General features: G+C 41.1%; 3 protein-coding genes across 5 annotated transcripts; all 3 read right to left on the bottom strand.

Moving 5' to 3' along the window:
- Positions 1-55,811: 55,811 nt before the first annotated feature.
- C6H11orf96 (chromosome 6 C11orf96 homolog) lies at positions 55,812-57,084 on the bottom strand. Its single transcript, XM_069469856.1, has one exon. It carries the CDS (start codon positions 56,818-56,820, stop codon positions 56,449-56,451), a length of 372 nt encoding a protein of 123 aa, XP_069325957.1. The 5' UTR covers positions 56,821-57,084; the 3' UTR covers positions 55,812-56,448.
- Positions 57,085-75,704: 18,620 nt separating this feature from the next.
- On the bottom strand, positions 75,705-109,902 carry ALKBH3 (alkB homolog 3, alpha-ketoglutarate dependent dioxygenase). Of its 3 annotated transcripts, none has more exons than XM_069469854.1 (10): positions 109,557-109,902; positions 108,002-108,150; positions 107,403-107,503; positions 106,690-106,724; positions 104,611-104,658; positions 103,043-103,146; positions 100,775-100,863; positions 95,101-95,310; positions 78,027-78,125; positions 75,705-77,244 (listed from the first exon to the last, which is right to left on the bottom strand). In XM_069469854.1, exons 2-10 carry the CDS (start codon positions 108,078-108,080, stop codon positions 77,152-77,154), a joined length of 858 nt encoding a protein of 285 aa, XP_069325955.1. In that variant the 5' UTR covers positions 108,081-108,150; positions 109,557-109,902; the 3' UTR covers positions 75,705-77,151. The 3 variants fall into 3 exon arrangements, with proteins under 3 accessions (XP_069325955.1, XP_069325954.1, XP_069325956.1); XM_069469853.1 differs by having other exon boundaries at positions 109,799-109,850; XM_069469855.1 differs by lacking the exon at positions 108,002-108,150 and having other exon boundaries at positions 109,799-109,850.
- Positions 109,903-127,183: 17,281 nt separating this feature from the next.
- On the bottom strand, positions 127,184-278,081 carry HSD17B12 (hydroxysteroid 17-beta dehydrogenase 12). The gene is made up of 11 exons (XM_069469852.1): positions 277,787-278,081; positions 221,814-221,860; positions 220,773-220,848; positions 184,961-185,068; positions 168,556-168,620; positions 167,673-167,717; positions 153,392-153,426; positions 145,985-146,066; positions 144,349-144,414; positions 129,973-130,122; positions 127,184-129,706 (listed from the first exon to the last, which is right to left on the bottom strand). The coding sequence occupies exons 1-11, from the start codon at positions 277,944-277,946 to the stop codon at positions 129,602-129,604; spliced, it is 939 nt and encodes a 312-aa protein (XP_069325953.1). The 5' UTR covers positions 277,947-278,081; the 3' UTR covers positions 127,184-129,601.
- Between the last annotated feature and the right edge of the window lie 10,277 nt (positions 278,082-288,358).

Below are 288,358 nucleotides of genomic sequence, written 5' to 3'. Positions count from 1 at the left end.
GAATGTGGACCATATGCCCGTTTTATTTCAGGGACATTCATTCATCACTGTATCTCCAGCACCCAGAGTAATGCCTGCACATAGTAGATGTTCAGTAAATATTTGTTGCATGAATGAATAAGAGGATGTTTTATATTCTCATATATATATATATATATATGTATATATATATCAGTCCTTTTAGTCTAGTTCTTCCATCACCAAATAATTGTTTAGAGCAGGCAGCTCTGATCTTACATTTAGCATCACTTAATAGGAGAGAAGACCTTTATGACCAGGAAGGACAGAGGGAGGAGAGGGCTGAGGGGTGCAGATGGTGACTTGTCCATTCAAAGTGACAAGGATGCCCTGTCTGTGGGCAGCCAGAGTCCCTTGATTCCAAGATGTGCAATTTGTTCACATTTTAATAGTCTGGATATCTGGATGGGGCTTCTGATTGATACACACAATTAAAAGGCAGTGTTGTTTTTTCATCCTCCAAGGAGCTAGGATAAGGATGATGGTTTCTGCAAAATTGATGGAAATATATAGTAGATTCATTTTAAAAGCACTGTCCCATCACTCAGTCCATTTCATCACAGCCACCCTACAAGGATCTGGTCCTCTGTTGGGGATGCAGGTCCGGTGGCCCTAGTGGGTCAGCTCTGCTGTCTGCTCCCTAGACCACTCACATACTCTGCACTTGCCCAGTGGCTCTCAACTTTAATAATCCCCCCTTGGCTGCACCAAACTGCTAAGACCAAGGGCTCTCTGGGCCTTTGGCCCAGACATTGATGGGTTGTCCCCCGTCCCAGCAGCCCTGGCCCCCAACTCTCACTGCCCAGCAGGGTTGCCTAGGGAGGGGCTTTGCTTCAGAACACACCGGATGCAATGGAGTCTCCTTCGTGTGCACCGTCCCTGGGAGGAGCCCGAGTCCTCGCTTGACCTCAGAAGGCCAGAGAACAAGGCAGAGTGGAATGTTTAGTCTCAGCAAAGGGGAAGGCACCCATGAAATGTGTCAAGACTCAAGTGTGATTTTGAGGCACCGAAAGTCAGCCCTGTCCCTTAACCTCCCTAGGGACGACAAGCTGCCCGAAGCCTGGGAGCACGTTCACATCCAACGCTGGGTGCAGCCCTGCCGATGTCAGGACCCACAAGGCTCAGTCTTGAAGTGACGTTGGAGTCAAATAGCACAGTTCAACAATTAGCAATTAATTTAATCGATTTTTTCCTACTCATATTTCTTAAAAGATGCTTGAGGGGAACCAATCCATATGCTCTCTGAGCAATGCTTTTTATGTGCAGTTTTTTCTTTGCCCAAGTTTTGTTTCACACACTGTATTCTCTGGCACTCCTCTCCCAGCTCCGCTAATCCTTCTGCAAATCCCAGGTTTGGCCCAAGGAACCGTCCTGGCAATAGCAGAACCCTCTTGTGTGGGTAGGAAACAGGAGGGACTGAGCCACACCAGAGTTCTCCTTAGCAGCTGGGGGAAGCAAAGGCCTGGGGACACTGATACCACAGCCACTCTTGTCTTATTCAATAACAACAGTAGCTCGGCATTTATGGAGCACTAGGTATCACGTTAAATCTTGATAACAGCAACAGCAATAATAATACAAGCTAACGTTTATTTGTTAAGAATGTGGGCTCTGGGCCAGGCGTGGTGGCTCATGCCTGTAATCCTAGCACTCTGGGAGGCCGAGGCTAGGGGATCACTTGAGCTCGGGAGTTTGAGCCCAGCCTGAGCAAGAGCAAGACCCCGTCTCTACTAAAAATAGAAAAAGTTAGCCTGGCAATTGAAAATAGAAACAAAAAATTAGCTGGCTGTGGCGGCTCACGCCTATAGTCCCTCCCAGCTACTCGGGAGGCTGAGGCAGAAGGATTGCTTGAGCCCAGGAGTTTGAGGTTGCTGTGAGCTAGGCTGATGCCACAGCACTCTAGCCCAGGCAACAGAGTGAGACTCTGTCTCAAAAAAAAAAAGGGGGGGGGGGGCTCTGGAGACAAACCCTTTGGCTTTGAATCCTAGCTCTGACGTTTATTAGCTATATGACCTCAAACCTCAGTTTTCTCATCTGTAAACAGGGTCTAATACTAGCACCCACTTCCAAGGGTTATCAGGAAGATGGCATTAGCTGATGCAGGTGACATGCTCAGGCTGTGCCCGGCACTCAGTAGGTATTCAGCACATGTTACCAGGTGCCTCAGACCGTTGAAGGCTGTAAACCTACGAGACAGGTGCTATCATCACTGCCATTCTACAGACAAGGAAATTGAGGCCCAAAGAGGCCAAATAACTTGCCCAGGTTGACACAGTTCACATATAGAAGGACTATATTTCAGATTCATGCAGCTGGCCCCAAGCCCACCTTCTTAACCACAGTGCTCACTGTCTCTACAACTCCGCTTTCCAGATGAGGAAACTGAGTTGAGTCCTGTTCACCCCAACAGAAGGAGGGTGGCCCCTATGGTGCAGATCAGTTCTGACATTGTCCTTTGCTCTGAGAGCCCCAGGAGGTCCCTGAGAGGTAAATAAGCTTTCTAGAGACCAGAGCACGGCCAGAGCCCTGCAGTCCAGCACCAGCCCCGGGGACCATGCTGCCCAGGGCTGGGTGTCATCTCTCCTAGCTTTCTGCAGTCTGGTCACATCCCAGGGAGGAAGTGTCTCCCTCTCACAGTAGTCGGGGTGCCCCCCCCCAAACAAAAGCAGTCCCTGAGCATCTGCTTGTGGCCTGGAGCAAGAGGTAGACTCAGAAGGTGAATCGTCCTGGGGTATGGAAAGCACTTGGGAGATGCCCTTTGGGCACGGAAGTATTAGCATGTCCAGGTTGATAGGGACAATGACAGAAGACTGGAAATTTGGCTTGAGAAACAGCCACCATATCCCCAGTGAGGCTAGACCAGTGCCCTGCATACAGTAGCACTGGGTGGACACTGTCTAGTGCTGGAACCTTCTTCCTATACTCAAGTGGCTGGCCCACCATGAGGGAGGGCTGCACCCTGTGTGCAGTTTCTAGGAGTCACTGTGGATCTCGCTGTACCATCCAAACTCCCACACACACTGCACCTCATAAGCAAAGGAGTAAAGCTGAGCATGTGCAGAGTGCCTACTATGCGCCACCCCTGAGCCTGGTCATTTCTCCTTCCATTGTCTCAGTCAATCCCCTTCTCACAATACTTAGGTGCCTTTTCTTGGAATGACCCAAGGCCTTGTCTCTATGAGGCAATAGGGACTTGGTTTGAGGGGACGGCTTCATTCCAGGAGAGAGAGGAGGACCTAGGTGACCCACAATTGCTCAGCCACCTAGAGGCCTGTTTCTATAGGGGACCTTGAAGCCCTGCGTTTGCACGGACACCTCCCAGAAGCAGTGGCTCCACATTCCATGTCCAGGAGGGGCATCTGGGAAACCTCGGGCCTCGCGGCCTTTCTTATTCAGGCTCTGGCGTGTCTGGCTGGGAAGGGGGCCTGGAGCTGAGGGCCGCTTCTGTCTGGAAGTGTTTTCAAATAAAATTCAGTCCCCAGAGAGTCATCAATCTGAGAAAGAAGGAGTCCGTGACATTCCTGGGGCCGCCCAGGGCAGATCTGGCAAAACCCAGAGCAGGCCTGAGGCCGTCTGCCCTACAGCTCCTCGCCCCAGGGGACTGCTAGGTGGCACAGACTCTGGCCTTGTATGGGCAAAATTGTCCCGCCAAGCCCAGCTTTGGAGTCAGCTTTGTCTCTATTTTAGGCCCTGGGGGTAGTGTCGGCCGCTCCCTTCAGCTCTCATTGGCTCAAACACCAGCCAGGCCTGCCAGGACCCTGATGCAGCCCTGGTGGTGAGGGGTAGTGGGGGGTTTAGCTGGAGTCCCCAGCCTCAGGGAGGAGGAGAGCGCTAAAAATAATAACAGTAATAGCAACAACCAGCTATTATTTCCTGCCAAGCGTCATGCTAAGAGCTTTCCATGGGTGGTATCTTTCAGACTAACAAAGTGGGCAACATCATTATTCCCCCTTTACCAAGCATCTTCTAGAAGCTAGGTAAACTTGCCCAAGGCCATGCAGCCAGCAAGGGACTGCAAAGCCAGGCACTCTGCCTCCCAGCCCCTTGGATGTGCTGTCTCCAACGGCACTCAGAGCTGGAAGGGGCCTGCATGTGAGCCAGCCCTCCATCCCACAGGGAGCCTGGGCTTCCTGGGCCCCAGTGGCAGGTCCAGGCCTGGATCATCCAGGCTCCAAGGCCAAAGCTCTGCCCCTTCCACTGAGCACTCGGCCCTCTAAGGATCTAGCCAGACCCTGACTGCCAGAGGAGGGTCTAAACAATCCAGCCCTGCTCAGAGTGGTCCAGTTCTGGGACCCAGGAGAAGCAGTGTGTACAGAGAAAGGCTGGAACCCTGTGGGCAGCTGGGGGCAGCATGGAGGTGGGGGGCTCTAGGCCTAGGCCAGAGAAAAGATGGGGTGGGGGAGCCCCCTGCAAACTTGGGCCCTCAGACTAGTCCTCCACCACACTTTGGCCTTCAAGCCGATTCCTTGTGTTGTGGATCTTTAGAGCAAATAGACCTAGATCCAAATCCAGCTTCTGCCACTTAGCAGCTGTTTGATCCTGGGGACAAAATCCTCCATCCCTCTAAGCCTTGGTTTCCTCATCTGTAAAATGGGGATATTGGGTCCACTGTCTTTCCTACTTGTTGAGAGAATCAGATGTAGTATGACCACCTGTCCAGGTTTGCCTGGGACTGGGGAGGTTCTAGGGACGTGGGACTTTCAGCAATAAAGACTGGGAATGTCCCAGGGAAACCAGGAGGAGCTGGTCTTCCTGGGAAACCTAGTATGCAAAGCACGGAGCTCAGTGCCTGGCAGAAAACACGCTCAACGCACAGACACCGCTCTTGCACGAGCAGGCCCACTCCTCAGCTGCAGCTCCCTGCATCAGCCCTGCCTCGCTGCGGGAGATTTGCCACACAGAGCCCCTGAGCCCGGGACAGAACAAAGCCAGTGCTGCCCTCAGTGTCCCCCTCCCCACAGTGGAACCCCTTTGTCCTCAGAACCCTCCCCGCCCCCGCCCCAGGCAGGCTGGGTGCCAGCGGCAATTACAGACTCACTTATTCACAGAAGCCGCACGTGCAGCCCACGATCAGCGGTAATTAGGCAGCTAAAGGGGTTTGAAAGCCCATCAGCCAATGGGGGGAGGGGGTACTGAATGGCACAATCAGCCTCACCAGGCAGGGGGAGATTGGGGCTCTTGGGGGGACAGCCAGTGAAGCAGTTCCCCCCACCCCCTCTACAGCTGCCGCGTACAATGGCAGGGTGGGGGCGCATTTACTGGGAACCAGAAGGCACAGGGCAGACTGGCACAGGGAGAAGGGGTGGGTGGGCCGGGCTGGGGCTTTGAGGACCAGGCCAGCCTCCCCGCCAGTGCGCCTCCACAAAACACATCTGCCACCGCCAGCGAGAGTCCTTAGTCTGGGGTCCGCCCTTTCCAGGAGGAATCCTCTCCCTGCCAGGAAGTTCCGTCCCCTTCACAGGAAAGAGCTTCTCCAACTGTAAAGTGCCAGCAAATCACCAGGGTTCCTGCTAAAACGTACACTCTGGTTCCGCAGGTCTAGGAGGGGCCTGAAATCGTGCGTTGATGACCTGGTCTGGGACCACACTTTGAGGAACAAGGTTCAGTGCACTCTAGGGAAAGGGTGGCAGAGGGGAAGGGAAGACCCTGGGTCATTTCCCTGCTGTGTGACCTTGGATGGGCCCCCAGTTCCTGATGCTGAAAAGAGGGGTGTCATGCCTGCATCGCAGCGCTGGGCTGGGAAGGCCATGAGAAACGGCTGCGAACACCCCCTTGTGAGTCTCAGAATGGCTTCCGTGGGGAGGGGGCCAGACCTCAGCTCGGGTCAGCTTGGCCCAGCTTGGCAGTGGAACTACTCATTTCCTGATTTTGGAGTCCCTGGGTAGTTTTGGGGTCCCCCAAGGGGTGCACGGGGTGCGCAGACATCAAGAAGAAGAGTTTGCCCCAGCAAACCTGCTCTGTGCTTCTCCCCAGACTCGTGCTCCTGACTGACCTTCTGATTCGGGCTATCTCTACTCCAAGCCTCTGTGCACGTGGCTCTAGCTGCCTGGGACACCTGCTTCTCCCTCACCTGATTCACTCCTGGGAGCTCCCTGGCCTCCCTTTCCCCGTTCTACCTGCAGGCTCAGCCCCACCCTCACCCTCAGGACCAATCAGAACTAAAGGTCGCAGGTCGCCAGGCAGTCTTTGCTCAGGGGCCCAGTGCCTGGTTCTGGTGACCCCATCCCCTCCCAGGACTGGCTTTGGGGTCTGGGAGGGTCTGGCTTTGCTCTGCCTGCTGCAGCCCCTCCCAAGAATGCTCGCCTTCCCTCCCTCCAGCCCCCAAGGCCCGACAGAATAGCTCCCTGCTGCTGGCTGCTGCCCAGAGGGTGAGGGCCTGGGGTGAGGTTCTTCCGGGTGAGACATCAACCCCCTGGGTAACAGGTGCTCCTGGCAGAACCCAGACCCGCACCCTGTGGGCGGCTGCCAGGTCAAGTTCCTGAAAACCTCCTGAGCTGCTCTCCAGGCTGGGAACCAGAGGGCGTGTGAAAAGTCAGAGGGCAATGGACGGACAGTGTTTAATGGGTGCTGAGTTTCAGTTTTACAAGATGAAGAGCTTTGCAGGGGGACGGTGGTGATAGTTGCCCAACATCATGAATGTATTTAACACCACTGAACTGTACACTTTTAAAAAATGGTTATGATGGTAAATTTTATGTTATGTGTATTTTACCACCAAACAAACAAAAAAAAAAAGGTGGGGGGAGAATCTGGCATTGGCTGAAAAGCCATGTCCTCACACTGAGGTGATTTCCACAGAGCCTTCTTTGCTTAAACTTGGAACATTGTGCTACACTTTTTAATGAACTTTTCTCTTTTAATATTTCTCTCACTCCTTTTTAAAACAGGTTTCTCATAATTTAATTACTTTTCTGCAAAATGTAATAGCATTTTACATTTTAAAATGTTTATTATGAAATATTTCAGATGAACCAAAAGGTCTCACTCAAGTCTCCCCCCACCCCACCCAGCTTAAGCAATAAAACATCACCAGGGCAGTTGCAGCCCCCTGCACCCCTGCAGGGTGCATCTTCTCCCTCCCCACCCCAGAGGGCCACCATCCCGGGTGTTCCATCCGGACCCCTTCTGCCCTGAGCGAGGCCATAGCAGCTCTCCTGTCTGTGGAGTAGCTTCTCTATCAGATGCCTTACCAGGGGCTTTTGCATATTATCTCGTGTAACCTCCACAACAAACAACACTACTAGGTAGTGTTACTATCCCTATTTTCTGGTAAGGATTCAGAGGCTCAGAGAAGTTAAATATCTCACCTGAGGTCACTCAGCATTCAGAGAAGGCAGATTCCCAAACTGTCCTTTTCCAGACACCAATGAGGACCTAAAAGTGTCCCGTGCAGCCTGAGTAACAGGGTGGTCCCTCTGACTACACCCTCCGTGGTCACTGGCGGTTCCCGATGCCCAGTCTCTTGGGGAAGTGAGTGATAAAACCTTGAGTTGGTCACCAGGGACAACTCTGGCCCTCCTGCATCAGGATGAGTTAGAAGCCAGAGGAGAGCTGTTTACTCAACTGCCGGAGAGACCCTCACCTTTCCCTAGAAACCATCTAGGGCCTTCTTCCAGAAACTTCTTCCAAAGAGTGGGTCATTCCTGGGGGCCCTGCTTCACTCTCCCTGGGTGCAAGCCGGACAGCTTGGGGTAGGGCTGGGGAGAGACCGGAGGGGCACGAATCCTTCAAGGCCAAGCTCAAAGCTCAGAGCAGTGTGGGGAGGCTTGATCCCAAATCTACCCCTTCTCCTGGTGCCCCCACCAGCATGGCCCCTCAGGTGGTCTAGGGCCACATAACACACAAGCGGGGAGGGCCTATGTCCCCTTGGCCCAGGAGTGAGGACAAACACTTTCCCCACTTCCTTGCCTGCAGAGGAAAAAAGCCCCAAGAAAACAAAGGCTGTAATTGCAAATCCATTTCCTTCTGCCTGATGGGCTGCCACCGAGGCCCCTCCCTGAGCCGTTAACACTGGGAGCAAGTCGTTCTGGCTCTGAGAGGACCTGTCTGCAGGCTGCACTGGGGTGAGGACACGCTGGGAGAAAGGCTCAGAGTCCCCCTTCAGCCCCTTGGGAGAGGGGAAGGAGCCCGTGGGGGAGCCTCTTCCTTCTTACACCCCACCCTCCACACATGCACGCAAGCACATACACCCTTCACCTCCACTCCCCCGACCCTCCCAGCCCAGCCACAAACCCGAGGGAGAAGCTCAGCTTCTTTTTACATAATGCCTCCTGTCTGCTTACAGTTCGGATTTACAACCCAGCTGAGAAGGCAAGATCTCACATTTTGCTTGAATAATGCAGGAATGCATGAATAAACCTCCACTTAACAGATGGGCAAACCGAGGCCAGACTCTGCCACCGACACGTCGCCAGGAGAGGAGGTGCCGGAGTCCCGTGCTTCTCCATACACACTCTTTCCCCAGAATCTTAGAACATTTCCTGACTTCAGTCACTTTAATACTTCTTCCCTCATCTTTTTTTAAAGCTTGGATGCCTGTTGCTGGTGTCTGCTAACAAAAGACTGAACAGAAACAGCCAGAAAGACTGGAGGGGAAACTTGGAAATAAGCCACGACCCAGAGCTGGGCAGCTTGATTTGCTCCAGAACACAAGCTCCGCTCTGGGTTGTGATTTTGCTTTGCATACGTATCATGAGCTCTGTTCGCCAAATTTTCTGCTGGTAAAAATTGCTCCTAAGCTGAGCACGGTGGCTCACGCCTGTAATCCTAGCACTCTGGGAGGCAGAGGTGAGAGGATTGCTTGAGTTCAGGAGTTCAAGACCAGCCTGAGCAAGAGCGAGACCCCGTCTCTACTAAAAATAGAAAGAAATTAGCCAAACAACTAAAAATAGAAAAAATTAACCGGGCATAGTGGCACATGTCTGTAGTCCCAGCTGCCCGGGAGGCTGAGGCAGGAGGATGGCTCAAGCCCCAAAGTTTGAGGTTGCTGTGAGCTAGGCTGATGCCATGGCACTCTAGCCCAAGCAACAGAGCGAGACTCTGTCTCAAAAAAAAAAAAAACAAAAATTGCTCCTGGTTTCCACATTGCTTGGTATTATGTGTCTGTTTATGTTTCTGTCTCCTGCATGAGACTGCGAACTCCTGGAGAGTAGGGACTCTTTTTTACACATCTCTGCGACCCCCATACCCAGGACAGAGCCTAACACAAAACAGGTGCTTAGTAAATGTTTGAATAATAATAATAATCACGTCTATCATATACCAAGGAAGCATAACTTTTAATGTAAAAGTTACGGGGATGATCTCCAGAATCACACTGCCTGGACTAAAATCTACGCTTAATTTTCTTAATTTCCCTGTGCCTCAGCCTCCTCATCTGTGAAATGGGCTTATAGCACAGTCCCTGTGGATGCCAAAATCCACTGATGTTCAAGTCCCTTATATAAAATGGCATAGTATCTGCATATAACATATGCACATCCTCCCATATACCTTAAATCATCTCTAAATTACTTATAATACCTAAATCAATGTAAATGCTGTGTAAGTAGTCATTATACTGCATTGGTTTTATTTGTATTATATTTTATTGCTGTATGGTTATTTTTTAATTTTTTTTTAATATTTTCAACCTGTGAATGCAGAGCTCACACATCCTGAGGGCTTACTGTACCCTACAGGGTCGAGCAGAGGATTAAATGAGTGTGGTCGCCAGCTCTAACTTGGCCTCTGGTTATCCCACCTCCTGGTATTCATGCCCTCATGTAATCCTCTCCCCTCGAGTGTGTGCTGGATGTAGAAACTTACTTTGAACCAGCAGAATACAGCAGAGATAACGGCATGCCACTTCTGCAATTAGGTTACTCCGTAGCAGACCTCCCTTGCTGGCCTTGTGAAGCAGGGTGTCGTGCTGGAGACTCCCATGCGGCAAGGAGCTGAGGGCAGCCTCCAGCCAACAGCCAGCCAGGAACTGAGGTGCTCACTCCCAAACCCCTTGGGACCTGAATTCCGTCAATACCAGAGTGAGCTTGGAAGCTGATCCTTCCCTGCTCCAGCCTTCAGATGAGACCTAAGCCCAGCTGCACCTTGGTTGCAGCTTTCTAGGCGACCCTGAAGCAAAGGACCCAGCTAAGCCGTGTCCACATCCCCCACCCACAGAGACTGAGATAAGTGCATTGTTTTAAGCCTCAAAGTTTGCGGTAATTTGTTACAAAGCAATAAATAACGAATGCAATGTCTTATGCATGCGCTATGCCTAGAACAGGGCTGGCACACTGTAGGGGTCATTATCGAGCACGTGCTCTGGGCCAGCACTGTGCCTTAAATGCCTATTATTCAATGTCTCATTTCTCCCTCACAGCCATGCTGAGTTAGGTTATCATCAGCTTCATTGGGAAGGTGAGGAAACTGAGGCATGGGCAGGTTAAGACACTTCCCAAGATCCTGCAGCTAACAGTAAAGCCAGGATTTAAATCCAGGTCTGTATGACTCAAAAGTCATGCGTGTCAATGTAAGAGGCATAATCCCAATGAATGAATAAATGACGAAGTGAGGAAGCGAATGAATGAATAAGTGAGAGGGAAAACATTAGGGCTTAAGAAACACTTATTTAGTAAAGAAAATCATTAATTATCACTATGCCAGACCCAGTGAGACCAGAGATGCTGAAGATCCAGTTGGTGCCTGGTCCATGCAGCCTGCCGAGCTGGCGGCCACCACCCAAGGGACTGGGAGACCCTCATGCATGTGCCCACTGTTGAGAATGCCTGATCCAGGGCTCCCCTTACAGAACCAGCCGGAAAGGCTCTGGTTTCTTCTGGGAATGGGGGAAATGGGATCGGGGGACAGAAAACCAAAGTGGCGTGGAAAAGAAAAAGAAAGGGCCTAAAGAAAGATCTGGAACTCAGGAAAGAACCTAAGCCCCATCAGCTGAATTCTATGAACACACTTGACTTCCAGTTCAGGAAACATTTGCGTGGGACAGTGACCCTGCTCTGGAACACCTGCATTTATATAGTCCCTACTGTGTGACAGTCCTGGCTGAACACCTGACACATTTTTTCTCATTCAGCCATCACAACCACCCTGTTCAGTGACATCTATGGGAATTTGAGGCCAAAACAATTCAGAAACTGGCCCAAAGACACCCAGCCAGAAAGTGGCAGACCTAGAATTTGAACCGTTTTTGCCTAACTCCAAAAAGCCATGCTTATACACCACCATGCGATGCTGGTGGCAAGCTGATGTCTGAGACGGACACCGCTGGGTGGCTAACCCAGCACCCATCCCCCACCCTTCTCCCTTGCCTGCTCCCCCGACGGAAGCTGCAGAAGGGAGACGTGCTCTTCCCGTAGGCCAAGGCCAGGAGGATTGCGGAGCTGTTGCCACCGACACTGCTGAGCCCCCGAACCAAAGTTCTCAGCTGCTTAATTCCAGCTTCTCGTGTGGGGTAAACAAAGCCACATTTGTTTTAGTCACTGCTGGTTGGGGTTTCTACTACATGCAGCCAAAAACCTTCCTGATGATACACCGGCAAGAGGGAATCTGTATCTCAGGGTGTTTCGCACACGTTTCTTGGCTGGGCGAAGCTGGAACATACACATCTACTTTTGATTCCTCCCCAAACCTCACTGAAACCATGGTCCGGGGATATTCTCTGAGGCATAAAACGACAATGAGAGGGAGACTAGGAGAGGAAAGAACAGCATGAAAAACTGCAACTGGAAAGTGGCCAAACAGGTTGGAGCTGACCTAGGAGACCCTGAAAGGTGGAATCCTAAGCCCGCACTTGGGAGAAACTGAGAATGAACCTGATCTGCTCTGCAGAATCCCCCAGAGGTTTCAGAATTGACAGCTCCCGCGATGTCTGGGAGTGGGAGTGAGGGATTAGGGTGGAGGTAAACTAAAATGTCAGGATCAGTTGAAAGTATTTAGAGAAGCATTTAGATTCCCAAATCTCTCCCTCAATTCCTTGCAATTGGGCAACCCCCCTCAGCCCTCCACCTCCTGCCCAACCCCACCCCAGCAGAAGACAGGAGGAAACTGGAAGAATCTTCCCTGGAACTGACAGCCCAAAAGAACAGGGGTTTTCAAAAAACAGTCCAGCCAGACTGTCCCATAGTGAAGTGGTAACACGGTGCCCTCAGGTTAGGTTTAAAGTACATGCATACATGCATAATGCATACTTACACACATGCATGCATACATGTATGCAAACTAACATACATGCACACTTCCATACATGCATACTAATATACACGCTTGTCCACCCCCTGAGATTCCAATTTAATTGGTCTGGGGTGTGGCCTGGATGTTGGGAATTTTTTAAACTTCCCATGAGTGTAATGCAGAGCCAGGTTGAGAACCTCTGTTGAAGAACATGAATCTCCCCACTGAGGCCCATCAAAGCTGCCCCAGCTGAGGCTTCTGGAAACATCTGGAATGAGGGTCCAAACTTTATCTTCAGGCCAAACTTTCCTCTGAGAGACAGAACCTGCAGCCCTACTGGTTGCCTTAAAGCACCTCAAGTTCAGACATAAACTCATGCTCTTTACCCTTGAACCCGGCCCTTTCATCCCCGTCTCAGGCACCGACGCTGGCGTCTGCTCCTTGGCAGAAGCCGGTGTCCTCGTACTCATCCCTGACGTGACCCATAAGCTCCATCTTCTAAACACCTCCCCAGTCTGTCCACTTTCCGCCACCTCCATCTGCCCCGTCCTCACCAAGCTGCCGTCAGTTATCACCCTCGGCAGGTCTCCCCACACAAGCAAGCCTGCCTCAGAACACCAAATCGCATCACGTTACTCCCGGGCTTAGGGACGTTCATGGTGCATTAGTCTCCTGGGATTGCCAAAACAAAGTCCTACCAATTGGGCAGCTGAAATGACAGAAATTTATTCTCTTATAGTTTTGGAGAGAAAAATCTGAGATCAAGGTGGCCGCAGGGCTGGTCTCTTCTGTGGGCTCTAAGGGGGAATCTGTTCCAGGCCTCCCCCAGCTTCTAGTCCCTGAGGCCACTGATCCTCAGGCACTTGTTAGCTTGTAGGTTGCAGTTTTCCTGTGTCTTCACATGGTCTTCCCTCTGGGTGTGTCTGTCTCTGCGTCCAAATTTCCCCTTTTATAAGGACACCAGTCACATTGTATTAGGGCCCACTCTAAGGACTTCACCTTAATTGGATCATCTGCAAAGACCCTATTTCCAAATTAAGGTCACATTCACAGGACAGGTTCTAGGGGTTAGGCCTCCATCATCTTTTGGAGGAACACAATTCAACTCAACGCATGGCTTCCCATTGTTTTTAGGGAAAAGAACAAACTCTTCCCGTGGCCATCTTGGCCACACTGTGTGGTGTGGCCAAGCCACTTCTGCATGTTTTCTCCCTTCCTCTGGGCTCCACACTCACTGGCCTCCTTCCCCTTCAAGGCACTGGGCTCCTTCATGCTCACCTACCGCTGTCCCTTGGGCACAGAACTCTCTCCTTGCTGCCTCCTCAGGCACCAACTCCTGCCTGCCCTCGCTGTCCCTGTCCCAGCCTTCCTGCCCTCCAGCCCAGGTCAGGCCAGGTTCCCCAGCACACACTCTCCCTGTCCCCTACCCCCGGGTAGAACACTTACATCACGATTCACTGTTTGTACTCACTCTGTCTTCTCTGCTAGAATGTCAACTCCATGAGGACAGACACTCAGACCATTCCGCTGACTGCTGCCTTCCTAGGTCTCTTGTATGTCCTCCGTCTGTGTCGACTGTCAGCTGCTTGGTGAAAACAGTAGTCACGGAAGATGTCCTCCTTCAGTGTGGAGGCACAGCAGCCTCCTTAGTGGCTGTGGCGTCGGAGTCTTGGGTTGGAATCCCAGCACCACAATTTGCCATCTGTCTGTCTATGGGGCAGGGCACCCAACCTTCCTGAGCAGAGTCCTCATTAGGCCTCAAAATGGCCCTAATGACATCATTTCCCCGCGCCCCCCCACCCCCACCCCGTAGTACCGGCACAGGGCCCAGCATGCAGCAGGCTCTCAGTAGAAGTCAGTTCTCCTCTGCCTAGAAAGAGCACTGGCTTAGGAGTCAGGGCACTGAGCAGACTCATGCCGTGCACCTTGCATAAGGCATTCTCCCTGACCGGGGGGAGCATTTCACCGGCACAGTGAGGGGACCGGACTAAATCAGTGGTCTCAACCCTGACAGATGCAATGTCCCCTTTTGATAGCAAGTATTTAGTAATACCCCCCTTGCCTCCCAAAATTCAATTCTTAGAAAAAGCAACTGCTCACTCACTAAATTGAAATGCTTGTACATGCGTGCACACACACACGCACACACACACAATGCTCTAACTATAACATAGAGGAGAACAAAAAGAAAATAATGTGCACTAAAGTCGTGGGCATTCCAACCCCATTTGAGTAACGGTGTGGCCACGCTGAAGACGTGACGAAGCAGTCAGAGGCTGGCACGCGTTCAAGGGACCACCGCGAGCATCACAGCTGCAATGCAGACTGCACAGTGTCACCAGTGGCACTGCCAGCGAGGACCGTATTTTCTGAGATGGTGAACAGCTCCTGGTGAAGTTCCAGCCAGAACAAAAAAGCCTGATCTATATAATAGTTGCAATCCAGGAAAATTAAGTGAATATAGAGATGCAAAACAAAACAAAAAACACCTTTGTACTTAGGTATAGAACAGAATTACACTCTAGGCTCAGGTATTTCCGAACAGATTTCCCCCTACAACAGTGGTTTTCCAAATGCGGCCTGCAGACCAGCAATATCAGAATGACCCGGGAGCTGTTAGAAACGCACGTTCTCAGCCCGCTGCAGACCTGATGAACCAGGAACTGTGGGGCGGAGACCAGGTTAGGTTCGAGAGCTGCCCTGCAGGAATACGCAGGGGAACACAGACTGTGTAGGATACAGGACAGTTCATTTTGCACGTCCCAGAGTCTGTAGCATCCTTGGCCTCTGCCCATAAATGCCAGTTCACCCCCCACTCACCAAAGCAATCACAGTGCCCCAATTAAGCTGCAGACATCCCCACCAAGCCCCACTGGACTAGGCGGTCAGTAAGGGTCCTTCCTGCTCGGGTTCCCCAAGACTCTTGGCCTCGGTGTGGGGCCGGCAGAGGAGGAGGGGCGTGGGGTGGGCAGACGGCTGAGGAGCCATCCAGGGTTCCTGTGGTTGTGGCCGAGTGATGCTGCTCACCCAGCAAGGGGCGGCCGGGGTGCTGGTTTCTGCTTCTGATGGCTGGAAGCATTGAGGGCAAAGGAGGCTTGGCTTTCAAAGAGCCCTTTCAAACTGCAGCTGAGGGCACTTGGCCATGGAAGCAGACACGGTCGGAGCTCGCTGGATGGTGCTGGGGCCACAGATAGTTTTTCCCTAACCAGCTGTGACCATCTGAAAGGCCAGGACATCACTTAGGGCACAGCCTAGCCCACTCCTGGCAAAGGAAGGGGAGCTGCAGCCTGCCTGGGTGGCTGCAAAACCAAGTTCCAGCACCCTGAGAGAGCCCTCGGGCCCCAGAGAAGAGTGCTTGACCTGGTGCCCCAACACCGTGGGCTGCACTGAGCTACCCCACCCCCGCCCTGACCAGCGGCCAGCCTCTCACCCCCTCTGCCCAGTGGAGCAGGAGGGGCCCTAACCCATGAGTTTCTCAGGTTGTTTCAGCCCAGCCTGGTCTGGCGAGTGGGGGCAGCCGAGCCGGTAGCCCAGCCCCCTTCACCGAGGCCTGGGGGGCTGCCCACAGCCTCCACGCACGCGGCAGCCAGAAAACTCTGTGATTTTACGCCTTAGCCGATGGGACACGAGTAGAAGCAACATGTACCATTTCAGAGCCAAGGCTTTTAGCAGCAGCTGTGCCGCCTCCACATTCTCGCTTTCGCTTTCTGCCAGCTGGATGCAGATGACAACAAGGACCTAAATAATGGTGGAGCCACGAGAGAGAGAGAGAGCTAGGATCCCCGAATTACCATGTGGAGGAAAGCCACATGCAGACTGGGACCTTCCTCTCAGACTCAGATGAGTGAAAAATAAACTTCTACTGTGTTTGAACGTTATATATTTTGTGGTCTGTTTGTTACTGCACCTATGCTAGGACAGTCCATGACACTGGCATGTAGTCACACTTGGGTTGTAGCTGCTGCGGCTGGCAGTGGGGATAGCGTTTGCCACGGCCTTTCTCTTCCAGTGGAGCATGAATCTCTAACCCCGATCGCACTTGGGTAAACTAAACTTTACCATTCCAGGTATCTTAGCAGACATGCAGGCATTCATCAAACACCCGTGAGGGCCCACAACATTCCAGGCCAGTGCTAGGCTCTGGGGACACAAAGATAAATGCAACCCATTTCTGCCCGGTGGCTGCAGGGACAGATCTGTGGCCACACAGTAATAATGCACCATGGGAAGGTATGTGCTGGAGGCATGAACACCTGGCAAGAAGAGCCCAGATCTAGAAGGGGTTTGTCCTGCCTGGGAGCCTGGAAGGACTTTACCTGCAAGGGCAGGTAGACGGAGCTCCCTTGAAAAGACGGGGACAGAGGCAATTGTTAAGAAAAGGAGAAGGGGCTAGAAATTCCAATGGAGAACAGTGTGTGCAAAGGCAAGAGGTTTGAAAGGACTGAGTTGTCTGGGGAGACTGAGACACCTGGGGTGGCCCAACTATCATGGAGTCAGTAGGACCTGGGCTGATGGGGGCTCAGGGGAGGCATATTTTGAATCTAGATCATAGACAGCCTTGAATGCCATGCCCAAGCCCAGCATGAACCATGGAAAGTTCTGAGGAATAGAATGACACCATTCTCACCATCCTCATCCCAGAGCAACTTGGAAAATGTTTTATATCCTTTGTGTGTCGAGCTATGTGCTCTACAACAATATCTCGCTTATTCCTTGCAGCAAGCCCATGAGGCAGGTTCTCTATGATCCCATTTGAAAAATGACAAAATTGAGGTTCTGAGAGGTTGAACTTTCCCAAGGCCACCCAGTAGCAGGAATAGGATTTAAACACACTAGAATACAAGCTTCAGACTTTATTTAGGGCATGGCCATACCCCACACTCAGAACAGTGCCTGGCATGTAGTAAGCTCTCAGTACATACTTGATGAGTGAATATTTGGAATCTATCTGATTCCAGAACCTGTGACACTAGTCAGAATTGGTATTTAGAAAGACGCCCTGGCTTTAGTGGGATGGAGAGGAGGATGGTGAGGGTCTCCGACTCCTCAAGAGAGGCTGGACTAGGAGAAGGTTGAAGAGGCAGAAGCAATGTCAGAGAATTGTAGTGTGAGGAGTTCACTGACCAATTAGATAACAAGAGCTAACATTTATTGAGCAATTACTACATGCCAGTGCTATGGTTAACTGTGTCCTCCCAAATTCGTATGTTGAAACTTAATCACCAATATGATAGTATTAACAGGTGGAGCTTTTAGGAGATTCCACCCCCATGAATGGAATTAATGCCCTTATACTGCTAAAGAGACCAGAATTCTCCCCTTCCACCATGTGAGGAACCAGTGAGAAGGAGCGCTCTATGAACCAAAAGAAAAGGCCCCTGCCAGACACCAAATCTATCCGTGCCTTGATCTTGGACTTCCCAGCTTCCAGAACTGTGAGAAATAAATTTTTATTCTGTGTAAATTACCCAGTCTGAGGCATTTTGTTATAGCAGCAGGAATGGACTAAGACAGCCAGGCACGGTCCTAAGCACTTTGTCAATATTAACTCAGTAACTCTTCCCCACAGGCCCATGAAGTAGGTAGGTGCTCTCCTTAACTCCATTTTGCAGATGAATAAATTGAGGCACAGAGAAGTGAAAGCTCACAGATCCAGTAAGTGAGGGAGGTGGGGCTCGCAGCCAGGCCCGCTGGGGTCAGAGCTCCGGGCAGGGAGGCGTGAGGGAGGGAGAGGAGTCGAGTGCGGCTCCTGGGTTTCTGGTAGCTGAGGGCTTGAGGGGTCAGTGCTTCCTCTGCTGGCCTGGAACTCAGACAAGCCAGGTCACAAGCCAGGGGGCTGCCTGACCTGGCCGGGCCAGTGTTCTGGGTGGCCATTTCTCTGTGCAGGACCCCAGAAGGCCTGAAGGAAGCCCCCTGCAGTGACAACTATGGCTGGTGACTAGGGGTGCTGCAGCCGCTGAGAGCAACGTTCTGCAGAAGAGGAGCTGGGTGGGCCAGTGCCAGCTTCCCACTGTTTCCATATTGTAAGTGGGAGACCAGTCCCCTGCCCCAAGTCCCCTTTGGGCCCCTGACCTCCACCCCTGCTGGGTGGGTGCTCTAGTGCCTGGGATGGGAGCCAGGATGTGGAGGCCCATGGGGCCCAGGCCCTGAGGAAGGGAAGGGCTGGGCGTGAGGGGCAGAGGAAGGACAAGGTCGGGCTCTCTGGGCCCATCCTGTGAGCAGAGACCCGCAGCCACCACATGGCCCCAGGCAGGAAAGGAAACAGGAGGCTTCTCAAAATAGACCAGGAGTGTGCATCTCGGCTGCATTTCCCAGCTCCCGCCATCTGGCCAAGCCTGTGCCGGAAGCCAGGCGGGGGAGGGGAGAGCTGGCACTTGGAGGGGCTCCGACTGCCTGTGGAGCCCGGAGCAAGCTCACCGCCCACCTCTCACCCAGCGCCTTCCCTGCCAGGGTGTGTGTGCATCTTCTCTGGACTCTTATGGCATCGTTGCAAGGCCAGGATCATTGTCATCTGACAGATGAGGAAACTGAGGCTCACAGAGGTAAAGTGACTCGTCCAAGGCCACGCAGCAAGTGAGCGGCAGAGCTGAACTGGCCTGAGTCCAGCGCGGGGCCGTCTCCACGGCACCTTGAGGCCTGACAGCCTGCTCATGCCCGGAACCCACCGCCAGTCCCCGCCTTTCAGCTGAACCTAACCTCACACCGGCTCCCCCTGCAGAAAACCCAGTTTGTGATTCGCCAGTTATAGCCCAGGCAGGACCAGTTTGGGCACTGCCACTCCTGCCGTGCAACCGCCTGTGAGAGCCACGGTGGTAGGAAGTTGGTGGGTGAGGAAAGCTAGGGAAGGGTACCCCTGGCACTCAGGCAGACCCTGCCAGGATTCCACCTGGGGGGAAAGCAGAGACCCCAACACAAACTTTGCAGACTCCACAGGCCCATCTTCCATCCACAGTGCTGGGTCCCAGCTCAGCACTGTCCCCACTCTGCTCCCATCGTCACCAGGCACCTGCCGGTATCGCCCTGGCACCTGCCAGCACGGGCCTCTACAACTGGAGGGTGCTGTCACTACTGCCCTCCACAGCTGCCTTGAGGGGGTGGCGTGGGCCAGGCGGTTCCCGAGGCTCAGAGAGCTGCAGGGAGGCTTCCAGGTGAGGCAGCCAGCCAGGACTTCATTCAGTCACTCGACAAACGTGTGTTGGGTGCCTGTGGAGCCTGGGGCTATAGATGGGGACATTGGCACAGGAATTCAGTCTCTGGACTCCCCCGGCTTCCCTTGTACAACTGCCTAGGGTGGGTGGCCTCACCCTCATCGGGTGGCCTTGGTTCCAGTGTTGGGCCCGGCAGGGTCGGGGGTGGGGATGGGGGTCCTAGGGCTGGGATTTGCCCCCAACGCTGCCCCTGCCAGGACACTCAGCCCAGGGGAGGAGCCAGTGGCACCTTGGGGCTAGCGCTGCCCTTGGCGTCCTCGTCGGCAGGCGCAGGCCAGTCTGGACACCTAGCGGTCTGGAGGTTTGCTGCCTGGTTGCAGCGGCCTCAAATGCCTCATGGAACAAGGTGGGAATCGGGGACGGAAATAAAGGGGGAGGAGGAAAGAAGAGAAAGAGAGGGAAGAGGTAACAAGAGAAAAGGAAGAAAGAGAGGGTAAAGGAAGGATAAATGCGCGAGCCTCAATATGAGAAGAAGACCGGAGGGAGAGGGAGGAAAGGAAGGGACTGTGACCTCAAACTGTTCGCCCAGTTCTGAACCCAAATGGAACCCAAGTCTTTCTTTCCATCTTCTCCCCTTGAGCAGCCAACGCGAAGAGTGTGGGGTGTGTGTGGCCTTCCAGAGCCTGCGGGAACCCCGGGAACCCTGCCACAGAAGCAGTGCACCCAGGGCAGCGCTAACCACGGAGGGCTTCCCGGAAGAGGGGAGCCAGCACAGGGGCTACCACAGCAGCCTCTGCAGATGCACACCCCTCGGCTCCTTCTCTGCGGGGTTCGCCCAAGCAGCTTCCTTTTCAGCGAGAGCTTTAGGCCCCAGAGAGCATCAGAAACCAGAGGGGCTCCCAGGCCAGCTCCCAAAATCACGGCCACCACTTGCTCAGGACCTGCTCTGCACCAGGCCTGTGCTCATAGGCAGGGATCCCTGGTCTTGTGAAGCGCAGCCTCTGTGAGGGAGCTGGATGCAACATGCGCAAAGACGTGGTTGAACACACTCGGCTGAGTGATCCGCGGGGAAATACCAAGCCTTGGAGCAAAGGGAAGGTGGGGGCTTAGAGCAAACCCAAAGCGAGGCTCCCAGTCCTCCAGCAACACATGGACTTCCTAGCCCTTCTGGGACCCACCGTGAAGCTGGCATCCCAGGAGCTCCTGCAGTTTTCAACAGTCAAGCAGGAGCAAGAGAAAAGGTGGGGAGGAAAACAGCTTCAATTGATCTCTCTCTGGTCCTTTCCCGAATCACTGAGTGTGATTTGGGGACTTCCTGGAAGAAATTCCCACCTCTTCCCGCTCTTGGAATTCTATGAACACGCCTAAAATATAAACATGCCTCAAATTCCACCAGTCGAGACACATTTGGGGGGGTGAGGAGGTTAAATGTTATCTTATAAAAGAGGATCTTTATAGAGAACCTAATTAATCTTAATTCAGACTTATCTAGCTTGTTGGGTTAAGAGTGCACATTTCCGTGTCAGACTGCCTTGGTTTGAATATTAGCTCCCCCACTGTTAGGTTCTGGATAAGTTAACTTCCATGAGCCTCGATTTCCTCCTCTGTAAAATGGGAAGAAGAATAGTAGCTCCCACATGGGATGAGGATTGGATGTGGTGATAAACGTAAAGCACTTACCAGCATGGGTGGCATTGAGAAAACACTAGATAACTGTTAGCTGTCGTAATTTATCATTGCTAGTGATGTCATTCTTGGTTGTTATCTACACAGCACTAGCTTTGTACCAGGCCCTGTGCTTGGCCCTGGAACTACAAAGAGGAATAAAACAGAGCACCTGTGCTCCAGGAGTTCGCAGTCAAATGCCAAGAGGAGGCAAAAGCCAACAGGTAGTTGTTTATACCTTAGTATGAATTAGTTTTATAAACTACTGTCCTTAAAAGCAGGGAGGAGACTTTCTGGGGAGAGAACCATGGAAAACCCTCGCCTGAGGCTGGGGAATTCACCTCTCCTGTTTTGTTTTGTTGGGGGGGTGGGGGGTGCAGCTCTGACCCCTGGGGCAGCAACCAAGGAAATCATTTTCCAAGAAGGTTCTTTCAGGGTCTGCTGGTTCTTGGCTCAGAGAAAATCCCTGCAGGCGGTGGGGGAAGCAGCATCGCCTGAAATGCCTGAAAGGAAAATCTGCTCCGCCTGCCAAATGCACATTACTGTTCCCACCACAGCCCAGCCTCCGACAGCTTCTGCCGGGACTTCACCCTGCCTTGGCCTTGAACCCAGAGTGCTGGATTACGGTGATCCGGTTCACTTGGGAAGAGATTCGGGACTGTTTTGGGAAATGAGCCAGGTCCCGTGCTCTGCGCTGCCTCCTACTCCCACGGGCTGGGACAGTAACAGAGGGCCTGGGTGACTGCGGCTCAGAGGGAGGCAGAGCCAGCGAGGGAGCGGGGGCGGGGGAGTGGGGGAGGCTTGGTGACCTAGATTCCACGTCCTGTCCCGCTTCCCTCCATTCCCAGACACCAGCTGCAGCTACACGCCAACCACAGGCCTGCGGGGAACTTACCGCCGCCTCCTTGCTGGAAGCAGCGACTCGGGCTTCCCTCCAGCTCCGAGTCGGGCACCCTGCAGCCCCTTCCCACGGCTACGCCATCCCAGCTGGGCCACAGAGCCACGCACTTTCTGACAGAGGCTAGAAATCCGTCCATCTAGTCCAGGTCTTGCTCCCACTTCACACGGGAACAAACTGAGGCCCGGAGCAGGCAGAGACCTGCCCACAGCCACCCAGGGGGCTGGTGGCAGAGGTCGCACCTACACCCAGGTCTTTCAACTGCAGGTTCTCAGAAAGTTCAGTAGGTGTTTGCTGAATAAATGAATGAAGGGAGGGACGGGTAAAGGAAGGGAAATCGCGGTGCACGCACCCGGACAGCGGCGGGCATCAAGAATCCATGGAACCAGCTCTTCTTGAAGAAGACGCCAGAGGGCCGGGACACTAGGGAGAGGGACCAGGGTCCCGGGCCCTGCTGTGCCCACTCCATGCCAGTATTTGGAGTGGGGTCACCGCCAGGACATACTTTCCAGGGTCCTGAAATCGTACTTTCTCTGGCTCTTTCTAAGGAGATACGGCTTTTGGTTCATGAGGGTGGCGAGGGCACGCTCTCCGCCATTCAGTTAAAATGTATGCGGGGGCAGCATATCATAGGTGACGATGGCATTTGCCCTGTAAATTCTAAAGACCAGGTCCCTGCACCTGTGGGGGAGACAAACTGCCAACAAGCAAACCCAGGAATGTGTGATGACCAACTGAGACACTCCCGTAAAGGCAGCAACTATTGTTGAGATGCATTTGGTGAAGAGAAGGGCTGGGGAGACGGGTCTTCATTGCCTCTCTGGGGAGGTGACATTTCGGCTGAGCCCAGAATGTAAGAAGAAATGAGCCCAGTGAAGCGCGAGGGAAAGGACTTTTCCAGGCGGAGGAAACTTTGGACTCTCCCCAGTGCAAAGGCCCCAAGGTGAGCAAGAGCTCAGCATTGTTATCAGAGAAAGGCCACGGTGGGGGCTGGGGCACCGCGGCGGGGACAGACGAGGCCCCAGGAGAGCTCTGGGAGGCTGGCCCAGGGCTGTGCTGGGGCCTGGTGGGCAGGGTACGGGGGAAGATTCAATCAATATTCGTCAAGTAAACAACTGAATGGGCAGAGGCCACTGGGTGTGCAGGCGGAGCTGGAACGACAGCTCTCCCTACAACCAGCAACAGTCTCTGCCCAGGAAAATGGTCCGGGCTGCTCGCCTAGGAAATCAGCCCTCGTCCTCAGCTTGCCCATCTCTCACTTTGGTCTCCTTCCCTGCCTGCCTGCTTCCTGCCAGAAACACAGCCCCCGGGCATAAATCCTCAACTAGAACCACTTCTTACACTGGAGCTGCACTTCTCTTCTCAAAACACTTTGCCTTCCATTATCCTGAATAATCCTGAAACCACCTGGGAGGTGGGCAGACGCAGTGCCCACTGCTCTCGACCGACCGGAAAAGAAGTTCCTAAGAAAGAGAAAAGGCGCCCAGGGGCTGGTGCAGCAGGGAGGGAACACGGGACAAGGACTCACTAAGGGCCTGGCAGCGTCCTGCTCCCCAAGGACATTACATTTAAAACAAAACAACAGAGAAACACCTAAAAAGAAGGAATGTGTCTTAGTTCGTCTGAGCTGCCATAAATAAAATACCCTACACTGGGTGACTTGTAAACAACAGGAATTTATTTCTCACAGTTCTGAAGGTTGGGAAGTCCAAGATCAAGTCACCATCAGATTTGCTTTCTGGTTTATAGATGGCGTCTTCCTGCCGTTTCATGGAATGGTGGAAGGAAAGAATTTGGGTCTCTTCAGCCCCTTAGAAGGGCACTAATCTCATTCATGAGGGCTCTGTGCTTATGAGATCTAGTCATCTCCCAAAGGCCAACCTCCTTAACATCATGACCTTGGGGACCAGGCTCCATCACATGAATGGGGGGTGGGGGACAAACATTCAGACCACAGCAGAGTGTTAATAGTGGCATGGCAGGCATTGTGGCACCTGGGCAAAGGCAAGTGCAGGGCTAGGAAAGCCCTGGGCACACAGGCCCGAGAGAGGGGACCAAACGCCCTGTGCACAGCCCTTCCCCAGCTCGGAACAGGGTTCCAGCCTCGCTCTACAGCAGTCCCGGTTCCACATGTTCCGTGCTCCAGGCCCACTCTCTACCTGACAACAACTTCCACTCGTGCCAGAGGGCTCTGCGGAGGAAACTGGGAAGAACTCACTGCACCGCCTTGGCCAACTCCCTTCCTCTCCCTGGGCCTCAGTTTCTCAACTGACAAATGGGGAGTTGGATGAAATTTCATGGGTGCCTTCCAGTCCTGCAGTTCTCTGAGTCTCCCACTGAGTCAAAGTTTCCAGCTCTGGACTCTCCCCAGGAGGCTCTAAAGGCTGTGATATGAAAGCCCCCCACCCCCTGTCACACTGCACCTGCCCAGGCCACAGGAGCCCATGGCCTTTTCCCAGCAGCCTCTGCTCCATCCAGCAGACACACGCCACCTGCTCTCTGCAGCCAGACCCTTCATCCCCAGGCTTGGAGCAATTTCCCTCTGTTGGGCAAGGCTGAGACAGGAAAGGGACAGGACCTGACCCCTGTTTGGGAAACTAATTGTGCAACATCGTCCTATGAGGAGAGGCACACAGCCGACGGGAAAGGCCGCCTAAAGAAGCCAGGGCCTTCTTTGAAATGAATATCTTGGCAAGAGCCACAGAGAAATGTTCTTTTGGACGCCGCTAACTCTGGGTCACTGCTAATTTATACAGAGCCTGGCTGCAGTGTCTCATCCAGTGTTTCTGGATACAGAGCCTTACTAGGTCATTGCCAAGTGCACATGGAGTTGCAGGGGCAGTGGATAACCTGCACCCAAACTCCTGTGCGTACCTAGAGGAAGTCTGAGCCTGCAGTCCATTCACCTGGGCCTCCTCGCCCTAGACCAGCAATGACATAGTTACAGCAATGACTAAAAGTTACTTTGAAACAAGTCTAATAAATAAAGCCCATAATGGGACTGAGAGGTGGGGGAGAGATTTCAATGGCGTAGCTACACAAAGCATTTTTTTTTCTTATAAGGTGATTCTGAAGATAATGAAACCATTGCATTGTCTTTGGAATAAGTGCATGATAATGACCACATGTATTGGACATCTACCTTGTGCCAGTAACAGGGCTGGGAATTTTATATATATTATCTCTGATCTCACAGCGTCTTTGCAAGGCAGATTTCCTACCAGTTTCACGGATGAGGAAACTGAGGCTTCAAGGGGTCACGTGATCACCTCTAGCCACAGGTAGTGGGCTGCGGAGCTGGAATCCAGACCAGGTCTGTCTGATTCTCCCTGCCCCCCACCAGGTCCCTCATGACTACTTTGAAGAAAGACAACATTTAAGGAGTGATTTACAAAAGTGACACAGGGGTAATACCTTGATCTGTTCGGTGAGTTTCTTAAAAAGTTCCTCACGGCCCCCCTAATCTCAGCCCAGTTGTTCTCTGTGTCCCCTTCCCACTCTGGCCTTGCCCTCACCAAACGGCCCAGGGCTGGCGCCTGCCCTTCACCGGGTCTCCTGGGAGAGACCCCCACCCACCCCCTCGTGCCTTCTGCCTCCATGCTTCGCAGCGGTGACCAACATCCAAACGGAACTCGTACTTTCACTTGGTGACTCCCTGTCTGCCCCATAGAATGCTCCTTCTTGAAGGCGAGGACCACACCCCCCCACACCAGGCACATAGTAGGTGCTCAGTAAATATTTCTGGATGAATATCTAAATGAACATAATAACGTAATTATTTTTCCTTAAGAGTAGTCTCTAATTCTAACTTGGCCTCCTGTGTCTCCCTAATTAATTCCAAGTAATCGGTAACCGAGTGTTTCCTGGAGCACCTTTACCCTAGGACCCTTTTACCTGCGCTTTCATCCTGTTTGCCCTGCCAAGTTCCTCGAGAGCTCATGGGGCAGGCACAGGCCAAATGGGGCACCCGGGGCTGTGGGTGGGCTCTGTGATGCCCACTCAGATCCCCCTCAAGGCTGAGGGACCTGCTCCCCACCCTCTGCCAGCAGCCACCTTGGGGGTGCCCCCGCTGGAGACAGCCTCCTCCCTGGCTGTCGGCCCCTTCCTGGGGCACCTGCACCCAGAGTCTGACCAGAGGGTCGAGGCCTGCCCTTGGCCCCCACGTGGGACAGCGCTGCAAGGCCACCCCAGCCTCAGAGTGACCCGGGTGGGTGGTCATCTGTTCCACAGCCCCCACCTCCCGACCCACTCCTGCTTCCTTCTCTTCCCCCCAACAGCGTGAATCCCAGAGCACTCCCTGACTTCGGCCCTGCACACAAGTCCCCTCGGAGTCGGCTCCTGGGAACCAGACCCTGACAGGAGGAATGACTTCCGGTCCTCCAGGAATTCCATGGCCCATCTGGGACCAGAGCCCAGGACCCCTGACTCCCAGGCTCCCGTTAGAGGGTTCAGGCCACTGCGAGCCAGGCCGGGTCTGAGCGCTCAGCGGACACATCTGTCCCCCTCTCCCCCCGCACGCATCACATCCACAGCAGTAAAGGAAGCAGATAAAGTGGTGACATGCTGTGTTTAGAAAAGTCTAGAAACAGGGGAGGTGGTCAGGAGGCCTTGGGGTGGGCGGGAGAGGCAGGTTAGAGAGGTGGTCCCCGGCAGGCCTCTCCGAGCGAGATAAAGGGTCGGGTTGCAGCTGAGGGTCCCACCACCTTCCCCAGCTCACAGGCTGCGGTCAGACTGGGCGGGGGGCTCCAGCTCTGTCACCCTGTGAATGAGGAAGGGGCTGTTAGAACCCCGCTCAGGTCCTCAGGCCCACGGACAGATCCCCCCATGTTCCAGTGAGCTGAGTACGTCACAGAAGTTTACCAAAACTTTCTCAGCGAGCGGACTCTGCCTATTCAACACCTTCAAAGTCACAAACAGAGCAGGACCCAACCAGGGGTGGGGAACCTGCGGCCTTCTGATTTCAAGATTGTTCTTTTTTAAGCACCAAAGGAGGCAAGGAAAGCTTCCCCTTTCTCCGCTGCACCCTTTTTAATAAAAGGATTTGTTCTGTAAAGTTTGGATTCAGTCAAAGGGCCACACTTAAGGACCTAGAAGGCCACAGGTTCCCCACCCCTGCCGGCTTTCAGCTCCTTTGCAGGGAGAATGTCTTGAATGAAGGTGGAAAGAACAAAGGAGGCAGCTGCGGAGGTGCCTGGGCAGCGAGGGGACAGCCACAGAAGGGACCAGGGGACAGGAGCGCCGGCTCAGCCCCCTCAACACCTCAACCGGAGCTGACTTGCGGCAAAGGCTCCACAGTCACACCCTTCCCAGCCTGGGCTTTCTGCCAAGACATCCCAGAAGGAGGCTCACGAGCAAAGGTCCCCAGAGCTTAGCTTCCCGGCTGGCCTCTTGGACCTCCGAAGGCAAACTTCCCAGAGCGAGAACAAAGACTGACAAATTGCTTCCCGTCCAACGCTCAGGGACCGTGAGGTGGTAGGACGGAGGAGTGGCTAAAATTGGAAGGGATATATATAGTGTTGCATTGGGAGAAAGGGGTTTTCCTTGAACATGTAAGCATCCATCAAAAATGCCCATTTTTCAAAAAAAGCTAAACTTGGCTACGGTAGCAGATCCTGTCCATATCCTGGCCTTATCCATATTCCCTGACTTGCAGCTTTGCACCGCGAACTTCTGTGGCTCTCTGCCCGGGGGTTTCTTCCAGATACCAGGAAAGCACTTGCCCAGCGTCCAGGGCAGGTCAGAGGTGCCAGGGAGCTAATGCCCTCTAGGAGCTGGTCTCAACCAGTGATACCAGGAACTGCTGGATAAATACTGTTTGCTGCCCTTCATGTGGGATTACGTGCATGATTTGCTACCCAGTCTCCGAGGTCCCCAGGCGGACTGAGTCCAGCTGCCTACGTCAGTGATCTGCTCGTTAATGCCACCTGTTCTGGCTTCCTTCCTGCCCTACCTCATTTCCCCCCTGCCTCACTGCTGCCTGGGATCATATCTCAGATAAACTGCTCTCCAACCCTCGCTTCAGGCGTACCTGTGGGGGTGCCTAAAACAACTACGTGTATGTTCTGCGCCGGAGACCATGGGGTGGTGCCTGGGCTCAAATCCTGGCGTCACCCTTTACTATTTAGGTGATTTCAACTTCAGAGCTTCAATTTCTTCACCTGTTAAATGGGGATGATAATCCTAGTACCTACCTCAATAGTTTGTTGCCAGGATTGATTGAAATAATTCATGTAAAGCAATTTTCACAGTACTTGGTACTTGGTAAACACTCAAAAACTACTAACCATAATTCATAGACAGCCAGAAAATAGACAAATGACAAACAACAACTTGGGGGGACAATATTTAGAACAAATGACAAGCAAAGGATTATTATCCCTAATATACAAAGGACTCTTAAAAATCATTAAGAAAAAGACAAAACAGTCTGGGCACAGTGGCTCACTCCTGTAATCCTAGCACTCTGGGAGGCCGAGGCAGGAGGATAGCTTGAGGTCAGGAGTTTGAGACCAGCCTGAGACCCCATCTCCATTAAAAATAGAAAAAATTAGTTAGGCGCAGTGGTGCATGCCTGTGGTCCCAGCTATTTGGGAGGCTGAGGCAGGAGGATCGCTTGAGCCCAGGAGTTTGAGGTTGCTGTGAGCTAGGCTGATGCCACGGCACTCTAGCTCAGGCAACAGAGTGAGCCTCTGTCTCAAAAAAAAAAAAAAAAAGAAGAAGAAAGAAAAAGACAAAACAACCTTGCAGAATAGCAGCAAAGGACATAAATAGGTAATTCACAGAAGAACAATGAAAGCACCCAATTAGCATATTAAAAGATGTTTGAGCTAACTTCACTAATAATTAAAGAAATGATAAGAAAACCATGATAATTCAATCATGCAAAAATTGCCCAATTGGCAATATATTTTAAAGATTGATAATGTTCTGTGATGATAAGGGTGCAGCAAAAACAGACAGATGATGAAAACATAAATTGCTCCAATCTTTCTGCAGAACAGTGTGGTAGTTCTTATTCAAATTCACAAATCACTTGTAAGAATTTCCATACAGAAATCCCACATTTGTGCCAAAGGTGCAAAAAGGTTTAGGTGCAAGTATATTCATTACAATATTGTGTAAAGAAAAATTAAAAACAACCCAAATGAGGGTTGATAGGGGATTAAATAAATAAATTATGGTCTATCCAAACAACAGAATTCTAGGTAGCCATGGAAAGAATGAGAGATTTACATGTACTTCCAAGAATAGATGACTGAGATTTATAATGAAGTAGAAAAAGAAAGTTGCACAATTCTATAGACAGCAAGAGTCAGTTTCTGATTAAATAATACTTTTATATATCCTTGTAAATTTTTGTAATTGTATAGATGAATCTGGAAATGATACATATCAAGTAGCAGTGGTGGCCGGGCGCAGTGGCTCACGCCTGTAATCCTAGCTCTCTGGGAGGCCGAGGTGGGCGGATCGTTTGAGCTCAGGAGTTCAAGACCAGCCTGAGCAAGAGCGAGACCCCATCTCTACTAAAAATAGAAAGAAATTATATGGACAGCTAAAAATATATATAGAAAAAATTAGCCGGGCATGGTGGTGCATGCCTGTAGTCCCAACTACTCGGGAGGCTGAGACAGGAGGATCGCTTGAGCTCAGGAGTTTGAGGTTGCTGTGAGCTAGGCTGACGCCATGGCACTCACTCTAGCCTGGGCAACAAAGTGAGACTCTGTCTCAAAAAAAAAAAAAAAAAAAGTAGCAGTGGTTATTTCTGAGGCTTAAGATCACAGAAAATTTTTATATCTAAGCTACACATTTCTATAATGTTTGAAATTTTGCAACAGGCATACAATCAGAAAGCTTGCCAACCCCATTTCTCACACATACCCCATTTCTCTCGAGCCACCAGGAAGGTTAGTAAATTCCATGCAAGAGTCACCACCCATCTCCCAAGACTGTATGGAACAGGCTATGTAATTCCAGACACCAATGATGGGTCTGGCCCCAATAATGGAATAATCGTAAGTGAAAAAATTCATAAAATAGCACATGCACTGTAAGCTGAATACGTAAAATTATTGACATCAAGGAAAAAAAAAGCTAGAAGAAGCAAAACAGCAAAATTTTAGAAGGAGAGGTACAAGGATGATTTTTTTTTTTTTTTTTTTTTGTATTTTGGTGTTTCTCACATTTGCTACAATGAGCAAATATCTTTTATAAACACAGCATATGGATTTTAAGGAGATGACATCCAGTTGCAGTGGTCTCAGCTTGCTATGACAGAGACTTACCTTTCAGGGGATGAAGTGAGAATGCTCTGAAAAATGTCCACTTTACATCAAAATGTAGGTCAAACAGAGAACACTTTAGAGGTGGTCTAAACCTCTCTAAGCACCTGTAGCTTTTTTCTTTTTTTTTTTTCCTTGTAGCAAAAGGCCAGGACCACCACAAACCAACCAGGACTTCGTCTCCCAGACGCATGCAGATGGCACTGTGTCTCATCAAGCTTTGGTCTAGAGTAGGTTTTGATAGAAACCATGGCCAGACATAACCTGAACCTGTTTGTGAAGGCTCCTCTCTGGCCCCTTACCCAGATTTAAGAGAAAACAATTGGAAGCATTTCTTATCCAGAAATAATGGTAACAATAATCAGTACCATGAGGCTTCCCCAATGAACCCCCAAATCACAGTCTCTCCCACTCAGAGTCAAGGCTGGGCCAGGTAATTAAAGGAATGGAAACTCCTTACCAGACCAGTTGACACTGCAGAGTGTGAAGAACACAGAAACGGGAGAGACTAATCCTCCTTTTTATTGGCAAAAACCCCACCTTCTCTATCAGGAAATTCTATCTGCTTCATCTGGGGTTTTGAAGCATTAAGGAGATGAGGTGTTTCACCAATCCCAGTGAGCCTTGTCTCAAGCAGGGGGAGTAAAACAAGTCTTCCCACCTCAGAGGGATGGGAGATGGGAGATACAGTGCCTCCCTCCCTGGGTGGGAACAAAATCTACCTGGAGGTGTGGGCAGAAGGGACCTGGACAGTGAGTAAGCTGGGAAGGGAGCTGTCCAGGGCCCTCCACCCTACTAGGGTCTCAGAAGAGTCTCCATCACTCATGTAGCAATCTGAAGGAACTTGGAGTATATTAAAGGTTTTGTCTTCTAGTTTATATTTGAGGAGTGCCTTAAAAAGAAAATCAGACAAAATGACAGTTCAAGGACAGGACTTGACCAGCCTGGACTGGAGCTTCCTGGAGAAAAGTGAAGGGATGACTCTTCCTGCCCAGTGACATGTGTGGCCATCATCAGTTGTCCATTACATAGGGAGCATATCCTACATGATGTACGAGCATGACGTCATTTCATAGCCACACAACCCTAACAGCCATTAGCATCCCCATCTTAGAGATGAGAAAATGGAGGCTCTGAGAGGTGAAGTGACTTGCTCGAAGTCACACAGCTGGTGGGTGGTGAGGTCAGGATTCGAACCCAGGTCAGTTTGACTCTGCAGCCAGCAACTACTGCTAGATCCAGAGAAAGAAATGTCTCCAAACCACCCAGGTGGGATCCTTATGCAGGACACTCAGTATGTTAGTTTCCTACAGCTGTTGTAACAAATTACCACAAACGTGGTGATAAGTGGTTTAATAGGACACAAATTTATTATCTTAGAGCTCAGAAGGAGGTCAGCAGTCTGAAATAGTTTTCCCTGGGCTAAAACCAAGGTGCTGATTGAGCTGCATTCCCTTCTGGAGGCCAGAAAAAAATCCACTTCCTTGTCCTTTCCAGCTCCTAGAGGCTGCCTGCATCCCTTGGCTTGTGGCCCCTTCCACCATTTGGAAATCCAGCAATGGCTGGCTGAGTCTTTCTGACCATGCCTCCTCTTTAGTTCTCTCTTCTGCCACTCTTATCCCCATTTAAAGACCCTTACATTGGGCACCCAGATAATCCCAATCTCTTTATTTTAAGGTCAGTGGATTAGCAACCTTAATTCCATCTGCAACCTTAATTTCCTCTTGCTATGTAACATAACATATTATTCACAGGCTCTAGGGATTATGACATAGATATCTTTGGGGGGGTCATTATTCTTTCTTACGCACTCAGAGAGGCAGCAAGTTCATGGGGTCACCAAAATGCAAGGTCTGGTTTTCATTTTTACATGGGAATTGAGAAACTGACTCACTTTGACCAAAATGTCCAAGAGCCTGAATAACAGGGTAAGCATGGTTTAATGCAGTGGGAAGACTGGCCTTTCAAGAGGACATTTCCATTCAAGGCACCCCTATCCTGGTCCTGATGGGGTCACAAAGACTTGACATGAGGATTATCTACTCAATCTTACTTATGTTTACTCTTAGAAAAGTAATTCCTGCTCATGCAAGATATTCAAACATTACAGAAGTGTGTGACTGTAAGACATTATAATGTGTTCATCAGAACCTGTTTCCTGCTCTCACTCGGCACACACTAGCCCTCTTTTCCCAGCCAGTGAAGTGAGCAGGAGTGAAGGGAGCCCCTTCCAGCCTAGGCGAATGTTGTAGGGTCCTTGATTAAGAGTCAGTCCTTTTGAGAATAAAATAATGGGCATGGACTGGGAGCAGTGCCTCACGTTTGTAATTCTAACTGGGAGGCCAAGGCAGGAGGATTGCTTGAGCTCAGGAGTTCAAGACCAGCCTGAGCAAGAGCGAGACCCTGTCTCTACTAAAAATAGAAAAATTAGCTGGGAATTATGGTACATGCCTGTAGTCCCAGCTAGTTGCAAGACTGAGGCAGGAGGATCACTTGAGCTCAGGAGTTTGGAGTTGCAGAGTGAGACTCTGTCTCAAAAAAAAGAAAAAATTGGTACGGGGAAGAAAAAGATTCAGTTCTTTTTTTTTTTTTTTTTTTTTTTTTTTTGAGACAGAGTCTTGCTTTGCTGCCTGGGCTAGAGTGAGTGCCGTGGCGTCAGCCTAGCTCACAGCAACCTCAAACTCGTGGGCTTAAGCAATCCTCCTGCCTCGGCCTCCCGAGTAGCTGGGACTACAGGAATGTGCCACCATGCCCGGCTAATGTTTTTCTATATATATTTTAGGTGTCCAGATAATTTCTTTCTATTTTTAGTAGAGACAGGGTCTCGCTCTTGCTCAGGCTGGTCTCGAACTCCTGACCTCGAGCGATCCACCCACCTCGGTCTCCCAGAGTGCTAGGATTACAGGCGTGAGCCACTGAGCCCGGCCAAAGATTCAGTTCTTACTCCTGTCAAGAAGTGATTCTCAATAAAACAAGACCCCAGATTGCCCTTCCTCAATAAACTTTGTCTCATGCTTGTAAAAAAAGAAAGAAAAAAAAGAAGTGACTCTCCATGGCTCTTGGTTGCACCCTCTAATTCCACCTTTGAGTCATCTTTTCTTTTTTATGAGAGACAGCACATTGGCAGATCAATAGTTTTCTTAGCCTGCTTCTGTTTGTATAAGTTTGAGGGCCTAAATGATTCTTTTCATTTTGTACATTTTCTGACCTTTTCAGATCAAGCTAGTGATGTTCCTGCTGATACAATTCTCTCAAAAACTATCTGGATCTCTTTTGAATCTTATTGAGGCTTACTCTACTATACGAAAGCCACATACACAACTCTCTTTGAGATAAACTTTTTTTTTGTCTTGGGCTTCTAGTGAGAGATAACACTCTTGCAATTCTTGGAAGCCCTATCATTTGATTAGTAAGTAAATTTGTGAGGCACACCCTTAAAATTTTAGGGGCCATTCTGTTTGCATGAATAGTACTCTGAGGTTCCTCCTTAAGTTTGTCTGAGATCTTAACAAAAGATCTACCAGTCACACCCTAGACTTCATTTTTAGATCTTTTAATTTTTCTATCAGTACCCTGGATTTGATCTTTGCTCAGATGCATTTCTTATTTTTAGCATTGTTTTTATCTAGAGAGGCTCAGAATTTTCAGGTGTATCAAGTCTCTACTTCTTCATGTTTAACAGTGTTGCTAAACTTCCTGCCACTATATACCATGGATCTTCTTCCAATTTTCAATAAGATTCTCTTTATTTTCTTTTGAGCTCTCACTTTTATGGCAGCCTCCATAAAAGATACAATGCTTCTATAGACAGTTTCTTCAGAGCATTTAGATTTTCACTAAGGCTATCCTCAAAGTCCTTGCAGCTTTCCCCCACTTCTGAGTTCCAAAGCCATATCTACATTTTTAGGTATTGTTTATGATAGCACCCCACTCCTGGCACCAAAGTCTGGATTTATCATCTGTTGCTGCAAAACAAATTACTCCAAATTTAGTGGCTTAAAACAACAAACACTTATTATCTCTTATTCTTGGTATTCCAGCAATTTGGGAGGTGCTTAGTTGGGATGTCTGGCTTAAAGTCCAAATGAGGTTGCAATCAAGACGTTGGCCAGGGCTACAGTCAACTAAAAGCTTAACTGGAGCTGGAGGATCTGTTTCTGAGTTTACTCATGTGGCAGTTCGGCCATAGGCTTTAGTTTCTACCACAGGAGCCTCTCTGTAGGGCTGCTCATGGCATGGTAGCTGGCTATATTCTACTGGTCACACAGATCAACCTTTGTGCACTGTGAGAATAGGCTACATAAGAGTTTAAATTCCAGGAAAGATCCTTAGGTTCATCCTGGAGGCCGGTGTTAGGGGTTGAATGGTGCATTCCCCCAAAAGGTATGTCCATCTGCAACCTGTGAATGTGAACTTATTTGGAAAAGGGGTCTTTGCAGATGTAATTAAGTTAAAGATATCAGGACTAGATCATCCTGAATTATGCAGGTGGGCCCTAAATCCAATGACAAATGTCTTAGAAGAAGAGAAGACACAAACAAGGAAGATCAGTGGAGAGGAAGGCAGAGATAAGAGTGATGGCTATAGGCTAACGAATGCCAAGGATTGATGACAGCCACCAGGAGCTAGGAAAAAGGCATGGAATGGATTTTCCCTCAAAGCCTCCAGTAGGAACCAACCTCGCCACTCCTTGGTTTACAGCAGTCATAGTACACTGATAGAACTGGCTACCACAGAAGTCAATTCATCAATGTGATTCTCACTCTAAATTCAAAGGTGTGTATTTTCGTCTCCTATCTTTGCCTTGTGGAATCTCATGACAGCCATTTCACAAATATTTATTGAACACCTACCACTTGCCAAGCACTGTTCTCAGTGCTGGGGACACCACAGTGAACAAGAGACAAAAATCTCTGCCTTCACTCTCTACCTATCACATTCTAGTGCTGTTCACTAAAATGGAGCTTTCATTCTAGTATCAGTTCACTATCTTGAGACTTTGGCTCCTTCAAATTCCCCATATTATAATGATCTTATACACACAGTGGAGGAAAACTAAGATAAAAAGTTCTGGGGTTGGAGGTTGCATTTGATAAATGAATAAACAGAGAATTCTACAACACTGCAAATTCAAGAGAAACATGGGGGCCGGGCGCGGTGGCTCACGCCTGTAATCTTAGCACTCTGGAAGGCCGAGGCAGGCGGATCGTTTGAGCTCAGGAGTTCGAGACCAGCCTGAGCAAGAGCGAGACCCCGTCTCTACTAAAAAAAAAAAAAATAGAAGAAATTAACGGGACACCTAAAAATGTACATAGAAAAAATTAGCTGGGTGTGGTGGCACATGCCTATAGTCCCAGCTTCTCAGGAGGCTGAGGCAGAAGGATTGCTGGAGCCCAGGAGTTTGAGGTTGCTGTGAGCTACACTGATGCCACAGCACTCTAGCCCGGGCAACAGAGTTGAGACTCTGTCTCAAAAAAAAAAAAAAAAAGAGAGAGAAAGAGAGAGAAACATGGGGAGTAAATTATCCTTAAGCAGTTCTGCCCACAAAGCCTCATCAAATCCTCACTCTTTAATTGGGATCCAGGAACATCTCTCCCAACACTCACTCAAGCCCCCTCATGCTCCTCCACCTTGTCCATTTCATTAGACGTTTCTCTTTTCTTTCCTGGTCTGGGAGATCCCTTGTGTAGCAAATGTAATCAAATTGCCTGACCCTGGCCCACCCCAGGGGTTGAGGGAAGACCAAAGTAATTATTTAGACTATTCAGAAGGTGGGGACAGTATCTGATTAAGCATTATAACCTTGAAAATTATTACATACATTGAGCTTTCTTTTCCTGTGTGTGTGTGTTTGTGTGTGTGTGTTTATATAGCAACCAGAGAATAGGACATCTGCATTAAAAAACAAATTCATGATATATATGTATATGGACTCCATAAATGGAACACTCACACTAAAAATGCCACTCAAAATCATTCTGTGCACAGACCATATTACACAACAGTTACTTAGCTGCCTAGGATAGTGTTGGATTATTTCACAAAACCTGCGTTCCCAGCTGGGTATTTGGCACTAGATGTGTCTCATTCCAAGTCGTGTTACATGGTCTTTTCTCTAACACACTGGATCTCAACACAGTGTATCCCGGTGTACGTGAGCATCACTTTGGGAGGACGAATGCTTATAAAGATAAAAATTCCTCCTAGAAGTAGTGATTTGACATTACTGAGGCAGGGTCCTAGGGTCTGCATTTGCCAGCTCCCTCAGTGACTCTGATGCACAGAACCCCTGCTCTTGGCTATTCCCCTGCCCCCGGCCCTGGGCCATTACTTGGGTTATAAGTGCCCTTTGGCTTTTAATTGACATTCACCCTCTTTTTGGCCTTATTGGTAAACCTGATACAGATACTCCTTTCCGGTCAGCGAAAGCAAGTCACCTGTGTCCTAAAGAACATCCCCTAATCTGCTGGGCTTAGCCTACTGTTACAGGTAGGTCCGGCCTTCCCTGGGAGCTATGAAAGCGTCTTCCCATAAAGGTCTCCTCTGGTCACCTGTGGGACCGTACAGCCAAGCATACCTGTCAGTTTCAGATGGGTTCTCAGGCCACTCCTGGTATTGACATGAATCACCAGCAACATCTCAATCACATAAATATAAAAATTGAGTGTTAGGGATATAAACTCCATTTTCTGAGAATTATTTACCACCCAGTGTCCCCTCTCTTGGATTTCCAGAAGCCCAGAGCTACTACCATGGGTCTGGGAAGTGGGACACCAAGTGAGGGCAGTGGGGACAGGAGCACACAAAGGTGGGATGAACACGGTCTGGGTTCAAGCTCTGCTCCCTGCCTGGGGTGGGATCTTGGAAACTGGCCCTTTCTTTCTCTGAAGCATTCACGGTACCCTCATTCCTTATAGCTGAGGACATGCTCTTACAGGACTCCTGCGAAAAGTCAAAGTAGGAATGGATGAGAAAGTGAAGGACTGCAGTCACTCAGACATTTGACGAGTACTTATTGAGTGCCTACTGTATGTCAGGTAGACCCAGGAAACACAGTGGTGACAAAGCAAACATGCTGTCAGTTTTCATGGAACTCAGAGTCTATCAGGGTGGACAGACCTGAAATGACTAATAAAATAAATTTCTGCAAAATTGCAATAGTGATAAGTGCTAAGAAGAGGGCCAAGGTCAAAGTCATGGACCAGCAGTCAGGAGCTAGGTGTCAGGGAGCACTCGTGAGGGCTATGACCCTGAGCTGTTGGCTGCATGAGCACAGAGGTTGGAAGGGTCTGGCTAATGGAGGACAGCTCAGGTCAAGTAGATGACGCCCAGGAAGCTGGGCGGGGAGGATGATTCACACCTTGTATTCTGCCATCTGCATGACATCCCTCAGGCTGGTCCCTCTGGATGTCTTTCCAGCCTCAATCTATCAAAACCCTTCCTATTTTATACTCAGCAGTGTACATGTCGCACTCACATAGCATGCATGGGGACAATATGACACAGTGGTCAGAGTGCAGGCTGTGGAGCAAACAGACCTGGGTTCGAATCCTGGATCCACTACTTACTGCCTGGGGGAGGCTTCATCTCTCTCAGAATCAGTTTTCTCTTCTATGAAATAACGAAATAATATTATGTACCTTACAGGATCAGTGTAATGAATTAATGAATTAATTGTAAAAGTTTCAGAACAGTTCCTAACACGTGGTAAGTGGGGAATAAACATTAGCTATTAATATTACTGGTATTCTAAGAACTTTATATGTAATAGCTCATTTATCCTGCAAAAACCCCATGATATTACTATTATTACTGCCCTTTTATATATAAGGGTTCATTCATTTAAAAATATGTTAGGTACTGTGCCAGGAACTAGGATTGGCCGTGAGCAAAACAAACACAGACCCTGCTCTTAGATGCAGGAAGAGCAGTTAAAATGCTACTACTGGGTTTGCCCTGACCAAGTCTGGGGAACTCGAGCTTCAATATAAATAATGATATTAATAATAATAAAATGTTAAATAAAGCAGGAATCTATGAGTCCATACCAATATAAAATAAATGAATGCACAAATAAATAAATGAGGGGGGAGAAAATTCTTCACTATGTTGTAATGGCAACTAATAAATGTAGAAGAAACAATGTGGAGTTGTTTTTTTTAATCACAGATTGGCAAATAGCATAGTAATAACTGATTCAGACAAAACCGTTGATGGATGCTAAAACCACACGGTGAACGTTTGATGATGAATGGGATATGCTCTCAAAATATTTATTACAATGAGGAAAATCATGACTTTATAGTAGCAAACTCTGATAAACACCACCTTAACCAAGTGATTAAAGTTAACATCAGAGCTGGGTGCAGTGGCTCATGCCTGTAGTCTCAGCTACTTGGGAGCCTCAGGCAGGAGGATTGCTCAAGCCCAGGTGTTTGAGCCCAGCCTGGGCAACATAGCAAGACCCCATCTCTTAAAAAACAAAAGTTAACATTACCAGCAATGGGACAAACTGATACGTGTCTCCTGATTCAATGCAATGAGGAAGACACGCTATCAGTTCTGTGGTATTTCTGCCAAATATGCATAACCTGAATCTAATCATGAAGAAACATCGGGAAAACTCAAGTTTAGAGACATTATACAAAATGACTGATTCACACTCTTTAAAGATGTAAGAACATGAAAGACAAAGGCAGACTGAGGGACTGTTCTAGATTGGAGATCTGACAACTAAGCACAACATGTGTTTCTGGGCCAGAAAAGGAACATTACTGGGACAACCGGAAACTATGAATGTCTGTAAGTTACATGATAGTATTGTATTCATGTTAATTTCCTGAATTGATAATTGTACCGTGGATATGAGAGAGGATGTGCTTGTTTTCAGGGATTCACACTGAGGGGTCCTCAGGGGTAAAGGAGCTGATATTTGCAGCTATCAAATGGCCCAGAAAATAATCATGATAATCTGTGCGCATAGATGCGGACAGATGGATGACTGATTGATAGATGGAAAATAATAAAGCAAATAAGGTAAACTGTGAACATTTGGAAAATCTGGATTAAGGACATACAATAGTTTTTTGTAGTATCCTTGCACACTTTTCCTCCTAAATCTGGGATTATCTAAAAATTAGAAGCTACCAACACATCAAGAAAATCTCCAACCCTCCCGCATACCTATCTGGGAGGAGGGGGACAGGGTGTGTGGGGAGACAGAGACAGAGATCGGACGGAGAACGGTGCCTCTCTGCAGACAGAGTCGTTCCTGGCTGGTTGGTGCCAACCGTGAGCAACATTATTTCTGGCCGGTTTGCAGTGAGGGAGGAAACAACAAGGGAAACAGAGAAAGCTCTGTAGGCTGAGGGGCTGGTCGCTAGGGCAGGGAGGGGGAGGCAGGCCTGGGTGTGGGCGGGGAGGTGGGTCCTGGCAGCTTTGCAGTCACTGCCCCAGGGCTCTCTCCCCGCCAGGGAGGGGGCAGGAGAGAACGGGCTGCGGGCTGTGGAGAAGGGAAGGGAAAAAGCCAGCATCCTAGTTAGTTTCTGCTAACCTACTATGTGCCAGGCACTGCTTTGGGCAATTTACATATACTACCTCACTCATTCTCGCAAAAATTTTTGAGATAAGCTCTGTTATTATCCCCATTTTAGAGATCAGGAAACAGCGGCTTAGACAGGTAAGGGCAGAGATTCCATTTGGAGCAGTATAGTGGAAGAGACACGCATGATGACAGCAACTAAAAACACTGGTTATTGATAAAATAAGAATTTTTTTTTTAAATAATTGATGATGAGAAAGTATGGGACATTCAGAAGCCAAAAACTAAGTGAAAGTGGGAACCCAGAGATGGAGACAGGGCAGGAAGCAGCCTTTGACCTTGAGGGCATTTGCCAAGTTAAGCAAGCCGTAGCTTTGTTACTCAGGGACTCATAGAGATTTTGTGGGACACAGGAGTCAACTCCCAGAGCCTTGGAGACTAACAGGACACCCACCCCACCGCCTGCACAAGGCTAGATCTCCAGTAGTCTCCACTGTCAGGTCAGCGAGACACTAGGAGTGGATCCCAACACTCACCATTCCCACTAACATCTACAAAGAAATCTCAGCACAGAGTTGAGAGTGAAAACATCTTCCCTGAGATTTCAGAATCCCAGTAGACTGTCAGTGATTTTGAAGCCTGAATTCACATTCCCTCATTAAACTAAAACATCTCAAGCTGAAGTTTTATATTAAAGTGTCCCTTCCGAGATTTTCGTGTAGATGTAGAAGCAGAAGGTGGCAAATTCCCTCTTCTTTTCCTGGATGTTCAAAAAGCAGAAAGGTAAGCAGAAAAATAGTGCAGACTCTGTTATATAAACCACAAACTCAAAAACACATGAAGACTGTCAAAAGCAATTCACACAACGGCCATGAAGGTGAAATACACAGAAATTGCTTAGGGTAGCACGTGTGGGAGGGGGGTGTTGAATAGCAAAGTAGCTCAGGAGTGGCCAACTTCAGAGAAATTCCAGCAAAAATACTTTACCTGTAGCTGAGGGCTCACTGTAAAGCAGAAGTCCTCAATCTTGGCACTATTGACATTTTGGGCTAGATAATTCTTTGTTGTGGAGGCTGTACTATGCATTGTAGGGTGTTAAGCAGCATCTCTTAATGCTGGCTTCTACCTACTAGATGCCAGTAGCATCAAACCCCACCCCAAACTGTGACAACCAAAAATGTCTCCAGACATTGCTAAATATACTTGGGGGGTAGGGGTGGGGCAGCAAAAATGACCCTGGTTGCCAATTACTGCTCTAAAATAATAAACCTGTACCACAAGCTATAGGTCAGAGGAGCACAGAGCAGAGACTGTTAAGCCTCATTGTGGCTGAGGGTGGCTGGGGGTAGGGAACAAATAAATGTGCAGAGAAAATGGCACAATAGCCCAGGGCAGTGTATCTCAGAAAGCACCCGCAGAATTACACTCCCTTAAAGAACCTACAAATAGCTGGGCATGCAAATCCAGTTCATTCCATGATGTTTTAAGTTGAGTTAGCATAGAATCAATACAAAGATATTAAAGGAAAAGGGTGGGGAAAGGACAGGAAAGCCTACCAGACAGAGAACACTGGCCAGAAGCAAACTTGCTACCGTGGAATAGATGAAAAATCTGACCAAACAGTGTTCCGTGAATTAATAAATCTTAATTAAAACAATTGCCCCTGTAACGGGAGGCCATACAGCAGAAATACAACAACTCGGTGAAGAAAGGCAACACAATGGGAGGTTATGAAATGAGAACTGGAAGAACTGAGGGAAGAAGTATAAGAACAAACCAAACTATTTCAAAAATGAAGAAGCTATTGGAAGGAGAACCTAGAGACAACACAGTATGGAAACAGAGGATAGGAATAGAAAAGTGAACAAGATGAGGCAGAATGAAGAAAGTAATTTTTTTAACTAGAGAGAAAATAACAGATATAGAAAAAAAGACAAAAGAGAAACAACATATACATAATTGGAATCTCTAAAGAAGAAAAAGAAAACAATAAAATACAATAAATACTTAAAAAATAGAAGGTAACTCCTTAAAAATCAAAGATGTAAATCTACCTAAAAGGTATTCTGTGCCAGGGAAAGTTGCCCTAGAATAGTCAGCTCCTAGGCTCCTAATAAAAATCATTAGAAAGACAAAGAAAACATCATTTGAGCAGCCAGGCCAAATAAAAAAAAAAAATCAAATCATTTATAAAGGAATTATTCCCAGCAATATCCAAATACCAAACAGTGGCACAAAACTCACTATTTCTTCTTTGGATAAATGTCAGTCAAGTCCTTTGCCCATTTTTTAATTGGGTTGTTTGTCTTTTTGTTGCTGAGTTGAAATGTTCTTTATATATTCTAAATACTAGACCTTTATCAGATTTATGATTTGCAAACATTTTTTCCCATTTTGTGGGTTGTTTTTTCACTTTCTTTATAGTGTTCTTCTATAAAGAAAAAGAAAGCTTCTTTAATTCTGATGAAGTCCAACTTATCTATTTTTTCATTAGTTGGTTGTGCATTTGGTGGTATACCTAAGAAATCATTGACAAATCAAAGGCATGAAGCCTTATCCCTATGTTTTCTTATATGAGTTTTATGGTTGTAACTCTTATATTTAGGTTTTGATCCATTTTGAGTTGATTTTTGTATATGATGTGAGGCAAGGCCTCAACTTCAATCTTGTGCATGTGGATATCCAGGTGTTCCAGCATCATTTGTTGAAGAAAGTATTCTTTACCCATTGAATGGTTTTGAGACCCTTGTCAAAAAACAACTGACTATCAATGTATGGGTTTCTTTCTGAAGTCTCAATTCTATTCCATGATCTATATGTTTATCCTAGTACCACATTGTTTTGATTATTGTAGCTTTGTAGTAAATTCTGAAATTGGAAGTGTGTCTTCCAACTTTGTTCTTTTTCAAGATTGTTTTTTCTGTTCAGAGTCCCTTGCAATTTTACATGAATTATAGGATCAGCTTTTCCATTTCTGCAAAAAAAAAAAAGTCATTGGTATTTTTATAGGTATTACATATATTCAATGTAATTGGATTCAATGTAATATTATTCAATGTAATTGGATTCAATGTAAAATATAATTCAATTACAGATTCAGCAGATCAATTTCAAGAGTACTACATTAAATCTTCCAATCCATGAACTTGTGATATCTTTTCATTTACTTAGGTCCTCTTTAATTTCTTTCAGCAATATTTTGTAGCTTTCAGTGTACAAGTCTTGTACCTTCTTGCTTGAATTTATTTGTAAGTATTTTATCTTTTTCATGCTATTATAAATGGAATTGTTTCCTTAGTTTCTTTTTCAGATGGTTCCTTGCTAGTGTATAGAAATACAACTGATTTTTGTATGTCAATCTGATATCCTGCAAATTTTCTGAATGTGTTTATTAGCTCTATTGTGTTTGTTGTTGTTTCTTTAGGATTTTCTATGTAGAAATAGGATCATGTCATCTGTGAATAGAGATAGTTTTACTTCTTCCTTTCTAATTTGGATGCCTTTTATTTATTTTTCTTGCTTAATTGCTCTGGCTAGAACTTTCAGTACAATATTGAGTAGCAGTGGCAAAAGTAGGCATTTGTGCCTTGGTCCTGACCTTAGGGGGAAAGTTTTAAGTCATTCATCATTGAGTTTGATATTAGCTCTGGCTTTTTTGGTAACTGTCCTTTACCATATTGAGACAATTTCCTTCTATTCCTAATTTTCTGAGTGTTTTTATTATGAAAAGGTGTAGATTTTGTCAAATGCTTTTTCTGCATCAATTGAGATGATTATGTGGTTTTTTTCCTTTGTTCTCTTAATGTAGTATATCACATTGATTGCTTTTCTTAAACTGAACCACCCTTGCATCATAAATCTCACTTGGTAATGCTGTATAATTCTTTTAATATACTGTTACACTTGGTTTGCTAGTGTGATGTGAGAGACCAAAATAGATGCACCTATATCAATTAAGATGGACCCTAACATTAAGGAAATCAAGTTCCCTATGAGTTAGGGGCTCAGGGCCCAGCTAGCATGGCAAATTTCTAAATTCCTATGGCTATAAGGAAAACCACGCTTGCTAAATTCCCTAACACTAGGAATTATCAAATCCTTCCTAACTCTAATTTACAACACTGACCACTACAACTCTGGTTGGACAGAGGACCAGCCTTACAAACATTTTTTCTGGTGAGTAACTACAGACCTTAAGCCAGTTTCAGCCAGCTTATAGAAGTTGCTCACAAACTGTCTTTGTTGATAGTTTGCCTTTTGATGTAAAGAGCCAATTCCATCTCATTTTAATGTTAAACCCTGCCCCAAAGTGAACATGGGTTGTATGTTACATATATGTTTACCCATTTTGCATATGCTCAGCTTCTCTCATAAATACGTATAGCTTCCCCCTCCAAAACCTGCTGAATAAGTATGACTCTGTTGTGTAATATGGACCTTGTGAGGCATAAAAACCCAACCTGCCCCTTCCCTCCGCAAAAAGAATGCAACTTCAGCACATGCTGAAAACTGTCTCTTCCTGGTATGTAAATAGATACAACCAATAAAGCTCTCCTTTTTACTATTTAGCCATCCTAGTACTCTTTTGGATGCCACTAGCAATTTGTTAAGGATGTATGCATCTAGATGCATGAGAGATATTGGTCTGTAGTTTTCTTGTGGTGTCTTTGGCTTTGGTATCAGGGTAATGCTGGCCTCCTATAGTGAGTTAGGAAGTGTTCCCTCCTGTTCTATTTTTTGGATTATTTTGAGAAATATTGTTAATTCTTCTTTAAATGTTTAGTAAAAATCATCAGTGAAGCCATCTGGCCCTAGACTTTTCTTTGTTGGGAGGTTTTCGATTACTAATTCAATCTCTTTAGCTGTTATAGGTCTATAATGCACTTGGTTTTTAAAAAGTATTTTCGGATTAAGTCTCAAAATAAAATCTAACTCTATACTGTGTGCAAGAGACACATCTGGTACAAGCTCAAGAGGTTGAAAACTAAAGGACGAGCAAAGGCATGCCAGGCAAATGAAAATAATAATGATGTCATGATGTGATTATCAAACAAGAAGCAATTCAAGCCAAAAAGCGCTAATCAAAATGACAAGGTACTATGTAAAATATCAGAGTGCCACACAAATTAAATGCAGATATGGCTATTATGAATATCTGTGCAACAGGTAACCTAGTTGTTACATTTGTCAGCATTAATTATAGCAACGCAAGGAGAATAAGAGGAGACTTGAATTCACCTTGCATGGTGAATCACATGGACAGCTCTGCTGCAACACAAGAGACCCACGGCCCAATGCCTAAGAGAAGACACAACTTTATTTTTCTCTATTATAACAGTGCAGAGAGGCAGATAGCTTTGTTTCATTCAGTAGTTCAGAGACCTAGGACCCAAGTTGTGGTCCCATCATCCCTTAAGGCCGTGCCATCATCTCCTTGGAAGAAGCCAAGTTACCAACTTATCCAAGTTACTCCTGGCAGGGGGAGAGGAGATTGTGGAGCAGGAATGCCCATGATCCCAGGCCTGGTCCAGAGTGGCAAATATTACTTGCACTCACATATAATTGGAGAAAACTTGCCACTGGGTAAACCTAAATGCAAAGAGTAGGGTGGGCTGAGAGTGGTCTAGCTTCATGTCCAGGAAAAAGGATAGGACAGATTTTAGGGGATTCTACCAATCTATGCCCCAGTCTCTCCCTCTGGCCACTACACAACTGGGCGTGCTCATTTCCCCATGAATAGAACACACCTGACCGTTCTCCCTGGGGGACAAACCAACATCCATCCAGCTGTTGTACCCACAGTCTCTGTGTGATGCACAGACCTTTCATAGGTTCAGACATGGTTCCTTGTGGTCTGATGACCTATAAGCTAAAAAATGATTCATTTGTCCCACCCACCTGCCAAATACATGGTGGTGGAACACGGAAAGGAAACCCACAGTAATATCCCCATTCGGAAGCAAAAGCATGGGCAATACAGAGTAGTCACTGGGCAGGAATTGTGAGGACCCCTGTCCTGACAGGGGAAGATGTCTGGTAGCTCTGGTTTTGCGCTCTAGAACATTCTGCCTTATTGTCTATTATACTCATCTGAAGTAGGTATCAGAAAATATGTCTTCCTTGAGGGCTATTTGGGGACCTAAACAATTATGGGCTTTTATAGTTTCTTTGGAAAAAATAATTTCCTGGAAGATTTATTAGGGTGCAAGGCTATTTGCTCTCAGTCACTGTATGAGGCAGTAACCACACGTTGTGCTATTTTCTCACACATTTCTCAAGCCTGCTTCACTTCTTTGCTTCCTTATCTAGCCACACCTCTCCGCCTCACATTAATGACAGCTATTTTGAGAACTCCTGCATAATAGGCTTAAGAGAGAAGCAACACCTTTAGTCTAATCCTTGCCTTGGGGCTGGATCCCTTGTATAGATGTTTTGCTTAATTGGATAGTGTTTGAGAAAGGCTCTGGGCCCAGACTCTCTGATCTCCTGCTGTTTGGGTTACAGAAGCGTTTGGCTTTTTCAAGGAACCCCTAGATTTCTAGACACTTCCCTTTCATCTCTGTTTGAAATCTGGCCAGTACTTGCAGAAGTCATCTCTTTTCTTTGCATACCTTCCCAAAAGTATTGAGAAACAACTGTTAATAATACTTACTAACTTTTTAGCTTTTCCCAACTTCTCCCTGAGTTACAGCCTTGGAAGGCACAGGATCTGCCTTTCAGGCTATTGCAGGAGAGAATTTCACCTATTGTTTGGCCAAGAGTCCCCAGATTTTCAGCCAGTAATGTCTGTGTGCCTGCTGCCTGCCTGCCTGCCTGCCCGCTAGGTCCAATCTTTAGATTTGTTAGGGTGAGGATTGTTGACTGTGAGAGAATAAGAGAGAGCGAGACAGACAACAAAACAGGGACTTCAAGAACAAAGAAGTTTCCCTCTTTCTCACTTGGTAGAAGGAGCTGAGCATTCCAGGCTGGCAGGTTCCTTCTAAATGGCCTGTGCACCATTCCAGGGCCGTGTCCTCATTAGCATGGCGGAATGAGCCGCCACCACATCCGGTTGCAGCTGGTAGGAAGAAGGTAGGCCCCGTGGAAGCGGCATATTTACAATAATGAGACCTACTGGGTCTAGAAATGGTACAGATATTTCTACTCATATTCCATTGAACAGAACTTAGTCTTGGAAAATAAAAATAAAATCCTAAGCCTCCCATAACGGACTGCACAAACCTTCTTTTAGCCAAGGGGACCCCAGAAAAATCTTAAAAGCAGCTCCCAGCCGTAACTGGAGAGGAGGTCAGACATATACCCCCCTCTTGCTCACCGCCATTAGGCTTTCTTTCCTAAGGGCCAAACAGAAACCAGCCCTTTGGAAAGACTCGCCCACCGCTGATTTCAACCAACCTCGAGACTGCCCCTCCCTTGTGCAGTTTTGCTACAACGAACGGGCATTCCTTCCTGATAGGAGACCAGCGACCATGCAGTGGTTTGGGCCAGTCCACAGAGGCTGCGCACAAAGGGTTTTTGTGTCCTCTGTCTCACCTTTTGAGGTCAGAGGGTTGAAAACTCCACCCTGGTATCATGCGAATGCCATCAAGCGTATGAAGCCCAATTGCGCATGTCCATGTTTTTCCTGCCATACATATTCCTGACTTCTCCTGTAACTTACTAAATATGGATATCCGGGCACCCCACTCAGCATAAATTCCTGAATTACCCCTCCCTTGAAGTGCCTGTCTCTGGTCTTTGCTGGAGGTTATGGTTCTTCCCACCAGCAAGATGGCCAGCCTGTAGGCTGCAACCCTTTATGAGAAATAAAGCTCTCCTTTTAAGTCCAAATTTATGAACCTTGTCATTCTTCAGTTGACAGTCTCATGGGCCCACCAATCTATAAGAAGGGCTAGTAAATGTAGTCTAATCCTGTCCCAGGAAAAATATGAGGGCAGATTGCAGTAAATATCTATTGGCCTGTATTGCAGATACCGAGGATATAAATAATATAACTTATTAGGCAGATCTAACATATGAAAAGAGTCAGCACACCATATTTTCATGTGACCATGGACTTTTACAAGGTCACAAAGAATAATCTCAATAACTATCCAAAAAGAGCAGTACTATAGAAAACATCATCTGCCATAATAAAACAAAAGAAAAAATAATAATAACTAAGAAAAGAAATATATTCCTCCACTTGGAAAAAAATTACAACTTGCATTTAAACAATTTTTGGGTCAATAGGAAATACAAACTAAAACTGCAGTATTCCTATAAAAGAGTAAAAATCAAATATAAAGAAGTACTTGGAGGAAAAGTCAGAGCCTTAAATATCTACATCAATCAAAACCACAACCAAAACAAAGAATAGTTCAAAGCGGGTTCAGCTGATCCAGCCACTTTCCATGGGGTTTGCATTCTATGACAGATCAAAGGCAGGTAATTGATAAACGTCAGAATACACAACAGCCAATAAGATGGTTATCATAGGGCATGGGCCAGGGGTTGCAGGCTCCTGGGTCCGGCCTCTCCTGGAACATCTCACACATTCTGGACAGTGGGGGAAGGGGCCATCTCTGTCAGATCTTCCCCAGGAGACCAGAGGGACAGTCAGAGGTTTCCTACAGGCCAACCAGCTGGTCCCAAAGAGCTCCAGTGGAGGCAGGAGCAGGGCTGCAGGGCAGTGGCACATTGGCAGGGGATCCAAGCCTGCTGTGGGATGGTGCTCAGGCTGTTATTTTGAGTTTGGCATGAATTATTCAGAACAGTCCAGCCCAGTTTCTGGGGCTCGCCCCAAGTCTAGGAAGAGAAGTGGGGTGGGGATGCTGCAGTCTCAGAGAAGGTTCTGCCTCTGCCTCCTCATCTGTACACGAGGGGGCCTGAATGCCTGGTCTCTATAAACACTGCCTGCCTGCACGTCCCCCAGGGCCAGGATTCTAAGACTTTAAGTTAACTGCAGAATTTAAAGCTTGGAGGGCCCTCAGGGAAGGGGAGCGAAAGTGATTTGTTCAAGGACACACAGGAAGGGAGGAGCAGAGCCCGGGCTAGGGTCTGGCATGTCCCAGTCCCAGCCAAGACTCTTACTGTGTCATTTCCATCTCTCCTGCCCCCGGTACCCACTGCCGGTAGAGAACATCCTCCTAGTCTGAAGCAGATTGAGGGAAAGGACTTTGCATTAGTTATGTTAATTCCATGTGCAATAATCAAGAGACCCAGCAGGAATGCACCGGTTTGGAAAGAAGACAAGTGTATTTCTCTCTCAGCTTGAGGCCATTCCACAGCCACAGGCAGCTCAATGTCATGAGGCCCTGTGGGCACTGTTGTCGTGCTTGCTCAAAGGCAGGCCACAGATATGCCATGTTGTGTCTTTTGGGAAGAACAAGAGCATGAGGGCGACATGCACACGGTCTTAAGGCCTAGGCTAGGCCCCATGGTATGCATTGCCTGCCTGCCCATTCCCCTGGGGGGAACTTAGGCCCATGCTATGGTTTGAATGTGTCTCCTCCAAAATTCCCATCGAAACATAATCCCCACTGTGGCCGTATGAACAGGTGAGGCCTTTTGTGAATCAATTATGTCATTAGTGCTTCACCCTCAGGAATGGATTAGTGCCTTAAAAAAGGGCTGGAAGGAACTAGCTCAGGCCCCTTTTTGTCCTCCTTCCTCTTCCATCACCTGAGGACAAGGTGTTCATCCCCTCTGGAGGATGGAGCAACCAGGCGCCATCTTGAAGCAGAAAGCAGCCCTCACCAGACCCCAGTCGTGCAGGCATCTTGATCTTGGCTTTTCCAGCCTCCAGAATGATGAGAAATAAATTTCTGTTCTTTATAAATTCCCCAGTCTAAGGTATTTTGTCATAGCAGCACAAGTGGACCTAGACAGCCTGTGACCATGCTCGCCACAAAGCAAGGAGGCTGCGGGACTTAGTCTAGCCTTGTGCCGAGGAAGATGGATTTTCCTGGACCATTAGCAGTCTCCACTGCGGTGGGCCCAGCTGGCTACCAGATATCCATGTGATTCTTCTTCTCACAACAAATCACTCTTGTCCCTCTTCAAGAAAATCAATCTCCAACTCCACCTAGTCACACACCCAGATCAAAGTGCAGGACATCTCAGAGACAGGAAGTCTCTCCAGAGCCACAGGTGGTTCCTCGTGGTCCAGTGACATATAAACTGCAGTACAAGTCATCTATCCCCACCCCCACCCCCAGCCCCTCACACACACCCAATACAGCGGTGGACAGGGAAAGGAAAATCACAATAAAAACGTTTATTTGGAAAAGAGGGGAATGGAAGCGCCCAGAAGGCGCCAGTGCACAGCGACAGGCAAACTCTGCTGGCAGGAATGGTAAGAACCCTGCTCTAGCCAAGGAGGACATTCCCCGCGCGGCTAATCTGTCCAGCTGCTGCTGGGAGGTTCTTTTCCCCTCATCCTCTGTGGCCACATCTGCAGCGAAGCAGATACTAAAAGGCCTGGCCTCCTCGGGGTTTGTTTGGGGGTCAGTCATAATCACTAGCTCCTATTCCTAGTTTCCTTGGCAATAAAATTCCTTCAAATGTTTAAAAGGCTTCTTCTGGTCTATGTGCTTCCAGATGGTTCCAGGTGCCAATAAACACACCCAGAGATGTCTTCTCTGCAGAGATCTGAGGCCTTTTGTATTATTTTGTTCCTTCTCTGCCCCTCTGAATTTTGGCTACCTTGGGGCTATTCTAAACCAACAGATTTGAGTGGGAAGATAATGCCCTTAATCTAACCTTGCTCCAGGCTGGATCTTTTGCTGGGCTTCTTGGGTGGCCTTTGAGAAAGGCTCTAAACAACAGTCAGAACTCCTGCTGTGTGGGTTACAAATGGCTTTCTGTAAGGACCCAGGTTTCTAGATACTCCATTACTTTTTATCTCTCCTATCTTTCTTCTAATAATTTGCTAAAAGCCACAAAGAGCAGCTAATGCATACTAATATTCTGGTTCTAGGCTGAGCATGGTGACTCACCTGTAATCGTAGCACTTTGGGAGACAGAGGCAAGAGGATCACTAGAGGCTGGGAGTTTGAGACCAGCCTGGGCAATATGGCAAGACCCCATCTCTACAAAAAATTAAAAAAATTAGCCGGGTATGGTGGCACATGCCTGTAGTCCCAACTGCTGGGGGCGCTGAGGAAGGAGGATCACTTGAGCCCAGGCGTTTGAGGCTGCAGTGAGCTATGATCATGCTACTGTGCTCCAACCTGGGTGACAAGGCAAGACCCTGTCTCTAAAAAAAAAAAATCAAATTCTGGCTCTTTCCAACCACTTCCCCTAGATCTATGGGCTTGGTTATCACATGATCAGCCTTCCAAAGTGTCATAAAAATGGTTTTACCGAATGCTTTGCCAAGGGAAAAGAAGGGTCTCCAACTTTCCAGCCTGCAATATGCGTGCCCTCCCTGCATGCAGCAAAACCACTGTCACTGCCTTGTATTTTAGGGGTTTTATCAGGACAGCACCCCACTGCCAGGACTGTACTGATTTCTGTTTATTTGTGGTAAGGGAAGTCTGTTATAATAAAGCCCCCCAGTAGTGGCTCAGAGAAGACAGAGGTGTGAGCTCTCCTGTGTCCGTGGTGATCATTCCTGACTGACAGGCTGTTCGGTTCCACAAGGTCATTCAGGGGTCTGAGGCCCTTTCATCTTGTGTCTGACATCGCCTCATTGGGGGGATGAGCGTGGTCACCACTAGCTTGCAGGCACAAGCGTGTTCCCACTTGTGGGAAGGGGACAGACAGCCAGGCAGGGGGTGGGTACCCCACAGTCCTAAGGCCACACAAGAGAATGGCACAGGGCCAGCAGACCATCACGACACAGACCTACTTGGTAAACTTTGCCATCTCCCTACGTCCTCCCTAAAATAGTGCCCACCATCCTCCCCTGTGCCAAGTGGGCACGGAAGCACTGGGAACCTGCCGGGGGTTGGAGGGTGTGCTGGCCCCGGTTCTCCAGGAAGCAGACACCAGGGGGGGATTAAACGCGCAAGGATCTCATGAGGAGACATGTCTGTGTGAAATGACATAGGGAGGGAGCCAAGAAAGGCTGGGAAGACCACAGGCTGCAGGGCACGTGTGACGGAGAGGTTGTCTGTAGACTGCTCTGCAGGCTAAGAAAGCTTCAGCAGAGCCACTAGGAAATCTTTGAGCCCAAGGCCACCAACAAAGAAATCTAAGAAATCTCATGTCTCCCAGCAATGGTTCTGAAGCCTCAGTATCCCAGCCATGCACACGTTGGTAGGGAGCAACTGTGGGGGGTTCAGCCTTAGCCAAAGAAGGTAGTGGGTGTCAAAGCCAGGCCACTGTCGGTCAGTTACACTCCCTGTAGCAGGAGATCTGCAAAGCTCATTATCCTCATAGCTGCCACAAGGGGTTACAGGAAGAAGTTGGGGTTTGTATTCTAGAAAGAGCACAGACTTTGGGATTAAAAAAATACTAGGTTGCAAGCCAGCTCACCCCTGACTACCTGTGGCTATTGTCAAGATACTTAGCCCCTCTGATCCTCAATTTTCTTTTCTTTTTTTTTTTTTTTTTTTTGATCCTCAGTTTTCTCATCCGTAAAATGCCTGAGAAACTTTATCAGGATGGAAGTAGACTCCCAACAGGAGGTGTTCCCTGAAGGGTGGCCTTCATCCCCCCTCCCAAGTTTCCAGAGCCCAAAGGGGCTAGGGGCTACCCCAAATGTGCTTCAGGAGGAAGGACTCCCAAGCCCACAGCGGACACGATTTCCCGGCATGGCAGACGGTCTTCCCTCCCAACCCCACACCAGGCGGGCCCAGAATCGGACACGGTGGCTGCAAAGGCCGAGCTGGCTTTTAAATCAGTCCAAGACAAGCCCTGCTAAACATCTCCTCCAGGGCCAAAGGGAAATATTTAGGAGAGGCTGTGGCCAGAGCTGGGATGGCCTCTCGTTACCTTTGCCTTGCCTGGGCTCCAGCTTGTTTGAAAACTCATCACCCAGGAGAGGATTGTGGGCTGAGGCCCAGGCAGGGAAGGGAAGAAAGCAGGCCTGTAACTTAAGACGGCTGGGCAGGCGTCCACCCACCCAGGCTCATGCCTGCCCTACAGCTCCTGACCCTCTCTCCTGCAGCCCTCATTCTCCAGAGCACTTCTTTCTACTCCTTCCCTCCTTCCTATCCACATGGGCCTCTCTTTCTCTCTGTCTCTCACTCTCTCTCTGCCCCAGGGTGGTGAACCCACACCGGTGAGCACCTATCAAGCTTTCCACCCTAACAGGTGGTCCTTGTGCTTTTCGTCTCTTCCCATTCTCTGGCTCCTGACTCTATCTCTCCATATCTCTCCATCCCTTTCCATTGACTTCTCTCTGAGTTTCCCTGTCTCCCTGAGAGATCTCCTTCCTCTCCACCTCTCTGGCTCTCCTGCTCTTTTTTGCTCCTTCACTGCATGTCTCTCCTGCGCTTTCCTCCTCTTCCACCATTTGGCCACCCAGCCGAGCCCAGCCCGCCTCTCCCTGGAGCTGTGCACTCCCGTGGGATGCCTTAGGGCACAGGGAAGAGCCTAGCCCAGCAGTTCCTCAGGGACCTGGTGGGGGCTCCCTACCCCCCAGTCTCTCCTGCCCCTTCCTCTGTGCAGGGCAGGGACATTCAGAACCAGAGAGCACCCACAGTGTCGTGCACGGGCCACGGCCCCTCTAACACTGCAGCACCCCACCCTCCTCTCCCTCACCCTCTCCGCGTCGCTGCTCCCACCAGACTTCTTTCCACATCAACCCTTAGAACTGCCAGTTATAGACCAAACTAAGAAACTGGGACAAATAGGACGTCACTTTTATACTAAGCGCTGGAGCATTAGCTTAATTAAATGTGGAGTATCTATTCCACAGAATTTGTAAAAATTATGATGAAGATCCTTACGTACTGATATTAAATACAAATGCAATGAAGCAAAAAAGCAGGTTGAAAATAGCATGTAGAACATAAACGCACCTTATAAAAGAAAATAAACACGCACGTATAGGCATAACTTCCAAAATGTTAACCTATTTATCTCTGAGTGGTGGGAGTATAAGTCACTTGTTTTACATTATAATGAACAAATATTTCTTGGGCAATAAAAAATTAGAAGAATAATTTAAAAGCAAACTGAGAAGTAGGCAAGATGGTTGCTGATCTTTCTGATTGCCTCTTTGTTTATCTCAACCCAACAAACATTTCAGAAGCACCTCGTCAGTGCTAAGGCCTGCCTGCAGCTGAGCAGGGAGTCGAGTGGCCGGACGGGATCCCAGAAATAACCCTCGATACTGGCCAGGGTGATCCAAGGAGACCCTAGGGTAGGCCGTCAGCTGGGTAGGGGTGAGGGCCCGCAGGAGGAGGAGGTTCTTCTGCAGGGAAGGTTGTCCAGAGGGGAGGACCTCAGCCTGAAGGGTCTAGAAGCCCAGTGGGGGGTGTTCCAGATCCTTGGGGCATGTGGCTCTTGAAGAGTAGAAACAGGAGCCACTGTAGAAGAGGTCAAGGGGGGAAGGATATCGGGGTCCTTCCCTCTGCCCTCGGTGAGTCTCTTTGGAGAAAGAAGAGCATGGGGCTGAGCTCTGAGGGTGTCCCAGCCCCCCTCCTCCTGCCCTAGGAAGCTCAAAGCAGCCCAGTGACAGCAGCTATAGACTGGAATAAAGCATCAACCTGAGGTGGCCTTTGCAGATAAGGACCTCCTGTCACGACCCCCCTCCCCCACCACCACAATAGAACCCCGTCGTTGGGGACTGCCGTGGCCGATGTGTTCTCAGGGGCTGGGACAGGGGCCAAAGACCACAGCAGCCAAGGTCACGGGCCTGTCCTCTCTCTGAGCAAGTGGGAAGGACATCCTCTCAGGCCCTGTGGTTCTATTTTTGTTTCTTTGTTTTATTTCCTCTGCTCTCTCTTCTTCTGCGAAGCCCAGGGCTGCCAGAGGTGCGGCGTGACGGGAGACAGTTCCCACACCGGGTGGCGGAGCTGGGAGGATGGGTTTGCGGGGGAGACGCCTGCGCCCCCAACCCTACCACTAGAGGGCGCCCGAGCACGGAGCCGCGGCAGCCGGGACACGGAGTGGGCGTGCCTCGGCGGTCTCCTCCAGTCTCCGCTCCTCAGCCCACAGCCTGGCCGGGCGGTCAGCCTGGAGAACTCCCGGGGGAGGGGGGCTGGGAGGGGGCCCGAGGTGTGCGGATCTGCCCTCCTCAACGAGTGTTGCTTGTTACACCTGACCACCTGCTGCCAGGTGGCACCGCTACACCGCTAACCCGGAGGATTTAGGGAGCCCCTGCTAAGGAGCACTGCAAAGACACTCCTGTGGCGGAAGGAGCAGGGGACCGGGAGCCAGGAGCACTGGCTGAGCCTCCCCTCCTCTCCGTGTGACCTTTCCCTTGCCGCTGGCCTTGTCTCCTCATCTGGGATGGGCGTGGGGCAGGACTCGGTGGTACCCAAGCGCCCTTCAGGCTCCGACCAAAGACACGCCCCACCCTCCTCGAGGAACCCCAAAGTGGGCAAAAGAGGACTGGAAGAACGGACCAAAGGACAGAGCCGCCGTTGGCTCCCGCAGCACAGGTGTGGCTGAGTTAGCTGGGGAGGCACCTGCAGGCGACAGTGAGTGCGCACCCACACTCCCGCCCAGCCCTGGGGGGTTCCTGGCCCTTCCTCGGGTCCCACGGCCCAAATAACCCCGCCCGGGTCTCGCAGTGCTGGCTCCGGCATCTCCCCACCCGCCGCCAGGAACAGGCGCTGAGCGAGTGGTGTCTTCCGCGGCGGGTGTGGGGCGGGGACACTAACCCCGGCCTCCCTGAAAGGTCAACCGCGCCGAGGAGGGCGCTGTCCAGCCTCACACGCCTACTTTGCCCCGCCAGCGGCATCACTCCGTCCCGGACGCGGGCGATGGGGGGTGGGGGTGGGGCAGGAGCGCTGTGGGCCGGGAGTGGGTCCATTGGAGAGGCAGGTGATGGAGGCGCACTGGGGCGCGACCTCGTTCTGGTGACCGAAGCTAGTGGAGGCACCTCCACCCGGGCTCCCTAGCTCCCGGTCCCCGCCACCACCTCCCTCGCCTCCCCCAGTCTTGGGAACCTGGGCCCCGAAGGTTCAAGAAGTCAAGAGCCTGGAGAAATGCACTGTGCAAATATATTGACTTTATTTGTCTCCGTTCGGGAGCCTCACAGACATATCCAGGTAAAAAGATCGTTAAATAAACGCCTTCAGCCATCGCAATGCAAAAATAAATATCAATCCTCTGGCCGCAGCAGCAGCTGCGCTGCGCCCAAGTCCCATCGGCCGCGCCTAAGAATTACAAAAGTGTTCAGCGAGAGTGTGTTGGCGTGAGTGTGGACGGGTGTGCGCTGGGGCCACGGTGCAGCGGTGTGCAAAATCGGAGTTGCAAACCATTAAACAAGGGCGTGGAGCGGCGACCCGGGCGGCCCCGGCGACCGGGACCCGACTCAGCGCGGGCGCACCTACCCGCACACACTCACAGAAGAGTTCGTACTGGGAAGAGTTAAAAAATAAACATTTACAAGGGCAAAGAAAGCGGCCCCCCTCCCTGGCGCCCCGCGCGCACCGGGCCAGGGCGAGCGCAGTGGAGGACGCCCCGACCAGCTCGCAGTCGGGCGGTAGGTAGTCCAAGCGCGCTAGGGGCGGGGGTCCCCGGTCCTCAGGGGTCCCCCGGGGCGGGGCGCGGGCCCTCTCGGGGTTCGCCCGCCGGTCCCCTGGCGGGCCGCGGAGGCGCGCGCGTCCCCCTTCCGGGCGGAGCCCCTCACAGGGCCGAGTCGGAGTCGCTAGAGTCCAGGCTGTTCCTCAGTTTGCAGCTGCTGAGCTGCTCCCTCTGCAGCGACAGGCTCTGCGTGCTGCGGCGCAGGCACTCCAGGCTCTGCAGGAACGACTTCTTGGCCTTCTCCTCTTCCATGGGGGACACCCCCTCCTCCTCCACCTCCTGGATCTCGTCGAAGGTCACCGGCTGCGTCTTGAAGCGGGACTGGCGCGGCCGCCGCAGCCGGCCCTTGCCCTTGCACAGCTTGGCGGGCCGCACGGGCTGCGGGAACTCGTCGGCCAGGCACACGAAGTGCGGCATCACCGCCTGGTAGCTGGAGCAGATGCCCATCAGCTCGCCGGGCTTGGCGGCCGCCATGGCGCCGCCGGCGTCTGCGGGGCCGGGCGGCGGGGCTCCGGGACTCTCCGGGGGCGGCCGCTGCGCCGGGGCCCCCCGGGAGGCAGCAGCCTGGGGCTCACCGGGCGGGGGATCCAAATCTGCTGCGGGGTGGCGGCGGCCCTCGCGGGCCCGGGCCGGCGCTCCTCGGGAGGGCGGGCGAGCGGGCCCGTCGGGGGGCGCGGGGCTCCGGGGACGCTGCTCCGCCGCGCTCCGAAGCGCTCGCAGCCGCTGCTGTCGCCGTCTGCCCCGCGGCTGCCCGGCTCGCGGCTTATATAGCCCGCTCCTGCCCACACGGCTGCGAGCTCGGATGACAGCGAATGCCATTTAAAGCGTGCGCGCCCCGCGCCCTTCCGCCTGACGTCGCCCCGCCACTCTGGAAAAGTAACGGCCCCTTCCCCGGAGCCGCCCGCCCCCTGCCAACCCGGCTCCGGAAGGCAGGCCCCGCCCGCGGGGGTTCCGGGAGGATCCGAGGCTCCGCGAGCACGCGGCGCTGCCGAGCTGCGCACGGGCCAGGGGTCCTCGGATCCGCAGGACTGGGCGGGCGCTGTCCGTTCTGGGATCACCCCACTCCCCACGTCTGTAGCAAGCCAGGTGTCCGCGGGGACGCAGATCCCCCGCCCCCAACCCCAGATGCGCACACTCAAGGAGCTGGTTATTCCGCCGCGGGTTCCGCGCGGGGCGCCAGGCAGCCACCAGCTCTCCTTGCAGCCGGGAGAACCGGGGCGCCCGGCTCCCCAGAGCTGAGCTCGGAGGAAGGGGCGGGCTTCTACTCTAGATCCTCTCCACCCCCTCCCCAGACACACACACACAGACACGCGCGCCCGCGCACGAATACAAACACACCCCAATTATTCCACTCCGGTTCTTCCCTTCCCTGGATGTCTTCTCTCTGTCTCCTCACTCCTCCCCCCACCCAGGTCACCCCCATTCATGCTCTGAAGAATGACACTTAGATAAGGCACTAACAACGACAACAACAACAATAATAGCTACCATCTGGAGAGCTTACTCCAAGCCAACCAGTGTGCTCTGTTTTACATATATCATCCTATTTAATCTTCCTAACAGCCCTGTGAGGTAATTGGTATCTCTCAGTTTTACCTATGAGCAAACGGAGGCACGGTAAGTAGCTAGTGCCCTGGTCACTGATGGAGCCAGGGGGGTGGACTCTAAAGTCCGTGCTCTTACAGCCCCCTGCTAAGGGCTGAGACGCCTGAGCAACATCCTACCAGTGCCCCAGGGTCTCTAAGTGCCGGTCCAGAGGGCGGCCCCTGCCCGGTGCCCTGGGACTCCCAGAGCAAACTGGGCCTGAGATGCCGAACACACAGAGAGCAGTGCCCTCCCTGGCACCCAGCAAGGTGCACAGCGCCACCGGCAAAGGAGGGAATCGGTGGGATTTGGCCTCCCTGCCTTCCATACCCACTCAACAAAGACTTACCGAGAACCTACTGTATAGAGGCTCAGCATGGAAGAGAACAAGAAAGATAAAGTCCCTGCCCTCATGACAGTTACATTCTGGAGGGTTGGGGGGCAGACAGACAATAAACACATCAACAAGAACAGTGCAGTGGTGGAAATAAAATAGCCTGGTGTGATAGGGTGCAGATGGAGAGAGTCACAGAGTAGGTGGCCAGGAAAGGCTTCCCAGAGTGGGGGATATTTAAGCTGACACCTGAAGGACAATAATAACACTGCTAAGTGCTTAATATGTGCGATGCTCTGAGTACTTTTATGCATTAACTCGTTTAATGTGTTAGCTATTTTATTTAATCCTCTCAACAACCCTGGGTAACAAGGGCCGTACATTTATCATTGCCACTTGCAGACAGCAAAACCAAGGCACAGAGAAGCTAAGCAGCATGTCCCAAGGTCCCACAGCTAGTAAGTAGCAGAGCTGAGCTTCAAACCTAGGCAGCGCCGCTCCCGAGCCCACACTCTTGACCACTGCACTGAGGTGGTGGCCCCATGGTGGACAAAGGAGGAACCAGCCATGTGGCCAAGTGTGAGGAGACTGTTGGGCACAGGAAACCCTAGTGCAAAGGCGCTAAAGCAAGAACAAGGTTAGATTATTTGAGGAGCGGCAAGGAGGCCTGCGTGGCTAATGCAGAGTGCGTGACGGGGATGGGAAGGTCACTTAAGGCCTTGGCTGCTGTGCTACGAACATTGAATTTCATTCCAAGGGCCAATAGTAAGGCATGGAGGGTTCTGTGCACAGGGAGCTACATGCTCCAATTATGTTTTTCAAAGCACTGTGGCTGTCATGTGGAGAAGAGCCAGGGAAGAAGCAGGCAGCCCACTTTGAAGATTGTTACGTGACCCCAGAGACAAGACAGTGGAGGCTTGGGGTAGGGTGGAGGCAATGGAGATGTAGGAAATGTCAGATTTGGGATTTGTCTGCAGATAGAATTGAGAGAAACTTGCTGGCAGATTAGATGGGCCGTGGGGTGGGGGAGGGGGATGAATCAAGGTTGGCTTCTGTGTATTTGGCTTGATCAAGTGCTCTATGGTGGTGCCATTGATAGATGGGAATGCCGTGGGGAAAAGAAGGGTGGCCACCCATCAAAACCTACCACCCACCTGGGTGAGGCCTGGAACGCTCATGTCAGAACTATATTACATGAGAGAAAAATCAACTTCTATAATTTTAAGACCACTGAATTCTGGAAATCCTTTTTTTTTGAGACAAGGTATTGCTCTGTTGCCCAGGCTAAAGTGCAGTGGCATCATCCTCAATGCCTGGGCTCGAATGATCCTCCTGCCTCAGCCTCCCAAACAAGTAGCTGGGACCACAGGTGCCCATGCCCAGCTACTTTTTCTATTTTTTGTAGAGATGGTGTCTTGCTCTTGCTCAGGCTGGTCTTGAACTCCTAGTCTCAAGCAATCTTCCTGCATTGGCCTCTCCAAGTGCTAGGATTACAGGTGTGAGCCACTATGCCAGGCCTGGAGTTCGTTTTAACAGGAGCTTAGCAATACACTAACTAATACAGAAATTGGTACCAGAAGTGCAAACTGCAGTGTATAAAACCGCTAAAACACGTGCCATTGGCTTGGCCCATCGGTGGTGAGCAATATAGAAACAGATACTGGAGGATGGGAAGCTGGTGACCCTTGTTATGCCGGGACAAAACATTTATTGCAAACATCACCTGTGATAATTTGGAAGACAGCCCACATGCCAACTGAGCCTATAATTCTAGAAAAATGGTTGAAAAGAGAAAACATTTGCATGTGTTGGCTGCTTGATGCTGCTTTCGGGAAAATATTACAAGAAAGAGATTGGCTAGTTTGCAAGAAAAGATGGACAGAAACAAAAAGAATCCAGAAAACTGATGTCCTCTGGGTTGAAAAAGCCAACTGGTTTTTTTTTTTTCAAAGGGCAGGCGATCACACTGACATGGCTCAGAGCCTCTCTCAAAGCTTGTCTATTAGGCCAAACATTAAGCCAAACGAAATTATCCCTGTGGCAAAGTATTATGTTAAGGGTATTGCCTTGCTATCCAAGTCTGTTATTTCAGTGTCCTTAGGGTCACCCTCATTTCTAATGAGTAAGAAACAAATAGGTTGGGCAAGGAAGACAGACTTAATAACTGTCAAGAAAGGAACTACCTGTGTGGTTTCTGGCACATGGAACTAACTAGAACCACCTGGAACTGAAGTCCACTAAGTTTTTGAAGGAATTGCTGTTGCCAACAAAATTGCAAAGGGACTGCAAAAGCCCATGACTGTTCAAGCCCATGGCTGTGGAGAATGACAGACAAGGAGGAATTCTCAAAGGGCAAAGCCAAAGACCAGGGAGACAGGGGGCAAGGGGGTCACCCTGCTGCCAGGGCAGGGGAGTCCTCACTGTTCTAGAGGGTGGCTGCAGCAGAGACAGCCAGCTGCCCACCCAGCGGGGTCACGTTTCCCAACTTCCCCTGAAGCCTGGTGGGCCATATGTCTGAACTCTCATCTGTGGAACACAAGCAGAAGTGGTATTCTGCCTCACTTGGTTAAGAAGACATTCCTGCCCTGGACGTCTGTGTTCTTCCCTTCACACTGGCTGGAGAGTGATACCCAGAGAGACCTTGGAAGCATCATGCTAAAGACAGCATCACTGTCATTAGTCTGGGTCCCTCAGTGACCACATGGAGCTGAGCTACCTGCCAACCTGAAATGCTTCCCTTGGAACTATTATATGATGGAGGAATCAATTGAATATTTTAAAACTACTCTGATTTGAGGTTTCTTTATTATATCAACTTAGCATTGTTCTAAGAGACCATTAGACATCCAAGGAGAGACGTTAAGCAGGCCACTGGCACTCAAGGGAGAGGGGAGGGGTGGAGGTGGAAGTTTTTGAGTCATCAGGGTTTTATATGGGGGTTCACACTGGGGGGCAGATAGAGGAGGGCTGGAATAAGCCAGCTCTGGGGGGAGGGTGAGCCAGTCAAGGACTCAGCGAAGCAGCGTCCAACAGGGTGAGAAGGAAACTGGGAGAGCACGTCAGAACCCAAGAGACGGATGTTTCTAGGAGGAGGGAGACCGTTAGTATGGGAGTCCAGAGATGGGGTTTAGCCTGGCTCTGCCTGAGCTTACTGTGTGGCCTTGGACAAGCCACTTGTCTGTCTGCCCTGCAGAGTTCTCGGCTCAAATGCTCCCTCCCTGGAGAAGCCTTCCCTGGCCACATGACTTAAGGCTACCCCCAGTCACTCTATCCCCTTTTTCTCTGAAGCATGTTTATCACCATCCAAAGGGTCCTCTTGTTTGTTGTTGACTCTGTAGTGTCTGTCTTGCCCACTGCCTTTCCCAGCACCCGGCACAGAGTTGGCACACAGAGGAGCTCCTGGGTCTCTGTGGTGTAGACTGTCACCATGTTCCTTCTGCTCCCATGGCTCTTGGCAGACCAGCGATGGGGGTACATTGTCTTCAACACACACAGTTCCTCTGGACCCCAATTTCCCAGGCCAGGGACTGGCGCTCCCTAAGTCATCTCTCTCCACTCCCCTGGATGAGAGGCTCCCCCACCCTGGCCCAGGACAGTGAAAATAGGAAAAGAGATGTGTACTCCACAGCAAGGGTCCCAAATTAGCAATGAGATCACCCCCCTCCTTGGGCTTGGGCCCTGCTCACAGGGGACTCTAAGAAGAGAGGGGAGGGGAGAGTGGAGAGACCCACGCTCCCACACCGCCTAGATCCTGGTCCTGCTACCGACCTTCCCCATCTATGACCACGCCCCACCCCCAACCTCAGGAGGGCTCTAGGGCCAGCCCCCACCCTCGGTGGCCTTTTTGTGCTTTATGTGTCCTTCCCTATTTGCAAGAGCCAGCTCAAGGTCACTGTCAGGTTAAGAAAACACAGACCTAGATTCTAACCCAAGCCCTGCCATGGACTCATTCTGTAACCTCGGGTGGGTCGCACTCTTCGAGACTGGTTTCCGCACCTGGAAAGCATAAATAATGCCCCGGGAGTCAATGATGTAATGTACGAAAGCAACTAGCATAGTGCCCAGAATGTCTTAAGCATAAAATAAAAGTTCCTTTTGCTTTCATGATCTCATCCTCAAACCTACCCAGCCCCCGACTTGGTTGAGAATATATCAGGGAGAGGTTCCAAGAAATTCCTGCTCCAGGGGGCATTTGGGAGTTTTGGTGGCTTGTACCTCCTCGTCTGACTCACAGTTTAAAAGCAGCAGCCAGACAGAGCAATGCTGAGCTGGATGTCTCCGGGGTGGAATTCCACATAGCAGAGGGGAACCACTAGGGGGTTGTTACTGCTAGTTCCCAGAGGGGGTCCCAGGAGGGCTCAGGGGACATCAACCCCTCTTTCAACAGACCCTCCCCAACACCTATCCTTCTTTCAAAGACCTTCCAGGTGCCGGGGGTGAGGAGAGTGGGCAGGGGTTGGGGGGTTCGGTAGTGGGGTCCCCCAGGCATCAGGTCCTGGTTTCTTTTGCCCTCCAGGCCTTGCTGAGTTGGCAGAGGCTGGGAGGGGTCAATGTCAGCTCTTCCTGCCTCACCGGGCCATCCTGGGGCAGGGGATGCCCATTAAAGGGGAGGCAGGACAATCCCTCTTAGCAGGCCTGTAGCCCTGGGACTACAGAGAAGGAACAGAGAAATGTCACCTGTTGAACACCTACTATGTGCCCAGCACTGTGCCGATCATGTTTTGCACACACCGCCTCATCTAAACCATCCCCACTGCATCCTTTGTGCAGCATCCTAGGATCACCCCTATTTTACAGATGAGGACTCTGGGTGCTTGGCAGTTTGCCAAGGCACACTATGTACGAAATGCTGAGGCCGGAATGCAAGGCCAGGCCTGCCTGACTCAGAAATCAGTGCTCACCACTTGCACGCCCATGCCACTGTCTCCCTGATGCGGTGGGAACAGCCCTGGGCCGGAGTCAGACACCCAGGCTGAGGTGTCAGCTCCATCCCCCACACGCCCTGTGGCCTGAATCAGCTGTTCCCCATCTCTGAGCTGTAGTTTCCCCATCTGTGAAGCAAGGAGGCTAGACTCTGATCTACTGGGGGTCCCTCTAGCTGTAACGTTCTAGAATCCTCGGGAGGGTGAGGGGATGTGGGACCCATTCACAGGAGGTAGATGCTTCCCCTCAGGCGAGAGAGTGGCATGCAGCCCGGGCTGAGGCTGTGGGGGAAGCTGGCCTCCGGGAGGGGCTGCCAGGGGGCGGGGGCAGGAAGGTGGAAGCAGGTGGGGTGGGGGGGTTGTGCATCTCCTCTCCACCATTCCCACCCATGCTTTGGCTTTGGGGCAGAGCTGGGTTTTAAAAAAGCAACCACCAGTTCTTCACCCATTAGCAGGGCTCCATCTCCAAGTGAGCCTGCGGTACCCTGGGCCCGGGTCGGATGGAGACAGGGATGCAGCGGCCCAGGGATGCAGGGGCCGTGAGCACAGAGGACGCACATCAAGGCAGGAAGAACCAGGCCGGGCAGTTCTGCTCACAGGGCCTCTCTGCTTTTCCCTGGGAGGTGGGCAAGAGAGTCAGGCCCCTTCCCCTGACTGCTCTGCTGCCCTGGCACAGACCCGTTGCCAGCTAGAAGCCTTGGGCAGCTGGCTGTCCTCCTGCCTCACCCAGAGTCTCCCCACAGTGGGTCTCAGGGTTCCAAGCACTGAATGAGGTGATAAATATTCCAGATGGTTCTGTTTGGGTCAATCTGCACCTTGGGTGTTTTCGGCCCTCCACCACGTGTGTGTGTATAATGCAAATGTGAATGTGGCACAAGGAGTGGGGAAGGGACAGCGACGAACACATCTCCATTCCTGGCAAGCCAGTGACAGGGCCTTTTCAGGATGGTCCTACCTCCTGGCCGAGCCCTCGCCTCCCACTGTCGCTCACCCTGCCCCCAGAGGGCCCTCCACACAAAGCCTGTGACTTCAGCATCCTACCACCTGCTCCAGCCTTACTCAGAATTAGCACTTCGTCTGGTATGACTGGGAGCATAAAAGTGTTTTGATAATTTTGCTGGAGGGTTGCCATGACAATCCCCAGCAAGCTCCAAGAGGGGGTGTCAGTGTGCACGAGAGGGAGAGACAGAGAGGAAGACAGTCCAAGAGACACGGAGAGGGAGGCAGAGAGGGAAGGGAGAGGGTCCAGGGAGGCCCCCAGTGAGATCGCCCCCATCGGGCCACCAGTCCCCAGCATGGCCCCATTCATGCTGCGATGAGCTCACTGTCTAATCTGGGCCGCACTGTAACAGTGCAACAGATACCAGCTGCTGGCAGGGAGGCTGCGGGAGCTGCCAGGGCAGGGCTGGCCCCCTCCCCCCAGGGGAGGCGCCCTGGCACCCCACTCCCAGGATGAGTCCCAGGGAACACCAGGCTGAAGTCGGGGGCAGGGAGAGTCTTGGGGACTCAGAGGGAGCCAGAGCCCAGGGAAACCTCCTGAAAATCTTGCCCAGCCTGTGCCCAGCTATGCTGACGTAGTAATGGGAGCTCGTTTCCCTGCGAAGGGCCTGCTTTCTGGCCCAGCTCTGCCAGCCCAGGGTCCACGGCTCGGTCCTTCCCACAGGCTTTCTTGCAGGCCTGAGTGTCTCTCTTCTGGCCCACCAGTCTGAGAGTCATTAAATGGCTGAGAATAAAATCCTACACAATCTGTGGCCCTTGAGCTTTGCAAAATAGTTTCCTCTCTGTGACTTCTGCGAAACAGGTACATCTTGGCTGTCTTTTCAGATGAAGACAGAGAAGCCCAGAGAGAGGAGAGAACTAGACCAAGGTGACACAGCAAGGCAGGGCAGAGGCAGGATGGAACCAGTCTTGGACTTTACCCTGAGCCTCACTGCCTCCTAGGAGGACAGGTTCTCCAGAATAGGTCCATCCGACACTGCTCCCTCATACATGGACAGGGAGACTAAGGTCCAGGGACATCCACCAGCTAGTAAGCAGAAAGCCTGGGCTTGCAGCCTCCGATCCTGAGAAGTTTTGCTGCCTCTACTGAACCACGAGCCAGTACCAGGTCTTTCATAAATCAAGCCAGAGTGACTTATCGTATGCTCCGTGGTTAAAGTACAAGTCTCTCCCTTGGAAGCACAGCCGTCCGGTTACTGGCAAAACAGAGCAGAGGGCAGCTGGAGCCAGGAACAGTGCCAAGTGCCAGTGGCGTAAGGCAGCCCTGCAAAGGGCCTCTGGCCTCCCTGTTAGAGCTGTGTGGCCCTTGGAAAGTGCCTTTGACTCTCAAACCCCAGGTGCTGCAGCTGTCAAGAGTTAATGTGACAAAGCGGGTGGCTACTGAGTCCAGAGCCCTGGAAGGAACTGCCTTCCAAGGCCTTCCAAGTTCTGGGAAGCGTCGACCTCGGAACAGCAGTCTCTGGCGATGGAGGTGCCCGCATCCCTCGTCTGTCTCCAGCCTGGTTCAAATCCACCTTCCAATAATTTACTGTCATGGGTGGCACCATAAAGAAAGTGCTGTGGGCTCTGAAGCCACCTGCAAGGATGGCTTTCGTGCAGCCTTGGTAAGGGGAAGAGAGAGAGAAGAAGCAGTCTCAAGACTGTCTGCTTGGATGCCCTGCTCTGCTGCTTGCTGAGAACTTCTTGCTACCCTGGCATTGCGAAAGTGTCATGCCAGCCCCCTCCTTCTGCCGGGGTGGTGGTTATGAGGATCAAACCAGATGATTTATGAGAACACCCTGGGGTAAAACTTGAGGCCATGTAGGAAGGTGAGTTTTTAAATGGATTCCAAGAATTAGGGTCAAGATCATGCCCTGTCACATAACGTTCTATGCTTGGCCCTGGGATAGGACACACCATCACCCTTGGAAATAGCTGCTGGCCCACTTTTGGGGGCCCAGAGAGTCTGTGCCCTACAAGCCCTGTGTCCCTCCCCAGCCACTGCCTCAGGCTTCCCCGTGGACACCAGAGGTGCCTGCTGCACCCCAGTCCCTGCACTTTTATGACATGTTAGGGGTGGTTAGGGGTTATCCCAGGGCACCTGGCTTAAGAAGCCTCTCTTTGATGTTGCCCCACCTGTGGAGGCATCTCCCCTATCTTCCTTCAAGGTGGCAACAGCTGCCATTTCTCCAGGCATCCCCTTAAAGGGACACACAGGGGATGGGATTTAAAGGGATGAGTTTTTCCTGAGCACCTAATGCATGCCAGGCACCAACGCATGCCAGGCACCAACGCAAAGCACTTTGCATCAATCATCTCATCCTTAGGTTTATCCTCCAACATGAGTATTATCATCTCCAAGCTTTTTTTGAGGAGAGAGGCTCAGAGATGTCAGGAAACTTTCCCAAGGCCACACAGCTAGGCAGGGGAGGAGCTGAAATGTGAACTCAGGTCTGTCAGCTGCTAAAGCTCTTCTCATCCATCAGCACCTCCCATGGGGGTGACCCCTAGACCTGCCCAGGGACGGGTTCATGCACGGGATGAAGGGGGAGCTGGCTGGGCCTGGGAAAGGGCCCAGAAGTCTAACTGGCAGCAGGACTCCACTTCCCAGCATTCTCAGGGACTAGACTGGTGCAGTAGAGTCTTGGGGTGGGGCAAGGAGGGGAGTGTGGATGACATCCAAGCCCACTCCTCCTTTTCTCATAGTGACGGGAGGAGCACGGCCCCCCACCCCCATGATGCCCCAGCACTTGAGATGGAGCAGCCCGCCAGGGGACCTCAGGCCTTAACTCAGGCTGGAGGGGCGGTGCCCCCAGCACCTGGCCTCGTGACCATGCCTTCAGACCAGAGTCTCTGGCATCTGAGATTGGAAACTACTGTTTCAAAGAGCACAACAAAGAAAACCACAAAGGCTCAGCTGATGGGGGTTGTGAGGCCTCAGGAAATGGAACAGAACTGTAGGCTGCCAGAGCGGGAAGGAAACTTCCAGATGAGCTGGGTCAGCATTTTCAGACCATGGAGTGTGGCTCATTAATGGGCCGTACAATCAGTTTAGGGGGCCATGACCAGCATTTTTAATGATATACAACTGAAGACAAAATATCACAGTAAATATCAGAAAGTATTGTTTCATGAAGCTTTAGTTTTAGTGTGTGTATGTGAAAACTTTTTTTTTCTTTTTTTTACCGTAGGTTGTAGTCAAAGAGCTAAAACACAAAAACAAAACAGAACAAAAAACAAAAAATAAAAGCCATTAAGTTGGTTCCCCCTGCATTTTACATGTGGGAAAACCAAGGCCAGGGGCAAGAAAAGGCTGAGGACCCAGACAGTCTCCTATGCCAGGACACAGGCCTGATTTCTGTCTTTACCCTTAGACACCAACCGCCTTTCAACCCTTAACCCTGGCTGGTTCCCAGACTAGAGTGGAAGGATCCAGGGCTTTGCACGGGGTTGGGGATGGGGAGGGAGTCCAATACTGCCTCTCTCCTCTCTGCACGGCTCCTTCTCTGTCTCTTTCACTGCTTTTCCTCTTCCTGTCCCTCCCCGTGGGAGCACCCAGAGTCAGGTCCCCTCCACACCCTTCACATCTGTCCACACAGACCCGGAGCACACGCCTCCCCAGTCTCTCTTGGGCAGATTGGGCCCCCCCTCCCCACAAGTCCTTGTTCTAGACACGTCTACACAGAAGTCGCTCCATGGCAGTGAGACCTGGCCAAAGCCCGCATGAACTCTTCCCCTCCCATCTACATGCCGCTCTATAAGAACAGCTGCTGCTACTGGGACGGATGTAAATGGTCTCACTCAATGTTTTCCAGGTAGAAAAACTCAGGCTAAGAAATTTGCCAAAGGTGACACAGCAGTAAGTGGAGGAGCTGGGACTAGAACCAGGGCCACAGCACAGCACCATCCTGCCTGGCTGGTTCCTGGTGGTCTTTCCTCTGAAGCATCTTGGATAGGGCCAGGGGAGTTGAGAACACCAGGGTCGGCGGGGGTTGGGGGTGGCTGCAACTCCCACCTTACGTTGCAATAAGGAAAGGAGCATTCCACTCCCAGGAGGGAAGAACATTGGAAAGATGACATCCACCCTTCTTCCAGCCTCCTCCCAAGAGAGGAGGAATGATTTGTCTGATAGGGGACATGGGGAGGCTGGCCCTTTCCTGCTCCTCAGCTCCTGTGTCCCCCACAAGCGAAGGGTGCCCAAGAAGGGCCGTCAGCCTCCACCTTCTGGAAGCAGGCCTGGAGGCCCACCTCCTCTGCTCCCCACGGCAGCTTGGTGGCGGAGGCAGTGACCCCCTGTGCCTGCAGCACAGAGTGCTTCCTGGGACACGGTGCCTGAGGCCTAGACTTGGCGAGGGGGTATCGAGAAGTCTGACTGTGGTCGTGGAGATAAGCCAAGGTCTCCCAGCTTTATCAGTAATAACCTTGATATTCTGACCCCGTGTCGGTTTTTCTCTTGCTTCAGCACTCATGGGAAGAAAGGACGTCACTAGCACCAGAAAATGCAACTTTTCTCCTCGCCATTCCCAGAGGTGCCCACCAGGCCACATCACAGACCTCGCACTTGGGCTCCTGCAATGGGCTCCCCCAGGTCCTCTCACCTCCAGTGCCATCCCCTCACTCCACCTGATAAATCCATTTCCCTAAAAATCACCTCCCAGCCCTCAGTGGCTCTGCACTGCCAGAGCCAGCTCCTACCTGATCTGGGCGGATCTTCCTCCCAGCTCAACACCAGCCACTGACAGCCCCTCCCTGTCAGCCTTGCAGCTGTCACTTCCCAGGGTTCTACCCCTCTGCCCACCACAGCCACCATTCTCCAAATGACTCCTCCATCCCGAAGCCTGCCCTGACCACCACCCCACACATTCTGCCAACCCTTGTTACTCCCATTGTCAGAATCCCTCGTTCCACTTTCATCTCATTATTGAGGTTCCTCAAGTGTGTGTCTTGTTTTCCCAACAAATGACACAAAATATAACAAATAACAACAACGATGCTAATACTAGCTGAGACGTGCAGAGTTCTTGCTTACCCGGTGCCAGGTGCAGGACAGCTTCTCCTTTAAGAAGGGAAGAATCATAGAAAACCGAGCCTAGGGCCTGGCACACAGTTGGTGCTCAAGCATGGCAGGTGTTTCTTGGATATGCTTAAACACTGTTGGTAGAAGGATAAATTGGCTTTCTGGAAAGCCATTTACATTATGTATTCAAAGCCTTAAAATATGCATAGCCTTCCGGATCTGGGACAGTGACCCCACTTTTAGGAATTTATTCTAAGAAACAATTCTAGATGTGCACAAAGGTTTAGCTACAGGACAGCTGCACACAGCCATGCTGCTGATACATGGAGGTGCTATGCCTCTGTTTCTCCACTTGTAAAATGAGAAAAAAATAGTGCCTTGTCCACAGGCTATTGAGAGGATTAATAAATCAAGCATCAAGATATGTAAAAGCACTTAACACAGTGCCTGGAATATATCCTGGCGCTTAAAAGTGTTACCTGTTCTTTTTATGATTAGAATTGAGGTCTGAATGTGGCCAATACCTGAGCTAGTAGCTATGACACCTTCCTTCCTCCCTCCATCCATTCTTAAGATTTCCAAAATCAACAGAAGGGTTACTAACAGCAAAAACAACATCATCAACAACAATCTAAATACCCAACACAAAGGAACTGGTTAAATAAAAATGCGACTATATTCAACACTATATAGCCACTCAAAATGATGTAGAATAATTAATGTCATGCACCAACGTACATAAACAAGGTGGTATAAGACTGTAAGTTCAGTATGATGTTACTTTTATAAAAAAAAGCACACAGATGTGTAGAAAAAATATACTGCAAAATCTGAAGAGTTGCCATCTCTAGCTTGTGAAGTTACAAATGCTTTTTGTTTTTCTTTTTATCTTTCTTTTTAACTTCTTGCAAAGAACACATACTCCTTTTGTAATAAGGAGCAAAAAGTAATTTTGCAAAAGAAAATAAAAGCCATGTTGCTTTACTTCTATCTATAATGGAAGGGATTGTGTCTTCCTTTTATATATCTCCCCCACTGCATCTGACACACAATCTCTAGACATAAAAGCCCTGGTTTGGAACAGAATTCCAGTCTGGAAATCTTGTTTAATCTTCCAGGCCAAGGCGTTCTGTACAGAGTTTAGAAATGGCCTGCAAGAACAAGAAAACAATGCAGATTGGCAGGGATGCATCCGAGCCTGATCGTGACACAGTCACTGGGCTAGGAAACATCAACAACTGACCTCAAAGGACAAGGTGGTGGAATCCTGGAATCTGCCCAGGGACGGTGCATTAGGACACCAATTACCTGGGGAGCATGTGGCAGGGCTGCCGAGAGCGAGCGGAGCATCAACACGAGGCCACTTTGGCATCTGGGAACCCTCTTCAATTTGGCCTCAAGAACTTCCGAGGGGAAGCTTAAGTGCAGCTGGATCTTAATATGATCAGCTCCACTCGTGCACAATTTTCATTTTGGCCATCCTCCCGAATGCCTCGGGCCCCCCCTTGCTGACTGTAACAGACTCGAGGGCACCAGGGGAGCCTGCCAAGGGAAAGGCAGGGTCACAGGGCCATCCGTCAGCCACAGTGGGACTGCCCACCCAGTGTAAGGGTCAAGGTTGGGGTTAGTTAGCAGGGCATGTGAAATGGTGCACTTAAAAAAATTGTTTACTAAGTATGTTACTGTCAGGCATGTTTACATGCAAGATCTCAAGCCTCACAAGACCCCTCAAGAAGGGGCTGCTCCTGAGTCTATTTCCCAGCTGAGGAAACTGAGGTTTGGAGGTGGACTGGTCCAAGGTGACTCCGCTAGGAAGGGCAGAGCTGTGACTCGAGCCCAGGTTCACCTGACTCAAGCTGAGGCTCTTTCCACCTCGCTCCCCACAAGGGTTCTGGCAGTGACCCCAACAGATGTGGACGCTGGGCTAGGGGTGGGGGTGTCAGAGGTGCTCCCTAATTCTACCCTTGCAGGCGGCACTGTGACTATAAGGGAGTGCCAGTCTTGCCCGAGGTTGTCCAGCTCATTCCCCTCAGCTGCCGGTGCAGAGCTCAGCCGGCACTATATTCAGCAGGACGACGCTACCGCACGCTGCGCAGGGATCCTGGCCACATATCGAGGCACCCAGCTGGTGCGGTGCAGACACGATCGATACCACTGCTGGAAGGGCTGCCCCAATAGGCACTGTGACCTTCTGCGGCTGCCTGTCCCTTGTGTTCCCTTTTGTCACCAGGTCTCTCAGGGTGGCAGAAAGAACACTGGTCAAGGCACCTGATATGGGTCTTCCTCCTGGTGCTGCCTCATTCCCTGGGTGGGTGGCCTTTAGATGCTGTGTACTTAACTCCTCAGTTTTCTCATCTGTTCAGTGGGGACAGTGGTCCCTAACTGACACTCCCACAGGGCTTCGGGGAGAAGAAGGGCAGTGTGCACATAAGAGTTCCCCAGCTCTCCTCTCTGGCCACCTCCTCCCAGCACGAGAGAGGAGGGCTCCCTGGGCAGAGTGCAGGGGGAGGCCCCGCATTCAGATCTCCAGGTAAAAATCTCCACTAGATTTTTACCTCCAGGCTAGTGGTCTCCCCTTCCCTCTCACTCCAGGTGAACAGAGGCTAAAAGTCAGAGGGAGAGGGTGCTGGGAAGAAATTGGTGGCTAATCCCTTGATGCATTTTCAGAGGAAAAACCCCCGGGCCTGAGGAAGACACCCCTGTGGGGTTCCTGTCCTCCCCCTGAGAGTCCTATCTGGGTGGTCCCAGTAGCCTGAATACCCTTGGGCCGGACTCTGGGAAGTCGCCACAGCATCCTTCCTCCTGCTATCCCACATTCTTTTTTTTTTTTTTTTTTTTATTTCATCTTGTTATGGGGGATACAGAATTGCAGGTTACATACGTTGCTCCTGTATCGCCTTTCCCCCCAAGTCAGAGCTCCAGGCGTGTCTGTTCCCCAGGTCGTGCGCATTGCACCCATCATGTAGGTATATATCCCTCCCTTCCCCACCCCCCCTTCCCGAGTCAGCACCTTCAAGTGTTACCACTCCCCAAACGGTGCGCAATGCACTCATTGTGTAGGCATACTCCCATCCCCTACCCCACCCCCCACCTCAGTCTGATATCCAATTGGTGTCGTTCCGAGATGTGTATTTAGGTGATGATCAGGGAAACCAATTTTCTGGTGAGTACATTCTTTAGGCAGGGAGGACACAGCTATAAACCCAGAATCGCTTTTGGAGGGTGTGGATTCACCCCCTGGACCGTCCCATGGCCATTGTCCAAGTGCAGACTGATGGCAGAGGCTGGTGTCCCGATGGGAGGCCCCAGGAAGGCGCCTGTACCCCGCAGCGGAGGGCCCAGCGCCTCCCAGGGTGCGAGGGGCTCAGGGTTCCTTCCCGCCGGGGCCCTTGGTTCTTTCCACCAGCGCCTCGGAACGGGTTTGGCCAGACGCAGCCCGGCGGCTCCCGGCTCCCTCGCGGCCTGGATCCCGGCAGGCGCCGCAGCGGCAGGCGCTTGTCACAGCGCCCGCCCACGCCCTTCCTGCGCGGCGGCTGATGGCAGCTCCGCGGCGGCGGCCCACCACTTCCTCCGCCCCCGGCCCTGCCCTGGGCCCTCGGCGAGCTTCTGGCGAGCTTCCCGGGAAGGGCCGGGAGGGCGCATCCTCCAGCCCTGGAGGCCCCGCTGCCGACCCCGATCTTGCCCGCTGGCAAAGCTGACCACTCAGCGCTCTCACTCTCTCAGCCCACCAGGGCCACCGGATCCCAGGATCTGATAAACCCTCAGGGTACCTCAGCTTCCTTGGGTGTTTAGAAATAATCAAACAAACAAACTCAAAAGATTGCCTTTAGGACTAAATCAGATTGTGGAGGGAATGGCCCAACAGAGTAGTTAGTTACTCCGCAAACTCCCTCCTGACTCCCTCCTTTCCTTCCCTTTCAGACCCACAATTTGCATCCAGAGCTAAACGTCAGGGGGGTCAGAGGCCAGGGCCCTGCCTGAGCAGTGAAGGCACAACCACACTCCTGAAGGCCACACGAGAACAGGGACTGTCCCTGTGCTGAGGGAGTGTGACACCACCATTCCAATGAGGGGGAGTGATAGGACAGACATCATTCTAACAGCATCACACATACATACTTCTGCCAGCTCCAAGCAGCTCATTTGAGAAAACCACCTTGTTGGTAGTGCTGGCCACCAGGTACTATCTAATTTATCCTGCTTTCCTACACTGTCCTCTGACACTGCCCGTTGCCCCCAGTTTTATGGCTAACGTGGCTCAGCCCAACACAAGCTGGAGAAGGCCTTTATAATACGCAGGCGCGTGAGTACCAAGCCAGCTGGAAAAGGCACCATTAGTCTGTTCCACTCTGGTAAATAAACATCGAAGTCATTTCCCTACTGACACCCAGACACAGCAATCATATCTAAGAACGGATTCCAGCAGCACAAATTTGACAGGGGTCTCATATGGGGGTTCCTTCCAAAGAGAAAGTGGGGAGGGGCAAGAGGACAATTGTAGACGAGGTCCCTCTGAGGAGAGTATGTGGGTGGAATTATGTATAAGTAAAGACTTAAATAAACAGAACGCATCACTATGGAAACATTCGGCTTTATCAAAGGCACCCTTAAGAAAAATAATCAAGACTTCAGATTCAACACCACAAGTGTTTATGACCAGAAAAGGCAAAGTGGGTCTTAGATATTCCGCAGCCAAGTAAAAGTTGCCAGAACTCAAGGAAGAAATATTCCCAGCAGGGCAGGAAAGCATCATTTGTCGGGACTTTCTCTGAAACCCTCCAACTGGAGCAGTCTGCTCACTGCAGCACCTACTTAACTCTCTGGGTTCTCAATGACGCAATTCAGGAGACAGTTCCAGTTACTGATCGGGTTCAGACAGACCTGCCATGCACTAGGGCAGGATGTCAGCCACAGAGGCAGCAGGGAGTGGGTGTCACAGGGAAATGGCAGGTTTATTAGCTGTGACCCAAACTTATTAGGAAGCATCAATGCCACCTGAGCTGATGGTTTAGTTAATGAAGGATCAATGAGGATCCTGATTTCAACACTCGGGACAAAATTGGATACTGTGTGTCACAGTGTTCCAACCCCGTGCTTGGAAGCAAGTTGTCCTTGTGTAAAAACAGACATTTTTAGTGTTGAGCCTGATCTGTTTCTTTGGGCTCTCTGCTGACTGGAGTAGTGCTATTGGCAAATATTGTGAGGAAGCCTCATACTGAGTTTGGGTGTCATTCAGGGTCTGCAAAAGTACTCACAGATAAGAATGGGGGAGAAGGATCACAGGGGAAAACTCACTTACCTCTGAAAGTTTCCAAATGTATCTACTCGGATACGGTGAGGATATTGCCAGGAAGTCACTTGCCAGGAAGGTTGGCCAAGAATTTGTCATAACACCAGAAATTGCATTCTGTCCCCCCAAAATGAGCTTCCCCAGTTAAATGGCCAATTGCCACTCCAGTCAGCAGTAGTTTCTGACTAGAGGATGCTAATGTTGATTAAGGGGAGATGAGATGCAGACGCTTGCCCTGACACACAGGAAAGTCAGGAAACAAACAGGTGGCCTGTGGTCAGCTGTGACCAGCTCTGCAGGAACAAGCCCTGAGTGAGGCTCAGGCTTCTAGGGACGTCCAACAGACTATTCCACCAAAATTCAGCACAGCAGAGGAAAAAGCACACAGGTTTAGGGACTATGGTTTGAATTCTAGCTCTGCCACTACAAGTCCTGTTAAATTACTTTACCTCTCAGAGACTCAGTTTCCTAGTCTCTGTGAGGGGAATAGTATCTTTTTCTTGCAGGGCTGTGGGGAGAATTAGGGATCATGTCTATAAGCTCTAAGGACAGTGCCTGGCAGGCTGCTGAAGCTCAGAAAATGGACAGCTAAAAAAACCAAACCTGTTTTTCTTCGTGCTATTGCTGTTATATTTGCTTCCTCTGCTTTACAGGAATTGTAAGCAAAAAATACTTTACCCCTAATTCCTAGCTCAGATCTACCATCAGTAACACGTAGCAACAGGTTGATGCAGTCACTGCGTAGGGCTGTCTTTAGCCATGGACTGGAACTCCTGTCCATCATTAAACCCTGTAGTTTTACTCCACAGCAAGTACCTACTTGATGTTTCAGAAGGGACATTATCTCAGTGGTGGAAAAAAATGTCAGTTTTGGCATATGGTATTTACAGTGACAGCAAGAAACAAAACCTAAGATTTGCTGCTTTCAGACCAAGAAACCCAGGTGGCAGCCCACCCTGTCTGCTGCAGAGTAGGAATTTGTTTCCCCGAGAGACAGGGGTGTGACAGAGCAAAGAGATCAAACGCACAGCTGACGCAGGAGGAGATCATGACACTCCATTAGGAGGGAGGGAGGCTGGAAGACTTGGAACCATCTGCCAGTTCTTTCATTTGTAAGGAAGGGAAGAGAAATCTCCCAGTGTCACGCATCAAGCTTAGAACCACAGCGGGCTGTACCACCTGGTCAGGTGTTGTTTGCTTTAGTAGAAGAACAGCTGGAATTAAAAAGACGCTTTATTTTATTTTTATGGAGATTTGTACCTCCGTCACTGGAAGGCTTAGTGTGATGCTCAAATTTTATAAAGCATTTAGTATTTTTTAGAGAAGGAACATGTTTAAAAAAAGAAAAATAGGGACTACGAACGCAAGGAGCCAGAGAGCTTGTGAGAGAACAGTGTGGCCAGGCATGGCAGCACACCTGAGCTGAGGAAGGGCCTGCCGGGCCTGTGGCACTGTGCCATGACAGATTCAGTCCCACGGCATGGATGGAAGCAGGACTGAAAGCAAGAAGGTGCTGTAAATTTCCCTCACAGGCAGACAGGGGAACTCTAACTCTCTTGCCCTATTTTCATCCATTTAAATTTGTTTTCTTTCTCTCAGGTTTTCCATATCTTGGTTTGGAATGAATCTGGCACACTGTTCCCGAGTCCAGAGGTCAAGATGACACGTGCTTTTATGATGCAACAAGGGGCAGCACTCTGTTTTGTTTTGGGAACCTCAGTGACATCACAGCCTAACCCTTGTACCTTGGGAAATTGTATGTAAGAGAACACTGAGTCAGAAGAGAGCCTTAGTCATCAGGCTACTGAAATTGAAGGTGACGAGAACTATTAGGCAATTGAGTGTATTCCCCACAGGACTGCTCCCACTTCTATCTGGTTGAGGTTTAAATGACTCAAGCGATTCTCTAGGGGGATCTAATCTATGTGGAACAGCTGTCATTAGCAGGGCATGTGCTGTGCTTCTGCCTGTATTTCAGCCTGCTCCTTATCATGACGTCACCCAGTTATTCCTCCCTCCAAGGGCACAGTGGGCTCTCATAATACAAGGAGTCCAGGTGACTGCTTGCAGGTGGCTGGACTCGAGCATCCTGCCTTCACTCTTTATTCAGAGGCCTGTGACCTGTCTGAGTGTCGCAGGAAGACTGACAGGCAAGGAGACTCAGTTAAATCCCGTGTTCCCCGAATATGCAGCTTTTCATTACAGCAGCACACAAGCCAGGATGAAACCACCTCTGTTTGGGTTTCAGCAGCTGTCTGCCTAGGGAAGGCTCCAGAGGCACTGCTACATATTTATATCGCCACTAAAGTCACATGGAACAAACATGTGCAGATTTTCCCCAGAGGCACAAGTCCATTCATATTTCCTCAAAAGAAGAGGTAGGGGAGGGCAGGAGAAAAACTGCTTATGGACAAAATCATCCATGAGCACAGCCACATGGATTTTAATTTGCCTAAAGATAATATGCAATTTTGCAATGTGATTAGTGATAACCATTCCCACCGTAGACATATTACCAATATGAACCGCTGGCTCTCATTTAGTAGGAGCTGGGAAACAAACCCCACCATCTTCCAAACAGCCACACCACGAGATCAGCGGGAACCAGCCTCTTGAAGTTTCTTCTCAGTGGAAGGGTTGCTCAGTCTTAGTGCGGCTTCTCTCTCTCAAAGATCTCACATCACTGGGGTGCCCCTCTAGGGTCTGGATAAACTGTCCGAAAGGTCAGGTTGACTCTCGGGTCTCTAGAGTGGTATTCTTTGGGCACTCGATGCTATATGGAAATATACATAGCTCTCTGACATAAATGCACACACACATATTTTAGTTCAAAGCAATTTAAGACTTATTTATAAGAATATAGAAATATTTCCATTTTATCCCCCTTTAAATGAGCAGCTGTAAGTTCTTTACAGTCTTGTGGACACGGGTCTCCTTCCCTGAAACAAATTCCCATCCCCGCCCCCACTGTGCTATGCCAGCATCCCTGCGGTGAGATATTTTCATCTTTCCTAATTGTTGCTCTTCCTCTCAGACTCCTGCCAGTTTCCCAAATATCATAAGAAAAACATAAATAGATGAGACCAAAGAAAGGCACGTGATTCCACTCTCATGCTAAGTGTTTTTACATTAATATGCACACCATAGAAATGATCTGGCCTAAAAATGGCCTGGCCTAGCTGTGGAACTTTTGGCCCAGTGAGATAGTCATTAGCTACCTGAAGCTATTTAGATTTAAATTAAAATTAAGTTAGAAATTCAGTTCTTTATAGCACGCTAGCCACATTTTAAGAAGTCAACAGTCACTCCTGGCTAGTGGCTACCACACAGAATACTTCCATCATCGCAGAAAGTTGCACCAGATACGGCTGCTGCAGAGGTGCATTTTGATTGTCAGTAAGTATCAAAACTCCTTGGAAATAATGCCACCCTATTGCCTCTTGCCCATTATAAAAGGAACCTACTTTTTACGTTTACTTAGCAATTACTAATCCTCAGCCAGTCAGGAAACTGCCTCCACGGCAGAGTGACTCCATATTACTTGCGCATTCTCACCTGCCAGTCAGCTTGTGTGGCGCCCTCCATGATTAACAAGGTCCCGTGATCCAAGGGTATCTTCACTCTTTCCACATACGTGTAGTCTCCATTCTCTTCCTAGAAAACAGCATTCACTGCACTGAATTTTTCCTTGCGGGATCCAGATGCAACAAACCTGACAGCGGTCAAAAGAATGGAACCCTCTACTCCTCAGCCAGACTGCGGGGGTTCATGTACTGGCTCTGTCATTTGGCAGCTGCTTGGCTGTGGACAAGTTATCTCACCAATCTGTACCTTGGTTTACTTATTTGTAAAATGGGGATGATGACAATATCTGCCACCCAGGGCTACTGTGAGCCTTGACAGAATATGTGTAAATCACTTGGAGCCCGGCACATCATAAGGAGAGTGTAAGTGCTAGCTATTATCACCACCATCTGAAATCCAGAAAAGCCCATTTTGGCCTGTGAAGGAATTAAAAGTCACATACACAAGAATTCTTTGCATCTGCCTATGGTGTGCTCTACATTTCAACATAGTCAGTGTGGAAAATACGGCTTTTTAACCAAGACTTGACGTGATGAGTTCTGCTTCTCCGTTTCACAATTTATGCTAATTTAATAATTGGCACCCATGCTAAAAGTAGGCACAACTCTTCCCATGGCCACTTTGCTGTTTTGGAGATGTCCTCTTGCCTCTTTCTAGAACAAACAGAAAGATTTCCTCAAAGAAGGGAGCTCTGGCTTGACCGGAACAGTGCTGCCAAACTGAGATTGGCTGGTTAAGCCTTTAAGGATGGATCACAACTCCTGAACAAATGCCGTGTCTTTACACAGCCACTTTCTTCCAGAGAGCTCAAAATCAATTTGTGTCCAATATTATCGTGAGTCTTCACAGCATAGCCTGTAAGCAATCAATAGGTGGTGTTACTCCTCCTTCACAGCTGACAAAAGGGTACGTTCAACAACTTTCTTGCCCACAGCAACAAAAAGCATGTCAAGGTTGAGACCCGAGCTTCCATTTCTTCACCTCCATTCAGGCCAGAACTGACGGGCCCCTCCATTCATCTGCTTCACTTCCGATGCAAGGGGTTACCTTTGGGTTACTGCAGGATTGACTTCAGTGCAATACTATGTTTATGTTTATTACTGGAGGGGTGCTTCTGAGAACTTAACTGTTTATAATGATTTCCCCCAGGAAAATCAAAATCAAAACAATAATGAACTTGCATAAACAGTTTAAGTTCCAGGCCCCAACCCTTGGCAGTGACTTTGTCAAGCATAGTCATAATTTTTATAGGCAGAAGACAGAAGCAACATTTGAAATAACTTTTGGCTTCAGTGATTGATTTTAATTGTGTCTGCCACCTTTTCTCTTACAATAATAAGCAGGCTCCAAAATATCTACATCTGACCCCTCAGCCAACCAGAGAGCGGTGGGAAGGTGACCCTGCCCTCAGGGTAGCCCAGCTCCATTTCAGAAAAGCAAAAGACTACCCTCTGGAAAAAAAAATACGCCAGCCACGGGAGCTGTATGTCCTACTGGAGAAGAGAGATCAGAAGGGAGTGCCTTGTATCGTCCATGAGATTAGGGAGTCCAAGGCTCCTTAATTTAGGCTGTAAAGTCAGTTACCAGATCAAGGTCTAACATAGCTAGAAGCAGAAGAATTTCTGCTACCCTCTACATAAGTAGGGAGTGCAACAGGGACTTAATCCATGAATCAAGTATAGACACTAGGACAGGAGAGTAGAATGACACAGAGAAGAAAGACTTAACCACATGAGGACAATTCTGAGATGACAATCTCTTAGAACATTAAAAACATTATTGGGAAGGAAGGGGTGCTAACACCAATGGAAGAGAAGAGGTGAGCACCGTAATTCCTGGAAATGTGAAGCAGGAGTAGCCCTCACAAATGAAAAACAATTCCAAATGCAAGAGAAAAGTATCAGCATTGATGGAAAGTGATGTTCAACAGATCCACATTTCACTTAATGTTCCTAAGATCTGAAATTTTCAAATGACAGAGAGCCTCAGGTTGGTTTGAATACATTACACCCAATAGAATGATTAGTCATACCAAAAAGCAGAAGAGAATGAGGCTTCATTTGGGAGGGAGCCACTTGAATCAGTCCACAGAGGAGACAGTGATACACAGTCCACCCACTGTGAGAGGCGATGTCATTAATTTGCTGCTTGTTTATTCCTTCCAACACCCTTGGCTTAGGAAGTGCATTCCTAATTTGCAGAAGGAGGTGGACAGGAAAGAGGACAAGGGATCCTACCCACACAACAGACCTCACAAATGCATCCTTCTCTGGAGGCCAGTGACCACACACCATAGTGCCACCCTTTAACTTAACCAAGGTGCATGGAGACTTTTTCCACTTAGGAAGCAGATAAAGGTCAGAGGAGTTTACGTGGCTACACACAAAGGCTCAAGTTGATAAACGGATAAGCAACAGTGGAAGCACGGGTAAGACTGTTTAGAGGAGCGCCTTCACAGTCATTAAGCATGGTTAAGTTACCAAAACAAGTCTCTGTCGACCTTTTGATTTACTCAGGACTTTGTTCAAAACAAAACAAAACACACCCCCAGAAAACCATGGCTTAGGATAAAATTTTCCATCTCTGATCCTGGTTAAAAGAATCTTTTAGGATCACAATGAATCGACAGGGTAGGTTTTGGTGTTGGTTTTCTATACATTGAAACCTTATAAGTACATGGAAAAAGCAAATATATATATATTTTTACATTAATGTTGATCGACATTCTCCCTCTCTCTCCAACTAGTCAGTTCATTTGAATGTTTAACTCTGCTTTTCTAAGGCTTCCCACAACTCTTAGCTCCATCTCACCAAGATATTATCCTCCTGAGTTTCCTTTAGAAAAATGCTATTTAGGAAAAAAATCTGGGTGTATTTATTGTTGTCATTACTACCCATCCAACAGACAAGAAACTGAAACATTTTTCTTTTCATTGGAAGGGTAATTCATATTGTATGAGATTTGGATTTTTCTTACAATCGCCCCCTTCTTGTCCTAAAAGGGTATCTTGGAAATTACGAACAATCATTGATGCTTTAAAATCATCGACATAGTTTTTCTTTCTAGAATATAAAAGTAACGTAAGTTCACTAAAGTAAATGATGCATTTGTAATTACTTATTCAATGTCTGGCTTCCTACTCCCTTGTATACTCCATGAGGAAAGGCCTGTGTGGCCCTGCTCTTAAGAAACATACACAGTATCTACTGCACGTATCAAGAAATATGTGCTGAATGACTGAGGAAAAGTACCCAAAAAATATAAAAAAAAAAAAATCACCTTTAATTCAGCATTCACACAAGACACACACATGGAATATTCTATGTTCTATATTGTAGGGTACAATTGTGTACTCCACATTTTTAACATTATATTGTGAGCATTTTTCTACGTATTTGAATATACACTCTTTCAAAAATATGGTTATATAATATTCCTTCATATGAACATATCCTTCCTTCTTTAAACTCATACTTTGTGACCACCTGTATGTGTCAGGCATTATGCTAGTGCAAGGATACAGCAGTAAGGAAAACATTGTTGGAGACTGAAATTTTAATATACTAGTATTATTTTTTTAAAAAACAAAAGAAAATAAAGAAAATGCTACTGCAAGTAGATTTGGGGGCAAAACATTTCTGACTATATTTATAGAATATGTATGTATTCTAGAAAAAAATATATATATATTTAGACAGGGTCTCACTCCGTTGCCTAGGCTAGCATGCATTGGTGTCATATTAGCTCACTGCAACTTCAAACTCCTGGGCTCAAGCAATTCTCATGCCTCAGTCTCCCAAATATCTGGGACTACAGGCATGTACCATTACACCCAGCTAATTTTTCTACTTTTTGTAGAGATGGGGTCTTGCTCTTGCTCAGGCTGGTCTTGAACTCCTAGCCTCAAGCAATACTCCCACCTTGGCCTCCCAAAGTGCTAGGCATGAGCCACCATGCCCAGTCTCTAAAATACATTCTTAAAGAATGAAATTACTGGAGCCAAGGGTACGAACTTTAAGGCACTTGATTTATACTGCCAAACTGCTTTCTTGGGAAGGCTACAGCAATTTATAATGCCATCAGAAAACAATGACAGTACCTATCTTCTGGCTGACAAAGATGAAAAAAATTAGGGGAGAAATGGCAATTCATTCAAACTTAGAATTCTTGGGTTACTAGCCCAGTTCAACTTTTTCTTACAAGTCTATTTGCTGTTTGTGTTTCTTCTACTGTGAACTCTCTATTCATGTCCTTTGTCCATTATTCTTCAGGGATGTTAATGTTTTTTCTTATTGATCTATCACCATAGATAGTGAGATATTAGCCCTCTGTCATACTTTTTGCAAATACTTTTCTCATTTGCTATCTTTTAACTGTGCTTATAATATTTAACATAGAATAGCTCAAATATTTTAGAGTCAACTCTCCTGACCTTTCTTTGGCTCTCCTTCGTGGTGTTCATGCTTAGAAAGCTTTTTCTCATCCTGAGGAAAGTTAAATATACAACTGCATTTCCTTTTAGTTAAAAAAAAAAAAAAAAAAAAAGATATATTTTTTAGATTTAACTCTTTAGTCTACCTGGAGTTTTGTGGTCTTTTCCCCCCATGCTTCTTTTTATAACAACTTCCAAGTACTTAAACCAAGGTGTCCTGTTGGACTTTTTGGACAGGATCAACTATGCAATGTGCTCAGGTGCCAAGCATGTTAGGTAACTATTATATCTACACATTATGGCTAATCCCCACTACAACCCTGTAAAAGCAGCGGGTGGGGGGCAATATTATCCATTTTATCATAAGCAAAGGGAGCTAGAGGGAGAATACCTGTCTAAGGCAAAAGGGTAGCTGGAGGCCAGGCTAGCTTTTGAACATAGATCTGCCTGGCTCTAAAGCCTATATTCTTTCCACTATACTGTGTTCTCCAAAGTGAGCTCTATTCCTTCTGAAACCCTATATTTCCTGTCCTAATTATATGGCACCCGACTATACTGTAGGGGTCACAAACACCAGCAAGTAGCATAAACAAGAGGCATGGGCCGGGTGCAACACAGTGGGAAGTGGGGGCCGTGGGGAACCAGGGGCCTCCATACAGTGGTAGCTGCTCTGCCAACGAGCTGCTCCAGCTCACTGCTCCCCAGTGTTGCCTCATCTTCTGGGTTTTTCAGGAAAATTGATCAGCGGGATTTTCATGTGAAATCTCCTGAGTTATAAATTTTGGCAACGAATTTGGTTTCTTTAAAAACACTGGGGGCCAGCCACGGTGGCTCACGCCTATAATTCTAGAACTTTGGGAGGCTGAGGTAGGAGGATCACTTGAGGTCAGGAGTTTGAGACCAGCCTGAGCAAGAATAAGACCCTGTCTCTACAAAAATAGAAAAATTAGCCAGGTGTGGTAGCTCATGCTTGTAGTTCCAGCTACTTAGGAGGCTGAGAGGCAGGAGGGTCTCTTGAGCCCAGGAGTTTGAGGTTGCAGTGAGCTAAGATGACACTACTGCACTCTAGCCAGAGTGACAGAGTGAGATCCTGTCTCAAACATAAATAAAAAATAAACAAAATAAACACCGGGCAGTATAAACAAGTCTGAGGGTCAGATTCAGCTCCAGGGCTGCCCAGCTATGCTGCTGATGGAGCCATGACATGACTGCCTTCCTTTATTCCCAAGGGCAGCTGTCATCCACCGGGCTTCTTTGATCCCCTTTTGCCATTCCACACAGTAGTGCCTGATAGAAAGCTCAGGACACATATGCTACTTCATTTTCAAGTATCATATTATTCATCTTACCCACAACTCAAACCCCACATCTTACCCACAAATCAGAAAAGGCCATTCAAAGAAAAATACGCTTCCAAATTACTGAGCTCAGGTAACAGTGAGGCATTTAGTTTTCCAAGTCATCTCCGATCCCTTACATGAGCTAAACACAAAACTTCCATCTTTTTACTAAGAAGATACATATAAAAACAAAACGCAGAAAGGACAAATGAAACAAAGTAGAAGCCTGCTACCTGCTTCTCAGTTCCCAAGCTCACAGCAAGCACTTGACACACAGTGACTGCTAATTACTACACTGGACGCAGTAGGGAAGGCACCACAGCCATGGTGGGCCCCCGAACCCTGGAGAGGACTTAAGCTAAGAGAGTGGAGGGCATGCCTAAGGGACAGCAAAGAGGTACTTTTGTAGAAGGGAGTAACCGTAGAGGGAACAGTGAGAGACCAAAGCTGGTTGCGCAAAGATTATTTCACATCGAGATTTCACAATCTGGCTAAGGAGTTTCCATGTTATACTTTGTTCCAGTAGAAGCAAATCAAGACTTCTGATTTGGAAAACAAAATGATGAAAGCAGTGAACTCCATCTTCACTCTATGCTCCTCTTTCTCTATTCTCTTGCCCTAAATGATAATGTACAATTCATAGTTTTACATATTGTCTATATTATTAATTTTAATTCAATTCAACAAACAGTTGCTTGACCCAACTTGGGCAAGTGATTTAACATTGTGTCCCAGCCACCTCATCTGCATGATGGGAATAACAACAGCATCGATTTTACGAAATTATTGGAGGATTCAATATAAAGAACTTAGAACACAGCCAGGCATAGAGTCAGCACTACACATTTGTTATTTATTATTAGCATTTTACTGTTGTTATTTTAACAATTCTCAAATGATGACTAGCCCAGGCCTGTGTCTGAACCCCAGACTTATACAGCCAATGACCTACCCTACATTTGGAAGTCTCAGGCATCTCTAACTAAGCATGTGGAAGAAGGAACTCCTTAAACAAGAACAAAATCACCTGCAGAAATTCCTGCTTCTCCTCCGAGTAAATAGCACCTCCACTCACCACTGCTCAAGTCAGAAACCTGACAGTCATTCTTGGTCCTTACCCTCGCATCTAAAATATCATTGGCAAGTTCTGTTGGTTCATCCTCAAAAACATACGTCAAATCCATTCACTCCTCTTCATCCCCACTGCCACCTTAGTCCAAGCTGGTGTCTCCCACAAAGACTAGTGCAATCATCTTTTATTTAGTATCCTACTCTTGCCTCTCCCCAAACTATTCTTCACACAGCAGCCAGAGTGATCTTTTAAAAATATACACCAGATAATGTCACAACCCCCTTTATTCCCATTACACTTAGAATCAAATCCAAACTCAGAGCTTTAACAAGTGGTAATTATCTCTCTGTTTATTTGATTATCGTGTAGCTCCTGTGACCTCCATGATGGCAGGGACCGTATGTCATGTTCACTGCCACATCCCCAGAGCCGAGCACAGTACCTGACACAAGGTAAGTGCTCAGTTAATATCTGGGGTAGGGGAGGGAGAGAAGACAGAGAGAGGGGCAGAAAGGAACTATTCCTGAAAATATCTGGCATCTGGGTATTGGACAGAACAGAGGGAGCAAAGATCAGCATTAAGGACATTACAGCAGAAAAAAGTCATTTTAGTATTTTAGGCATGTGGTAAAAAGAGCCTAGGCTGAAGATGGTTGCTGTAAGAGGGATGGGCTCTTTAGACATGTCAAGAAAGAATTAAGATGACTTGGGAATTGATTATACATGAAAAACAAGGGAACAAGAAAGAAGTGAAAATAACCTGACCAGGAGAATGAATGGTGGTATCACAAACATAAATGGACTTATCAGCAAGTGTAGAGTTTTGTGAGAGAACAATAATGAATCTGATTTTATGATTTAAGTTTGGGAGTTATTTGTCTCATGAACATGTAGAAAGTGATGACTGGAAACTTGATATAGAAGTTTAAGCTGGAGATAAGGGACATAATGATAAAGAGGACAGAAAGGGACTTTCCCCATATGGCATTTACAATATACTGCCAGTTTACAATCTCTGAAAAAATAATGTACAGAAAAATAACGGAATAAAAAAGTATGAGAATACCAAATAAAACACTATTTCAGAAGCCAATGGGAGGAAGAAAAGGCAGCGAATAGAGGCCGAGTTTCACGCACAGTGCTGACAGATCCTGGTAACTGATATTACAAGGATGACAGAGAGGCCCAGGTACTTGATTTGAGTCGATCACAATCATGAGAATTTTAGCAGAGTGGTGGGATAGAGCTAGAGAGCAGGTGTGTCAAGAGTGAGATAAGCTGTGAGGACACTATAGAGGCAGATAACTGATTCCCATATATGCGCTTCAAAAGCAAGAAAAAAACCAAGATGTCAGCATGCCTGCAGGGTCAAGCACAGGGTTTTTTGAGATGGTAACAGAGACTTCTCTAGCCCTCTGGGCCAAGAATCAGATAGATGGTGGCACTGCTTGGCAAGGACAGTCAAGGCTTTTTTGCAGACTGAAATGATATTTGAAAACTAAACACTAGCCCGTGCTACAGCTACTTACCTACTGAGGTAACGTCCCTTTACTTGCCCTATCACCCAACTTACAGCTCTTCTAATAATGTCCTTTATAAAAATTAGTTCTTTTCAGCTTGCTTTCCCAAACTGTGGTGCTAAATTGAGCTTGAGGTCCCAGCTGGGTTCTAGACTGCTTCATGGATCATCTAAGCTTGCAGCTACATCTGGGCTGCAAAGTTGTTCCTCTAGCACTGATAGTAATAGAAGAACACAGCTGGACTTTTTGTTCATAGTGGTAAAATATTCGTAAAATCTGACATAAACACAGCATATTAATTACGGAAAGAGACTAAAGCTGGGACCCCACAAAGTTATCTTTGCGGAGTTATTCTGCTGACTCAACCCACATTTTAAATGATGGCATCCTCAGCATCAATCTGAAATACTTTACCTTTAAAAACAGAAGGAGCTGTTTCTGAAATAAGATCTGCTAAAGTAAGAGGCTAGCTGGAAAAGCATAGATTTGAAATCACTGAGGTTATTGGATGGTTTTAAACTCACTTGCCACATACAAATCTCTGGGTTTTGATAACAGACTTAAACCTAAGGCATGAAACTATAAGAATTCTACAAAAAAATGTTGGAAACACTCTTACAGACATCGGCCTAGGCAAAGAATTTATGAAGAAGACCCCAAAAGCAATCACAGCAACAACAAAAATAAATAAATGGGAGCTCATTGAATTCAGCTTCTGTACAGCCAAGGAAACAATCATCAGAGTGAATAGACAACCTACAGAATGGGAGAAAATATTTGCATGCTACACATCCAATAAATGGCTGATAACCAGAATCTACAAAGAACTCAAGCAAATCAGCAAGAAAAAATTAAACAACCCCATTAAAAAGTGGGCAAAAGACATGAACAGAAACTTTTCAAAAGAAGATAGACGAATGGCCAACAAACATATGAAAAAATGCTCAACATCTCTAATCATCAGGGAAATGCAAATCAAAACCACAATGAGATATCACTTAACTCCAGTGAGAACGGCCTTTATCAAAAAGCCCCAAAACAACAAATGCTGGCGTGGACATGGAGAGACCGGAACACTCATACATTGTTGGTGGGACTGCAAATTAGTACAACCTCTGTGGAAGGTAGTGTGGAGATACCTCAACGAACAAAAAGTAAACCTACCATTTGATCCAGCAATCCCACTACTGGGTATTTACCCAAAGGAAAAAAAGACTTTTTATAAAAAAGACACCTGCACTCAAATGTTTATAGCAGCACAATTCACAATGGCAAAGATGTGAAAACAAGCCAAGTACCCATCAGCACATGAGTGGATTAATTAAATGTAGTATATGTATGCCATCAAAAAAATGGTGAACTGCCTTTTGTATTATCCTGGGTAGAGCTGGAGACCATTCTTCTAAGTATCAAAAGAATGGAAAAACAAACACCACATATACTTACCATCAAATTGGAACCAATCGTTCAACACTTAGGTGCACATATGGAAATAACACTCATCGGAAATCAGGCAGATGGGAGGGGAGAGGAAGGGATGGGGAAATTCACACCTAATGGGCACAATGTACATTATCTGGGTAATGGGCACACTTATAACTTTGACTCAAACAGTACAAAAGAAATTTATGGAACCAAAATATTTGTACCCCTGTAATAATCTTAAATAAAATTAAAAAAAAAATACAAAAAAAGCCCAACAAATATTTGGGTTTTTATCAAACTCTTTCCTGCTTTTTGGCATTCATTTGGCTTGGGAGGTTCTGGTGAGGCAAATGAGAAAAGTAAGCAGAAAGGACCAGTATGTGCAATCAATCATCCAGGCACACCTAGTGATCTTAAAAGCTTAATCATGCAGGACTTCACCAGTACCTCACTAACTTACAGAAGAGGGTTTGGGAGGCCTGAGCAGTTGCTGGCTGCAGCAAAGGCTCTCCCTGCAGGCACTGAAAGCACAGCACTGTAGCCCAAACTAGTACATACACTCCTGCCTTCCCTTCTGGATTGTACACATTGAAAGGTAAATGAAATTCAGAGTGAAATACCTGCTGACAGTATATTGTTCAGATTTATTGTTGATATAGTACTGAGGGTAGGATGGGAGTGAGAAGTTAATGAATTTAAGCAAAAACAAACTCAGCTCTCCACCCACACTGTAGCTGTTCCAGCTTCACTGAATGTGCATTTGAAATCAGAAGAGTTAATGTGATGAAGATCCATTCCATCCCTTCCTCAAATATAATATTTCCAAGAAATGCAGCTTAAAAGAACTGCTGTCTTGAAAGAGCTTCCACTCCAGACCATAGCACCAGAAATAAACACCCTCCATCCTCTAAAAGCATATGAGAACAAATTCCGCCATTCCTGACATCCAGCTGAGCCCAGTCATTAGCAGAAGTGCAAGCCTCTCCAGCCATCTGTTAATACCAGTATACTCATTCCCAAACTGTTCCTGGGCATAATCTCATCACACACAACCCCTCACCACTTTCCCTCTGTACCCTTCCACTGTGTTCTCTGGAATTCTCATTCAGAGATGAGCAAACTCGCCTATATCCTCAACCTCCGTGAGCTCTGAAGGCTCCCTCTGCTTCCTTGTCCTAGCTGAAATCAGGCTATCTCCAGAAGATTGCAAATTCCCTGAACCCTCTCATGTGGAAGGTAATCATGTCTCCTAATCCAGTGGATCACAGAGCCAGGTGACAAAGTATTCTCCTCCCTCCTCATTAGCACTTTCAGATTATTATTCCCATGAGTCCCTTAGAAATCCCTGCTCCTCTGAGCTCATGATCCCTCTCTCCTTCTCAACCTTGGTCCCAAGTATGCACAAGGTCTAACAACCTCCTAATTGATCTCCTTGTTTCTACTCTTGTTCCTTTCTAGTCTAGGCTCCATGCAGTAGTAATAGTGGCCTTTTAAAATTGCCAATCAGATCATGTCACTCTTCTGCTTAACATACCTCAGTGGCCTCTTCATGTATGTAAAATAAAACCCACTCTTTCCTGAGGCTCCTGAGTCTCTGCATGACCAGGCCCTGCCCACTTTCTCCATCTCATCACCTGCTACGCTCCTCACACTGGCTCACTCTGCTCCAGGGCAGGTCCTCCTTTCCCTTCCTCAAACACATTTAGCTCTTTTCTGCCTCAGCTAGGCAGCCATCCTCCATGAAAATGTGACTTGTGAAAGATGAGAAAATCACCAGAAGGCTCGAGAATAGTTCTTAAAGAGTCTGGCAAAGGGGAGAAAAAAGTCTATCACTGGGACAAGGTCTGAAAGTCGGGTTTGCAAGCCAACCCCATGCTAATCATGGCACACACAGAAACACAATGAATCACTTTGCAAAAGGTTGCCCTCCTAAAGTTAAAAGTGCTGTCACTAGCAATACAAAACTGGGAGGCTTGTTGCAAAAATTAATTATTCCCAGTGGGAGTCAGGGCATGAATTTTAGCCTGAGACAAGGCCCCAGGGAAGCAAATGATTCCACCCTCCCTGAGACTTCCCTGTACTCTCTCAACGAATATCCATTTTGCAGACCACTGGTACCTTGGAGTTTAGGAAATGCTATGCATTTCCTTTTTCAATTTCCACACCTGAAAAGTCACCATGGCATCTACCATTTATGATAGCTTAAATATTCACTGAGTACTTCAACAATTTTCATGGGAAAACTTTTCAGTGACTCCCATGAAGTATCTACCAAGTATCATTCCCATTCACAGAAAAGGAATAAATATAAATGAGGCAGTTAAGTGCTTTTTAAACATCAGAGACAGAAACAGGAAATAAAACCTGATTTTTAAAATTTCATTAGGGTACATTTTAAAATGATCATGGTTATCAATAATTTCTTCCAAGTATTTCCTGTGCTCTCTCAGAGGGGAGGCTATAAGCAGCAGATGGATTAATAAGGGTGGATGACTGGAATAGCAGCAGTAGGAGCTGCAAAGGTGGAGGTTCAGTCCCTACTCTATGAAATGCTCCAGAGTTCTAGCTTATCCAGTTTCCAAATTTAAGGTATTCAGTATCATATTGTTTTGGATTCCAATATCCTCATTTTTTCTAAAGTCCTAGAAAAAAATAACAATATTTATAATCAGATTGACCTTTTTGTATTCCACTCTTCCCAGTAGTGTGTCAAGAAAACCAACCAGGCTGGGCGTGGTGGCATGTAATCCTAGCACTCTGGGAGGCCGAGGCAGGTGGATCGTTTGAGCTCAGGAGTTCGAGACCAGCCTGAGCAAGAGCGAAACCCCATCTCTACTAAAAATAGAAAGAAATTAGCTGGACAACTAAAAATATATAGAAAAAATTAGCTGGGCATGGTGGCGCATGCCTGTAGTCCCAGCTACTCAGAAGGCTGAGGCAGGAGGATCACTTGAGCCCAGGACTTTGACGTTGCTGTGAGCTAGGCTGACGCCACGGCACTCTAGCCTGGGCAACAGAGTGAGACTCTGTCTCAAAAAAAAAAAAAGAAAACCAACCAATTAGAAAGGGAGGTCCTGGGACCTACAATGCACTGGGCGCTCTCAGAGTCTCCACCACCAGATGTGCTTTCACGGCCATCCCTTCCAGTGATATGAACAGGGTTCACATCCTTCAGAAGGACTAGAGCGAGAAGTGGTTAGAGAAAGGCCCAACTTTCCTCAGCTCAATCACTTTCAGCCCCTCACGTTCCCAGGATTCAGCTGAAGAAGGACACAGTCTATCCAGGGGCAATTTGCTAGAAAAACAAGGCTTTTGGCATCTAAACCTCCAGTGCATCACAAACTTCCTGCTATTATCTAATAATACCCCCCCAGCCATCACTGTTTCCATGGTAACCGACAGAGAAATAGCAGCCTGCCAAATGGCTTTTGTAGTTCCTTTTCCAGTTTGTTTTTCAGTAAAGAATTAAAGCTAGCTGGGAAAAGAACCAGACTAATCTTTGCAAACAGGGACACAATGTGGTTTGGAAAGTACAACTGGATTTGGGAAGAGAAGTGTAGAGAAGCTCTGATGAACCCCACCTGACAGAATAATAAAGGTCTACTGCAATATATTCGGTAAGCTTTAGCTTGGTCTTAAGAAAGTATAGCCTGACTGGCCAGAATACAGACATAGAAGATCACTTAGTCTTTGATTTGAACTAAACAAAATAAGGGATTGGACAGAATGGAAAAGCAAGCTCCAGCAAGTCTACCACGTCCCCACATGCTTTACTATCATTAAAGGAAATGGCAATTTACTCTAAAATCAAAACGAATACGCAGGAGTTGGCAGACTTGGACTACAGGACAGTGAAAGAGGGATCGGCACCTCGGAGGAGTAAAATGTTTAATTCCAGGGATGATGTATGCTGACTGAGCCAAGCGTATGAATCAGAGGGGCACTGGTGTTTAGGAAACAAAGATCTCCTTACCATCTCAGCACAGGGAGAAATTGTTAGGAATACAGTGTGTGGAACTGGGGCAGCTTTCAGAAGATCAGCAGCTCCAGAGATGTGCTCAAGGTGCCAGATTGCAAAACAAATAGCTGCTGCAGGGATGGAGGAGTTTGAATTGTTTAAAAATCATGACTAATTCTCTTTGAAAGTGGCCCAAAACAAATGCTTTTCTGTCTCAAAGCTGCATACTTAAATGAAGTGCAGGAAATCTCATGACTCTTCTATGTCCGCTTCAGATGAGAAATTGTGACTCAAGTCAGCCAGGTATTAGCTTCTCCTCTGATGGGCCAAAGCTAATAGGAGTTTGAAAGATTCCCTCCCACAACCTCTAACATACTCCGAATGTCTTGTCAACAGACATGAAAATTACAGTCTATTGTGGCAGACTGAGACAGGTCCCTAAGAGTTACAGGAAGTCAGACTCCCACAAATCCCACACAGAAGACTAACCTAATTTACAGTTTTTAACTTATGCTTTTACCTTGAGTTGTATGAATCATGAGTCATGTTCTCAGAGTTAGAGTTTAGGGAAAAAAGTAGACAAAGACTTACAATAACTATTTCCTTTCAATCCTTCAGAAAAAGGATCATTTATAAGATAAAGATGATGTATTCTAAGATATTTCCAAGGCTGTCAAGTCAAGGAAAGGCTTCTGAACTTCTAGTTTAGCTACTGTGGATTTGGATTTTTGGAATCTATTAATGAAACTTGAAGGAATCTTTTCAAAAGTTTAAACCGTGTCCTGTTTACACAAGCATGGAACTTACAGGTTCTGAAAAAAAAGGCATTTTAAACTGTATTTACTAATGTGTGATTATAATTTCAAATATATTAACATTCAATTTCCCCATCTTAAACAAAAGCCAGAATTGAGAGGATATATAAAAATTGCATCAAATTCACAGTTAAGACTAGATGAGAAGCCAAAACTTACTAGAGTCAATAACCTGAGGTACTGACATGTTTATATTTCTTTCCAAATCTGTTTCCTCAGCGAACTTTATTTCAAAATCTCAAACAAATTTTCTTATTAGATCTGTATTTTCATCAACTCAGCTACCATAGTTACTGTGCACATTCCTTTACTACCGGTAAATAATTAAGGGGACTGTACTGCTTTTTGAGTGGTTCATGGCCTGTGCTTTTCATTTGTGTTCATCAAAACAGACTCCAAGAAGGCCGAGAAGAGAAAGCTTTAGTGTGGGGTATGGGCAATCTCCCTCTTAAACACAGATTCTGTTCCAAACAATTGCTCACAGAAACAGTGCTATATGTGGTAGTTACGTTCTCTGTCTGCACATTAACCTATAACATAACTGAATTACCAAAAAGTAGCTCTTGACTACCATGCATTATATATTTATATGAGAAAATGAAGAGCTTCAGCTGCCTGGAGGGGAGAGGAATGGGGTATTTCTGGGAACCAGAAGAGAGTTAATGCTTAATAGTTGGAAACTGTTTCTATAGTAAAACTAATTATCCAGAAAGCATACTTTGGGGATTCTTAAGCTCCTAATCTGTAAGTAGGCCAAAAATGTTTTTAAAAGGGGGTAGTGGTGGTGAATGCATGTGTGTAAAGAAATAGTAACTAAATATTTAAATACTTAGTAACAAAGAAAATAGCTGCAAAGGACCAAAGACCAAGATTATACCAAAGATTATATACACTATAAGTTGTTTGCCAATCAGAAGGCATGAAGGCTAACTCTAGGAGGAAGGCACAGCATGAGCATGTGCTAGATGAGCTCCAGGAGGAGAGCTCACTCACCGCTAGAGTCTCAGGCCCCATGACCACACCTGGCAAAAAGTTGATGTTTCATATGTCTGGCTTGAGAAGAAGGTCTGCACTTAAATAATGAGACATACAGGGTTTCTCTGCTTTTATATAACAGGAGCTAAGGGCAGGATGAATTCTTCACATGTGTGAACTTGGTATTTAACTGAGTGGAAGGGTGTGTACAGAAGTATAACCACACCTAAAAAGAATACAGCAAAGGTTGGGTTGTCTGATTCTCAAGTAGTGCTCCTTGGTACATGAGAAGTCAGGTTGCCAACGTAACCGTGAAGGCTACTCAAAGTGCCCAGGGAGCAAGGTCACTCAATAAGACATGGCAACTGACAATCCACTACTAACAATGACCAAAGTTTCTGTGTAAACAAAAGCAGAGAAAACCTAATCAAGGGAAATTATACCAACAAAAGGAGCTTAATGGCATATATGCAAAATAACATAATATGCTTCAAAATACCATGCATGGAATCTCAAATACACACGAGGGAAACACCCAGTCTGTTAATGGTATTCTCAGAGATGTATATCTGATGAAGAACAAACATGCACACTGACTGACTAATAGCAATGTGGTCTGGATTAGGTTATAGACAAAAAATAGCCTATTGGTTGGGCTTCCATACTGACTGGGTCTGGTTTAATGTTATAAGCTGAATGGTCAGGAATTTTGGTTAGGAAAATTCACAAACCCTGGAAATAAAATAATTTGGTAGAAGTTTGCTCTTTTCTTGGAGTTCTTTCTACCTTAGTCCTAAGGTACTACACTGTTGATTCAAAAGAATTAATAACCCTAGTATGCCTCAAATGTCATGCAATCTAGGTAAGAACTGCAGTGGAAAACTGAAGTTACTATATGGTAAGTTCAGTCACGGCTTTTGTACCTGACTGTGGACAGACCATCACCTCTGATAATCTGGCTTGAGTTTGCTCTCTCCGAAAGAGTTACAGATCCATCTGTGTTTCAGGAGAAGGCTAAGAAGGAATGAGGATGCACGTGATGCTCCCTTACAGAGAAGTGGCCACATCACCATGAAGAATACTTACAATGAAGGCTTCTTCAGGGGCATCTTCCTTGTGCCTCCTTTCTTTCCCTTCTTGCCCCCACTAGCTGGAGTCATCCTTCTATGATCTTTCTTTCTTAGCATTTACCACGATTGCAGTTATTTGAGTAATTAGCAGTCTCTGTCCACCCCCACTAGACTGTATCTCCATGAGGACAGGGACTGTGTCTGTCCTTTCCATCAGTGGAAACGAGCCCCCAGCACCAGGTGCAGGGCAGGCAATTCCTGTTGGATAAGTAAGTGAATGGGCACTTTGGAAGCCAAAAGTTAACCATGGGGTAAGCAATCAGTTGAAAATGCTTTATCGATGAAACGTGTGTTCCTATCCTCTAAATCTGAAAGTAGGAGCTCCACTTTTCACAGAATAATGGAAGGAAGAAAGAGCATAGAAGGAGGTACTCACTGGCGGTGGCTTCTTCCTCATCTCAAAAGTGCGTGTGGCACCAAAACTGAGTGAAGCAATGATGGGGCACCTCCCGAGCGAGGGTTCGTCGTCGCTATGCCAGTCCACACTGTCCTTCTCATTTCGGTAAAGATTGCAGAGCAGGGAGTTGAAGGTGTGGCCGGTGTTCTCCTCAATGCGGTGCTTTAGTGTGCTCAGCACAGGATGCCACTGCAATCAACAGGCCAGCAAAGGGCAGAGACAGTCACATAAGACACAAGGTGGCAGCCACATGGAAAAACAGAAAGGGCAAAATCATTCAAGTTATAAACTGGGACATGGAGTAAGCAAAGTGCTTGGAATGCAATAAACAGAAAGCAAGAAAGTTCAATTCCCTCCTATCATTTCTACTCTGAAGAAAGTTGACCTCTTCAATTTTATAGAAGTACTAAATTTGGTATAGCAATGTCATGAGGACGAGGGTCTGTCTACCCATCTCATCCTTTCTGTGATGCTTGCAAAGAAGCAAATGTCAGTATATTCAGGGCAGTGACCTTGATAAGTCACTAAGGTGGTAAGTGCAGCAGTAAAGCGGACACGTTGCCAGGTGGTTAGCAAACCCAGAGTGACGTCTGAAGAGTGAAACAACTTTCCTACCGGATGGCTCTCTGTTCAGTCTATTCCTATTTTATCCTGAATGGCAGAATTGCTTTTTTAAAAAGATATTTAAAACTTCCAGAGTGGCTAACTTCCTAAAAACAGAATCTGAAAGGGAAAAACATTCTTTTCTACAGAATGGGAATCATGACACGCGCTTAACAAGTGCATGGACTGTGAACTACAGAAGTCCTAAACAGATTCCACGGCCCCACCTCCTGGGCATTGAGTTCACTCATGTAGTTTATATTTTGAACTGTCTTGCCAGGTATACTACAGGAGGCTGGGACCCCTGACCTTGGGTTGTACTTGGGAGCTACAAAGAGAATAGCTACTATGGGTTCTAACTAGAATTCTATCTTTCTTCCCAGAAATCAAGTGCTTTATAGAGCTTCCTTTAGAACAGTGGTTCTCAAACTTCACACTATTAAAACTTATGGAGAACCCCAAAGAACTTTTGTTTATATGGGTTATACAAATTGGTAGGTACCATATTTAAAATGAAAACTGAAAAAAAATAAAATATTGGTTAATTCATTTAAAATGCAATAACACAAATATTTTTTGAAAAGTAACTATAATTTCCAATACAAAAAAATCGATGAGAGGAGTGGCATTGTTATGTAAATCTCTTTAATGTCTGACTTAACAGAAGAGAGTTGATTCTCATATCTGCTTCTGCATTCAGTCTGTTAAAATAGGTTGTTTTATTGAAGCATATGAACAAAACTGGATTCACACACATAGTTTATATCCTTTTTCAAATAATTGTAGATATTTTTCTTTGATATTGTACCAAAAATCATCAAGTGCTGATTTCTTAGAGATTAGCTGAAATGTGGAATCTAAAACTGTATCAAATTTTTCACATTTAAATCCACTGGTCCAGCTTGCAATTTGAAAAGATCTTTAACCTTGTACGGTTTTATAACATCAACCATCGGTCATCTGGAAAATATTAGTTCACTGAATTACAGGGATCTTCTAAACGCTGACGCATTTCATTACACAATAACAAAAAACCACATCTGTTATTACTACTGATCATCAGAAAAGTATAAGTAATGGGAAGAGATCAGGCTCAAAGTGGCAGATACCAGTTTTCTAAAATTCTAATTTTTGCTTGAAAACTCAACTTTTATGGTAACAAATCTTGTCCATTGTTTTCCTTGAAGTGACATTCACTTCATTCATTTATGAGAAAGTATCTGCTAAATACTCAAGTTTTAATAGTTACAAGTCTGTTTGCCAGTTGTCTTCTAAGTAAAAACAGCCCATGAAAAAAGTAGCTACTTCGGCATACAGCTCAAACGATCACACCGTGATTTGTATCAAGAGTGCTTTAGGCATACTTCCAATTTTATCAAAAAAACTATTGAGAAGACATTTGCTCAAAGACTGAGATTTAGTAAAACTAATAATGTTTACTGCTTCATCAAGTGACATTCTTAAATCAAATAATCATTTTAAACATTTTAAACTGGAAGTGCATGGTGATGAAGAACACAATGACTACTAGTATAGTTTGATGACAATGACTTGATTCATGCTAAGGTGCCAGCGGTTTTATCCGTTATTGCTTCTGCACCATCAGTGCAAATTCAACACAGTGAAAATGTCGTATTTTCTTGGTATTGTCACAAAAATAGCTTTACTTACGGATTCCCAAAAAGGGTTTCCCATCCAGGGAATCCTAAGATTACACTGTACGAACTGCTACTTTAGAGAACTCCTCCAATGTCTGACTATGTTGTATGTTTGGTAGTGAAGGAATGGATGTTCAGCAAAGGAAAGATAATGTTAAGTATGTCCCATGGCTACTGTCAGGTAAAACTGCTGGGGAAACATGTGAGAATCACTCAGCTTTACTATAATGTGAAAACCACGCTTAAAGCTGGAATTCTTGTTGTGGATATTAGTATTACATTCTAAGCAGAGGATTTAAACCTGGAAAGACTCACGAAGCCTCTGGAAGTTGGAAGTTTCTGCATCTTTCTCTATTGTGGTAGAAAAAAATTTAACATGAGATCTACCCTCACAAAACAAAAATGTTATTAAACTAACCTATGTTCAAGAGAATAAATTCCAAAGTGAAATTCCAATAATAATGTCAGCAAGCTGTATTTCCTATTTATTTTACAGCTTTAAATTTATCTTCATGGAGATAAAGATCAGATGCTAGAATTATACACTTAAGGAGAAAAACAAGAATGAAAAAGAGAAAGATAGCTTTTCTACAATGTGACTGTGAATCTAATTAGCACTTCCCTGACTTGCTTGGGGATTAAGCACTATGATAACACCGAGTTTGCATTATGTTTCTAAGTAGGTATTTTTTCTCTTGGTTATTTTTGGTAGTGAAGTACAGAGAAAAGGGAAAAAAAAGGAGGGGGATAATGAACTACAGGATTAATTTAGACTCTCCAACCAATACTCTATATACAGATCCCTCAGAACTGAATGTCTAAATTAAAATTCAGCATCATCTCACTGTTCAGTGAAGACATTCTATCCTTAAAAGACATTTGAGGAAAAGAGTACAAGAAAATATGAATCACAGAAATAAAAGGACCTACTCGGTGGATTTCAAACAATGTTTTATAGAGCCCTGGGTACCACAGTGGTGCCTCCAGGTCGACAGCAGGAGAAAGGAGAGGTCAAGTTGGTGGAACTTCCAGCCAGTAAAGGCGTTCATCTGTTTTATACATTGGGTTCATATAAGATTTAGTTTGAACAAAGACTAAAAGAAATTTAAAAACCTATGACTGAAACTGTTCCTCTTCTATGGTATATTAAGCTTGAGGTAGTAGCAATTTTTAAATTAAACAAGTACCCCCAACACACATACAGACAACATCCATATACACCAGTGTGTCCTCCTTTAAGAAAATCTGAGAAGGGCAACTCTTTTGATTTTGTTTAAGACAGCATATAAATGAACTAAATCCCTTAACAATAAACACAAAGTTATGAGCCAGTCAAATCCAAATTAAATAATTCTAATTTGACCACCTTAATATCCAACTATAGATGGTTGTTTGAATAAATTACGGTAAACATAGATTACGGAGTACTATGCAGCTATTGAATATGATGTTGTAGAATAATATTTAATGATACTATAACATGTTAATGACACATAATTAAATGAAACATAGTATACAGAATTTAATTTTATAGAAAAAAGATTCTCTAAATATATTTTCCTAAAATAAAAAAGATTGGAACTAAAACATCAGGTGCCAGCATTACCAAAAATTTTAATATTCTTCTTTATGCTTATCTGCAGTTTCTAAATTTTCAATAATCATATATTATTCACATTTTTTTTTTAAGACAGGGTCTCACTCTGTTGCCTGGGCTAGAGTGCAGTGGTGTCAACACAGCTCACTGCAACCTCAAACTCCCAGGCTCCACTGATCCTCCTGTCTCAGCCTCCCAAGTAGCTGGGACTACAGGTGGGCACCACTATGAATGGCTAAGTTTTTTAGTTTTTGCAGAGATGTGGTCTTGCTACGTTGTTCAGGCTTGTCTTGAACTCCTGGCCTCAAGTGATCCTCTCGTCTCAGCCTCCCAAAGTGCTGGGATTACAGGTGTGAGCCACCGTCCCTGGCCATTATTTACATTTTTGAAAAAGGACTATCATAAAAAAATTCTTTTGAAGAGCTGTCAAAATGTTCCCAAAGTGTCAGAAAATAAGGGGTTACTTTACTCAGCAGATTCCTGTGTACTTTAAGTTTATTCTCAAAGAGTGGATCTTAACCAGGGACAATTTTGCCCACCCCAGCAGATATCTGACAATGTCTGGAGTCAGTTTTAGTTGTCATGACTGGGTGAGAGGTGCCACTGGCAACTAGTGGATAGAAGTCATAGATACTGCTAAACATCCTACAATGCACAGGACAGCCCCACAAGAAAGAATTATCTAGCCCAAAATGTCAACAGTACTGAGGTTGAGACATCCTGTTCTAAAAGCTAAACTAGAATGAATGAGAAAGGATTTCTTCCCCATAAGCCTGTTTAATCCTCAACTTCTCTGCTATGACTGTTGACAAGATGATAAATTAATTCTGACAGGAACAGGGAAGCAACCTATGTTGCACTGGCCTAATTCAATTCTCTCTGTTTCTGAATCAATCACAGATATAAAGGGTCTCAGCACTTCCCTGGATCAAATTCTAAATGCAGCCCTAGAAACCAAAGCACACAGCTATCTCCTTATGTGAAAAAGCCATGCACTTTCAGTGAATATTTTATCCCTGAACGTCTTAGTAAGGTGGTGGTCTGTGATTACATATTACTAGAAGCTCTGAAATGTGTCACATTTCTGTGTATCTCAATGTCATAAGCAAAACTCCATTTTCTTAAAAGTCTCTTTCAATAAAGCATAACATTGTTTGCCAAAGGCAAGATTCCAGAGACTAAACAGGGAGCTATTTCTTGGACCTTAACTCCATCCTCTGGACAAGCTTAATTTATATACTAGAATATCTTTGTCTACTGTCATGGAAATTTTTAAAAACAAAAGCAGCAGCAGAAACAAGCCAAAGCAGTAATAAGTTGGAAGTCTGAGAACTGCAGCCATAGAATGAACACAATGTCAACAAGAAAAACACTAGATTTTTTTCTCAAACAGCAAAAGAGCCTGAGAAATGGAAAAAGACATTCTGACCTTACTGGCCAGTCATGAGGATGTAGCCCCCCCAGCAAACGCACAGCACAGTGTACACAGAAGGATGACAGCCAGAAAAGCTTGAGGGAGGGGGATATTAGGAGGAGAAATAGTTTCTTTTCCTGAGATCCTGGACTCTGTTTCCTGTTTACTCTGGCTGCAGTTTTTTCTCACCCTCTGAGTTCATCTGTGGATCAAAAGCACATAAAGGATGATCAGCACAAAGACTCATGCTTGAACTCAGAGGGTTTTCTGAACTAGGAACCAGCATGCATCTCTACAAGGTAACTTATTGTTATTTTATAGCACTGAACACTTATAGTATATAGTCCATAAAACCATACCAACAACAATATTTCAACATACGTGAGGGTTTGGTTCCATAGTGACTCTTGAATAAGTGTAAGGAAGTTCTCCATACCATGCTGTAAGTCTTGGTTGCTGATAAGTTATATCTAAGAAAGAAAATACAGGGCCTTTGAAATGGTTTAGTGCTATTGAAGGTATACTGAGTGCCAACTCTGCGCCTTGCAATGTGTAAGAAATTATGAGAAATACAAAGGAAAAGTAAAGATAGTCTCTGACCCAAGGTTCCACCTCCACAGAGGATATGAAAGAAAAGATAAGAGAAGGCATGGCAGACACAGCATGGGCAAAGGCTCCAAGACGAGAATGTGTGTGACTTGCTGACATCAGTGATGACATAAATAAAAGAGAAGGAGTCACACTTGGGAACAGTAGGGCTCAGATTAGGGATGATCTCAAAAAGCAGGATATGGAGCCTGAACCCATGCCTTAGGAATTTGTGGCACCAACATTCATACGAGAAACAAGAGGAACCGTTCATCTCTGTGTCCAATATTGTATAAGCCCTTTTGATTCCAAGTAAAGGAAAAAGTGCTCTGACCAGCTGTAGCATGTTACCAATTTTAGTCAGAGTTTTTGATGTTCAAATTTGTGTAGAGAGGGAGTTATCTATAGATCTGCTATTTTACCAAAATTGTTTTGTTTTGTTTTTTTGAGGCAGAGTCTCACTCCATTGCCCTGAGTAGAGTGCCATGGCATCAGCCTAGCTCATAGCAAACTCAAACTCATGGGCTCAAGCAATCTTCTTGCCTTAGCCTCCCAAGTAGCTGGGACTACAAGCACACACCATGATGCCTGGCTAATTTTTCTATTTTTAGTAGAGACGGGGGTCTCACCCTTGCTCAAGCTGGTCTCGAACTCCTGAGCTCAAGTGATCCTCCTGCCTTGGCCTCCCAGGGTGCTAGGATTACAGGCATGAGCCACCTCATCTGGCCTATTTTCCCCAAACTGGAATTAGTTAGGACAACAATAAGAACAGTAATAATAAAAGCAGCTAATGTTCACTGAAGGCTGACTATGTACCAGGCCTTCTGTTAAGCACTTATCATGCGTTATCTCATTTAATTAGCACAATTTCATAAGGTAGAAATTATTATTAGCTCAGTTTTACAGATAAGAAAACCAAGGATCTGAGAGTTACTTAACTGTAATTTGCCTAAAATTAACAATTACTTAGAATGACAAGCCAACAATCAAAGACAAGTCTGTCTCCAAAATCCCTCTGAAGAAACTGCTGGGAGTTGAGAGAAGGCTGCCCTGAAAAAGCTAACACCCATTCTGACATGTAACAAAAATGAAGCCAGTACAGTTGGCCCTCCCAACTATGGACCGAAAATATTCAAAACAATAAAAAACAATGCAACAATAAAAATACAAATAAAAAACACAAAATAACAACTACTTACATAGTATCTACACTGTATTAGGTATTATAAGTAATCTAGAGATTTAAAGTATACTGCAGGATATTCATAGGTAATATGCAGATTCTGTGCTATTTTATATAAAGGGACTGAGCATCCTTGGATTTTGGTATCCACAGGGGGTCCTGGAGCCAATCCCCCATGGATACCAAGGGACAACTGTATATACTTTGCCCCTTTCTTTACAGAAAATTTAAATTCATTCACTGTGCCAGAAAAGAAATTCTATGCTAGAGCACAGACACCCCCCAGTGACCATCTGGGGTATAACAGGCACTGGTGGCTTGTGGATGCCCACAGAAGAGCAGGTTCAAGTCAGTAATAAACTGCTGTGTCACTTTTACAAGCTCAGGAGCGTACAGATGCTGAAGCTAAAGGAGACTGGACTCTTCTGGTAAAAGTTACATGAGAATAAAAAGTCAGTAGGAAGGATCACGAAAGAATATATGCAAAACAGGATCAGAAAAAAGAAAGCTCTGGAAGTTTCTATAAAGAAAGAGGAAAGTTGGCACCATTTGAACTAATAGAGGCAGTGAACAAACACAAAAGGAGATAAGTATGTTAACCACAGTTTAGCCAAACCAGACTTCCTTTGTTTCCTTGAACTCTCACCTCTTCACTTTTGCCAGGTTCTCTCTGATCTCTGGGCCTTTCACCTGTTGTTCCTTCTGCCTGGAATATTCTTCCCTGTCCCCTCTGACTGGCTAATTCTATTCATCCTTAAGGTCTCAGGTTTTGAAACTCTGTTTAAGACTAGCTGTGGTGAGCAGAGGCAATAGTTTTAGAAAACATTTTGGAGAAGAAGACCAGGCAGCAACAACTGCCACTTCAGAAATCTACTTACCCTCTCTGATGCTGGTCCTCTGTTTCCAGGGAACATCCTGACAAAGCTGTTTCAATATCCAGTCCGCTTCTTTTAAGTCAACAAAGCCAGGATACAAACATACCCTTGATGCAAAAAAGAACCATTAATAACCAAAGAACATGGAAAAGATGAGTTAGACTCTGTTAGCGGAAAATAAGTTAATCTGGATGTATCTTCCAGTGGGATGATGAAATCATCTTACCACAGCTCCCATGGTAAGCAGAGCCTAATATCACCCAGGTCATGATGTTCCTGATGTAAAATAAGCTCCTTTCATGTTAAGACAAATAAAAGAGGCAGTGAAGGATAAAAAGATGATGCATCATGGCCTCTATAGATCATAATTAAAATACTGCTCCAGCACTGCTTAGCTGTGAAACCTTGGGCAAGCTAACTTCTCTGAACCTTGGTTTTCTCATCTGTAACCTGAAGATGATATCTACCTCACAGGGTCACTGTGGAGAATAAATAGAGTAACTAATAAGATGCATGGCCCTGTGTTATTTAAATAATTGGTAGTCTTCTGAGACTATGCTGATTCTAGGGAAAGTTTGAGATCACTAAGACTGTATCAAGGTAAACATATCTGATGAGGGTTCTTTTTCCCACTGAATATAAGCTTATTTTAACAATCCCAGTTCAGCTTAAAATCATTTTGGATATCTTTCTTAAGAAATGTTCTGAAAGCCCACAGAACATTCTCTTGAATAGTCTTGGTGGTAGCAAATCTTCACTTTTTGAAAGTGCATTTGATTTTCTGAAAGAGCCAAAGCTAACCTGAAGCCATATCTGATTAACAATGACATGTGACCAAAATAATGCAACTGGTTTTCCTGTGTGACTTGCTTTAAAGGGAAATTCCAAAAAAGGTTATAAAGTGCCAATGGACTTCATAGAGCCAAGTCCAGCAGAAGCTTTTTAAAAGCAATTCATTCAAATGCGTAAGTTCTAATATAGTTGTTTTAAATGTCTCGTTTTATAGTGATAATTAGTACACTCATGCATAAGATGATGCTTTCAAAATGTTTTTAAAACAATGACTAATGCTTAATATACCCTAAATAGTACATACTTTAATTTTATTGAAATCCACCCTAGTGTAGCAATATAATACACTATATAACACATGATTAATATAAAAATATATGTATAATAATACATGCAATATAATAAAAATATAACATAGCACAACATAGAAGTCCAGGCTAGACCCAACTCTAACATTAAATTACTATATAGCACTTGGGAAAAAGTACTCAATCTCCCTAGGCCTCATCTCCTCTTCTGAAAACCTGGGAAGTAACAGTTACTATATTGACAGCCTGCTAAAATGTTTTGAAGCTAGAAATAGTATATAAAAAAGAGATATTACCAAATTTTTGCTCCCCAAGAATTTAAGGGACAGAAGTTACCTTTTCAAATAAGGGAGTAGACTCTTTTAAGAGAATATAACTTGGTGATAATTATAATCACTTTCTTTCTTTTTTATTTTTTAAAAGACTCCATTCCATTGTAATATAATCACTTTCTAGTAAGGATTCACTTACCTAGATACACCTGTAGGTGATAGGCTGATTTCATACACACCCTCTCTGCTAAAGAAACAAAGGAAACAGATATGTTAGTTTGAGGCAAAACAATACACTCCAGTTTTGGTCCAGTGGAAAATTCTAATTCATCCTTCAAAAAACCCAGCTCTGCATCACCTCCTTTAAACCTTTCCTTACCTTTAATCCAGGCAAGTAGCATTGACCGTCTCATCTTCTGTGCTACTATTACACCTTAAATATAGGTCTACTGTTTCATAACGTACAAGATTACAATTTATCTGTTTACATGTCTATTTCATTTACTAGACTGTGAGCTCCTTAGGAGCAAGGGTTATTATTCTATTTCCTAGTGTCTGTACATAGTAGATCCAATAAAATCTTACTGAATTAAATAAAATGTAGAAACATATAAAACTGTTACAAATGTGCCAGGTAGTAAGGTCCATGATAAGAAAGTGACACAGACTGGATAGGTTCATATATCAAGACCACTGTGTCAGATCCTTCTCAGAGAGAGATTACATTATAGAGAATAATATAAAGGGACAGTTTTCCTATCATCCTCTGTCATGGGAGTTAGCAGTTCATGATTGCTGAGCTAAGTTCTTAGGTAGATGTGTGAACTTCTTTGAGCCAAAATGTAGGCATAGTTGTCATACATTTTACCACATTTCTACATAAGTTGTACATAAAGTTTCCCAGAGTATACAAAGAATACAATACTTTAATGTGGTATATTTTGGCCCACATTTAGAAACTGGTTCACTTCAAATGTGCAGAATGTTTCTGGCTATTAAAAAAAATCTAACACAGTTAACTTTAGAAAACCAGAATTAACAAACTCTAGGGCCAAGTTAGAATGGGTTCTTTCATTTTTCTCTGACTTGCAAACTCACAATTGCCAACTTTTTCAGCTTGACTGTCCCATCTATACCTTGTAACAGGCGTCATGGTTTTTGTTTATTCTCTTTATTACCAGTGAAGGCAATACCACATTGGTATTCTTAAAATAGTCAAACACTATCAGAGATCTTTTGCTGGCATTAATGAAATAAAGGAAAGGACAAAAAAAAAAAAATAAGCAAAAATAATAAAAGAAGAAAAAATAAGAAAAAAATAATAAAAAACAAAAATAAATAAATACATAAAAATAAATAGAAAAAAATGAAAAAAAAAGAGAGAGAGAGAAAAAAAAAAAAAACAACACTATCAGAGCTAAACAGGTCTTAAGTAATTATACAGCCCAAACCCTTGATTTTACAGATAATGAAAATGAAATCCAGAGAGATGGAAAAAACTTACTTAAGGACTAGTTATAAAGCTAACTAGTGGCAAGGCCAAGACTAGATACTCTCTTTGAAAGTATGTTGTCATTTGTGTTAGTTTCAAATTTTTCTAAGGTATACAATCCAACCTGCAAACAGCCAAACAGCATGACAGATTGCTCATGGGCAAGAACATACACCAATGCTAATTTGCTAAAATAAAAGAATAGTTTCTACTGACAATTTGTCTATGTCAGATGGAAATTGACAAGCAGGAAAAGAGCAGGCAAAGCATCTCTCATCAATTCTGGACAAGGACATGTTAGACACAAATCAATATAAGAGGAATATTTACTATCATTTACATTGTTCCCAATCATGTGGTTTTAATAAATGGATTGTAAGGTCATCTAGATTGCTAGCAGCTTTCATAAGCATTGATAGTAAAATGGTATTTAAAGGCTTCTCATACAGCCATGCCTCAATGACTCAGGAAAAAATCCCCCTATGTCTTTACCAGAGATGTGTTAGCTTACTATTCACAGATATCAGTGACACAGGGCCAGGAAATTTATACCAGAATCAAAGTTTAACGTACAGAGACCTAGTTGTATTTTCCATACTATAAATAAATTCAGAAAGTCTTCTCAAAAAATCAAATTTAAAGACATCTCAGATGGGACTATCTCAGCCTAAAATTAAGACACTTATTGGGTCATTCTCCTCCAGATGGAGAAGACAGGGTGAGGGAAAGAATCCAGGCTTTCCATTTCACTGTGGGGAAGTTACAGGAAGGCAGAAAATTACTTACTCAATCACTCGTGGCTCTGGGGCTCTTCGTACTACCTGCAAGGAAATAGGCAAATCTTATTTCTAGAATAATTCCTTATCCTCAGGGAGACGGATTTACCATATCCTCCCATTTCCGGTCAAAATAAATCAGGTTTAAAATTATCCCTTTTATTCCAACTTCTCACTACCCCATTAGAGACCCCTGTTTCTGCTCTTCTTAGACTTACTTCACACTTCTTAACAGACAATAAAAGACGATACAATTAATCAATTTTCCTAGCAGCCTGCAGGTCTGGAAAACCGTTCTTTACATAAAGAAGATGTTTTTTAGAAATAGAAGATAAATCAAGCATTTTGCTGTAATAACTGAAATTTCAATCCAATTCCAAAGACATTTGCTGCAGTAGCACTGAAGACAGCATGGTTTCAGGACTGTCAGAACTTAGATAACTGATGTATCCAGTTATGGTACTGCCTCTAGCCTGTCATCATGGTATAGCCTCCTTTCCAAAAATAAATGGTAGTAATATATGACCATAAACTGGGGACAGATTAGGAAGAATCCTCAGACATATGAAGGAACTGAAATATGTCACATTTCTTCATTATTATAGTCCTTTTGCTCTACTATTTATTAGTGAATTTATTCAGTCACTATTTGAGCGTCTACTATGTGAATACAGTTCTTATAAGCAAATCTTCGTTACTGTTGAAGGAGAAACAAGAATTTACCTGCTGGGGTTCTTTGAACACAAATTCTCTGTTAGACAGATGGCCCTTGTTCCTCCAGGTCTGACCCGGCATCTGATGGACATGGCTCTTAGCAGTGGTACCTAAAACAAGAAAGAGAACAGCCTCAAACCAGGGAAAAGTCTGTTTTCATCACTTCTACTGAGCAAGGGCCAATGAAATCCACTTGGGGATGACTCTATGACATCTAGAAACTAACTGGTAAACTCAACACACACTGAAAGATTTGAGGGCATTAACTAACTATGAGGATCACTGAATACCCACCCCTAGCTCATCATCAACAAAATCAGACAAAATACCAGTTACATTTTAAACAATTTTTTAAAGGCAAGCACGAGGTGAAATTTATTGAGGGGGAGCAAGACAGGATTATAGAGCAAGAGCAAGATATAGATTTAGAGAGCACGATACATAGACCACAGATGATGACCAGACCCCCCGTCATAGCAAAAGAGCCCCTTAAACAATTCTTTAACATCAGTTGAAACGGGAGACCATTATAAACCAAAAGGATATAAATAAGAGGATACTGTAGATACACACGCACACCCCCCCCCCCACACCCCACCAGTTCTTGCCTGGCTGAGCAATGGCCTGGCTCTTAGCAGGGGCAGCCCAGGCTCCCTGCACTCGGGCTCGTCGTCTTTTTTCCTCCATGTTGGCCAAAAAGGCTTCTGTTCTGAGTTTTCAGAAGATGTCGTTCCTGATTCAAATTACACCATAGTATCTGTTTTTTTTTTTTAAAAAAGTGTTTTTAGTTAGGGTTGTAAAAGTTAATACTTTTAGGCAGAAGACATGAGTCTGTGGTAATCAGAGCCTCTCTGTAAAATCAATTTCTGTCATCACAATATCTCAATCAAGGAACCTAAGTCATTTGGGGCTGCTGGTTTTAGTGTTCATCTTTTGTAATCTTGTCATAGCACTTTTGCTTCTTTCACAAGAAAGGGCATGTTAAGAAATTCCAAAACCAGGATCTATCACAAACCATATTATTCATATTAGTCCTCAAGGGCCTAACATAAGGGAACTGTAATACTCCCATTTTCACCTCCATGGACATTGAGAAAAAAGCTAAGACTCAGTTTCCAAGTGTAGTTCCACACTCCATTATCACTGGCTGCATTAAATTTCCCTGGAAGCTTGTTAAAAACATCCATGGCCCACCTCCAAAAAATCTGATTTAGGGTGGATGTAGGCATTTGTCTTTATAACAAGCAATGTAGGGATTTGACAATATTCAGGCATGTATGGGGACCACAAGGTTTAGTGACTCACCCAAAATCATTCAGGAAATCAACAGTAGGTAGATTAACGTACTATGTTTATAAAATTCTTGTCTTCAGCTAACTGAAAAGTCCACCTCATAATGGCCAGTAATACTAATTCGACATTTTACCAATAATAGTTTAGCCCACAGCAAATACAGGAGCATGCACAGCTGCAAAAACACAAAACTGAGGAGGTTCAGGCCACATGTTCCAAATCTATAATCCTTTTCTTTATGGGTCTATCCAAGAAAGCTTCATATCTCAAGTTCTCAAAGGTAACAAGCTCATTTCATAGCTTGTTTAGCCTATAGATTCCCAAGCCCTACCTCCCACCTCTTCTGATCCAGGAGAGCTGAGCAAGGCCCAAGAATCTGTATTGAACAAGTTTCCCCCAGGTGATAAGCATGTAATTCGTCTCATTTAATTGGTGGGGAAATGACAGAAGCTGCCAAGCGCCCAAAAGAATTAATGACAGAATCAAATACCAACTCTCCAATCCCAGGAGGCCCCGTTTGTTTTCTTTCGATTGAGGTCTTAAAAGCTTAACAAGACAATCAGCTATAGTCCCCAGAAAGGCTATCACCTGCTCACCTTCTTGTTCCGCTCACTGAGGAGCGACATTTTATTTGTCAGGCAAAAACTGTTGGAAAATATAGATTCCAGAGCCCCATCTCAGTCCTACTCAATTTGTGGAGTCCCAGAATTTGTTAACTAACACCACCCTCCACCCAGGAATTTTTTATGCAGGTAAAGCTTGAGAACTCTGCTGCAGTGTAAAGAGTCAGGACTCTGGCGCCAGCCAGGACTCGCTTTGAATCCAGGTCTGTCACTTCCCGGCTGCATGATCTGTGTCAAATTACGTCACCTTTCTGAGCCCCGTTTCTTCCTCAGTAAACAGGATAATCAATGCCTCCCTCACGGTTGAGGTGCGGATTAAGGGAGCCTCGCAGGTGAAAGAGCCTGGTCCTGGATAAGAGTTAGCTCCTTTCCCTAATTTAGACTCTTCTTCTCTCCCAGGAGGCGCCGAAGGTCGCCTGGGAAGAGGCCTCAGGGGCGGTCCTCACACCCCCAGCCCCGGTTACGTAGCAGTAAGTCGGGAGGGCGCACCTGCTGGCGGAGCCGGGAGCGCGGGTCCAAACCCGCTAGGCCTTGGAGCAGACCCCGCCGCCCCAGCCGGCCCTGCAGCCGGTGCACGGGGGAACCTTAAGAGTGAGGCACCGACTCCAGCAACTCCCAACCACAGGCCGCGGCATCAGGCACTTCCTCCCGACGACACGCGCCGCCGCCGCCACTTCCGGCGCGCCGCCTGGAGTCCTGCAACTTCAGTTTGCCCGGGCCTGGAAAACCTAGTCTCTGGGGTGCCGATGAGGGGGCCGGGGTCGGAGCGGGAGACAGGGATGGAGGGTGTGGTGGAGCGGTATGGGGCGTCGGGGTATGGCACAGGTGGACGTGAAAACGTGCCTCCTAGGCCGAGGTCCTCGGGACGTGAGTTCCCTGACACTGGAGACATCCAAGCACTGGCATCTTTGGTCTATGGAGGAAAGAGCGATCCCAGCGGGACTGGTGGAAGGACGAGGGAGTTAGGGGGTCCAGGTCGTGATGCGCTAGGCAAAAGGATTTGCATTTTATTCTGGAAGCCGTGGAGAGCCCAAGATACGCCTCCTTTTTGTTCCCGTTGCATCCTGTGCATAGTTCGACCATTGCACTTACAACAGGGCATGGGACCATGCCTTAATTCGTCTTGGCTCTCCAGTGCTCAGCAAATTTTGCTTCAGTGTACAGACCCACTTTTCAGTCCAGATCCACCATTTACTAGGTGTGTAATCTAGGGCAAGAACATAGCTCCTGTTGAGAGGATTAAATGAGATAATGTATTTAAAGAATTTAGCACAATGCCTGGAACACAATAGAAACTCAATAAATGTAAAGAGCGTTAAGAGTGTCTTCTCTTCACCCCATTTGAACTCTGCTCTCTCATCTTTGAGGTGGCCATGTTAAATCATGTACCTCACAATGTGAAATAGCAAAAGTAGTACTGAACTTACTTTGTGCAAGGTATTCTCTAATATCTACCAAACCATAATCACTGTGGAAATCTTTAAGCCTGGTATTAGATAGTGCTTACCTGCAGGAAGATTAATGTACCCCATCAATGTACCTATATTGTTGTTACTATCAAATCCATTTTCACAGCATATGTTATTATTTATTCTACTTTGTGACATTGAAGGAAAAATGATTTATTCTAGAACTGAAAGGAGAGAAAGTGGTAAGTCCAGACTACAGTTTTTATCTTTTGTTTTTTTTTCTTCCATCAACTGGTAATTTGTCAGTGTCTGCCTCTGGCTCAGAAACCTTGGCTGTGTCTTGCGAGAGATGTCATTTCTTTCTTTTCAGTGATCATAGTTTTGGGACAGGAACAAAGAATTCTGGATTGAAGAGGTCCTAAAAGTAGTGATTAACACCTCTTCAGCCTCCAAGTATAGCATTTCTCAAAAATCAGTCCATGACCCACTTTCATCTGAAATCACTGCATTTTTTATCAGGACCACTGGCATTTTTAACAAGTACCCAAGTGATTCTGATGCACAGAAAGTTTGAAAACCTGTGGGACACATGTGGGTTGACAAATTGCTCTGCTTTGTCTGGGACTGAGGAGTTTCCTAGGACACAGGACTTTAAGGGCTAAAGCCAGGACAGTCCTGGACAAACTGAGATGTCTGGTTACCCTGGATACATGTGTGTATGTAGTATTAGAAATATGTTCTTGATGGTCTTGGCATCCTCATTTGGGTCTTGGTTGCCTTATTTGTATTTGCAGTATTTGAGTTTTCATCAGGAGGTGGTGGTAGAGACCATGGGAGAGGGAATGAAAGTGAAGTGCATTGCCAGTTATCAGCCCATTGATTCTCCATTCCAAACCCACCCTTCACTGCCCTGCTTGCAATATTGGAACATTTCTCCCTTGCCATTTGGCCCAATGAGTAGTAAGCTTCATCAGTGGAGGGTGCTGGAGGAATATTAGAATAAGAAGGGGCTCTTACTGGTTCCAGTGTGCTCCTCTCAGCTGGCTCTTCAGTGCACAGTGGCCAGCAGTGTTTGACTACTCCTTGTGGGCTGAATTTGAAGGTTAGTTGAATTTACAGCCTTGCTAAGTTTCTCTTGTGAAAGTTAAGACATGAATTGGGAAGGAATGGAGTCCCATAACTTGAAATAAGAACTCCTCTTAGACCCAGATAACTGACACTTTTGAACAGCCAAGTCACCCTGTGTCTTCTTTGGCAGTGGAAGTATCTTGTCCTCCTATGTCTGAGGATACAAGTCATCCTTTGCTTGAAAACGCTGCTAGACCCTCACCTGGAGCAGATGACTTGGAAAGTGAGGCTCATTCTCCACAAGCCCCACCACAACTTACTGCCCCTCCTTCTGCTCCATTGCCACCAGACCCATAACTAGGTTCAAATCTCATAATGCTCTAGGTGGGCAGGTACACACTGTGATAGAGGACAAAATAGCTTGCACACCAAAAGAAATATACTACTTTGCTAATGTATATCAGCAGGAAACCAGGGAACGTACATGGAAATGGATTCTAACTGTTTTAAACAAAGGACGGCAGTTTATAATACTAGATCAAGCCAAATTAATTTATGTGGATGCACTTTCCTAGAGATGCACTTAGGGACATAGTGTGTTGACTTACGCAACTAGATGTGACTCCAACAGCTTACTCAGTGGATTTACTGAAGCTTTAATTCAGCGGTGGTCTATAGTTAATGCTATTGAGATACCAAAGCATGATGCGGAGGAGGGAGACCAAAGACTTGGGGGGTGGGCAGAAATGTTGGACTGGATTTATCATGTATGACCTTGACCTGCGCACAACAGATACAAACGCAAAAACTGTGTCCCACAGAAGGCCCAACAGACACTCCTTTCTGTGAGGCATTGAGAAATACTTTGGAGAAGGGAGCACCTGCATCCTTGAAAAGCTCTGTGGTTGCTCTTCGTAGGCCAGGTGTGACCACGAGGGATGTCCACCAATGAGTTGGGTTCCCTGGTTTTAGTGGAGATCATGAGGCCAAGTGGCAGCACTTAATTGTTAAACGTGGGTACATCAACCCTACAGAGCAGCAGGGGAATATCAGTAATTACAATACCTTGGCCTGTAAGGATCTTTGGTAGTGGCTTAGTGTCTCTAGGAATGCAAGAGATGGGCAGCCTACTAGAGAAGTTTTCAATCTATCAAACAGAAAAAATTCTAGGACTAGTGACCAAAAACCTGACCTGAGTTGCCACAGTGGATAGATATGGTCTCTCACCTAATTTCCAGACCAAGTCATATCACAGGTCCAAGCCTCTAAATTGAAGGAGAGGCCAGATCTCCTCGAGGAAGGACCTTATACCATTGCCACAAGTTTATACTGTAAATTTCCCTCCAAGCCTTCATCCAAGTAAATGTAGCCACTTACTAGAATTATTGCACACCGGGGAAAAGTAAACACCCAGGCCTTTTAGGGGTTATTAGACACTGTCTCTGAACTGTCATTAATTCCTAGGAACCTAAGATACTATGGCCCAGTGAAAATGAGGGCTCATGATGTTCAGGTGATAGATGGAATCTTAGGTCAAGTTTGACTCCCAATGGACCTATTTGGTCCATAGATTCATGGTTATTTCCCCAGTTCCTGAATGTATGCAGATGCACCCTAATAAACTCATTGTAAGTTGAAAATACCATAAGTTGAAAATGTATTTAATATACTTAACCTACAGAAAATCAAAGCTTAGCTTAGCCTACCTTAAACATACTCAGCACTTACATTAGTTTATGGTTGGGCAAAGTCATCTAACACAAAGTCTATTTTATAATAAAATGTTGAATATCACATGTAATTGATTGCTGTACTGAAGTACGATTTCTGCTGAATGTGTATTGCTTTCACACCATCATAAAGTCAAAAAATCATTAAGTGGAATCATCATAAGTCAGGGACTGTCTGTAATTGGATTAGACATATTTGGAAACTGGTGGAATCCTCACATTGACTCTCTGACGCATAGGGTAAGAGCCATTTGGTAGGAAAGGCTAAGTGGGAACTCCTGGAACTTCCCCTCCCTACCAAGATAGTAAAACGACAATTGCAACACCACATTGCTGGAGGAATTGCAGAGATTTATGCCACAATCAAAGACTTGACAGAATCAGATTGTGATACTTATCACATTCTCATTTAATTTTCTGTTGACCTGTGCAGAAGTCAAATGAATCTTGGAGAATGAGTGTGGGCCATTATAAACTTAATCAGGTGGTGGCTTCAATGCCACTGCTATCACAGATGTATATCTTTACTGATCCAATTAACATGACCATTTATTTGCATTTGGTGTGTAGCTACTGACCTGGCTAATGTCCTTTTCTCCATATCAATTTACAAGAAACCCATTCTGCCTTTACTTGGCAGGGCCAACAGTGTACTCTCACAGTCTTGTCTCAGGGGTACTTTAATTCTGCTGTTGCCATAGTACAGTCCACAGATCATTCTGATATTCCACAAAATATCACACCAGTTAACTGTAATGATGACATAATGCTGATTGGATATGAGCAGTAGAAGGTAGAAAGTGGTTTAGATGCTTTAATAAGACAGGTGTGAACTAGAGGATGGGAGATAAGCTCCATAAACATTCAGGGACCCACAACCTCAGTGAAGTTTCTGGGGGTTCAATAGGAGACCAATCCTGAACTCTCCATATGTCACCTTCCCGCCAGACACTCAGTAGCGATTGATTACTTTGGACTTTTCCCATCATAGAGTGGGTAGAGACTCATCCTCACAGGAATATACACATTATCTGCATGTGGATTTACCTTCCTTGTCTATACTGCTTTGGCCAGTGCCACCGTCTGTGGACTCACCAAATGTCTTATTCACCATTACAGTATTGCCCATAGCATTGCTCTTGATCAAGGAACTCATGTCACAGCAAAGGAAGTACATAAACGGGCTATGACCATGAAATCAACTCCCCACCAACTGGAAACAGTTGGGCTAACTGAAAGATGGAATGGCTTACTGAAGACAGTTATGGCCCCAGTTGGAGACAACACCTGAGAGGGTGGAATTCATATTATAGGATGCAGTGTATGCTTTGATCAGAGATCATGATATTGTGATCTCTGCCGCTTAGCCAGAATACATAGCTCTGGGAATTAAGGGTGGAAATGAGAGTGACTCCTCTCATTAATATAAACACACTTGCTTCTCCTCCCAGCAACACTGAGTGAGCACTGCTGGTTTGGAGGTCTGAGTTCCCAGGGTGGGAATGCTTCCACAGGGAGGACCGTGCCTGGAACCAAGGGGATTTTCCGGGGTGCCTCTTAGTACGTTGTGTCCAGTAACACACATTAAGAGAAAACTATAGCAGCAGCAACAGCAACAAAAAAGCAGAATGATTAATAACTTGGATCAGGAATGAAGATTTGTGTTGCTCCACCAGGTAAAGAAATCAGTCAGCTGGGCTTCTGGCTAAGGGCAAAAGAAATGTGGAAGGGGCAGCGGAAGAAGCAGCCATAGCTATCAACTATGGTCTCATAGCCAATAACAGAAACAAATACTGATCTTCGTGTATTTTCTCTTTGCTAGTTATATGTGTGTGAGAACCACCTTCTTGTTTCACCATTGTTTCCTGTGCATTCTGTTGGACATGAAATAATGTAATTTTACAATTTAGTTTTAGGTAACAGAATATTCAGTAGGATTATTGATTGAATTTGAAGAGTATTTAACATGGTTAGCAGTGGATATAGTGCCTGTTAAAATTTCATTTTGGGTAAACAATGAGAAATTCTTCACTTAAATGAAGGATAGCTATATCTTATTAGGTGGGAACATAGAGTTGTGTTGTCCTACAGAAGTTCAGTGTGTGTAGAAGGGTGCTAAAGGAGTGGGCTGTGTGGGTTATCAACCCACATTGACTCTCAGCTCCAAACTCACCCTTCATTGCCTGCTTATGGTACCGGAACATTTTTCCCTTACCAGCTGACCCAATATTAAGCTTCATTAGTAAAGGACCCTGAAGGGAACCTGAAGGAGGAAACGGCTCTTCTTCCTGGTTCCTGTGTGCTCCTCTGTTCTGGGTTGAACAGTGTCCCCCATTCATGTCCACTCAAAACCTGTGGACATGACCTTCTTTGGAAACAGGGTCTTTGCCAATGTAATCAAGCTAAGATGAGGTCATACTGGGTTAGGGTAGGTCCTAATCCAATGACTGCTGTCCTTATAAGGAGAGGGAGATTTGGAGACATGGACAGAGGAAGACAGGAGAGGATGCCATGTGAAGGCGGAGGAGAGATTGGAGTGATGCTGCCCCAAGCCAAGAAATGCCTGGGTACACCAGAAACTGGCCAAGGAAGGAAGGATCCTTCCCTAGAGGCTTTAGAGGGAGCGTGTCCCTGACCACACCTTGACTTTGGACTTCTGGCCTTCAGAATAAATTTCTGTTGTTTTAAGCCACCCCATTTGTGGTAACTTGTATGGCCACCCTAAGACATGAACACGTCCTCTCAGCTGGCCTTACAGTGCACCGTGGCCAGCAGTGTTTGGCACCTCGCCCTGGTGCCTTCCCAAGCACCACAGTGAGCTCCCCGGCACAGCACCTCAGCAAACTTCACCACCATCCAGAGAACCACGGCCGTATCTTCTCCAGTGAGGTTTGGATCTTTAGCCCTGGCAGGCGGGAGCTGCTCCAGATTTGTTGTCTCCTTGGTGTTCCGGCTCAACCTAGAGGTAGGTAGTGGCCGTCCCCTGTGTCTGCTATACCTGTGTAGTTAGAGTTCTCCTTTTCCCCTTAGAGGTAATCTCCTATTATGATTAATAATTGTTTATTTTTTTTCTGTCCAAATTACTGTGTAGTTTCTGTCTCCTGTTTGTCCTGTCATGGTGTGATTGTGATATCAGGGCTTGGCAGCAATGGCTAACTGGCCGGCCTGGGGCTGGCCTCCACGTATCATTGATTTGCCTCTGATTTGGGCCTTTACTGTCCCTGGCCCTTCACGCTTGTGTTGTTCCCTCTCGTTTCTCCTTCCCTGAGACCACCCTCCTGAAGTGCTGGTGGCCTCACCTCCACTTTAAAACCAGCATTTCTGAGCCTATGGTTGGAAGATCATCTGCATCAGAATCACTGGGGGATGCTGTAAAAAGGCACATTCCAGGTCCCCATCAAGATTCTGGGTTACAATATACAAAAAAAAATTATAAAGATTTGAGATTATGGATATGCTAATTACCCTGAAATGATCACCATACATGTATCAAAACATCATTAGGTACCCCATAAATATGTATGATTATATGTCAATTATATGTAAACTAAAAATAAAATAAATAAAAATAAAATTTTTAAAAAAGGATTCTGGGTTAGGTCTGGGGTGGGGCCCAGCAATTTGCATTTTTAACAATGACTTGTTTCATTTTGTGAGAACCTGCAGAGTTCTCTGTAGGTACTTCTCCAGGCGCCTGTTTTCTGCAGGTGGTCACTTTCCACTCCACAGTTATCTCATCCCCTGGATGGCAAAACTGATAGATGTTTTAAATGCTGGTAGCTCTAAAAATGATTCTGAGTGAGCTACACACTGCAGCCTATTTTCAGTTGCCGATTTTCACACCAGTCTCTTGCCAAACGTTCCCTGTTTCCATCATGTGCAGCTTGTGGACCACCTGCTGCTATATTCCTGAGAAAACCCAACCCAAGGAAAATAATGGCACATCGTGCTAATAGTTCTCAGTGAAGGTGTTGCACAGAGAAATTCCCAGCCTGTGTCTCACTGCCAAAGGTTTAGCAGTTCCTAGTGTGAGGGAGGAGGATGGGAAGGGAGCCTGCCAACTCTGTGGCATGTTTGCCGTGAGACTCTCAGGTCTCTGCCAACTTTACACAACATTGAGGGGTAAAGGACGCTTCCTCAGACGAAGACAGGAACACCTTCTCCATGCCCAGCACAATTATAGATGCTGCAGGAGGTAACATCTCCTTCCAATGAACTACAGGGTAAACTATGTGAGGTACAATTAAAAAACAGCATAATTGTGAAATTGTGGTGAGCAGACAAAAATCCAGGGAACAGGAGAGATCACTAGAGGTTACAGTCATTAGTAAAGGCTTTATGGAGCATAGGGAATTATGTCAAGGTTTTAAAGTATGTAGCATTTCGATGGCTCAAAGATATTCTGACAATTATGTTACCCCTAAAGGAGTGGGCAACATTTGTACACTCTTATTTCTAAACAGTAGCAAATAATATGAGTTAACATTTCTTGAGGGTGTTCTGTGTGCGAAGTGCTGTTCCAATCACTTATGTGCTGCTCTAATTTCAGAACTACCTGATTGTGTAGGCATTATTACAGAGAAGACTGTACCAAAATGCCGCATGATGCCACCATGGCACTTCTCTGCAAAGACATGACAGAATGAAAGCCAAATTAGGAAAGACAGGGCTATTCCTAAAATACTAGATAGAGCCATTTCCTGAGACCTTATAGCTGGTGTCTTTCAGTGACTTTAAAAGTGAAGGGCTGGGTGAAGTGATGTGCCTAGGTTGTCTTTTACACTGAAAGAACTAAACACAGCATGGCTGTTAAATTCAGTATTCATGTGAGGTCACTCACAGCTTTTCCACAGGTTGTGTGGTGCTTGGCAGTCACAACCATTGGTTTGTCCAGTTGTTGAATGCAGCCAACATCTGCACTATGGTAGGTGCATGAATAAAAAACATAACAAGCCCAAATTATTCCTATGCATGCAATAACACTGTAGATAAACTGGAGATTTTAAAAAGTGGCCTTGTATCTTTCAGAAGGTTTCTAGAACCACTTGCTGGGAAGAAACCACATTTATAAGATGTGAGTGTGAAAGGATTCTTCCAGGTCTTGCATCATGATCCTCTCAGGGACAGAACAATGGCTTTGCAATGATGAACTAGTCAGTGATACATTACGTAGGAGAATCTGACCTGATGTACTGAAGCACATAGAACTTTCACTTCTAGATATGAGATAGGCTGGAGATCCTGAAGATTGTCTGATACAAAACACCTACAGAAGAGAAAATACCCTTTTAAGGAAATGCATTCGCCTATGCAAAAGATACTTTCTCTGAGACCAGAACCCATATGGGAACATGAGACCAGAGAGATGAGTAAGCCGGGACATACAGTGTTCTTGGGTGGCCTAATTGCTTGGATATTCCTGGAGGAGAGGGTAGATGGGTTGGGATAGAATGGGAGACAAAGCCCACAAAAGGGAGTTACAGCAGAGACATTCTGTGTAAGCTGGGACCCAGGAAGGGCTAGGTGCACAGAAAAAGGATGGGCCAGTGCAAAAGAAAAAATAAATAAATAAAAGAAAGGAAAGAAAGGAAAGGAAAGGAAAGGAAGAAGGAAGGAAGGGAGGAAAAGAAAGAAGGAAAGGAAGGAAGAAACAAGAAAAGTAAGGAAAGAAAAAGCTGAAAGAGGCAAGCAGCAAGTAAATTTCTCTCTCTTGGCTTTAACTTGAGGTGGAGGGGAAAAGTCTCCCCTGAGAATTCATGGCTGCCAGCCTAACTTTACCTAGGTTTAGGGGCTGAATTAATACCATTTGCACAACTTTTCCTCCACCCCTAAAAAAACAAAAACAACAAAAACCCAACACCAACGACAAAAACGCAACTGCACAAGCTGAGAATTTTAAAGCAGATCAAAATTGGTAGTGCCCCATATCTGATGCAAACAAACACAAATCCTCCCATGAAGAATTTACACTTACTAAGGCCTTGAATAATTCACGTATAGTTCTAATGAAAATAAACTCACAAATCATGAAAAATACAGGGAAATAAATCACCATTAGTAAGAGTCAGCAGAAACAATAGAAACATCTACAAAACTCATTAGATTATTGGAACTGTCAGATCCAGAACATAATATAAGGATGTTTGATATGTATAAATAAAAGAATGAATTAAAAACATGAGTATACTTCAAAACCATTAAAATGACAGTGTGTTTTTAAAAGAATCAAACATAGTAATTAAAATTGAAAATTTAACAGGGCTTTTGCTTTGGGGACGTGGTAGTAGTACTCTATTTCTCCATTATAACTTAGGAATTAAATAAGTATAATTTTTTTTCTTTGAAGACACTACAGATCTGTGGAAGCAATGAGAACTAGCTTAACTGAAATTCTTGCTAAGGAAGAACATCTCCTAAATGAGCTAGCCATATTCTTCTCTGGGGACATTTTCCAAGCATGAGAGCTAAGGACTGGGCTTGCCAAAGGCAGTGGCATCTCTACTAGGAGAAAGAAACCAACAGACCTTTTGACAGCCATTGGGATGGCATGATGGATTGGAATCTAGAGGAACTCCCACATGCATGGCCAGTTTGCCCTGTGAGGCATTTGCTGAGGACGACGGCAGCATGGAAGGGTGGAGGACAGGGCTGGAAAGTCAAGGTGAAATCTTCCATAGTCTTGATGTGCTTAAAAACAAAGTTCTGAGAAAGCCAAGCCCACAATAAACACATTACAGGTCTCACTCCATAGACATTTGAAGCTACAAGGGTACTGAATCTAATCAAAGTGGCATCCTGACCCTAGCTCAGCTCAATTTCTAACTGGCTTGAAGTGATCAGTCCTCACCATATTTACAGGGAAAGGACAAACTATCTCTGGAGGAAAATAAGATTGACTTCAGTTTTTATGGCTCTTTTAAATTATAATGTCTGCCACACAATTTAAAAAAATTATGGGACATGCAAGGAGGCAGAAAAATATGACTGATCAAGAGAAAAAGCAGACACAGAAACAGATCCACAGATTATCCAAATGTAGGAGTAAATAGACAAGGATTTTAAAACAATTATGAATATTTATAAAAATAGAAGAAAATTAAGAACAAAATGTGTGAAAATGGGAGAGTTCTGATAATTTAAATTTATACAAAAGAATCAAACGATCATTCTGGACATGAAAAGTACAACACCTGAAATCAATAGCTTGTTAGATGCATTTCATAGCAGATGGGACCCTTAATATGATGGGACTAGTGTACTTAAAATACAGTCAATAGAAAATAAGCTAAACTAAGTTAAACTGAACAGTCTTACCATATGATCCAGTAATTGTGCTCCTTGGTATTTCTATAAATGAGTTGAAAACTTTTCTCCACAAAAAACATTGCATGCAAATGCTTATAAGCAGCTTGGTTCATAAATGCCAAAACTGGAAGCAACCAAGATGTCTTTCAACAGGTGAATGGATAAACAAACTGTGGTACATCTGTACAATGGAATATTATTCAGTGACAAAATGAAATGAACTATCAAACCTTAAAAAGACATGAATGAACCTTAAATGCATACTGCTAAATGAAAGAAGCTAATCTGGAAAAGCTACATACAGTATGATTCCAACTATTGATATATAACATTCTGGAAAAGGCAAAACCATAGAGACAATAAAAAGATCAGTGGTTGCCAGGGGACTGGGGGTGGAATGGGAAGTATAAATAGGTGCACAGGGGATTTTTAGGGCAGTGAAACTATTCTATGACACTGCAATGGCAGATGCATGACATGCATTTGTTAAAATGCATAGAGTAAAGGCTGAACCTTAAACTATGTATTTTAGTTGTTAATGATGGAGCAATATTAGATCATCAGTTGTAACAAATGTACCACACTAATGCCAGATGTCAATAGAGAAAACCACGAGGGGTGGGGGCGACATGCGAACTCTGTACTTTCTGCTCAATTTTTCTGTAAGCCTAAAACTGCTCTAAAATATAGTAGAGTTTATTAACTTTTTTAATGATCATTAATAGAAACTATCCAAACCCAAAGCAGAGAGAGAGAGAGAGAGAGAGAGGAAAAAGGAAAACTCAATGCAGGCTTCTGGCAGTACAGCTGAATAACACTAGATTCTGGCTCAATTAGAACAGACATGAAGAGTGGCCACAAAGTCCCTATGAATGATAGTTAGAAGCTGTCTGTATTTCTTCTGTGTTCTCTGTAGAAATTTAAATTTCTCTATGTTGTTTTATCATGTCTGATATCATACTGAATCCCTACCTAGAAAAATGTAAAACAAATAATTAGCTCAGGACCCAAATTCCTGCATAATTAATTTGTTACCACTTTATACATCTTAATGTAAGTCTAGATTCACTAGAAATAAGTGAAATCTCCAAGGACAAGAAAACAAACCAAACCAAAAAGGAAAAGGAGTATAACAAATTGAAATCTGAGCGAGAGGCAGTGAGCAGCAGAAGAATAGGAAATCAGTGGTTGCCCTTGAGGATAAGGCCAAAACCCCTCAAAATCACTAGAAGGTGAGAGAACTAAGCCTGAGACTCCTGCATTGGGGTTAAAGTGGTGCCTGGCTGATAGAGGCTCTAGGCTGGTGAAAGAAGCAAAAGAAATTAAGTGTATATCTGAAGAAGAACATCCCAAGTTAGCCCTCAGGATGTTTCCCCAGATTAAATAAACCAAACAAGACTTTAAAATAAAAATATAAAATAAAGAAGAAAATAAACCACCTTGAGTAAGAGCCATCAGAAGTTCAAACAATGGATTTAGACTCCTACGAATTTAAGATACTGGAATCATCAGATATAGACTATAAAATACCAATGTATTAAACAGTTACATAAACAATTAACACTGAATTTTAAAAATGAGCAAGAAATAAACTATTAGGATTGACTGGGCAAGTTTAAATGAGAATCAAATAGAACTTTTAAAAATGAAAACTATAACTGAAATTAAAATGTCAGTGAATAGCTTTAACAGCAGATAAAGCATTTGTGAAGAATTAGATAACTGGAATGTCGATATGAAGAAATGATGTGGCAAGCAGCTCTCGAGACAAGGATGGAAAGTATGAAAGAGAAATTAAGAAACAGAATGAAGACAGGGCACCTGTAACTTGGGTCTCAGATGGAGACAAGATACTGTCTGAAGTTTCCAGAAATGATGAAAGACATGAATTCATAGATACAGGAAACATACTGTAAACTAAGTAGGATAAATAAAGAGTTCCACACTTAGATATGCTGGTATGAAATTGAGGAACACCAAGTCAAAAGGTATCATAAAAGAGGCCAGAGATGTATCACCTACAAAAGAAATCCATACTGATACTACTCTCCAAACACCAACAATGGAAGGCAGAAGTCAGTAATATGATCCAGTCTTTCAAATCATGTCACTACTTTACATAGCACCAACAAAGATAAAAAGGTGTCAGTTAAACTATGAAATGCACCAGAAGATCTGAACTGTAAGAAGGTGTATAAAGAAATTGATAAATGGGTGGCAATTTATTTTATACAAAGATGTGTGTATAAAGTAATGAAAATGCCTAATTTATAGGGTTTTAAAAAACAGATTAGAATACCTGTCCACAATAGTATGTAAGTCAGGAAAGGGTTGATCAGAATTATAATGTTTTAAAGTCCATTATTATTAAAGAAGGGGTTATGATATAATAACAGATAATTTAGATTGTATTTAGTATGCATTGAAAAAGTTCAGGAGAAAACAGAAGAAACATATAAATAGAATGTAAAACTTCCAATCTATTACAGAGAAATGGAATTAAAAAAAAATATCAGCCAATCAAGAAGATAGAAAAAAGAAGCATAAAAGAGAAACAAATAACACAATAGAAAGAAGACTGTTTTAGAAATTATAATAAATAAAAATGGAATAAAATTGCCTATGAAACGTAGATTGCCAAGTGAAAAAATAAAATCCAAGTTTATTTGGCTTAAAATAGACAAAGCTAAACCACAAACACATGGGAAGATAAGAAGTAAAATGATTGAAAAATAAACATTACTAAATACTAACCAAAACAAAGTAAGTGTAGCTATATTGATATCACAGAAAACAGATTTTAAGGCAAAAAGCATTAGCAATAAAGAAACCACTACATAATAAAAAGGGTTCAACTCACCAGGAAAGCATAATAACTATAATTTTATTCACTCAATAAAATGTGTAAAGTAAAAATTGATAAAAAGGGAAATTAACAAATCTATCATTTCAGTGAGAGAATTCAAAACACCTTTCTCAATTATTGATAGGTCAGGCAGACAAAAGTTAGTAAAGATATGAAAGATTTGAACAACACAATTAACAAGCTTGATTTAATGGACATATATAGAAAACAACAATTAGAAAATAAACCTTCTTCTCTTTTTAAGTTTTTATTTTATGTTTTGAGACAGGGGTCTCACTATGTTGCCCAGGCTGGTCTTCAACTTCTGGGCTCAAGCCTCCTGAGTAGTTAGGACTACAGGTGCGCACTTCCGAACCTGGCTAGAAAATAAACATTCTTTTTTCCTTTTGAGACAGAATCTTGCTCTTTCGCCCTAGCTAGAGTGCAGTGGCATCATCATAGCTCACTGCAACTTTAAACTCCTGGGCTCAAGCAATGCTCCTGCCTTAGCCTCCCCAGTAGCTGGGACTACAGGCGTGTGACACCACGCTCAGCTACTTTTTCTATTTTTTGCAGAGAGGGCCTCGCTCTTGCTCAGGCTGGTCTCAAACTCCTGGGCTCAAGCAGTCCTCCCATCTCAGCCTCCCAGAGTGCTAGGATTATAGGCGTGAGCCACCACACCTGGCCAAACATTCTTAAGGACACATAGAACACTTAAAAAATTGGCCATATTTGGATATAAAACAAGTCTCAAAAAATTTCTAATAGGTAATAAAAAGTTTACATTTGTATTAGTTTCCTAGGGCTGCTGTAACAATACCACAAACTCAGTGGTTTTAAAACAACAGAAATTTATTCATAGTTCAATGGAGGCCCAAAGTCCAAAATCGGTATTACTATGCCAGAACCAAATTGTCGGCAGCGCCCTTCATCCTCCAGAGTTTCTAGGAGAGAATCTGTTCCTTGCCTCTCCCAGTTTCTTGTGGCTGCTGGCATTCCTTGGCTTATGGCTGCAACACTCCAATCTCTGCTCCCTGGTCACACTGCCTTCTCCTGTCTGTAATCTCTTTGCCTCTCTTATTAGACACTTGTGATTTAGGACCCATGGGGATAATCCAAGAAAATCTCCCTATCTCAAGATTCTTACCCAGCCTACTACATTTATCTGTACATGTATGTAAACATAAATACATATACATACACACGTTTTATACTTTGTGGCAGGATGGGTTCTAAGTAATTTAAATGTGTTAATTTACACTCACAACAGTCTCCGAGACAGCTGCTATTATTATTTCCATTTTTCAGATGGCAAAACTGAGGCAGAGAAAGGTTATAATTCACCCAAGCTATATCACACATGTTCTTTGACTACAACGCAAGTAGTTAGAACCGATAACAAAAGATATTTTTTAACTTTGTATTTTGAAATAATTTCAGATTTACAGTAAATGTGCAAAACAGTACAAAGAATTCCCACATACCTTCACCTAGATACTCCAGATATTAATATTTTATCACATATACTCTACCATTTCCTCTCTATATAATTTTTTTCTGAACCTTTTGAGATTCAGCTGTTGCTATAATTTGGATGCTTGTCCCCCAAACCTCATGTTGAAATATGATCCCCAACGTTGGAGGTACGGGCTGATGGCCTAAGGTGTAGAAGTTTGGTTATGGGGGCAGATTCCTTGTGAATGGCGTGGTGCCCTCCTTGAGGTTATGTGTTAGTTCTTGCTCTATTAGTTCCTGCAAGAGATGGTTAAAAAGAGCCTGGCAACACCCCCCGCCTTGCTTCCTCTTTCACCATGCGATCTCTGCACACGCTGGCCCTCTTTGCCTTCTGCCATCAGTGGAATCGGCCTGAGGACTTCACCAAAAACTGAGAAGATGCTGGCACCATGCTTCTTGTACAGCCTGCAGAACTGTGAGCCAAATCAACCTTTTTTCTTTGTAAATTGCCAAGCCTCAAGTATTCCACTGTAGCAGCACAAATGGACCAAGACACGTGCATATACAATGCTCCATCATCCCTAAATACTCCAGCATATATTTCCTAAAAAACAAGTACTTTTTCTTAAATAACCATGATACAATTATCAAAATCAGGAAGTCATATTGACACAATGCCAATTAATTTACAGACCTTATACAAATTTTACCAATTGTTTCAAAAATGTCCTACAAAGCAAAAGTTAAAAAATATATATATTTTCTTGGCTGGGTGCAGTGGCTCATTCCTATAATCCCAAAACTTTGGGAGGCTGAGGTGGGAGGACTGCTTGAGGTCAGGAGTTTGAGACCAGCTTGAGCAACATAGTAAAACCCCCTCTCTACAAAAAACAGACAAATGTATCTGGGCAAGGTGGTGTGTGCTTGTAGTCCTAGCTACTCAGGAGGCTAGGGCAGGAGGATCACTTGAGAACAGGAGCTCAGGGCCGCAGTGAGCTATGATTATGCCACTGCACGCCACCCTGGGTGACAGAACGAGACCCTATCACCCTCTCCCCTGCCACACCTCCCAAAAGTTTTCTTGATCAGGATCCAATCCAGAATCATGTGTTTCATTTAGTTGTCACATCTCTTTAGTCTCTTTTAACTTGAACCTTTTGACTGGCTGGTAATTTTGTACAATACTCCTGAATTTAGGCTTTTCTGATATTTCTTCTTGACTATGTTCAGGTTATGAATTTTTGGCAGTGATATAAGTGACGCTGGGTCTTCAGTGCATATCAGGATGCACAAAATATAAAATTGTCTTTTTTAAATTTTCTTTTTTTTTTTTTAAGCAGAGACTAGCTCTGTCGCCTGGGCTAGAGTGCAGTGGTGTCAACATAGCTCACTGCAACCTCAAACTCCTGGGCTCAAGTGATCCCCTGCCTCAGCCTCCCAAGTAGCTGGAACTACAGGTGCACATTAGTACACCTAGCTAATTTTTTCTACTTTTTGTAGAGATGGGGTCCCGCTCCTGCTCAGGATGGTCTCAAACTCCTGGCCTCAAGTGATCCTCCTGCCTCAGCCTTCCAGAATGCTAGGATTACAGGAGTTAGCCACTGCGCCCAGTCAAAAGTTTTAAAATCTAACGTTTGTATTCATGCTAGATACAGTGTTATATACTTCTAGATGTGTCCAAATACATCTCAATACAAAGAAGAATTATATTTCCACAAGGGAATTTAAATTGTTCATATTTCTATGTTTTGTGTCATGACACAAGTGCTATAAATATGTTGATCTAAAAATAATAGAATATCACGAAGTAAAAAATTATAAACTAAATTAATTTCCAACATACATAAAAAAAAAAAAAGCTTTGATCATTTGTTTTAACAGTGGTAAACTACAGAGCAAAGCAGAACCAACCACCAAAATCTCAGATAATTTTTGGTATCAATAGAGCTAAGAAATTATAGCCCAACTTAAGCTCATTTCATTTCCATAAGGTATTATCACGACAAATCTCTTCTACACTGAATCAGCACCACTGATATTGGTATTGGCATTAATGTTTGCTCTATATAAAGTTCAGTTCTAGCGTATTGCGATACAATTAGCACCACATGAGAACTCAGAATTCCTCTCTTCAGGGCAGGACCAGTTGAGGAAAGGGATACCATCATATCTTTAGCAGTTATTTATTTTAAGTGCATGTGGTGCTGGCACAAGGGCAAATCAGAATGGTACAAACCATTACGTGTGTAGGACAATTCCTCTAATGTTCCCCCATGTTATTTCACCAAAAGGACAATGAAAGAATAAATTAAAATACAGCTTTCTATGCTGTGAGGTCAGCTAACTCTACACATGTAATTAATACTATCTTCTACTCTATTCTTTTTTGGGTTCAAATCTTTTTTTTTTTTTTTTTTTTTTAGACATAGTCTCACTCTGTCACCCCAGCTAGAGAGCAGTGGCATCATTGCAACCTCAAACTCTTGGGCTCCAGGGATCCTTGGGCCTCAGCCTTCTGAGTAGCTGGGACTATAGGCGCACGCCAAGATGCCTGGCTAATTTTTCTATTTTTTGTAGAATCGGGGTCTCACTCTTGCTCAGGCTGGTCTCCAACTCCTGAGCTCAAGCAGTCCTCCCACCTCGGCCTTCCAGAGTGCTATGATTATAGACGTGAGCCACTGCACCTGGCCTGGGTTCAAATCTTATCTAGTACACATCAGAAAATAAAATCAAGTCAACATAAAGTTAAGTCTAAACATTATGCTTCACTATTTTGAAGGTTTGGAGTATATTGTTTTCTCCTTTAGTATGGTTTTTCATGTTCCTGGAAAAATATTTTCATGTCATCATCTTGATCATTGTGTGTCAAATACAAGAAGATACTTGCCAAGCTGAAGCAATCAAAGCCATAGCACAGAAGTTTTAAAATTGCTAAGGGATTTTCTAGCCAGAATTACCAGTATTTTCTAACTGTGATAAAAGAAAAAGCATATTGTATCCTTGCAAACCAATCTCTCCCCATCTACCACCTCTCCACCAAAACCAACCACCAAAGCAAGCAAGCAAGCAACCAACCAACATGCGAAAGCAGATAAAATACTGCACAGGCCATTGTAGTATCACCATTGCTACAACAAAATGAGAAGAAAAAAGGCAAATAATGTGTTTTTCAAAAAGCTAAATTTATTCAGTTTAAATGACCCTCCTTTATTCTGAGATTATGTTCTTGCTACTTTTTTGGTGCTAAAATATATTCTCTCTCACATAATGATGCTGATAGCAGATGGTAGTTTGGGTTTTCCCTATTTTTGTTTCATGTCCTTAGCTGGCAAAATTAAAAGCCAGGAACACTTAAATGCCCCAATTAAAAAAATTTCTTTGATAAATTTACTGGTGCTTAAAACTCAGAGCCTAGGAACCATAGCCTAGGTAAAAGCGAACCTTCTGTGTTGCATATTTCATAGTATTGAATTCTTTTTTGGTGCTTTCTCCATGCAAATTATGTAGCAGGATAAAAGTTAGTCTTAATTTATATCAAGCCAGTATAAATATGGCCTTAATTTCAAGCACCAAAGAAATATATTTTCATTCAATACCATGGTTATATCATGTTTTAATGTAATTATAGTAGTACCTATAGGGGACCAATTTAAAAAGCATGCCTTTTCTATGATATCATTACTTTTATAGGAATAGCCGGTGTCACATTTATGAGCAGTATTGGTTCCGCGTAGAAACAAAGAGGGCTGGGGGTCCAAGAAGGTCACTCTTGGGTTAGGGTTTCAGTGGCACCATAAGTGGCTGCCAGTCTCGACATACACTTTGGTCCATTTACCTTTATACATAGTACCAGACAGCTTTTAGTATTTACGTATATTTAAACTGAGAGGAAATATGTATTATAAGAAAGCATAGTTTATGCATAGTTTTTATATCATTAGCTACCTTTGAGAAAGAATAGTTGGAATATACTTTTAGAAAACTTTATAGAGATCTTTGTAAATTGTAGTGTGTCCTCCCATAAGCAAATCAATTAACCTTCATTCCCTCAAAGTGTTATAAACAAAAAAGAATATCTATACATTACTTTTTATAATCAGTTTCAGAGAAAATACAACAATGATCAATGGCATTTTGGACCAGATAAAACTGTTGAATTTTATGTTGGACTCTATCATTCCGTGATTTGCTATCATCATCTTCCTTCCTATCAAGTGTTTTTGGTAATATTAGTGCTATATTCATTTGATATGAGCATTTGTATTAAACTTTAAAATTACTCCTAGTAGTAGCCAGAATAAATGTCAGAAACTTCTAAAAACAACTTCTGTTTTCCTGCCAATTAAGACAATATTTAGCCATGTTAGTATTGAAACTATTCAAAAGACAACTGCAGATTTTAAAGACCAGTGGGGTGCTTTGCAGTGAGCACACACAGGCTGGAGCATGTGGCCAAGTTACTCAACGCAGTGATCGATGCTTAGTTCTTCTTGTTCTTCTTCAGATAGCGAGCCCGTGTGGACTTGTTGACACCCATGCTTATTTTAAAATAGATCCAAGAAGGCAGGATCGAGAATATTGAGCTCTAGGAGAAAAAAGGGACAGATATGTAATTAAAGCTTATAATTTAGGCTAAACTGAAGCATGATTTAACATTTTATTATATTACTGTTTTATTTATAGGTAGACTTTAAAGTTCTTGAGTATACAGTTTAAAATAAAACACAGATGCCTTGTTAGTATGTCTAGATAAGGTATATGTGCAAATATATCACATACTATTTTGTGACTCAATAGGAAAGGAAACCCCAAAACAGAAAGTACTGATTTGGGGCTCAAAAATGTACATACCATAAGAGAATGGATCAAGTATCCATTGGTCCGGGATTGCAAGCCTACTGTTTTAATTGCAGACTTCACAAACGTCTCCGAAGAGGGTTTATCAAAAGTTGGCTTCCGGATTTTAGCCAGTTTTGTGGCTACGAAGTATGGCAGGACACACTAGAAAGGCAATACCCCCCCCAAAGAAACATGCCACTGATTAGGAAGGCCACAAACTCAAAATTCACAGTGGTGTGTGATTGTTCTTAGTGGTAGAAACATCCTGAGGAAACCTAACATTTGTATCTTTAGAGAGAGAGAAGAAAAGAGACGCACCTCTCTAAAGCCAGCTTGATAGAACACACGATAGCTTAAAACAAAGTCTAACAAATCAATCTATCAATAAATCAGAATTTGAGACTAGGGAAAGTATTAAAAATAAGCAGAAATAGGCCAGGTGTGGTCGCACATGCCTGTAATCTTAGCACTTTGGGAAGCCAAGGCGGGAAGATCACTTGAGGTCAGGAGTTTGAGACCAGCCTGAGCAAGAGTGAGACCCCCGTCTCTACCAAAACTAGAAAACATTAACTGCATGTGGTGTCACATGCCTGCAGTCCCAGCTACTCAGGAGGCTGAGGCAGGAAGATCACCTGAGCCCAGGAGTTTGAGGTTGCAGTGAGCTATGATGATGCTACTACACTCTAGCTGGGGCAACAGAGCAAGACTGTCTCAAAAACCAACCAACCAAAAAAAATCCAGAAATACACCTTTTTGAAACTTTAAAAAGGAACACATTAAATAGAAATCTAGAGAGCAGAGATTCAAGATAGGATACCCTTTCTACTCTGACCAGACTGAACATTGCTACAGAACCACCAAGTAGAATTTTGACATTTCATCTTCCTAAAGAGATAATATCAATTTTCTCCATAATTTATGGTTAATTAAGCTTGTTCTATCAGCTTGGTTCTTCTAAAATAGATATTTTCTCAGCCTTGGGCTACTAGTTTTCTTCCCTGGTTACTTACCATTCCTTTCTGCTTCTGAGTTTTATAAGCTTTGCTACTGATAAGCTAGAGCCACCTCCTTCTTTTTTTTTTTTTTTTTTGAGAGGGAGACAGTATATCAATATGGAAACAGACTGGGTGCAGTGGCTTATTTCTGTAATCCTAGCACTTTGGGAGGCTGAGGCAAGAGGATTTCTTGAGGCCAGGAGTTTGAGACCAGCATGGACATCATAGCAATAACCAGTCTCTAAGGCCTTGCTATATATTTTGGATATGATTCGACATAGAATATAAGGAAATCCTATTACAATGAGTCCTGAGTCATGATACAAGAGGTCCCTTCTGTCATCTGAAATGTTAATAACTTGGGCATGGTAGTTCATCAAAGAGTGAATATATTCTGTTTATCACACATGTGTGAAAGGAAAGGGTATAAATCACAATGATACTTCTATTAAAGAAGAGGATTGGTTCCAACACATGGTGGTCAAAATCAAAAACTTCATTACTAGAGGTAGAAATAAAATGGAGATCTGTTCCATGCAATGCATTTCTTTCCTACTGAGACCTAGACAGAGTGCTCCCATGTCTCTTTGGGTTTCATGAGTATGTGTGGGTTTTCGTAATTTTGTGTTTTGTATTTTTCCCACTCCAAGTAGGAGTCAAGGAATATAACCCACCCTCCTTGACAGGTGGGCTGAAACTTCAGCTTGCTAGTTAGAACCAAGAACTCAAGGGCCTAACCGCTATCATCTTCCACCTTTCTCTTTCCCAGTCCCTGCAGCCACAAACCCACACTAAGAAAACTAATGTCATGACATACTTCAACACCTGGGCCAACTTTGATTAGGTAAGCTTGGATTTTTAAAAATCTGTTTATTGGAATGATGGCTATACATTTATCCCTCACTTAGTAAGCAAAGATTTTTTTTTGTCAAAAGGTCTTTAATTTTAAAACCATTTTGCTGCAAGGATATAGTAGGAAAGCATAGACCAAAGAGAGATCTCAGACTCATAACAGTATGAAATGCAGAGCTTACTGAGGCTATAACAATGGGTAGGGAAAAGTTTGTTCACCCAGCAAAGCAAAGCAGAGCAGCAAACAAAACACAACAGAGTACACACATATACTCTGGTCTCAAATAATGAAGGAACATAAGCAAACCATTTCTCATCTCTATGAGTCAGGTTTAAAGGTCACAAAAATGTGAAGATTAAAAAACCATTTCCATATTTAGATCACAAGCCTGCTAAGTATCATAAAGTTTTGAGCTTCTTGAGATAGAGATGGTCTGATAATTATACCTTTCAATTGTATTATAATTCTTTGTTCCTTTCTCCCATCCTTTCTCCCTCCCTTAATATATATATGGCATAAACTGGACTCTTCGACCTTGCAGGAGAATTAAGTTGCACCACCCGACTGAACCACTTGATGGTGCCACAAGTTAAGTCATCATTCAGCTAAACCGCGGGCAGCCTAGAGAAGCCCCTGGCTCTGGGGGTGGGGAGAAGAGAGGCATATTCTCAGGAATTCCAAGTCAGCTATGTTTTCCAGCTAAGAAATGTAAATTCTATTCTGTAAAGGGCATTTATTTCCAAATGGTTTAAAATCAAGGCAGTTAACTGGCCTCACAGAGGATGGGAAGGATGCAGAGATGAAATAGCTTTTCAGCTTAGACTTAAATGAAGTGGAAGTGTTTGCCAGGTAAACAAATAAGAGAACAGCAGGAGCCAGAAAAAGGAGACATAAAAGAGCATGAGGTTTTCAGGGAACCGCAAGTAGCTCAGGCTGGTTCAGACATCAGAAATGTGTGCAGCAGCGGCAGCAGAGAGGCAAAACGGCACAGAAAACGAAGTCTGATCACTGGACAATGTCAATTTCTAGAACACAAACACCATAAAGACATCATCTTATTTGCCACTAAACCATCAATGCTTAGAAGAGTACCTGGTACATAGCAGGGACGCAATGAAAATCTGAATGAAGTAGCCGAAGAACACTTCATTATGGACAGCACTAAAGAAATATTGGGTTCCCTTTTCCACTGCTATAGTCCAGAAAATCAATTACACCAGGAAGTTGATAATATGAAAGTTTAAGTGAAGATTTTAGATACTCTGAAGCTTAAGCAAGATCATCTATTTAAACCAATGCAAATCTATAGATCTTGCTACTTGCCAAGAATTTAAAAAGGAATACTTCAAGTTATATAAAAGGAAAGCAATATTTTACGTGTCAAAAGGTCATCTAGGTACATTCTTAAACTGTTAAACAAAACCCAACAAGTGATAATTAATCCATTTCTCCTGCTTACTCAGGAAAACATGGGAAACAAGTCAAGAAGACAGTCATACTTTTATAGGAAGCATTTTGGGCAGAACAAATCTTTAAAGTTTGCTCAAGCTCAACAAGTTGCCATTACAAATATTACTAGCTTAGAAACTGCTAGAGATGTTGGCAAGTGTCCTGGTCTGCAAATTTAGAATCCTAAATTGAAAATAATTAATTAGTTCATAAAACAAAGCTGTTGGTGCTTTGTTCTTGCTCAGCCTATTAAAAAAAAAGAAAAATCACTGGAGACAACTTGGTATCTTCTTCTCACCCACTGGACCATCTTGCTTAGATATCTGGACTTCATAAAACCATTTAGGGGGTCTTGAGTCAGAACAAGAATCAATTCCATGGAGTAGTGGAAAGAAGGATGCCCAAAGCTGCACGGCGGATATTCAAGAATCAAACAATGGACCTTGGAACTTCACATGGTAGAGCATCTTTCACTGGTGGTCATCTGTGTACTAAACATGCTTTCTCAATTTTAAAATGAGCAGAACAACTCACAACAATGATTTGGGAAAATGTAGGTCCAGAAGACACCAGGTTCCCATCTATTTGTACAGTATGGGATTCTAGACGTGGTGTGTAATCTGCCTTTAATGAGCATTAAATTCACCAGTGTAGGCAGAACACATTCTTAAGGCAGAGGTTGGGGCTCTCATGAGGTCTATTAGGGAAATTTTACTTCCTTAAATCTGAGTATTCATTTACCATTTCAGGACTTAATATCCTCCCCCAAATTTGAATAATTATACATATATATTCTAGTTTTGGAGTTTGTATTACTTTATTTGCAGACCTTGAAATGAGATTTTCCACAAAAAAGCCCTTGATTATCTAATTGGTAGACACCCTAGGACTTTCTAGAAAATGTTAGGAAAAAGGAATTGTTCTGATGCTGCAGAGATCCCTGGTTACACAGCAATGACAAAATGCCCTATAATAACAATAGGCATAAATCTTAGCACCTAAGTCCAAAATGAAGGAGTTCAAAATATTTGCTCTGCACAGAGAAGATCCTTGATAAATCCTGGCTAACAGATAATCCTATAAATGACCTACCTCCAAACATGTGGAATTTGTATGTTAACATTCAAGAAACAAAGGAAGAACAGTATAATCTTACAAAAAGCATTCGCTCAACAACAAATTATTTCCTGAGTACCAGGTAGAACGTCTTAGGAACTGGGAATACAGCTATGAATAAAAACAGAGTTCCTAACCTTACAGAGCTAACATTTTAGTATGGGCACACAGGCCACAAACAAATAATTAAAAATGCATACAAAATTGGCAGCTGATGACAAAAAGGAAGAAGAAAAATAAACCTGGGTAAAAGACAGAGGTGACAGAGGCTGCTCCTGCAGTTGGGTTGATCAAGAAAGGCCTCTCTGATGTGGTGACACAGAAGCAAAGCTCTGAATGAAGAGAAGGAGTTAGCCAAAAGGATACCTGGGAGAAGAGCCATCTGGACTGAAGGACCAGCAAGTGCAAAGGCCCTGAAGTGAGAGTGTGCTAAGGGTGTTTCCAGAACTGCAAGGAAGCCACAGAAGTAGCGGGGTGGGGAGGGGGCAAGATAATATGCAAGTTTGAAATTAGCACATTGTGGGTCATAAGAACCCATGGTTTCTCTCTGGAAGAAATGAGAAGCTGTGGAAGAATTTTTAGCAGAGGGGTGAAATAACAAGATTTTGTTTTAAAAAGATCACTTTGGCTGCTGTGAGTAGACTGGAGGAGCTATAAGCCAGGATGGGAGCAGGGATGCCAAAAGGGGAGATACTGCAAAATGTCCAGAACAGGCTGTAATGGTGGGTCAGATCACAGTGGAAGCAGTGGAAGTCATGGGAAGTGGTCAGATAGTGGATGTGCTTCAAGAATTAACTCAAGTCAGTAGCACTTCCTGAAGAATTGAATCTGGGATGTGAAAAAATAGGTATAGATAGGATAATAAGGAAAAAAAAAAAATCAGCATTGGTTGAAATCAGACCAACTAGGATTCAAATTCCAGCTTGACCATTTACTAGCTGTGTGATCTTCAGCAAAATACTCAATGACTGAGCCTTAGTGTCTTCCTCTGCAATTAGGGGATACAGCATCTTCCTTATTGTACTATTATGAGAATTAAATAAAATACTGTCAGTTAAAGAGTGTGGAGTTTGAACTCTAGTATATATTAGCAATTCCTTTCTAAGTTTTCCAGCATTTATATTTTCAGAATGAATTTGGAAAGAAGAACTTGGCTGTATTTTTATATTCTGTAAAAGGTGTAAGAACACCATTTTCCATAGAGAATCTCTGACTGTTGAGATAACCATCTGGATAGCTTAGTCCTTCTGGACACAGATTTAATGGTTTGGAGGGACCTCTTATGTTTTTAGATCTTACACTGCGGTAAAGGGCCAAGAAAAAAGATATTATCACTGAGAAAAATGTAGATTCACCTGGTTGGAAGGGGTCAAAGTCCAATTATCCCAACAAGACTAATTTTACTATTCTTAAGGCATTTCTCAAAGTTGGTGCAGTTGACCAGAAATGAGTATTTCCAGTGAGAACCTTTATATTGCTTTAGTTCTCCCTATTTAGATTCCACTTACACTCAAGACACACTCTATTACTTCCTTTTATTTTCATTGGCAATTAACAAGAAGAATGGATAGAGACTTACATTTTCATTCCCAGTTGCCATTTCTGGATAGTTAGCTTTGTAGCTCTTTGAAACCCCATAGAGCTATATGATCACTCTAAGCAATAACATATTGTAACAAAACATAAAACAGGAATACCTTCTTTCATTAAAAAAAATATTGAGTTTTGTTTTCTCCGGTTTTCCTATTTGTTTTCTAAATTTCATAGATTAACCCAAATCTATTCTGATTAAAAATTACATTTTCATCTGAAGTAACAAAACCATCAACTCTCATCGCCAAAGAGGACAAAAGTACTGGAAGTCAGTAACTTAAGGGAATGGGGCCCAGAAGATTTCTTCATGATGGCAAGTTCAAGTTTAGACGGAGTATTGTAATTGTGTGCTAAGAATGAGAAAACCCACTTCGTCTCCGGGCAGCTGAAACCTACGGCTGCTCTCTCTGGCTCTATGTGGCTCTACCTGCATCCCTACCCTGCCGCTGGTTCAGCATCAGGTACAGTAAACCCTAGGGGATGGTTTCAGTTGGCAAATGACCTCCTTGTTGACAGCATTTCCAGAGACCTGGCTCGCCAGGCCAAAGGAGGACACCCGCACGGCACAGAGCCACAGCTCCGTGAGAAGCAGGATGGCACCGCAGGCAGAGCACAGGCCTTGGCGTTAATCAAATCCAAGTCACAAACCCAGATCGGTGCATCCCCTACGCTTCCGGACATTCTTGAATATATCACCTTCCTTTACTTTCTTTAGCCGTTGTTACAGTATAAAATCATCTTATGCACATATTTGTTTATGGTCTACCTCCTTCCCACTAAATGTAAATTCAATCATAGCAGGCATTCTATCTTTTATGCCATGGTATCCTCAATTGCCAGACTATTAGGTACTTTCTAGATATTTCTTGACAGAAGAAATGTGGAACATGATGTAGACCTCTAGTTTTAGACTTACTGTTCGTATAATGTATGTAGATATCTGTCTTCTCTCTGTGTGCATGCAGAGAGGACACAGACTGAGTTTGTTTTTTGTTTTTTGTTTTTTAAGGGGCAAGGGTCTCACTCTGTTGCCCAGGCTACAGTGCAATGGCACAATCATAGCTCACTGCAGCCACAAATTCGTGGGCTCACGTGATCTTTCTGCCTCAGCTTCCAGAATAGCTAGGACTACAGGTGTGTACCACCAAGCCCAGCTAATTTTTAAAAATTTTTTTGGTAGACACTGGGGTCTTGCTCGGCTGGTCTCGAACTCCCGGCCTCCCAAAGCCCTGGGATTACAGGCACGAGCCACCACGCCTGGCCTGTGTTTTATTTGCCATTGTTTCCTCACTGTCTAGCTAAGGACCTGGCAAAGTTTACCGAGCTGTTTGGTAAACTGAACTGACCTCAGGCAAGTTACATGACCCCTCTTGATCCTTAGTTTCCTATTTGTAAAGTGGGACTCTAGGTTAACATTGATCTCAAGTGAGATAACAAAATAGGTGAAAACTTGGAGCATATTACATAGATATCCAATGAATGCAAGTGTCTTCCCTCCATTCTTCACACTTCCACATCGTCTCCCAGTTTGCAGTGTTTTTATATATGCCACATCATTTATCCTACTTGCCAGAGGAGGAGATTAAGGATCAAACTAATGAAGCAACTTTCTGTACATCAGATGACAACTGAATGGTGAAAGCAGAACTCAGATCTTGGCCTGCTGACTCCATGTTCAGTGCCCTTTCCTTATTGCCTCTACATATACTGGTGACCGATGCGGTCTGCATAAAACCAGAGTCTGGATTGAGGAAACTGACCCCACTCTAGTTGCAACCTTTTGCTTTGAAATGACTAACTATCCAGGCAATGACTAAATGACTTTGAAAAGACTACATATCAAGACATGAATGTCATGAATTCTTTAGCATCAGAAACCTCTTTATAAGGCAGGTTTGTGAGGAGACACCACTGGATGCTAAATCTAGGGGACATGATGACAGGGAGCAGGATATCTGCGTGGTCTCAGTGTTTCCTAACAGACTGCTATTAGTGCAGGGGGACACGAGTAACTATACAGAGAAACTGGGTAGCACCTGGACTGGAGAGCCAGAATCAACCACCGATGAGGGCAGATGGATCTGTGTGTGTCCCGATGTGATGCCCTGACAAGGACAAAACATGATGTATGTAACATTTTGGCCAGGAAAACATCACCTGAACCTCACCGTGAGGAAGCATCAGATAAACCCCACAAGAGCAACGTGTAATTAAAAAGAGCGGGCGAGTACTGTGCTCCTCAAAAATGTCAATGTCTTAAAAGACAAAGAAAGGTTGTGGATATATTCCAGATCAAAGGAAACTAAAGAGACAGAACAACTAAATATAATGTCTGATCCTAGGCTGAATTCTTTTTTCTTTTCTTTTCTTTTTTTTTTTTTTTTTTATTTGAGACAGAGTCTCGCTTTGTTGCCTGGGCTAGAGTGAGTGCCATGGCGTCAGCCTAGCTCACAGCAACCTCAAACTCCTGGGCTTAAGCGATCCTACTGCCTCAGCCTCCCGAGTAGCTGGGACTACAGGCATGCGCCACCATGCCCGGCTAATTTTTTCTATATATATTTTTAGTTGGCCAGATAATTTCTTTCTATTTTTAGTAGAGACAGGGTCTCGCTCTTGCTCAGGCTGGTCTCGAACTCCTGACCTCAAGCGATCCACCCGCCTCGGCCTCCCAGACTGCTAGGATTACAGGCGTGAGCCACCGCGCCCGGCCTTAGGCTGAATTCTTGACTGGAAGATAAAAAATTCTATAAAGAATATCATAGGGTCTAAAATTGGGCACAGATCATACATTAGATAAAAATATTATATCAGTGTTAAATCTGAGTTGGTAACTGTCTTGTGGTTATATACAAGAATATCTTCATTCTTCGGAAATATACACTCCAGTATTTAGAGGTAAAGGACCATGATATATGCAACATACTCCCCCCAAATAAGACAAATATGGTAAAATGTTAACAATAAGTGATTCTAAGCAAAGGGTACTAGAGTGTTCTTTGTAATATTTTTAGTCTTATAAATTTCTATGAATTTGAAATTATTTCCAAATAAAATTTTTTTTTAAAGTAAGAAGGCTTGTGAGAGTTTTGCAGACTAAGAGTTCAAGAGGTATAGTTTTAGGATTTAGTCTTAGTCTGAGCTGCTTCATACTTGCTCAGTATTAATTGCTAGTCAGTACAGGGCAGACAGAAGGAGTCCTGGAGTAGGGCCCACTACGCAGCCAGTCAGATTACTTTGCCCTTTGAAAGATTTAAGCATAGTTTTCTTTTGACTGGGCTTTAATTATAAGGTAATAATGAGAACAGTCCTCATCAACAAAGCACACTTTTGATAAGGTTCGTTCAAGAATGTGCTTCTTACCCTCTATTCAAAATCAATAGAGTCTATCGGGCCCATAATTCACCCCCAGGGAATTTATTAATATATCAACTTGTTGCGTTCATTGCATTTCTAGAAAATGCTTATATAATGGCAAATCTGAATTCTTGAAGGGAATTTTAAATGCCCCTTTTTTTTTTTTTGCTGCCTAAATGCCCTTATAAAATAAAAAAGAAAGAGGCTGAAGGAAAGACGGGTAGAGAAAAGAAAAGGAAAAATATTAATAAAGGAAGTAATGTAAAACAATCTAGAACTTGAAAAATATACTCTCTTCCACCCCGAAAAGAGTGATCTGATGTACATTCACATGGAGGTAGACCTAAAAAGATAGCTTTCCTTCTAAAGATTATAAAAAAATTAAACTTGATCACATAGCATTAGTCTAGAAGCCATTCAGATATAGAGGTTGAAAATTCAAGACCATGAGCATCTGGAAGCAACAGAAGAAGCTCAAACAGCCTGTGTACCACAAAGCATGACCATGCACCACCAGAATCCTCAGTGATGTCATGCAAAAGGCAGGTCTCCAGTGTGCTATGAATGACAGGTGCCATTAACAGCACAGAGACAAACAAGATAAATGGCCCTGTTCTCAAGAATACACGGAGGAGGGGGAGAGAAGGAAAGGCCCGAGAGTAGCAAGCAGAAGTATATAATAAGCTATAGCGAGAACAGAAGGAAAGGCATAACCAAATGTGCCAAGGTGCTGAGAGCACGTTTCCCAGGGCAGGTGAATGGTGGCCTTAGCCCTGAAAGATGGACAGGATCATAAGGCTCGGTGCAAACGTGGCTGGGAGGAAACATGGCAGGCAGATTCACAGAGAAGTGAGGAAAGGGATGCCAGCAGAGGAGCCAGTCGTGGGTGCTACACTTTACAGGACAGAGCACGTACTGGACACACAATGTCCACTCTGGCCTGGAGGCAGGGGAGGGTGATGGAGTGGCAAGAGAGGAGATGGCCTCGTGGAGTCTGAATTTAATTCTAAACCTTATGGGCAGCGACTGGAGGATTATGAAGGAAAGCAACATTACCTGATTTGTATTTTAACAAGATTACCCAGGAAACGTATGTGGGATGGAATAGAAGGGAGTCAGCTGATAAATATTCCTAGCCCAAAAAATTTGTTAGCAGAAACCAATCATTTCTAATACTGAGCTTTATTTGATCAAATTTTTTTTGCCCTTTTGATCAGAATGAATATGAGGTTCTCTTTCTATCTGCTTCTGGTATATGTCCACAGAGAATGACAACTGCACTTTCCTTCACAAACATTTGAGTCTTTATTTTTTCACAAAATTCATTGTAAGTTTAAACCTAGAATGAACTCCTATGAAGAAAGACAATGATCAATGAAATTACATAATTTATAATTCATTATTAGGGAAAAATAAAAATTTATTGCAGTAAAATATTTCAGAATACAAATGCTAATGTGTTTTTATAGTAGCTTCTGGTCATACCGATTAATAGTCAGAGAATCTGGAGAAAAGATCTTTGAGGGAAACAAGCTGTGGGAATGAGAGAGGACACTCACTTGTCTATCAACAATTTTAGAAATCGCCCATCTGTGCTCACAAGGCCCAATGCTACCTACCTTGTGTCATTGAAACAATTGCAGCTTCTGGTCACTCCCACCAATGGAGCTTCAGGATTCCTGCCTAGTCTCAGTAGGTGTTTACAAATTACTAAATTAATAGCTTGATTACAATGGATTCATCAGAAAGAAAATGGTATAATCGCAGGGCATTTGATACCTTCCCTCCCACAAATGCTTTACTGGTTTCCTTGTTACCAAAATACAACATACTCTACATAACAGATTCAAGCTACTGGCTTTACAACGACTGGTGTCAAGGAAGGGGGAAAAGGAGAGTACGGTAGTTCAGTATAAAATCCAGGATTCTAGAAAAGCTTGTTCTCCCATATGTAACCTATACATATGGGATGCCACAAGTCAGAATAACACCAAGTGGCCGTGGCATCTAAGGGTTCCTTGGGTAAAAGCTCAGGTGGGGGTTTAGAGGAAGCAGACTCTAAAGCTGACCTTGGAAGAGGAAGAAACAGTCACCTCATTTTTCCTTTCATTACAATTCGATCTCACAGGAGGTGATTTAACTCCCACCAGTATCTACTCAGAATAAAAAGGTTTAAAAGCTAGATCTAGATAACACTTAGGCCCATCTTGACTGTCTACAGATATAAAGGAGAAAACAGAACTTAGCAACCAAGCACCTTCTGGTTCCATCACTGCCTGAGCACAGATGGATCCAGTAAGTGTTTAACACTCTCCTACAGGCCTGGAGCAAGTAGCCTAGTGGTTAAGAATAAGGGCTTTGTTGCCAAATAGGCCTGGATTTAAGTCCCGGTTCAACATGGGTAAGTGGCTTACCCTCTCTAAGCACCAATTCCCACAACCTTAAAAAAGATGACAATCACACTATATTGTGGAACTGTTAGGAGATACAGTGAAATGATACATATAAAGTGCTTACTTAGCACTGTGCCTGAAAAAGTATCCACTCAAATATTCACTATTATTTTGATGAAACATTTGGGGCTTCAGGGTGCAAAAAGTGAAAAACCAGGCTTACAGGAATGAAAGCCACATGAACACCCGGCATGTGTGGAGGTGGAGCAGGTGATGGGCAGGAGCAGAAAGAGGTAAGAAATGCAACTTCTCCCAAGACATTTTAAAAAATGTGTCTAAGCATGGCAATGCTTATTATTTCTTTGGGTTGAACAACAACTGATTTGAGATAGGTACCCATGAAAACTCTTACATGTGCTTCCTCTCTTATTTTGTTTTTTTGGAATTTTTTTTTTTTTTTTGAGACAGAGCCTTGCCCTGTCACCCTGGGTAGAGTACAGTGGCATGATCATAGTTCATTGCAACCTCAAACTCTTGGGCTCAAGTGATCCTCCTGCCTCAGCCCTCAGCCTCCTGAGTAGCTGAGACTACAGGTGTGCACCACAACATCCGGCTAATTTTTTTTTTTAATTTTTGGTAGAGACAGGGTCTTACTCTTGCTCAGGCTAGTCTCAAACTCCTCACCTCAAGTGATCCTCCTGCCTCAGCCTCCTAGAGTGCTAGGTTTACATTCCTCTCATATTTTGAATTGTATTTTCACAGCATTGCATCTGCTAGCTACATAGTAGCACTCAAAATTAACTCAAAATAGATCAAATACCTAAACATAAGAGCTAAAACTAAAACACTCTTAGAAGAAAACAGGGAGAAAGCTTTAGAACATTGGATTTGGAAAAGATTTCTTGGATATGACACCAGAAGCATTGGCAACGAAAGAAAAAATAGATAAACTGGACTACATCAACATTCAAAACCTTTGTGCATAAAAAAACACCAATCAACCAGAGTGAAAAGGCAACTCATAAGTGGAAGAAAATATTTGCAAATCATATCTTTAATAAGGGGCCAATATCCATAAAGAACTCCTACAACTCAATGACAAACAACCTGATTTAAAAATGGGAAAAGGACTTAAATAGACATTTCTTCAATGATGATATACAAATGGCCAAGTAAGCACATGAAAAAATGCTCAGTCTTACTAATTATCATGGAAATGCGAATCAAAAATACAATGAGATACCACTTCACACCCATTAGTATGGCTATTATAAAAAAACAAGCAAGCAAACAAACAGGAAATAACAAATGGTGGTAAGGATGTGCAGAAATTGGAACCCTTGCACTGCCGTGGGAGTGTAAAATGGTGCAGCCAATATGGAAAATAGTTTTGCAGTTCCTCAAAAAATTTAAAATATAATTTCTATATGATCCCGCAATTCTTTTTCTGTGTACATATCCAAAAGACTTGAAAATGGGGTCTCAAAAAGATATTTGTACACCCATGTTTATATCAGCATTATTCACAATAGCCAACAGGTAGAAGCAACTCAAATGTTGAGACGAATGGATAACAAAACGTGGAATACACACACACAAGCTGGAATTTTATTTGGCCTTAAAAGGGAAGAAAATTCTGACACATGCTTCAACATGGATGAACCTTGAAAACATACTAAGTGAAATAAGCCATTCACAAAAGGTCAAATTATTTGTATGAGTCCACTCGTTTGAGGTATAAGAGTAGTCAAATTCATAGAAAATGGAATAGTGATTGCCAGGGGCTAGAGGGAGGGGGAAATAGCAGTTAGTGTTAATGGGTGCAGAGTTGCAGCTTTATTTTTTTTTTTTTTTTTTGTTGAGACAGAGTCTCACTTTGTTGCCCAGGCTAGAGTGAGTGCCATGGCGTCAGCTTAGCTCACAGCAACCTCAGACTCCTCGGCTTAAGCGATCCTACTGCCTCAGCCTCCCGAGTAGCTGGGACTACAGGCATGCGCCACTATGCCCGGCTAATTTTTTCTATATAGATTTTCAGTTGTCCATATAATGTCTTTCTATTTTTAGTAGAGACGGGGTCTCGCTCAGGCTGGTCTCGAACTCCTGACCTTAAGCAATCCACCCGCCTCGGCCTCCCAGAGTGCTAGGATTACAGGCGTGAGCCACCGCGCCCGGCCAGAGTTGCAGCTTTAGAAGATGAAAAAAACTCTAGAGATGAACGGTGGCAAAGGTTGTACAACACTGTGAATGTACTTAACGCCCCCCCGAACTGTATACTTAAAAATGACTAAATGGTGGGATTTTATGTTATGTATATTTTACCACAATTTAAAAAAAAGAGATGTTGATGGTCTCAGTTTCTTAAAATAAAACCATAAGAACTTAAAATAATTATGCTGCAGCTATTTATAATGCATATAGTTCTACTTTAGATATCCCTACCTAAAAATTCTAGAGAATAATTTTTTAAAATCTAGACTTGAGTGCATAAAAGAAAAAGAAACCATGTCTTTAATGATGTGCTAACGTCACATTCACTTACTTAGAAATGTGATTTTCTTTCGTTGCCAAGACAGCAACAGTTGCTCTGGAAACCACACAAAAACAGGGATACTTAACTGAAACAAACTCCACTCACCTGCACAAAGATGCCCTTGCTCCTATACTCCTCGTGGAGGCACTGAGAGAAGAAATCTACAAAAGCCTGGGAGGGTGGTGGGAGTGAGAAGAAAACACACACATTACATCAATCTGCTTGATTTGTAGCCATGGAAACAAAAAATTATAAACTAGCCATTTAACGCTATAGTTTCTAATCATTCTTTTTCATTTCACATACAGAAGAGACCTTAAAAAAACATCAAAACCTCAAGTTGTTTTTAATCTGCCAATAAATGAAGTATTATATTACCAAATATAATATCCACATCAAATTTTGATTTAGCTGGAAAAGGCTCTTCTTATCCTTTTTTCTCCCCAAAAAATTACACAAAAAATTTTTTATATTATATAATAAAGGATGCATTTCTTCTCTCTACTTGCCACTCAAACAGAATTCTGTTTAACTCTGTTCTATGGGGATTTTGTTGTTGCTAAAAAGGAAAGAGCAAGCATTCTCTTGATGTTTTGGGATGGCAGGACCCAAAAAATGTAGAGATGAATGTGACAGGCCATTTTCTTCTGATAACACAACCTTAAATCTATGTGTAAAATATAGTGTGCCATTCTTCAAATGTGGACTCAACCTCAGGCTTGAAATGCAAAGTATCAATAATGACTCTATAAGGGTCCTGATTAGTAATAATCTTGTGTCTGTGGAGCAGAACAGATAAGAAGTTGGAATTCACCAATCCCTTCAAGAGACATGGCATCCATTTTAAACATGCCTATAGTATGTGTCAGAGATACAGAAAGCAAGGCTGCAGGGGTTGGGGGGTGGTGCCAAGTTTTTTCAAAAGATAGTAGTAACTGTTTTTTCAAGTGAAAAAGAAGGCAGATGTTTCGCTCTTTTCCTTCCCTGACATAGTGCACATTCTTACTGTACATTATACTTTGCTTATTTTTCCCTAAAAGCTTTAAACATCTAAATGGTCATTTTCCCTTCAGAGATGTAGTCCCACACTTCAACAATGTATCTGAAGATGATGCTCCTGACCTGCAGGCAGTAGGGGATGCATTCTAAATTATATTCCTAGTAGTAATGTGAAGAGATGAATGGTAATGTTGTATGAAATTATGACATCTTACCAAGAGTTCTGGAATAGTCTTGTCTCATCCCCAAAGCAACAATGAATACCTCTGAATTCTGGATAATGTGGCAAAATATTCACACTCTCACCTAGTCTATCTTGTGCCTACTATGTACACTTATGTGCTGACTGGATGCCTTTCTTCTATGCTGTGTGAAGTGGATTCATTTATCCATCAAATCTCTAACCTTAGTCATTAACATCATGGTCTAAACAACTGAGCTAACTGGCCTAGGCCAGCTCTCTGTGGACAAGTATCACTTTTAAAATCAGTAAACTACTGGGAATTTAAAAAAAGCATCTGTGGATGTGACATCCTGAGGTCCCATTTGTAAGTTTACACGCATCAGTATGTCTCCAGCTGTGGGTCTCCTGAAACTCGGGTGGGGTATGTTCCCTCTCTTCTCAGGCCACTGGAAAACTGCCAAGAGTATAACTTCAAGAAAGTTAAATCCATGTTAATTTCTGAGGCTGAAAATGATTCCTCATCCTTACCTGGACAGGATTTACTAGAATATCGCTCACCTTGGTTGCAGAGTAGACAGTCAGCAATGGCACGGGAAGCATGCCAGAGGCAGATGAGATGTTCAGAATCACTCCTTTTGATCTAAAAGGGAAACGTACCAAGTAAAAGGAGTGAAATAATATACACAGTTGTTTGTGAATTACAGAGGGAGATATTAGTATATAATTATTTGAAACAGAATAACAGCTGTTTTTCTAACACATGTCTCTCCCTGCATTTCATCAGTGTGTGATCTGCCTGGTCAGTGAATGAGGCATAATTCAATCAACTAAAAATAGCTCTTCTTTATGATTAGCTCATGTCCCACTCTTAGAAATCCGGGCCGTGACCAGATCACATCTCCAGTCTCCTCAAGTTGATCTCTCCCCTCTGAGGTCTTTTCTGGTCCTTTCACTTAGAGATACTGTTATATTCCTTGCATGCACTTTTATTTTAGCACATCATCACGAATGACTTTGCTATAGTATTTAATCATTCTATGTGCATAAACATTTCCCCCCCCCTCAACAAAACCATAAGCTTTTGGATGTAATAGCAAACATTCTGCACAGTACTGAGCATGTAACAAATGGGCACTCAATAAAACCTTCTGGCAATGAGTGAATGGCTGTGTCCTGCCCTCCTACCTTCCCTGGGTTGTAGGTATCTGGGCACCAAACCAACAATTGACTCTAAAACTATGCAACTCTATAGTTTATCAAACTGTATACTTTTGCCAAAAGGCAAAGCTCAATTCCTACTGGAATTTTTAGAGACAATTGAAAGTTAAAAGTCAGAAAGTTACCCGGAATTTCTTATTCTACAAGTAAATGAAAATTGGATTGAGAAAAGAAATGCTGTAAATATTAATATATCAGCTGTTAGGAAGCATATATAGGTTACATAAGTGTGGGATTATAGTTTAGGAATGTCGGAATTAACATCCTTCCCCTCAAATCCATTCTTCTCAGAGGGGTCCCCTTCTTCAGCTAGTGCAACCTGACCCACCCACCTTCTTTCCTCTACATTAGATTCTTTTCCTTCAACCCAGTTTCTCATTGTTCTTTGTCTGAATTTACTTGCCCAAGGCCTATTTTTTTTTCAGAATTAAAAAAGGAACCATGTAGACCCCTTTTATGCAAAATAATAAAGGAAACATGATTAAATGGCATCTAAGTTATTTTAGACATAAATCTGAAAAGAAATAATCCCCAAAGGTCACCCGCTCCATCTGCCAGCCTCTAGGCGAGATGCCACTTCAACCATCAAAGGGAAGTCTGGATCCTCGGCTTAATGTGTGTCACTGGAAACAAGTTGTTTTTGCTTTTTTTAAACAGAAGTCTTCATTAGTAATACATACTTTCCTAGGCAATGAAATCCATTAACATTTTCATGATAGAAATCAAATTTAGAATTAAAAAATTTTACTAGGGTTTTGAAGAAAGTTGGAAATAAGTAGTCAATGGATTAATCACGTCATTCTTGTATTTTTTGTGTCTCTCTCAGAAACAGAAAAGCCTTCTCTTTTTTAATTTTAAGGTAAGAGTTTGTATCGGGAGTTAGAACCCAATCTAAGAAAAGGTGAATTAGCAATGAATATCTAGTCATTTCATTTTATCTATATTTGTGAGCAATTTCTTTGATAAAAATGGAATAAAAGCCACTTTTGTTACAGGAGACTTTTAAAACCATATTAATTTATAATGTTTAAAGTACCTTATTCTTTTGGGGGGTGCTGAAAATGTTCTAAAATTAGATTGTGGTTACAGTTGTACAGCTCTGTGAATATACTAAAAACCACTAATGTATATACTTTAAACGGGTAGACTTTATAGTATATGAGATATATCTCAACAAGTCTATAAAAGTGGGAGAGAAATATATTTATAATATATTGGAATGTACCACCTTTAAGTTGAGAGCAGAAACCAATCAAATGGAAGCAAAGAGAGCTATTGTATCTTATGCAACACAATATGCTTTTTGAGAAGTAACCCCAAATCCTGACAAGTTAACCCCCTCCTGCATCCCAAGCATCCCGGTAGGTGTGGGTAGTGTTTTATTTTAACCCTTTCTCACATAACCAGGAATTGCTATGTCTTCACTCATTGAGAGCAAGTTAAGTAAAAGCCAGTTTGAAGTAGATGCAGAAGGTGATGTTTCCTACTGAACCTGCAGCCTGCCCTTACTGGTTTTACCAGGTGGATTATATGCTCCGTTATACTCAAATTAGTTGGGGTGGTTATACGTGCCCTTGAATGAAAATCTTACATTTTTTATTTCATTCTCACAAACGAAATGCAATTTAAAAGTCTTTAAAAGTTAAAGTTTAATGTTATCAAATACATTTTAAAAATTAAATCTTGACCTCATCAAAACAGACTCTTAAAACTTCACTCACCAAAGCAATGGTATCAATACAGGAAAACATAATAAAGGCTTCTTTCCCGTTTTCAAAATTAATACAGAACAATAATCCAATATGTCACACTTAAATGCAGTCATGCTCCTTGAGACAACTACGATCTTTGTTTCTCAAGTATTCTACCCTGATTTCTAGGAGGTAGAGCTACTTTGAATTAGTGAAAAGTCAGAATTTTAGGGTACTTTATGCAAACACAGTATTTGCACTCTAAAATGCATTCAAACAAATCTAAGACCAACAAACGATAGAGTGAGAATGTACTAGACCTAAGTAAATAAAAGGATAGCATTTATAACTGTACCAAATTGACAGAGGGAAAACAGCCCCTCTACAAATCTCTGCCCTACCATCAAACACACATATTTGTCAAGCAAAAACCTTCCTCCCACGCCCACACACACAACAGCATACAAATCTCTTGCTCTTTCTTTCCAAGGATAATAATATTCAACTTAGTTTTCTCTGAATCATAAATAACACACCAGTCTAACCTGTCTTAATCCTTGTACTGTATACAGTATCTACTCTTTATGTAGAAATAGGGCTGAACATTTGGGACTGTGAGGCACAAAGGACTCGCCTTTAAAATCAACCACATTGTCTAGCTCTAATCCTCCATCTAAGCAGAATTAGTGACGTCAAACCAGTTTCCATGGCACAGCCAGATTCCTGACAACTCTGTTATACCAAGCAGAAGGACAAAACGGGCTGTGCTTAATTGCACACAGAAACAAACATAAAACCAAACCCTGGTTAATCTCTCATTTTCTGGGGACTTGGGAACAATTCTAAGATTGAAAAGTACATTAGAAATTTTTTGCTGAAGTTCTATAATGAAGACTCAGTTGCTAATACTTCAGCATATTTCCTAGTTTGTTATGACAAATATCCAAATAAACAAGTAATATTTTCCGTGATGCAACATTCTTAATTCATCATACTGCTTACTTGCTCACAGCCACACAATGGTGTCTCAGTGGTACAAATTATTGAGGATCTATTAAAACTAAAATACTGCAAAAAACAAAGCAGAAAACACCAATTGCTGACAGGAAAGCACTTTTTCATATAAATAAATTCTCTGTAATTACTAGTCTCACAAGCCAAACATTAAACTCACCCAGTTCTATCAAATTCAGTACGTTGCAATATATAGCTTCCTATAGCTATGCTCTCGGGTGGAATTCCTCAGACCTGTGAAATTCCCAGTAAGAGACTCTTTAATTACCACCTGGATAAAAAAAAATTGCCAAGCCTTTCTTTTATAAATGCTCCACTATTCCATCAGACTGTTGCAGTACCCTTGTCCACACCTGTATAAAAATACCACTGTCGTAGAGCAAGTAATAGATCTCCTTTGCAACAAGTCACTGATTTCTGCCTTCCTCAGGAACCTCATCACTGCCCCACACTGCAGGTGACAAGGGGAGGGATGGGGGCAGGGGGGTGGTGCGTGCAGGGGGTTGGAATAAATGCTGCTGTGAAGACCTGGAACCCCAGGGTTAATCCTAGTGTGGACAGCTAACTGCATACAGAGTTTGATGGCAGACAAAACGAGAATGTGCAAAAAAGACTCCATCCCAACTCCTCACGTATTTCCACTTCTTATCAGGGAGTACATAAGCATGCTCTTGGAAGGTCATTACCCTTTTTTTAAAAAAAGCTTAAACATGATACTGACATTGGTATGGACAGTTCTCTAATAGACTCTCAAGAAGACTGAGAAACATAGCAAAATAGAGCTCTATGTCAGAAAAGAATCCTAGAACACAGGGGTTAGGTATATAATTAGAATCAGCAATTCAAATACTTATATTATACAAATGTTGCTTTGTTGAAGAAAGTTTGCAAACATTTAGCACATGAAAGAGAATTACCTGCCCTAAAACACCATAACATGTCATAATTCCACCTTAAGCAATACAGTATGAAAGAGGCTATTTTTAGCTTTTCCATGGTTGTTATGGCAACCACCTCTTGGCTCCAGCTGTACACAATGTTTATAATTCCAGGGAAGTGAAAAGAGCAAGTTTCCTCTATAATGTAATTATGCACTTTCTACTTCTATGGTAATAATACCTTAGTTTGATTATAGATGCTTGTTTAGTGATAGTCAGTTGGCCCTAGGCTATAGTTCTAGAGGGTTTGGAAAATCTCATACATCAGAGGTAGAATCAATGAAAGGAAAACAACAACAACAAAGGATATTTATAAAGGACTCTGCTGTTACTCAATTGAGATACCAATCCCATGGGAACCAACCACAGGAAATATGCCATTTGGGGGCAGTATAGAGAGCAGGCTCTCATGAAACCACTTATAATGTGTAAATAAGAATGCTTTCAGGCCAAGCATGGTGGCTCATGCCTGTAATCCCGGCACTCTGGGAGGCTGAAGCAGGAGGATTGCTTAAGGTCAGGAGTTCAAGGCCAGCCTGAGTAAGAGCAAGACCCTGTCTCTACCAAAAATAGAAAAAATTAGCTGGGTGTAGGGGCATGCATCTGTAGTCCCAGTTACTTGGGAGGCTGAGGCAGGAGGATCACTTGAGCCCAGAAGTTTGAGGTTGCAGTGAGCTATGATGACACCACTATACTCTACTTGGGATGACAGAGTGAGACTCTCTCTTAAAAAAAAAAGCATGCTTTCAGATGATTTGTTAACTTGGGAGTTTTTCTTTCCTGTTGGGCACACAGCTAACATTTCTGGCCTCCCTTGCAGTTAGCTGTAGCCTCTGACTGACTGAGGCTACAACTCTTAGGACAATGAAATGTGGGCAGAAGTGACATACACCACTTCCAGGGCTGGGCCATGAAACCTCCCCTAAAACCATCCTTACTCTCTCTTCCCTCATCTGTCAGCTGAATGCAGAGGAGAATGCCAAGACCCTAGAGAATGATAGAGCCCCTAGATGGCAGAAGCCTCCGATCCCTGAATGACTAGGTAGAGATGTGAGGGAGAAATAAACCTTTATAGTGTTACGCCACTGAAATTTGGGAGTGGTCTGTTAGAGCAGTTAGCCTACACTGACTAATACACCTAGTAACTCCTTTAATTCAAGTGCAGATAGATGTTCCTTCTTCTAACCAAAAGTACTGATTTATAAAATCCACGTACATTTCTTACTTGTTCTCAGCAAGTACCACAATCACCCCCACAACGCCAGGTTCAGTACATGGCTTCTTACGGCTTTCCCCCAGATCATTCCTCAAGCACACCTTAAAATCAACTTGCTTTCTTAAAAGGTAAAGATCCAATTCATTGTCTGTATGCTCCATGATAAACTTTTCTCAGTGAATGTCTGTTGAATAAATGGATTCTCTCCTTTGCATCATTTGTCTGTATCTAATGCCCCTGCTGTAATAATGGCTGCCAGGTTGACAGAGATACCGGTGAAGCTCCTAGCTCCTTCCATTTGTATTATTTACTAACTGTGTAGCTTCATAGTACTCTATGTCTTTGGGCCTCAGTTTTTTCATCTGTCAAATACGGAAGGTTACTTTCAATTAATTTAAAGTACTAGATTTCTATTGCTCTTTGAATCCAATACTTTATGCTCTGCAAAATGATTTCATAACTATTATCTCTTTTGATAGGGTTTTCACCAACACAATTAAAAATTCCTTTTACAGTAGCTCTGTGGTTTTTAACTATTTCTTTTTTAAAGGATGGATGTACTATCCTGAATTAATACCATGTCACCTGCAGTCGTCAAGACTAGAATTAAGGTGGTGGCCCAAATTTTCAGACCTACTGGGTTCTACTTTGTCTGCCCCAACTCTGCTATCTTCTAGGGTTTTGGTTTGACCACTGCCATTTCCATATCTGACCTTCAGAGGCCAACTCCCACCATCAACCAACATCAAGCAGTTTGAAGGTTTTAAAGGGCAATGTTATTAAATAAAGCAATTAAAATCTACAAAATAGTGCAAACAAAACAAAATTAAAAAGAGCCTTGCTAAGAAACAGTTTCTTAACCAGTCTCTGTAGATGCTCAACAAATAGATTCCTAACCTCAGTTTTCTCATCTGTACAATGGTGGGAGGCCATCGAAGATAAATGAGTTAACACATACTCAGTTCCTGATTCACAGTATGTACTAAATAAACACAAACTGTAATCCCTGCCTACAGCTGGTCATAGAGGTTTCTTAACAGAAGTAGGGCCCTCAAGTCTTCCCTTATCAAAACTGTGATTCCTTTGAGTCTCTTCCAAACTCAAAGCTATTTTGCAGATGAAGGATGACTATGAAACTCTAAATTTGGAAATCCTCAAGCTAGTTCAAGATGTAAGCACAACTTTCAGCAGGTTAGCAGGTTTTCTTTGAAGGTCTAGATATCATTCAGGTTTTCCCAAGGAAGCAACAGAACTTAATTACAATTTTATACTTCATTATATTTCAAATAAATAGAACTCTACAACATATTTCTCAATAAAAAATGAAGACATCCTGCATGTCTTAGTAGAACCCAATTCAATCTGGAACACAGAAGGGACCAGTGGACATCACCTTTTCCTCCAAGGATTAGTTTGATATCTTGTAATCACTTTATACCATGCCTAAGTTCCTCACACATCCATTCTCCCACTAAGAACTGAAAACCTGAGGATGGCGGTCTTGCTTCATGAAACTTCACTGATTTTGGCAGTGAGAGGGTACAGCTTTAAGAAGGTATTCCCGGGAATATCCCAGGAATTCTATCTGCCCCCTCAGAATAGCAGGCAATTGAGTTAGCGAGGGTGACTCAGGCAGGCTTTTTAATCCTGAGCTAAAGGAACCACTACAATCCTAGAGAGGGAAATAAAAAGGGAATCGAGTGGAAAAGGCCTCCACCACCGATGACTCATGCTCCACTGTGTGACTCGCCTGGCACATCCCTCTGTGGCTAAGACATGGAGGCTTGGTTCATTAGTCACTTCAGTGAATTTTTCAAAGAAAGGATTTTCCCTATAAATAATAATGAGCTCTGCCTCTGCAATATTTGTGTGTAAGTCTGTGACTCACCTTTCTACCATGCCGGGCAGCACCAATCGTGTCATCTGCAGGAGAGAAAACAAAACATTCACGATGGCCGAGGATGCAGGCAACAGATAAAGGTGAAGAAAATCCACTCACACAAAAAAGAAGGGAATCACGAAACCACTCACCACCTGCACAGACAGCAGTTTATTTTATGTACTCTGTATAATTTGGCTGTGTCAAGAGTGCATAAAAAGGAATCAGATGAAATTACTGGAGGTAATACTGGAATACTTTCAGTGAACTTGGCTAAAATTAGTCTTGTCTGAAATGTAATACCGGCACAGGGATCTTCAAATAATGAAGGGTGAAATCTATGTCTCTCAAAATGCATTCGCAGAAAAGGACATATGTTATCACAAGAAATATCCTGTCTACCAAGACTACGTAAGCTTTCTAATCTCAAGAGCTCAAATAATCTTTTCCAATCAAAAAAAGCCTTTAGAAGAACACCATAAAGCGACATGTTGGTAAATATTAACTGTATCTTATTATTCATTTGTCTTGCTGGTCTAGCTAGTTTGATTAAAACTCATCCTTAAAGAGAATTAAAGTTATCTGTGATCTCTAGTAACCAACAATGAAAAAGTGACACCTATATTTTTTAAGGACTTCATAATTATTAACCAAATACATATAATGAGACAGGCTGCTTCTAAACTGTTTTGAGATATTATTAACCAAGAAAAGTCCAAAAGTCCAATGGGCTTAAGTCAAGATCACATTATAGTTAAGTACTGAGGTTGGAACATGAATTCCTGACTCCTAGATATCATCAGTTCCTTAAGAAACAGATGCTGTTTTGGAATAATAAGGTTTGAATGCATTCCAAGCATAGAAATTTTAATCTTTCTATCTTGAATAATACTATTTATTAAATAAAATAGTATTCTGATGAGAAGAGAATTTTTTTTTCCTGGAAATATTTTGAAAAAAGAAAATGCCATCCAGACTTTACCAAGGTAAACTTTGCCATGTGGACATCCAAACCAGATGTCAACTCTAGAGCTGTCACGTTGTTTTCAGTAAAAACACGAGTTCAAGCTGACACTGCATCATAAAAGATAGGCTGACACACTGCCAACTTCGAAACAAAGAAGTATCTTCAATGTGTAGGGAAATCATTTCAACAGAAGTATCTGGATTTGGCCAAATCTTCCAGCCCAGATAAAAAAAAGAGAAGCCATGAGAGAGAGTTTGGGCTAAAGCATTCCGTATCGCCTTCCTTCTTACATACAAGTGTGTGTTTTTCCATATTAAACTCGCCTTCATAGAGTGATAGGGCAGAGATTGCCAATTGTCCTCCAATATTCCTTCCTTCCTTCCTTAATACTTAGTAGTTGATTTTCAGTTGGACATATGGCCTCTTCCCCATCCTCAGTGCCCCCATAAAAAACACTTTTTCTATGACCCATCATGCAGCTGTATGTAGCTCTATGACCACGTTCTATCTAATAAGATGTGAAGAGAAGTAATACATATGCAACTTCTTGGTCGTCACCTTAAACGGGGGAACAATCTATGTTTTCTCTTTCACCTTTTCTTCTTCTTGGTGGCTAGAACATGGATGTGATGGAAGGAGCCAAACCAGCCATCTTGGAACCCAAGATAAAAGCCACGTGCAAACGGTGGCAGAGCAGTGAGGTGAAGGAGGGCAGGATCTCTAATGACTGCAGGGCTACTACACCAGACCTTGATTACATACCAAGCTTTCTATCTGAGAGGGAAATAAATTTCTATTTTGGTTAAGCCACTACTTCGTCTCTGTTACAGAAGCTAAACCAATATTCTAACTAATATGATTGACCATTTGTGTTGATAAAGACTGACCAATGTAATCATTTTAAGACTTAAAAGAAAAAAAAAATCCCCAAAGCAAACTCAATCAGAAACTATGCCAAAGCCCAAATAACCTTGATATTTTATTGTTTTTGCAACATGGTCCTATCTTTCTTCTTTCTAGGTTTGCTTGACCCAATTCAAAATATGCCCCCTGGGTTTCAAATCCAACTTTAAGAACCAAGTCAGGGAAAAAGCTGATTTCAGAGTTTGTGCTTCCAACAGTCACCTTTTCTCTTCTTCTTAAATTAAATAACTCTTCAAATTTGCTTACATATTTCCTATGATTTCTCTTTTCATAAAAGCACACAGTAATTGTTCAATACATAGCTATTGGATGTTTAAGGTAAGTGTGGTATGTAGCCAGGCCAAAGTTCTATTATACTTACTAGTGGTATGACCTTGACTTAGTTCCTTATCCTCCTCCATAGAGTCCCTATGTATTAAATGAAGAAGGTGTCCACATTACAGGTTATTATATTCTGAATCCCAAGTGCAGTAATATACATAATGGACCTAGCACAGAGCACACCATGGAGAAGATTCTGAAGGGAAATCAGTGCCCCTTCCGGTCAGCCTGCACTCCCCTTTGAGGATGCAGCAGCACTAAGCATCCGGGCCTGCCTTGCAGCGTGGTGTGCCCCAGACAGTGTAGAGCCAAAAACAGTGACGCATTTTGAGGTCATCCAGTTTGACTCACACATGAAGTTTCTGGACAGTTCTGTCAATGTTTTAAAACACCTCAGTTAATATCTTCTTGGGGTAATAAAATTGTTGTATTATAAAATTGGACTATAATGACCATTGTATAACTGTAAATTTACTTAAAAATCATTGAATTGTACACTTAAAACAAATGAACTTTACAATATATAAATTATTCCTCAATAAAGCCATTTAAAAATACCCGAATAATCATATGGATAAGAATTAAAGAACCAGAATCACAAAATACATTTGATGTCACTTTTATCAAACCCCAGAGATAAAAGAGCACTCAAAATGCTCTATGCTTTATGCTTTATTGCCTGGAGCAACATGTCGTAATAAAGAGTCATTCTTCTGTTCGGTTGAGGCCATGTATCTGCCAGAACCCGGGAGGGTGGTGAGAGCATACCATTTAGAACAGATATACAAATAAATCATTACAAGACAATGCTGTGTGTGGAAAAGAAGACACTGATGTTTAGGAGAAAGCGCATTTATGTCTGGGGAGTCAGGTAGAGCTTCACAGATTATGTTTCAGTTAAGTTCTAAAAGCATAAATAAAAGTTTACTAGGCAGAAAAGAAATTCCAGTAGAAGAAATAGAATGCAAAAAGGCAAACAGCTGTGAGAAACCACAATGTATGCTATAGAATTGATGCATTTTTAAAAAACTTTGTTGGATGAACGAGTTAAACATATAAAGAAGTAAAAAGTATGTGCCTCCTGTTACATATGTCATGCAACTTGCATTTACATACAGTACTACATCATAGAGAGCTTCCCATGCTAGTACAAACAGATGTACATCGGGCATGTTAACAGTGGTAAGGTATTTTATTGCAAAGGATAGATTATATGAATTAACAGTATTTAAAAACATTTTTTTATTTAATACATTTCATCAGGGGACCATAATGCTTAACAATTGTATTACAAAGAGGTCCCCAAGCATTTTGTGAAGAGGAGCTATTATTCAGTTCCTCAAAGCCCTGAGATCACCAGAAACAGAATGAGGAAAGAGACTAGTAATAAAAATGTCCTTACCCAGGAGTGTGTGTGTGTGAGCACGGACACACTTGTATTAAGGAAATGAGATTTGTTAACTGCAGCTAAGTGGGGTCCAGAAGGGGTAGCCACTGCCCATTGAGCTCTCCTAAACAGGTTCTCTTAAATTTTTAGCTGGAATATTGAAGAAATATGAATGCACATATCATGAGCTAGTTTTTCCCTTTCACCATGTGCATGTTATATATTAAATGTCTCCTTTTTGAATGGTAAAAATTATCCAGACAATGATCAGAGACCAAAGGAAACTCCATAAAATATAATCATACTTATACAATTATATCATTAGCATGTTAAGCATTAAATGTTTTCTTGATGGCCTTTTGTATATGGACATGTTCAAAATATATTCTTTATACATGTGACTTAAAACTCAAAAAGTTTCAATAACATAACACAAGGGAAGAAACACTACTTCAGATGTCTGGCTATTAAAAGACCAGAAATACTTGTTGAATATTCAATGACCAAATGATCCATCAGCAAAGACACAGTCTTCTCATGTAAAAGTTAAATTCTTTCTTATAGCTCATTGATTTCCCCTTTTAAATTCTGACTCTAAATTATTTCTCCTTGTCATAAAATGTAACTTTTTTTTAATCTGTCACATATTAACAATGAAAATCCTGAGAAAAGTTAATTTGAAATCTGCATACTTTTATAACATTGATTGTCTTTGCCTATATTGAAATTATCATTCCTTCTGATCAGATTATAAGTCACAATAAATTCAATTTCAAGCCTTCTTTGCTTGGGTATGTATATATAAACTGTTCTTAATATTCTATGCATAAGTAGAGGCTTCATTATGTTCACATCAAATTAAATTATCTTTAACACCAAATTTTACATAGGATATTTTAACTAAGCTATTAGTAGTCTCATTTGTATGCATCGATTGGTATCTTGATATCTGGTTATTTATACCAATATACCAAGCATCTCTGTGAAATCTCACTATCTATCTGAACTTTATTTCACAGCTCACAAGCTGTTTCTGGAGTTAACTCAATGCTAATTTTAGGCCATCTGCAGGTGATAATTGCTGTACCAGGAAATTTTTTGTTCCTCTTAACATAATTCTAAAATAAGGCTACCATAACTTGTAAGTTCAGTGGTTAGGAATATTAGATTAGTGGTAAACATTAATTCGAGACTAGTTTTCTTCCATGTTGAGATTATTTCCAAAAGTATACAACAATTTTAATTTAATTCTTTCCTAAGAAGTAGATAAAAGTTGCAGCAACATTACTTCTACAACAATAAGAGCTTCAAAGTGTTTCTTATATATATATTTATATATATATATGTGTGTGTGTGTATTTTTAGTGACAGTTTCACTAATATTCACCACAAAAAAGTCCTAGATGCCTAAAGTCTAAGGAGGACAGGTTAATATATATGTCACATCACGCTTAGATATTACGTTACTTTATATACAAGCTAGCCATAAAGTATACAAATATATAAAGATAAACAAAAGTCTTCATGACAGCTAAATTTAGAATTCTTCCAGGGGATACCACATATTCAATTTCAAGAGTGAAATATCTACTGGTATTTACTGGTACAGCTATGCATATTCTGGCTGGAAAACAAATAAGGGCTCATTTAGCTCATACAAAATCAAAATTAGTATTAATAGAGCATTTAGTTGAGATACATAACTCAAAAATACATTGGCTGGCCTAGAAACTCCTTGAAAATGTTACATTAAAATGTAACCATCTGTGGGTAGGATTAAAAATGATTTATTTTCTTCTTAGTGTTCACATATATTTCTCATATTTTTGGCAACAATCTCTCATTGCTTTTACAATTCGAAAAACTGCCATAATCTTATTTCTACAAAAAAATCCAAAAAACCTAACGTGAGTATAATTTTTTCTCTTTTACTTCTGTAGCATCAGTATTTAATAGTTTGTAGAAAGAACTTTATTTTACACCCAGGAACAAATGTAGACTCTCCCACTCATTAGGTTAGTATAAAAATGATCTATACTAAAACAAGCAAATTATTTTTGTATCATGCAGCCTCTGGTATTTGGTCATTTTTTGGAGAGAACAGTACAAAGAAAACATTACTACATAATGTTTGAAAAGATAACCAAAGATGCAAATGAAAAGATTACATTAAAATTCAAGATGCTTTGATAAAATAACAAATATTATCACCTGTATCACCATTTTATATAAGTAGAGAATAAAGTGTAACAACTTGCCCTAGAATCCAGGGAAAGCCCCAACAATACAGGCTATTCATACATAGAACTGGAACACCACAAATAGCCATTTTGCCTACCTCTGCCCTGCCTCTACCCCAAAGAAACCTGCTTACAGTAAACAGGATCTGAATTCAAGTAACTGAAAATGAACCCACACAACTTAGAAGGAAACAATTTCTTAAATGCAAATACCTTAAACAAGTTTTCAACCGTAGTCATTAGCAGTAATCTTTCAAAAATCATAGTATAACAGTGAAAAGAATTACAGAAAGCAACAATGTTACACAATACCTATTTTGCAGAAATTATTATAGATGGTAACTCCATTGGAAGTCATACTAGAATGACACAGCACACATTTCCTGTGGCAAACTATATAATTTGAGCTCTGTGGTACCAAGAACACAACTTAATTAGAAAGTCTTAGAATTTCACCTGTGTAGCTAACAGAGTATTTAGTGCACAGAGGGTGGAAAGCTTAATTAGATAAAGTTTTTAGAGTGGTTTGAGATCTCCAATTTTTATTTGATTTTCCTTTCTATTAATGTTAACTCTTTGTGGAAGTTAAGAGTCCTCCTAGCCATTTTCCCCACCCATTACTCAACCTGAAATTCAACCCCATACCACAAAAAACAAAGTTTTTCCTTTTGTAATAAATTCTGGTTTGATCTACATTAAAATAATTTAACAAAAGAGAAAGAAAAGAACTTTCTACAACAGAGAGCTGCCTACTGATTAATAGTAATGAAACTAAAGCCAAAATTTAGAAACTCTAAACAAAAATTTTAAAAAAGAGAGCATATACCATTACACACTGTTCTTCCAAGTTTAACATACTATAGTATGCTAAGTAATAGCTTAGCTTACAGTACTTACATTTTTCCAAAATAAGCTCATTTCTCAAAAATGACCGGTTTGGGGAGAAAATAATCCTTAAAGTTCTCAAAGAGATTTTTACATTTTCACCCATATATAAGGTATTTCTCCTCTAAACTAGCTTCACTTTGAGCTGGAAAGAATCTTAAAACCAATCTATAACTATGTCCTCATTTTCGAAAGAAGAAAACCGTGGAAAGAGTGGGGCTGTCATGCAGTTTGGCAAAACCATCATCTTGTAGTTATGTCTGAAGCAGCCCGTTGCTATGAGGCTTTAAGGGCTAAATGTACCCAATCAATTGGAAATTTTTAAGAGCATAATAATAGCTGATTTCAAAATGGATTAAAAGATTTTAGACATTAACTTGGAATGTCTTCATTTAGAAGAGCCCTGAGTGGGGATCACTGGTGAGGATCATACACTTCTTCCCACAATTTATTAATTTCCTAATGCTGTTAACTTAAATTCTTGGGGCAGGGTGCTGGGATGCATTCTTAGCATGATCCCTCAATTAAATACAATTAATAATAGCTTGCTGAACAGAGATTATTCTTATGGATTTTCAAATTAATAAAGGGCTCCCCCTACTGGTACCATGTCACATGCCAGAGGCAAATCCATATAAGAAAATGAAAACAAATGTTTCTGTTCTTTTCTTCCACCTGTCTCTCCACTCAAACATTTATCATCTACTCCAAGACACAGCATTAGGCACTTCTGGCTAAGTGAGATAGTATTAGGGAAAAAATGAGCTTTGCAAAAGCATGCAAAGGGCTTCATACTCTGATTCTGATTTCAGAGAATCACAGGGGTAGAACACAGTATAGTCTGAATGTTTGTGGTCCCCCCCGCCCCCCGCCCCAATTCATATGCTGAAATCTAATGCCCAATGCAATGGTATTAAGAGGTGGGGCATTTGGAAGATGATTACATCACAAAGGCTCCACCCTCGTAAATAGGATTATTGATCTTAAAAAAGAGGCTTAAGAGAGCTTGCCTGCCCCTTCTGCCATGAAACAATACAGCAAGGTGCCATCTTTGAGGAACGAGGCCTTCACCAAATACCGAATCTGCTGAAGCATTGATCTTGGACTTCTCAGCCTCAGAACTGTGAGATATAAGTTTCTGTTCTTCATAAGCTACCCAGTCTAAGATATTGTGTTACAGCAGCCCAAACAGACTAAGAAGAGATTGATTTAGTCAATGCCATTCTAATCGCTCACCTTTGCCAAGCAGTTCGAGTAGACTGAACACCTGGAGTCCCCTGGAACAGGGGAACTCTAACTCAAATGCCTAAAAGGTCCAGGCAGGGAACGTAAATTAGGGAGATAAACAATAGGGCCTAGCGGGAATGCAGTGATTTGGAGAGTTGCAGGCCTAACTGCTTATCATATTCAGAACTACTCAGCTCTAGTCACTTGTTGCCATGCAGTAGTTCAGGTCAGTGTTATCTAATTTTCAGATTTTTCCTAAGAGAAGCTAGAAATCTGGGTGTGAAATTTCCTAATTTTGAAAACTGAGCCAGCCAGAATATGTCGATAGGCCTATGTGGCCAACAGATCATTGCTTTGCAACCTCTGACCCAGAATCAGAAAGGGAACTCACCTACCCATTCCACATCTGGCAGATCCCACAATTTATTTCAGTGTATATAACAATTGAGCCAAGTTCAACCTTCTAGGGCCACATAAAATCAGTGTGATCCTTATTCCCAAAGAACTTGAATTTTCAGTTTTTAAAATTCATTCATTTATTTCTTCAAAAAACATTTGTTGTACACCTGACATGTGAGCCCCAGGGCTAGGATAAAGCAGGAAAGGAAAAGGACATGGTACCAACCCTCATAGTGCTTACAATCTGTAGAGAGGCTCGAAAGTGAAAGAGAGACTCAATCTAACAGAGACTGTAAACTAAAAACGAAATGCTCAGTGAAGGGAAGACAGGCAGTGTGCATTGGAACTGCATGAATGAGAGACCTAATCCAGTCTGGAGGGGTCATGGTCTCCCTACCCAGCCCCACCCCTAATAAAACATGGTTTCAAGTCCCCACCTTGGTTGAATATTTGATGAAGGAAAAACTAAATTACAACTAACTGCCTGCTTGAGATTCCTCTTCCCCATCCCTCTTATAAAGTGAACAAAACTCAATGGTACTTTGCTATAAATGAAAGTTGTTACATTTTACTTTGGGCCACACCCCCAACCATTTCCTTCTCTGCTCTAAGGAAGTTGATAATGAAGGTCAAAACACCCCCACTATTTGTCAGAAAGGCCAGGATATATCCTAAGAGGTGCAGCTGTAGGCAGGGCCATTCTCTAGCTTCTAGCTTATCCACCAAACCCAGTAGCAGCTTCAGAGTTCAGTATCATTTGCAGGAGTGGTTTTCCAACTCTTGCGTAGGGGCTGCAGGCAGCTCAGCTAATATTGTTTGGGCAGTGCTCATGTGAAAAGGAGTGAAAAGTTCACGGTCTCTTGAGGTCCAAAAATTATGATTAAAGGCATCAAAGAACAGCCTGGCCCAGAGAGGGAAGGCAACCCCAAATTTGCTAGGTGTTAAAACAAGTGATCTCAAATCAGAAACAAACAGTACAAACAAGATCTATTTTAAAACTTGTCTTTGGATTGATGTGAAAATCAGTACACAACCTGTTTGAAATTAGACCTATATTTGCCTGCCTCTGGAATTGTGGTACTTCTCCAATTTTCCATTTCTCTAACAGCAATCAATAGCAGTTCAACAATTTCATTAGCAAACTCTCTATTTTGGGATGGAAATCCCTCCAGGTATAAAACTGGAACTGTTTTAGAAAACAAATACCTTGAGGTTTGTCTCTACACTCCACCATTTCTGGTGTGAAGGTCATTGCTTTTGATGAAAAATAAGACTTAGATTTTAGTCACAGAGCATCTATAATCATAAGACGAAAACCCTATCTATAGGGACTTCTCTTACAGTTGAGACTGATCTACCTGCCATATTGATCACCTAAAAAGAATTTCTATACCACTCAACTTCTCTGCAGGGAACAAGAACAAGACTAAATTTATCCCTGAAGGATTTGAGAGCAAAACTGGAAAAGCAGGCAACAAGGCTTCAAAAACATCCCTGGTAAAGGGAAAGCCCAGTTAGTAAGCCACTGAGAGAAAGAAATAAACCCAAAATATTGGGTAAGGTTAAAAAGTGAAACAATCAAATGGAACTGGAGAGGTAAATGACCTGGAAGAGCTGTTTATGATTAAACATCAGGGCTAGGCCGGGCATGGTGGCTCACACCTGTAATCCTAGCACTCTGGGAGGGGAGGAGGGAGGATTGCTTGAGCTCAGGGGTTTGAGACCATCTTGAACAAGAGTGAAATCCTGTCTCTACCAAAAATAGAAAATAAACCCAGAGTGTATTGTGGCACATGCCTGCAGTCCCAGCTACCTGGAAGGTTGAGGTAGGAGGATCTCTTGAGCCCAAGAGTTTGAGGTTGCTGTGAACTACGATGACACCACTGCACTCTACTCAGGGCAACGGAGTGAGACTCTGTCTCAACAACAACAACAACAAAAAAAAAACCAAGGAAACTGAACAAACCTCCTCACACCCACCCCCCAAATTTAAAAAAAAAGGAAAACTGTTTCTCAACATCTATGAACCAATGAAATGGAAAATGCTTACGTTTCTCTCCTCATATATCCATATATATATGATTATAAACTATTTATTAAATGCATATAGAGAAGTGACTGGAAAGGAATACATTTTAAAAAAATCGGGGAATATTTTTGGGGAATAAATTTGGGGAATATAATTGGGGAATATTTCTTCCCCAATATTCCTCTGGACCACATCACCACCACTTATCTGGCAATGACCTGTAATTCCTTTGGTCTCAGGATATTTCACTTTTATCATTCTTCTACTGGGATGTGATATGATTTTTATAATCACCTGACCTACTAATCCAGGACAGGAACACGTGGACCTGAAGGAATGGAAAGCCAGGGCATTCAATGCTCAGGGCACAGCACAGACTTATAACAAGAAGCAGGGCCCCACCTAGCAAACATCTCCCAATTAGGGGCACAAGCCCAAACCTTCAAGGGCAAACTGACTTTACCAGTCTCTCCTTTGCCTGTTATTCCCTATCATGTGGGTTTGGTGAGAAGATAAAACTTGGACCAACATTGACGGTGAGAAGAGGTCTTTTGTATATAAGACTTTTTCAGTGAATTCATTGTGGCATTGGGCTGCAGACATCCATGTCCCAGTTCCCCTGATGCCCACCCACCATAAAACCTTCTAAGATTTGGTAGCCAGACCAGTTTTCATCTTCTTATAAGTTACCCTAAGGCTCTAAACAGCCATTGCTACTGAAAGTGTGATCCTGGCCCTGGGAACATAACACAGTCAACTAAAGAACAATAGGCACAATTCATCCAAATATATTACAGAGCAAATCACAGCGGCACCAAAGAGCCCTAAACGTGGGAGCGTCACACACAGAAGATAGAAGGCCTTTCTCTCAGTATGAATAAGATAAACACATATACCATAAAACACATATTGCCATGTCACTCTCCCACTAGAACTGCCTTTCCAAAACGCAGATTAGATCACACCTTACTTCTACTTGAAGGAGCCCAGCACCCAAGGTCCTGTACAATCAGGCCCTAACTTCCTCTTCTTGCCTGCTGGCTAGTCACTGCACATCGCTTGCCCCACTGCTCCACTCAAACCATTTGCATAGCTGAAGGGTCACTAGTCAACTGTGTTCAGAGATGACAACTACACTGGTCCTGCCTATAGTACAACAAAAACTAATCGGCTATCCTCCAGATGGTATTACTTCCATGATCCATTTATTCTCTAAGTCGAGAGTTTTGAATTGTTTTTCCATTAAAAGTGCACATCACAAAGGTACAGGAAAATTCAGTTTCATATTAAAGATAAATTAAGGGATGACTATTTGGCTTAATGAAGAAATATTTTAAATAGCAATCTCCCTTAATACTTTAAAAATGCGATTTAGTTTGGAAGAAAAAAAGCTTATGTACAAAAATTTGAAGCACATATCCAGTTCTTCTGCCACTAATACTTCCTATCAATATGGCTCACAAGTGTTTAATAAATTACCGTTTGTCTCGATTAACTCATTTCATAGGAACACATGCATATGACAATGTGAAAAAAGAAAGAGGAGGAGGAAGAATGAAGACGTGGGAGAAGCACTTTATAATTTGTCAAGATATTAGGAATGATACCTCATTTTTGTTTCATCATTTTTTTTTTTTTTAAAACTGAAAGATACTCTATAGTGCTTTTGGATTTGTGCTGTTTTATTCACACCTTCCCTTTTGCACTATTTGGTCTTTGCGCAGGGGCATGATGTGAGGACCACTGCACACGCTGATCTGTGCTCAGATGCTGCTTGAAGGATGCAGTCTGTGGCCATGGAGCACAGCAGGCTGACTGATTCTCACAGATTAAGGGCAGGACCGTGGCCTTTTATCATTCGTATTCTGTAGACTGCCAACCAAAAATGCATGTTCGAGGAGACAGAGGGGGCCAGTGTTTTACACCATAAGAGAAAAAAAAAAAAAAAAAAAAAAAAACCCACAAAAGTGCAGACAAGCAGGAGGTTATAAGAGAAAATACTAATGGATCTAGAGTAAAAACCTTACACAGTTTTTCTGACATAAGAGTTAAAATTATCAGGAGACTAATTTTAGCTAGTATTAATAATCCTATAAAACAAAATTGAAACGCTTGAACATATTTTATCATTAAGTCAGTAAAATATATTATGAAACACATGCACATTGATTTAACACTCATTAGTTTCAAGCATTTGGCCAAATGTACCAGCAAAGATATATCAAAATAACAGTACATATCGGTCATTTCAAAAGGCAAAAATCCTAAAATATGTAAATTGTAGGCTAGAAGTGATATCAAAGTCATAGTTGCAAATGTTTACTAAAAATGTTTACCACTCCTGAGTTTAACAACATTTTGAGAGCCCTTACTATATGATCTGGGCACTATTCTAAGAGCTTTACACACATTACCTTGTTTAATACCTCACAACTCTGTGAGGCAAAGAGAACTATCATCCTCAGTTAACAGACGAAAAGCTGAAGTACATAGGTTAAGTAATTTTCCCAAGGTCCAATATAACTAGTAAATGGTGGAGTTATTTAATTAACTTGAAGCCTCATGTGGATTATTAAAGAATAACTGCATTTATATAAATATGCTAAGAAAATACCTTCGAAACTGTACACTGTATTCACATTAACCAGGTTTTAAAAGCATCGATGTTGTGCATGTGGGTCTTGCTGCACGGTTCCACTTGTACCTCGTTTACCTCCTTAAACTGAATCTTCCATGACAAAAAAAACTTGGTTAATACAACAAAGGAAAAGATACAGGGGGAGTGATTATTTGTTTTACAAAATTGTCATTTTATAATATAATTCATTTGAAGTACCTTTAAGTAGCAAGCTACCAAATGTTATTTGTCTTCTAAAATTGAATTAGCACTTTTAAACCACATATATGTCACACAGGCATATGTGTATGCACAGCCATACATGAAAAATCGGGCAAGGCATAAGATTGTGTTCTTGGATTTGAAATAAACATGTAAGGGTTATTTATAGTTTCCCTCAGGAGATGAAAACACAAGGAAAATTTTTCTTTAAATGTTCACAATAGAGAAAAAGACCACAATGCCATAAAGTGAAAATTAATAATTAAGTTCTTATTTATATTTATCTGGTCAATTATAATAGTTTTGAATTAAACATTTTTTGATTTCCTTAAATAAACTAGTATGTATGAGTAATTGAAAATGGATTTCACTTTCTATAGGTATGTTCAAATTTAAAGTATCTGATACTACCCGTGGGAATTCTGTCTTAGGCAATATTTTTCACTGCTCTGGTATGTATGATCAAGGTATGGTATCTTTTCTGTAGTTACTGTTAAAATATAAGGAAAAATCGTGTGAAGATGCTCATGTTTGCTATGTATTCTTTCTTTTGGCAGATGCTGACTGTGTTGTCTTTGGTTGGCATATAAAGTTATACGGCTATAAAGCATGCTTATCAACTAGCAACTAGACTAGTTATTATGTGTGGCTTACAAAACTCACCCTCATTACTTTATAGTCCCGTAGTCCCCACGCAATGCTTTATCACAACATTTACCAACTCAAATGTATCACAGGGGAGACAATATAATTTATCAGCGATGAATAACATGTGGATGAAATCTTTGTAAAAATCAATCTCCAGCTTAAGGTGGGTTTTGTAGTCCCTGTGCCTACCACAGTGTTTGCATATAGAAGGCATTTAATAACTGTTGTTTTTAAAAAGCAAAATAATACAGACACTGTTTGACGTTCAGTTCTTTCTACTTTCTGAGGACATAAGTAAATAGACCACTGGAATGCATACACACATCTAAACAAGAGTAGACTGAAGTGAACAAGCTGATTATGTCAGTGTTTTTATATAGAAAGAACCAAAAGAGGATGGCATATTTATAAAGAAGCTGCTTACCTTACAAACGGAAAGAACGTTAATATTTATCAGTTTCTTGATGGTCTGTAAAAAAATTAATAATTTTATATAGATTTTATCACAAAAGTGACCCTATTAGATATATACTTAAGTAATCTAGAGATGCACTGAAAGTCTCCCCAGATATTACAGAGACCTTGCAAAATGACAAGAGTTGAGGTGGAGAGGCAGATTTTATTTTACTCTCAATGTTACAGCATTTTTCTAACAAGAGTAAATATGCAAAACCCAAGGTATATATGAAAGTAAAACCTGGAAGCAAAAAGACACATTAAATCTAAAATAAATAGAACACTTTGCAATTTCCTCTCTGCTAATATGGAGAATAGAAATTCTTGAACCTAAGATTTTCTATAATTTAAAAAAATTTACATAGTCCTTCAATGATATGCTTTTCTAGTTTTTGGTAAAGGATTATGCACACAGCAAGGGCGTAGCTTTCATTTTGGCAGAGCTGGTTTACCTGAATCAACCACGTTGCTATATATTAACATATCTGCAATTTTTAAATTGATGTTTAGAATCGTATTACTTAAAGTAGAGCTGTTTTGCTATAATACAAATCAAAATAAGAATAAAACTAAAGCTATTATTGAACCTGGCACTGTATAAATGAGATGGTAAATATTTTCTCATTCAATCCTTCTAACATCCCTATTTGCCTATTTTATGAGCAAGGAAACTGAGACTAAGTATGGTTAGGATCATCCCCAGGGCTACTCAGGTAGTAAGTAGAAGAGTCAGGGTGTGAACCTCAGGCAGTTGGAATCTAGGGCTCAGAGTCTGAATCATTATACCATATTGTCTCTCCATGACCTGCATATGTTATTTTTCCTGCCATAATATACAAAGAAAGACTTACATTGTCCAAGTCAGGAATGTCCAGAAAGTATTCAGGATACTCATATGACATTCCCACGTTGTTCACTGAAATAGGATAAGATCATTAGCTGACTAATATGTGTATATTTTAAAGATTTATTGAAATAATGGCATTAAAGATACTGAGGCTAAAATGATACATATAATTATATAAAATACCATTTATAGCTGGAGTGACTTTTCCCATACTTTTCTATCTAAAATCTGTCCATCCTTAAAAGTCCAGTTCAAATGTCTCTTCTTTCCTTAAGCCTTTCTGTACCTATCATCCAACCCTGACGAAAGAACTTATACTTGCCTCTCACTTTTCATAGCCCCTTGGGATATGTGTATTCTACCTCTGTAATAAGTCATTTGTAGATGTTACTGCAGATCTTAAATTTTCATAGTGTACTAGAAAGAGCAGAGATAACTGTGGCATAGGAGACTCGAAACTTGAATTCTAGTTATAACTGTTTTCAGAAAATGCATGAATTGGGACAGGTCATGTACAATAAGCATCTCAGTTGGTTCATCTCTAAAATGAAAACTCATTTAATCATTCAACAAATATTTACTATACACTTTTGGGCAAGACATGCTGGGAACCAAAAGAAGCAGGGGGAAAAAAAAAGTTTTGGCATCATAACATATAATTTAGTAGGAAGAGAAAGGCACTCAACAAAAAGAATCAAACAATTATTTCATTCCAGTGCAGAGTGCCGGGGGAGCCCATCTCTGAAAAGCCTGACTTCATCTGGGAAGTGAGAGAAGGCATCTTTCTGGTGGCCAAGAGAGTGGGTCACAATAAATGTCTTTAAGAAACCATCTATCAAAAGTTGAGATAATGTCTTAGTTTTCCTTACACCCTGCCATTTGCAATCACCTAAGTTTGGGGCTATAAGACAATTGACAAGATATGAATTTATATATAATTAGGTATGCAACTTTAATACTCAAATATCCTATGGTTTTCCCTAGCCCTGGAAAGACAAAGACAAACCTAGAATAAAGAACGTTTGCAGGAATCAAAAAATAAATAAAATGTCTTGGAATTTAACTAAATAACTCATGAAATGCATTATCTATCTAGCTATCTATCTACATTTAATTGTCACAACAGCCCTATTAGGTAGTTCCTATTATTATTTCCCGTTTACATATTAGGAAACTGAAGTTCAAAGCAGTTAAATAACTTGCCCAAGGTCATAGAGCAAAGCAGGCCAGGATTCAAACTCAGGAAATTTGACTTCAGAGGCTAGGCTCTTAACCACTACATTAAAGCATTCATATGCCTTCATCTAGTAGTCAACTCAGAAAAAGAAAATCAGTAATAACTGGATAATAGACAGAAATCTGATAGCAATGTTTAATAAAATTGTGAAGTATTTTTAAAAAGAGAGGTTTTGGATGCAAAAAGATAATGAAATTATGATCTGTCTGCTAAGGCTTATAAGGAATTGTGCTAAATAAACCTGATAGTAGTAATAGCAACTTTTGAATAGACTAACAAAATTGATAGTTCAAAGGAACTCAATAGGGCTCTAAATTTAACTGCAAGCCAGTCACTTGAGGCTGTGAGTCTCAAGATTCTACTTGCAAAATTCAGTCAGGATGCCTTGAACAATACCACCGAAATCTGTCTGACAATATGTAAGCAAAGGACGATGCCAAAGCAAACTGTATTTAATTAGTACTCATGCTTATCTGAATAGGGATAGTATCTAAACATAATTAATAACAGCAGGTCCAAATCCATTTTTATTTTATTCAATAGGTTCTCCATCCACCAGGGGTCCTAAGAATCAATGCTATAAAAGATCTGTTAACAACTAAGCCAAAACTAGTTGAAGGTAAAGCTTTATGTTCATTTGATTTTGCTTTAGCTACTATAGAATTATAAAGGAAGAATAATTTATTTAGAGTATAACTAAGAGAAATGGCAACACTCAAAATACCTGCTAAAATGTTGCATATAAACAAAATATTCTTTACAAAGTCAGTTTAAGATAACAGAATCCTCAAAGAAAGGCTTTGCCAAATTGTAACATTCTTCAGGATTAAAAAAAAAAAATCCATCATGTACAGCAAATTCTATCTCCCTCCACTCTTCCATATCTAAGAAACTTGCTTTCTTCAGATTTCTTTCTAGCCCATGGAAGTATTAATGCTATATTTTAAAATGCTAAGGAAAACTGAACAGTATAATTATAAATTTTTTAAAGTCCAGATTTGATTTTATAAAAACAAAAATCTGAGAGCTTTGTAAGCAGCAGTTGTAATCTTAACACGTACAAGTACAAAGTTAAGCTAAGAAAGTCCACGAATAAGCAAGCAGCAGCGTTATTCTGGTGAAGGCTGTATTATTAACAATACGGAGTCTTCAGATCTGTCTGCTAATTGAGCAAAGAAAAGCTATCAAAGCTATCTATTCACACAATGGAAATGTGAACATCTATTTAACATAGCTCTATAAGAAAACATGTTCAACTAGAAAGCTTCTGTACAGCCACGGAAACAATCAACAAAGCAAGGAGACAACCTGTTGAATGGGAAAACATTTGCAAATTATTCATCTGACAAGAGACTAATATCCAGAATATCAAGAATTCAAACAACACAATAGTAAAAAATCAAATATTCCCATGAAAAAGTGAGCAAAGGAAATGAATAGACATTTCTCAAAAGAAGACATACTAATGGCCAACAGGCATATGAAAAAATGCTCAACATCACTAATCATCAGGGAAATGCAAATCAAAACCACAATGAGATATCATTTTAACCCAGTCAGAACAGCTATGATCAAAAAGACAAGAAATGACAGATGCTGGTGAGGATGCAGAGAAAAGGGAACTCTTATACACCGTTGGTAGGAATATAAATTAGTACAGCCACTATGGAAAACAGTATGGATGTTTCTCAAAAAACTAAAAAGAGAACTACCATACAATCCAGCCACCCCACTACTAGATATTTATCCAAAGGAAAACAAATCAATATATCAAAAAGATACCTCCACCCCCATGTTTACCACAGCACTAGTCACACTAGCCAAGATATGGAATCAACCTAAGTATCTATCAACAGATGAATGGATAAAGAAAATGTGGTATATATATACAGTGGAATACTATCCGGCCATAAAAAGGAATAAAATCATGTCATTTGCAGCAACATGCACGGAACTGGAGGTCATTTTTTTAATTGAAAAAAGCTAGGCACAGAAGGACAAATATTACATGTTCTCACTCATATGTGGGGGCTAAAAAAAAGTAGATCTCATGGAGGCAGAGGGTAGAATGATAGATAACAGAGGCAAGGAAGGACGTGTGGGTAGTATGGGGGTGGGGGGATAAAGAGAGGATGGTTATTACAGAGGAATATGAAAAATAAAAAAAATGAAAAAAAAGAGAGGTTGGTTAATGGGTGCACATATACAGTTAGATAGCAGGAATAAGTTCTAATGTTTGATAACAGAGTAGGGTGACTATAGTTAACAATGCATTATATATTTCAAAATAGCTAGAAGACAGGACCTGAAATGTTCCCAACACATAGAAATGATAAGTATTTGAGGTGATGGATACTCTAAATACCCTAACTTGATCACTAAACATTCTAGGCATGTAAGAAAATATCACATGTATCCCATAAATATATATCAATAAAAAAAGAAAATGTTAAACACTGAGAACTTTAGACCAAAGAAATAAATAATATCATGTAGAGGGGCTATGCTTTTATAACCAAAAGTACACACAATAAAACAATGTTAAAGCTGGAATAGGCCATTCAGAACATCATGTCCAATTTTATCAGGGGAATTATATGCCAAGGTCACACTGGCAATTTGTCCTATACTAGGTATTAGGACTCTTAAATTCCTTCCTGCTTTATTAGTTTTACCTTTTGTTTGTGGAATGTATGCTACCCATAATCTCCCCACTATAGGTAATCATTTTAGAGTGCTATTACTTTTTTTTTTTTTTTTTGAGACAAAAGTCTCGCTCTGTCACCTGGGTTAGAGTGCCGTGGTGCCAGCCTAGCTTACAGCAACCTCAAACTCCTGAGCTCAAGCGATCCTCCTGCCTCAGACTCCTGAGTAGAGTAGCTGGGACTACAGGCACGTACCACCACATCCAGCTAATTTTTTCTATTTTTAGTGGAGATGGTGTCTTGCTCTTGGTAAGGCTGGTCTCGAACTCCTGTGCTCAAACAATCCTCCCGCCTCAGCCTCCTGGAGTGCTAAGATTACAGGTGTGAGCCACCATGCCCAGCCAAGGATGCTATTACTTAAGAGTATAAAGCAAAACAACTGTTGCTCTCAAATAGTTATTTCTACAAACTGCAGAATAGTGCAAATCTTTTGGAAAAGGCAAACCCACTGCAATTTTATTTTGAGACATTAGGTGGCAGCAATAGCCAAACAGCAGGCTGAAAGCCTTCAGGGAAACTGCAAAAGGAAGAGAACAGGCTTTGGGTGGGAGTGAAGGATGAAAATACTCCCATTGTAATTAAATCTCATTAAGAATGGGTGAACGCCATGCCATCTCTACGTATTACAGGATTCATTATAGGATTCACCAAACCAAACAATGCCACAAGTTGTTCAACATGATTCAGATAGTTGAAAATCTCTAAATGGTAGCATCTTAAATTAGCATTAAACATGTTTATTAGTGAGTTTGATTGAATTCTTCAAATGAGGCACCAGAGACAGATTACATTTTTTTTTCAGTGACTTGCAAACCCTTTTGTAACACACTATATCTTTCAGAAAACACAGGATATCTGTGTAATCTCAGAATTTCCACCAGTATCCCAGTAATCACTGAAGGACCTTGAACAGTAATAAAATCTTGCCCATCAGTTTCTGACTGGAGTTCTAAGGCTGGGAAGAGTACGTGAGAAGGGAGAAACAGAGAACAGAGGTGAAGATAGATCAGGAACAAGGACAAGGGAAGTGCAAAGGGAAGGTGGTGGCAGGCAGAGGAGCCATCCCCTTAGAGTTGATCTTGGCAGGGAAGAACTGACAGTGAGCTGTGCTCCGCCCCCAACCACGACTTCACAAAACACTAATATTACGTGCTGCATTTTAAAGACTCAGAAAATCCATGGAGTACTTCTGAATGGTTTGTAAATACATATTCTAAATTATATTAGACTACCTTTTAAAAATCATTTCCACAGCTCTATTTAAAAAAACAAAAGAATATACACAAGACTGCTGTTTCTTCTAAGTTCATTTGCTGCTGATCTCACTGACTTTGAATCCTCTATCATAACCAGCTGCTCTAGAGATATAATGATGTCATCAGAAAATTAGATTTTTAGTATATGGGTTGGGCATGAGAGAGGAGCAAACAATAAATTACTAGAAATTAAAAATCCATTTGAACAAACACAATAATGACAGATACGGGTAACCCAACACAGACCACCTTCAACCTGCTTCTCTTTCCAGATTAAAGACATAAGAAATTAAGGTGGTTTAAAAATACTTTGTCTAATGGTTGGGCTTCCCAATATATTAATATATATCAAATAATGCAAAGTATTCTCCTACATTTCCTTCTCATCGCACCAAAGCAGAAAATGTTAACATTTCAGTCACATTTATGGTTATATACACCAATCCACTTCCAACACTCATATTACAGTTCATTAATAAAAACTGATTTGAAAAGAATGCTGTCACCTCATTATATTTAAAAATAAACTGAATTTTTAAAATGTAGACTTCAGTAATAGTGTATATACCAAAAGTGGGGGAAACCCCTCCTGTCTTAACTTAAATTTTTGAGCTAAAAAGGCACAGATTTCAGAGTCCAATAGACCCAGGATTGAGTCCCAGCTCCACTAACACGGGCTCCTACAAGAGCAAATGATTTCACCCTGATAAACCTCAGTTTCCTCATTGTCCTTACATATAAAATAGAGATAATAATTCAAGGATTACATGAAATAATATGCATAAAATCTTTAACCAACCCAATGCTTGGAACATAGTAATAGCTAATAAATGGAGGAGGAGGAGGAGTTGTTATTTTTGTGTGGTCATTTATTCAACAAAAATTTACTGAACTCCTCGTTTGTGCCCAACACAAAGTGCCCTGCTTTTAAATATGACCAACACCAAAGTGGAGAGATCTTTCTGAAAGACAGAGCTCTGGGCAGCAGTTAACCAGAATAGCTGTTTATACTGATTAAATTTCTCCTAATTGTTCCTCTACCCTCTTTATTTCATTCAAGTAGATCTATCTAGTTTTACAGTCTATAGAGAAGAGTTTGGAAAGTGATGAAAATTCCTTCTTTGCCTTATTTAACATATTGCTGTAGCTAGCACATGTTCATACTCTGACAGATGATATTTGGAACACCATGTAAAACATTTTGCAAACTTTACAGTTTTCATATACTTGTGAGTAGCAATTTCCAAATAAAAGAGAGTTTACAAAGCTTTAAATTTGGAGTGCCTTTAATCAGAAATTGAAAAATTAAGATTGAGTCAGAAGGAACACAACAGAATATTTCATTTCCACTGTTTAATTATAAATGGCTATGTGATACTCATTACAAAACTAGGTATGAATTGCCATACATAAAATTAGAAAAGGGGATGAGGGAAGGAGGATGACATGAGGGTGGTAGTTAAATGTTAGCTAATAGGAAGAACATTTATCAATTTCATGATTTATGGTTCTATTTACATTTCTGAAATCACAAAGCTAATTATCCAGTTTTAGGTTAAAGGTTCTGTTTTAATTAATACCATTAGTGGTTTTTTGAGCAAAAAGAAATAAATTTGGGTTCTAAAACTTTTATGCTCACTTTGCAAATCCAATCTCAGTCAATACATCTAATGGAACTACAAGGCACTATACTTAGTCTGATAATGTTTCTGATGAATCTCCTAGTGTGTGTGTACACATACACATGCACATATATATGGATAGATAGGTAGGTAGGTAGGCAGGTGGACAGATAGAAAAACCCATGTACCTATTCTGTTTGCCATGATTGTCTACACCAGGCTTCTGCCTCATTCAACACCAAGGAAGCTCCCTTCCAGCAAAGAAGGGCATTTGTGTCCAGTGATCCAACTGTCTGTCTGAATCTCCACTTGGATTTCTCACAGTCATCTCAATTTTAACATATCCCAAAGCGAAATCATCATTTTCCTCTACAGCATTTGCTCCCCATCCAGGGTTCCCTGTCTTAGAGAAGTGACATCCAGTTGTTCAAGTCAGAACCTGGAAGTTGCTAATAATAACTAGTTGTCTAATTCTGGACGGTGTCTTTAACCTCTGTAACTCTGTTTCTTGTCTGTAAAATGGGTATAAAAATATTAGCATCTACCTTATAGAGTTGTTGAGGATTAAATGAAATTCATTAGCCTGGTATCTGACATATAAAAGGTACTCACTGAAGGTTGGCAATGATGATTTTAAAATAAAACAAGACCGTTATTATCATTATTCACTCAAGACCTCTGATGAGGACCTTCATCAAAAATAGGTCCTGTTTCTATTTCCTAAACATCTCTCTTAGTCAATCCATTTCTATCCTTTCCCACTGCCGTCCCACCTTATGCATCATTGCTGAAATAGCCTTACTGGTCTCATACCAAATGCTGCCTTCTAAAATGCTTAATATGTTGTCAATCCATGCTTAAAATTCTACAATGGCTTCCCATTGTACTTCCAATAAAGTCTAAACTTATTAACTTGGTTTTCAAAGACCTTCAAGATCTGGCTCTGCTTAATCTCCAGACTCATCTCTTGCTGCTGTCCCCTTTGAAATCCTTGCTCCAGACTCACAGGTCTTCTGTCAGTCCCTCCAACACGCCAAGCACATTGACTTCCGTGCTTTTGTACATGCTGTTTCTTCCACCCGGAAACCCTTCCCACATCTCTTTTCCCAATGTTAATAAGGCTTCAGGTTTCAACTTAAACACTACTTTCTCAGGGAGATCATCTGTGAGACCCTTACCCTTCTCAGGAATGTATTCTTTCATTATATACAACACATTTCCAAATACTTGTTCAATGGCTATTGTCCATAAAAGCAGAAACAATGTCTGTTTTGTTTGGAATTTTACCTGTTTATTGAATTAATATACAGTTCATTGAATAAATCAATCAATAAACAGGAAAGGTGCCGTATAATAAAAAATTTGTCTGCTCTTTGTTCATGGGATGGAGGTTCTACATCATTGGAATTTCCTGAGTGATAGGAGTGTCTTTGTTATTCATGGCAGGCCCATGATCACACCTGATTTTTTTTTTTTTGAACTTTAAAAAATTGATACATACTAGATGTACCTATTTTCAGGGTACATATGTGATCATTCAATACATTCATATAATCAAATCAGGGTAATTGGGATATTCATCACCTTAAATATTTATCCCTTCTTTACGCTAGGAACATTCAAATTATTTTCTTCTAGCTATATGAAACAATCAATGTTAACTATAGTTATCCTACTGATCTACTGAACACCAGGTCTTATTTATTCTATCTAAGTGCATAATTGTACCCATTAATCAACCTCTCTTTACCTGCCCCTCCCCACCCTTCCTAGCCTCTGGGTAACCACCAGTCTACTCTCTATCTTTATGAGATCCACTTTTTTAGCTCCCACATATGAGTAAAAACATACAATATTTGTCTTTCTGTGCTTGGCTTATTTCACTTAACATATTAACCTCCAGTTCCACTGATACTGCTGCAAATGACATGATTTCATTCTTTTTTAATGGCTGAATAGTCCAGATTTTCTTTACCCATTCAACCACAGATGGACATTTAAGTTGATTCCATATTTTGGCTATTATGAATAGTACTGTAATTAACACAGGAGTGCAAGTATCTTTTTGATATACTGATTTCCTTTCTTTTGGATATATTCCAGGCAGTGGAATCAAGATAACTCAGGATGGGGATTGGTCATTAGAAAGATCAACTATGTGACTAGAGGGCTGGGGCTTTGAGCCAGACCAATCCCAGAGAAGCGAAGAGGGCTGGAGATTGAGTTAAATCACATGGTCAGTGATTTAATCAAGCATGTCTACATCATGACACCCCAATAAAAACTCTGGACACTGAAGCCTGGTGGACCTTCTTTGCTGGTAAACACTCGGATGTGCCAAGAAGGTGAGGTGTCCCAACTCCACAAGAAGAGAGCACAGATGCTCTGTGTTTGGGACCTTCGCAGACCTTGCCCTATGTGTCTCTTCATTTGGCTGATTCCAAATTTATATCCCTCATAATAAAACTGTCATCTTTAGTACATTGCTTTCTTGAGTTCTGTAAATTATTATAGTTAATGATTGATCCTGAAGGGGTCATGAGAACCTACAAATCTGTACCTAGTTGGTCAAAAGTGTGAGTGACCTGGAGACCCCCAAACTTGTGGCTGGTATCTGAAGGGAGGGTAGTCTTGTTGGAGACTCTGTCCTTGAAACTATAAAGTCTATGCTAACGCTGGGTGGTTACTGACAAAATTTGATTGTAGTATTACAAAAGGGAAGTTTTGGAAGTGTCCTAAGCCCTTAAAAGGCACAAAAGTTGTATCCTGGCATAACAGAGAAACCCTGCCTCCTTCCCAAACCACCATCCTATCACCTATATCACCATCCTTTCCTATATACCTAGGCTAATAGCGTCTGCCTTATGTTAAGTCTGAGCCTTTTATACTAGGGCTACAGAAGAAAGGGGCAGGGGTGATATTTCCACATACATGAAGTTTATTTTTGATGCTCTCCCAACTAACTGTATTTTGCCTTTCTGCTCTTCCCCCGTCTGAGCACCCCACTGATCACCAACCTACCATGTAGTTTCCTCTTTAAGCCTTTCCTTCTCCATTTCAAAATGAGTTTCCCATGCCCTTTACTAAGTAAAATAGCCATTTTCTCGGGGTGACTGATCCAGCAAGAAGTAAACAGGTAATAAACTGAATAGACTAATCCCAATAAGATATAAACGATAGATGCCATCCACCCTTTCAGAGGCATTTAAATTTCAAAAGAGGGAAATTTAAAACTAATTTTTAATTTGTAAAGTTCTTGAGAACAATGAGAAGATAATCCATAGCTCTACATATTTCTAAACCCTCTGAAGAAGTAAGACTCTTCTATTTGTAACTTCCTTAATCAACCGAAACGGGGAAGCTGCATAACTTCCTGGTACGCTCAATCTCCCTTCCTTCCAAGCAATCCCAGAAAAGTTGTCCTCAGCACAGCTCCTGTGGCCCCTTGGTTCTCTCTCCTGGGCCTACCCCTATTCCTCCTTCTTTGATCCTTTGGGGATTGAACTATAAGGAAGCCCTCTCTGGATCCCAAACCAATTAACTAGCAGTTTGCCATCTGGAAGTCAACTAGTTCTTTCCCCAAGAAGCTAATAATCTCTGAGGTCTTGTGTTAAGAAACTTTGAAAACTTTAGCATACACAGAGACAGAGGTGACTGATCTTAACTCGGATGAATATCTCTTCTCAAACTATCATTTACTTTAGTAAATACAACATTTATATTCGACTACTCTCTTTCCCAGAACATTCTGAGAAACACTAGGTTTTAGGGGAGAAAAATGGAAGACAAATGCTTCCCCAAATCCATAAACTTTAATGAGGAAAGTGGGAGCATGGGCACGGATAACAAAGAGTTTGCATTTAGCTGAAAAGGGAAGTACGCTAATTAAAAAAATAACTCACCAAGTGTATTAGTGGAGCAAGCATCACTTATAAAAGGCATAGGAAGTAAAGAGAACAATAAAGTGTATTCCAGCTTTGGCAATCAGTAATTCTTTGCAATCAATTGATCTTTATTATCCATACATACTGTTGTTAAAATAAGGCCTCTTAATATTCTGGACAATGTATGGATAGGACCAAAAATGTTGATTGCTGACAAATAGTTCTGAATACACCAAGCCAGCACGGCAACACAGGCCATCCTGTACCAACAGATTCTCTTGATGCTATAGCTCATATACACCATGACACTATGGGCGGAGACTTTGAGAGCATTTGGCATGGGGAAATTCTGGTCCAAGATGAATTAAAAGTTTCCATAAACCTATGGTTGATTATCTTAAAATCCAATCACAAACTAAGTAACTGTATTTTTCCAAGAGGACCTTTCTACTTCTAGAATAAAGAATATCACTCTTTTTTAAAAGTTAAAAAAGTCACAGCAGAATTTGAAAAAAGTATTATCTGTGGCATACTTCAAATCCAAGGCTACTCCTTTGGCCTTGGTAAATTATGTCTCCCTGCAATGCATTGTGCAAAGCCCTCCAAACCAATCTGGAGCACACCTGAGAGTCTCTCCTGAGGAATCAAGTAAGCATTATAGCAATCACATTTTGTTAACCAATTGTTTGCTTATTCAAAGCAGTAAGGATGTCATTTTCTCTAAATAGTTGAAGTTTTTTAAGCTTTCTGAAATCTGTGTTTCTTGGCATTTGCCTGAAACAAGACAGCAGATGCTTATTTTTTTTTTTTTATGTAACAGGGTTAAGAATCCAACTTCTCAACCTTAAGCATTTATAGAGTCTCATCAAGTTACGGTGACCTTTCAGTATAAATTCACACAATTCATGGCTGTTTTCTTTCCACTTATCTTATTGAAAACTTAATGTTTCTTTCATGACAAAGGGCTTTAGCATTTTCCTTTGTAATTCTGAAAATATTAATTTTCTTTATTAAGTATTGACTGTAATTTGGTGTGTAACGTTATTCAAACAAATGGGGTGTACCTTGGTGATGTATTTTTCTTTTTATCATTACTAGTTTCATTAAAATTCAGTAGAAAAACATTACTTCCTATGACTTAATATGGATCGCTAGGTTTTACCAGAAATCAATCTATACATAGAATATTTTAGGGAATGTTATAAAGGTGAGACTTGTCTTAAACGGAAGAGGAAGGAGAATAAATACGATTATTTTGCCCTTACTAGACAGAGGCTGGGGTATGTGGGATCTGGATGGGGATGAGGGAGAGAGGCAAGAAGCTGAGGTGGCTGGAAACCTAGTCATAACAGAAAAAAACATATAAACATCAGATCTTCCCGTAAGTTCTAAAGGGTTATACCCACCCTAAAGAAGAAACTATAAGATTAGAGTTGAAATATGACCTAGTAAGAAGATTAAATTTTAGCTCACAAAGGTGTTTTAATAGTTTCCTCAAAAATCTTGACAAATTAAAATTACTGTGTATAAAATATTTGCTAACAAATGTCAATAATAATCAGGTAAAGCTTACGGTTAAGGAGACAGTTGTGGTAGAGTACGAAGAAAACCAAAATTACCACCCAGCTAATGAGATAATATACATGAGAGTGCTACTATGCACCTCAAAGGATTACATAAACATTAGCTATAATTACTTTTTTTATTGATCTGTAACCAACTAGAAATCAAAACCAAAGTTGTGTATGTTTCGATAAGTATTCAAACAGAACTGTCTGATGACAATATAACAAAGCAAGATTTCTCAACCCCAATACTACTGACATTTTGGGCCAATAATTCTTTGTTCTGGGAGGCTATCCAATATGCACTGTGGTATGTTTAGCAACATCCCTGATCTTTACCCACAAAGGGCCAGTAGAACCACCCTGCCCTAGCCAAGGAGGGCAATCAGAAATGCCTTTGAACACTGCCATACATTGCAAAATTGCTCTTGGTTGAGAACCACTGCTTTAAAGCATAAGAAAAATCTAGAAATTTTATTTATGGCTCTCCCATACAAACTGAGGGTGAGAGATGGCCAAGATGAACTAGAGCTGAGACATCAAATATAGTAGCCACTAGTCACATGTGGCTATTGAGCACTTAAAATGTGACTAATCCAAATTGAGATATGCTGTAACTGTAAAATACACACTAGATTTCAAAGAATCTAGTATGAAAAAGAATGCAAAGTATTTCAAAATTGTTTTATATTGATTGCATGTTGAAATGATAATATTTTGGATATAGTAGGTTAAAATAAAATAATTACAATTAACTTCACTTGTTTCTTTTTAATGTTTAAAAAATGAGACTATTAGAAAATTTAAAATTACATATGTAGCTTGTGTAATATTTCTATTGGACATGCTGAACTTATGGAAAAAACTATCCCTCCTTGACCCAAATACTCCAGGCAGCCTCTGATTGGAGGAAAGGAGCTCTCAAAGGAGCTCTGTCTTCAGTTTTCTCTGTATATTCTATACATTCTCCTTGTGTCACCTCCAGTCTCATTGATTCAATGAGATCACGACTCATAGATGGCTAATCTCCAGACAGTATCTCCAGTCCAGAGCGCTACTGAAATCTAGACCTATCCACCAACTGTCAACTTAGCAATCCCACTTGGACATCCTCAAGGAACCCCAAACTTAAGTGATCCTTACTCCCTACAAAAGGCTCCTCCTCAAGGATTCCCCATTTCAGTCAATGGCAATATTGATGCAGATGCTCAATCCAGAAACCTGAAAGTCATCAGTGAATCCATGAGTTCTCTCTTCTTCATCACACTTGCAATCTCTCATAAAATCATGATTTACCTATATCCTAAATATTTCTGGAATCTTCCTTTTGCCTACCCCGCTGGGTAGACCAATTCCCCTTTCTCTTATACTCTTATTACACCCTGCCCTTCTCTTTTCAAAGCACTTACCCCACAGATAACTATTTTGTTCAGTGTTGCCTTTCCTATTTTGTATATAGCTTTCTTGTACATTGTTGTATCTCCAGTTCATTGGTTGTTGAATTAATTAATTAATTAAATGAATGAATGAAGAAGAGTATAAATTGCTAACTAACAGCAACTTACTAAGGAGCTGGACCACAAAAACAATGGTTCATTTAGCATACAAGCCTGCAAAAATATCAGTCCTTCTGTCTAAATATCAGTGGTTATGTATTGACACAAGTTCTAGGATTCCAGAAATTGGGGAAAAGTGCTTGGGGATCATGTGTCCTATACTCTCATAGTCAACAGATTTATCTATCATGCCCAAACTCAAAGTGAAGCTTTTCCATACACTGGGTCAAGAATGAACAGCTAAAGAGTGCCATGTATAACTCTCCAGCCCTTCAGCAACCCAATACCCAATATTTTCCATCTCCAATGTTATAGTTCCACAGCATCTACAGTTTCATAGTCACCTAAAAAGAAGCAGCTAAAATTTATGCAAAACTAAGGACAACTGTGATGAACTGAACTACTTCTGAAAGAAAGTCATTCTCTAAGAACACAAGTTCTAGACAATAAGACTTTCTTCCAGTCTCCTCTCATTAGGGATTCTCCGTCCAACCTCCTGCCTAAGCCAGCCTTCCTTACTTAGTCCATCACTAGATCGAAAAGAGGTTAAGATGGACCATGGACGTGTCAATACTGACTAGAAAGTTACGCTGCTGATTTAAAAGTTTAAAAAAGTCAAGATTTATGCAGTTGTCAGTGGTACTTTATGGATTCCAGATCTAGGCTAAGGAAGAGAAACTTTAAAAGACTCTCAGCATATATGTTTTTATAGAAGAATGTGTAGACACAAAGGCAAAAACTAGACCTGTATTTTCATTCATGTTTTGCCTACTGGTTCTCATATAAGTGGGGGATTAATGGTATGGGAGTATGCAGCATGGTGATGTATGATATGGACCAGACAGGAGCTGAGAAAGGATAGCATGTCAAAAACAAGGTTAACCCGACATCCAAGGGTACTATGTGGGGCTATTACCTGTTCAATTGATTTTTTAAAATTGCCTTATCTAGAAATTACATAAGAGACCATTCTTGCCAGACATGGTGGCTCATGCCTATAATCCTAGCACTTTGGGAGGACTAGGCTGGAGGATCGCCTGAGGAGTTTGAGACCAGCCTAGATAACATAGTAAGAACCCCTATCTACAAAAAATAAAAAATTAGTTGGGCATGGTGGCTCATGATTGTAGTTCCAGCTACTTGGGAGGTTGAGGTGAGAGGATCACTTGAGCCCAGGAGGTCAAGGTTACAGTGAGCTATGAGTGGGCCACCACACTCCAGTCTGGGCAATGGAGAGAAGTCCCTACTTCTTAAACAAAACAAATAAACCACAAACCATTCTTTTATATATGAGGAAGGGAGGTGGGGTCATTATGACTAAAGAAATGTTAGGAAGTATTGAAAAAATTTCTCATTTTATAGCCCAATAAAGAAAACAATGTCAATTAGCAGGTTCCCACCATTTTAGGGAGTTGGATAAAGAATTAGTGAGAAAGTGAAGCTTTTCTGAACTAACTGCCTTCCCTATTTCTTTCTAGAAATGACTCAAAGAATGGTGGAAACTTATCAAAGCCCTTTTTTCCCCTTAAAATCTTCTGGTGAATCTTTTCTCTAACAAAGTTCAATACCACCATTATCTCAGCAAATGCATCTGTTCTTGGTAATAAGAGCAAGGGAGCTGAGGTATAACAAAAGAGAGTCACAGACTTAGAAAAAACAAATATAAGACTGAATCCCAGTTGCACTACTCAATCTTTATGTGACCTTAGGCAAATCACTAATCTCTCTAAACTATGCATTTTGAACCAGGGCATATCTCCATAAAGGGGACAAAATTTGGTGGTGGTGGAGGGGGATTTTATTCTTTTTTGTATAAATCACAGATATACATACAGTAAAGTACCTAAACACATATAGTGTTTTTCTATGGTATTAAAATTTCATGGGGGGGGGATTACATTGGGGGAAATATCTAAAAAGGTTTCGCACAGGGGCAAAAATGAACAAAAGGCTAAGAATACTTTTCTAAGTCAACTGCACATGGGTAGACATCACCCACCTTAAAGGATTCAACCAAGTGTAGACTGAAAATATTCGGGGAAAAAAAGTTTCCACAGTTCCAAAAGGCAAAACTTTAATTTATCACATGTGCAGTACTACATTAAATCCACGCAAATAAAGTGATGTGTAGGCATTGTACTAGGTATTAAAAGCAATCCAGAGATGATTTAAAGTACTCAGGAGGATGTACATAAGTTATGTGCAAATACTATATCATTTTTTATAAGGGACTTGAGCATCTGTGGATTTTGGTATCAGCAGGGGGTCCTGGAACCAATCCCCTATGGATATTGAGGGATGACGATAACATATACAGAGAGAATGAGATTGGAAATAAAGCAGGAAGGGAAAATTCCCAAAATTGTACATCATTAACATATAATTAAATCACAAAGATTCAATCATATATAGATTAATATCATCTAATGATCAATTAGATGATCATTAATGATCAATAGGACAATTTTCTTCTCACTAGTCATTTTACTACTAAACATCTAACATCCAAAGAAAAAATGTAAAGTCACAGTAAAAGTTAAATAATAATACAAGAAGAACCTATAAGTGTGGCAAGAATACAAACCTAATACGCCAATTTCAAGACCAGCCAAGCCTGTTTTAATTTTATCATAAATATCTTCTGATGCAAAGTCAACAGCAATGGTTCTTGTCTCCACTTTGAATTTTTCTTCTATGGGGAAAAAAAAAATGGGGAGAGAGAGGGAAAATTAATACATGGCAATTAGGACTAAAGCATTTGATAACATTATCCTTTCAAACTCTTTCCCCCTGCCCCAAGTTGATATGAAACTTAGACCAGGATAATTTTAAGTAGTCATGAGACCATCTAGGAGATGATATAGAGTCAACATAATAGTTCTGCAATAAAAATTCCAATGTTGTCATGGAACTGGCTAAATGTTCCTCTATCAGTTCTCCTTTTATAAATCAATAATGACAACTACTTTTTAGATCCTTAGGTACAAATAATAAATTATGATTCATATCATGTTATATGCTCTTTAAATATCATCACTTGCTTTGTGATTTTAACTGTAAATTGACGTTTCATAATTTCAGGAAGAAATTTTATGTTATAAAGTATTTTAAAGTATAATATATTTAAAAAGTCGATCTTATTAAAATAGAAATAAAATGTGATCTTATTGTAATTTGGGAGCTTGGTTAACAGTTAATAGTCACTACATTTAAAACTCCACATAAAATGCACAGTAATAAAGCTATAATGTGAAACAAGAAAGACCTCAGTGTTCTACTTTGCACAAGATTATTAAGGTCCAAACAGAGCTGATGAAAAAAATAGCTTCAGAAATGAGACCCTGGAGAAACAAACCTCATCTGAGGGAAGGTATAACGTTTACTCCTCCCTTCACCACTCAGCCCCTTTGAAGAGAGAGCACAGGCATTGAGGTCACACAGACATGGGTACCAATTTCATTTCCATGCTTATTTGCAAAATGACTTTGAGCAAGTTGCAAATACTCTTTGAGCCTCAACATTCTCTTGTGAAATTGAAGTTAATTCTACCCAATTTATGATGTGAGGCTTGCATAACACCCATTGGCACACAGAAGGCACTCCATAGGTGCAGGTCTCTCCTTGCCCTCCCCAGCCATCTCCACTCTTGCTTCATTTGGTGAAGTCCAGAAGGCTAGGAATGCTTATTCTTTGGAATTCAAAAGAGAGAATTCAAAAGAATTAACTTAAAAATCTTGCTTCCAAAAATAAATCTTACTTCAGTCCTAGTCAATGTCAGCTCATCACAGAGCATGCAAGATTAATCCTCATAGGAAGTATCCATTCTTGATCTAAAAGGATTTCTGTCTAAATCTCAAGAGCAGGTCCACAAGAGATTGGATTCTTAGTTAGATTCAATGAAAATTATTGACCCTAGGTAGAAATCCATGAATAATCTGGAGAAGAAGAATTGACCTAGAAAATACCTTGTTTGGTGTTAAAGGTATACTTACTGCTCCAATGTAAATGAGTGATTGTGTGTTCGTGTAATGGAGAGTCAGACACAGAGCTGTGATTTCACAAGAGCCAGTCCAACGTGTCATACTATGGTTCACAGAATTTACCACCAGTAAGTACAGATCACTGACCCTATTACAGCCACAGATTCACAAGGGAAAAAAGCCCCCAAACAATAGGCGGAAGGATACTATTTAGTAAATGAAAAACTTTATTCAAGAATAACACAAGATAAATTTATCCATTTATTTTAAAAAGCAAAGTATTTTTCCACACTAGCACTACGTACTGACATTTAGGAGAATTTCTCTTAAGTAACAAAAGCCACTTCACAACCCCTAAACCAGATTCACTCTTTTATATCTCAAATGATTTGCTGAATGTACTTATCTTGCAGAGTCTTGTATAGATGTGTTGCTAAGAAAATTCTATGACACTTTTGGAAAAAATGTTATTTAATAATGAACCCCCAAGTACGCTCTTTCTTTGTATTCATATTAGGACAAGTAAAATGACTTCAGGTGCAAGTTTTCAAGATAATTAAAATTTTTGATCTTGTACCTGGATTACCCAGTACCATGTTCTAGTTCAGTTAACATTTATTTTAAAAAAAAAAAAAAAAACTTTACTTTTACTGCCTCTATTGTGAGCGTTTCCTCTTTTAACATAGGTCAGATCATGTCATCCCCCTCCCCCCCACAAACCTCCAAAGATTTCCACATCACTCAGAGTAAAAGCCAAATGTCTTTGGCAACAGGCTAATACTCCTTTGAATTCATTTCCAACTAACTACTCTCCCTATTGCTCATCCCTTGTCTCTGTTGGGTCCTTGAGCAAATGTTACGTTCTCAGAGAAGCCTGCCTTGCTCATTCTTTAAAAAATGCAACCACCCCTCCCCCAGCATTCTTCATCTTCCCTGCTTTATTTTATTCAATTATTCCATTGCATTTACTACCTTCTAATATACTATGTAGCATATTTTAATAATATATGTGTATGTTGTCTATCTGCTCCCACTAGAATTAAGCTTCAAGAAGACAAGGAGTTGGCCCTGTTTTATCCAGTTGCTCAACAGTGTGTCACAAATAATTGGGGATCTTTCCACCCTCCTCTCTCATTCCCTTAGGTTGGCTTCTCTCCTGGTTTCAAGAGGGCCACTGCTACTCCATACACCACATGCAGACAAACAACAATGTTCAGAGGCAGAAATGATATGTTTTCGTGATATGTCCCTTTTATAGTGTGAGGAAAATTTCCCCAGAAGAAGCCAGCAGACTCCTTTCTGAGGATTATGGTGCATGCATGCTCTTGTCCAGACCCATGGATGGGCTTTGAGGATTCCATGAAATGCCCCCTGCTCCACCTCCACCATCAAGTTGTATGAATCAAAATAGCAGTGCTTATATAAGAATGGGACAGAAACTGCCCCTCTCTGGACCCAGACAATCAGATGAGAATTATGACTGGTGTTCTCAAAGGCTAAGGTGGGAGGTAGCTGGCTTCCTTAGGAACTGGGGAAGCAAATTTAGGTGTCTTTCCCCTCCTCAAAGCCTATCACCCCGCATGTGACCTTGCCCACAGAAGGCAAGACAAATGGACAGGAATCTTCTAAAACTTTAAATATCAGCACAGGGTGAATTAAACACCTGGAACAGAAGCAGATACCGGACACACGTAATACAACCCTCATTTCTAACTTTACTACCTCTCCAACCCAAGGTTTTTCATAAGGCCACCAGTTTACCACTCAGCAACAGCCCACTGCTGGGGAAGAATAAGCTCTTTACCAAAACCTTTGCAGTGGCACCTCTTCTGGGACTCTGATCCTTACCCCACCACAGGGGCCCAAAGAATGACATAGCTTCTGTCTTTTTCCCAGAGTAGGAGCTGAAACAAGTCAAAATCAATACCCTATAGGTGTGTAGGATAAAGATACACGAACAATTGAATCTGGAAGTTGCAGTGAACACAAGATATGCCACTCAACTGCCCCTTCCAGGAAACTCTTGTTGTCCCAACTGTGGGAGTATCACTAGCAGACAGCTTTCAGGTGTCAGTCCCTTTGGGATTGTCTCAGCTGCAGAGTTACCTTGTCCAAGACTCTGCTCTTCCTGTGGCATCCTCATCCAATGGCTGATCAAGATAGGGGTATAAAGCCATCAGACAGCTTGTACCTACCAGGTTCTGATTCCAGAATTACAGTCTGTTTATTATCCTATTTTTCTGTTCTTTCACAATGCCCTAGTTTTAGTTATTTTAGCTTTAAGATAGGTTTTAATGTTTCTAGTAGTGCAAGTCTCCTTTGTTATTGTTCTTTTTCAAAAATTTACTGCTTATCCTCATCTGCTTAGTCTCAGTTTTTACTGGTGTTGCATTAAACATTTCAATTAAATTTGTAAAGGATGACAATGCAGCATTCCCTCCAGGCTCTCCATTTATTCAAATGTTTTTAAATGTCTCATAGTAAAATCTTGCAGTTGTAAATACTTAAAGAAAGAATTAAAGAATTGCACGATTAGAATACTACACACCATTATATAAAGAGACTCAATCTGTTAACGCCTATTGACAAATCATTCAGTATTTGAAATCGGATAGGCTGACGTCCTGCAATTTACAGCTGTGGCAAAATACAGTCATGCCCTCTCCCCACTTTTTTTTTCAGATTGAAAAGATTCTCAGATGGTCTTAAGAGGCCCAAAAACCAAGAAGCAAAAAACTCTGATGATTGGTATGAACTGTTCAAGGCAGTCAACTCATTAGAAATGGAGGCGGAAACTCAGCTTTGGCTTGAAAAATGGGGAATGAAGCTAAGAAATAGCTGAGCTGATACTACTGTTCATGCTCTTTTTATCTATTGCTCCACTGATAACCACATAACTACAATTGTAGAAAAATAGAAAGCAAATACTACTCATAACTATAGAGCTACAGAATAATGAACACCCTCACTGGCCTCAGCCATCCCATCACCTCCAAGCATGGGTGTCCCATTCCTATAGTCACATTGCTGTTTTTGACTCAAAGTGTCCCAAATTAGTTCAAAGTCAAGTCTGGAATTGACAGAGAAGGAACTGAACCCACAAGCAGTCTCAAGATGCTGCTGAAACAACCTCTCAATGTAAAAACTAACACATTTTTAGGTTCAAGCCAAGAAAGGTCACAAACGTATTCAGAATAGCTATGTTTACCAAACATCTAGGCCTGGATATTATTATTTTGATTTTGCTCAACAACTTGGCATTTCCTTTTAAATTTAAGTCTCTAAGAATTATTTTATAGATTTGAGAGGTTTTCCTCAAATTTTTCCCCTAGGTGGCTGGGAATATTAAGTCTAAGAATGCTAGAAAAGAAGTCTAATCTACATAAGCTTGTGTATTATTTCTAATTTTTCTATTAATAAAAACAAACAAAATGATTCTCCTTTCTTCCCATATCTGTTCCAAATAAACAACCTGCTTTCCCCCGCTAAGTTTCAGGTACTATCCATCATGAAATACTGTTATATTCACCCTTCCCCATCTTTTCCATATTATAACATCCTTTAAGATTCAAGTCATGTCACTGCCTCTGTGGACATATTTTTCATGATTCCCATTTCCTCCAGGGTAAAACGACTTACTCTCTCGGCTGTCTTCCTAGAGACCTTCTGTATAATCCTATTACATACTTACCATAATAGAAAGAGTCTCTATTTCTCAACAGGGATCATGCTTTGTCATCTTTGTGTTCCCTGCACCTAGCACGGTCTGGCAGCAAGGAGAGGTCACTCTGCTAAATGTCTGATAAATGAGTAAATAAATCCAGGCCCATACAGCTGATTTACTAAAATCATCCTCTCAATATTTCTTGAACACCTACCCATAGAAATAAAACCACATGCTGGTAAGAAATGTCTAAGATATAACAACATAAGGTATTATTAGGCACTTTAAATGTAAGATAAATTGAGAGACAACTCAGTTCTTCCATTTGTCCTGCATGGGTTTGGACTATCATTCTCATAAAAATTCAAACATTTTAGAGTTATGAGAAGCCTTAGAAACTGTCCAGTCTCACGAATAAAGTACTGTAGGAGCTTAACTCAGGGGCACACATATGAAGGTTGGGGGCATTTTAATCATGGACCACTCTCCCTTATCCCAGTCCTGAAAAAGATAATGAGGGGGAAAGGAGAGACTCTTGGGGAAACAGCACTATATTCAACGCTTACCAATTTTAGCTTCTTAAATCTAAATTCATTAAATTCAGTTTACAACTATAAAAACGTCTTGCATGTTTTAAAAAAAACCTCTCCATTTTCACATGAAATTATCATGTTTTACATTATTTAGAGAGATAAAAAAATGTACGAGTCTTTTGTACTTTCTCTAATTTTAAGTAGAAAACAAAAAACCCCAAAAGTCCCTTAATCAAATTCTCATCACTCCTTTTCCTGTCTTCTTTCCCTCCTACCCCCAGCCATTACCATCCCCTTCCATCCCTACCCCTTGGGGTGAGACACCCCCCGACAGAGAAAGCCGCCTTATCTAGCTCTGGAGAAAAGGTGATTGTGCCCTAGAAGGGAATAATTGCTCTGACTCTGTTTTTTAAAGGCCCATTTAATTACAATTATCAGAGATGCTACACAAATAATGGTCCTTCTTTTTTTACATTGCCCTTGAAAATATATTCATGATAATTTTAACCTCATATGAAGAGACCCACTTTCAGTCAAGCCAAAAAATTAATCATAACTCATCAGGATTCTATCCCAAACCAAGTATTTCTTTATTTTAAGCCAAGGTTATTATATTTTATTCACCACAGCCTCTTTAACTAGAACAACCACCTGCAATAAATGAAAACCTTATGCCATGTGAATTTGTTCTATTGATAGGACATGAATAGGTTCTATTCCTTTAAAAGCTCTGAGTTCTACACTCGGTTCAGGTATTGTGGACTCTTGGACAAATCACCCTTGAAGAAATTTTCAAATAAGGATGTGTATTTTCTTCACAAACAAGAGGCCTGTCAATGGACGCACCTGAATTTTATTTATTTATATTTTTGAGACAGGGTCACCCAGGCTATAGTGGCATCATCATAGCTCACTGCAGCCTCAAACTCCTGGGCTCAAGTGATCCTCCTGCCTCACTCCCAGTAGCTGGGACTCACAAGTGAGTGCCACCAAACCCAGCTAATTTTTCTATTTTTAGTAGAGACAGGGTTTGATCTTGCTCAGGTTGGTCTCAAACTTCTGGCCTCAAGTAATACTCCTGCCTTGGCCTCCCAGAGTGTGAGGATTACAGGCATGAGCCACCATGCCCAGCCTGAATTTAATTTTTCGAGGGAGAAAAAAGCAAAAAATTATTTGTACATTACCACACTTAAGATTCCAAGATGATGTTGCTAGTAATACGGAAGCAAAATTTAATGGGAAGAGCTGGGACGCAGTTAGACGTAAGTGCCAGTTCATTTGGTTGTTGGCAGAGGGCTCCTCACTCAAGCATTTAACTTTCAAGAATTCCATTCCTTAGCCAGTAAACCACAAGAAACGATACCTACCCTAAGCAGTTCTTATGAGGATTACGTGTGATAGCACATGAGAATGTATCTTATGAAACTGTAAAGTGTTATACAAATGTTTTCTTATACAGTAGTTCTCCCTTATCTGTGGCTTTACTTTCCATGGTCAATCCTGGCCTGAAAATATTAAATGGAAAATTCCAGAAATAAATAATTCATAAATTTTAAATTGTGCATCGTTCTGAGTAGCACGGTGAAATCTCACATTGTCCTGCTCCAAACATGAATTATTCTTTTGTCCAGCATATCCACACTGTATATGATACCTGCCCATCTGTCACCTAGTAGCCCTCTTGGTTATCAGATCAAAAACACATAGTATATACAGGGCTCAGTACTACCTGTTTCATGCATCCACTGGGAGTCTGGTATCCCCCCACAGATAAGGGGGGGACTACTATATCTGCAATATCTACAAACATGGCTGCTTGACATATAGGTATTTTTGCCTTTATAGTACAGGCTGCTGTAGGTATTACCTGCACCATTAACTCTTATCTCTTTGCATCAGCTATGTAAATATTCTATTTCAAACTGACCATGAACATCCAACTCTACAAAGTGGTTTGTTACACGTATCATCCATTCAGTCAGTGGTCATGATGTACTACTTTTAGCCTTGCCTTTAGTGTCCACGTATTTCTTTGACTCAATTTGCTTGTGACTAACCTTTGAATTACTGTATTTTATATATTCCAAGATATACATTTTCATTCACTTTTTATCTTTGAAATCAAGGTGTTTTACAATCAATGGCATGTCAGTTTAATTGGCAAATTTTCTTTCTAAATGATTATAAGCTGCATCGATGTTTCATGATCAATGGTGTCTGAGATTTGATGAAAGAAGCCTGGGGACCCTGCTGACATTCTTCCTCCTTTTTTTAATGTCACAAAATGACTGAGGACAGCTTCTAAATGCAAAATTCCCAGTATCTTAGGGAGAAGTGGAAAGAAAAATTTTGTAGAAGGAACCTCGTGGAGGTTGTATGTGCCAAGACAAGAAGCAGGACCAGCTACGTAATTTGCAGGGCTCCTTTGTTCAAAAGTTATTAAGAATTGCAAGATGGCGAGAGCGGAGCATTAAACCAAGTATGGGCCGTTCTAAGTGTGAGGCCCTGTGCAAATGCACAGGTCACAGGCTTATGAAGTCGGCTGTATAACAAGTTTACATTTCATCCTGTGTGTTGTAAGTACTTAGCAGAGGCTACTAAGCTGGGGGATGACAAGATCACACTTGTTTTTTAGGAAGGAAATGATAGTGACAGAGTAGAGGATACACAGCCTGTTATAAAAAGCGACAGGTGGCAGGGAGAGGACAAAGCAGCTGCCTCATTAGTCCCATGAGAGAGGAGGGCCCGAAGGAGACAGACAGTATTGGGAATAGGGAGACAGGCCAGGCTGGGAGGGACTTCTGAGTGAGAGTCTGCAGGACTGTACAACCGAGTCGATAACACAGCTTTAGGGAGAAAGAGGACACAATGGTTTAATCCATTTGCTTTAGAAATCTGGTTAATAAACTATCCTATCTTAAAGCCAAAACGGTCTTTCTAGTTTCGCACGTGAAGCAATGTTCCTATGATTATGTCTCAGTATTTTTTAAATCATGAAATGCTTCTCTGTTATTTTGGAGTAAAATGAGTCTTTTCTTAAAGTATCTTACTTCTGTCTGTTGGCTTGCAATATTAAATGACTACCAAGGAGATTTGGGCCAGAGCTGACCAATTTTCCATGCTGCATAACCGTGACCTACAAATCAAGTTAGAAAGCAAAAAGATATTTTTGTAACCCACCGTAATTTTCCTCCCTTCTTCTTTCAAACATAAAGCTAGCTAAAATTAATTAGAAGCCAAACATCACACAGTACCTGTCTTCTAAAAATGCTGATTTAGCTATTTTTTTTTTTTTTTTTTAAGTAACCTCTTTTTATTTTAACCTGTCGCTTTGTTCTCACAAGATTCTATTTTGGTTTTGTGAAATCTAGCCACAGGAAAAAAGTATTATTTTCAAGACCTGGGTCTCGCACTTGGGTATTTAGAAAAAAGAAGCTTAACAGCTGATTTTATTTCTTTTTTTTAAAAAGGAAACTTTTGGGAAAAAAAGCCATAAAATTTAAAATAGCTATTGAAATGCATACTTTATTGCAATTTATAATTTTAACAATATAGTTCAATAACATTTTGCCAAAAGTAGGACCATTTTTCTGTTCAACATAAAAAACATCCCTCTTCATTTAAATTGTTAAAGGAGCACAGTTTTCACACATTAAACCAAAATAAAAGCAAAGGTGATTGACACACTGTCTTGTTCTCCAGTACTTTTAGAACCAAGAATAACAAGTTGACACAAATCGTTCTGACCCTAGGATGCCCCAAAGGACACAGAAGTACTATATAAAACGTGTAGAACCGTAGTTAATATTCTATCAACAAAACAGGAGTAATAATTATTATAGTTATCAATTACTGAACACCAATTATGTCAAGAACTGTACTAAATGAAATTATATCATTTAATCTGCACAATAACTTACTGATATATCTATCGCTGAAATTTGCAAATGATTATTCTCATAAATGTCAGTTTTCAACATCTGAAAGACTACAATTTGTGTATATTTTTTATACTTTGAAATAATCTCAAAGAAAGTTGCATATACCATGTAAAGTAGCTTTTTTCCCCTAAATTATTTTATTTTAAATTGCTGCTATGACATGTCCAGAACCCAAAAATATTTCAATGTAGTGGTTCTTAAAATGTGGTCCATGACCCCTGAAGGTCTCTAAAAGTCAAAAATATGAAGACATTCTTTGCCCCCTTCACTGTGTTGACAAAAGCAATGGTGGGTAAAACACCTAGGATCTTAACATGAATCAAAGCAGTGGCACCTAACTGTATTGGAAGTCATTATATTCTTCACATACTTCTAGTAAAAAAGAAAAAAAGTTAATTTAAGAATGTTCCTTGGCCGGGCGCGGTGGCTCACGCCTGTAATCCTAGCACTCTGGGAGGCCGAGGTGGGCGGATCGTTTGAGCTCAGGAGTTCGAGACCAGCCTGGGCAAGAGCGAGACCCCATCTCTACTAAAAATAGAAAGAAATTATATGGACAGCTAAAAATATATATAGAAAAAATTAGCCGGGCATGGTGGCACATGCCTGTAGTCCCAGCTACTCGGGAGGCTGAGGCAGGAGGATCGCTTGAGCCCAGGAGTTTGAGGTTGCTGTGAGCTAGGCTGACGCCACGGCACTCACTCTAGCCTGGGCAACAGAGTGAGACTCTGTCTCAAAAAAAAAAAAAAAAAAAAAAAAAAAAGAATGTTCCTTGATGAACCAGTACAAATCATTAGTTTTATTAAACCTCCACCATTGAGCACACATCTTTTTAGTGTTCTAGGGTGACAAAATGGGAAGTATACATGAAGCACTTTTTCTGTGTTCTTAATACAATGGCCGTCTTGAGGAAAAGCATTTGTGCAATTGAGTTGTAAACTGAATTAGCCCTTTTTTTTCATGCAATGCCATTTTACTTGAAAGAATAATTGACAGAAAAACTATACTTAGTTAGATTTGGCAGACATATTCTCAAAAATGAATGAAGTGAGTCTGTCATTTCAAGGAAAACAAGCAACAGCATTTGTTGTCTATGATAAAATCTAAACTTTTTTTTTTTTTTTTTTTTTTTTGAGACAGAGTCTCACTCTGTTGCCCAGGCTAGAGTGAGTGCCGTGGCGTTAGCCTAGCTCACAGCAACCTCAAACTCCTAAGCTCAAGCGATCCTCCTGTCTCAGCCTCCCGAGTAGCTGGGACTACAGGCATGCACCACCATGCCCAGCTAATTTTTTCTATATATATTTTTTAGCTGTCCATATAATTTCTTTCTATTTTTAGTAGAGATGGGGTCTCGCTCTTGCTCAGGCTGGTCTCGAACTCCTGAGCTCAAACGATCCGCCCACCTCGGCCTCCCAGAGTCTAGGATTACAGGCGTGAGCCACCGCGCCCGGCCAAAATCTAAACTTTTAAATGAAAATTAGAGTTTTAGAAAACTTGTAGCTACTACCATGGGCTCTGATGAGATTGGAGGAGATATTAAGAATTGTGATTTTTTTTTTCCTTGTAATGTGTCAGCATTTGGAAGTTCTGCAAAACTCAGGAACTAGTATTTTCCAAATGACCAATGCATAAAGTTATAAAATCACGATGGATAAAAGATATATTCAAAGGGCAAAATAAACTAAAGGACTTTAATGTAATTGAGTATGAAAAATTTATTGATAGATTTCAGATTCCATATTCCAACTAATCTTTAAGAAACTTCCATTTATGGAATTCTAATGTACCAAAAGAATATCCACAGTTATCTGAAGAGACTATTAAAATATGTCTCTCTTTTCCAACTACATATCTGTGTAAAGCCAGATTTTCTTCTTATACTTCAACCAAAATAACAAATTGTAGCAGATTGAGTGCAGAAGTAGATATGCAAATCCAACTATCTTTTATTATGCCAGATATTAAAGAGATTTACAAAAATGTAAAACAATGCCATTCTTCTCGCTAAATTTTATTTTGTTCCAGAATATCGTTATTTTTCCTCAAAAATGTGTAACGTTAACATGCAGTGGTTAACATGTAGTGGTTTTATTGTTATTTTTAAATGAATTAGAAAATTATTTTTCAGTTTCTCAGTTCAAATTTATAATATAATAAACAGTTGTATCCCACATGAACACTGTGCTCTTTACAATCCTCAACAATTTTTAAGAGTGTAAAGGGGCCCTGAGACTAAAAAGTTTGAAAATGTTCCTTTAGTATGTATTTCCTACAAAGACAGTCTCCTAAATAATATGACCATCAAATTCAATAAATTAACATTGATGCATCACTACCTTCCAATCCTCAGGGCCTGTTCTATTTTCGTCAATTATCCCAACAATATCCGCTACAGCAAAAGGATCCAAATCAGAATCACCCGGTGCATTTACTGCCATCCTGTTCAGCCTCCTTCAATCTGGAGCAGTCTTTCAGTCTTTTCTTGACCTTCATGTCCTTGACACTTTGAAGATTACAGGCCAAGTACTTTGCAGAATGTCCCTCAGTTTAGCTTTATATATTTCCTCATTGATTAGATTCAGGATATGCACCTTTGGCAGGATTGCATATTAGTGCGCCTCTCATTGCATCCCATCAGGTGGCACACAATTTTGATCTGCCCCATTATTGATGATAACTTTGATCTCTTATTAAGGTGGTATCTGCCAGTCTCCTCCACTATAAAGTTACTATTTTCCCTTTTTAATACACAAGTTTTTGGTATTTTATAGGAAGGTACTTTACGACTACATTAAATCCCAGTACTGATCAAAATTTTATGTCATTCATTTATTTATCTTTATCAGTATGGGCTCATGGTTTCCTATTTTATTCAATAGATTATAATTCATATCCATCGTTTTAATTTTAGTGCTCAATTTGTTCAGATTTGGTTAGTAGGAGTCCTGTCAGGCTGGATTCTGTGTCTTTTAGACATGTCCCCATTATTCTTTGAATATTTTCCTGCTTTCTGGCATAATGAGTTATTGCAGGCTCATTTTCTATTCTCCCTGCCCCAACCTAGAACTGGCCATTTCTCCAAGGAACCCTAGTTAGAAAACAGTTTACGGAAACCAACATCTGGGTGCTGAGCTTGCTCATTGTGATTGGAGTATTGCTGCTCCCAGAAAGACCAGAAGCTTTAGCACCCAACTTTTGCAGTGCCACAGGCACAGTACACAGACATATTGGGTAGTGTCCCAAAGAATAATTAGTTGCTGGCTGAGAGAAGTTATCTGAGAAGCTTTGATAGAGAAACAAAGATGCAGTGGGTAGGGTTGGGGTCCCTCTCGAGGTTGGGAACATTGTAAATCATCTTAGACACTAAACACACAAATATCTTTGAGATAGATATATATATATATCTCACATAATAAAGGTTGCAAAAATACTGTAATTTAAGCCTTGGTTTGAGAAGGGATAGCTTTCCCTTCCCCCCTTTCCCTCCCAATAAGGAAAGAGTAGAGAAGGGATAGCTTTATTTTTGACATTCACTTGGTGGATAAAAGTCTAAATAAATATTTGAGCTTTGTAGGGGCAGAACAAGCTCCTGGTTACTTACTGAGTTTCATGCTAATGATATATAAACAACTCCGTATTTTGCCCAAAGCATTTCCAGAAAGTGTACCAAACAGATATTAGAAAGCAGATCCTATTTGCCCACAGAAATGATTTTATAACTGGAATTTGTCACTAAAATCAATTGTAACTAAGCACAATAACCACAGCATAAACACACACACAATACCATTAGCCTCTATTCTAAAATATTAATAGTAAAATTATGTTCACAAATACTAATTGTCTTGAGGGCCCAATATACTATCAAGTATATACAGCATATAAAAAATGTGACTATCATATCATAAATTTGGCCTTAAAACAGATTAATCACACTTAATCTGCAATAAAATTGTCTTAGAATTCAAGAAAATAATTTGGGCAGTAAGGGAGGTTCCTGAACTCCCTAAAATTGTTGGCAAAATATCCTATACACATACATATTTTTTGTAGGAACATGCTTTATATTATTTGGATTTACAAGAAGGTTCATGACCCTTGAAGAGTAAGCAATTTTGGTTTCTATACTCCTAGAGATAAGCACTATGAAAGATCTATATTGTAATCTTGCAGACCTTTTATGATATATATCTACATATTATCTATACACAGAATTGGTTCATGAATTATGGTATCTGTGTGTATGTATTTTTCTTTTTAAACAAAAGACCAGACTTTTTCTAAATATGCTATACTGGCAACTTCCCTTTGTTCACTAAAGATGGCCTGCCAGGTCAATAAACACAGGAAACATAATATTACATAGAATAGCTGGGCCATAATTTATTCAAACAGTCATCAAAAACATAGTGTGAGTGAGCACACATCAAGGGAAGAATTCATTGCATTGGAGAAAGGGATTGTATCATGGCGAGTTAAGAGAAACAGAATAGGTGAAGCTGGTGAATTCAGAAGAACTTTTATTGGTAACAAAAACATAATGGAAAAAAGAGACAAAATAAGGACAAAGAAACTGCAGAAATGTTTGTATTTGTTACCACCAAAGCCAAAAGCACAGTCTGAGCAGGAGGAGCTATGGGTGCAACTAAGGCTGCCCATCCATATGCCCCAGCCTCCAGGACTCCACGCGGTGCAAAAGAGACACTATAATAATATAGAAAACAACACACACACACAAATAAAGCATATAAAATAAATCATAATCCAAGGCAGGTCCACATGTAATCTAGCTAAGACCACCTTGGGGAAAGGTCCAGGATGAAATTTGGGAAAAACTGTACCACAGGCAACTGACAAAAGCATGAAGTCATACAAGAAAGAACTGAGTAATGTATTAAAGAGCCAGCCTGAGCCAAAGCATTCAAGAGCATTTGTGCTCCTTGTCACCTACTTTATTCCAGTGACAATGGTCAAGACAGGTGATAAATCATGTGGCTACAGTTCTAATCACCCATATCTAGGTCTGGAATGACACACTGACCCCTGCCCTGTGTATCAGATGGTCTGGTGACACTGGTGACACAGAGTAATCTAGGAGCTCTTACTATCCCCACTGAGAGTTGAGCCCGTGCCTTGTCTCTGTTCCAAGAGGGGAATGGAAGAGGGAGTCACTGGCAACAGACATTTAGTTTCCTGGTTTTTCACTACTATAACCAATACTGTGTTGAATATCCTTTACATAAGTCTTTCTGTAGTTACCTAGTTTTTTCTCTAGGATAAATTTCTAGAAATAGAAAGGTCAGATCAAAGGATAAGTGTATTTATGGGGTTGGGTGTAGGAGCAAAGGGAATCAATCAACTTTCACTTTTTACAGTCCCGTACAGTTTGAATTAATTGATTTCAGAAAACAAGTTGTATTTTTATAACTTTAAAAGAAAAAATACTTCCTTTGGTCAGGATTCACTTCCAGGCCTACAAGAACTAGAAAGAGAGCCAGGCTACAGGTAGCAAAATATATAAAGAAAGCTAAGTATTGATTAGAAGATAGGTGTGCTGGAGATACCTGTATGTAGGAAAAATGTTGGAAATGTTCTCCCATGCACAGGCAGGGGGAGTTGGCCAGAGCTATCAAACAGTCAGGAATCCTGGCAAGGCTGCTCCCGCCATGGACATGGAGATGCTAGACTCTTTGCTTGATGCCCTGAAACCTTCAAACTCTCTGGGTGGGGATGGCCTGGTCATGAAATAAGCTTCTTGTTTTGTTCTGGCTTCCCTTGTACATCTGCCAACAGGGACCTGCACTAAAGTTTTAAATAAAACAAAACTTTTAAAAACAAAAACAAAAACTAAGCATTTGATTCCATTTATCAACCTATAAAACTTGGTTTCATGCAAGTTCACCCTTGAAAGACATGTTCTCTCTGAGTATCCTGACTATATCAGGTTTTAGGGCCTACAAAGTTTTATACCAGTTCCTAAATCTTCATTAATTCTGTAGGAGCTCCTTTTGAACCTAATTGTGGAATTTAAGCTTTCTGACGTGAGCATGAAGGCACATGGACTCTCTCCCCCACAACGAGCTAGTGCTCTCTACCAGACCTCATGAGTACATCACTACACAATAATTCTTTTAAGATGAGAATTTTTTCAGCAAAGAAACTGTCTATTCCAAATTTGTTAAACTGGTACAACCTTCTGTTTAAATTCCTATGTCAAATCCTAGTGTGCAACAATGTAATCAACGGATCAAATTATACAATTAATTGAATGCTGAATCCCCTTAAGAAGTGAATTTCAGGGCATGGTGGCTCATGCCTAAATCCCAGCACTTTGGGAGGTCAAGGTGGGAGGATTGCTGGAGCCTAGGAGTTTGAAACTAGGCTCCTGTATCTACAAAAAATATATAATAATTTAAAAAAAAATTTTTTAAAAAGGCTGGGTGTAGTGGCTCACACTTGTAATCCTAGGACTCCGAGAGGTTGAAGCTGGAGGACCTCGAGGCCAGGAGCTCAAGACCAGCCTGGGCAATACAGCAAGACCCTGTCTCTACAAAAAGTAAAAAAATTAGCCAGGCGGAGTGGTGTGTGCTTGTAGTCTCAGCTACTCAGGGGGCTGAGGCAGGAGGATCGCCTGAGCCCAGGAGTTTGAGGTGGTAGTGAGCTATGATGACACCACTGCACTCTAGCCAGGGGAACAGAGTGAGACCCTCTCTCAAAAGAAAAAAAAGTGAATTTTTATTTGTTTTTGCTGTACTTTTTGACTATTTCTATGCAAAAAATGAGTATCTGGAATTTTTTATATTGATAAATGTCACAAAATTTAATGTAAAATATAAAATATAATGTATCATTAATAAATTCCATGTCTCTACATATGTATTTTCAAATTTTTAGGAAGTCTGACTGGTAGTTTAGAGGAAACCAATTCATAAACCCTAAAGATAATAATAATTACCTAAAGGTAATAAACCTAGGTAGCTTCCTCGTAGTCAACAAACTGTTCTCTCAGCCAATATCTTTCCATGGCAAAATATCCTTTTTTCCTTTATAAGCTTCAATAATGACCATAGTATCACTCTCATGAGGAGTTCCCTTGAAAAGTAAGGACCGATATATATTTTCTCCCTTTTATCCTCTCCTGTTCCTTATTATTAAATGCTACCAGCAAACAAGAATGAAGAACTATATAAGCACATCACATTTCATTGGGAGGTTACATAAAGTACTTCCTTATAGAGAGTTTTGCTTAAAAAAAAAGAGAAGCTTCTAAACATATTCCTTCAAAAATTAAGATAATACATATGAGATGATATCCAGAGCAGCCTAATTTGTGTACAATTATGTATCATATGTATGATATGTACATATATTACATAGGTAACATATGATAATATCATACACACAAGATGATATGCTGAGGAGCAGGGAGTATATGAAGCAATATGATATGAAGTAAAGGTGAGGAGGGAGGGGGATTGAAGGATGGGAGGGAGCAGATCACCTGTATCCTGCTCCCAATACCTCCCAAGAAATCTCAGAGATTTTATCTCAAATATCCAAGTCAGCAAAATTATTTTGCAAATGTCAATGGATTTCCAATAATTCTTAAAGTGGCAGCCAATTAGGAGCAGAAATGGGAAAAGAAGCAAGTTTTCTTTATCAGTAGGATAAAAAGCAGAAAGATGAACAATACTCAGGAATACTCCTCGAGCATCTGACCCAATGGGAAACCAGTGGTGCATCATGTGGAAGACATTTTGCAGACTGTCCACGGCAGACAGCTGTTATATTTCTCATTCTGCCCCAAGAAAGCAATGGATATATTGTACATGCAAAGGCAAAGACTGAAATTTAAGCTTTCACCTTACATTCAAAAATTTCTCAAATATATTCTTCCTTGATCCTTATAACAATCTTCTCTGTTATCTATAACAGATATTCTTCAATCACAGATGAGAATATAAGTGTTTTACACAAAGTACAGTAGACAGTCAAGAGTCTCAGGTCACAAAGATTCACAGTGCAAGACCCAAGATGAATCTGGGTCTCCTAATGACTAATCTATGGTTACATTATTATGCTCTGGTAACAGTTCTTGGTATTTTAAAGAGCAATCTGGAAAAAAACCAATGTTGTAAATTTATTTCCCATTCCAAAATATTATTTTTTTTTAGTCTGGACTTCAGCCCATTTAAGAATCTCAATAACCATTAAAAATTAATAACTATGATTCATTCAAATTAATGCCTATAAAAAGAACCGATAAATACCTATTAGGTTTTCCTTAGAATTTTCATTGCCCACACAGAAGATTATACTACCTGTCATGTCCTCTCCACTGCTTTGGGCAGATCTCATTTCACATTCATATATTTAAAGGTAGATGAAGCTAAAGTGAAAAATGAGAAATTCAATCTCATGATTTTGAAATGTAAGACAAGCCATAAATTTTGAAGGTCAAAGTCTTTGAGATAAACTTCATTAATTAAACTGCCAAGTTCTAAAATATCCCATCATCTTTTAAAAATCTGAAACAAGGCCAGACGCGGTGGCTCATGCCTGTAATCCTAGCACTCTGGGAGGCCGAGGTGCAAGGATTGCTTGAGCTCAGGAGTTCGAGACCAGCCTGAGCAAGAGTGAGAACCCATTTCTACTAAAAATAGAAAAAATTAGCTGGGCATGATGGCGTGTGCTTGTAGTCCCAAGCTATTTGGGAGGTTGAGGCAAAAGAATAGCTTAAGCCCTGGAGTTTGAAGTTGCTGTGAGCTGGGCTGATGCCACGGCACTCTAGCCCCGGCCACAGAGGGAGACTCTGTCTCAAAAAAACAAAAAGAAAATTTGAAACAAGGAAAATAAGCTTTCTACAATACCACAAATAGCTTTCAGTAAATGCTTTATTTATATACTCTAAAATGCTGAGTATTATACTTTTATACCAAAGAGATTAGACAGAAAATATTAAAATTAGTTCAAAATACAGAAAAAAATATTACTAATAAACTAATTTTTATATATTATATGCAATTTAGGGAAACAAGTGAATAGAATAGAATAGAATACAATAGAAATAGTGAATAGAAAACTTCAAGAAATAAGTTTGAGTTGCCATAAAAAAGTGGATTTATGAAGCAGAACTTCATAGTGGAATATATACCTTGTGTTCACAAAGGACAGAGATGAAGCTTTAAAAAAAATTCTTACAATTATTTGTTCAGAGAGGTCTCTGGATCAGGAGCCACCAAATGATCTCCTGGAGGCAGTGAGCTCTGTAGGTGGCTGCCTGGGTCCAAACCCAGGTTCTACCACTCTATTCTATCGCTAGTCTACTGCTGTATCACAAATAAAACAACATTCACTTACGGTCTCACAGTTTCTGTGGTATAATTGGCTTGGTCAAGCCCCTCTTTTAAGTTCAGTGATTATTGACCAAATTCAGTTCCTTGAAGTTACAAAACTGGGGCCCTCTGCTCCTGGAGGCCTCCTGCTATTCCCTGACACATGAACTTCCCCATAACATGGCAATTTGCTTCTTCAAGGCCAAAAGGAGAGCATTTCTGCTGCTTCAAGTCTCTAACCTCAAGGAAGATTTAGACCCTCTTTTAAAGGGCTTGCCAATTAGGTCAGGCCCACTAAAGATAATGTCCTTTTAGATTAACACAAAGTCAAATGATTAGAGACTTTGCAAATAATTATATTTGCAAATTCCCTTAACCTTTGCCATATAATGTAACTAATCACAAGAATGACATCGATTATACTCGCAGTCCCACCTACCCTCAAGGGAAGGGATGTGTACTGCTCACTCTTGCCTCACCCCAGCCTACTCGGTTCATTCCTGTCACCTGCCTGGTTTCGATACACATATGCATCTTTGACCTGGAATCTAAACAGATCCCTTTCAGTCTACGCCCAATGTACAACAGAGAAACAGAAAAGACAGGCATATAGTAAAATACACTTTATGAAGACATTTAATGTTAAACTTAAAAAAAATAAAAGGGCAAAAAGCAAAAAAATATACTTTTCTATGACATTTTCAAACAGTCAAAGGAGGATAAGCTAAGGAATCCAAATGCAGTCTAGGAGAAACATTTTATAGGTATCACATAAAATAAAAATTTGAAATTTATTCCTTCCAGAAGCATTAAAAAATTTACACTACATTATAGAATTTACATGTTAATGATATGTCAATATAGGTTCATCAATTCTAACACATGTACTATTTGATGTGGGATTTTGATAGAAGAGGCTCTGCATATGTGGGGACATGAGGTATATGGGAAATCTCTGTACCTTCTGTTCAATTTTTCTGTGAACTCAAACTCCTTTCAAGAATAATGTCTATTTTTAAAATAAACAAACTACAAAATATTTTTAAAATCTGGTAAGACAAAAAGTTCTTAATATTCTTCAAGAAATTTCTGAACATTTTCAAAATGGCTTTTTTCCCCCCAAATCACAGAAGAATCTGTTAACTTAAAGGAAACCCATTCACAAAAAAGATTAGAAACAGCTCATATTCCCAGGATGCTCTCATGATGATGAATAGAATCAAGAAAAAATAATCACTTCTATGGGTTTACTCTCCATTCATACAAGATCACAAGCTAGTACATAGACATTTTACATAGTTTTTAAATATATTAATTTGCCTAAAAGGCAGTGCAGTAGTACTTGGTTTCATTCATCTACCATAAGCAGCTGCATTGTATAACAGTCCCGGAGGCAATGCTGCTATGTAAAATGACGATTTAAGTAACATGAAACTCTTCTTGCAAAAGCCATCTTGTAATTGTGCCAAGAGAAAATTCAATTAATAATGTTTATCACTGTGTGAATGGGTGGTGGAAAGAAAGCAATGCCATAAAAATGACAAAAATATTTTAGTGCATGATTTGCATAGACAGCACATGCCAACTTATATGAACACACCTATCTGCTCTATGACATTTTCAAAAATCAACTTTTAAGCGATCATAGGGGTGAGGAGCAGGGGGATTTTATGATGACTTATACTCTAATTAATGCAGTAAATTGCAGCATATTTAGCCTCCATCATTAACATGATCTTTAAAATGTACTTTATTAATATCTCCCCTATTAACAGCTCACCACTCAGAACCATGCCAAATGAAGGCAAACTTCTAGGTGAACCAACTTATAAAAACTTTCCTCTTAGTACTTCTTTTGCTGTATCCCATAGGTTTGGCTTGTTGTGTTTCCATCTTCGTTTGTTTCAATTAGTTCAATTTTTAAATTTCCTTATTAATTTCTTCATTAACCCATTCAGGAGCATATTGTTTAATTTCCATGTGTTTTTATAATTTCCAAAGTTCCTCATTATTGATTTCTAGTTTTATTGTATTGTGGCCAGAGAAAATACTTGATGTGATTTCAATTTTTTTGAATTTTTAAAGACTTGTTTTGTGGTCTAACATATGGTCTATCCTTGAGAATAATCCATGTGCCAAGGAGAAGAATGTGTTTTCTGCACCTACTGCATGAAATGTTCTGTAAATATCTACTAGGTCCATTTGGTCTATAGTGCAGATTAAGTCCAATATTTCTTTGCTGATTTTCTGTCTGAATGATCTGTCTAATGCTGAAAGTGGGGTACTGAGGTCTCCAGCTATTCTGGTATTGGGGTCTATCTCTCTTTTTAGCTTTAATAATATTTGCTTTATATTAATATATCTAGGTGTTCCAGTGTTGGGTGCATACATATTTAGAACTGTTACATCCTCTTGCTGAATTGACCCCCTTTTATCATTATATAATGACCTTCTTTGTCTCTTTTTACAAATTTTGTATTGAATCTATTTTATCTAATGTAAGTATAGCTACTCCTGCTCTTCTTTGGTTCCCATTTGCAGGGAATATCTTTTTCCATCCCTTTATTTTCAGTCTGTGTGTGTCCTTATAGGTGAATGAAGTAAGTTTCTTGAGTTTTTTGTTTGTTTTTGTGTTTTTTTTGTTTTTTTGAGACAGAGTCTCACTCCATTGCCCTGAGTATTTGCCCAAGGACTGCAGTCTTTGTGGCCTAACTGCCTTTCAAATTTATTCTGGGGCCCAGGCCACTTTCACTAGCTGATGGTGGAGCTGGCTGTAACACAGGTTCCTACCTATAGCGTGGAGGATTCCCCTCTGGCCTAGGCTGCTCTAAAAGCTTCCTCCATGGGTACCACTTTAATTCTGCCATGTACTGTGTTCCCCTGTGACAAACCGGCCCTGAGTTTGAAGGCAAAGTCCCACAATCACTTCGCTCTCCATGCCCCAAGCACACAGATTCTCTTTCCACATGGCACAGGCATGGTGCTGCCAGGTGATGACGAAGGGGTGGTATAGGCAATGCAAGACTGTCTTTCCTGCCCTCTTCAGTGCCTCTTTCCTTGATAAGATGTTAAAACCAGGTACTGTAATCACTCACCTGATTTTTGGTTTTTATAAAGGTGCTATCTTATGTGAAGAGCTGTTCAATTTGGTATTCCTGTGGAGGGATGATCACTGGAGAGTTCTGTTTGGCCATCTTGCTCTGCCCAGTCCTCAATTATTACTCTGACATATCCTTTCAATGATCCAATGATAATAACTCTAATAGGCAACCACACTCAGATATAGTTGTGCTGTAAATTAGTATATTTCTTATTCTTTTGATGTTATGTAATTCTGACATTACATTTTTGGAATGTACCTTCCAAAAATTACCATTCAGTTACCCAGGTACAACATTTAAAGTATATTTAAGAGCATGGAGTAAAGGAGAACACAGCACAAGATGCCAAAGAAGATCTGGACTCTGTCTACCTCTGCCATTAACTAGGTATGACTTGGTCTCTCAGACTTAGTTTTCATATTTATAAAATGAGAGTTTTAATCTATTAGTACTGTGGTTTCTAAACAGGGATGCCCTTTACAATTATGTGAGGAGTGTTTTTCAAACTATACAGTCTAAACATGATAATTCCACAAAAGTGAATATATTTACATTTGTGGCTTAATACTTTTATCAGAATCATGTTGTAGAGTGATTTCATCTTAGATTTTGTGTATCTCTATAGCATTAAACAGAATGAAGGCACAATAAAGCTAATTCCATGTCAATTTTTTCTACTAGTAGTGACCTGATATCATTAAATAGCAATTCTATTAGTTGTTTTATAACAGCAACAGAATAAGATCATTCAACATCTGTGAAAATTCCTCTTGGGTTTAATGGATTTATATTCTTTTTGATATTAATATTAGATATAGTACTAGGTCACTTGAATCACCTAAATAATTGGTTTGTAGTTATTTCAAAGGTTAGTATGTAACAAAAAATGTGCATTTAATAAATAATGGTAAAATGAAATTATCAAAACAACTGATAATTGACAAGAAAATACATAAGTTCACTTGAAGGAAAAATCAAGTTCAAGTGAACCTTTTCAATCAAAGTTTCAAAGTACTTTCTCTCCAAGATGAAAAAGGAAGCAATCCCTACATAAAACTACTAAACTTTATAAATGTTTCCAAGAATAAGCCTTTCTGCAAATTCTTTTACAGCTGAAGGCTGTGCCCCAAATTACAATTATCCACTTAGAACAACAACCAACAATTTAAAAGTGGGAGGAGAAACACTAATCATCTACTTAAATGGTACTCATTTCATAACACCTTGGTCCTGCATTTCCCAACCAAAAAAGGTGTTTTTTTATACAAAAGTCACTGAACCATCAATAATCCAATTAGAAAGACCACTTACTGTTTTAAAGAAACCACACATACATAGGCAAATATGTTAATTAGGAGGTACAAGCTAGTGCCTGGCCATGGTGCACAACACTCGCTCCCACATGCCTAATGCCAGCTGTAGAACAGCAACATTCAAGCAGCTGCCTTAATTGGAGATGCAGACCAACACATGCTAATTTAGCTGGGCCAACTAATTGGTAGGTATACTACATTTCTAACAAAATATCCACCCATATTACAGATGTTGTTCTTTGTCAGAGTTAATGATTGGTAACAAATAGTAAGGAAGCTGAAATGAGCTACACTTGAGGAAATTGTTTAGTTGGACAGCTTTAAAACAGGGTCCGACATTAGCTTAGAAAACCATGTGTGCCAAAATTGGGACATAAGCTAAATTTGAAAAGTATTCTTCTGTGCAAGATTAAGCATACGATGAAGTTTTACAACAGCTCTTCAGTCACCAAAACACTACTTTCTAAGTGCCCTCATCCTTCTCCTAAACCATGGCAGGCCTGGTTCAAACAAATACAAAAGAATTGGGTACTTTTCTGTCTTTAAAGTCTGATGTAGACCAAACATCTGTAGACATGTGCAAAGATGTAATAATAATTCTATTTACTAGCAAATCTATTATAGTAAAAAAAAAAAAAACAAAAACAAAACTAGAGAGGGGGACTTCTGCTTCCAGCCATGATGTAACAGAGACCAGATTTACTCGTTTGCCTTAAACTGAAAAATTTGACATCATTTGACTAGCCTAAAAAAAAATACCGGACAAAATATGTGGAATGATGGTTTTCCGACATCAGACAACAGACGATGCAGGGAAGCAATCCCTTAGAGAAGGGAAACAAGTGAGGTGAGCCCCATGACTGCTCTAGTTCATAGCCTGGCGAGATTTTCTAGGCCGTGGAACTCAAGTAGAGCCCTGCAGTCCCCCCTGAGTTTAGGAATTAGTAAGCAAAACATTAAGACAGTTATTATTGGTAATTCTACATGTTCAAGAAATTAGAGAGTGACCATTTTAAGAAAAGATAAGGAAGATATAAAAATGGCCTAAATTTTTAATATAGAGAAAAAATACGACATCTGGATAAAACATACACTAACAGGATTAATAGCAGATTAGACATTGCAGAAAAAAGGTTCATGAGTGTCAAAGCACATCAATAGACACTACTCAAAAATGAAACAGAGAGAAAGGAAACAAAAAGAATATTGGAACACAGTGTGAGGGGCAACTTCAATCAATTTAGTATATGTATAACTGAAGTCCCAGAAAAAAGATGTGAGATAGAAAAAAAAAATTTAGAGAACTAATGGCCAACATTTCTCCAAATATGATGAAAACTATAAACACATAAATTTAAGCTTAAGAAACTCCAAGTAGGGAAAACATGAGGAAAACTATACCAAGAGGCAAAAATAATCAAAAATCTTAAAACCAGGGATAAAGAGAAAAATCTTAAAAGTAACCAGAGGAGAGAAAAAACCCACATTATGCATGGTGATAAAAAAGATAAGAATGGGCCTGCGCAGTGGCTCACGCCTGTAACCCTAGCACTCTGGGAGGCTGAAGAGGGTGGATCGTTTGAGCTCAGGAGTTCAAGCAGCCTGAGCAAAAGCGAGACCCTGTCTCTACTAAAAATAGAAGGAAATTAGCTGGACAACTAAAAATATATAGAAAAAATTAGCCAAGCATGGTGGCGCATGCCTGTAGTCCCAGCTACTCGGGAGGCTGAGGCAGAAGGATTGCTTCAGCCCAGGAGTTTGAGTTTGCTGTGAGCTAGGCTGATGCCACAGCACTCTAGCCCAGGCAACGGAGTGAAACTCTGTCTCAAAAAAAAAAAAAAAAAAAGATAAGAATGACAGAAGACTTTTTGTAAGAAACAATGAAAACCAGCAAAGTATTAAAAAACAAAACAAAACAAAACAAAAACTGTCAACCTAGAATTTTATACCTAGAGAAAATACATTTCAAAAATAAAGGCTTTTTTCAGACATGCAGAGAATTCAACAACAGCAGACCAGTTTATAAGAAATGTTAAATTAAGTCCATTAGAGAGGAAAAACAAACAATCTTCCTGATTGAAATCATCTACACAAAGGAATGAAGAGCATCAGAAATGGTAATATGTACATAAATATAAAAGACTTTTTAAAAGAAAGATATACAACCAATAAACCATGGAAGTAACTAAAATGGAATTATAAAAAGCATACAGTTAATCCAAAAGCAGGCAGAAAAGAATGAAAAAAGGGAAAAGAACAGATGGAACAGACAGAAAAAACAAGGAGCAAATGGGTAGATTTTAGTCCAGTCAGCTCAACAATGACACTGAATGTAAATGGTCTGGACACCCCAATTCAAGGACAGAAATCACTAATTTAGACAAAAAATTAAAAAAAGCCCAACTGTATGCTGTCTACAAGAAACCCATTTTAAATATAAAGCACTTATAGATTTAAATTAAAAAGATATACCATGCTAACACTAATCAAAGAAAGCTAGACATAGTAAATTTCAGGCAAAGTATTAATAAATTTCAGAGCAAAGAATATTACCAAGAATAAAGAGGGTCATTTCATAATGATAAAAAGTAAACTCATCAAGAGGACATAACTCTAAACATTAGTACGTCTAAGAACAGAAAAATACAAAAATTGTAAAAGACAAATCTATAACTATAGTTGGGAGTTTTCAATTCCTTTCTCCCAATACTTGATGGAGAAAGTAGACAGAAAAACAATAAAGATACAGACTACCTGAACAACACTGTCAACCAAAACTCTTTTAAATTTAAGAGTCCCTGTTCTGGATAGTTTATAGAGACTTATACATGCTTATTTACGTCTAAGAAGAAAAAACTGAAGAATTATCAGAAAAGGTCAAACTTCTGGTGATTTAAATATGCTAGAAATCTCAGAAAAATCATTCCTCCACAGAAAGGCCAGCTTAAACAGTGATAGTTTAAAAAATTCAAACAAATGTTTGCCCAACAACTAATAGTTATTTTAAAATGTACTAATACCAGCACTTTAGGAAACTTGGGAGGGAGGATTGCTTGAGCCCAGGAGTTTGAGGCTGCAGTGAGCTATGACCTCGTCACTGTACTGCAAGCCTAGGCAACAGAGAGAGATCCTGTCTCTAAAAAAAAATAATAAAAAATAAAAATGTACTAATATAAACTGTTGAAACATTTTAATAACTGGTAAATAAATGCAGAGTTATATAAGAATCTAAGTTTCATATAATATTCCTAATTAAGGTAAATCTTTAGTCAAATTAGAACTGGTTTGATAATTTTAATTTTAAAAATAGCTATATGTGTTTTTTCTGATCTTATCACAGTATGAAATATAATGCCAGTGTGACATTTCATTCTTTGAACTTTTAAATTTTCTACATAGGCTTTGCCAGTTAGATATATTATCATTGCTTCCACAAACTATTTGAAGTTGTAAGAATTGATGTCTTTATAAAAGGCTTGACTCTTCTGAACTCTGAACAATGCCCAAATCATTTGAACTTAATAACTCTTTCCTCCATGCGTGGAAAAATTTCAAATGTCATCTCTTTGACAAACATGTTATCAATAATGATTGTGCTCCTCTACAATGTCAACTTAAATATAATTCCTATGATTCTTAACTGACCTTAAGATACCATACAAATATAGTTAGTTAAATAATGAGGAATCGTTAGTTATCTGGACAGTTTCTAAAGATTAAAATTTATGAAGAAAATTTCACTGAGCTCAGGAGTTTAAGACCAGCCTGAACAAAAGCGAGACCTTGTCTCTACTAAAAATTAGAGAAAAATTAGCCCGGTGTCCTGGCACAATCCTGTAGTCCCAACTACTAGGGAGGCTGAGGCATGAGGATACCTTGAGCCCAGGAGTTGGAAGTTGCAGTGAGCTATGATGATGCTACTGCGCTCTACTGAGGGCGAGACAGCAAGACTCTGTCTCAACAAAACAAAACAAAAAACAAAAGAAAGAAAGAAAACTCCAGTTAGGATGGCAAACTCAGTGTGGTATGTGTATAATCTTATAAATAATAACAGAACATAAATTTAATATATTTTAAATTAAAGTTGGAAGTGTTAACTTGTCCTCTAAATATAAGTATAAATGGGTATATGTAAAAATATATTGAAATAAACAAGAAAGCTTATGAATTAAACTGGTCTGTGACCAGTTGTTGAGAAGAAAATTGATCTTTGAGAATATAGTCTTCTATTAATAAGAAAGCTATAAAACATTATTCTGTCCCTTCAGTATCCAGTCTGGCTAGCAAAGGTTCCTTATCTCCCGAGAACACTCTTACTTCCTAAGAGCCTGTTAACTCTTTGAGCTTTTATATTGACTTTTGTCATGCTGTTGAATGATTTTTTAACAAAAGTTTCTTGTTTCTTTAAAAGCTAGATCTCCTAATAATTATTGTTTCCTATAGCTATAGCTATGCTTTACTTTAATTACTGTCATGCTAAACCAGGACTATAATCATTTCTTGTCTTGGACACCTATGAATTATGCTTGTATTTTAGTACAACAACAAATCTTCTGGCAACTCTTTATGATCCTGCCTTCACAAATTTGGGCCTCAAATTAACAAAAATAAAATTGTTAAGATATATTTTATACCCAAACTCTCTTCGGTGCTTCTCAGATAGCCACTATATAGCACTATAGAGCAAGGAGGATATTAAGGGTAACTAGATATTAATATGTAGTGTATTCTCTATATCTTTAATTAGTTCAACTCTCTTATGAGAGCTGCTCTGTTTATCAAGCCCATGATGTGGGAAGAGCTATTAAATCAATAAGAGAAGTTCAACATCCTGGTCAATTATAAATAGTCAAGGTGTAACTAATAATGAATATGGCTCAACACCTGCAATACTTTTCAAGATGTATAGAAACATATTCATGATCCTATGCAAAGATTAGCACAACTGTGAACAAAATTATTTCTAAGATTATGTTCCTAAGTATAAAATACTCTTAGTTAGTGGTAATTTTAAAATGTACTTTATGAAAGTCCTGGGAGATTTATCAATGCCTTTAGTGTCCATAATAAGGTTCATGCTCCCAGGATGATCATTGACTAAATCATATTAATTAGTTCTATATTATACCCCAATAGGGGATTCCATTATGACACTGGTAATTACAATAATAAATTAACCATCAGTCTTATTAACAGGTGGTTCCTACTTTTCCTTCAAGCTTGCCTAAAGGCCCTGACCATAAACTGGAGGTTAGAAAATTGAGTCTTTAAGAATCATCATCAAAAGAGTAATTAGCCTCAGTAAAGTCTGTGTCAGTACTCTTGGCTATAATTGATGCTGCAGAGAATCAACTCATGGGTGAGGTTTCCTTCCCCGTGTAACTCAACACTGTCGCCAAGAGCAGACCATCAGACAGATTATACCAGAAAACTGAGTCAGTATTTATAGGACTCTATATTCCAAAATTAAACATTTTATAAAGGCATACTACTGACGAATGCAACAAGAATTAAGTTTGCAAGACTGAATGGAACTGATGAGAAAAATGTAATGGTTATTTTGAGAAAGCAACTTTTCCTAATTTTTCACTAACCCTCATTGTGGCTGGCTACATTTCAGCAAATTAGAATGAACATTCTTTGAATGATATGTTGTTCCTACTGATCCCTCAGAATTCAGGAAAAATATTTTCTGGGAAACATTAATATAGCTTATAAACTATAGCAGATTCTATTTCCCAAATCCAGACTGTATTTTCCAACAATATCTCCCCCATCTCATATGTTCTTTGCCAAAGTTACTACGCTACTTCCCCATCAAGAGGTAGAATCTATTCACCTCCCCTTAAATCTGGGCAGACACATGACTGCTTTGACCAACAGAGTATGGCAGCAGTAATGCAACATGAATTCTGAAACTAGGTCATCAAAAGACATCAGCTTCAGCCTGGTTCTCTTGGAGTGTTCACTCTTGGGGAAGATAGTTACCATGTAAGAAGTCCCGTTACCCTGAGATAGCCATGCTAGAGAAGGTACATGTATAGGCACTCTAGTCAATAATCACAGCTGAGTGTAGCTTTCCAGCTATCCTCTGCCATAGCACCAGACCTGTGAGAGAAGCCATCTTGGATCTTCCAGACCAGCCCATCCACCAGCGAAGTATCACTGAGTGACTGCAATAATTCCATGAGAACAAAAGGATTGTCCATCTGAGTTCTGGCAAACTTCCTGACCAGCAGAATTTGTGAGCATCTAAAATGGTTGTGCTTTACCTCAATAAGTTTGGGATGGTTTGTTATGCAGCAATAATAACTGGAACACAAACTAGTAAACTGTTAAAGATGGTGATTGTGTAGAAAATATGACACATATTGGTTGTTCTTATCTGTAAAATTAATCAGAGCAATGGACAAATATTATACAACATGTCTTTATTGAGTTCTTTACTTTACATGGCAATGTAACTATTTGCATTGGCTCAATAAGAATCTATCCTTCTCCCTACCAGGATATAATTAGATAAAACAAATTTGAACTATGACTGTGCCAGAAATGTTTCAGTTAATGGTAAATCTCATGTAATTAGGCATGACAAGCCCACTAGTAAGGAAACAGGATTGCACTCTCATATGTGGAAACAATGCTTCAAAGACCTCCCAGGAAACTATCCTGGGACTTACTCTATGGCTTGTGGAGTCTTAATCTTATAAGTAGTACAGAAAGTCACTTTCTGGAAGGCCAGGAGTATTGACAAATTTGGAGATCCTGGAGTTAGAGGATACCTCTACAGTTACAGGTACTATAGGCAAAAGCAGTAGAGGCAAATTGGATGGGTTGTGGTTCCTGTCCTTGGAATATATGAACTCTAGGGGCAATAAAGATATTTCTCGCATTACAGAAGTGATTTAAAAAAATATGACTCTAGGGACTGTATCAGATGAACTCTCTAATCCTACCATCATCTGGATCTAGTTTTATTAAACATAAAACAAAGAGGTCCTTATGTGTTTACACTAATGCCTCTTCTTGCCCTTATGAAAATAAAACAGGCTAAATATAATAAGATATCACATTAATTGATACTGTTACTGCCTCAGAAAATTTTGGAACAAACTTACTTGGTCAACTCCACATCTTAACTGCACAGATTTGATCATAAGGATTGAAAAGGTGGAATGGACATTTTTTTCTTTTTACCTTACCCTATTCCTCTGTTGACTACAGACCAGTAAGATTTACATTTCTAAAAGTTTTATATTTCAGAAGATGAAGCCATGGAGTTATAGGACCATTCAAAAGCTTTATACCCTGAGGCAAGTTATAAAAAAGAGAAACATCATGGTTTGATTTTTTTTTAAATCAAAGTCAGAAACATGGGGTTTTTAATCAAAGCTGATTAAACTGCACCTGATCAGAATTACCAACTAATGCATATCAATAATATGAATTGTAAATATCACCATCTCTATTTTCTGCAAGCCAAAAGGTTGTTCTGAAAGCTAGTGTCCTTTGTATTATGCTTTATTGCAAATAAAAACTCAGCTCAGCATTCAAAAATTATCTAGAAGGTATTTTTCTTTGACAAATCAAAATTGACAAAAATACCTAATATATGAATCCTGGCTAAGAATGATAATAAAATAAGCTTATTATATGTGTGAGGGCTTTTAGCTTGTCTTAATTAAATGGGTGATGGGTATCCTTACAAGGAACTGTTAATTTCATCAAAGCAGTCAGTCAATCCTGACAAAGCACTTATCCATTGTTGGTGAAACATTTAGTTCCCTGCTAAACTATATATAATCCATTTAAAATTTGTCTGAAGAACTTTGACATTGATGAGTAGGCTACCTCCACATTCAAAAGGAATTACTTCTAAAGGCATGAAAGGCTGAAGTATACATGACAGGAGAGCTGGAAAATTACAGCAGCCATGAAGAGGTCCCCTACTTTTTCTTAGGTGGGAAGTAGTTTTCTCTTCAATCTCCTCCTTTCCTATTTTCTTCTTTCAGTCAGACATGGAATGAATTTAGCCCACTGGAGTGAGTATAAGTGCTGGACTAGAAAAGACAAGTTAGCCTGGTTAAACTAACTAGTGTGACTTCTGTTTCCTGACTGGACTCTAACTGATAAATTAGTATCAAGAGTGGGATCCCAAGAAATAGAACTCAAAGAATTTTTGTACTGGTTTGATTGTGTCCTTAGGCTTAAACATCGTGCCAAGTTCCTTCCCAGTGGGAAACGAGATGCTAGTGATCTGTGGTGCAGTAAGTAGCATCACGATTAATCAAATTAACCCTGGTGGCTGTTGTAAAGAAGTACCTATTAAGGAAGTGTCTTGGGGAACCAAGTGGCTGCTACTAGAGTCTGGCAGACTGTGGTATGGTCTGGCTTCTTCTGAACGCACTGGAACGCTTACAGAATGACAACGATAAGCTCTAGTCATTAAACTTTCGGTTCACATTTACCATGAGAGAACCAGAGAACTTCTGTGGTTACCCTAATAAAAAATTTTATGCCTTATAGTCATAGAGCTTACCTTGCTAACATCAGATTTAAACGTGCCAGTTACAAAATTACAATGTAAGTTGAATTCTACACACTCACTATGTCTCACGTGTGAAAGTAAAAGCACTGAATGAGCAAAAGTGAGACCCTGTGATTTGGGATGAGTGGCCTCTGCTGAAACAGAGAATCTTTAATTCCCTAGCTACTTCTGAGTCTCCCCTGCCAGTGAAAATAGAAATAGCCTGTTCTCCTTCCTGTGTCTGAGGAGATTAGTGTTCCCTGGCTTGGGGATCCTGTAACAGCCTCACTGTAACAGTAAGGGCAGTTTCCTTGCAAGAGAATTCCTTATCTCCTCAAGATCCAATGCAGCTAGGCATGGTGGAACACACCTGTAGTCTCAGCTAGCTACTCGGGAGGCTGAGGCAGGAGGATCCCTGGAGCCCAAGAGTTCAAGACCAGTCCAGGCAATATAGTGAGACTCTGTCTCAAACAAACCAAAGAAACCTCAACTCACATCCCTTACTGCCATCCATAACAGGACTAGATCACAGTACAAAGTCTGATCCATAAACCAATAACTTATACACAAAAATTATCACAAAATTTGCTAATTTGTATGGTTAGAAATCTGGGAATACATGTGGATTCTAAGAGTGTAAGACCAAGGGAAACAGAATATAACACCAGATTGAGCCAAATTTTTTTATATGATTCACTTACCAGAGATTTAGCATAAGGCTAACTAACATTTGCACTCCATGAGCCCACACTTAATGAGACTGCAAGGCCACAACTTGCCTGGCATAACATGAAAGCAGTATCCAAAGGCTTAAGAAAATAGAAATGTTGGAGTGATTTATCAAGTGCAATTTGCACATACACAATCCCTCCACCATTACACTCCCAAAGGGGCCCAGAGGATACGGCCTTCACTGAGGCTCCAGCTTCATTACTGGAGTGCCATTATGGGCGACAGGCCATTATTCTGGTCCCCTTATCACCGTGCCAATCGCAAAACTCACCTTGTTGCCACAAAATAAGAACCTCTTTGTTATTAATATTTTCTCTCTAGCCCTTTGTTTCCTTTGTGGCATTCAATATAGACTGCAGTTATTTACTTGTCTGATTTTCTGTTTTGGTTTTGGGTTTTTTTACCCATTTGTTTTCTCTGTTTCGTCCACTAGAATGTAAATTCCATGAGAGTAGGGACTGCATCAACCTTGTTCACCTTGACAGCCTAGCACAGTACCTGGTACACAGGAATTCAATAAAGATGTGCTAAAGACATAACCAAAGAAATGAAGAATTAATCTGGGCCGGGCGCGGTGGCTCACGCCTGTAATCCTAGCACTCTGGGAGGCCGAGGCGGGTGGATCGCTCAAGGCCAGGAGTTCGAGACCAGCCTGAGCAAGAGTGAGACCCCGTCTCTACTAAAAATAGAAGGAAATTATCTGGCCAACTAAAATATATATAGAAAAAATTAGCTGGGCATGGTGGCACATGCCTGTAGTCCCAGCCACTCGGGAGGCTGAGGCAGTAGGATCGCTTAAGCCCAGGAGTTTGAGGTTGCTGTGAGCTAGGCTGACGCCATGGCACTCACTCTAGCCTGGGCAACAAAGCGAGACTCTGTCTCAAAAAAAAAAAAAAAAAAAAGAATTAATCTGTTTTTGTCAACCATTAAATCCTGGTCCTTCCTTCTCCTGGAATAGATATGTTTGTGAAAACATTATCCTCCCAAAGAGATGATTTACATCTCAGATAAAAACTTATCCTATCTTACATCTCCTCTGCGCATTTCTTCAGCTTAGAACAGACGACATAGTCTGCTGATATCACCTCTTCTACTGAATGTATATTATGCTCAGAAAAACATTTTTCATAATTTTCAACAAGGAAAAAAATATTCCTTTTAATAAAGGTCAATTCAGTGCCTTTACCATCTGTTCCTTCATAAAAATGTTTGAACAGGATCCTGTCTTTCTCCAGAATCACATTTCTGCCAACAGTCACATGTCATAGCATATCACAAGTTAACCAAATTCTCAACTATCATTAAAGTACATCTTCTGACTCATTGAGCAATTTTTGCACAGACTGTAGTACTTGTGGAAAGTGTCATGAGATAGCTTTTCTGGTTTCTGTATCAGGTAGATGGCAGATTCTTTCATATAGCATTTCAAAATTCAACATTCCATTTAATTAAAAGTTTCTGTTGTCTGTCTATGAAGCTTTACTTCTAGCAACTAGTAGTTGCTTTCATTAAGAGCCAATTTCTGCACACACACAAACACATTTTTATTATTTTAAGAGTTATTCTGTACACAACTACAATTAGCTAACAATTAAATAGTCCTAAGATCCAGGCTGTATGTTAAGTTCACCTACTATCTCAGCAAGTACTTTAGGCTCATTAGCAGGATGGCTTAATTCAAATTCACACCTCAGCAAAACTGCAAAATACCGTATGTCCTGGCCTTTCAGGGTTGCATTTATATAGTTGAAACCTTGAATGTTAAAATCCTTAAATGCCAAAGATCCATTATATATCTATATACTCTATGCTCAGCTCTGTAAAGATCTGTGCTCTCAGCAAGGCTAAACAATTTTTTTAAAGATTTAACATACTTATTAATAATATTGGAAATCTTCGATAAAGCTCTGTTCTAGATCTAAAAATGAAGTGTACTTATATGTAATCTGTCCAGTAGGACCAGCTAAATAGTAATGAAAACATGCCTCACAAGGATGTTGGAAGGGTCAAAGAAGATAACACATATGAAGGAATGAACAAATAATAAAGCACTATAGAAATGTTAGTAGTAGATGGTAATGTTAATAATAAAATAGAAGAAAACTTCTCTCATGGGAAAGAATTGGGACAATTTATTAGTTGGCTACTCACAGAAGTTAGTTAAAGGAAGGAGTCATAGACATATAATACATGGTGTAACCATTTTCATTTAAACCATATATAAATGTAAGTCATTCACCAATCCTCTGTGTAGAGTCAAGTCCTTGTCTTTGAGATTGGATCTGGAGACTGGAATTCCATAGTCTTTCCGGCATGCACCACACCCATAATGTATCATTTATGATTGCAGCTTCTGTTCTTATAAAGTGCAGCAAAAACTTCAACATATATCAATCAGTGGAGCAAATTTCTTACTACATTTTATAAGTTTTTCCAATATTTTACATTTGTCTTGTTCACCACTAATTTGACAGCCAATTTCTTCTGAAAGAACTCATTTTACTCACTTTTCCCCAGAACATTCAACTTAGTTTTTATAGAAATAACTCCTCCTCTTATACTAATGATTCATCATTTTACTGAATATTTAATAACAAATGTACCCAGCAAATGTAAGTTTGGAAACAAACACAATTAACTCTTAGTAAGTAAACAATTTGACTTGTGAGGGTTTCATAAGCATCATACCATACCAAGAAGCTTCTCGGTCACAAATAGCATACTGGGGAGGTCAGTCAGTATGTTTTATCAAGGACCTGAACAGCATTGGCTTATCCATTTGGTTAAGTACAAGTCAGTTAAGAGAGTCTTTGCCATATTGTTATGCAAGTCTCAATCACAGCTAAGAAGAAAGCTCAAAATAGTTGCCTTCTCACAAGTATATCTGCTATCTTTTATATTTTTCATCAATCATGTATGTTATACATTTAGAGACACTGACATCAAAATGGTAAAAGAAAAATTCAAGAATATTGAAATGAAGCAACAGAAAAGGAATTCAGATGTTTCAGTAGAACATGATAAAATAATCAGAGAATCTGACTCCTGACAATAAAAACTAAATGAGTCAGTAAGATATTTTAAGCAAATTACAATGGGCCTAAAACAATTTTTAAAAATTGATGATCCATCTTTAAAACGTGCCATGAACAGCATGAACTATAAATAAATGTCAGTGCTAGATAACATTAACGTTGTCAGTGCTTTAAAACATTAAACTCTGATTACCCATATTCCTTTTGTCATCATGAGGTGTTTGACGTTAAAACTTACTTATTTCACTGGAAACCTGATTCAGTTTATCCTGTGATCTGCTGATAAGGACAACCTTCATTCCACGCTTTGCTAACTGAAACAATAAAACATTTGAATCACACTTGTGTATGTCACTTGAAAATATAAATTAGATATATCCCCATTTTAAGAAAACCTGACTACATAATTCAAATTAAAAAAAATAATAAGCCTGAGTGTATGAATAGGCAATCCAAAATGAAGACTTTACCCAAACGGTTATCTTTCTAAATCAAGCTAGTATTTAAAGGTCAAAGGGTTTTCTAAGAAGGGAGACTTTTACTTCTCATTTTGTACCATCTATACTATTTGGCTTTTTTAAATTAAGTGTCTACTACTTCATAATTTAAAAATTGGCTCTAAAAAAATTAGCTTTAAGAAAGTTTTTGTTGCAGACCAGATATATAAAATACAGACCAAAGGACTGACAAAGAAAACCACAGTTAAAATGTTAGGAATTTCTAAAAATATAATTAGTTTTTAAATTTAAATTTGGGTATTATACTTTATGGACAACCAACGCAAACTAAGGTAGGAAATTGAATAAATTAATATTATGCTTCCCCATCACTGCATTACAGAGAACTTAAATCTTCTGTCAGTATCTTTCTGTTAACCACAGTACTTCTTGTGAAAATTATGCCATGGACTAGCCTGGAAATATAACCACCTATGGTAATATTTCTCTTTTTTTTTAGAAAATAGTTCAAAATAATTGACTTTAAAAACTGAGGACTGTCCACACTTACATGATATAAAATAAAATTACACTAAACTTTTCCTAATTTCAACTAACCAGCATAGAAAGTTTAATACCTATTTTGCACAGAAATTTGCTTAAAATATTTTTATTTAAGCAAACATGGTATTTCTGACAAGGTAGAAACAAAGACCATTTATTGTATTATACAACATTATATTTGTGTTTTTAACTTTAAAAATCAAAACTATTCTAAGAAATCATTCCATATTTGTTCTCCTTTTTTTATACCAAAAAGAAAGATCTTGAAAATCACCTACCTCTTCTGCATATGATTTTCCAATTCCATCAGTACTACCTGTGACAACTGAGAAAGGGAAAAAAAAAAGTAATAGTTTATTTTTAAGAACTACAATGAAGAACTGGTCATAGTTAGGACTCACCAATTACATACGAGAGGACGTGTGTAATACTTTCTATATCTTTTCAGAGTGACAGTTACCACTGTGTGTTTATGTGTGTGTGTGTGTGTGTGTGTAATTCCACTGCACTGTACCACTTAAGTACATACTTACTGTGTATTTAATACCTTAAAATACTCATTTTTAAAATTAAGGGTAGAAAAAAGTAATTGAATAAGATTTAATTCTTCTGTGAGAAACCATATTTCTTTTATAACCTCAAAAAGTTTATGTGGCAGAAATATTTGAAAATTATAATGGGTCAGATTATACACCATGGTATCTTACCTCTGGAATACGGGAATCATGTTTGTTATAAGTTCAGAGCATAGGTGCCTGCTTCAAAAGATGAGAGACACCCCCTCCCCCCAATTCTCTAAATATGAGTTTTCCAAGCCATTTACAGATTATAAAAAACAAGCTATGGGTAAAATGGGATTTTCTTATATTTTTCCTAGAACCACTTCTTTCGAATTATAAAAGAAGGTCTCTAATTTTTCTATTCAGAAATATGGCAAACACATCCATATTCTTTTTAGCCATATCTTTCATAATCTCATAGACTTTCACCATGTTCTTGCTCAGCTGTCATCCTTACAGAATTTTTTAAAACTTTAGATTAAAAAAAAAAAATCAAAAATATCCAGAACAGTATGACAAACACCCATGTACTATGGCCCAAGCTTCACCAATGATCAATCTGAGGTTAATCTTGCTTCATCTATACCCTCACCTGCTTCCTCTCATATTATTTTGAAGTGAATTCTGAACATCACATCACTTCATCCATAAATATCTCAGTAAGTATCTGCCATTAAAAATAACCACAATATCATTATCATATTCCTGAAATTATAAATAACAATTTCTTGAAAATAAATATCTAATCACTATAAATTTTCCCAAATGTTTCCAAAACTTTTAACAGTTTGTTCTAACCAGGATTTAATAGGTTCTATACCAAAACTGGTTAAGATGTCTATTGAATGTTTTAATCTGTAGGGTCTATTTACCCACCTAACTACCTACCCATTTCTCTCTTCCCCACCCCTAATTTATTTGTTGAAGATATTAGGTCATAGCTTTGTGTTTTCTCAGCCTGGCATTTACTGAATGCATTCCCCTGATATCATTTATCATGTTCCTCTGTCCTGTAGTAGTGGATATAGATGCTTGATCAAAGACAGGTTTGATTTTTTTGGTAAGAGTACTTTATAAGTGATATTGCATATTTAGAAGAGGAAGTACATGTCTGGTTATCTTTATTATATTAGCAGCCACTGATGATAGCTACTGAGATTCATTATTTCATTAGGGGCTACAAAATGGTGGTATTTGAATTCAATCATTTATCTTAGTTTATTAGCTAAAATATTTCCATAGAGAAATTACTCCTTGTTAGTTGGCTACCATGATATATAGCTTGCATAGGAACAAAAGATAACTGTGATTTTTTTAAAGCTTTATTTATCAGTTTTCAGAATAAATTGGTTCCCTGGCATCTTCCAAAGGTAATCCATGTGTTTTATCATTACGATTTTATTTATAAGAAACATTATTTACTCATAGATTTAAATGATTGTGTAGAACCTAGCTACATGAAATTGAGCACCATATGAAAGTTCCTCCAACCTCATAATCAATTCGATTGTGCTTTTCTGTAACTTTTCGTCTCCTGGTTTTAGAGTCATGGGAATCCAATTTTATACCATATTCTAGTTAACTGATTTACTAATGTTTCACAGGCGAAGGATAAACATATTCTAATTGTATTCAATTTCCTCCTCTTCTTTCTCTCTGTGGTAAACTTTTCTCCTCTCTCCAAGGTCCCAGAACCTCAGCGCCTACGTTCTTCTGTCAAAGCCTTGTTGAGCAAACAAAAGAAAACTTTCTCTTTTCTAAACTCCCACAGCACTTTAAACATCTTTATGTCTTATGACACTTTACCACTCTGTATTTTAAATAGTATTTCTTTATGTCTACACATCTTAATAATTCTATCAGATTCTAGGTTCCTTGCTACGTGTGACATACACAAGGCAGCTGCTCAGCAGACATTTGCTGAGTCCCTGGATGATGCTCAAGATTTAATTGGTCTTACAAACTGTAAAACACACAGGACTTAGACTGCTTTCCTGAGAAGCCAGTTTCTCAAAGGTCTTCACTTTACAAATACCGTATCTTATACTTTCCTGCACTAACACCTATTACCCACTGACCTATCTATTTACAAAGCCTCTTGTACCTAGATTATTCTGTTTAAGCCTACAACGATGGAGAAAGCAAACCACATACAGTCATGAGCTGCATAATGAACGACGTTCAGTGAACATTCTATAAAATTACCAACCAGTCAAAAGTTTCAAGTTAAAGGAGATGAAAGAGATGTGACAACTAAATGAAACACATGATTCTGGATTGGATCCTGGTCAAGAAAACTTTTGGGGAGGGGAAAGGTAGGGGAGCAGGGGGACAGGATCTCTCTCTGTTGCCCAGGCTGGAGTACAGTGGCATGATCATAGCTCACTGCAGCTCTGAGCTCCTGGGCTCAAGTGATCCTCCTGACTCAGCCTCCTGAGTAGTTGGGACTACAAGCACGCACCACCTCGCCCAGCTAATTTTGACTATTTTTTGTAGAGATAGGATATCACTATGCTACCCAGACTGGTCTTAAACTCCTGGCCTCAAGCAATCCTCCCACCTTGGCCTCCTGAGTAGCTGGGATTACAGGCATGAGTCACCACTCCCAGTTTATCTTTTATACCATATTTTTACTGTACCTTTTCTATGTTTAGATACAACCATACTTAACCACTTTCTTACAATTGCCCTCAGTATTCTGTACAGTAATGTGCTGTACAGGTTTGTAGCCTAGAAGCAATAAGCTATATCATATAGCCCAGGTGTGTACTAGGCTGTACCATCTAGGTTTGTACACTCTATGATGTTCACACAAGGAAATCGCCTAACGACGCATGTCTCAGAATGTATCCCAGTTGTTAAGTGATGCATGACTATATACAGTTACAGCAATGAACTGATGGCAATATCAGATTGCTCAGATTAGGGGCTTAAAATCTCTTAAGAATATGCTCAAGAATTAAACTATAATAAAGTCACTCAATATTCTGCATCTAGAATTTTTGGCTGAAATATATTTCAAAAGAATACAGACAACTGTTGTATGTGCATATCTACTTTTACAATTGCCAACCCCAGACTGACCTATAAACCAGCATACCATAATTTCAAACTAAAACAGTCCTAGCAAGCCCAGAATATGCCAGGTCTAGAGGTTCTGAAATCTGCCTAGTGGATATCAAGTCTTCCTTTTCCAGATTCTCCAGTTTTTGGAGTTTGTAGTGGATACAGTTAAGTACACCAGCCAGATCCTACCTTCCAGCACAGAGGTACGCATTCATTCCTCTCATCAGGAGCGTTACCTGCTGTCAGCTCACAACCGAGTCTTTCTCAGTAACTGCCCTCAGCCAAAGAGAGCTTGCCTTGCTGCCCTGGGCAGTACATGCCTAATGACTAGTCAACACTCAGGGACAAAGGTCAGGTCCCTTACCTCACTTGGGCGTCTCTGAAGGGCCATCCTAGGTTCAGAGTTTCCAGTGGTATCAGCTATGCTTTGCTGTAGCTACGTCACAGTTCAACTTCTCCCTCTGCTCGACTCTGCTTCTTTCGTTTCCTCACAAGTGTTATTCCTAAAAGTATTCTTCAATACAGCTCACACACACACCTCAACATCCAACTCTGTTTCCTGATCAACTTGACTTCTGATAGAGGTGAATTACTGAGAACCTGCAGTCAAGCTCCCTTCTTTTTAAAATTGATCTTATTTATACCAAAGTCATACATGCACATAGTTTGAAAAATTAGTTATAAAAGGTTTAAACTGAAAAACAGCACTACCTTACCTCATCCTTCTGTGCCCTCCTATCCCATCCCCCAAAACTACTTTTATTTCTTTTAGTTGCTTTTTCCTCGTGTTTACATACATGTTCTAAATCCTTTGTTTACACTATTATCTCTTGATTGGTCAACTTTTATACTACTTGTTGAATTATTGTATTTATAGTTGATGATAGCGCCCCTCCCCTTTCAATGTCCCTGTCCTTTGACTGAAGTTATATCACAACGTTCTGTCATTAGTCAGTGTTTACATTATTGTAATACTACAACTCAGTGCTGATGTTCACCACCCAGAGTTAGTGAAGATCCCACAGGGAATGGGCATAGTCCCCAACAAGACTGCCCTTACTTCAGATGCCATCCACAAGTTCAGAGGTCCACCAGGCCACTCACTCTTCTGACCAACTGGCTACAAATTTGAGGGTTTACACAACACTCTCAGGTTTGATAATTCACCAGAACAACTCACAGAACTCAGGATAACTTATGGTCTTATTATAGACGCTGGAAATCAGGACCAACCAAATGAAGAGACACATAAGGCAAGGTATGGGAGGATCCCAAATGCAGAGCTTCCAAGCCCTCTCCCCATGGAATCAGAGCAAGTCACCTTCCCAGCACATCAATGTCTTAACCAACAGGGAAGCTCCACTGAGCTTACTAGGTTTCATTACAAAGGCATTATTGATTGAATCATTGGCCACATGATTGAACTCAATCTCTAGCCACCCTTCCCTTCCCAGCTATTGGAAGATTGGGCTGATATCATGTGGCTCAAAGCCCCAACCCTCAAACCTCATGGTTAGTCTTTCTGGCATGACCAGCCTCCATTTTGAAGCTGTCTAGGGTCCCACCATGAGTCATCTCATTAGCAAAAACAATGAAGGCCCACCATGAATAACAAAGACACCTCTATCACTCAAGAATTTTCAAGGAAAGGACAGGTATGGTGGCTTGGCACACACCTGTATTCCCAGCTCCTCAGGGGGCTGAGGCAGGAGGATTGCTTGAGCCCGAGTTCAAGGTTATAGTCGACTATGATCCTGTCACTGCATCCAGCCTGGGCGACAGAGTAATACCCTCTCTCAAAAAAAAAAGAAAGAAATCCCAAGGATTTATAGTCTCCCTCCCAGGAACCAGGGACAAAGGCCAGTAAAATTCTTTATTATAAAATAATTATTGTGGTTAGACAAATATACAGCTTACCCTTGAACAACATGGAGGTTAGGGACACCAACCCCACACATAGTCAAAAGTCCACATATATCCTTCGACTCCCCCAAAATTTAAGTACCAATAGCCTACTGTTGACTGCAAGCCTTACAGATAACATAAGTCAATTAACACATTTTGTGTGTTATATGTATTATATATTGCATTCTTACAATAAACCTAGAGAAAAGAAAATGATATTAAGAAAATCATAAGGAAGAGAAAATATATTTACTACTCATTAAGTGGAAGTATATCATCGTAAAGGTGTTCATCCAGAAAATCCACATATAAGTGGACTCGGGAAGTGAAACCTATGTTGTTCAAGGGTCAACTGTACAGAGAGTTACCTATACTCCAAGTCCAGTTTCTCTTACTACTAATATCTTACATTACGGTGGTACATTGTAACAATTCATGGATCAATATTGATATAATTAACTAAAGTGCGTATCTTATTCAGATTTCCTTATTCAATACTGAATGTCTTTTTTTAAATCTAGGATCCCAACCAGTATATCATATTACATTTGGTCATCAGATCTCCTTATGTGATGATAGTACAAGAGACGACATTTTTAAATTTTGCATTTTTTTTTAAAGTCTATGTTCTAACGTCACACATAATAGTTTAACTGGGTATAGAATTCTAAGCAGGAAATCATTTTTAATAAAAAATTTTAGACAACTCTCCATTGTCTTCTAGCATAAGTTTGTTTAAAAAGTGTTTCACTATTCTGATTTTGGACCATTTGTATGTGGCCTGCTTTTTCGTCCCTGGGGCTTTTAGGATAATTAATCTTTAGGACTCTGTCATGATAATATATCTTGGAGTAATCTTTCAATTTATTGGTGCTAGGCATTGATGGGCCTTAAAATTCATGACCTTCAATTCTAGGAATTTTCCTATGTTAATTCTTTGATTTTATGTTCCCCATACTTTCCTCTTTCTAGAATTCCTATTAATCAGCATGTGGACTTAACAATTTCCCTATTAATCTTAGTTTTCTTTTTGTTCTACTTTCTGTAAATTTCTTCACCTGTATCTTCTAAGCGATTTACTTTTTAAATTTAGGTTGTCAATTTTTTAATTTTGAAGAACTCTTTCATATTTTGATTGCTGTTTCACATGCTCCCTTTTTTCCCTCTCTCTTAACAGTATCATATCCTTATTACAGATCCATTATCTTCTCTTATCTCTGAGGACATTAATAATATCATTTACATATTTACATTTTCCTCCACTTCTTAGATTCTCTTTCCTCTAAGTTTTTTCTTGATTGTTTTGGTCTGTCTCATCTTGGAGGCATTAAAATGTCGAATAGAGTGCATAGATGTGGTGATTATATTGTGGTCCATACTACAGGGCAATCAATAGGCAAACCAACTTTTTTATCAGGAAATCCACAAAAGTCAGTATCTGTCTTCTCTGGGGCCCTTCACTGTCTCTTAAAAAGTGTTCCCTGATTTCCAGTCTTCTGGCTGCTGGCCAGTTGGGCAGCCATTAGTTTGCAGACATTTCACTCATGCCCTGTTCTCAGACAGGTAGTCGTACCTCTGCCTTCTTCTCCCAACCCCCCTGAGTCTTAAACACATCTGGCTCTGTGCCCTGCCCCACTTCTGTCTTCTCATGGGGCAGATACTTCCAATTCTTGTGTTGTTCCAAGGTCCCAGGGACAAACTTGCTTATTTCCCAATGGCGGCCCCTCTATGAGCACTCGGGTGTCTGCTCTGTGAAGTCACTTACCACCGCTCTGCTTTCTGTTGCTGTGACTGTAGATGAGGGATGACAGAAGCTCCCTAGTTGCATCAAAATGGAGCTTTCTGTTTCTCATTCTTCATTAATAATTTTTAGAGAGGATTTCCAAAAAAGGCCAGAAGTATTTTTACTTTGTCATTTTTTAAAACTAGAAGGTCTCCAGGTTCCTCTTAAATATATTATACTAAAGTAGACTAACTTTAGTTGAGAATGAGGTACTAAATACACTTCTCAAAAAGATTTCACTTTATGCTCCCAGCAAGAACATTTTTTCCTATCTCTTTTGAGCAACTATCAAATTTAAATCAAACTAATAGTCTTTAGAAACTATTATGTGCGTGACAATGGAGAATACAATGATGTATAAGATCCACTCTGGATATTAGATATTCTACAAATCACCCATTTCATGGTTAGGACTTTAAATATTCAGCAGAAACAATATGACTTTAAATTGTACAAACATTAAAAACTTACCCTCTGAGATTTTTAGATAGATAAAATTATTACTTTTTCATTTTCTAATAGTCTCAAAACTAAATCCAACATTGCACAGTTTCATGTAAGTCAAATATTGCCTTTCAAGTAAAATTTTTCTGAGAAAATAGAAGTATAAAAATCAGTTATGGACACAAAAAAATAAAAAATAAAATGGGAAACTCAGAGCCTCTCTTAGCCATTTCTATGGCACCACTGTAGTTCTATAATAATCAGCATTAAACAAAATGGCCAGGTAATGGGGACCAAATATCACTTCCCCAGCAAAGGAAATGACAAATCCCTTAGTTCTCCAAGACACAGGGTATATAATGTATTTGCAATAATGTACAAACATAACCAAGTTATCTGTCAAACCTCAGTCCATTATAAAAGAAAAATTTTACTCAATGAATGTGGAAAAATGTAAATTTATCTATTTAAGACGGGGGGGGGGGGGAATTGACCTGCTTTTGCTTTTAAAAATATTTTCTTTGTTTTAAAGCTACATATCTTCCAACAGTAGTAGCAGAGATAGCAGCTGTAGTTGGATAGAAAACCTCTCAATCAATTTCAATAATTTTTTATTCTTATAAAATAATAGTATGACTCCTACTATTAAAATGATACTGTATTATCTGGGGAGTTAATTCTTCATCCTTAATTTCAGAAAGCTAACCAAAGCATACCATTTTAAATCAAAAGTCTGTTGGTAGTTGCTTTTGGGGGATTAGAGAAACACAGGAAAGAGACTTTTTTTTCTTTTTACTCTTTTGCATTTTTTCTAACCATGTATATGGACTGCATTTCCAAAAAGAATTCCTTTCCTACTACAAATAGAAAGATAGTGTAAACTGAGCCAGTAAACTCTTCATCTACTCCAGTTTCCCCAAAATCAGGGTAGCATCATGTAAATCAGTGCTTCCCGAGGTCATTTCATAATTTCTTAAAACTGACCTTTTCTTCTTAAATAAAATTTAATAGAAAACTTATTTACATAATTACTACTTAATTACTTGATTCTTATACAGGACCACTAGTTTCAATTAATATATACTATTAGTATAGACAAAAACATACATAATATTAAAATTTAAAAATATTCATCAGTGTAGAACCTAAGATCATCTCTTGGTTTATCTTTGGGAAACAATGATCTAAACACTCCCACCCTAATATTCCAACTTTCAATGAATACCAAATGAAACAAATATCAGCTTCCAAATCATCCAAATTAGATGTACTGCTTGTTTTCGTGGTTTCTTAAAATGAAAAATCTAAGCATTCACAGCAACACTGAAATGATAAGATGCAATGTGTAAAAACTATCCTAGGAACCCCATCCTTCACGTGTTAAATGGATGTTTGGGCCAAAGCTTGCTAGTTGCCTTCCTTAATATCCATTCTCCCTTCCCCCTTTGTAAGAGAGTGCTGACTTTTAGCCCAGCACACTGTGGCCTGGAATACAGACTATTTTCTAACCACCCTAGCAGCTAGGTATGGCCATATGAGTAAATTCTGGGAATAAGACGCACACGGGGTTGTGAGGGACTTTGAGACAGGATGCTTAAGGGAAGTTGACTCAGCAGAGAGAGGTGCCCCCTTTTGCCCTTCATCTGGCCAATTCAAAAGTGATCGCTGTAGCTGCAGCAGTTCTTGAACCATGAAGTAACCTTGAAGGTAGAAGCCATGAGCTAGAATGATGGAACAGAATCATAGGAATCAAGGTCTCTAATGACACCACTGAATTACCATGCCATTTTTTAAACCAATCATTTCTTTTTTTATTTTTTACTGCTTAGCATAAAGAATCAAACATATATAAAAGTTCTAGTCTTTAAAGTGAGTGGAAAAAAAAACTTCTTACTAAAGTCACTATATATAGGCCCAGAAAAGCAAGAATAAACTATCAGCAAATTGAGAAAACAAAATATTTAGTATTCACATCATTATAAGAATAGTTGCTCAAGGTACTTCATTGATAATATCTAGTTAATTCTTACAACTACCACCCCAATCTAAGCTATCATCCCAAGGACTTCTGAAAGGAATCTTTCAGTCCCTCTTCACTCAATTCATGCTATTCACAGTCAATTATCTTTCTCAAACACCATTTTTATGATCTCATTCCTTTGCCAAGAAGTGATATTTCCCTATTGCCAATTACATAAAACCAGAAACACAAATCTATTCACTTCGTCCCACTGCCACCACCTGCAGCTACCATCATTCATATCCTGTAAGAACTACCTATAACAGCCTTCTAATGCATTTGCCGGATCCCATTCTTACTCCTTTCCTATTCATTTTCTATACTTTGGCAAAATGATCAAAGTACAAATCTAAACATCCCTTCCCTGCCTAAAACCTGTTAATGGCCTCCCACTCCCCTTACTCTTTACAAGGTCTTCCATCAGCTGACCTAACCTCCCACCACTTTCCTCCTTCTACTTAAGCATGCCCAACAGTTGTGCTGAAATTTTTCCATTCCTCCAAGGTAACATGCTTTCTCTTCACAAATGTTGTTCCCTAGACTCCCAATATACACTCTGCTATGGTTTGAATGTGTCCCTCCCAAAAGTCCCTTCCAGGTGTTGAAACTTAATGGCCAAAGTGATATTAATATTAAGAGGTGGGGACTTTAAGAGGTGATTAGGCCATGAGGGCTCCTCCCTCGTGAATGGGATTAAGGCCCTTATAAAAGAGTCCTTGTGAAGCATTCCTTCAGCCTTCTTGCCTTTCTGCCTTCCATCATCAGGACACGGCATTCCAAGGATCAAGTGCCATCTTAGAAACAGAGAGTATTGCTCACTATGTAACAGAACCTCCCAGCGCCTTGATCTTGGACTTCTTGGCATCCGAAAACATAAGAAAATTAATTTCTGTCCTTTGTGTATTTTGTTATAGCAGCAGAAATGGACACACTCCTACTTGTGTTTCTCTACCGTCCTTGACGTTTTCACTTGAACATCTTCTCTCCTGCTAAGCCTTCCTCCTTGACCTCTAGACTAATTTAGGGCCTCATAATTCTCTGCCCCCACAGTACTCTGTACATGCCCTTAGTGACATTCATCACACAGGTTTTCAAAGGGCAGAGTCTATCTGGGTTACCACAGTCTAACTGCTAGCACAGTGCCTGGCAAAAAGCAGACGATTAATGAGGTTTTGCTGGATGAATGGATGAGTAAATGAATGAAAGGAGATTATGAATGGAAGACTAACCTCTTACGACACTATCCTGCTTTTCCACATGGTATTTAGAAATACTGTATAACCCCATACACTCTTCAGCCCCCTCTCGACATCAAAAATCAGTGCTCTATAATAAGATTTAAGAAATTCAAAAGAAGTTTAACTTTGTTTATGATGAACCTGTAGATTTACACTTTCAAAGGATTGCAAGAATGTCCTTGAAAAGGTATGATTTTCAATGCCAGAGAGAACCACTTCACTCATAATGTGCCAGGGGGAATATGAAGTGAACTCTAGTCCAAAACAAGATCAGGCAAAGAGGAAATTAACCACTTTGGTGTAGTAAAGCATGCTAAATGACTAAAGTAGTGACAGTTCACTATTCTTGTCACTAAGATTTACTTCTTCAATTAACACTGGGTGTCCTCGGATTCCATTTTGCTATGGAGTAAGTGAATAAGTTAAGGTAGCCGTTAACAATACACAGAAATAAGCTACAGGTATCACCCATAACCCAGCAGGTTGGGGGAGTACATATGACCATCATGGGTGGAATTGAAGTAGAGGAAGAAAAAAAGGGAAGAGGGAAAAAAGGAGACTAAAAAAGGCTTATGTCTTCATATATAAATATAACACCAGAACCCAAATTTACAAGCTTTTGAGAAGACAGAAACTGACAACTATAAAGAATATCCCAACTTGGCATCCAGAAGTGTCTAGCTTGTTACAGATTATATAAAATACTGGCAACTGACCAGGGCTCCACTTCCAGATTTTATACAGTCAACAAAAATACTTTAGTTTGTGTAGGTTAAAAATATTCTACTCTTTTTGTCCTCAACTTGCTAGGAACAGATATTTTTAGTAAGAACCCAATCAACCTTATCAAAATCAAACATCAAAAATAGACTAGAGGAACACTGGAACCAAACACACTATTTTTAGCTCCTCTGTCTATTCCCTGCCACTACCCACCAAATTCTGACTGCAGAGCCCATGCATAAGAGCTTAGTTATTCCAGGCAGGTTCCTTCTCGCGACCCTTTTTCTGAATGCAGAAAACACTTGATTGATTAAAGATTAATACTGCCGCAAACCATGACAGCTGCCTTTCCTCTGAGTGCTTGGGATGGGGTGGGGGTGGTGGGGAATAGAAAACGACAGAGAGCTTGCATCAGTATTCCTCTTGGGGATCTATTACATGGAAAGAAAATTGCTATTTCAATTCCCTTTTGTTGCTAAAAATAGCAGTCTCAATTGATTCAAGCAAACAGTGTAGGGGCTTAACAGTGCTGAATTTAGAAACCACTGAAGTCCCTGAGAGCAAATGCTAACGTAGTCTTAACATATGCCAGCTCATATTTAACAAAGAACAAAGAAGAGAAGCGGTGCAGGGTGCAAGTTAATAAAACAGCAGCAACTTCCTACATTTTTATTAAAGACAAACAATGAAAGTGATGCAAAATAAGAAAAGACAACTATAACTTATTCTACTAATCATATTTTAATAAAAAATAATTTTACATAAAAATAGAAGTTTATGCATAAATCCAGATATTGTGGGCATTTTCGCATATGGTTCAGGGAAGTATACATCTTTTTTCAAGGACAATAGATTACTACAGAAAAAAAATGCCCAGTTTATAAATGTCCTGTCCCAATATAGAGTCCCCTTTATCCCACTCAGTCTTTTCAGGTTCCCCACTGAGCAGCCCTCTCCCCTAAACTTCACTTCCTTTTCTTGACCCAATCGGATACTGTAAACAGTTATACTTACCACTTAAAAAACTAATAAACAAAACCTAAACCAAAACAAAACAAAATTCAAAGCACCTATAGGTTCAGAACAGAGAAATGCTAAGAAACTGTGAAAAGCAGGATATAAAGGCAGCTACTGCCCTGGGCCAACTTCCAGGCAAGGCTCTGTGATTTCTTCTGGTGGCACCATTACCCAAAAATATCCTTTGCCTGAATTTGTCACTTCACTTAGTTAACTGAAAGCCTTTCCAAATAATGATTCATTTCGGTTAATGCCACATCTTCTTTAAAAATGCAAACCCTTGTATAAGAATTAAAAGGATATCAATCCTTATGCCTCAGTGTGATTTAGTTGATTCAAACTACTTTGTGGCTTCCTTTGGGAATACCCAAAATGTGAAGGTAACATGGAAGGGGCCTCATGAGAGAAGGAATTCTGACTGGGGACAAAGAAGTTACTACTTTTTAATTGCATGGCCTAGTAAGGGACCCTAATGGAAAGATGTGGGCTTTTGCTATTCTACCACAAAAACAGTATGAGGAATGGTTAAGAACACAGGTACTAAATATTAGACCAGCAAGGTTGAAGTCTAGATTCAGATCCCAACTTTGCCACCTATCAAAGGCTAGTTAACCTCAATCGTCTCGGTTTCTTTATTTGTAAAGTGAATATAATACTATCTGTCCCAGACAGTCATTGTAAAGATTCAATAAAATAATGTTAATAATAGTACCCACCATACAGGACTGTTTGAGAATTAAACAGAACAATGTATTTAGCCTGAGACCTAGCACAGAGCAAATTCTCAATAAATGTTAGCAATTAGACCCTGTACTAGAAAGTAGAAGGGATATAGAAAAGAAGATAAAAAGCTACTAAGGTTAGATAGGACACCAAAAGCACAGCAACAAAAGAAAAAATAAGTAAGCTGAACTTCAACAAATCTAAAATTTTTTGTACATCAAAGGACACTATCAAGAAAGTGAGGCCGGGCGCGGTGGCTCACGCCTGTAATCCTAGCACTCTGGGAGGCCGAGGCGGGTGGATCGCTCAAGGTCAGGAGTTCGAGACCAGCCTGAGCAAGAGCGAGACCCCGTCTCTACTAAAAATAGAAAGAAACTATATGGACAACTAAAATATATATAGAAAAAATTAGCCGGGCATGGTGGCGCATGCCTGTAGTCCCAGCTACTCGGGAGGCTGAGGCAGTAGGATCGCTTGAGCCCAGGAGTTTGAGGTTGCTGTGAGCTAGGCTGACGCCATGGCACTCACTCTAGCCCGGGCAACAAAGTGAGACTCTGTCTCAAAAAAAAAAAAAAGAAAGTGAAAAGATAACCCATAGAATGAGAGACAGTATTTCCAAATCATATATCTAATAATGGTCTAGTATCTAAAATATATAAGCAACTCCTACAACTCAACTAACAAAGACAACTCAATTTTAAAATGGGCAAAGGACTTGAATAGACAGTTACCCAAAGAGGATACACAAAAATCAACAAGCACATGAAAAAACGCTCAACATCATTAGGGAAATGCAAATCAAAACTACAATGACACACTAGGCTGGCCATCATTTTTTAAAATGGAAAATAAGAAGTGTTGGTGAGAATATGGGGAAAGTAGAGCCCTCATACATCGCTGGTGGGATGTAAAATGGTACAGCCACTGAGGAAAACAATTTGGTGGTTCCTCAAAAAGATAAACAGAATCACCACATAACTGGCAATTCCACTCCTAGGAATATACCCAAAAGAACTGAAAAGCAGTTTTCAAACAGAAACTTGTACATGAATATTCCTAGCAGTGTTACTGACAATAGCCAAAAAGTGGAAACAACTCAAATGTTCATCAGTTGATGAATGTATAAACAAAAAGTGGTATACCCCTACAATGTAGTATTATTTAGCCATAAAAAGGAATGAAGTACTGATACATGTTACAATGTGAATGCACCTTATGTATTAACATCATGCTAAGTGAAAGAAGCCAAACACAAAAGGTCAAACACTGTATGATTCCATTTACATAAAACATCTAGAATAGGTAAATCCATAGAGAAAGAAAGCAGATTAGTAGTTGTCAGGGGGTGGGGGAGGAAGGATAGGGAATGACTACTTAATGGGTATGGTGTTTTCTTTTGGGGTTGATGGGTTTGATGGTTGCACAACATTGTAAATGTACTAAATCCTACTGAATTGTACAGTTTGAAGTGGTTAATGTTTAATATTATGTAATGAGAATTTCACCTCAATTTTTTAAAAAATCCCTTTTAAAAAAGGTTACTAAAGATTAGCTTTTACCAATGCCTAGACCAAGAAAGGAACAGAAATTGCTATTTCTCTTGGTGCATTGTTCCTTGAATGCAGGAAGTAAAGCTCTAATCAATATATCATCCAATTTACATTACAGAATACAGAGGAACCTAAGTATGGATTGTTCCCATGGATAGAGCAGCCTTCTTACATATATCTAGATTTCCTGAGTACCGAACAGGTGCCAAACATGGTAGCAGACACTTTACAGATACCATCTGTTTAACTGTCCCAACACTCTACAAGGTACAATCAGTAGCTGCCCAAACAACTCTATGAGGGTTGTAGATAATAAGACCTGATTATAGTATCTAATTTTACAGATGAAGAAACAATCTCAGGTTAAATGACTTGCCAATTGTCACATCATCCTAAATCTAATCACCAGAACATAAACAAACTACACAATAGAGTATTGCCTTCACATTTAGCAATGATGCACTGTGCGTACGCAAATACTCCAAAGTGTACCTTCCTCATTAATCTGATAATGCGGAATCCAGCTTTATTTTGCATTATTCCTTAACCAGCCTCTTAACTCTGGCCAAACAGTCTTGTGTTTCCCAAATATAACGTGCCCAGCAATCAGCTCCATGTCGTGCCCAAGTCACTCCTCACTACTGAGAATGACATTTTGCTTTATCCCCCATTCCCATCCCCCAACTAACATTTTAATAACTTGAACTTCTAGGCTTTATAGATCACAACAATCATTAAATTTGGCTGGTTATTTGGCTTCTAGCATGTCAAAGTCTTGAGTAATCTTCCTATCAGTAGAGGCTAAATAACATACACAAGTTAAAAATAATTGGAAGCAAACAAATAGGACCAAAGTTCCCTGACTTTTCATCTGGTTCTTAGTCCTAATGATTAATTAAGTCATGAAATATAGCAAGGAAAAAAAATGAGATGATAATATAGTTGTGAGACTCTTATCTCTGATAAGTTATAATATATATAATCCTTGCTTTATTTTCTTCTTAATGTGGAGTGGCTAACTTTTAAATGACAATTGTCCATTCTATGCAACTGTTTAATGTTCAACATAAACCCTAACATTCCCTCTACTCCTATGTAAGAAATTTACACCCAGTTAATGCCTACAGGCTTTAAGTTACTTCCACAAGTCCAAATTGGAACAATATTATAGCTCAAAATACTACTAGCTTTTGACATATCTCATGATCATATACATTTAACTGGTAGAGTAATAACTAAGTTAAACATTTCCTTAGCTTATAAACAGTATGCAAACACACCAGTAGGACAATAGTGCCTTGAAATAAGTACCCTTGAAATACTATATACAACTTAGGTCTGATAAAAGTAAAAGAGATGTAATGAGATCTACCTGGTAATTCCACTAATTAACTTCTTTTTAGTGATCTGAATTTATATACACCAAGGTAGATAAAAATATAGGGAGGGTATTTGGGTTATTTCAACCTCATTTATCCAGTTTGAGATTTTAATAATATTCTTCAGATAAGAAGTGGGTGAAATCTCCAAAAACAAAAAGACGCTGGATTTTATTTACTGTGTCCCTCCTAAGAAGCTATTCTCCTTTAAGCCACCAGGCTTATCACAATTACTACAATAAAATCCTATTTTGAGCCAGAGTCTCCCAGTGAAGGGAGGATCTGTTTAAGGATTACATCTTGTTTAAGGATTAAATACTGCATTAAAAGCATGTATTTAAACATATTGATGGTGCAGCTTGGGCCTCCCCCTACCCCTAGGTATTTTACACCTAGGGGAAATCAAGTCAATCTACTTGTCATGCCTAACTCAGTCCTCGTCAAGAACTTCAAAACAGCTTCCCCCAAAAGATAGTTTGATAAACAATTTACTATATATTTAATATATCTTGAAACTAAAATAAATAATGGTAGTATCAACAAAAAATTTGAGGAAGTAAAGGAGGAATACCCATGTATTCTTGCCTAAATTCTTTTTCTCATCCCTAAGGAGCCAAAACCATGGAAGCTCAACACAATTCTTTCTTGTTATAGAACATCTGTATGGATCCTCTTTCTGCTTTTTAGGAAAATCCAAGACTGCCAATGAAATTATGCTAAGCAACTTACAACTAACACACTTTTCAGAATAAACACCCAATGAAATTCACTTCCAACTGAATCTTTTTAAAGAAGTTTCCTGTAATCCAACACAATTTTCCTCAGTTACAGGGATTATACTCTTACACAAAACAGTGTGAGTTGACCAGCAGTCAGAAAACCTATGTTCTAGTCCTGGTGCTGCTAGCTAAATGAACCTGGACCAGTGGTTAACATTTCTGAGCCTTACTTTCAGCATCTTTAAAATGTAGTCACAAACTAAATGAACAGCCAAGACCCTATGATTCCATGACTATGATGAGTATAAAATCATAGTAATGATTTATCTTTAAGTCTTTTAATTTCTCTAAAAATAAATCCACAAGTTTTAGAAACAGTATAAGTGAAGTCATAGCTGTGATTTAAAATAATAATTTAAAAAAACCCTACAGCTAGCTCTTCTTCAAAAATTCAAGACAGAAAGAACATGGGTAACTGAATTTAAAAAATAACTTTTAATTATTTTCAACTTCTCTCCCATAGACCTTTAACAAGAAAAGAAAACTTGAGGCTAGTTTCTCCTATGAGTCTTTAGGCAGAAGTACTAAAGACAGTGAAATAATTTTCTGCTTGTCATTTGAAATTTGTCTTATTCAAATTCATAGATAAGCTACTCTCCTAGATGCAGTGGCTGGGTAGCAAGTACAGCTGACTGGGAGCATTATGGAATCAAAGGACGCTACCTCCCTTCTAGAAGCTACCTCTCACAAATAGAACCTCTAATAAAAGGCTGATCTAAAATGTCATCTTATCTACTTTTCAGTGATTTCATTTATTTACTTACACTTCTCTTTATTTTACAAAGGCATGGTAGAAACTTAGTGATCTATAAGGAAAGTTTCAAATGTAAATTATTTAACAAAGTTTCACTATCTGGACTAGAGCTCAAAGAGAGAAATTATCAAGTCCTTTGATGCCTGAAGTTGTAGCTGTACTGTTGACTGACTACTCACCTACCTTGCAGGTATGTTAAAAAAATTAAAAATATCAGCTATTTAAAGTTTTGAATACATTTTCAATTCCTCACAAGATTAGGACACTGCTAAACTTACAAATTCAGTATTTTATTAGAGTCTATTAGATGTACAGTAGTCCTTGTTTTTCTTAATTTGTCATTGATCTTTAAGATGCAAGGACATCTGAAAAAATTCTTTAAATGTCATGTCTTTCTATGCCATCTGCCAGACCTTACTAACTTACTACTCTATTGCCTTTCCTTTTTAGTTTTTCAGAATGAACATGACCTTTAAGATCCAGGTATATGATAACACTGTTTACAAGAGCAAAATTGAAACCATCTAACAATAAGAGACCACTAAATAAATTATAATATGTAATTATAGGACACATATAGCATATATATAGCATTTATAGGATATAATTATGGTATATATACTAATCTACAGAATATCCATACCTATGTTGTATATAGTATATCTATATATTTCATTAAATATTATATATTCTAGCATATCAATACAATGGAACACAGTACAGCTATCAAAAATTATGGCATCAAAGAATAGTGACTGGCAATGAACACTGTGTATGTTACATTGCTAAGAGAAACTGGAGCAAAACAGACCATTTTTATTTCTTTATTTATTTTTTTGAGACAGAGTCTCACTCTGTTGCCCAGGCTAGAGTGCCGTGGCATCAGCCTAGCTCACAGCAACCTCAAACTCCTGGGCTCAAGCAATCCTACTGCCTCAGCCTCCCAAGTAGCTGGGACTACAGGCATGCGCCATCATGCCCAGCTAATTTTTTTTTCTATATATATTTTTAGTTGTCCAGCTAATTTCTTTCTATTTTGTTGTAGAGACGAGGTCTCGCTCTTGGCTCAGGCTGGTTTTGAACTCCTGAGCTCAAACGATCCACCCGCCTCGGCCTCCCAGAGTGCTAGGATTACAGGCGTGAGCCACAGCACCCGGCCAGACCATTTTTATTTTAACAATGTTTATTTCTTCAAAAGACCCTTACCTGGAATTTCTAATGACCATTATCTAATGATGAACCAAAAGAAGCTTACCAATAATCTAGCTTATAAATCAGCCAACTTCCAGATGCAACAGGAGTAACAAGTACAGAACCATTTTTTGTATTTGGAAAGAAATCTAAAGAATCAAAAGGGTCATACATAGACCAAAAAGTTGTCTGTAGTTACCTCTAGGTAAAGGAATAGAAGTAATCTTCTTCTTTTTTTTTTACTTAGCTGTATTTTCTAATTTTTCTATAAGTAAATGCCTTTCCTTTTTTTTTTTTTTTTTTTTTTTTTTGAGACAAGGTCTCACTCTGTTGCCTGGGCTAGAGTGTAATGGCATTATCATAGCTCATTGCAACCTCAAACTCCTGGCCTCCAGTGATTCTCCTGCCTCAGCCTCTAAAAGTGGTAGGATTCCAAGCGTGAGCCACTGCGCCCAGCCTAAATGTCTTTCTTATATAACATTTTTATAAAGTTTAAAATTCAAATAAAACTTTATAAAGTTTAAAATTCAAATAAAAATTCAAATAAATAAAACTGTAAATGCTAACTTAGTTAAACAGAATTACACTATGCAAGCCCCCGTGTGATTACTGCCACAATAGATGTTTGTTTAATTCAATTAGCTTTGAGGCCTAGTATAGAAAAGCACTTAAACTAAACCTATTCTACTACTTCTGGAGAAATGCGAGGCCATTTTCCACTGTATGCCGTAGTCCATGGCTTCCAACCTGAGATGAAGAGGTACACTATGCAAAGTGCAGGAAAAAAGGTTTGCTCAAAGACCAAAATGGATAAAAGGATAGAGAGAGGGCAAATAATTGTAGGTTTTCTACTGCTTTACCATAACACAAAGTACTTGGAGAAAGATAGTTGTAAAGCTCAGTATTAAGAGAGGTGGTTTGTTCTATGAGGGGAATTTATATCAACAAAATGCCTTATAATCATGAGTTATTCCTCTAACATGCTAAAGATTCAAATGACTCAAAGTTGACACAAAGTTCCCTCTAAATTGGGTCTTCCCTGAAGCCTTTTAAACTCAGATTTTATTTAAATACAACAGAGCCATTTTCATTGAGTTAGTTGATACCAATAACATAATAGTTATGGAAACATCTACTGAAAATAACAAGGACAGCTGTAATATTTCACATTGGATGTTGTATGATGGAATCTACTATTCCTTCTGACAAGGGCTCAGTTTAACAGGACCAGCAAGGCCACACTCAGCTTTAGCAGACCTCTTGGCCTGTGACAGGCCTCAGTCCTTTCTATCATACGATATCTGACTTATACAATTGTCCCCTTCTCTGAGAATGAGCATGACATTGTATCACGACTAAATCCTTAATATAAAGTATACTGAAGTAAGTTTACCTTTTATGTAATAACTCTGGTATCACATTTATATACTGTATAAATAAAATCTGTTCTTTGAATCATTATGTAACAGAAAGTTCCCCAATTAACTTAATGGAAGCCTTAAGAATTTTTTTTAGGAAGGCATATATGCCCCCCCATTTTAGCTATTTTTATAAATTTATTTTTTCTTATACCAGGTTTTAAGAGTAGACCACACCTGTATTCTGACAGACTGGCAGCTTCTAATTTGGGACAGAACATGTACAAAAACCTAGACAGAAATTTTAATAGACAGTATGTGTCATAACATTTGTTCTATAAGAGCTATTCAGATGCAATCTAAATGTGCTTAATCTTGGGAATTCGGTCCATTGGAAGGCCCGTGTGGAAAGTGGGAAACTCTTTCATTTAAGTCAAGAGATAACCACGTAAAGAAATGAACAACAAAAGATACTTTCTTCGTAAGTAAAGGATTCTAATGGCACCTGTTGAGTAAATTAAAGTATATGCTTGATGCTTAGCAATGGGAAACCTGTCCCTGAAATATGACAGAGCTGTGGTCCAAATCACATCTAATGGTAAAATTCAACCAGGTTTGTGGAAATTAGGGGAACTGTTTATAGGAGCCATCTCAAGCTCAAATAAACAAGCTCAACTCAAGCCCTCAATTTCTCCTTATTTCCTTTGCCCAGACTTTAGGGATTCAACCTACTTATACTCCTTAAACATTACCTCACCCACTCTATCCCCTGGACTATGGAATGAGATGCTATTTCTTCAGTTACCTCTTTTCTTACTGTCCTCAGAGACAAATACTCCTGGCCCAAGGTACTTAACTACCTAAATTCATTCACCTGTAAAATGGGACTAGCATTAGTACTTGACTCAGAGATTAGGATATGAATGTCAAATCCTTAGAACAGTTTCTGGCATGTAATTAGCATTGTAAGTGTCAACTATTAATAGCATGTTTTTATTATCATTAGTATTATTAAGTGTTTAGAACAATGTTTTAAAAAAGCACTACATATTAGTATCATTATTATTAGTTTTAAGTATCAGATTGCTAATTGTTATATAAAGTAAACATAACAGTAACAGAAAAAAAATTTAATTTAGAAATCTAACAAAAATCTTACATTCATGGCTCCTGACTACTTGATGACTAACACAGCACTCTCGCCAAAAGTTCATTTTGAGATGGCTCCTCCATCCTGTCTTACATCTGTTCCTCTGTTGCGCTTTTCATTTATCTAGCCTTCATTTACTAAAACTCTAATGTTCCCTTATGGCCTAACTTAAATGGGCCCTCCTTCAAATATAATAATAAACTTATATTTTTATATTAGTTTTCTTTTTTACCTCTCTCCCCAGTTAGAATACAAGCTTCATGAGAATAGGAATAATTGCATTTTATTAAAAGATGAATCCCCTGTGCCTAGAACAGTACCTGGCATATAGATTAACAATAAATATTGTTGAATAATGAATATTCCATCCGGCCTACCCCAGACTTCTTGTTAGATAAATAAATTCTTATCTGTTTAAGCCACCATAGTCATGCGCTTTGTTACTTACAGCTGAATGCATTCCTGATTGTTAAAGCACTACAGAATACTAACAAAATACTTGTTATCATCCCCACCATTGTTATTACTATTATGAATTAACTAGCATTTATTATGTACTTACTATGTTCCAGGCATGATGCTCAGTATTTTTAGCACATTGCTAAATAAGCATCATCTTTTATAACCTTTACAGTAACTTCTGAGGTTAATATCGATTTTATAGATGAAGAAACTCAGGCTGAGAAAAGCACTTGCCCAAGGTAATACAATTTTTTTTTTTTTTTTTTTTTGAGACAGAGTCTCACTCTGTTGCCCGGGCTAGAGTGCCATGACATCAGCCTAGCTCACAACAACCTCAAACCCCTGGGCTCAAGCGATCCTTCTGCCTCAGCCTACCGAGTAGCTGGGACTACAAGCATGCGCCATCATGCCTGTCTATTTTTTTTTTTTTCTATATAGTTTTAGTTGTCCAGCTAATTTCTTTCTTTCTTTTTTTTTTTTTTAGTAGAGATGGGGTCTCGCTCTTGCTCAGGCTGGTCTCGAACTCCTGAGCTCAAACGATCCACCCGCCTCGGCCTCCCAGAGTGCTAGGATTACAAGCGTGAGCCACCATGTCTGGCCCCAAGGTAACACAATTAAGAAATGACAGTTATAAATTGTAAACTCAAATTTCTGGCTCCAGTGCCTATACTCTTACCTAGCATGCTATCCTGCCATGTATGTGAAATATCCATATGTAAGTCTTTCCTTCTTAAAATAAGCTCTACAAGTAAGGAATCCTGTTCTTCAAGCCATGCTATCCACCAGAACAATTAATTAATACATTAGGCCCAAGCAACTACTCAGTAAATGTTTATTACAGAGATAGACAAGTGAATACCAATCCTGCTTTGGAAATCTGAGCTTTTATAAAAATGAGATATGAATAAACATTGTTAAAAAAATTTACTATATTTATGAGTATGTGTTCATACTTTCTCTTGATCACAGGGATTTTCCTTCTGTTTTGATTGTATTTGCCATTCAAGCATCTGGAATCTAAAAACTGTCTTTGCTATGGTTTGAATATTTGTGTCCCCCCAAAATTCTTATGTTACATCCTAACCCCCAACCTGATGGTTCCAGGAGGTGGGGCCTTTGGAAGGTAATTAGATCATGAGGTCTAATCCCATTGATGGGATTAGTGCTGTTTTAGAGGTCAGGGAGAGTTCATTTGCCCCTCTGGCTGTGTGAGGCAACAGCAAGAAGTCGCCATCTATGAACCAGGCCCTCACCGGACACCAAATCTGCCAGCGGTTTCATCTTGGACTTCCTAGTCTTCAGGACTATGAGAAATTAATTTCTGTTATTTATAAGTCACTCAGTTTATGGTATTTATAGTTATAGCAAAAACAGTGTCCTAACAAATTAAATGATTGTTGTTTTACATTCTATGTATTTAAAGGTAATGACAGATGTATTTTCAACCCAAGCCAGTAGGCTTTCTGCCACATATAGTAACCCCTAGGCCCTTAGGCAGCTTTTTTTCGTGCAAAATAATGCCAGTCCCTTGTTGGGTAAGACAAGTCAATAATTGAAAACACACACACAGAGCATATACATATACATAAAATAACTTATGTAGAAGGCAGTCAAAAACTGACTGAACTCATGAAGAGAACTTCCAATGCACGCATTTCTCTTTTCCTTGGCTTCAGCTAAGTGATCTACAACAGTTTCACGTATCAGACAATAAGCAGAGATATACACACAGCTGCAGACAGATGAATGAACTGTGTGATGCTGAAAATCTGTGAATTGAAGTCTCTAATACATGAATTGAAATAAAAAACATTCTCCTCCTCCAAATAGTTGTATGAACAAATCAAAGAGAAAAGAAGAGTTGGAGGGAAAATGAGATGAACAAAATCTGGTCTATGTGACACATTTATAAAACTGATGGCCTGTCAGCAAGATACTGATGAATATTTTTACAGGATAAAAATGGCAACTCAGGTCTAAAAATAAACCACTGCGCTGCAGACCTGTCTGGTTCAGCTACACCACTGGAATACAAACATCCTCACTCACTAGTACATTTTGACTCAAGGTTTGACAAAGAAGGAGAAACTGAACAATTCATTAATAAGATATTTTACATGGTTTTAAATCACTTATGCTCTCTCTGTATATACTGAGTTTAAGTTTAAATGATCTTCATTTTCTAAAAAAGGTAAAATAAATGGTAGTAGCAATAAACCATTAACCCACCTTTTATAAAAGATTATTTCCTCCCAACCCAATTATAATAAGAGTGGTATTATCACCATCTCATGATAATATCCTAAAATAGGAATTTAAAAATAAAATTATAAATTATTTCTAAGCCATGCTGAGTTGAATGGCAGATCTAGTCAAAATGCTATCTCCAAATGACTCTGGAGATAGGATGTAAAACCTATTATCTCATTTTGTATCCGAACTTACAATAAAAAGCTGTTAGCTAAAATACAAGAGTGAATTTACTGTCCTTTACAAGCAGCACTTTAATTCATTAAATCCATTCACCTTACTCAATCTTGCCTTACATAGTTATCACTCTGGTCTTAGCTAAATGATGATTTTGATTCTAAGAAACCTCTGGAAGGCTCTCCTAGAATATTTTGAATACTATCATGCTACCTGTTTTAATAATAAAAATGAATTAATTCTCTATCACAATAAAATATGAATAAGTTACATTTGATCCTTTATGACCACACCCAACTGGAATAAAAAGAAAAAAGGAAAACAGACCAACATTTCAAGAACCAATGAAGTTCCCACAATAGTACAACAAACACTAACTCCTGACAGTAGATACTACAGATTAAAATATAAATACACCCTCTAATATACATCCACATACTCCCTCTATTGCAGCTTGTGTCTCAATCTAAACAATGTCAAAGTTTTCTAATAGGGAAAAAATATATAAAAAGCATAAGATAAAAACAATTTCATTTTAGGGGTTTTTATTATCATCAATCTTATTTTTGTAGCAGGCATCACAAACTTAGTAACAGTCAAGATAAAACACCTGATTTCCACTTCAAGCTTGCTCCTCTCTCAGAACTCCCCATGGGACCCCCCATTTATTCAGCTGCACAAGCCAAAAGCCTCAAAGTCAGCTTTGATTCCTCTCCTTCCCATAGCCCATACTCAACCCATCATAAGATGATCTACTTTGTCTCTCAAATACGCACCATGTGTGACCACTCCTCACCCACTAAAGCACCACCCCCTAGTTTGAGGCCCCATCACTCATACCTCCCCTAAATAACTAGAAGCCTCCTAATGTCCATCCTGCTTCCACCCTTGGACACTACAGTCTATTCATCACACAGCAGCCAGAGGCATCTTTGCAAAAAGTAAATGACATCACATCACAACCCTTCTTCAATTCCTTCAATGACTTCCCATTACTCAGAATAAAATCCAGAGTTCTTTCCACATCCTAGAGGATCTTTCATGACCTCATCCATGCCCTTCTACCATCTTCTCTTACATGCTCTACCTATTCACATAGTGTAGCCAAAGGCTTTGCCTTTCCTCAGACACACCAAACCCAGTTCCACCTGTGGGTCTTTTCACTTGCTCTTCCCTCTGCCTGAAATACTCTTACCCAGAGCTTCGCATGATTCGCTCCTTCTCATCACTAAGCTCCACTCAAGGTCATGTCTTCAGAGAGGCCTCCCTGACCACCCTATCTGAAGTATCCCCACCCCACTACTCACATACCAGTTACTTTCTATCCCAGATTCTTGTATATTCCATCTCCACCTGCAATTACATTATCTGTCTAGTTGATTACTGTCCATCTTCCCCTACTTGAATGTAAGCTCTAGAGCAAGATAAGTGTGTTGCCCATCATTGTATTCCTTAATAAAGCTAATGTATAAATTAATCATCTACAGCAGCAAAGATGGCAAACTCAAATACCTATAGGAGCCAAAGAGGTAATGAAAGTGAGAGTAAAGCAAGCAATTTCCAGCTAATATAGAAATGCAGTCTCAATACAACAGCAGCTTACTATTTTTCAAGAGAGGTCTGATATCAACCTTCTTGGTGAAATCTTCCATTTGCTCAATATTGGCAAATCACCGTGTTGGCTTTTTAAATTAAAACTCTACACAAGTAAACCATATTTGTGAGCCAGATACATACACAGGCCAACACTTGTTAACTTCTCACCTATAGTAAATCTCCCAAATTTAAATTTATTAGGTGAAATAGATTATTCTAAAGATGACTATAATAATCTCTCCCATTTCATATGTCCTCTTGCAATGTGAATTTGCCATTCCTGCCCTCAAGAGATGGAATCTATTTTCGCTCCCTTGGATATGTGACTTGTTTTGACCAACTTGCTAAAGGGAGGTGTCAAAAACAACCACCCAAAATATGCAGCATTGGTTTTGGGACCCGATGGAAGGCAGAAAATGGAAATGTGGCAAGTAGGTTGTTAGCAAAGGCCAGAAGAGCCATGAGAAAATTGCTATCAGAGGCAGGAGAAAGAGTAACTCATGTTATATAATGGTGGAATAGCTCGGTAAGACTGTTGCCTGCAATAATATTTACCTAATTTAATAATTATATAAGATACAAATTTACCTAATTAACTTATGGAACTGGCTAACAATATTTCCAGGTAGAACATTAAAAGTGCCAATTGGCTCCTTTTAGCTGCATGTGATAAAGTACTGGGAAGAGAGAAATAAACTAAAGAAGGTCCTGGACTAAAGAAGAAGCAGAATTTAGAGGAAGTACAGAGGGTTGAGGACAGTCTCTACAACTGGCAAAAGATTCTCAGTTTAACAAATGGGTACTCTGGGATGTCAAGGTGGGAGGATGGCTTGAGGTCAGGCATTCGAGACCAGCCTGAGCAAGAGCAAGAGTTCTCCTCTTCCCCCCCAATTAAAAATAGAAAAATTAGCCAGGCATGGTGGCACACACATGTAGTCCCAGCTACTTGGGAGGCTGAGGCAGGAGGATTGCTTGAACCCAGGAGCTTGAGGTTGCAGTGAGCTATGATGATGCCACTGCACTCTAACCGGGGTGACAAAGCAAGACTGTGTCTCAAAAAAAAAAAAAGAAATGGTCTCCAAGTAAACATCAATTCAAGAGTTTGTCCATAAACCTTTTGTTAAAACCTTGAAAATACAGATCCCTTAGTTAAAACAAAGCATCATGAAAAAAATTACAGATCCTTCTCATCAATACAAAGGGATTTCTAAGAATCTTAAGGACCTTTTCCAAAAACAGACAGATATATCCAAAGTAAAGAGATATCTGTCTTGGAAAGGAATTATGGATATGGCTTTTAAGACATAAAAATCAATCCCTAATAAAATTCAAAGTAAACTCTCAAAGTTTTAAAGAAAATTACAGTACTAAAAGTATCACCAGTTTAGACTAAAAGAGACCAAAACAATTCAAAATGGAAAAAAAAAAAGAGTTTCTACGGATCCTCAACTTCATATAGGTAGGAAACAGGTTGAAAAAGCTACTCAGCTACAAATATGACCTATTCCTTACAAAAAAGAAAAAAAGCAGCAGAGGAGACAGCCAAAGGTCTAAAGGGCAGAGCTAACAGTCTTAGACAACAATGTATTAGGGAACAACTCCCAAGGGAGCAGAACTGGGCACTAACCAAGGTTCAGTCTCAATATATGGGGCAAGATATAAGGTAGCATGTGCCCAGCTGAATTTCAAAATTGCTATGGAGCAGTGATGGCTACATTCTTCCCCTTCTTCCTCTTTTCGAATGAAAGGGTCTAAAATAGTTTTCTTGTCCCCGTCTCACAACTGTATGTTGGATAGTGTGCAGTGGGGAGGCAGCAGGGGTAGTTAATTTGTCTTTTTAGTTCACAGATTTCTAGATCCTAAAAAGCTGCACCAGAGCAGCTGTGACTGAGAAATTCCATAGGCATCTGGACTTTAGTTAGATGGTAAGACACTGGACTCTAAATTAATGCCATAAAAGGATAAGACTTCTAGGGGAAGTAAGTTTATCTTGCACATGTAAGAAATGTGAATTTCTTTGCTTAGAGGACAGACTGTAGTAGACCATTTCTAAAGATGGCTGCAACAGTATCTCCTGTCTTATGACACTTTGCTATGGGAATTTGACATTCTCCCATCAAAAGGTGGAACCTTTTCCCTTCTGCTTAAATCTGGGCTGTCCTGTGACTTTCTTTGACCAACAAAATATGGTAGAATTCACATTGTATGACTTTCAGATGAAGGCTTTAAAATACCCTACAACTCCTGTTTTTACTTTCCTGGAACAATCTCAGTACCATATAAGGAAATTCAACCTAGTCCAGCGAATGATGAGAGACCATCTGGAAAGGCCACATGGAAGAAAACTGAGGCTTCCCAGGTAACAACCGGTATCAAGGCCCCAAACATGGAAGACCCTCTTGAATCCTCTAGCCCCAGGGGAGTTGCCCAGCCAATACCATGTGGAATAGAGAAAAGTTGTCTCCAATGAGCCCTGCTCAAATTCCTGATCCACAAAACCATAAACAGTATATGGTTGGTTGCTTTTTTAAGCCACTAAGTTTAAGGATAGTTTGTTATGTACCAAAAGGTAACTGAAACACTGAGGAAAAGGACAGTCTGAATAATGGAAATGTTTGAATTCTTGAATTTTTAAAAAACGCATTTTTAATACACTTAAACATTCATACTGACTTTTAGGATAATAACTTAGGGTTCATTCCTTCATTCACCAAATATTTATTGAGCTCCTAATATGTGCTGGGTACTGCTGAGGCCCTGGGAAAATAGTAGTGAATTAAAGCCCTTATGGAGTCTATATTCCAGTGTGGGGAACAAGGATAGGCCTCCAGGAATCTGCTTTAAAAAATAAAATGATTTCTAATTAGCACATCAATATTGTAAGTTGTTTGCCAAATAACTAAATCTAGTTTTAACCTTCTCCTTGAAATTGCTACTTGGATGCTTTATCACTGTACCAGGAGCTATTTTTAGATCAGCCTTTCCTCTGACTGAGCTAGAAGAAAAACAAGGTCAAGATAATGTAAGACTACTAGTAAATTTTGTGCACCTGAATTTTCAGGTATCTCCTATGTACTAAATTTATTGCCTGATTTAGAATGTTAGCACTTTCACACCTTTGCTCTGCTGGAGTACCCTCCCCCTCCCTTCCTCACCTGGGAAAATCCTGGCTCCCTCAGCTCTCACTGCCACGCCCGGTGTTTCTCCTTGTTCTCCCACTGCATCCTATGCACACATATAACACACTATTGAGTATTGCAAATTATTTCTTTTTTTCCTTGTTGAATTGTACACACTAGATTATTAGTTCCTCCAGGGAAGGAAATGTTCTTTCATTCATTCCTAGCATAGAAACCTACATGAATACTAAATTATAATAAATGTTTGTTGAATGGATGAGCCTTAAAACCTTAATTAAGTCATCGTTCCCTCATCAGTAAAATAGGGCTAATATCCCAAGGAGAAGATGGAATTGTAATTGCCTAGGAAACTATAAAGAATTACTCAAATATTTTATCATTATTTATCAGACATAAGCACAAATTGCCTATTTCCAATACTCAAGTTTATCCCCAAAGTAGGAAGACTTGCTACATTTAAGGACATTTGGAAAAGCATACCAATTTCCAAAGTTCCTATGCAGGTACATGTAAGTTCTGGTTTGTTGTTGCTTTTGTTTTGCTTTCATCAGTCATTTCATTTTGCAGTCACCTGTCATATCCTGTCTATCTGTATTTTAACTCAAAAGCACAAAAGAAAACCTTCAGGCTTTGAGACACATCCAAAGGACAAACACAATTTAATTTGTGGGTTTTAAGAAAGTCACAAGATTCTAGATCAAGAGTTATCAACTTAGTTTTCAAGACACAATTTCTATTTTCCCATAAATGTGGTTATTTGAAAACAAGGTGTTTACATGTTATAGTACTTCAGGAAGGATTATACAAGTACAGAGGACTAGAGATACGCATACGTACCATGAGGGTCATAATTCTATCCCTGATATATCTGTCACCTAGCCAGAGGGACTTAAAATCTGGGCTTTTCAACACAGTAGCCACTGGACACATGCGGCCATTAATTTTAAGTTAAAATTAGGTAAGATTAAAAATTCAGTTCCTCGGTCACACTAGCCACATTGCAAGTGCTCAATAGCTGGTGACTACCAAACTGTACAGTGTAGATATAGAATAGTTCCATCATCACGCAAAGCTCTACTGGACAATACTATCTTACATGAGTGAAACATAGGTTTCATATCAAATTACTGAGAGTTCTAATATGGCTCTCTGACTGCAGTAATGAAAACAGTGTAATATTTCAGAAGAAATGTTAAACAGAGACATAGTCTCTGGAAATACATCATTTTTTATAGGTTGATAGTATGGAAAAGTTTACATTAAAATTCATTCTTTGAAGTGATCAATATTCCAATCAAAGACAATTCATTTTGTTTAGCAAAGTTTAGTCTCTGTATCATAGACCTTTTTGTTAATGTACATCTTTAACATCACCATCTTTGGAGTTTGAGTTAAGGGAGCATTTTTCTAAAAGCCCTCCCATCTTAAAAGTCTGGAATATTTTCTTCAAATTAATATATCACACTATAGTTTTAAAGTATTCTACCTGCTAAAATATACGAAGCATAATTACTTGGGACTCTAACAGCTAAATCTTAATTCTATAAAATCTAACTTTAGAGTACACTTTTTGAATAGCTTCTAAAGATAAAATAAATATCTCCGCAAACTTAACTAAATTTAAAAGATGATAAATTATAACAGCACTAAATTTATATTTTATATCCATGAAATAGGTTCTTTTCTTTTGAAATATTAAAGAAGCTTTCAAAAACAGGATTCAAAGGTAGTGTACAGAAATTCCACAAATTCAATGGAATTTTCAAATAGTTTCAAAGTACAATGGGAAATTAAACAATTAAGAAAAACAATTATTTTTGCTCAGGGCCCTCTTGGGAGGCAAAATATTTGTTTATTTTCAAATAGTAGACTAAACCTCAAAGGAAATTTCATTTTATTTTATTTTCTATGTTGTCCAGGCTGGTCTTGAACTCCTGGCCTCAAGCAATCCTTCCAACAGGGCCTCCCAAAGCACTGAGATTACAGGTATGAGCCACTGCACCCAACCAAAACTTCATTTTTTTTTTTTTTTTTTTTTGAGACAGAGTCTCACTCTGTTGCCCGGGCTAGAGTGAGTGCCGTGGCTTCAGCCTAGCTCACAGCAACCTCAAACTCCTGGGCTCAAGCGATCCTCCTGCCTCAGCCTCCCAAGTAGCTGGGACTACAGGCATGCACCACCATGCCCGGCTAATTTTTTGTATATATATATTTTAGTTGTCCATATAATTTCTTTCTATTTTTAGTAGAGACGGGGTCTCACTCTTGCTCAGGCTGGTCTCAAACTCCTGACCTCGAGCGATCCACCCGCCTCGGCCTCCCAGAGTGCTAGGATTACAGGCGTGAGCCACCGCGCCCGGCCCAAAACTTCATTTTAATAAAAATCACCTTCAATATAAATTTTTAGAAAGTCTTTGGTGCTCATCAGCACCCTCTAGAGTCAGTTATAGTTCAGAATGAACCAAATCTTAAAACATAGTAATACATTATTAAAAATAAAAACAAAATATGGGTAAAGAATTTTTAAGTAATGTAAATCATAGTCATATCATAATTTCCCCTCAAAAACTTCAAAATTTGGGCCAGGCACAGTGGCTCATGCCCATAATCCCAGCACTTTGGGAGGCTGAGGCACGAGGATCTCTTGAGCCCAGGAGTTTAAGACCAGCCTGGGCACCATGGCAAGACTCTCATCTCTATAAAAACATAAGAAAAAATACCCAGGCATGGTAGCATGCACCTGTAGTCCTAGGGAGGCTGAGGCAGGAGGATCGCTTGAGCCCAAGAGGTCAAAGCTGTAGTGAGCTATGATTGTGCCACTGCACTCCAGTCTGGGAGACAGAATGAGACCTCATCTCTTAAAAAAATAAAAAAATAAAATAAAAAAATTTAAAAAGAACTACTTCAAAATTCACCTCTAAAAGTCCACATGTCATGCTGGTTTTTTTTTTTTTTTAGTTCAATCTGGCAATGTCTCTTTAAAATATTTATGTCGCTTTGCAAAAGATTGTTCAAGTGAAAGATACTATGCATTTGAAAGTTTACAATGCAAGGATTCCTGCTTAAAAATCTTTAAGTTATACATTTTTATGTCTAATTGTCCTCCTTATGCCTAAATTTTAAGAATCGCTCTGACTCTAAAAAGGTTTTCATAGTACATACTCCATTAAAATAAGACAAAGAAGGAAGCTTATATTTCTGGAATATGTAGAAAACTTCAAGTGATAATTCATTGTAAAGATAGTTGGCCCAAGTTTTTGTAAGCACTAAGAAAAAAAAAGCCCCTGCTTACTGTTTCTCAAAAATCACCCACTAAATTCTTCTCCAAATTTCCACCAACACAAAACTATCAAATCTCCTTTAACATTTCAGCTTCAGCTGAGTGATCCAGTTCTCCCTCCCTAGAAGGGTCGAGGCACACAGAAGTACCTGTGCACAATGTACACATCATCACTCTGCAGTGCATGCCCTAAGGCTGACTCCATTCCCCAGCCCAGAGTTGCACATGTCGCTGCCCCTGTTCTGAGCATGTGCCTCTGCAGTGCTCTCAGGGTCTCCGTCACAAGCAGTCACCATTCATGCTAATGAAGCCCAGGGTTCACAAAGTCACAGGACAACAGCTCTTCCTATTCAAAAAAGAGGGAGCAGTACACAATTCACAGTCTTCTGAGTGCTTTGATTATACATAGGAGTAGCAGCAAAATGTTTCTCGTTTATACCACTTGTTAATCTGGGGTTTTCTTTGGTCTTTTCAAAAAATTTAAAGAATTAAAAGTTACCATTTGAGTTCATTCTAGGGGGCAAAATCTAATTACTCCCTACTCTCAACTTCTATTAGACTTGACTAACGTTTCATATACCGAATATGTCATAACAGAGGGGATCAAAAGCTGTAAAGCATTGCATCAAAGGCGTTAAGTCAAGGTACTGCTAATATATCCCTCTTTGGATCATCAACAAACTCATAAAGAGGAAGACTTATGCATAATAGTCTTGCTTATAAAGGGCAAAAACTACTTCTTTCATGCAGAAATTAGGTGTGTAGCTTGAATCTTAACCTGGCTGTGCTACATCTTCTCCTCTCTGCTGCTTACTACCTGAGCTATTTCACTGTCCTGTGTTTTCTCCACTGGAGGGCACAGTTAGCTAAAAAGAAAATTTGGTGACATCTAATTTCATCTGTTGTACAGTTCCAGAAAAAGTATGGATGAGAAAGAAGGTTAAAGCTGCTATTGGGAAGGATGTTTCAGTAATATTTTGGAATTTCATTTATCTCTGTTCTCCTTGAAAACCATTATAAAAGATAATCACTAATTGGCTAGTGGCCAATTACGCTCCAAATACCACTGTCTATAAAGTATAAATAAAAGATGAGATGGAAAGCAAAGGAAGATAAAACATAATGGTAGAAATGACCCAGTTTAAGCACAGATTTACCTAAAGAATACATAAAAATAGAAATTCTTCTTTTCAATAATAGTACACCTGGCCACTACTGTTCCAGTAAGACATCTCCACGAACATGTGGTGTGAAACCACTCAGTTCTTTTGCAATGACATAAATCATATACTCAGCAAAAAATAGGTTTATTTTTGTTTTTTGCATAATCATTTTAAAGTTAAGCCAATAGGGGATGCTATTCAGCAGCAATTCATTCAGAACTGCCTTTTCTTTATAACCCTAACCAGTTCTAAGAGTGTAGCGCAAAATATTTTCAAATGTTTAGGCCAAAAAAGATTAGTAGAGACACATAAATACTGCACTTCTAGATAAAGTCAATAAATCTACAGTTTTCAGAGAAGCTTACAAAACAATAGCCTTTTGTTGTTTTAAAAATTGCTTTAGTATAAAACTATCAGGCTTCAACTTACCAGTAAGCTTTCTAAGCTTTTATTTGTGTAAAAGTAATGTAATAGGACAATTCTCTATGGCTATTACCCAGGATATCATGTTTTATTAGGTCGACAAACTATTGTAATTTATGCTATGGACTGAATGTTCATGTTCTCCCAACCCCCAATTCATATGTTACATAATAGCTTAAATCTCCAATGTGATGGTATTTGGGGGTAGGGCCTTTGAGGGGTTATTGGGTCATTAGGGTGGAATCCCCATGAATGGGATTAGTCCCCTAATAAGAAGAAACACAAGCATGTGCAAATACAATGAAAAGATAGCCATCTACAAACCATGAACAATGCCCTCACCAAACATCAGGAGCTTTGATTTTGTACTTTCCAGTCTCGAAACTGTGAGAAATAAATTTCTGTTGTTTCAGCCCTCCAGTTTATGGTATTCTGTTATAGTAGCCCAAACTGATGAAGACAGGTCAGTTTTTTGTTATAATAGTCAAAGTTAATTTTTGTAAAGTAGCAAGTGGGGCAAAATAACTTGGGTGGGATTAAGTTTTCAAAAAGATCATCTAGGCTGGGTGCAGTGGCTCACATCTGTAATCCTAGCACTCTGGGAGGCCAAAGCAGGAGGATAGCTTGAGCTTAGAAGTTCAAGACCAGCCTGAAAAAGAGCGAGACCCCATCTCTACTAAAAATAGAAAAAATTAGCCAGGAGTGGTGGCATGTGGCTGTAGTCCCAGCTACTCGGGAGGCTGAGGCAGGAGGATTGCTTGAGCCCAGGAGTTTGAGGTTGCAGTGAACTATGATGACACCACTGCACTCTACCCAGGATGATGTAGTGAGACTTGGTCTTAAAAAAAAAAAAAAAAAAAAATTCATCTAAACATAGTCTATATTTAAACAAATTATGCATGTTATTTTAAAAGTGACTTATTAAAGAAACCCAAAAGTCCCAACTAGCGTCTTCTGCATAATTCAATGGCAGCCAGACTTATCCTCTGCAGTTGTAAGGGACTAAGGAATTCCATTTGCCTGATAACACAATTGATCGTTCCCAGTCCTTTCCCCTATTTAAATCATGGCTATCTATAAAAAGAGTATTCTAGGCAAAAGGATAAGTTAATATAAAGTTTGTGCTGTAGGTGCACAAGAAACGGCAAGGAGGCCTGTATTGTTGGAGTGAGTGAAGAAATTCTATATAGGTCTCAGCCTAAACATCACCTTAATGAGAAAATCTTCCCTAATTACCCTATGTAAAATAGCAGAGAAACAAACTTTGTCCCCATCTTCCTCTGTCATTTTCTATTATTTACATTGCTTTATTTTTCTTCTTAGTATATCTCGTACCAGACTTACCAAATATTTGTTTATTGTCCATCTTTCCCCATTAAAATGCAAGCTCCATAAGAGTGAGGACTTTGCCCATTTTGTTCATAGCTACACCTCTAGCACATTGCAAAGAGTCTGACACACCAAAGATGATCAAATATTTACTGAATCAATTAAATAACAATAATTATGGGAGCATGAAGAGAACCTAATAGATGATATAACCTCCCTGATGTTCTATCCTATCCTTGACAATGTATCTGTGATATATGTCATATCCCTATATGAGGTATCAGTAACAAATAAAGGACAGATTTGATAGTAATATAAAAAAAGTAACAAAAAATAAAGAGGAAAAGATGAATAAAAACTCCAAAATTAAACCCCGTAATAATAGCTTTCCTAACCTTGTATTTGCCTCTGACCCATTATCAGATTCTTTTATTAGTCAACAATAATACTGTACCTTAAATACAGAAGAGTTGTCTTTCCAAAACCAGTGAGTGCTTCTCCTATAAAACAGGAAGGCAAGAAAGAATCTACACCACACACCCCCCTTCATTCTCAGGGCAAAGTTTGACTAAGTTATTGAATCTCTCTTATCAGAAGAGATACTCCCACACAAAACAACCACAGTTTCCCTTAAACCCCCAGTGATAGTGAAAGATCAGAGTCTTCACAGACTGAGAGGATTAATTTCATATTGTCCATTTAGATGTTGGCCTTATATTACTGGTATTCAAGATAAATAACCTCTATCTTCTTTGTAAAGCAATATTGGTACACATACGTTGGGCTCTCCTGGTTCTTAAAACACACTCAGCCTCAGGAAGCCCACATCCCCAGCGGGGATAAAAAGCAAGTCCCTGTTCCTGAGCTCCATATACTTTGCTCCCGCTTTTCAGTAATCCATATGGCACATTTCTCCATCATTTCAATTTTTAAAATAAAGGAATTTAAATACCATGGAATCTCTAACCTTATACTTTCTAACCAGGAATATCTGAAATGGATTACATATCCTTTATACTTAATACATTAATATGGGGAAAGGGCAGGGTTAAGACTGTACCCCCAGGCTAATGAACATTATTAAATTCTTAACGGCCTTGGAATGTAATTAGACAGAAATATGCACTAAGGACAGTAACATACCCGCACATACATGTACCTACCCTGCCGTCACTTCTTCATACCCTGTCCTGATCCTTTTCAAATTCAGTTGAACTACATTGGGCCACAGTCCCCAGATTACTGGGCACTTGCTAAAAATAGTTATTTAGAGTAACTTAAAGTAGACCATCCTAAGAATCTTACTTCAAGTTAATTGAAAAAAACCAATATTCCTGAATCATTTGTTAAGAATGCTCAAAGAATAATGGCAATAAGACAATTCCCACACATCCCTACTCTTTGCTTTTATAAACTGTAGACCTGGGCACTAAAATAATTTAATGACCTAATATAGACAAAAACTCAACGACCAGCATAATCAAGAATGAGACTTTGTTTATTTAGTGAGACTTGCAGCCATATCCCATACAAAAGTTTTCTTCCTTTCATCCATTTCAGTATTCAAATGAACAGTTCACTCAAAACCACAGGACTTTAATGATAAAATTTCATTCAAAACAAGAAAATTTCCCCCCTCTTCTACTGAATCTGTAGCTTAAGATGCTTTCAGCTGCAAGTAACTGAGCTCACTTATGAAAAGTGGGATTTATTATTTCAAAACAACAGGAAGTGTAAGGCACTTCCAGAGAGTGAACTCAGCAGCTTAGTGACAGCATCAAGGTCTCAGGTGCTTTCCCTCTTTCTGCAGTCCTCAGTGTGTTGGTTCTTTCCCCAGCTTGTTTCCTCTAGTCTCAAGGAGGGCTCCAGGCATCACATTCTCACATAAGACCCTTTCTCCTGCCCTTTTTAAAGCTAAGGAAGCGCTTCTTCCAGCAGATCTCTCATGTTTTGTTGGGCAGAACTGCAATAGGGCCCATTCCTAAACCAACCACTAGTAAGGGGAAAGGAATCTCCAAGGTGGGCTTAAACTAATCAAGATTTGACCCTTGGGGTTGAAGATGGGGCCAACTTCACCTGAAGTATATGGTTATCCAGTACCTATACAAATTTGGGATTCTGTCAATAAGCAATCAACTATTAATATATCTGCTACAACTTCTCCAAGTGTTGTACTCACTCTGTACTGATCATGTGGAAATTATCGCCCATTCGGTAGATCAGAATTAAATTATGAAGAGGAAGAGATTAATTCATACTTTAACACAAACACAAACCTTCAAGGTCCATTCAATATTTAGTCAGCAGAAATCTATATTTATAGAAAATGTTAAAATACTTAAAATAGACCAACCCATAAACCACCCTGAGAGGTGGCAAAATCACACACGTGAAAGATTATAACATACATCAATTTATGCCTCAAATCTATTATATTTCTTCTATTATCTCCTGGAATTAACTTCTTTTCTACATTTTCCTCAGGCTTATTTTGTTGCTTTATTTCAAGAAAATGAAATCAAGTGCAAATATTGTGATAGGACTTACAGCTAAGCTGGTGGTGCCTTGCCCATATCCTCTCTGACCAGACCACTGGGAACACATTCCAAATGCATCTGTGTGGCCAAGGACTTTCCCTGATGACTGATGCTGCAACACCCAAGTGCACAGCAGACTAGAAGCACTAGGAAATTAATGCTCCTTCCTACCAGCAGCCCTCATCCAATGACTAACGGCCACTGGTGTATAAATACCTAAGCTTCCCGGCCCCACAGGTGAGATAACTGAAACTTGTGTTCTGCACTAGCTCCAGAGTTCCACAGTAGGATTAAGTGCCAGTTGACCACAGTGTTTGATAATGCCCCCTTTATTGGTCAAATTCCCTTCTCTGTCTCACTCTCCACTGGTGTTTCTTGGGATCACGTTTCAAATAAACTGCTTGTATTTGTTTTTTTTTTTTTTATTTCATCTTGTTATGGGGGATACAGAATTGCAGGTTACATACGTTGCTCCTGTACCGCCTTTCCCCCCAAGTCAGAGCTCCAGGCGTGTCTGTTCCCCAGGTCGTGCGCGTTGCACCCATCATGTAGGTATATATCCCTCCCTTCCCCACTCCCCCCTTTCCGAGTCAGCACCTTCAAGTGTTACCATTCCCCAAACGGTGCGCAATGCACTCATTGTGTAGGCATACCCCCATCCCCTCCCCCAGCCCCCACCTCAGTCTGATATCCGATTGGTGTCGTTCCCAGATTTGTATTTAGGTGATGATCAGGGAAACCAATTTTCTGGTGAGTACATGTGATGCTTGTTTTTCCATTCTTGGGATACTTCACTTAATATAATGGGTTCCAACTCTCTCCAGGAGAACCATAGAGATGTCGTATCTTCATCATTCCTTATAGCTGAGTAATATTCCATGGTATACATATACCACAGCTTACTAATCCAATCATGTATTGCTGGGCATTTGGGTTGTTTCCACGTCTTTGCTATTGTGAATTGTGCTGCTATAAACATTCGGGTACATGTGTCTTTGTTAAAGAATGACCTTTTTTCCTTTGGGTATATGCCCAGTAATGGGATTGCTGGGTCAAATGGCAGGTCTACTTGAATCTGTTTAAGATACCTCCATAATGCTTTCCACAGGGGTTGCACTAGTTTGCAGTCCCACCAGCAGTGTATTAGTGTTCCTGTCTCTCCACACCCGCACCAACATGTGTTGTTTTGGGTTTTTTTGATAAAGGCCATTCTCATTGGAGTTAAGTGATATCTCATTGTGGTTTTGATTTGCATTTCTCTGATGATTAGGGATGTTGAGCATTTTTTCATATGTTTGTTAGCCATTCTTATATCTTCTTTCGAGAAGTTTCTATTCATGTCATTTGCCCACTTTTTGATAGGGTTGCTTGATTTTTTTCTTGCTGATTTTCCTGAGTTCTAAATAGATTCTTGCTATCAGTCCTTTATCTGATGTGTAGTATGCAAAAATTTTTTCCCATTCTGTAGGTGGTCTGTTTATTCTCGTGACTGTTTCTTTGGCTGTGCAGAAGCTTTTTAATTTAATCATGTCCCATTCATTTATTTTTGTTGCTGCTGTGATTGCCTTGGGGCAATTATGCCTTCTTCATAATTTCTTTGCCTAGGCCAATGTCTGTAAGAGTCTTTCCTACATTTTCTTCTAGAATTCTGATTGTATCACGCCTAAGGATAAACCGCTTGTATTTGAATGAGTCTCAAACCTGTTTCTGTGAGAACCCAAAGTAAGACAGGAACACAAAAGGGGAAAAAATTGAGTTTCCATTTACAGTAATATTAACAAATAATTTGAAAAAATAGAAAGTAATTCACAATTTTCAAAGAAGTAAATATATGTATTTTGAAGCAAATATATTATGAGATTTAGATATTTATATATAATCCTAATCCTTGCTGTATTTTTAAAAATTAGATTCAAAGTACATTCTGGAAGATATTCCCTCATTTCAAAGATGATACTTTTGCTATAGATATCTAAAGGATATTGTTATGTCATTACATCATAATTCATAAGAACTTTGCTTAAATAAAAATGAAAACAATAAAAAAATCTCTAATGAAAAAGAACTCTCTAAATATCTTTTACTCTGAGAAAGGAACGGTGGGGTATTGACTAAGAAATGACAGGAACTTATAATCATCTCTTATAATGATGCTTATAATATAATAATGGGACTTTAAACAGTTATGTCAAGCTAGTAAAGTCTTCCAATTATACCACAGTTGAAATGACACCCCACTAGCAATAATTTAACTATATCCTTAATCCATTATAGTACCTAACCATAACTTTTGTATAGGTTAAAAATAAATTTGAAGCTTAAGGCATTTCTTTAAAACTAACAATTAGTGGTTAAATCAGATTAACTTTAATTTAGAAACCCAGCTTACATTAACAAAATCATAAAAAAAAAAAAATCTGTTTTAAGTATATTCTAAAATTGACATACATTAGATAATCACATCAAAAGAGACTTAAGTGTTAATCACAACAAAGTTGCTACAGATCCCAAAATAAATCTTGAAGCAATCTGAACCTCACATAATCTGATCAATTCAAGGGGCAATTCTGTTTCTAGGTTCCTAATTGAAACCTTTTGTACTTTCTACTGTGCTTCCAAAGACTCTTAACAACTTAGACACAGTGGGCATTTTTAGACACATTTGACAGATGAAACAAACAGAATGGCTGACCAAAGATTCCACAGCTACTAAGTGTTATAGGTAGAAAGGTGGGAAAGTTGAGATATGAACTCAGGATGATCTTGTGATAATCCAGAGCATTTGCCACCATACTTCTTGTCCAAAAAGGAAACAGCAAACTGATTTACCAAACCATAGCACAAAGTGCTATGTGGGATACACTCAAACTATTCAAAAATAATGTTTTCCCTTTCCTAAACTATGACATGCTGAGGCGCCAAACTTTTCTATAGACTATAAAATATAGCATATAATTTAGGACAGCTATAAATGATGGCTGGAGAACTTAGGCAAGGAATTTAGAACATCTGGCTCAGTTTGGCACTAATTTATAGTAAGGTTGCCTGACAGCCACACACAACCTGTCAGAAATCAACCTCATTATTTTCTTCCCAAAGCTGGCTGCTTCTCCTTGTGTTTATGTCAGTGCCCAAGGCTCAGACAAATCACAGTCCTTCTGGACTTTGCTGCTTCCTTCACCCTCACAACCATAAATTTATGACAACGGCCCCTGACTGCCACCTCCTCTCTTGCCTGACTCCCTCTCTCGGTCCCTACTGCCATTACCTTAATCCAAGCCACCATCACCCAATGCCTGGTTTACCACCACCAGTCTCCTCCTGCTCTCCCTGGTACTGGGTTGCTACTTTCACATCCATTCTCCAAAATACCAGAGGAAACTGTCCAAAATACAAATTTGATCATGACACTTTACTGCTTAAAATCTTTCAATGGTTTCCCACTGTCCTTCAGATAAACAAACCCCTTACTATGGCCTCTAGGTCCTGTAGGATCTGGCCCCTGCCTGCATTTCTCTAGCCCCAACTCTTGCTTTTCTCCTTTACCCAAGTTGTTTCCTCTGCTTGAAATACTCCCCTGTCCTCTGTCATCCCTCACCTGCCTTTCTCTAATTGGCAAATGCAGTTAGCATAGTGGCTGAGAGAGGAAGCTCATGAGACAGATTTGAGTTCAAATCCCTGGTGCTCCTCCACTTACTAGCTATGTGACTTTGGGCAAATTCCTTGACCTCTCTCTGTTTTAGCTTTCTTTCAGTATAATGGGGATATTCATAGAACCCACCTTATTGGATTAGGTGCAGATTAAATGAGTTAATTCAGATACACAGAGAAGTACCTTTCTACTCTTTCGTCACCTTCTTTCTACTCTTATTCTACATCTTAAATTAAATGTTACTTCTTCCAGAAAACCTTCTCTAAACACCTGAACTGTGTTAGTGCCCCCATAGCTGGCTCCTAGTACACTTTCTGGAGCTGCATATGTAATGTCTGTGTCCTCTGCCAGACCAGTGGAGACAGAGATTGTGGCTTTCTTGCTCACCACTATATCCCCAAACCCAGCACTGGGTCTGGCACATAATCAGCACACAATAAACAATTATCTGCTGAATGAAGAAATGATCCAATTCCACTGTATAATCATTACAACGGCCATTCAGAGAGCCAATTAAAGTCTAAATTTCTTGTGGTTAAACCTAAGCCCATTTTCCTTCTTTCTCATCATTTGGAGGACTTACAAAAAAAAAAAAAAAAAAAACTAGAACATCTTCTTCAGTCTATTGGCTCTTTAAGAATCATCATCAAAAAGTATCATTAATATTATTTCCCAATAATTCTTTTCAAGTTCATATATTGAAACACAGTAATTTCTTTATAACCTACCTCTAAGAAAAGAAAGCAGACTTAAAACTTTCTTTTCTCTAAATATAATAAAAATAAACTAAGATATGGGGCCACTAAAAAATAAATAAATAAGAACAAAATACTATTCTCTCCATTATTATAGTTAAGTTTCCAAAGTCTTCACCTATGCTTCTATGGACCTACTTAAACCAAAAACAAATTAAAATTCTATTATTTTGCATTTACCAAACCCATTCTTACTGACTCCCTACCTTCACCAGCAATGTCCAATTGGTGGGAAATACTGCATGTGCTGTGTGTGGCTCTCACTGCACAGCCACATACTGAAGTTCCAAGTGTTGTGTTTTTAATTGATTTCAGAGGCACACATACAGAACTGGCCTATAGCAGAATCCCTATATAACTGCCAAAATTATGAGCAAATATTTAGTACAGAAATCATTGGAAGTTTTTGTTTGTTTGGTTTTTGGGGGGTTTGGGTTTTTTTTTTTTTTTAGAGCACTGGAAGTTTTAGCACTATTATAAATCATGCCCTGGTATCAATAGATATCTGGCTAAAAAGTCTGCATGGATAATCCACTGTCTTCTTCTAGGGCTACTCCAGTGTTTCCCAAAATGCGTGATGTTAAGACTCATCTAATTTGTTAAAAACGCATGGTCCCGTGTTCTTCTCTTTGATTCACTAAGTCTGTAGTGAAGCCCTACAATATGTATTTAACAAGCACACTGAACTGATTCATATGATCCATGTGAGTCTGGATACTGCCATGACATAAAAAGATTTTAACTTTCAAGCAACATTTGAGGAACTCTCCGACTTAGAAGCTCTTGTGCAACTATTCCAACTTGCCTTAAAGTCATTCTTATTCAGGAACTTTGGCAGTAAATTGGAAAGAACCTGGAGCCTAGAGTCAGAAAACCTAGATTCAATTTCTTCTGCTATTTACTAGCTTTGTAATCCTTACAGTGTCACTGCATCTCCATATCGTCTTGGTATATTATGTGGAAATAACAAAACCAATCCAAACCTGCCTTGCAGGGTTGTTGTGGAAAGCTTTCAAGAATACTTGAAAAGGACTTTGTAAATTAAGATGTCATCATTACAGTAACATTTCATTAATTCAGGCTCTCTAATTCAAAATGTGTGAATGTTGTTGTCTAGCCCAATGTGGTTTTTTCCCACATTATCTATAAAGAGATCATCACCTCCTTTCACATAGCAGGCAATGATAGGCATTGAACACACAGATAAGCACTAGCTCACTGATCCACAGCAAAATTATAAGGTTGAATGTGCAAGGTCACTGTATAAGCACTATTTGTGACAGGACTAGAGTCTCAGCTATCACTAAAGCAAGGCTGCCAATATTTCTACTGGAAGGTAGTTTGGTTGTAAGCAGTTCATGCCAGTCATTAGAGTAAAACCAATCTCCGGAATGAGTTTTCTACATACTAAGAATGTTAAGGGAACTTTAAAACTGGTATTTAAATTTCTAAAAAATGCTGCACCCTTTCCTGGCCACCTTGAGAAGCATATAGTAAAACAACACAATAATTCCTTGGCAATTCAGTGTCAACATAAATGGCAGTTTGGGGTATAAGCACAGCTGAGACTATAGGTAAGAAGTATTGGATCAACCAACTTAGCTTATACCACTATAGACAATGAATAAGTGCCCCCCACTCTTAACGTCTATGCAGGGTGTACTAAGAGCACAACATAATGGTGCCCTCAAGGGCGAGATACTTGTCATTTCTTTGAGAGTCAGGCTCTTGTACAGAGAGGGCTGTTTTTTTCTCATACCAGTTGAAGGAATGTGTGCTAAAGTCCAGTTCTGCCAGCATCCTCATCGTTACTATTAATCACCTCTGCTTTTCCTCCTCGCCAGTTTTCCTCTAATTCATCCCCGTCAAATCTCTTCTACTCTGTTGTCAGCCTGCTGCTCATCACTCCTGTCACTGCTTTTAATCAATCTACGCTAGATGCGTCCACCATCTTCTGCCCTTTGCCACTGACCTGTCTTGCCTGGCCATTCTCTAACTGGATGCATAATCTTCAGCAAGTCATTACCTCTTTCAGCACATATATCCGTAATATTTGAAGAGGTTGCTAACATCTCTTCCGGTTTTGCTATTCTATCATTATTCTCTTCTGCCTGCTGATGAATTTTCCATATTCTCAAGTTTCTCACAAAATGGTTTTTGCAAAGATTGTCAACCAACTGTAGGATTCATTTCTTTCCATAAGGCAAATAAACTATATACTCAATGCTCTGTGGTTAACTTTCTATCAGTTATTGGCTCTATATACTTAGCATTCAATACCTTTACCAAAGATTTTCCAGGAAATTTGGTTCAGTTGTCTCCAACAATTCTAAAAGTTTGACACTTACAGAACGCTTGGATTCATTTTATCAGGACTTCAAAATTAAAAATTACATTTTGGCCAACATATCCTAGAATTTAATTTTTCACAAATTCATCTCAGCCTCACCAGTTAGCAAGGTTCCACTGAAACTTTAATTGGAAAAATCTTTCTTACTAAAAGAAAACCTACTTGTAACAATTTTGTAAAGAAGCCTTGGGAATGAATAATAAATATATTACCAAAATTCTATGAATATTTAAATGTTTATTATATGTGGCAGAGTGCTCAGTTCCCTGTAACAATTTTCTAAAACCACAAATGAAGAAAGGTCAGCTTGTTACCAATGCTACTCAAGGACATCTTTTTGATCTCACTGCATTTCACACTTTCAAAACTATTATCATGGCTGTGCTATCAGAACCCTGTAAACCAGACTTTGTCTAACCAGCCTTGGTTTATTTTCAATCTAGCCTTTTAAGGTATGTGGCACTTGAGGATTTAAAACAAAGAGGGAAAAAAAGTGAACAAATTATCTTGCAAAGTAAAACAAAAAATACAAAACCAAAGCAAAAACACCCCATCCCCAGTTGAAACACACCAGAACTTCAAGGAAAAAAACATTCATTCACTAAATACTGTAGTACACTCTGGAACAAATGACGTAATACATGTGCACACACATTTCTAATAAATTAAAGTGTGAAAAGGCCCACAAAAAAGAACAAAACATGTACTATCAGAGTACCAAAAGTGCATAATCAGTTCCATCTGGGCAGCCTCCAAGGAAAAAATTCATAATCTGCACTCTGAAAAGTAGGTAGAATTTCACGAACAGAAAGAGTGAAGAAGAGTGTGGAATAGGAGAAAGAGGATCTCAGACAGAGTGAAATCAACATTCAACCACCACTGAAACCTACTAAACGCCTCTGCACAAGCAGGGCCATGGAAGCAGGAAGTAGGAAAGCACAAGCACATCTGGAACACAGGAAGTCATCCAGGGATGCATCCAAGGAAGGTGCCTAAGGAGATAACACCAGAAATAGACATAGGAGCAGGATCAAAAAGGGCCAGTGAGTTTGATGTTTGCAGAAACATTATGAAACTTCTGAAGTTTTTGTGTAAGATAAAAGGAAGGGGTAACTTGGTGGGAGGCTTTACTGGTAGATTAAATTTGCATAGGCGTGCATATAAGATTTGGTAGGGATGTGATATATTAGGGGAACACAGATGAAGGGATAAATGTGAGAGAAACTGCAGGAGTAGATTCAGTAAGAGTTGGGAATTTCCTGTCTAGATGTGGAACACAAAGTGTGATTCTAAGACTTAGAAATGAGGGAGCAAACTGGCCACTTGCTGCATTTGGCCCATTGACATAATTTATTTGGCCAACAGGGTAAACTTGAGAAATTTGCATTAACGTTAAAAAGAAAATTCCCATATGAAAACTAAATTTGAGACTTTAGTGAAAAATCTCAGGGGAATATGCCAATGTCGCCTGAACAGTGTCCCAAAATGCTTTTCCACCCGGCCCACTTCGCTCACTCACTTTATCTGCCTGAGACGTTTGAATTTGCCATCCCTGATTTAGGGCTGGATGACTAGCAAGATGATGACATAATTAGCAAAAATAAGTAAGTCTAGAGCAGGTTGGAAGAATAGAAAAGCTAAATTTTAGACATGCTAAGATTGAAGTCTTTGATAATCATCCAGAAGGGATACACAGTAAATCATTAGAAATTTGAGGAAAAATCTGGAAAAGATGGATATAGATAAAAATAAGAATCATCCCCACAGATAAAAGTGACAGCAGATATAACAACAATAATAATATCAGTTAGCATTTCTATAGCATTTACTAAAGAAATGTCAAGTACTTTCTAAGCATTTCACACCCATTAAATTATTTAACCTCATTTAATCAGTACTTCCAACCTGTTATTATCCCCATGAGGAAACTGAGGCACACAGAAGTTAAAGTGATAGAGCTTGTAAGTGGCAGAGCTGGGATTCAAAACCAGGTAGAGCAGAGCCTTTTCCAAATACGAACCACAGCAGACAGCCCACAGAGGTCGGCCTAATTGCCATGAAAAAACACAACAAAAAAACAAACCTCTCAGGCCAATCACTGCAAAGTGATGAAATGTTAAATCATTTAGGCAAATATACAACAAATGAAAACTATAACACTCTACACACTTTCTGGAGACATTTTTTTAAAAAGTTTCTTCTGTAATTATCTATTAATTTATAGATCAAATACCTGATACCTTGGCAAATAGTTTATTCAATACTTTGTAAAGTCCTACTCATATACCAGCATTGTGAGCAATGATGCCAAGAAAATGCATTTCATTTCTCAGAAAGAAATAAAATAGGAGATGATTTTTGCTCTTCGAAGTACAAAAAAAAAAAAAAAAAAAAAAACAGGTAGAGCATAGTTCCAGAGTCTATGTTAAGAGAACTTCTTTCTGAGGTTATAGTCTATTTTGGTCTTAGATAAATAATTTCATTTTTAAAGGTTGGGGTACTGCTAATATTTCTTAGATTTGTAATAACTTAAGAGACTGTAGAAAGGGAAGATAACCCACAAAAATACATTACCCCATAATCTCAAAAATACTGGAAGCCAGATGCAGTGGCTCATACTTATAGTCCCATCTACTGGGGAGACTGATGCGGGAGGACTGATTGAGCCCAAGAGTTGGAGGCCAGCTGGGGCAACAAAGCAAGACACTCCACACTTTAAAAAAAAAAAAAAAAAAAACCTGGAGGCTGGGCACAGTGGCTCACACTTGTAATCCCAGCACTTTGGTAGGCCAAGGCAGAATGATTACTTGAGGGTAGGAGTTCAAGACCAGCCTGGGCAACATAGCAAGACTCTCAACTCTACAAAGAAAATAAAAACACTAGCTGGGCCTGGTGGCATGCGCCCATAGTCCCAGCTACTCAAGAGGCTGAAGCAGGAAGATGGCTTGAGCCCCGAGGCTGCAGTGAGCTATGATTGTGCCAGCGCACTCCAGCGTGGGCGACAGAGCAAAACTCTGTCTCTTTATAAAGAAAAACAAACAAACAAAAAATGAGAATACCTTAATAGATCTTTTCATTCATGCAACAAATGTGTACTGGTACTATGTGTAGGCCCTGCTCTAGGTGCTGAAGATATATAAGTGAACAAAAAAGACAAAGATCCTTTCATTTATGATACTTTACATTCTAACAGGGGTAGACAAACTAGAAACATCATGAGTGAGCAAAGTATACAGCAAGGGAGATGGTGACAATTGCTATGACAAAAAGGAAAAGTAGGGTAGGGTAATAAATAGGATTGGATTGGGGGTAGGGGAGAGAGGACTATGAGTTTAAAGGCAGAAGGGTTAGTTCTACTGAGAAGGTAATATCTCAGCAAAGACTTGAAGAAGGTAAGAAGGGTCAGCCACATGGACATCTGGGAGAAGAGCATTTTGTGAAGAGGGAAAAGCAAAGATCCCAAGACAGCAATGCCAACCCCGTTCAAGAAACAGCAAGAGGTGAGTGTGGCTGGAAGGGAGAGAGTAAAAGGAAAAGTGTGCAGAGACGAGGTTAGAAGTAAAGGAGGCAGGAGGCAGGTGGTTTAAAGCCTTCTTTAAAGCACAGAACAAATTTTGGGTTTTAATCTGAGTGGATGAGAAGCTGCTGGAGAGATCTGGGCAGAGCAGCACATGAGCTGACTCAGGTTTGTCAAGGATCACTCCGGCTGCTGTGTAAGAACCAACTGTAGGGGAGCCAAGGCAGAAGCAGAGAGACAGGAGACTGTTACTGTTGTCATGGAAGCAAGAGATTTTGGTGGCTTAGAAATGACTGCATTCTGGATATTCTGAAATTAGAGTCAATGGGATTTCTTCACAGACTGTATGTAGAGAAGACTCAAAGGTGACTCTAAGGTTTTTTACAAATGTAATTGAAAAGTTGCACGTAACCAAAGTTTTCTAAGTCCATCCTGTCTTAGATTCACTAAGGAGAACCAAATATAAAGGAATTGCTTAGTAAATCTTTTCAACCAAGCAAGGAATTCTTTTGCAGTTGCACTAATCACCTCCTAACTGATCTAGTCATAACTTCAGATTTTCAGTAGTATAACTGCTGACTGAACTACGGTCAACAATCCCTTTTCATCAAGTAAGAGTAATTTATACAAATAAAAGATGTTCTTGGCTAGGAGTAGTGGTTCATGCCTATAATCTTAGCACTTTGGGAAGCAGAGGCTGGAGGGTTGCTTGAGCCTAGGAGTTTGAGGTTGCAGTGAGCTATGATGACACCACTGCACTTTAGCCCAAGTGACAGAGTGAGACTCTGTCTCAAAAAAAAAAAAAAAAAAAATGCTCTTTTAAGTACATCTTATTTGATATCCATAAAAACATACAAAAGACTACACTAGAACTTCATTTACATCTAATTTCTTCATAGTAAGAATCCCAATGAAGACAATTATGCTGAGAGGTTAACTATCTTTGCCTCAGGTCAAATGGCTTAGTAAGCAGCAAAGCTTGTCCTTGCGCAACTGACTCCAAAGCCAATCTGTTTGTTAGCTGTACTGTTTCCCAATTTAATACTCTTTAGGTACACTAATTGTTCAAATTCTTAAATTGTCTAGCCTTTCCACCCTTCCTGCAATAACTAGGTTATTTAAATAGAAATAACTTCACTTAATGGTGGCAAAGATAACTTTCCAGAAACTGGATAGTCTCCCTTAAATTACCAGTTAGGGAGAAGACAAAAATGCCTTGTTTTGCTAGATAAAAATCAATAAAAAAAACAAAGCATTCCTTCTGATACAGATCTGTGGCAGGCTTTTCAAGTATCACACCATGGTATTATGTTACCATGAGAAGCAATAACCCAGTTTCAGGGTTCATTCAACAACCCTATCACTCAGGTCCTGGTAAGAAAAGAACTTCTCATACCATAGTGATTAAATTCTTCCCCCAGAGAGAAATGGTCTCCGAGAGGTGATAACCAAGAAGTGCACGAAAGTGGCCACCCTTACTATAAAGCATAAAATCCCATCTTTTTAAAGGCAATTTTAACTGAGATTATCTGAATGACTCATACTGGTATAACTCTGTATGGCAATGTTTTCTCAAAGAGGGCCAGCAAAAACTTCAGGGAGGTCACAGAAACAAGAAACTCTGTTTAGAGTTGCAAACTCAACAATGTTATCTTTCTGCTTAAAATCCCCTCAATTGCTTTCCATTGTTCTTAGGATAAAGATTAAGGGACCTGTTTGCTGGCTGGCCTCTTCCCACCTCTCCAGTCCCACACTGTGCCCACCCTTTGCTGGCTGTAGCCACTCAGGCCTGGTTTCATGAACACCCTGCTCTTTCCTGCCTCTGGAACTTAGCATCTGCTGTTCCCTCTGCCAACAATGTCTTTCCCTTTGCTATGCCTGTCACTCTTCACCTGGCTAACTCCCACTCAACCTTCAGATCTCAGCTCAGTTATCACTTCCCTAGGGCAGTTCTAGTACCTTTTCACACACAGCACAATTTGTTCATTTGATCACTGTTTGCCACCCCTCTAGGCTAGCATAAGGTCGGCACTCAATTGTATTTTTGGTGGAGGGATGTACTTGCACTCTCCCCCAAGCCCAGCAAAGGCTTTTGCTCACCTTGCCTCACTAGTCTTAATCTCAGTCTATCCCAGAAGAGATGCACGTGAATTGCTACAGTTTGATTTTTTGCTAAGGATGAAAAGAGAAATGAAATAAAGGATCCACTATTTTAAAAAAAGTTTCAACTTACGCTTATCTACAAATAACACTTAACAGCATTGGAATGATGATTCAAATTAATGCAACTAAGGCTAATAATACTATTAATAATAACAAGTTATTAAGCACTTACGTACTACCTGTTTTACATAGAATAAGTATTCTCACTTACCTTTCACAATAAGCCTATGAAACCTGCTTCTCTAGTAGAGAAGCTAGAATTCAAGTCTAGATTTGGGTCACCAAGATCTCAGGTTTGACTTCTAAATAGGAAAGTTAGTGTTGCACAAAAAGGAAGGAGAAGAACAGAAAAAAAAAAAAAAAAGGGCAGGGAAGGAGAATGGGGGCTGACGGAGGGTTGAAGGGAGAAGATATTCTAATTTGGGGAGTTCAGGGGCTGAATCTATAATCCCAGGAAACCTCCCTCTTTAGTTTTTCCTCCAAATCAGGTCAAGTAATGCTTTTAGGTCTAATCCTTCAGCTGCAACTAGCACTTTAAGGTTGCCCTGCCAACTCCAATCTGGAGAACTTATTCCATTTAAGCACATGGACTCCCTTTTGGGAGGTGAAGTGCAGAATGAACAAATATTCAAAAACTTCTATGACTAAGTTTATTTGTTCCTCTCCCCTCCCTCACTTGCCCTGCCTTTTTGAAAAACATGGCCTTTATAATGACTACTGTGATCAACATCAGCTCACCAGCAAGAACAAGTATCTACACCCTAATACTAGAGTTTACTGAATGTCAGCAGGAACATGTTACATTTACCTAGCTGAACCTCCAGAGAGTTGTTAAATCCATTCACGAATGCCAGAGTGATAAACAGAAAATTGCATTCAAAGTCAAGTCCAGCCATTCTCATGACAGTCAAACCCTTCGCTTTGTTAAGCATCTCAGTGACTTTCCACTATTTTCTCATGCAGCAACAAGATTCATGAGTGCAAATTTGAAGAAAATCTCAAACTACTTGACCCTAAAATGTGCTGACTATTCTGCAATGCTTCCAGAAAAGCCACACACGTGCAAATTTGAAAGTGTGCCTTCAATCAAAAAGCTTTTAATAAAGTTCACAGAATATAAAGAAATCCACTCCCAAGTACTTATCCTGTCTATAGGCCAATCACCAACATACACAGTGTGTGAATGTTGCAGAATAAATGACTTGGGTTCAAATCCTGACTTGAAATTCACTAGCTATGAAACCACAGACAAGGGAAGTAATTTACTTAAGCCTCAGTTTTCTCCACTATCCACCGAGGATAATGGAGCACAGCTCAAAGAGAGATTAAAAATAATCGGTCAAGTGTCCAGCACACTTCAAGCATTCACTCGATAAACGGAGTGATGCTGGGCACAGTGGCTCACACCTGTAATCCTAGCATTTTGGGAGGCCAAGGCAGGAGGATTGTTTGAGACCAGGAGCTCAAGACCAGCCTGGGCAACATAGCAAGACACTCCCTCTCAAAAAAAAAAAAAAAAAACAGTCTTATACTCAGAGAGGGTCTGAGGCCAAAAAATAAATAAATGGTAGTTATTAATATTTCCTCTGGGTTTACCAATTTAAATAATTAACATTTCATACATAATTTTTCAAATCATGTGATACCTCAAAACCTAAAGAAAGGCACCTACTATTAATAGTTACTCAAACAGTTGTCAGCCATTTGAGGTAAATCCTGTGCAGTTATCCAATGTGAAAATAGAAATTGTGATCACACCTGTGATTTTGAGAATCCTTTGATTCTTGGAGGTTGGCTATGCAAAGCATGTTTTGATGAATGGCTTTTCCAGGAGAATCTCACCACCCTACTCCCTTTTTAAGACATTATCCACTGAATTAGGGAAATTATGAAATACTACAGAGCCAAATGAGTTCCATCAACACCCAAAGCTGCAACATCTTAGGGATTTACTAATGTACATGTGCAGAGGGCAAAATGCAGAGAAGACTATTTGTAAAATGTAATCTCACTCCACAGAATGGAATACTATCCAGCAACGAAAAAGAAATGGAAGTACTATTCCATGCTACGATGCACAGGAAACTTGAAAACATTATACTAAACGAAAGAAGCCAGTCACAAATCCACATAGAAAGTAGATTAGTGGTTGACTAGGGCTGGAGTGGGTGGGGCTTGGGGAGTGACAGCTAATGGGTACAGAGTTCCTTTTGAGGAGGATGAAGATGTTCTGAAATTAGATTTGATGATGGTTGCACAACCCTGTGAACCTAATAAAAACCATGAATTGCACACTTTAAATGGGTAAATTGTATGATATATTAATTATATCTCAACAAAGCTGTTTAAAAAAATCTAACTCACTGATTAGTGAATCCTTTATTATTTGCTGCCTGGAGCAATAACCTCTCCATTAAAAACTAAAAATAAGTGCTCAGAGTGCTGTCTTGTGTTTAAACTTATAAAATATTTTGACTTTGGAAGTATACTCACCTTGCCTTTGCATCGATCATCTCCACTTTATTTTGACAGCAATCATTTTAGATGAACTCCAGTAATGGAAACTGCTCAAATAAATGCAAATTTTATCTATGTTCAAAGCAAATTTTACAGATTACATTCTTTATTGCTCTATAGCAATGACTGTTTTTTGCTTTATTTTGTACAAGCTGCCTTTGCTAGCAATCTTCTTTTGATTACTTGCTACACTGACCTTCAAACAACTGACACTCTACTTTCACAGGATCTTTTTGTTCTCCTAGGAAATACAGGGAGCACCTATATAACAATGATAGGCAAAGGAGTCTTACCTACTAAATTGGCTATACCCACCTGCTAGGGGTCTAAACAAAGCTAATTCACTTGAAGGGGAATGTTACTGGAAAGAACTCGGAAAAAGAGATGACCTAGCTCTTGATCAGAAGACAGAGATAAATTAGAGTATGGGCCAAGTAATAGATGGTCTTAAAAACCTAACCAGACTAATAAATCTGTCATCTAGAATATTTTTACTAATACAAAGCATACCTGTATTTCAGGTTTATTCAAAGTTTTTGTTCCTAAGTTTAGAAGAGCTTATCTGATCAATATGCCAGTTACTGTGGGAAAAGACAAAAAGTGAGAATCCATGGTCCCTGCCCCTTAGATCCTAAAATCTAAAATAAAGATCCTAAAATAAAGTGAAGGAGATAGATGCAAATTAGACAGACTGACATGAAGAAACTAAAGAATAACAAGAATAAAAATACGCTCTCAATTCAACATACTGGTATAGAATACTTAAAAATATTTAATTGGTTATGGAGAAGAAAATATTAAACAAACATTAGTACTAGAAAGGAGGTAATGCCTCCCTTAACACTGCTTCGCACTAGCATTTATTCAAAGGAGTCTGCATGGGAATAAACAGAGCCTTGAGAGTAAGATAGCAATTTAATAGGGGGAAAAAACTTACTAGTGCTATCTATATACAACAATTAATTCCAAAATCATAACTTTAGTTAAACAAATTATCTATTTTTAATCACATTTTAACCCTAATTATTCAAGTGTGATCTCTGCTAGTTTGTTTTTTTCTAATTATTTCAGTTCACCCCTCCAACTGATACAAAGAACCTGTTTAAAATGAGCTGCTCTTAATTTTCTTTGTTTTTGAAAGGAGTCCCTGAATTTGGAGAGATAAAGAAAGCATTTTCTTTTAAGATCCAGGCCACTTGTAATATTCTAAGTAACAATTTGATCACTTCTGCTTAAGCACTTAAAAAAGAAAGATTTTCCAAAAATCCAGGGTAAACTGAACCCATCAATATTTCACTTCAATTATGACAATGGGATCCTCTCTGCCGTCCCAGCGTTCTAGTTCAAATTTCATATCTAAATCTTATAGAAACACTTCCATTAATTTATCAACTATCCTGCCTCTGGGGCCAAATCTTTTCAATACAAATGTTACTTATGAGATGACAACGTCACATCACTTGACTTTTAAGAATCACATATACATGACTTGGACTTACCATTTGAACAATTAGCCAGTAGATAGATAGTTAAAAAAATAATTATAATTGTAAGGCTGGTGGTGGGCACCCCTCCCCTCCCTAATGGAAAAAGAAGCCCCTCCTATTCCTCCATCCCCGCCCTAAAGCTGAAACAAAGAAATTCCTCACTCTTCCCACCGAAACCTTCCCTCCAGAGAAACTCCCACCCCTCCACCCCTAAAAAAACGTATATAAGCCCACCCAGACTTCTGGGCGGGGCGGCTTCTCTGGTTCCACTCCTGGGACCATGAGGCTCACCCAGGCCCCTTTCTTGGGACCCGTTACCCCCACCCGGGAGCACCCCAATAAAGCCTCTTTACTTATCTCTTTCAACTCTGCTCGTCTTTCTTTCTCTGGCGCCAGCCAATCCAAAAAACATTACAATGATAACACCAGTCTTTGCTTGCAAATTACAAAATGTTATCTTGATACAAGTCCCTATGGCATTACTGTCTTGTGTAACTATTGCAAAAGTCAACAAATTTTCCAAAGCTGACAAAAAGAACTTGGGCAAGTCAATTGTGAAATCATACATAAATTATAATCAAATTGAACACTTCACTTCCTTTATCAGAGAATATCAAAAGATATCAGGTGATTGTGAAACAGAAGTATTATAATGTTAATAGTGGCCTCACATAATGGAAAGATCTCACATTATGTATGCATTACTACTTGAGATGTTTTCTTTTAATGTTTATGTTAACATAAACCCAAAAGGTTAAAGTATTAAGTCTTTCCTACTAAGTCGTTTAATGTTTTTGAATGAACAACGTAAAGAACATGGAGTAACATTCATGTATCTTACTTGAGCCTAGTCCGCAAGCTATGTATGCCTAACCACCCCAAAATTAAATAAAATGCTTAGGAAGCGAACGTTCAATTATAAAACATCAAAATAAATAATCACATTAGGGAATAACCACAAGCATATAATAAGCAATCATTTAATAAAAAAAAAGCCAAAGGAGATGAAAAATAAAGCAAAGAAGTAAACAAAAAAAAAGGCAGAAAAAGAAGAAAAGTGATTGCAAAACTTCCCTGCTGGTAATTTTCCCAATTTCTCCAGTCTGACCTTTGTCCTCCATTGTTAAAATCCTCCGACTAGATAAAAAAAAGATCCAGGTGTTTAGCTCATTCTTTGTGGGGATACTTTTTCCTACAAACGTCCTTCTGCAAAAAGTAGTGTTTTTGCTTTCTACAAGAGTTATCACTTTGCGGATTGGGAGTCGAACAATTTAACGAGGATTTTCTTTTTAAGGGCTTTGTAAATTACATGAAATAGCCCAAATCCATGTAACTGGAGAGGTAAGTTTCCACAGAGCAAAATGACTTTTGAAATTCCACTAACCCCCAAAAAGCCAAGAGAATACTATGCATCCTTAGCGCAGGGCCAGTATTCACGCCAAGGGAAAAACTTTATTTTAAAAACACAAGTGGCGAACCCCTGAGTCGCGTGTGACTAAGAAGGAAGCAAGGCGACTGACTGCGCGCCACGAACCCGGAATTCCTTAAAGGACACAAGCTCCAGGGACTTAAGTTTTCTCCCGCACCCACCAAGCAACACTTTAGATTCCCGGAGTTGAGCCACCAATGTATTCGGTATTTTAAAATTCTACAAGTAGTCTAAGCAAGCCATAACATGACGAAGGGAGGAGTCAGGGTGGGTACGCGAGACGCGAAGCCTCAGAGAGGAGAAGAGAGCTGGGGAGAGGAAGGCCAAGAGCCCGGCCGAGCCGCGAGCCGCAGCAGGAGGGAGATCGCGGCGCTGCATCCAACTCACCTGCCCATTCACCGAGCCCGGGGCCAACCCCTGCCTCGTTACCCACGCCCCAGACCCGAAGGGCCGTGAAGAGCGAGTACGAGATGCGCAGGGCCAGGTAGGCCAAGGTGCCCGCGCCCACCCAATACAGGAAACCGGCGGCCGGGACAACGCTCTCCATGGCTTTCCGCTAGGCCTCACTATCTCCGTGAATGAAGGTAGTGAAAAATGAATGAATGAAGCCAGAGGGAGGCGGAGGCGGAGGCGTCGGCGCCGGTTGTGACGGCGAGAACGGTACTAATAGGCGCAGCTCTTACACCATGGGTCGAAACCCCGCCCACGTCGCCATATCCGTGTCGCCATTGGTGATTGCGCGTAGTGCGTCAGGCATTGGCTGACTCCATTTCATTGCCCCGCCCACGCCTTCTCCAGCGCGCACCGTGCTGGGTTTCCCTTCTGAGGCGGTGGATAGCCCACCTGCCAATCAAGCTTCAGTCCCTCCTAAGCGCGTCACCACTCTTCCTCCAGCCAGCGGTCTGTCTCACCCCACCAGAGTGCCCCGATCTCTCATTGGCTGCAGCGTCCTCGCGACTGCGGAAGATTGCGCTCCGATTGGCCAATCATACCCAGCCTGCTTTGCGCTCTGGTTTGAAGAGGGAATGGAATTAGTGAAGCCGCTAATGAATGGGAAGGTGGTAGTAAGAAGTGGGCGTGGAGCCTTGGTTTTGTTTTCACTTCTTTATTAAACACTAATATATCACTAAGTGTGCTGTCATTTGTCCCATAAACTTTTCCGAAAAACGCTTCAGTCCTCTGTCTCGGTGTCTTCCCTGCCGCACGCGTTCGCTTGGGTTACACTCACTCACTGATGGCCCTCTTAAATGCCAGGCCTCCCTTCCGCGCTGAGCGTTAACAGCACTGAGTTCCCAGCGACTTGGAGTTCAGGGCAAATAACTTGACGGAGTCAAATAACCATAATACACAACGGCATAAGAGCTGTAAGATGAATGAAAAGTAGACTATAGGAACACTTAGTGCTGAACAATTAGTTTTGGAAAGAGAGTCTATCTTTTAACTGTTCCTTAAAGGAGGATAGAGAATTTGACTTTTTTTTTAAATTTTCGTTTGGTGCGGGGAGGGGATTGTGAAATGGAGTTTCGAGTGGGTACAAAAGTGTGCAGTCATGAGAACTACCTCAGCAAAGTTCCAGAGGAGGAAGACTACAAGGTAAGTTTAACAATTGTGTAAGGTGATGAAGTGCTTCACACTTACTCTCTCACCCTCCCTTCAGGAGTTTTTGTTTCCTTTTCTTGCATGTGTTTGAACTCACATAGGTACCTAAAATTTATTCTTAGCCAGTAGGAGCTGCTGATTCAAGATTTAAGAGTTTTTGTAAAGCTATAACTTAAGGGTAATAATTCTAAGGGTAACAGTTTTAAAATATTTAGTTTGAGTGCTATCTCTTCTTGCCCAATCTCCTCTTCTCTATTATGTGATCAACTAGGTCCAACCCTAAGGCTGTAAATGTTCTTCATAAACTGTCAATTGTCCAGTGGAATTCAGCCATGTGAGTTGAGCTGCACCATATTTTCTTTTAATATGAATTTAGTACCTTTGGCTGAGGCCGCCTCTTCAGTTCAACCAAAGTCCCACCACTCGTCTCCCTCAGCTTCTCCCTCTTCCCCAAATCTTTGCCTACAGTATTGCCCCAAATTTATATATCCCTGCTCATCACTACTCACCAAAAAAGTGCCCTCCAGATATTCAGGCCCATTTTCCTTAGAATAGGGTAGAAGGAGGATAAGAGAGTTATTATAAATGAACAATATATATTTTTGTTACGTAAGTATGTATGTCTGTGGCCCCCACTAGAATCTATGATTACTGGGGACACTATGTTGTGAATCCATAGGACCTAGAACAGTGCCTGGAACCTGGAGGAACCCACCAAATATCTGACAAATAAGTAGAAGTGCAGATTCATTCATTCAATAAATATTATTGTGCTCTGTGTGCCAGTCACTGAACTAAGCACTGAGTAAACAATAGTAAGCGAACGGTCAGTTCTCAGTCCTAATCCTTCTCTACCATTCAACAGTGGGTGACCACTGTTTTCCTCACCAGCTGCTCCTTCTCAGTCTTTGCTGGCCCCTCTTCTTACCTCTAAACAATGCAATGCTCTTGGGCTCAGATCCCAGCTCTCATTACTCCTCTAAGCAGTCTCCCTATGTGATTTTATCCAGTCCCTTGGTAAGCTGATGACTTCCACATGTCTCTGTCCAGGCTCACCTTCTGCTTAGAGGTCCAGGCTCCTATACAGTGTGTGTGTGTGTGTGTGTGTGTGTATGTGTGTGTATCTCCACCTGCCTACTCACATCTCCACTCAGATGTAAAATAAACATCTCAAACTTAACATGTTCAAAATAGAACTCTACCCCCAACACACACCCTCTTTCCTCTTTTCTTTCCCATTTCTGTTAACGGCACTACCATATACCCCCTTTGTAATGTTAGGGATCAACCTTAATTCTTTCCTTTCCATCTTTCCATAACCAATTCTTCAGCAACTCTTGTTCACTCTACTTCCACAATATATCTTGACTGACCACTTCTCCCCATCTCTGCGACAACTAACCTAGCCCAAATCACAAGTATTTCTAGTCTGGAATGTGGTAATAGCCTCCTAACTGGTCTCCCTGAAGCCTGTCTTGGATTTGTTCTCCATGCAGCAACTAAAGTGTTCGTTTTGTTTTATTTATTTATTTATGAATGACAGGATCTCTATTTATTTATTCATTCTATTTTATTTTATTTTATTTTTGTTTATGACAGGGTCTCACTCTGTCACCCAGGCTGGAGTGTAGTGGAGCAATCATAGCTCACTGCAACCTCAAACTCCTGGGCTCAATTGATCCTTCTGCCTCCCGAGTAGCTGGGACTACAGGCATGCACCGCCACATAGCTAATTTTTTCTGGTTTTTTGGTAGAGATGAATTCTTGCTCTTGCTCAGGCTGGTCTTGAACTCATGACCTCAAGCAATCCTTCCGCCTCAGCCTCCCAGAGTACTAGGATTTACAGGTGTGAGCCACCGCGCCTGGCCAAGTGTTTATTTTTTTAAAGTAAATTAGATATCATTTCTTCTACTCAAATCCCTGCAAGGACTTTATGTCACATTGAGAAGAAAATCCTCCAAGACTAGTTTATTTGCCCTAACCTTTTCTGCAGCATCAACCACCCTTCTGTGCTCACTTGATTCCAGCCACACTGACTTCTTGAAGTTCCTCAAATAAGTCGAGTTCATTCTAGTCTCAGAGCCATTCTACTTCCTGTTTCCTCTACGTGGAATCTCTTACCCTTTATCTTCCCAAGGTTCACTCCTTTATATTATTTAGGTTTTTGCTTACACATCATCCCCCTTAGAGTGGTTTTCTCTGATCACCCTTCATTAATATACCAAATTGCTTCCTCTCCTCTGCCCTATCCATCCTATCCTCTTACCCTACTTTGTTTTCCTTATAATACTTTCAAACTGTCTACGCAATGAAATATAAGTTCATAAGGACTGTGACCTTCTCTTGTTCACTGTATCTTTTACCTAAGATGTGCACCCAAGAGTACCTGACACTTAGTATAATAGGTATGCAATAAATACCTATTAATGAATAAATGAAAATAGACTGTCTAGTGGGAGAGACAGCAAACTTCCAACTAGTCATATGAAAAAACTGTAATAAATACAAACAAGAAAAGAATAGAACCTAAGGAAAGGGGATAATAGGAGGGTATAATTTAGATGAGGGAAAGGAGACTGCCCCAAAAGGCCTTCCTAAGGAAGCAATATTTGAGCTGAGATCAGAGAATATGTACAAATCAAGTGGGGTGGGGTAGAGGAGACAGCAACAACCACCCAGTGGAAGTTCTGTTGTGGTTTTGAAGAATATTCTAACGTGCCTCTTGCAAATACCATAGCATCTGGCATAAAATTAAATAGGCAATAAATAATAATTGTTGATACAGGATTTTTTAATAAATAAGGATGGGTACTATGGAAATAGACTTTCCCTTGCTGTTAGAATTTATTTTGAGTGTATTATTTTAACTAAAAGGAATATTAACAATTGAAACCATCTCATTTTGGTATCCATTCTTTTTCTATAATGTCTAGATATAACCCATGCAATTAACAAGAATATTTTTTATAAATATTGTACACATTTATTCTGATTACCTCAGCCTCTTTTTAGGAATATTAATTGTTTTACCTACTAAAATAAAAAAACAGTAACTTCCAGAAAGTGAAGTGATATGCACCACATAAGCCTTGGGATTTCAGGTGATTATATACTTTCGGAATTGAACAACAATCTTTCGTGTCTGAATAAATTTATGAACCACTGAAAACTCTAATGTATACAGGACCCTATAATGCTGTCCCACTTGTATTGAACAGTATTCTGTGCTAAAATATAACATAGAAACAAGAGTTAACAGAGCCATACTAACCAAACATATGAAACCATTAATAGCTCTCTAAAGAAGAACCAACACTATGTAACTCTGGGCTTTAGTGTCAGGTAAATCTAGAACCAGATTCCGATTCCAGCTCTTATTAGCTGTATGATCTTGTATAGATTTAAACATTCAAACTCTACATCGGTAAAATGCGGGATAATACTACTGAAACATTTAGCAGTGATTGGCAGAGATTGTGTTCAGTAAGTTAGGTACTAGTCTTACCCCCACTTTACAGATGACGAAACTGAGGCTTAAAGCATTTATGTAACTTTCATATAGAGAGTAAGTAGGCAGAATCGGGATTTGAACTAAACAGGTGTGGCTATGAAATCATGTCTCCAGAACCAGCTCAGAGAAGGCAGCATTAAAAAATGGCCAAGGGAGAGTAAAAGAGTCTCTAGTAATATTTTGTTGTTACACAAATAACATACTCAGACACAACAACATTGGATTTCAGTCTCATTTATTAAAAATATGTAGAGTTTCTAATAGTCTTTAATATAAAAATTTAAGCAACAATATGGTATCATATTAGTATACAAATGGTCCCATTTAATTTGAAATTCATTTTCAGTATTTCTGTAAATCAAGTTTAAGATCAGGTTTTTGTGATGAAATTATGACTAGTTCGATATTATGAAAGAAAATTTCATACAAGCTAGGAATTTTTAAGCATACCATCTTGGTCAATCCTTTCAGACACCGAGCTGAATCCTTCATTTGGCTATATAATAAAACTTTTTAACAGTCTGTCTTCTTCTTTCTCATCTTCATTTAAATGCAGTTCAAAATATTGAACTTTAATTCACTTTTAACTTCGGTTGTCCAATCCTAGGTTAAAAAAAAAGAAGTGCTGTGATGAACAACCAATTTAAAAGAAACTGAATCTTCAGCATTAGAAATTGGGAGGTTTCCAAAAAGCTCATATTTAATTTCTTTAACAAACAATATTACCATAAGAAAGGAACACTAACATTTATTATGCTTCAATATTGTATTATCATTTTCAAAGTGATCTCACATGCATTACCCCATTCAAACATCACAATAATACCCCCATTTTCCAACAAGGAAACGGGCTCTTTAACTTGAACTTCTTGCATAAGGACCACTTTAGTACAGTAGGCCTGTTTCTAGAACCAAGTCTGCACTAAAAAATCCAGGGCTCTTTCTACGCTATCACCTATTTTATAAACGAACTTATCCTCACATTTCATGGAGTCTTCGATAAATATATTCCTCAAATAAAACAGAAATCAGTCATTTGCAAACAAGTAATTTAAAATTATAGTTTTATCTTATTTTATTTTTTAGAAACAGGGTCTTGCTTTGTCAGCCCAGGCTGGAGTTCAGTGGAATGATCATACACCCTCGAACTCCTGGGCTCAAACGATCCTCCTGCCTCAGCCTGCAGAGTAGTTGGGACTACAGGTGTGTGCCACCACACCTGCATAAAATTATAGTTTTAATATTTTACTTATTTTTGAGTTGCAAAGGCCACAAAATTATATAAAATGAAAAGACATACCACCCCATCTCTTATTCCCACTAATCATGGTTGGCAATTTATAGTGTATTCTATTTCTTTTTCTATGTGAGTACAAAACTATATGATATATACAACATACTACACACACACACTTTTTTAAAACTAAGAACTGATCATATAAGAATAATTCAACAACTTTCTTTCTCCACCCAATAATATACCACAGAAAATACCATAGTGAGGCCAGGAGCAGTAGCTCAAACCTGTAATCCCAGCTACTCGGGAGGCTGAGGCAGGAGGATCTCTTGAGCTCAGGAGTTTGAGACCAACCTGGACAACATAGTGAGACCCATCTCTACAAAAACATTGAAAAATTAGCTGGTTGTGGTGGTACATGCCTGTAGTCCCAGCTACTTGACAGGCTGAGGCAGGAGGATCCCTTGAGCCCAGGAATTTGAGGCTACAGTGAGCTATGATGATGCCACTGAACTCTAGCCTGGGAGACAAAACAACACCCTGTCTCAAAGAAAACAACAACAACAAAAAAAAAACCATAGTGAATTCATGATATATCAATATTACACATTAACTGATTTTCTTTATTGCATCAGCAGATCTAATAGTCATTCCAGCAAGCCTATTCAGAATACTTTGCTTAGGAAATTAGTGCCATGGCAAACAAACCAGTACAAAAGTAGGTGAAAGGGAAAGTAAACCACGATATTTTCCCAACATCATACTTCCAGCCAAAAATAAGAAAACCTTAAGACAACTATGCAAGCAAACTTAAGGTAAATAATTTAGCAGAATTTCAGGAGAAGATTTTCTTCGCTTGAATGCTTACTTCAGCAATGGACTCAAGATTTGCTATCTTTACCCATATTTTTTTCTAACAATTATAGCTAATTTAGCTAGAATCTTTTTATTACTTTTTCCTACTTCTTTCCTTCACCTTATTATCTTTGTAAATATATTTGATGCATACAAAAAATTAGATGAAACACACAAGTTAGTTATAAAACACAATGTAATGAAAAACTGTAAATTTACCACCCAACTTAAGCACCTCCGCCTTTGCTTGATACAGTCAAGCCATCAGGGCTTCTCTACAGTCTTCAGAAGCACCAAGGTCCATCCTACATCAGGGTGTTTGCACATATTGGTCCCAGTCACACTTTAAGATCCATAAAGTCCTGTTTGTCTTATTGACCACTGTAGCCCTCATATACATTCAATAAGTACAAGTTGAGCATCCCTGATCCAAAAATTTGAAATCACATGCCCTGATATCTGAAACTTTTTGAGCACCAACATGAATGATGCCACAGTGTAAAATTCCACACAAAAGTACTTAACACAAACTTTGTTTCATGCACAAAATCGTTTAAAATATTGCATAAAATTACCCTCAGGCTTTTATATAAGGTATATATGAAACATAAATAAATTCCCTGCCAGACTTGGGTCTCATCCCCAGTATATCTCATTATGTATGTGCAAATATTCCAAATCCCCCCCAAAAGCAGAAATCTGAAACACTTCTGGTGCCAACCATTTTGGATAAAGGATACTTAATCTGTACTCACTAAACAAACAAATGGATTATTATTGTAGAAGGGAAACTTTAGTTCGTTGCAAGGAGCAATAACTTCTAGTTGAAAAATAAAATCAGTCACAATTTTAAAACTACATAGGGTATCGGTTAACTCTACTTTTCTCTTAATTTATAAAATATAGATTGTTCCTTTACAGAAACAAGAAGTGAAATGGTATAAAAATGGAAAGAAGCCATGGCTTTGTTGTCTCACCTAGCCCAAATCAGTTTGTTTACTATCTATAGGGAATAAAAAACAAGCTGTTAAAAAGAGAAATCCCTTGTCAGATGGGTAGTTTGCAAATGTTTTCTTCCATTTTGTAGGTTCTCTCTTCCCTTCGTTGATTGTTTCCTTTGCTGTGCAGAAGGTTTTTAGCTTCATGTGATCCCATTTGTCCAATTTTGCTTTGGTTGCCTGTGCTTTGGGGGTTTTACTCAAGAAATCCTTGCCTGGATCAATGTCCTGAAGTGTTTCCCCAATGTTTGCTTTTAGTAGTTCCATAGTTTCAGGTCTTAGATTTAATTCTTTAATCCATTTTGATTTGATGTTTATATATGGCGAGAGATAAGGGTCTAGTTTCATTCTTCTGCATGTGGATATCCAGTTTTCCCAGCATCATTTATTGAAGAGACTTCCTTTCTCCAAAGTATGTTCTTGAAAACTTTGTCAAAGATAAGTTCACTGTAGATGTGTAGATGTATTTCTGGTTTCTCTATTCTGGTCCATTGGTCTGTGTCTGTTTGTATGCCAATACCTGCTGTTTTGGTTACTACAGCTCTGTAGTATAATTTGAAGTGAGGTAATGTGATTCCTTCAATTTTGTTGTTTTTGCTCAGGATGAATAATATTTTTAATATGTTGTTGAACTGGGTTTGCTAGTATTTTGTTGAGGACTTTTGCATCTATTATATGTTCATGAGAGATATTAGCTGATAGTTTTCTTTTTTGTTGTGTTTTGTCTGGTTTGGGTATCAGAGTGATATAGGCTTTATGGAGTGAGTTTGGGAGTATTCCCTCCTCCTCAATTTTTTGGAATAGTTTAAGTAGGGTTGGTATTAGTTCTTTGACTGCCTGGTAGAATTCAGCAGTAAAGCCATCTGGTCCTGGGCTTTTCTTTGATGTGAGACTTGTTATTACTGCCTCTATTAATATCTCGTTAATTGTTATTGGTTTATTCAGGTTTTAGATTTCTTCCTGGTTCAATTTTGGTAGATTGCATATTTCTAGGGATTTATCCATTTCTTCTGAGTAATCCAATTTATTGGCATATAGTTGCTCGTAACAGTCTTTAATGGTCCTTTGGATTTCTGCAGTGTCCATTGTAATATCTCCTTTTTCATCTTTGATTTTATTTATTTGGGTCTTCTCTCTTTTTCTCTTAGTCTGGATAAAGTTATGTAAATTTTATCTTTTAAAAAAACTAACTTTTTGTTTCATTGATCTTTTGTAATTTTTTTGTTTAAAATTCATTTGTTTTTGCTCTGACCTTTATTATTTCTTTTCTTCTACTAATTTTGGGTTTGGTTTGCTCTTGTTTTTCTATTTCTTTGAGATGCATCATTGGGCTGTTTATTTGAAGCTTTTCTATTTTTATTTTTTATGTAGCCACTTATTGCTATAAACTTTACTCTTATTACTGCTTTGGCTGTGTCCCATAGGTTTTGATACGTTGTGTTTTCATTTTCATTTGTTTAGAAAATTGTTTAAATTTCCTTCTTAATCTCTTCATTGACCTACTAGTCATTCAGGAGCATATTGTTTCATTTCCATGTGTTTGTATTTTATCCAGTGTTCCTCTTGTTATTGCCTTCTAGTTTTATTTCATTGTGGACAAAGAAAATACTTGGTATGATTTCACTTTTTTTGAATTTTTAAAGACTTGTTTTTTGGCCTAACATACGGTCTATCCTTGAGAATGGTTCACGAGGTGAGGAGAAGAATATATACTCTGCAGCTGTTGGATGAAACATTCTGTAAATATCTTTAAGGTGCATTTGGTCTATAGTGGTGATTAAGTCCAATGTTTCTTTGTTGATTTTTTTCTGGATGATCTATCCAATGCTGAAAGTGGAGAGTTGAGGTCTCCAGTGATTATCATATTGGGATCTATCTCTTTAGCTCTGATAGTATTTGCTCTATATATCTGGGTGCTCCAGTGTTGGGTGCATATATATTTAGAATTGTTATATCCTCTTGCTGAATTGACCCCTTTATCATTACATAATGACCTTCTTTATCTTTTTTTACAGTTTTTGTCTTGATATATATTTTTTTCTGATAGAAGTATAGCTACTCCTGCTGTTTTTTGGTTTTCATTTGCATGGAATATCTTTTTCCCTCCCTTTATTTTCAGCCTATGGGTGTCTTTATAGGTGAACTTTGTTTCCTGCAGACAACATACGGTTGGCTCTTGTTTTTTAATATCCATTCAGCCACTCTGTGTCTTTTTATTGGAGAGTTTAGTCCATTCACATCCAATATTATTATTGATACATAAAGACTTACTACTGCCATGCTATTATTTGATCTCTGGATGTTTTGTGATCCTCTCTTTCTTATGTACTTCATTCCTGTCTTTCTTTGTAAAAAGTAATTTTCTCTGATAGCATGTTTTAATTTCTTGTTTTTTATTTGTTGTGTATCTGTTGTAGGTTTTTTGATTTGAGGTTACCATGGGGCTTGCAAAAAACCATTTTATAACAAATCATTTTAAGCATGTGACAATTCTGTTTATAAACAAACAAATAAACAAGCAAAGAGAAATCTAACAGAAATTCTACCCTTTAACTCCATCCCTCCCCCTACTTTTTAACTTTTTGTTTTTTCCATTCATATCTTTTTATGTAATACTATCTATCTCTCAAAAAGTTGTTGTAGTTATTTTTGATAGGTTTGTCTTTAAGTCTTCCTATTCAAGATATAAGTGGTTTATACACCACAATTCCAGCAACAGAGTGTTCTGTATTTGTGTACTTACTGTTACCAGTGAGTTG

The sequence above is a fragment of the Eulemur rufifrons genome, chromosome 6 (genome assembly GCF_041146395.1).
Source record: "Eulemur rufifrons isolate Redbay chromosome 6, OSU_ERuf_1, whole genome shotgun sequence".
NCBI classification, from domain to species: domain Eukaryota; kingdom Metazoa; phylum Chordata; class Mammalia; order Primates; family Lemuridae; genus Eulemur; species Eulemur rufifrons.
The sequence above is the reverse complement of the archived record's forward strand: the minus strand, read 5'-3'. Positions and strand labels throughout refer to the sequence as shown.

Bases quoted from the DNA above. Each gene is read 5' to 3' on its own strand.
- C6H11orf96 (XM_069469856.1), bottom strand. From the start codon at position 56,820: ATGGCGGCCGCCAAGCCCGGCGAGCTGATGGGCATCTGCTCCAGCTAC.
- ALKBH3 (XM_069469854.1), bottom strand. From the start codon at position 108,080: ATGGAGGAAAAAAGACGACGAGCCCGAGTGCAGGGAGCCTGGGCTGCC. The intron at 106,725-107,402 runs GTAAATTCTTGT...ATTTCCTTGCAG, and splicing joins TGTTCAAAGAACCCCAGCAG to GTAGTACGAAGAGCCCCAGA. The intron at 77,245-78,026 runs GTGAGAATGCGC...ATTTCCATATAG, and splicing joins CCACACAAGCTGACTGGCAG to CATCGAGTGCCCAAAGAATA.
- HSD17B12 (XM_069469852.1), bottom strand. From the start codon at position 277,946: ATGGAGAGCGTTGTCCCGGCCGCCGGTTTCCTGTATTGGGTGGGCGCG. The intron at 220,849-221,813 runs GTAGGTGATTTT...TTATTGTTTCAG, and splicing joins GAAAATCATATGCAGAAGAG to TTAGCAAAGCGTGGAATGAA. The intron at 146,067-153,391 runs GTGAGTCACAGA...TTTCCCTTTTAG, and splicing joins CTGCCCGGCATGGTAGAAAG to ATCAAAAGGAGTGATTCTGA.